This window comes from Panthera tigris, chromosome D3 (assembly GCF_018350195.1).
Source record: "Panthera tigris isolate Pti1 chromosome D3, P.tigris_Pti1_mat1.1, whole genome shotgun sequence".
Taxonomy (NCBI): domain Eukaryota; kingdom Metazoa; phylum Chordata; class Mammalia; order Carnivora; family Felidae; genus Panthera; species Panthera tigris.
This window is the reverse complement of record NC_056671.1, coordinates 31,398,298-31,686,655: the sequence shown is the minus strand read 5'-3', so window position 1 is coordinate 31,686,655 and position 288,358 is coordinate 31,398,298. Positions and strand designations below refer to the sequence as shown.

The 288,358-nt window shown below is 41.3% G+C and overlaps 2 long non-coding RNA genes across 3 annotated transcripts; one reads left to right on the top strand and one right to left on the bottom strand.

Moving 5' to 3' along the window:
* Positions 1 to 34,834: 34,834 nt before the first annotated feature.
* On the bottom strand, positions 34,835 to 41,257 carry LOC122232513. The gene is made up of 3 exons (XR_006209833.1): positions 40,816 to 41,257; positions 36,225 to 36,397; positions 34,835 to 35,518 (listed from the first exon to the last, which is right to left on the bottom strand). It is a non-coding gene; the product is annotated as an uncharacterized LOC122232513 (long non-coding RNA).
* Positions 41,258 to 51,851: 10,594 nt separating this feature from the next.
* Positions 51,852 to 237,307, top strand: LOC122232511. 2 transcript variants are annotated; one of them, XR_006209831.1, is made up of 3 exons: positions 51,852 to 51,927; positions 108,738 to 108,827; positions 236,829 to 237,307. It is a non-coding gene; the product is annotated as an uncharacterized LOC122232511 (long non-coding RNA). The 2 variants fall into 2 exon arrangements; XR_006209830.1 differs by lacking the exon at positions 51,852 to 51,927 and adding an exon at positions 52,653 to 52,951.
* Positions 237,308 to 288,358: the final 51,051 nt, after the last annotated feature.

Genomic DNA, 288,358 nt, shown 5'->3' with positions numbered 1-288,358 from the left:
AGGACTTTATGCTAAGTGAAATAAATCAGACAGATAAAGACAAAAACTGCATAATTTCTCTTATATGTGGAATATATATATATATATATATATACACCAAGTTCATAGATACAGAAAATTGGTGGTACCACAAGCAGGGGTTGGGAGGTGGGAAAAATGAGTGAATTATCTATGGTTTTGGGGGGGAGTTGTAGTTGAAATAAATCAACTTTTACAAAAAGATAATAACAACAACTAGTCTCCATTGGTTGCTCACAGTAGTCCAAGATGACAGGCACTATTGTTTCTGAATGAAAAACTAAGGCTTAGAGAGTCTGATGTGTTTTCCACATCACCAAACATCACCCTATTCTCAGCAGACCTTGATTAGTAGTCTCATAAATTTTTTTAAAGATTTTGTTTTATTATTTTTTTAAATGTTCATTCATTTCTGAGAGAGAGCACAAATTTCAGAGGGACAGAGAGAAAGAAAGGGAGACAGAGAATCTCAAGTGGGCTCCAGGTTTTGAGTTGTCATTGCAGAGCCCAATGAGGGGCTCAAATCCACAAACTGTGAGATCATGACCTGAGTTGAAGTCAGACACTTGATTTCCTGAGCCACACAGATGCCCCTAAAGATTTTATTTGTAAGTAGTCTTTACACCCAATGTGGGGCTTGAACTTACAACCCCAAGATCAAGAGTTGCATGCTCTACCAACTGAGCCAGTCAGGTACCCTGGCAGTCCCACAAATTTAATTCCATTCTGATGCTATCTACCTGAAGATCACATCAGATCTCACAGGCTAATAACTAAGTCCCACCTAGACTGCTCTCACTTCAAATGCCAGTCATAAGTTCAGATGGTCACCAGTGCTTCTGACCAACAAGCTGTAAATCAGAGGCTCCCATGATTTCCTCCTTGGGTTGAATTAATTTGCGTAGAGAAACATTTATGGGCATACCTTGGAGATATTGCAGGTTAGGTTACAGACCATCACAATAAAGTGAGTATTGCAATAATGTCAGTCAAATGAATTTTTTGGTTTCACAGTGCATATAAAAGTTATGTTTATACTATGGTCTATTGAATGTGCAATAGCATTATGTCTTAAAATGTACATAAAAATACTTGATTGCCAAAGAATGCTAACCATCATCTGAGCTTTCAGTGAGCTGTAATCACTGATCACAGATCACCGTAGCAAATATAATAATAATGAAAAAGTTTGAAATATTCTAAGAAATACCAAAATGTGACAGAGTCATGAAATGAGCAAATGCTGTTGGAAAAAAGGTGCTGATAGACTTGCTTGACACAGGGTTGTCACAAACCTTCAATTTGTAAAAAAACCACAATATCTGTGAAGCACAATGAAGTGTGCCTATACTTACTTACATTTGCCAGTTTATTATAAAGGGTGTGATAAAGGATGTGGGTGAATGGCCAGATGTAGAGGTACACAGGACAAGGTCTGAAAGTGTCCTGACTGCAGTCACTTCTGTCTCTGTGAAACTGGGGTGCATCACCTTCCAGGATGTTGACCAATCCAGAAGCTCATCAAATCTCATTAAGAGTTTTCAGAGAGCTGGAGGTGCCTGGGCAGCGCAGTGGTTAAACATCTGACTTAGGCTTAAGTCGTGATATCATGGTTGTGAATTCAAGTCCCATATCCAACTCTGCACTGACAGTGTGGAGCCTGCTTGGGATTCTCTCTCCCTCTCTCTTTCTGCCCCTCCCCTGCTCTCTCTCTCTCAAAATAAATAAGTAAACTTTAAAAAAAAGAGTTTTCATAGAGCTAAATCTCCAGTCCACCTCCCCTCTCTCATCTTTCCAGAGGTTGGTGGCTGGAGCTGTAAGTTCCAACTATCTAATCACTCTGTCCAGGTTCAGATCTGGCCTCTGTACTTACTAGCTGTGTAACTTTGGCCAGAGTACTTGACATCTCTGTGCCTCCATTTCTCATCTATAGAAAGGAAGGAATAAAGCATCTATCTCACAGTTTGGGGCAGTTTACATGAGACAATACATGAAAAGAGCTTAGAATGGCAGGCAGTACACAGCAAGCATTTAGCAAACGTTATTTCATTATCATAATCACATAGAATATTCTTAATACATGTTAGTTAGGTGTATGGATGAAAGTGAGACCCTAGTGGGAGTTAGTTGTGGGGTGGGGAGTGAGTTTAGTATTTCGTTTGGGGCTAAGTGTGAACTACAAGTAGCCCAAACAGGGGAAGACAGGTAGCAGGAGTTTGGGTGTGTAGGTTAGGAGCTCAGGAAAGAGGCTGTGGCTGGAGGTTGAGTTCTGCTGAGTTATTGTGGGGGGGAAGTGGTATGAACTCTGGGAGTAATGTTAGGTGAGAAGAGAACACAAGATGGGGCAGAGTCTCTGGTTTCAGAGAGGATTCAGGAGAAGGTCCAGAAGCAGCTTTCCAGCAGCATGGGTGGGTTCTCCAGAAAGCAGGCTCAAAGTGGGGTTTGATGTGAAGGAGGAGAAGGAAGCAGAACTGGGAAAAGGCTGAGATGCCACAGAGCCTCACTGGAGCCTCAGCCAGTCCTGTGCAGTGTACTGTGGCTTTCCTGACCCTCAGAGTTGTCCTGGGCATGAGCACAAGACCAGGCCTTTATACTGCCAAGTGAGCAGGTCATTGGATGGGGCTGTGAGGAAGGATGTCACTTGGCTGTGACCAAGGCCAAGTCCAAAGTGGCCTCTGGATGACTATGGCTGACAGCTGCCTTTTGGCGGCACTCCCGGGAGCCTTGGCCCCTGAGGGTGGATCTGGGTGGGCACACAGTGTCCTTTACATGCCGAACTAGGACTGGAGAGCTGGGCATTCTTGAAGAGTGGTCAAAGCAGAAAGGCCAGGGATGGCAGTGAGGAGCACATAGACCTAGAGGCAAATAGCCATGGGATCCAGGGACCAAAAAGTCATCAGTAAGGCCCCAGAGGTGGGAGGAAATTTCTTCTTTTGGTAATGAGGTGAGGAGGGTGGAAGTGGACCCATAGCATAAAATTAAGGGGCCCAAGGAGACACTGACCAATGGGGTAACCATTGATGAGGAGGAAGATTTGTTGTGACTCAAACATAAGGCTAATCAGGGATTAGATTTTTGTCCCAAATCTTCATGCAGCCAGAAGATTCAGTGAGGCCTGCTCGAAATGGACAGTTTCATCTCTCTGGTTAGGTACTCTGGCCCCCTTGTCATATTGGTTTCATCCTTGTCACTTAGGAGTATGGTCTGCTGTGAGAGCTGGGCTGCTGAGAGTCAGATTCCAAGCCTAATAAGCCTCCTGTTCATTTCCAGAGTCTTCCAAGGGCTGAGTGTCAGGCCCATCAGGCATCCAGGGAAAGAAAACACTTCTGCAGAAGGTACAGCACACGCTGCCATTACAGGAGTGCCAGGGAGGGCCTTCAACACTCAAATGGAGAGACAGATGTGAACCTATTTTCTACTCTGAGGAGATCCAAAAAATTTTCCCTCACAACAGAGGCCTGGAAGGTCCGTCAGAGCTCTGGTGTCATATCTGAAGTCTGACCGCTTCTTACTGCCTCCACAGGCCTCAGTTTCCTCCTCTGTACCTGGGGGTTGATAATAATAGAGTTGTCATCTCTCTACAGATGCTGGGTGGTTAGCTGAGATAATGGGAATAAAACAATAGCCACAGTGTACCTGGACCCCAGAGCATCTGTACACATTTGCCATCATTGCTGCTGTCGTTTTAGGTGGCTCTGCTGGCATGCAGTTCAGCTGGAATTGATCAGCAAGCCTTCCCCTCCTTGGGCACTGAGGGCTGCCAAGGGACTGGGAGGACCTGGGGAGGTCAGCGGAACAAAAGGCTCAGGGGACAACCCTGGCCTACATCCAAATGACAAATCACCTGGAGGGGTGGCCCTGGCCTGGGGTTCTGGGGGTAGCAGCTCACGCTGTCTTCTTGGGCTCAGGTGTGTTTCCTTACCACTGCAACATGAGGACCAGCTCTGGCCACATACATGCCTTCACTGGCTGTGAGCCGACAGCTGGCCAGGGCCAGGATGTGTGCCCAGCTGTGTCTCCGGTGACAGCCAGTGCAGAGGAGGCCAGGATAGCCAGAGGGGTCGCCACTCTTCATCTCACCAGCCAAGGAGCACAGGACCATGCAGTGCAGGGCAAGGCTGAGGACAGCTTGGGCCTGGACTTCCCTGGCACCCCTGGGGGGCGTCGGCCTTGGGGGAGCCTCTTTCTTTGAAGCTGGTTGGTAAATCCAGCACCTACAGAGACTTAGGGCCAAGAGAGACCTTCTGTCCCTGGGACACTTGGGGTACCATTCTCACCTGTCTGCCTGTACAGGCCTTGTCACACTCCCTCACAGCTCAAGTTCCAAGGTTTTCTTCCCTCCTACAGGGCAGCTCCTCAGGGTAGGGCTGTTGTTAGCTATTTCTGTGCCACCATGCTTGGCACAGGTAGGTGGTTAATGAATCTGTGTTTAATGAAGGAGTGCAGGTCTTCTCACAGGCGAGGAAACCCAGGCCTGCAGACAGAGAGATCCAGCCTAAGCAGGGAACACACAGCACAGCCAGGGCTGGAACCAACCGCAGGGGAAATTCCTGTTGGGGGCTAGGTCTTAGTCTTAAAACTCCCCTTCGTGCACAATTGCCTAACATACCCAGCTACTCTCCAGCCATCTCGGAGGAAGTATGGCAAACAAAGAACAAATACCCCTGCCTGAGACCTCAGCGCTTTCTCAGGGACTCACAGCCCAATGAACACATTTGAGATTCTGCCATGTTCCCAGCAGGCTCAAGACACAGACTGATGAGACCAACGTCTGTCCTCAAAGCTCAAAATCCAGGCGAAGGTGTAAGGCAAATACACCTTACATTTTCATGGTGCTTTCATTTAAAAGAACATGCTCACATAAACTTTTTCACATTAAAAATCCAGTGTTTCTGTGAGAACAATCCTTTTTTTTTTTAAGCTTATTTTATTTATTTTGAGAGAGAGAGCACACGTGAGCAGGGAAGGGGCAGAAAGACAGGGAGAGACGGAATTGCAAACAGGCTTTGCACTGTCAGGGCAGAAGAGCCCAATGGGGGGCCAGATCCCATGAACAGCGAGATCATGATCTGAGCTGAAATCAAGAGTCAGACGCTTAACTGACTGAGCTACCCAGGCCCTCCAATAACAGTCCTTCTTAACTTCCACTCTGCTAATGAAGAACCTAAAACTGAGGGGTGAACGCGTCTCCAGGTCAGACAGCAAATGAGGCTCAGAAGCCACACATTTATTCTCTGGCTGCACTTCTCTGTCCTCCCCCAAACATTACAAGTGAAGGACAGAGGGCCCCGAAAATCTGCTTGCTTCAAAGCTCTACTACCTGATGCACTTAATACACCTACCAAAAGGCTCACCTTACTCCCCAAGAAAGAAGGAAGATCATGAGCCAGGTACACTCTGACAGGAAAATAATCAATTAATTCATAACTCCTGTGCTCTTTTTTTCTTGATCAAACTGTCATGTATCCCTAATAGTTTTTTTATGAAAAAATTCCATTGTAAAAATCTATTGCATATTTATTGATCAGTACTTTTCTGGCATTTTGCAGGGAGCTATGGCTCACTGTAGAGTTAACTAGAGTTAATAATTCTTATATGTGTTTTAAACAAAAGCCCATGCCATACTATACAGGTATAAGTTCATCAAAGAAAGGGGAAAAAAAGAGATTTAATGAAATAAAGGAGCCATGCTATGTTTATACATATGCATCATTCTGTGAATTATAGATTATCTGCTTTCTTCTTTGTATTTATATTGCTTCAATAATTGTTACCTAACTTAAGGATATAAATTACATAAAAGTTGGAACCTAATTTCTAAATCTTTTCCACTCACTTCTTATATTTAGGAGAAATGTTTGTGTGTTTTGTCACCTGGCATCATGCTGAAGTTAGCCATCTCTGCCTCGTCTGTGCTTAGAGGAGACGGTGTCCCCAGTAACCAGATCACCAGCACTGTGAGCCTCACGTGCAAGGGCCCTGGATCCAAAGCCCAGCCAGGACCTGGGAAACTGCACATGCCATCCAGCAGGATTGGAGTGGAAAGGGCTGAGAAAATGTTTCAGGATCATTTTAGTTTCAAAATTAAGTTTCCCAATTCTTTAGCTGTCAGACATTTCTCCTAAATCTGATGTCAATAGAATAATATTTTAGGTATCTATTCTAAAGGTACACAGGTGAAAATCCAAAGTAACTGAGGCATAAGGTTATTCATCATGGTATCATTTGGAACTGCAAAAAGTCCATCATGGGCCCAGCTCAGGACACTGGGGTCCACCCACACATTGGAGAGGCCAGGGAATGTGATGTATAGATACAGAGGGATCCCTGGGGGCACATTGTGAAGTGAAGTGTGAAGACTGAGATGCAGAACAGTATATGCAGTATGCTCACTTTTGGTGAGAAAGGTAGAGAAACATGAATACATACATACGAACTTGCTCATATTTGTAAGAAAGAGGAAGATAACCCAAACACTGCAGGGGAGGGAAGGAACAGAATGAGGAGGCCAATGATGGGGAATTGAGGCTTCTCAGAATAGAATGTGCCATATAGTTTTGACTTCAGGGTCATGTAAATACATTATATATCAACTAATGAATGGATAAAGAAGATGTATATCTTATATATGTGTTATATATCAACTAATGAATGTAGAGAGAAGATGTATGTATATATACAATTGAATATTACTCAGCCATCAAAAAGAATGGAATCTTGCCATTTGCAACAACATGGATGGATCTAGAGTGTATTATGTTAAGCAAAATAAGTCCGTCAGAGAAAGACAAATACCATGTTTCATTCATTATGCAGAATTTAAGAAACAAAACATATGAGCATATGGGAGGGGGAAATAAAAAAAATGAGGGAAACAAACCATAATGACTCTTAATGACAGAGAACAAACTGAAGGTTGATGGTGGGGGTGTGGGGGATGGGTTAGATGAGTGATGGGTATTAGGAGCACACTTATGAACACTGGGTGTTGTATGAAAGTGATGAATCACTGAATTCTATTCCTGAAACCAATATTGCACTGTATGTTAACTAACTAAAATTTAAGCAAAAATTTGAAAAGACAAAAAATATGTTATATATTGTAAAAAATCAAAAAGCAAAAACCAATCCCTGAAAATTGAAGATAAACTTAAATGAATGACCCTGTTTGGTTGGTGACATGCCAATGCAGAGAAAAGTAATTATTTTAAGAGACTTTAGAACACAGTATTTACACTACACAACCTTAGTGGAAAATCTCCTAAACAGTAGTATAGCTGCAAAGACATCTTCAACCTCATTCAGTACTCCTAGGATTGCTGCTTTGAAAAACATTTTATCTATATTTATTTTATACATATATAAAATATATAACATAAATGGATATTTATGTATTTCATATGTTTATTAAAATTATCTTGGGTGCCTAGGTAGCTCAGTTGGTTAAGCATCTGACTCGGCTTTGGTTTGGGTCATGGTCTCATGGTTTGTGGTTTAAACCCTGTGTCAGGCTACATTCTGACAGCACAGGGCCTGCTTGGGATTCTCTCTCCCTCTCTCCCTCTCTCAAAATAAGTAAATAAAGTTTAAAAAAATCTTAAAATGTCCAGAAATGTACATATCAAGATAGAGCAAATGAGTAGTTGGATTAAGGTTATTAGCAACCAGAGTTTTTAGTATAAGATAAAAGTAGTATTATAATTCAAAGATAAATTAAGGTATTAAGTAAAGTCCCTTTGAAGTTAAATTTAAATCAGCAATATTTGCTTGCACTCATGCTTTTTTAAAAAATCCATACTTCCATCTCTGTCCACTGAAAATGCCCACAAGCAATTATAGCTCATTAGCGATAACATTCCTAGAAAAAATAGATACGGGACGTAGCTATGGCTGCATAGTACTTACAATTTGAAGTATTATTTTAATTTTAATCTTATTATATTAAACAATGTAATGAAAATAAAAACAGAAACTAATATTCAAGAATGATTATGTCATGTCTACATATAATAATTGAACTGGATAACTGTAACTGCTGTAGATTAGTCAAAGTGAATAATTCAAGCCTCAACATGCATTTTGTTTTATCATTCATATTGATTAATTCAATTAATTGCCAAATTTCAACTTCCTTTTGGTTACATGAGTACAATCTTTTAGAAAAATACTCTCCATTGCATATTTAGAAGAGTGCAAGACAGAATAACTCCATTTGGGATGATTTAATTTATACATGTATTTGTTTATTTCTTTCCTTGAGAGTGAATAGAAATCCTATCAATTATACAAATCCCATAGTCTGCTCACAAAAAATAATAACTTATCGACTTCTGTAGAAAAACATGCAGCAGCAATTTCTAATTATTAAATAAAAATAAAGCCAGAAAATAGGTTTATTAATTGAAATAAAAGAGAAAAATCATGATGGTATAATTGACTAAATAACTGGAAAACCAATACTTTATGTCTGTCATATTCACAAGTAAATTCCAGATGGATTGAAGTTTTTAATGTAAAAAACAAAACTAGGAGAGGTAGGGAAGATGGAGGCTTAGGAGGACAGTGGGCTCACCGCTCATCCTGCTGATCACTTAGATTCCACCTACACCTGCCTAACTAACCCAGAAAACCACCAGAAGACTAGCAGAACGGAGTCTCCAGAGCCAAGCGCAGACGAGAGGCCCACGGAAGAGGGTAGGAAGGGCGGCGAGGCGGTGCGTGCTCCACGGACTGGCGGGAGGGAGCCAGGGCGGTGGAGGGGCAACCTGCCGGCCAAGCAGAGCCCCCAAGTCTGGCTTGCAAAAGCGGAGGGGCTGGACGGAGTGTGTTCCGACAGCAAGTGTGACTTAGCATCTGGGAGGTCATAAGTTAACAGCTCTGCTCAGAAAGCGGGAAGGCTGGAGGACAACTGGAAGGACAGTGGCTGAGCCCCCGGACGACAGAGCTCAGTTTGGCGAGGAACAAAGGCGCTCACCAGCACCATCTCCCTCGCCCATCCCCCAGCCAAAATCCCAAAAGGAACCAGTCCCTGCCAGGGAACTTGCTTGCTCCCCACAAACACCCAACGCTGTGCTTCTGCGGAGCCACCCCTCCGGCAGCGGGTCTGACTCCCTCCCGCTGCCACAGGGCCCCTCCTGAAGTGGATCACCTAAGGAGAAGCGAGCTAAGCCTGCCCCTCCTGCCCCCGTGCACCTTGCCTACCCACCCCAGCTAATACGCCAGATCCCCAGCACCACAAGCCTGGCAGTGTGCAAGTAGCCCAGACGGGCCACGCCACCCCACAGTGAATCCCGCCCCTAGGAGGGGGAAGAGAAGGCACACACCAGTCTGACTGTGGCCCCAGAGGTGGGCTGGGGGCAGACGTCAGGTCTGACTGTGATTCCGCCCACCAACTCCAGTTATACACCACAGCACAGGGGAAGTGCCCTGCAGGTCCGCACCACTCCAGGGACTATCCAAAATGACCAAACGGAAGAATTCCCCTCAAAAGAATCTCCAGGAAATAACAACAGCCAATGAACTGATCAAAAAGGATTTAAATAATATAACAGAAAGTGAATTTAGAATAATAGTCATAAAATTAATCTCTGGGCTTGAAAACAGTATAGAGGACAGCAGAGAATCTCTTGCCACAGAGATCAAGGGACTAAGGAACAGTCAGGAGGAGCTGAAAAACGCTTTAAACGAAATGCAAAATAAAATGGAAATGACGACGGCTCCGATTGAAGAGGCAGAGGAGAGAATAGATGAACTAGAAGATAAAGTTATGGAAAAAGAGGAAGCTGAGAAAAAGAGAGATAAAAAAAATCCAGGAGTATGAGGGGAAAATTAGAGAACTAAGTGATACACTAAAAAGAAATAATATACGCATAATTGGTATCCCAGAGGAGGAAGAGAGAGGGAAAGGTGCTGAAGGTGTACTTGAAGAAATAATAGCTGAGAACTTCCCTGAACTGGGGAAGGAAAAAGGCATTAAAATCCAAGAGGCACAGAGAACTCCCTTCAGACATAACTTGAATCGATCTTCTGCACAACATATGATAGTCAAACTGGCAAAATACAAGGATAAAGAGAAAATTCTGAAAGCAGCAAGGGATAAACGTGCCCTAACTTATAAAGGGAGACCTATAAGACTCGTGACTGATCTCTCTTTTGAAACTTGGCAGGCCAGAAAGGATTGGCACGAGATCTTCAATGTATTGAACAGAAAAAATATGCAGCCGAGAATCCTTTATCCAGCAAGTCTGTCATTTAGAATAGAAGGAGAGATAAAGGTCTTCCCAAACAAACAAAAACTGAAGGAATTTGTCACCACGAAACCAGCCCTACAAGAAATCCTAAGGGGGATCCTGTGAGACAAAGTACCAGAGACATCGCTACAAGCATAAAACATACAGACATCACAATGACTCTAAACCCGTATCTTTCTATAATAACACTGAAGGTAAATGGATTAAATGCACCAACCAAAAGACATAGGGTATCAGAATGGTAAAAAACAAAACTATAATATTAGAAGAGAATTTAAATTTTAATTGGGAGAGAGCTTTCTAAGCAAGAAAGAAAACCCAGAAGCTATAAGGAAAGGTCAGATGTATTTCTTTTTATTGTAAAATATACATAAGGTAAAATTTATCATTTTACCATTTAAAAAAATATTTTTAAAAAATTTTATTTATATTTGAGAGAGGGAGGGAGACAGAACGCGAGAGGGGGAGGGGCAGGGTGAGAGGGAAACAGAATTGGAAGCAGGCTCCAGGCTCTGAACTGTCAGCACAGAGCCCGATGGGGGCTCAAACCCATGAACCGTGAGCCGAAGGGGGACAAACGACTGAGCCACCCCAGGCGCCCCACATTTTACCATTTTTAAGTGTATAGTTCAGTGGCATTAAGCATATTCGCACTGTTGTGTAACCACACCACCATTTATCTCCAGAAGTTTTCTATCTTCCCAGTGGATGTATTGTAATACATAAATTTTACATACTGAACACTGAGAAGATATAAGCAAAGAGAAGAGATGGATAGTATGTTGGGTAAAAACATTTACAATACTTGCTGTATCTAGCACACCGAGTTCTCCTATAAATTGATAAGGAAAGACAATTACTAGAAAAGTAGATAAAAGAGCCTAGACATTTCACAGAATGAAAAACTTAGCTAGCTAGTAGACATCTGAAGATTGGTTGAGAAAATGTAAATGAAAGCAATCATGAAATAGGAGTTTTAAAAACCCATTGGAGGGGCGCCTGGGTGGCTCAGTCGGTTGGGCGTCCGACTTCGGCTCAGGTCATGATCTCGCGGTCCGTGAGTTCGAGCCTGGCATCGGGCTCTGTGGTGACAGCTCAGAGCCTGGAGCCTGTTTCAGATTCTGTGTCTCCCTCTCTCTCTGACCCTCCCCCGTTCATGCTCTGTCTCTCTCTGTCTCAAAAATAAATAAAAATGTTAAAAAAATAAATAAATAAAAAATAAAAACCATTGGATTGAAAAATTAAAAAGCATCATGCATCCCTACATTACTGGTGAGTGTGAACTGCTGGAATTTGGTGTGGTAAATGCAAATTCAAGCAATAATAAGATATCTTCTTTTTTCTTTTTTTGTTCCTCAAATCAACAAAAATTAAAAAATTAAAGTGAATGAGAACCATCTTTTCTTTGCTGGTAGGAGTGTGACCTGGTAAAACTTTTGAGGAATGTTACCTAAAAATATCTATTACGACTTAAAATCCTTTGACCCAACAATCAACTTTTGGGTGTCTATTCTATAAAAAATGAAATCACCAGGGAGTGTATGAGAAAGTTTATCCCAGCATTGTTTGTAGTGGTAAAAAACCCCAGACAATCTAATGTGCACCAACAGGGCTGTACACATTAGATAGTTTATCCAACAGAAATAAACAACAAATAAGTTTATCCAATAGAGATAAGCATACAAAAAAAAAAGCATAACAAACATCAACATAAACTAATTTGGCTCAAAAAATCAATGACTTAAAACAAGAAAAGTATATTTCTTGCTCATAATGCACACCTGAGCAGGACAGTGGACATCTTTGCTTACACTGACTTCTCAGGAGCCAGGCTGAGCAACCCTCTTGGGATGTGCATATACACTTGTCACAGTGGAAGAGCAGGCCACAGGACTCACAAAGGCCATGCAGTGCTTTAGCCTGGAAGTGAGGCCATTGGTGGTGCCAAACATCAAGGTATGTGTGCCCAGAAGGGTAGCAGGATATTGATGGACTCTAAAAATCTCTGCTACAAAGGAAATCGTTGAGTAAATTACAGTTACATCCAACATGGAGTATTACGTAATTTTAATAAAATTAATTTAGTTCATGCCTGGAGGGATGCCCTTGATCTTGTAAGAGACTAGCAAGTTGCAGGGCAAGATGCATACTATTACCCCAGTTTTCTAAAACCAACCACCAACCAGTATCTGCACTTATGAGTGTTTATGTTTGTGTATGTGTGTATGGGCAGGCAGAAATACATGGAAGGGCACATTGGTTCCATCAGGGAAGGGGAAATCCAATGAGTGAGGAGAAATTTTATTATCTTCAAAATATATATCATTGGGTAGTTTCGCTTGTGATTTTACTAATTTCAAAATTATATAAAGAAACAAAGTTAAAATTAAAACAGAAAAAAACCTTGGTATTTCTAATTGAGGATCTTTTTTTTTTGATCCTAAGACATTGCAAGTTAACAAAGAGCAAACATTATTTCCAGTGTGGCTTAATTAGATTTTCTAAAGTTGGCTGCAACCATATCTTTTATTTCCCATGCTCTTCTGTGATGTGAGCCTTCACTCCCTCACCAAGAGTGGGATCTATTCCTTCACCCTGTTGACTGGCTGTATGATTGCATTGACTGATAGAACATGGCAGAAGTGATATTGGCCAGATCTGGGCACAGCCCTTGACTAAACTGATGGCTTCTGTTTTGTTCTTCTTGAAGTTGGCATCATGTAAGAAATGGAAAAAATCCTGAAAACGCCTTGCTTTGAGAGGCCTTAGATAAGGATAAGACACCATAGAGGGAGAGAAGTCAAGGGGTCTCAGGTGCCAACAGATGAGCAAAATAACCATCTTGGAACCAGCTCCTTTCTGGCTGTCATCCTGGCTGATGCCCCTCAGGTTAGAGATCACCTGCCCACCAGCTCAGCTGCCCAAATTCCTGACACACACAGATGTGCACAAAATAAAGTGGTTACTTTAAACCACCAAGTTTTAGGGTACTTTGTTGTATAGCAATCAAGAGTAATATTGATACTTATAATACTAAATTGATAGTTATAATAATAAATGATAAGCATACAACAACAATCTTGGTTTCTATAAGGAAAAAAAGTCTCATTCTGCTATTTCCTTACATAATTGATTTCCTTTTTATATAACACATTAATGTACTTTTTTACCTTTTCTTTTAAACTTTATTTATTTATTTTGACAGAGAGAAGAGAAAGCAGAGCAGAGAGAGAATCCCAACCCGGCTGCATGCTGTCAGCACAGAGCCCAACGTGGAGCTCAATCTCACGAACCGTGAAATCATGACCTGAGCTGAAATCAAGAGTCAGAAGCCTAACTGCGGAACTGATTGAGACACCCATGCGCCCCCCTTTTGTTTTTTTTTTTTTTTTTTACCAAAGATCTATCTCCATTCACTAATTGAGTCATAGAACTAAGGGAAAAGAGTTATTAAGCTTTATGTAAAAGGTATTATAGTATTAATATAGCAGTCCTTCCTTATCTGTGGTTTTGCTTTCTATCAGAAAAGCTGGTCAGAAGGTCAGCAGCAGCCTAACACTACATCACAACACCTACATCATTCATCTAACTTCATGTCATCACGTAGGCATTTTATCATCTCACATCACCACAAGAAGGGCAAGTACAGTAAGATATTTCAAGGAAGACCACATTCACAGAACTTTTATCACAATATATTGTTCTATTTTATTATTAGTCATTTTTGTTAATCTCTTACTGTGCCTAATTTGTAAGTTAAACTTCATAGGTATATATGTACAGGAAAAAGCATAGTATCTATGGAGATCAGTACAATCTGCAGTTACAGGCATCCCTGGGGGTCTTGGAACATATTCCCAGCAGACAAGGAGAGGGGGACAACTGTATTTGTTTGAAAAAACCCTCCATAACTAGAGCAGCAATCTTCTTTTTGCAAAATATGCTTCATTGCCTTTTAATTTTTGTAGGCAGTATGTCACAATTGCTTTGTTGTTATTATCTTTTTACATGTTTTAAAACTTAGCCAGCAAACCTTACTAATACTGCTAAAGAGACATTTTTCCTGCTTATTTGGCAAAGTTTCTCTTTGAAATTTTTTTTTAAAGTGAAAGTTGTGTTCATTCTCTTTCTCCTTCCTCCTTTCTCTTTATCCCTATTCCTCCTTCTTTCTCTTTTCCTTCTACCCTCTTCTGCTTTTTTTTTTTTCTCAAGTAAGCAATATGCCCAATGTGGGCTTAAATTTATGACCTGGAGGTCAATAGTCACATGCTCTACTGCCTGGGTTAGCCAGGTGGCCCTCTTCTGCTTTTTTCTATAATATATCAATCTTATTTACCCACAACAGGATTTGACTGTATCTCTCTTAGCACAAAGTAAACGTACTTGCACATGTTCTCAATGGCAGAATAAGAAGTAGGCTTGAACACTGAGGACCAGCGCTGAGAGCTTCTGGAGTTGTGAGCACAGGGAGACTTAGCTGGGGACACACAGCAGGCCTAACCTGGTTTGGGCATCCCTTTTGTGATGAATTTGGCTTCCAGTAGCTCCCAATTCCTTAAAAAAACCACTCACTTAAGCCCTTGAGAGCACCTAATTGACCTTGTCTAGGCTACATGTTGCCCCCATGTTAAATGGGGTCAGAGAGGAAGATCTCCAGCAGGAGGCATGCATGCTGTAAGATTATCCAAAAAGGAGATGGGATTGCCGGTAGGAGGGATTTGATTGCTGCACACAAATGGCCGCTAAAATTTAACTTCAGCAAGACTCTACTTAGAAAAGAAGGAACTGAAAATTGAAGATGAACATACTTTATCATAGTATACATATGACCTTTTCTCACTTGTTGCATTATTTAAATTTATTCAAGTTGATACATGTAGTTTTAGTTCATTTATTTTAACCCGTAATGGTATTTCACTATGTGATTATATCACAATGTACTTATCCATTTTCCTGTTGATGACATTAAAGAGTTTCCAGGGTTGCCTGATGGGTTCAGTCAGTAGGCATCAGACTTTGGCTCAGGTCATGATCTCACATTGGGCTCTGTGCTGACAGCTCAGAGCCTGGAGCCTGCTTTGGATTCTCTGTCTCCCTCTCTCTGCTCCTCTACCACTTGTGCTCTCTCTCTCTCTCTCTGTCTCTTAAGGATAAATAAACGTCAAAAAAAATTTTTTTTTAAGTTTCCAATTTTTCCACTCTTACTCCATTATTGCAATGAATATCCTTGTACATGTCTCTTTGCACACAGCTGTGAGTTTTTTCTTACTGTCATTTTTTAAAAAATGTTTATTTATTTTTGAAGGAGAGAGAGACAGAGTGTGACTGGGGTTGGGGGGGGTGTTGCAGAGAGAGAGGGAGACACAGAATCTGAAGCAGGCTACAGGCTCTGAACTGTCAGCACAAAGCCAGAGGCGGGGCTGGAACCCACAAATTGCGAGATCATGACTTGAGCCGAAGTCAGACGCTCAACTGACTGAGCCACCCAGGCGCCCCTTCTTACTGTCATGTTTAAAGTAAAAAACAAACAAACAGACAAACAAAAAACCTATGTTCTTTCTTTCCGTATCTTTCTCCGTCGATCTCCTTTTCTCTCTCATTTTTGTTTCCTTTATGAATTCCTTCCCATGTTGTCTGTCTCCTTTAGCCATAATAAGGAACTGAAGATATTACTTTATTTGTTACTCTTAGGGATTTATATTCATTTTATTGATTAAAACAAATAAATGAATGGATTCTTTTACTTTTAATATTAAGTAAACGTGGAAAAAAATAACCCAATAAGTGTGCTATTGGCCCTTGGTTGATTTTTTTTTTCTTTCTGTTAATATGTGGCTTGAAGTCAGTGGAAAACTGTGAACCTTACCTGAGGAATAAAAAAGTTAAACACTGCTCTGGGATGTTTCACTTTTTTATTGTACATTTAACTTTTAAAATTTAAGATATTTCAGACATACCAAGAAATATAGAAGAATATAATAAACACCCATACAAGAATGTTGTTATATTTGTTCAGAGCTTTTTCTTGAGAAATTAAATGTTACAGCCCTCTTTTGACCCTTCTCTTATTCTATTTTCATTCCTACCTTCCTGGACATAACCCTGAAGGTATCTGTCAAGAACTATGAAGAAACTGAAATTACCCCACTTGTGAACTAATAAATTAGCCTGTAAGAGGAAAAACTTAGTTCTCCACCTCCCGTGTAGGGTAAAGTCCAGATCTTCCTTATGTTGTGTTTCTTCCCTGTGAGTCTAACTTTAGTACGCAAAACACTTCACTTCTGACACTTAACGGTCACCAAATGTGTGGAGCTTTTTCCCCCACACCAAGCAATTCTCTGTAATATCTGCTGGCTATCCTACAATTTAACTCACTCTAACACTGTCTACCTGGAGATAGAATCAGCTCTCACAGGTTAAGGGCTCAGTCCCATAAGACTGCCTCCACCCCAATTTAGATGCCAATCCCAGGTTACCCACACAGCTTCTGTCCAATCAGCTACAAATTGGAGATACGCATGACCTTCTCTTCAGGTTAAATTAGTTTGCTAGTGTGGCTCAAAGACCTCAGGGAAACACTTACTTATGTTTACCAGTTTATTAAAGGAAATGATAAAGGATACAGGTGAGCAGCCAGATGAAGAGATACTTATTGTAAGGTCTGGGAGGGTGCTGAGTCCAGGAGCTTCTGTCCCCATGGAGATGGGGTCACCCTGCTTATGTGGATGTGTTTGCCAACCTGGAAGTTCTCCAAACCCCATACTATTGGGATTTTTATTATGGCTCCATCACACTGGCATGATCTATCATTAACTCCATTTTCAGCCCTCCTCCCTTCTCAAGAGAATGGGGGTCAGGGATGAAATGTTTCGAGTTTCTAATTATGGTTTGGTCTTTCTGGTGATCAGAAAAGGAGCCATCCAAGAGCCATCCAGAAGCCTACCCAGAATCACCTCACTGGGACAATGACACTCCTATCACCCAGGAAATTATAAGGGTTTCAGAAGCCCTGTGTCAGGAACCAGGGTCAAAGACCAAGTATTAGAACAAAAGATGCTTCTGGTGCATGTCACCCAGAAAATTACAAAGATTTCAAGAACCCTATGTCAGGAACTGGTAGCAGAGACTGATATATATTTTTCTGTTATCTCTTAGCTATTACTGTCTCTTGGGGGTTGGCAGAAGACATGAGACTCCAAGGTCAGAGACAAAGAACAATTTATTACGACAATAGCAGTATCAGCCTATTTGCACTAATATTCTGAGCCCCAGTTCTCACAGAGCAATGCAAAGAGGGACAGATGACAATTACATAGACAGTGGGTTGCATTACAGGAGAGAAGCCTTGAGTTTAGGGACTTGAGTCTTTTATATTGGCCAATAAACATGGCTGGCTTTGCCCTCAAAGGAGACACTATCTCTGTCTTCCAAGTTTTTTGACTGTGCAAACATCCTTCAAAAGACAGTCTAAGAATAAAAGTCAGTCAGTGACTCACTTGCATGAGTGACATATTAACATATAAAAGACCAGAATTAATATGTTCCTACTACCTGTGTTGTTATACTAATGCATATATCATATTCCTTAACCATATATATGTGTTTCTAAACTTTATATAAATGATATCATAGTGTAGCTAGACTTTTCATTGCCTTTTTAAAAATTAAGCTTTTTATTTTAAATTCGACAGTTAACATACAGTGTTATATTAGTTTCGGGTGTACAATATAATGATTCAACAATTCTATACATTATTCAGTGCTCATCATAATAAGTGTACTCTTAATCCCCATGTTGTTGAAAACCAACCTCTGTGCTTCAGAGCCAAAATATAACTAAAAGACAGAGTTTGGATAAAGAGAAACAATAACTTTATTGCTTTGCTGGATAAAGGAGTCTATAGCAGGGGATGCCTGGGTGGCTCAGTCAGTTGGGCATCCAACTTCAGCTCAGGTCATGATCTTATGGCTTATGGGTTCAAGCCCCGTGTTGGGGTCTGTGCTGACAGCTCAGAGCCTGGAGCCTGCTTCGGAGTCTGTCTCCCTCTCTCTCTGCTCCTCCCCTATTTGAGCTCTGTCTCTCTCAAAAATGAATAAATATTAAAAAAAATTTTTTTAAAAAGGAGGCTACAGCAGGCTATTGCCTTCAAATAAACTGTAAGCCTGCCTAGAGGAAGCGGCCGGGGAGTTTTTGAGGGAAATACAGGATCTAGCTGGTTTTGACAGAAATTATGTACCTGTTGCTGGCCTCCTTTGTCATATCATGTCTTTAGGGTGGTAGGGGTTCCTGAAACAAAAGACTAAGAAGGGAGGAGTGGGGGGTTGAGAAAGAGAGGAAAAAGGCTACTCTAAAATTGAGCTTCCCTAGGACAAGAACCACATGATCTTCTCAATAGATTCAGAGAAACATTTGACAAAATACAACATCTTTTCTTGAAAAAAACCCTCAAGAAAGTAAGGATAGAAGGATCGTACCTTGAGATCATAAAAGCCATATATGAAAGACCCAACACTAATATCATCCTCAATGGGGAAAAACTGAGAGATTTCCCCCTAAGGTCCGGAACAAGACAGGGATGTCCACTCTCACTACTGTTATTCAACATAGTATTGGAAGTCTTAGCCTCAGCAATCAGACAACACAAAGAAATAAAAGGCATCCAAATAGGCCAGGAGGAGGTCAAACTTTCACTCTTCACAGATGACATGATACTCTATATGGAAAACTCAAAAGATTCCGCCAAAAAACTGCTAGAACTGATCCATGAGTTCAGCAAAGTTGCAGGATATAAAATCAATGCACAGAAATCGGTTGCATTCATATACACCAACAATGAAGCAACAGAAAGAGAAATCAAGGAATTGATCCCATTTAAAATTGCACCAAAAACCATAAAATACCTAGGGATAAATCTAACCAAAGAGGTTAAAAATCTATACACTGAAAACTATAGGAAGTTTATGAAAGAAATGGAAGAAGACACAAAAAAATGGAAAAAATATTTCATGCTCCTGGATAGGAAGAACAAATATTGTTAAAATGTCAGTACTACTCAAAGCAATCTACATATTCAATGCAATCCCTATCAAAATAACACCAGCATTCTTCACAGAGCTAGAACAAACAAGCCTAAAATTTGTATGGAACCAGAAAAGACCCCAAATAGCCAAAGCAACCTTGAAAAAGAAAACCAAGGGAGGAGGCATCATAATCCTGGACTTCAAGCTGTATTACAAAGCTTCAATCATCAAGACAATATGGTACTGGCACAAAAACAGACACTCAGATCAATGGAACAGAATAGAGAACCCAGAAATAGACCCACAAACGTTTGTCCAACTAATCTTTGACAAAGAAGGAAAGAACATCCAATGGAAAAAAGACAGTCTCTTCAGCAAGTGGTGCTGGGAAAACTGGACAGGAACATGTAGAAAAGTGAACCTGGACCACTTTCTTATGCCATACACAAAAACAAACTCAAGATGGATGAAATACCTAAATGTAAGACAGGAAGCCATCAAAATCCTCAAGGAGAAAGCAGGTAAAAACCTCTTTGACCTTGGCCACAGCAGCTTCTTACTCAATACGTCTTTAGACGCAAGGGAAACAAAAGCAGAAATGAACTATTGGGACCTGATCAAAATAAAAAGCTTCTGCACAATGAAGGAAACAATTAGCAAAACTAAAAGGCAACTGATGGGATGGGAGAAGATATTTGCAAATGACGTATCAGATAAAGGGTTAATACCCAAAATCTATAAAGAACTTATCAAACTCAATGCCCAAAAAAACAAATAATCCAGTGAAGAAATGGGCAAAAGACATGAATTGACACTTCTCCAAAGAAGACATCCAGATGGTGGACAGACACATGAACAAATGCTCAACATCACTCATCATCAGAGAAATACAAATCAAAATCACAATGAGGTATCACCTCACACGTGTCAGAATGGCTAACATGAACAACTCAGGCAACAACAGATGTTGGCAAGGATGTGGAGAAAGAGGATCTCTTTTGCACTGCTGGTGGGAATGCAAACTGGTGCAGCTGCTCTGGAAAACAGTATGGAGGTTCCTCAAAAAATTAAAAATAGAACTACCCTATGATCCAGCAATTGCACTACTAGGTATTTATCCAAGGGATACAGGTGTGCTGTTTCAAAGGGACACATGCACCCCAATGTTTATAGCAGCACTATCAACAATAGCCAAAGTATGGAAAGAGCCCAAATGTTCATCGATGGATGAATGGATAAAGAAGATGTGGTATATATATACAATGGAGTATTACTCAGAATCAAAAAGAATGACATTTGCAACTATGTGGATGGAACTGGAGGGTATTATGCTAAGTGCAATTAGTCAGAGAAAGACAAAAATCTCACGACTTCACTCATATGAGGACTTAAAGAGACAAAACAGATGAACATAAGGGAAGGGAAACAAAAATAATATAAAAACAGGGAGGGGGACAAAACAGAAGAGACTCATAAATATGGAGAACAAACTGAGGGTTACTGGAGGGGTTTTGGGAGGGGGGATGGGCTAAATGGGTAAGGGGCATTAAGGAATCTACTCCTGAAATAATTGTTGCACTAAATGCTAACTAACTTGGATGTAAATTTAAAAAATAAATAAAAAATAAATAAATAAAATTGAGCTTCCCTGAAGCATTAGTACAGCCATTTTGATTTGTGTTCAACTTACGCTTTTAAGTGATTTCACTCATCACTTATTTAACCCATCCCCCCACCCTCCTCTCCTCTGGTAACCATTAGTTTGTTTTCTATAGTTAAGAGTCTGGTTCTTGGTTTGTGTCTCTCTGCCTCTTTTTTTTTTTTTTTCCTGTGCTCATGTGTTTTGTTTCTTAAATTCCACATGTGAATGAAATCGAATGGTATTTGTCTTTCTCTGACTAACTTATTTTGCTTAACATTATACTCTTTAGCTTTATCCATGTTCTTGAAAATGGCAAGATTTCATTCTTTCTTATGGCTGAATAATACCTCATTGTATATATATTCCACATCTTCTTTATCCATTCATCAGTCGATAAACATAGTTTGGCTATTATGAATAATGCTGCAATAAACATAGGGGTGCCTGTATCCCTTTGAATTCGTGTTTTTGTACTTTTTGGGTAAATACCCAGTCATGTGATGACTGGATTGTAGGATGGCTCTAACAACATAGGTATTTTTAAAGAGATAAAAGGAAAATACATGCTGACCTGAAAGCTACACAACATTCAGATACTCAGAGAATCACACTTGTTTCCTGATACCTCTTTCTCTGGTCTTTGGAGTACAGCAGTGCCTGAGTTTTCTGCTTCTCTTTCTGCTCTTTCCTAGGTCTTGCCAGATCCTCCTTCTCTAGTTGACCTTTACAGTTTAAGTTCCTCAGGGATTTTGGTAGGGGAGCCCCTATCTTATTTTCCCCCAAATATCAATATGAATATTTTTCCTTTGTGTGTTTTTTCCTTACATTAAATTATTTTTAAATTATGGTGAAATATACACAACACAAAAACTACCGTCTTAACTATTTTTAAGTGTATAGTTCTATAGCATTAACTATATTCACACTATTGCTATTGTGCAACCATTACTACCTTCCATCCCCAGAACTATTATCATCTTGAAAAACTCAAGCTCTGTACCCATTAAACACTAACTCCTCATTCCTCACACCCCCAACTGTTGGCAGCTACCATTCTACTGTCTACTGCTAGGGACCTCGTATGAATGAGATCACACAGTATTTTTTTTGTGTGTGATTAACTTATTTCATGTAGCATAATGTCCTCCATGTTCATCCATGTTGTAGCATGTCAGAATTTCCTTCCTTTTAAAGGCTGAATAATATTCTGCATATACTACATTTTGTTTATCCATCCATCTGTTGATGGGCACTTGGGTTGCTTTTACCTTTTGGCTATTGTAAATAATGCCGCTATGACCATAAGTGTACCAATGTCTCTTCGAGACTTTGCTTTCAGTTCTTTTGGTTATATACCCAGAAATGGAATTGCTGGATCATAAGGTAATTATATGTTTAAATATGTTTTACTATTTTCCACAACAGCCACACAATTTTAAATCCCCACCAACAGTGCACAAGGTTCCAATTTATCTTCTCTAATATTTATTTCCCTTTTTTTTAATAGTAGCCATCCAAATGGGTGTGAGATACTCTCGTTGTTGCTTTGCATTTCTCTAGTGATTAGTGATAGTAAGCATCTTTTCATGTGCTTATTGGTCATTAGCATATCTTCTTTACAGAAATGTCTATTCAAATCCTATGCCCATTTTTAAAACTAGGTTGTTTTGTTGTCACTGTTGTCATTGAATTGTAGTTATCTGTAAATTCTGGATATGAATCCCTTGTCAGATATATGATTGCACATATTTTCTTCCATTCTGTAGGTTGCCTTTTCACTCTGTTGATTATGTTCTTTGATGTCCAGAAGATTTTAATTTTGATATAGTCCAGTTTATCTATTTTTTCTTTTTTTGCCTATGCTTTTAGTGTCCTATTCAAAAAATCATTGCCAAAGTTAGTGCTATAAAGTTTACCCCTATGTTTTCTTCTAATAATTTTTATACTTTTACCTCTTACATTTAGGTCTTTGATCCATTTTGAGTTAACTTTTTTATATGGTGTTAGGTAAGAGTCCAACTTCATTCTTTTGCATGTGGATATCCAGTTTCCCCAAAACCATTTGCTGAAAAAGCTATCTTTTTGATATTGGATGGTCTTGGCACCCTGGTCAAAAATCAACTGACCATATATGTAGGACTTATTTCTGGTCTTTGTATTCTATTCCAGTGGTCTATATGCTTGACTTTATGCCAGTACTATACTGTTTTGATTACTATAGCTTTGTAGTAGGTTTTGATGTTTCTTATATTGATGTGTTTATGCTAATACAATTTGAGATGAGGATTAAATTTTTTTTTTTGGTCAAATGATATTGATAGCTGGGAATAGTCATAATGCTAGAACCTACCTTCAGAAATCACTATAAATCAGGGCTTTTCTTTGCACCCCAGACCTTGTTGTTAAATATTTACCAATGCACCACTGTTTCAGTATCCACATTTTTAATTGCTTTTGAACTTTACTAACAATAACTTATACTACATATTTCTTCTTGAGTATTTGGCTTTCCAGTGTAGTGCATATTCATAATACACATGTATATAGTACATATTATATATTCCAATAATTCAAGAAATATTTTTGAGAAATATATTTGCTGAGACCTTGTATGATATATGGATGACTATTTGGCTGGATAAAAATTTGGCTCTTCAAATTTCTGTACCTACTATGCTATTTCCTGAAACTTAATGCTATGGAGAAGTCTACTTTGACTCTTACTCCTTTGTAGGTAACTCATGTTTTTCTGATTGGATTCCTGTAGAATTTCTCACTTTATCCTTAAATATAAAAATGTTATCATTTAAGTATGGATCTTTTTTCTATTAATTTTATCTGAAATATGCTAAGTACTCTTAATCCATGAACCAAGTCTTGTTTCAACTCTGGAAAGCTTTATACTTTTTTTAAATTGGATTTTTCTTATCGGGCCTGATAATGCCTATGTTTTATTCTTTCTTGATTACTATTTGCTGTTGTTGTTGTTGTTGTTGTTGTTGACTTTTATTTATTTTTGAGAGAGAGAGAGCAGGGGAGGGGCAGAGAGAGAGAGGGAAAGAGAGAGAATCCCAAGCAGGTTCCACACTGTCATTGCAGAGCCTGATGTGGGGCTTGAACTCATGAACCATGAGACCATGACCTGGGCCAAAATCAAAAGTCAGAAACTTAACTGACTGAGCCACCCAAGTGCCCCTTTCTTGAGTACTCTTGAGGAAACCTGTAATATATAGATTGGATCTCCTTTCTTTCTCCCTCTATATTATCATTATTATTATTACTATTATTATTTAGTAATCTCTACAACCAATGTGGAGCTTGAGCTCATGACCTTAAGAGTCATATGCTTTTCCAGCTGAGCCAGCCAGGTGCCCCCCCATATTATTTTTCATTTCTTCATGTTCATTTCTTTGTATTTTTCTCTAGTTTCTTTTTAAAATTTTTGATTCAAATTTTTTTATTGAGATGAAATTTGCATAACATAAAACCATTTTAATGTTTGTTTGTTTGTTTGGGTTTTTTGAGAGAGCACAAGCAGGAGAGGGGCAGAGAGAGAGGGAGACAGAAGATCCAAAGCAGGCTCTGTCCTGACATGCTTATAGTAGCAAGCCTGATGTGGGGCTCAAACTCACAAACCGCGAGATCATGACCTGAGCTGAAGTTGGATATTCAGGGGACCGAGCCACCCAGGTGCCACAAAAGTAACCATTTTAAAGTGAATGATTTAGTGGCATTTAGTACATATGCAATGTTGTGCAACTACCTCCTCTAATTCCAAAACATTTTCATCATTCCAAAAGAAAACCCTGTACTCGCTAAGCAGTTACCCACCATTTTCCCCTTCCCCCCAGCTCCTAGCAACCAACAATATGCTTTCTGTTTCTACAGATTTACTGGCTCTGGATATGTCATACAAATGTCATCATATAGACTTCTTTCACTTAATGTAATATTTTTGAGGTTCATCCACATTGTGGATTTGAATTACTGTTTGGGGTCCTTTGTTTTTAGTCTGAATTTTTTTTCTTCATTATTTCTTAGAAAGTAAGTTAGCTAGCAATAAATTCTCTCAGTTTTTGTTTATCTGGGAATGTCTTTATTTCATCTTCACTTTTGAAAGACAGCTTTGCTGTCTACAAGATACTTGGCTGACAGTTTTTTTCCTTTGAGCACGTTGACTGTTACTTCACTGCCTCCTGGACTCCACTGTTTCTGCTGGTTAAGTCAGCTGATGTTCTCACTGGGGCTCCCTTGTAAGTGATGAGTTGTGTTCCTCTTGGTGCTTTCAAGATTTCCCCCTTGGGGAGCCTGGGTGGCTCAGTTGGTTAAGCGTCTTTCTCTTGATTTTGTCTCAAGTCATTATCTCACGGTTTTTGAATTTGAGTCCTGAGTTGGGCTCTGCACTGATGGTGAGAAGCCTGCTTGGGATTCTCTCACTCCCTCTCTCTCTGCCCCTCCCCTTCTCTCTCTCTCTCTCTCTCTTTCTCAAAATAAATAAATAAACTTAAAAAATTTTCCTCCTTGTCTTTGACTTTCATCATTTTTACCACAAAGTGTTTGTGGATCTCGTTGAGCTTATCCTACTTGGAGTCTAGGAATGTCAAAAAATTTGGAAGTTTCCAGCCATTATTACTTTAAATATTTTTCTGCTCCTTTCTCTTTCTCCTCTCCTGATACTTCCATTATGCATATGTGTTGTGCTTGATGGTGTCCCACTCTTCTCTGAGGTTCTGTTCATTTTTTCTCATAAGTTTTCCCCCAGTTCTTCAAATTACATAATCTGTAATCTCTATCAACCTGTCTTCTAGAGTGTTAATTCTTTCTTCTGTCAGCTCAAGCATACTTCTGAGCCCCCTCAAAGAAACTTCACTTCACTTCTTGTACTTGTGACTTCCAGAATTTCTGTTTGGTTATTTTTAATATTTCTCTTTATTGATGGTCTCTATGTGATATGACAATGGCATCATACTCTTCTTTACTTCTTTAAGCATGGTTTCCTTAGTTTTTTTTTTTTAAAGAGAAGTTTATGCTCCCTGCTTGTTTGTGGTGTGTGTGCATGCGTGTGTGTGTGTGTGTGTGTGTTTGTGTGTGTGTGTGAATACAGTTCATGCTTTCTTGTTTCTTGGCACATTTCATAACTTTAGAAACGGGACATTTTATTTTATTTTATTTTATTTTATTTTTTATTTTTAGAGGGAGAGAGAGTGTGTGCATGTGTGATTGAGAGAGAGAGAGAGAGAGAGAGAGAGAGAGAGAGAGAGAGAATATCTTAAGCAGGCTCCGTGCTTAACACAGAACCTGATGTGGGGCTCAATCCCATGACCCTGGGATCATGACCTGAGTCAAAATCAAGAGCTGGTTGCTCAATCATCTGAGCTACCCAGGCACCCCAGAAACTGGAGACTTTAGATAAAATATTTTAGCACCTCTGGGTAGTGGTCCCCCACCTCCACCCTGGGGTTTGCTGTTATTTGTTTGTGTCTGTGTTCAGCAACTGGCTGGATTAATTTAGTGAACTTATTCCCTCTGTGGTGTTAAGCCTCTGATGTTGGCTCCTCAGGGAGGCACAGATTTGGATATGCTCATGGTCACCCTTCTTCCTCTCTTACCCACAACCCTCTTTATTCTACTTAGCAGCTGAAATAATTCCTTAGAGGTAAGTTAAATAATTTTACTCCTCTATGCTATATCCTTGGGTGTTCCCTGCATCACTCAGAATAAAAGCCACTGTCCTGACTAGAGCCTAGAAGGGCCTGACCCATCTGGCTCCCATTGCTTCTGTAACTCCATCTCATCATCCTATACTCTTACCTTCACACTTCCACATCAACCATACCATCTAGCTTTCTACACTCCAGGTGTGCTAGTTAACTGTTGTGGCTGTAACAAGTTACCTCAAATTTGGTGGCTTAAAACAACACAGATCTACTCTCTTATAGTTTTGGAGGTCAGAAGTCCAAAATGCATCAGCAGGGCTCATTCTTTCTGGACTCTGGGCAGAATCTGTTTCCTTGCCCTTTCCAGCTTCAAGAAGCTGCTTGTGTGCCATGGCTCATGACCCTTCCTCCATATTCATAGCCAGCAGTGTAGCATCTTTAAATCTCTCTCTCTCTCTCTCTCTCTCTCTCTCTCTCTCTCTCTCCACTTCTTCTTCTCTATTTCCCTCTCTTAGGTGTCTTCCCATTATCACATCTCCTTCTCTGACTCTGACCCTCCTACTTCCCTCTGATAAGGATCCTTGTGATCCTTATCTGGGGTCACCCAGATAATCCAGGATAATCTTCTCATCTCAAAGCCCTTAACTTAATTGTATCTGCAAATCCCTTTGCCACATAACATGTCCACAGGTTCCAGGGATTAAGACGTAAACATCTTTGGGGGCCAATACTCATGATACACACCAAGCATGCACATATCCTATGATTTACTTATAGTTGTCTGCTTTAGAGAGACTCTCCCATATTTACACAAGATTATATGGATAAGAATGTTTAGTGTAGCAACCTGCATAATAGTGAAACATTGGAAATAACTTCTTTTTTCCAGAACGGTGGTTAAGAAGATAAGTCCAAAGCCAAACTGCTTTGATTCAAATTTCAGCTCAGCCATTTACTAGCTGAGTGACCTTGAGCCATTTTCTTAATTTCTCTATAGCTGTTTTTCTCATCTCTAAAAGGGTTGTCACAATAGTTATTGTATTTTAGGGTCATTTTGTGGACTAAGCCACTTAATACAAATAAAGTGCTTAGTGCCTGGAAAATTTCAAGTGCTGGATGAGTGGTTGGTATAGTGGTGGTTTGTTCATTTAATACCACTCTCTCCAACAGTTAAAATGAATAAGCTATTTCTCATATCAGTGGAAAAATCTCAAATATATTCACATTGAGTGAATAAATCAAGTTACAAAAGATATATACTGTATGATATCATGTAATTTTAAAAACACAAAGCAATAGTTCAGATTGTTACAGATATAATAATAATTAATAAAAGTGCAAAAGGGTATAATGCCCATTAACTTCACAGTAATGTTTATCTGTAGGAAGGAAAGAGAACTTCACCTATATTTATATTTTTCTTTTTTATTAGTTCATTCATTTTTCAGAATAGAAAGATATGAAACAAGTAAAGCAATGTGTCAGTTTCTATCTTGCCAGTGATGTTAGGTGTCATTATTATTCTTGTATTTATACATTTGAATTATTTTATAATTGAAAATTTGGGGCGCCTGTGTGGCTCAGTTGGTTAAGCATCCGACTCTTGAATTCGCTCAGGTCATGATCTCCCAGTTCGTGGGTTTGAGCCCCACATCGGGTTCTGTGCTGACAATAAGGAGCCTGCTTGGGATTCTCTCCTTCTTTCTCTCTGCCAGCCTCTCCTCCTCTCTCTCTCTGTCTCAAAATAAATACGTAATTTAAAAAAAAATTAGAAAAATTAAGAAAAAATGGGAACTGGAAGCTCTGTGTATACATGTGGGGGGATCTTTTTGTCCAGTGTCCTGGGGGACAGCTTTGGGGTATGACCAGGACTCTAGCACCTTTCAACATCAGACCCGGTGCTGGTAGGTAGAGTTTTTCTCGGAGGCTATTTGTTGGCACCAAAAGAGATCTTCTTCCCTCCTACTGGTATGCTAGTGGTAATGGGAATCTGGTATTGGTGCTCTGTGATAGCCCCCGATAGGTCTGGCCACCTCCACCATCTTCCCTTCATCTGTTTTCCACACAGCATCTAGAGTTATTTAAAATGGACTGCAGATATGTTCAGATTCTTCTAGTGATTTCTCAGTCTCTCTTAGGATCCATCTTATATTCTCATCATCTTGAACCTCTATAGGATCTCTCCCACCTCATCCACTGCATGTCAGGCACCCACTGGCCTCCTTAGTGTACACGGAGCAAGCCATGCATGCGTCTGTCTCATGGCCTTTGTACTTGGTGCCTGGAACTCTTATCTCAACTCTCTGGTGGGGCCTTCATTGCATTCAAGTCTCTGCTTCTGTGTCACATCCTCTGACATCCTCTTCTGACTACCCTTCAAAAGCAGAGTCCTGCCACTCTGTCCCATTATTCTATTACAGTTTTCATCAAGTATTACTTGTACTTTTAATATACATTTCTTTCCATAATTTGGCTATTGTTGAAAGTGCTGCTATAAACACTGGGGTACATGTGCCCCTATGAATCAGCATTTCTGTATCCTTTGGATAAATTCCTAGTAGTGCTATTGTTGGGTCGTAGGGTAATTCTATTTTCAATTTTTTGAGGAACCTCCACACTGTTTTCCAGAGTGGCTACACCAGTTTGTATTCCCACTAACAGTGCAAGAGGGTTCTTGTTTCTCCACATCCTCGCCAGCATCTGTAGTTTCCTGAGTTGTTCATTTTAGCCACTCTGACTGGTATGAGGTGGTTATCTCAGTATGGTTTTTATTTGTATTTCCCTGATGATGAGTGATGTTGAGCATCTTATCATGTGTCTGTTGGCCATCTGGATGTCTTCTTTGGAAAAATGTCTATTCATGTGTTCTGCTCATTTCTTCACTTGATTATTTGTTTTCTGGGTGTTGAGTTTGGTAAGTTCTTTATGAATTTTGGATACTAACCCTTTATCCGATATGTCATTTGAAAATATCTTCTCCCATTCTGTCAGCTGCCTTTCACTTTTGGTTCAGTTTTTAGAGCCCAAATGTCCATCAACTGATGAATGGATAAAGAAGATGTGGTTTATATATACAATGGAATACTACTTGGCAATGAGAAAAAATGAAATCCTGCCATTTGCAACAACATGGATGGAACTGGAGGGTATTATGCTAAGTGAAATAAGTCAGTCAGAGAAAGACAGCTATCATATGTTTTCACTCATATGTGGAACTTGAGAAACTTAACAGAAGACCATGGGGGAAGGAAGGGGGAAAATAGTTTCGAACAGAAACAAAGGCAAACCATAACAGACTCTTAAATTCAGAGAACAAACTGAGGGTTGATGGGGGGGGGGCAAAGGAGAGGGGAAAATGGATGATGGGCATTGAGGAGAGCACTCATTGGGATAGGCACTGGGTATTGTATGCAAGTGATGAATCATGGGAATCTACCCCCAAAGCCAAGAGCACACTGTATATGCTGTATGTTAGCTAACTTGACAATAAATTGTATTAAAAATAATAATAATAGGGGCACCTGGGTGGCTTAGTTGGTTAAGCATCCAACTTTGACTCAGGTCATGATCTCACGATTTGTGAGTTTGAGCCCCGTGTTGGGCTCTGTGCTGTCAGCTTGGAGCCTAGAGCCCGCTTTGGATTCTATGTCTCCCTCTCTCTCTGCCCCTCCCCCACTCATGCTTTCCCTCTCTCTCTCTCTCTCAAAAATGAATAAAAACATTAAAAAATTTTTTAAAATAAAAATATATACATTTTTTGATATATTTTTTATTGCCTGTCTGCCCTATCAGAATGCCAGCTCCATGGGATCAGGAACTTGCCTGTTTGGTTCACTGTTGAATCCCCTAAAAAAGTATCTGGCACAAAGTTGCACTGAATAAATATTTGTTGAATCAATGATTGAGAACAGGTCAGAAAGAAGTGTCAGGGGCCACACAGTTGGGCACTTCATCTCTCTACTTTTATCATCATGCTTCCTTGTTTCACTTATTGCCTCTAGTCTAGTGCCCACACATGGGGTATGACGTCTCTGGAGAATAACGCTTGGCCTCTAAGGAGGGAGTTGAAGGAGGAAGGTCTCTTGGCTACTCAGGGTGGGAAAGGGGACTCAGTAGTTAAATCACTCTCTACACATGCTCCTGTTCCCAGTCTCACACCTACCCATTCACTGTCCCCTGCCATTCCTCACAGGTTTTTGCAACAAATTGACTCACTGAATGATCTACCCATCTCTGCGGTGTTTTTCTAAGCTTCATCTCCTTTCTATTCTCCAAAAATCCACTGAGATGCACTGAGCTGGTCTCTTTGTTTCACACCTTGTAGGTTTGCACTTTTTCTAATCTTTTATTATCACTTCAGCAGGACTTTCGAAGGGGGAGCAATAAAAGCACAAGGCTAATCTACTATGCTTAACTGGAAGCCCAAATCCCTTGTCCTACAAACTAGTTTTTAAAGTATATGTACTACTAACTTTGTAACAGGTTGAATTTGATAATTGAAGCAACAAATATGGCAATATAATTAATGAGCCAAACATAAAATAACTATTAAGAATGTTGATTTTGTTGGACACGTACCTGGGTTTAGCTTAGAGATTGCTTTGATGACCATCTTTTGAGTCTATTGCACCTGTGATGCATAGATAAACCTTTGTTGTTGAACCAATCTTAATTTCTAGCTGTGTGTGGTAATAAAGATATTGGCTTATTCTCCTATTGGAGACTCCATTTTATGAAGTGGGTAGGCAAGAAACTAGCAGTTTTATTTTGACTAATAAACTTCAGTTTTGAGCAGTTTTGGATTTACAGAAAAATTGAGTGGAAAGTATAGTGGATTCTCATATATTTTCTCACCTTCTTTCCTCCATTTATTTTATTATTGACATTTTGTGTTATTATGATACAGTATTGTTTCTTTCTTTGAAGCTTTTTAAAAAATGTTGGGGCACTTGGGTGGCTCAGTCGGTTAAGTGTCTGACTTCAGCTCAGGTCATGATCTCTCAGTTCGTGAGTGTGAGCCCTGTGTCAGGCTCTGTGCTGACAGCTCAGAGCCTGGAGCCTGCTTTAGATTCTGTGTCTCCTTCTCTCTCTGCCCCTTGCCTGCTCCTTGTGCTCAGTCTCTCTCTCTCTCTCAAAAATAAATAAACATTTAAAAAAACCTTTAAAAATGTTTATTTATTTTTGAGAGAGAGAGAGAAAGAGAAAGAGAGAGAGAGAGAGAGAGAGAATGAGTGGGGGAGGGGCAGAAAGAGAGAAGGAGAGCATGAATCCTAAGCAGGCTCCATGCTCTCAGGGCAGAGCCCAACTCGGGGCTTGATGTCATGGCTCGTGAGATCATGACCTGACCTGAAATCAAGACAGATGCCCAACTGACTGAGCCACCCACGTGCCCTGATACAATATTGGTGAGTCAATACTGATACTTTCTTATTAACTAAAGTCCATAATTTACATTAAGGTTCACTCTTGGTGTGAAAATGCAGGCCTACGCCAGCCAACTCCATCTTGTTCTGTGTCCTTCACCTTGACCATGCCTCCTCCCCTTGAGTAACCTCCCGCTCACCCGTTCAGACTTCCCGATCAAAACACGCGGCCACCTGAGTAACAGGACTCCGACCCTTCCCCAGCCAATTGGCTGAGGCCATGGCCATTACCTCACCAACTGCCCCTAGACCCCAATAAAACCTTTGTGCTTTTGAAAGTCGCTCTCTCTCCCCGGTATCTCACCACTGTGTTGGTGCAGGTAGGGGATTGAGCTCGAGCTAGCTCAAATAAAGGCTCTTTGCTTTTGCATCAGACTTGGCTCCCTGGTGGTCTTTGGGGATCACGAATTCTGGGCATAACAGGTGTTGTACATTCTGTGGGCTTTTACAAATGTATAATGACATGTATCAACCATTACAATGTCTATTCACATAGAATAGTTTCACTGCCCTAAAAATCCCCCATACTCTACCTATTCATCCCTCTCTCCCCAGAGCACTGACTTTTTTACTTTTTTTGCTTTTTCCAGAATGTCAGATAGTTGGAATCATATCGTATGTAGCCTTTTCAGATTTGCTTCTTTAGTTAACAATATGCATTTGGGGTTCTGCCATGTCTTTTCAAGACTTGGTAGGTCTTTTTATTAATTATTAAATAATGTTCCATTGTTTGGATGTACCATAGTTCATTTATTTATTCACCTACTGAGGGACATCTTGGTTTCTTCCAAGTTTGGGCACTTATAAATAAAGCTGCTATAAATATGTATGTGTACTGGGTAAATACCAAAGAGCATAATTACTAGAGTTCAGTTTTCAAAATTGTTTATAAAAGTTTCATTTAGATACCATTTTGTACACTTGTGCTTGCCTTCGTTTTTGGATAACTGCATCCCTACATTGCCAACATGTAATTAATTCAGTTTACCTTAAGATTAAGAAAGGACATAAACAATGGTTATTTTTTAAGTTTACTGTAATCATACCTTTATATTCTTTAAACTATTTTTTAAGCTTATTTATTTACTTTGAGAGAGAGAGAGAGAGTGATCAAGGGAGGGGCAGAAAGAGGGAGAGAGAGAATTGCAAGCTGGCTCCACAACAGCATGAAGCCCAAGGTGGGGCTCAAACTCATGAACTGCGAGATCATGACCTGAGCTGAAACCAAGAATCAGATCCTTAACCAACTGAGCCACCCAGGCACCCTATATTCTTTCTTAAAAAAGGAATCTCTACCCCCAACATGGGGCTTGAATCCATGACCCTGAGATCAAGGGTTGCATGCTCTATGGACTGAGCTGCCCAGGTGCCCCTATATTCTTGAATATGATTTAAGATTGTCAACTTAGGTGATCAGAATTTGAGTATATGTCTCACACAAATCTCATGGCTTTTCACAGCCTTAACATGCTTCAGTTAACTATAATGGGTACTTTCTTTTTGAAAAAGCAATGCAGTATGGTTAGTGTGGGTTCTTTGTTTTATTTAGCAATATCTCAAAACAGTTTAGAAAACATTCTCTGGCAAGTGTCTTGGGCCCATCTTGATTTTTGCCACCCTTAACACAAATTTAATGATCTTTCAAGGATTTTTGAGCCTTATTTGTGAGGAAGGTAATACAGACAAAGATGTAGGCCTTGGGGCTTATAGGCTGTAAACTGCGATTACGCCCTGGGGGGGTGGGGCTGCCCAGTTACACTGTTAGTGATAGAATTAGAATCCCTTTAAAATACATGAGTTCATGCTGATGTTTCTCATTCAACTCTAACTTTCCCAAGCCAGTCTTTATTTTGTTCCAATGTTAAGATATTTTTAAATTAAATTTTGTCTTTTTCAAACATACACAGATTTTTTTTAATTGCCTCCACCAAAATAAATTTAGAGGAGCTTCGTGTCAGTTAAATATCTTTTATCACCTCTTAGAAGGTGCCTTTTTCCAAGCTAGCATCCATTTCCAAGACCTTCACCCCTCAAAGTCAATTTTTAAAGCTCAATTAATTACAACACATTTACACAAATCATACAGCTTTAAGTCACAGCTCATTGGCAGAAAGTACTCTTGTCTGAAAAAGCAGAGGTTTTAACTCACACATACTAAAACAGAATTACTCATAGTCAATAGTGATAATATTCAAACAGAGTGCCCATTAAAACAAAATTTTCCTGTAATTGGTCTCCCTTTTGTGGTCTATGGGAAGGATTTAATCTCTGAAAATATGAAGCTTTTTTCTTCTTCTCTTTCTCTCTCCTCCTCCTTAATTGAGGAGGACTCTCTCAGTTATTTTATACTGTAAACAAGTCCCTAGTTACCAGAATCCTGGCTTCACCGGTGGTGGTGGGGCGGGGGGGAGGTAATTTGCCTGTACCTGTGGCGCCTTCTGTGTTTAATCTTTCATGGTAGCCATGTGTCTGGACTCTAGCCGTTTACTTCACTCCCAAGCCTGCTTTGTGAGCCAATGCTTTACTTTCATTTTTAATCTCTTTCTACATCTAGGGCAACAAATCCTCAGGACTGTGTGAAAGAATATCCTTCTAGTTCCACTGTGCTAAATTTTCTAGAAGACCCTAGAATTCCCATGCAGCCAGATATCAATGTCTCCATTAGGCTGTCCTGACAGCTGGGAGGCTTCATTCTCCCTGCTTTTATACCACTTTCCAAATCCCATAATGCTGCCCCTGCCATTAAGCTGCAGTGGTCATATAAAGGTTTTGAACTGATTTCTGTCAAAAAAAGTGATGCCCTCAGATTTTAAAGAAAGCCAGTCTTCACTTTATTAAAGGACACAGTTGTATCGATGAGTCAGTCAGTTGCTTCTTGGAGCCCTCTTGTCCTACCCTGAGTTCAACAGCCTGTAGGTAGTAGGGTTACTAGGTGTGGAGAGTCCCTTTGGTTAGTGTTCCTCATCTTTTGCTGCCAGGTGCTGCTTGATACAGAAAAAAGAGGCTACCAGCCCAAATCCAGAGCATCTAACTCCTCTGTTAGCAATGGATTCTCATGTCCTTTGTACTAAACAGATAGATCTCAGAGCAACTGTAGAAAGTCCATCTTCTGGCATCTTTATATCTTGTACTTCCCACACAATGTCTGATGTCTAAATGCAAATTCACAGCCTTCCCTCCAGCCTGATAGCTCCTGGTGACTCTTCTGGATGAATGCAACCGTCTTCCATGTGGCTGTCCAAATCAGAGGACTGGAGGGCATTCTGAGGCCCATTACCACTGTTGTCCTGGAGAGCTTCCAGATAGTGCTTCTTGTTCCATGTCCACCACACTACCTTGGCCACATCCCCATGATCTTGCCTTTAGCCTCACAAGACAGCCCTGCTGTGGACCATTTCTCAGCCTCTCTCTCCACAGTAGTTGCCGTGCACACCCATGTGCTGTGTCTGTGTTGGGTTCTGTGGCACAGCAGTAGACTCTTAGTGCAGATTTTGCTAAGGGCAGAGACTGATATCAAACAGACATTCTGTTAGTAATGTGTGAAGAATGAAACAGAACAGAGAGGTGGAGCAATGGTGAAGGACAGGAGTGATATGGGATCCTGTTCAATCTCAGTTGGCAGGGGAATGAAGCAATAGAAGCAGACAGCCAGGGTTGGGAAGTTGTCGGGCAGCTGAACTCTAGGACAAGAAGATAGCAAGACTGGAACAGTGCATGCAAAGGTGAATGGTAGGAGGAGAGCATTTGGCTTGCTGGAAAGCTACAGGGAGGCCAGAATGTGCCAGGAGCACAGGAGAAGGTGAGAGGAGAGGCCAGAGAGGTGAGCAGAGGCTATGTAGACTCTGGGAAAGACTTTGGGTTGGATTCCAAGTTAGATGGGAGCCATTGGAGGTTTTGAGTACATTCTCATCAGGTACCATTCAGGTTGCCTGTGAGAAGAGACCACAGAACAGGGAAGTTAAGGGGCTGTTATAATTGTCTAGGTGGGAGAGATTGGTGGCTTATACTAAGAAGGTGGTGGGGTGCCGAGAAGCAATCAGATTCTGGGTGCGTCCACCTGAGTGTCTATCCAAACTAAGTCCATCATCCAGCCAGGGTAAACTTTTTAAAATTGAATCATGCCATATCACTCCCCCTTCAAATCTGAGCAGGAGAGTGAGTGAGGACGCCTGCCCACACCACCCACAAGATACTGCTGTCAACTCCAGGTTACCTGGTGGGGATGCAGGGCTGAAGAGCTAGGCCTTCTCATTTTCCAGGAGAGGCAGAAATGTAAATTTTTTTGTGTGAAATCTTCCAAATCATACCTTTTAAAGTAATGAAGTTCAAATGAGACATGTCATTGAAGTTTTGACTTCAATTCATAGGAGGTAGTTGCCAAGTTTGCTGGATGGAAAAAGTGATAGAATGAGTGGGCATTAAAAATATGAAACATTTATACAGTTTAGGCACTTTTTAAAAATGTTTATTTATTTTTGAGGCGGTGGGGGGGAGGCAGAGAGAAGGGGACAGAGGATCCGAAGCAGGCTCTGTGCTGACAGTAGTGAGTCAGGTGTGGGGCTTGAATTCATGAACCGTGAGATCATGACCTGAGCCAAAGTCAGACCTTAACCAACTGAGCCACCCAAGTGCCCCAAGTTTAGGTATTTTTTTTTATTTAAAAAAAACATTTTTAAAAAATCTTTATCCATTTTTGAGAGAGAGACAGTGTGAGCAGGGGAGGAGCAGAGAGAGAGGGAGACACAGAATCCAAAGCAGGCTCCAGGCCCCGAGCTGTCAGCACAGAGCCCGATGCAGGGCCCGAACTCACTGACTATGAGATCATGACCTGAGCCGAAGTCGGGCGCTCAACCGACTGAGCCACCCAGGCGCCCCCAAGTGTAGGTACTTTTTTTTAAAATTTTTTTTAACATTTATTTATTTTTGAGACAGAGAGAGACAGAGCATGAAGAGGGGAGGGTCAGAGAGAGGGAGACACAGAATCTGAAACAGACTCCAGGCTCTGAGCTGTCAGCACAGAGCCCGACGCAGGGCTCGAACTCACGGACCGTGAGATCATGACCTGAGCCGAAGTCGGATGCTTAACCGACCGAGCCACCCAGGCGCCCCAAGTGTAGGTATTTTTAATATTACTGTTAGTCTTCAAACTTTTCCCCTGACACAGCTGAGGAAAAGTGTGAAACAGTGGTAGTGATTGTGACAGGAGGGGGGTAAGGGGAAGAAGGTGGAGGGCAAGCTTCCAGGGAAAGTAGGATATGTCAGGCTTTCTGAAAGGGGTGGGATTGAAGGAAGCCTAATGACAGCAACATCCTCACATGGTTATGATCACCAGGCACTGTCCATGTCCACCACTAGGTATAAGGACAAAGACAGGGAGGGCAAATAACTCTAAAAGAGGACTGGATTTGCAGCCTTAACTTCACATGATGTTGTTCAGAGGAAGATGCTCTTGTTGCCATCAATGATCAAGAGTTAGACACTTTACTCATTATGAATGACCAATATTAAAGCATCTATAGTGGTTTCATTATAATTTCACTATAGTGGTTTCATTAATTTAAAGCAATTTTATTAGCTTCAACTATTTTTTTCATTTAATAACGTTATACTACATTAGTAGGAGGACATGTGTGTCCTCATGTGATATTTTAATGTTAGAGAGGCCAGGACAGGTAACCACTGTGGGCAGCCAATTTCAAGATGTGGAGATGTGGCAGGAAGATGTGGGCCTGGGATTCAGATGCCGGATGCAGTGGTTGTATGATGTGCGCACATCATTTAATATACGTGAGACCGAAGGTTTACTTTTAAGGATGAAATAAATATGTAACTTCTTAGCATGGTGCCTGTGTGCTCATATGTGCTCAATAAACAGTAACTGGCACAGAATTATTTTAACATAATTGGTCTATTTCTTCCTCTGGTACAACAAAGATTATTATCAGAATTTCTAATGCTTAATGTCCTGTCGATACTTTGATATACTATACATAATACACTGTTGGGCATTGACACATCACCCACTCAGCCTACAATTCACTGGGTCCTTGAGCATATATAAGACTAAGATGAGTTTTTTTTTTTTAATTTTTTCTTAACATTTATTTGTTATTGAGAGACAGAGAGAGATAGAGCATGAGCAGGGGAGAGGCAGAGAGAGGAGGAGACACAGAATCCGAAGCAGGCTTCAGACTCTGAGCTGTCAGCACAGAGCCCAACGCGGGGCTCGAACTCACAAACCGCGAGATCATGACCTTAGCCTAAGTCAGACGCCCAAACGACTGAGCCACCCAGGCACCCCCAGGACTAAGATGAGTTTTAAGACTGGTTTGGAAAGGCAGCTGCTTACTCTGTGTGATTACAGGGACATAAGGAGGTTTATCCAAGAATATTTCCAGTCAGCTTACTGATGTCTGAAAGGTCATAATGAGGAATTAATTCATTTAACTTCATTTCATGTTAATTAGTCTCCCTGGATTAAACCTTACAGCCATTTAGTGTGAATGATGTTGTTAGTGCTTTTTCTAGAAAGGGCATGGATGGGGAAATGGGTGAGGCATGTAGGGAGAGTGACACAGGGGACAAGACTGTGATGCTGGGGTGGCTGATGCAAACTTTGCCAACTACAAGAAATCCCTGAGAAATTCAAGAAATCCCCAGCTCACGGTCCCCCAGATTTAATCTGGACATGGCTAGCCACTTTCTTCAGGCATATAATTTACAGAAAGTTTCAGTCTCTGAGCTAACCAAGACCTTATTTACACATTGTGGTTTGTTTTCAGGTTAAAGTTACCACTTACTACTGTCCCCATACGTATATAAATTGGTATAATCTTTCTGGAAAATGATTTGGTAATATGCATCAAGAATAACTTTGAAATACTCTTTGACACATTTATTCAACTTCTAAGAACACCTTCTAGAGAAATAATCAGGAATTATGAAAAAAGGTGTAAAAAATGTTCATATTGGTGTATATTATTTATAGGCACACACACACAAAGAAAGAAAGAAACATGATTCTCTAACAATAGAGGAATAGTTAGACAAATTATGGTACATCCATGAAATAGTAACCAGTGTCTTAAAATATGTCATAAAGAAGTCTTAATAACTTGAGGAAATGCTTACACTATAATGTTAAATGAAACAAAGAAGGTTACAAAGCAGCATACAGTATCACCTATGTTGAGAGGGCTGTTACTGCTCTGCACAGGCACTGAGCTTGGTGCTGATTCCATGCTTGGGACAGGTGCGGGGTGGGGGGCAAGGTTTGAATATGGCTGACATGGCTAGAGAGAATGTTTACTGGCTTTTTTTGAGAGAGAGAGAGAGACAGAGTGCATGAGCAAGTGGGGAAGGGGCAAAGAGAGAGGGAGAGAGAATCCTAAGCAGGCTCCACGCCCAGCGCAGAGCCCAACTTGGGGCTTGATCTCACAGACAGTGAGAACATGACCTGAGCCAATAACAAGAGTCAGACGCTTAACCTACTGAGCCACCCAGGCTATTTATTGTTCTTGACTAAGCAGTGCTCCTTCTGTCTTCATTTGGTCTTAGAAACACTCTTTTCTCTGTGGAGCCCATTACACAAGGGTGAATACAAAACTTAGCCCTGACCAATTAGTGCACCCCATTTTCCTGCTTTGGTAATTTGATCTTGGGTGAACATGTGGTCAGCCAGGCTAGAGTTCTCCTAGGACCTTGGATGTAGTTTTTCACTGGGGCTGTGAAACTGCTGACAGGATGGTATGCTGCAGCAACTGGGGGCCACTGCTACACTATGGGGAGGCTTTAACTGAGAATCAGACCCAACTGAAGCAGTAGAGAGGGAGTGTGGCATGGAGAGAGACAGACGGAACCATGACATTTTCCTTGAAGACCTGGCTTCAGACCTGCCTAAAACTTCATCTGACACTTGAAATTCACAGATAAAGTGAGCCCAAAATTCCATTTCAGTGTCACTTTCCTTTTTCAAATGTCTTATCATTTGCCATCAAAAGAACCCTGTTGAAAAAGAACTTTGAGGTTTTAGATGCTTAGTCGTAGGCTATTTGCAATTGGTGGCTAAAATGAATTCACAGATATCAGTTTGCACTAACTAACCAGACTACCATATCCAAGAAGGTGACCAACCTGACCTAACTGGTGAAAGCCAGACATGACATTGGGCTGGGTTTTGGGCACTAGACTGCAGGAGGGAGCTGATCAGCCAGGAATGTCTGGAGAAGAGTGGCCAGGGTGATGAGGAAACCCAAGGCCACAGCACACAAGAGATGATTGGAAGAACCACTGCTGCCTGGAGAAGGAAAGCATGGCAGGCAGGAAAGAGAGGATGTCCTCTTGCTTGGGCACAAAGAGCCAGGGAAATGGGAAGAAGCCTGCTTGGACCCTGGTCTCAGCTCAATGCAAGACCCAGCTTTCCAAAGCTCAGCATGGGCCACAGGGTTGCCCAAGAAAGCAGTGAGTTTGAGGACAGTTTGAAAACCACTTGGCAAGAATGTAGTTGAGAGATTTCTGAGACTGGTTTACCTTCAGGGCACTTCCCCAGGGATTTTAACATTTTATAAAAATGTCAAGCTATTGGCTCCTTCTTTAATTGAGATTAGTTGGCAGCTAGCTGAGAACAAGTTGCCTGCTTAACATTTTTGGCCTAATCAAGGGTTGGCCTTGATTCTAAATGTTTTTTAATCACTCCTTCAGTGGCCAAGTGAACTGAAGGGAGGTTCTTGCCCAAAACAGCTAAAACAGAATGAGTTGAGTTTCTACCATTCCTCACAGTCCTTGCTCTTCCAAATCACACTTACCCATTTTGGCTTTCCAGTGTTTTTGGTGGATGAAGCCACCATGGCCATGGTGGGGTGGGCCTGACCTGAGATTTCACCTGGAAAAGACAGGATGAAGATAGTGAGAGCTGGAGCAGCCTAAAACACCCAGGTTTTTTTTTTTTTGTTTGTTTGTTTTGTTTTTTTAAATAGGAGCCCTCTTTTTCCTGAGCTGTCAAATACTCCTATGGGAAATTTGAGTCCAGTGAATAGACTTCGATTCATAGCTGCAGTCCCAGTGCCTGGCTCAGGGCCTGGCACATAGGAGGACTTCAACCAATATTTGTTGAACGAAAGCGTGAAAGGTCTTAAGGGACCTCTGAGATCATCTAGTCTGAGTCTCTCATTTTCTAAAAGAAGCATTGTAGCTTAGAGAGGTAAAGTAACTTGCTCACATCTGCACAGCTAGCCAATGGCAGAGCTGGGTTTCCTGATGATGTTTTCTCCTTTTTATAAGGGTCTTAAATGGAATAATGAGATTTTTTTTTTCTTTTTTAAATTTACATCCAGTTAGCATATAGTGCAACAATGATTTCAGGAGTAGATTCCTTAATGCCTCTTACCCATTTGGCTCATCCCCCCTCCCACAACCCCTCCAGTAACCCTCTGTTTGTTCTTCATATTTAAGAGTCTCTTATGTTTTGTCCCCCTCCCTGTTTTTATATTATTTTTGCTTCCCTTCCCTTATGTTCTCTGTTTTGTCTCTTAAAGTCCTCATATGAGTGAAGTCATATGATACTTGTCTTTCTCTGACTAATTTCACTTAGCATAATACCCTCCAGTTCCATCCACGTAGTTGCAAATGGCAAGATTTCATTCTTTTTGATTCTGAGTAATACTCTATTGTATATATATACCACATCTTTTCCATTCATCCATTGATGGACATTTGGGCTCTTTCCATACTTTGGCTATAGTTGATAGTGCTGCTATAAACGTTGGGGTGCATGTGTCCCTTTAAAACAGCATACCTGTATCCCTTGGATAAATACCTAGTAGTGCAATTGCTGGGTCAGAGGGTAGTTCTATTTTTAGTTTTTTGAGGAACCTCCATACTGTTTTCCAGAGTGGCTGCACCAGTTTGCATGGAATGATGATATTTTTATTTATTTTTCATTTCTTCTAACATTTTAAAAATAATGTTTATTTAATTATTTGGGGGGGGGGTGAGGGGCAGAGGCAAAGGAGAGAGAGAGAATTCCAAGCAGGCTCTGCTGCACTGTCAGTGCAGAGCCCAACTTGGTGCTCGATCTCATGAACCACAAGATCATGACCTGAGCCGAAATCAAAAGTCGGTCACTTAACTGACTAAACCACCACTGTGCCCCCATTTTTGCTTTATTTAAGTAAGCTCTATGCCCAATGTAGGCTTGAACTTATGACCCTGAGATCAAGAGTCCAATGCTCTACCAACAGAGCCAGCCAGGTACCCCTGAAATGGTGAGATTTTATTTTATTCATATATTTATTATTAAAATTTTTTTCTGTTTATTTATTTTTGAGAGAGAGCAAGAGACAGAGCATGAGTGGGGAGGGGCAGAGAGAGAGGGAGACACAGAATCCGAAGCAGGCTCCAGGCTCCAAGCTGTTGGCACAGAGCCCAATGTGGGACTCAAACTCCCGAACTGTGAGTTCATTACGTGAGCCGAAGTCGGACACTTAACTGACTGAGCTATCCAGGTGCCCTGAAATGGTGAGATTTTAAAATATTGCTTTCTGCATCAGTCCTCGGCTTGTCCTTACATCTGAATCTGGCTCTGATTTCTGACCCAGAAATGTATTGGGTCTTTGGGAGTTAGCCAGAGCTGTTCCAGAAGCTCGTTTAGTGTCCATAAGAGCTTGGTGTCTGGTAGCTACATACTCAGCCCCTTCAACCATCCTTCTTTTCCGTTTGAGAAATGATTGTTAACAGGGGGTAGGACCACGCAGGACAAAACACATTTGATTGGACAATGTTTTTGTATTTTAACTTACTACATTAGTTTTAAGTTGCCAAGTAACAAATTAACCACAAATTTAGTGACTTAAAACAATACCCACTGATAAGCTTGCGGGTCAGAATTCCAGACCCGGTGCAGCTGGTTTTCCACTCAGGGTCTCATATGAGGCAATTAAGGTATTAGCTGGGTGGGGTTCTTATCTGAGACTTGAGAACCTCTTCCACGCTCACATGATTAAGGCAGAATTCCCTTCCTGTGGCTGTAGGATCCATATCCTGGCTGGCTATCAGCAGGGGCTTCACTCAGTTCCCAGAGGTCTCCCACACCCCTTACCATGTGGCCCCCTCCATCTTCAAAGGTGGCACTGGAGATGCTTCTCACTTGGAATAGCTCGCAATGCTTTTTTTTTTTTTTTGAATGTTTATTTATTTTGAGAGAGAGAGAGAGAGAGAGAGAGAGTACGCACACATGAATGGGCGAGAGGCAGAGGGAGAGGGAGAGAGAGAATCCCAAGCAGGCTCTGTGCTGCGAGCGCAGAGTTTGATGTGGGGCTCCATCCCATGAATACTGAGATCATGACTGGAGCCCAAGTCAAGAGTTGGCTGCTTACCCACTTGAGCCATCCAGGCGAGCCATGGAATAGCTCTCAATGCTTTGAATCTCTGCCTTCCTTTTCTGCCTCCAGCCAGAGGAAGCTGTTTTTCAAGGGCTCATGTGATTAGGTTGGGTACCCCTGGACAACTTCCCTATCTGAAAGTATAAAGTAACCCAATACCAAAGGCATCACATCTTTCTATTCAAAGGTTCCACCAAGGCACAGAGGAACATTGTGTGTGTGGGGGGGAGGGTTGTTCTGTCCCCCACACCTTTAATAAACATGTTCCCCTATTTTCTTCTTTCCTTTCTCCTCCATTCAAGCAAGTAACTTGCCTTGTACTTCAATGGATTAGCAAGACAGGTGGTAGGTTGAAAACGGAATAGCCTGGGTTTTCCTGGCTTCTGATTTTCAAAAATCCTAGGCTTCTAGTAGAGCTCAGGGGATGCCTAGGGAGGTAAAAAGGAGAAGGATTTGTGGATGAAGACAAAGTGCTTCTAGGATCAAATCAAAGAACTTCTAGAAGCAAATGGAATTGTAGGCAGGAGCAAGAAAGATGTCTGTGTCCAAGGGACAGGAGTGGTAAGCTGCTGCATCTCAGGTGGCCACACAAATGGCAACAATGGATGGCACAATGGAAATATTTGTGCCCCCCGCCCCCAGTCCCACCATTCCCAAATACCCAAGCGTGGTGCCAAAATTCGGAGAGAGGGTGGCTCCAAGGACTGGGGTTAAGTTTCCCACCAGCTCTGTAGAATGGACTCTTAGGGTCAGAAATTATATGGAGTAGTAGAAAATAAAATTACATTGTTGCACATCTGGGTTTGTGGACTGGGATTCGTACTTCATACATAAGAAAAAAGATGGGATGGCACTTCAGGAAAAATGTGCTAAAGAGAGTATATAGACGTGTAGATTCAGAATGTGTGTATGTATGTGTGTTATGGATATGGATGCAATAATAGCAATATTTATATACACATGCACATATATCAGAATGTAAATGCACATATATACCAGCTGTGTTGACATATATCCACATATGTATATATTTTTATGTAGCACTTTGTTTTTTTTACTTTTAATATTTCATGAAATCATTGCTATGTAACGGACAGCCAATTTATGATTTAAGCTGAAATTAAACGGAATGCCTAGTTCTTGAATCTGATGGATTGAATTGGTTGGAGCAGAGAACCCCCTGAGAATGGGGTCCATAATCCAGACCTCAAGTCCCGTCATATGTTCCCAACTCTCCAGGTAGAACAGGTTATAAAAGAACATTATAGAAGCTTCCATGGGGCATTGCCTTATTGATGGAAACATGCTATCAGATACAGGCTCTTGCCTTCATGCCCATGTTGACATGTCTTATGGGTGAATGAGCCTCATGTTTTCTTCAGCACCAGCTAGACATTCAGTCAGGAGAAATGAGTCGAGACCTTCTGTATGGCAGGGGGAAGGTCTGTGAGGTGTTTGTGGGGATAGTAGAGTGGGTATAGTTCCTCTCTGATGCTCCCCCGTCTGAGAAAGGTGGTCTTGCTACTGAGTCACCCACCTGACAAAAGGCCTCCTACATCCAATAAATCCCCCCTTTTCAAAACTTTCCATTATAGTGCATAACACATATATAAAATACACTGATTTTAACTGCACAGCTAATGAATTTTTATACATGCATACACCCTTGCAACCATACCCAGATCTACCCCTTACCCTCCAGAAGGTTCTATTTTGGATCTTCCCACTTAATACCACCCACAGGTAACCACTATCCTAACTTCTATCACTGTCATTTAGCTTCTCCTGTTTGGGAGCTTCACATAAATAAAATCATACATTAGCATTCTTTTGTACTTACCTTCTGTCACTCAAATAAGTTTCTGTGACACTCATCCATGTTGTGTGCCAGCAGGTTAAAATTTTTGAAACTGCTGTGTGATCTCCCATTATATGAGCGTACCACAGTTCATTTATTCTTTATACACTGATGGACATTTGGATTGTTTCGAGTTCTTTTCTTTTTAATATTAATGAATAAACTGGTATGAATATTCTTGTACTTACCTTTTGGTGGACATCCACACACATTTTTGCTGTGCTCTTCAGGGAGTGGAATTGTGGGCTATGTAAGCGAGTTCTAGTTGTGCTATGTCCTTGCGAACTTTTAAAATTGTCAATCTTTTTAATTTTTGCCATTCCAGTGGGTGTGCTATTTCATTATGGTTTTAATTAATATTTCCCTAATGAGTTGAGTACATCGTTACAGGTTTATTGGTTATTTAGTATCTTTTTTGATAAAATATCTTCTCAAGTGGTTTGCCTGTTGGGGGGGGGGAAACATCTTTCCTTAAAAAAAGCTAGATAGAGGAGGTTATGTTCTTTGCAAACAACCGAATACTAGCTAAGATAGGGAGATACATAGGTGTCTGATTCTTAGTCAGGTTAGATCATAAGACTCTTTGTAAGTGATACAGAATCAGGGCTTCCATGAGAAGCACATGGAAGGCCATTGAATCTGGGGCTGGCAGGCCTGGCAGGTAAGCAGGAAAGCCGACCATGAAGTGGGCAAGAGGAACAGACTGGCACATACAGGGACAACCTGAAGCCCATGAAGGCGAACAAATCATGTCTGTCTTTTGTCCCTTCAACTTCAACATCACAGGCAACCTGTAGAAGAGGCTACCAAAGGGCTATGCACACTGCCATCTGACACAGGACCAGGGTAAGGGGACAAAGAGAGAGCAGGTCAGGGATATGAATGGGCTTCACAGTGCGTTATGCCCCATGCTACCCTGTTGCGTGGGTGCAAGGGTGTATGCATGTATAAAAATTCATTAGCTGTGCAGCTGGGCAGGGGTACCAGCCACTGCTTCACTTCCTCTGACAGCATCCCTAACCTGTATTTTAAAAAAAGATAAAAGAAGACAATCTAGATGGTACAAATAAACTTCAACATTTCATGAAATGGACAGTTTCCTTTTGAAGAACTGCAAAATGGGGCAAAGGCAAGAAGCTTTTATAGGATTAAGCATAAAGAAAAAAGAAGAGACAAATGGGAAATATTTGATGGGCTTGTTTGGGATGAGAAGGCCCAGTGTTGGCTTGGCATTTGGGGACTGGCTGACTGGACATACTGCATTTTGGATCAAATGCTGCATTTACAGGGACACGAAAGTTATTTAAGCTTTTCGTTTGCTGATGAGGCACCCAAAGCAGGAGTGGCTTCATCTTGGGCCTGGAAATTTATTTCAACACCTAGAACCCCATAGGAGGGGAATTCTGGGAAGTATGGTTCCAGCATGGCTAAATTGTCAGGGTATAAAGTCACCAGAGAGCCTGTCTTTGCTGGCAAGAAAAAGGACTAAAGGAAGCTAATATTTATGGAGTACATTTTGGGCCAGGTACTGTGCTAAGCGTTGAACTTGACAATGAAGACCCTAGTAGAGAGCTGCCTGGACCATATGTCAGGAAAGCAATGGAATAGGGTGGGGCCACAGTGGCCACTTTACACCCAGCTTTTGATCATACATCACATCCTGAAGGCTGTTGAGATGCCCTGCCCTGGTGTGGGTTACTTGAGACAACCTGGGCACCAGAAGAGGCAGAAGCTGTGAACTGCTATAGCCTTTTCATACTAAGGAGATTTTACTATACTTTAATCATTGTAAGTGGTTTGAAAATACACATGTCATTGCCCAGGAATTGTTCCATCATTTTTTAAAAAAGATTTTATTTTATTTTTTTAAGTACTCTCTACATGCAGTGTTGGGCTCGAATTTAACAACTCCAAGATCAAGAGTCACATACTCCACTGACTGAGCCAACCAGGTGCCCCATTTTCCCATTATTTTTGTTAACTGATCTATAGATACCATACATGAACATGTCTGGATGGAGCATCTGTGAAGTAATCATTTACATTTTTTTCCCTTGCTGTATTTTCCTTTTCCTCTACCTACCCCCCTCTCTTCAAGGAGAAAGGACAGATACTGTTTTTGTTTTTCCCAGGAAGAGTATTGCAGCAAGGCTGAAAGCAGAAGTTGTCTGCAAAACGTTTTCCTTTCTGTCTTTTGTGATTTTAAACAGAAGGGGAGTAGAATATACTACCCCAAGATATGCTTCTTTGGCATAAAGAATTATTTTAGACTGATTATTTTTTTAAGGCAACAGACAAGAGAGAGGCTCTGAAAACCAGGCAGTTACCCTTTTGTAAGAGACATTTACATGTATAAGGCAAATCTCTATTTGTTAGGGTGTCTCCTCTCTGTACTAGGAAGAGAAGGGTGACTCTAAATCTCTAGAAACTGTTCTCAAAGGAGATGGCAAGGACTTAAATATACATAACAATCCTACATTTGTTTACTCTGCTTTTCCAAGTCTCATCCCATAACTGGTCTCCCCCTACCAACATCTTTTGTCTTTAGCTGGAGATGTTATTTAAGGTCAGGGCTTGGGCTTTTAGAGAGTTACTCAGTTTTCCTGGGTCTCTCCCATGTATGGGGTCGGGGCAGGGGGTTTGGTACGTTACTAAATTTTTTTTTTCCTCCGGTTAATCGGTCTTTTTATTACAGAAGTATCTTAGCCAAGAGCCTAGAAGGGTAGAGGGAAAATAATTTTTCCTCCTCCATAAAACCTCTACCCATAGAAGAGTAATATTTGTAGGTCCGGAAGCAGTGGGGACAGCAGGATCCCAAAGAGAATAATATGTATGTACATAGGGATGTAGCCAACCTCACAACAGACCCTGTGAGGTAGGACTTACTATCTCTGGTTTACAGACTGAACTCTGACACAGTTTGATGGTGCAGAGTAGTAACATGATGAAACGTGCCTATGCCATCATTGAGAAGTATGAGACTAATCCTTGTCTCCTGGAGCTGAGCTCATCCACAGATTTTGGGTCTAAGTATTTAGCTAGACTGGGACTCTCACTTCCCTAGAAGAATCTGCAATGCAAGCTTCTCTTTCTCACTTCCTCCTCTCCATTTCTTATTTAAATTAAAAAGTACAAAGAGAAGGAAGGATCATTTTGAATAGTTTAAGTTTCATCTAAATGTTATGCATGAGATCCAAATAACAAAATTATATTCTCTGATTCATATGTATTTTGTGGTCAGTTGGGGCCCTCAGAATCTCTTTTTTCAACATTTGCTCATTGTGGTGTCTAAATGTGGTGTCTCTCCTGATCCTATGGGGTCCCCGATTGGGTGGAAAGAATTCACCTGAGGCAAAACAAAGCAGATAGAAATTTATTGAATACACTGCAAGGGAAGGAGTGTGGGGGAACTGGACTGCAGAGGAGAGGCTGTATGCAAGGAGGCAGTGGGTGGAGGGTTGTTTTAAAAGGGGGAAGATGAGGAGGTATGGCGATGTATGGAATTTTCCCTTTTTTGGTAACTGTGCCTGGTTGTATGTACCCCATTGGTTAGTTAGGGCTTATGAATATTTTGCGGTGGGTCCCTGATGGACCTGTCTGTATGCAGTCAGGTGGTCGGTGTGGGCCCTTTCTATATCCCATGGCTCTTTGCCTAAAAGTGGCCTCTACACTCATGTTTGCCCTTTCTATCTTTGTCTCCTTAGATAATTGACCTTCTATGGAATAAATATTGTTGGTATATAATCGACACCAGGTAAACTGTAATGGATTTATACTGAGAAAGAATTTTTCTCACATCCCATTACTTGAAACCAATTTCAGTTGATTTCTGCCCAAGTAAAAAGTGATATTTTACTTCAATATTATTTACTTTTTTATCCCAATACTAGGCTCCATTCATTCCCCAAATAGCTCTTGAATCCTTAGTGAGGGTCAGGCATAGTTCTGTGTGTTGGGAATACACAAAATCCACTATTTTGAGCAAAACAAAGTCCTGGTATCCTGTGCTTCAGTCTGGGTCCTTGGAGGGAATGTGATGGATTATTAATGGGCAGGGTAAAGCTAACATAATTGTGTTGAATTTTACAGAGAGCAAACATATATCTAAAGGCCTCTAACTCTCTCATTGCCATAATGTGTGTGTGTGTGTGCGTATGTGTGTGTGTGTGTAGGGGTATGAGAAGGAACAGCTGAAATGGAAAACAAATACAGGGAGGACTGAGTGGAAAATGCAGGGACAGTTTCCTGTCATGGCTATTTTCTAGAAATAGAAATAGAGCCCTGCAGTTTCTAGTTATAAATTAAAGAAGACAAGAAAAGGCAATGCAAGATGAGCTAAGATTCATCATAAATGATAAAACTGAGGTTAAGATTTTAAAACTCAGCTCTCAATTTAAAAAGGTTAAATTATACACAAGGAAATCATGCACAAGTGAAATAGAAGAACAAATTGTTCATGGTCTTAGAAAAAAACATTTTCTTCTTCATTGTCCCTGGGCAGTTTCTCATTTAGAAGGAAAAAGTTATTTTTCTTTCTACTCCAGGAGGGCAAGAATAGTTTCTCCAACACCACAGCTTCTGAGCTGCTATGAGTGTGGTATGCATTCATGTACATGAAATATAAACTAATAAGTATATACTTGCCAGATTTGGATAACCTGTATTAAATATTTAGTTCACTGCTCATTTAATGAAAGTTTACCTTAGCAGCCAGATTTAAAGTTGTCCTTGTAGTCTAAATGCTCCTCTGTCAGCCTAGGACCTGGGCATTCTCTACAGGCGCCAGCACAGTTCCTGGCCTAGAATAGATCCTGTCCCTTGTGGCTGGGCTGAGCTTAACTGAACTGGATGTCAAAGCTACTGTAGGTAGGTGGCAGTATGGTTCAACTCCCGGCTTTTTGTGTAACCAGCCAGTTAGGAATTTTAAACCCATCTCTTTGTGGTCCAGGAACAAGTAACCGAAATCTTTTATAGCCTCAACTTTCTTGTCTGCAAAATGGGAAAGTATTGGCTGTCTCAGTTATTGTGAATACTAAATAAGACAATCTACTTACTGTGGGACTTGGTACAATTAATGGTAGCTACTATATTACATATGAGGAATGACCAAATTCTACATAGCAATTACCGTTAGTTGAGGAGAGCAGAGGGCTCTTTAAAGAAAGCTGAATTAAGCTCCTGCTTCACTAACCAAAATATTACTGACAAATTATTCATAGTTTTCAAAAGATTCTCTTTTCTGACATTACAGGAAATTGAAAATTAATTTAATTAGCTGCACCTCTATTAGATCCTGCCTGAAATCCCAGGTTAGTATATTTTGGTATGTCTGCAGGGGTTTAATTTGGGCAGAGGGGAATTATCTAATTTTGGCGACTCTAATAAAATTGGGTTAAAATGCCCTATGCTAAGGCAGTACCCAAACTGCTTGGCTGTCAATTCTACTACTGCTGGAGGACAAAATACATTTTGTATGCACTCAGGTAGAGTTCAAGTCCTGAACGGCTTTCAGAGGAGGAGAGCTGTAGGTCCTTTAAGGAGAAAGGGTCGTAGCAGGAAGAATCCGGATGACCTTCCATTTTGGAGCCATTGCCCTTTATAAAGGGTGGAGAATCCTTAAGAGGGTGACTACGTGGGGTCAGGAGGAGCCCGGGCCGGGCTGGCTCAGCTAGGATTCATCGGTTTCACTACGTGTCCTGCAGCCCTACTGTATGTCTCGGGACTGGTGTCCAAAGACCCGCTGCCTATTGGGCACTGATAGCCCGCGAGGTAACTGGCGCAGGGAACAAGTCGGCCTGCTCTCCCCAGACCGTCCTTAGCCCGCCCCGGCGAGCCGGCTCCTCCTGGTGCGCCAGCCAGCCTTCTCTCTGCACTTGGAGTTCCCCGTCCGGCCGGCGGTGGGCGCGCGCCCCACGAGGCCCAAGCCCGCTGCCGTGTGTTCTGCCTGCCGGCCCGGCTGAGCCTTGGGGTCCCGCGGCCTCGGCGCCCACACGCCCCCAGCTCCTTGCACGCAGCCTGCAGAGGTTGGTGCGGCCCGTGAGCGCGGGGTCGAGGCCGGCCCACCAGCCGCCAGCACCGCGGCCCCCGCCACCCCCGCGGCCTGGCCGCACGCCGGGTCCCCGCCGCGGAGGGGGATGGGGAGGGAGGAGAGACTGGAGGAGTTGGAGACAGACACAGCCTCGGCGAGCACAGTTACGGCTGGAGACAGACGGCGGCGGGAGGCGGAACACTTCCCTCCCTCCGGCGACGGGAAGCGGGACACCTCCCTCGGCGGCCGCAGCACGGTCTCCCTCTCCTCCCCCCTCCCAGAGGCTGCGGGCCAGGCCCGGCGGGACAGGCAGGCGAGTGCGGCTGGCCCTGCCTGCCCCGAGCGCCGCCGCAGCCGGCCGGGGATCCCCTGCGAGTCGGGGAGGAGCCGCCGCCGCAGCCGCCGCCAGACAGGCTGCGAGTCCCTGGGAAAGTGAAAGGGGGGCGGGGAGCGCGGGGGAGGCCCGGGGGTAAGGTCCCTGGCTCTTAAAGAGACCTGGCGCACCGCGCCGCGCTCCCCGCCGGCCGGCTGCGCGTCCCCCGCCGCGGCGGCCCCGCATCCCGCGCCCCTCCCCCGCGGCCCGCAGGGCCGGTGGCCGGGCGAGCCGCACTGCAGGCGGTCCCCCGCCACGGCTCCGGAGGGGCGGCCGCAGGTGAGTGCAGACCCGAGGTGGCTGCTGTGGTCTCGGCGTCTGGCCCAAGTTCAGCGCGGCGCGGAGGCGGGGTGGTGGTAGTGTTGGTTGGGGAGGGCAGGGGGCGGAGGACGCGGGGACAGGACGCTCAGGGAACGGGACGTCCGCGAGCCTGCGCCGTCGGCGGGGGCCAGAGGGAGCTGCCCAGCCCCGCGGGTCCTCCCCACCCGGACGAGTCCCACAGAGACGAGTGCGCGAGGTCTGAGGCAGTGTAGCCGGTGGGCACAGCGGCGTCCCGGCGCGCTCGCCCGGGCCGGGTGTGGGGAGGGCAACCTCGCACTCCCGAACGGAGGCCGGGCCGCCTCTGCTTGTGTGCTCCGTTGGAGGAACGTTGCCGACCTAAATCTCAGTGCCCGGCGCGGGGCGTCCTGCGGTTGCAGGATTTAATTCTGCACCCCCGGGAGGCTGGGGTCAGCGCCGAGGTAACTGCCCAAACTAGGGTCTCGGTTCCCTTGGGCCTGTCAGCGAACCACTGCAGGCGGGGGGACTGGAGGTCGGCGGGAAGCGGGAAGATTGTGCAGGACCTTCCTGGGGAGTTTGCGGGAAGAAAAAGGGGCGGGAGCGGGCCTTACCCTGAACCCTGCATCCCGCTGCCGGACACCCCGCAGCCCGCGGCTCCGAGCCCCAGCACCCCGCATCTCGCGCCCCGCGCCCCTGGGGCCCGCCTCACCCGGCGTCTGCTCGGGTCCCCCCGCGCACGTTGACGTCGGTCGCGGGGCCGCCCGGAGCTCCCGGCATTGGCTGGGAAGTCGATTGTCTGGGGCGGCTGCTATTACACTTAGGCTGGGTCTCCGAGCCCCGGAGGAAGCAGGCGTGTGTTGAATTTCTCTTTGACCCTCACGGTGGAATAAACAGGAAGCGACGAGCACCCAGCCCGGGCTCGGCACTTGCCTTTGTTGTGGGGTCCGCTTTGCTCAGTCGCCAGGAGGCTTCCCCGCGACCCCTACCGGGTGCGCCGCCCGGGGTGGCGTTGGGGGCGCGCCCCGTAAGTACGCGACTGGAAGACAGTGGGTTCTGTTCAGGTTAATTCAGTGTGGTGACGGAGAGGGCATTTGCTTGTTTCAAAACTTTTTTTTTTTTTTTAACTGGAGAAGGAAGAGGCTTCCCTTTGAGGCAGAGATTTTCGGGAGGAAGACGTGGACGCGTGGTGGGTGGGTGGCACCTGGAGAAGGCGCGCCAGTGCCCTGGTTCTGGGTTTAGCTGGCGGGGCACTGTGTCGCCGGTCAGAACAGCGAGGAACTCTTTAAAGTAAGCAGGGCTTCCTTGCTCCTAACCGGGCATAGGAATGATTGCTGAGTGGCATTGGCCACGTAAGCTAGCTTAATTTTTGTTTTCCCCAAAGAGTCTTTTAATTAGCTAGAACTGGATAATTTTGATTTGCTTCTTTTCTCTTTCTCTATGTCCCAACTATTCTCTTGCCTTTCTCGCTTTGCAATTACTTTGGCAACTTATCCCCAGACCCCACTTATGATTCAGTGCTGCTTTCTAAATGTTAATTAAGATTGTGGTGGGTATTCATTGATGACCTACTATGTGCTAGGCATTGTGGGCTATGAGCTGTTACAGAATGTTGATTCCGAGAGCTACTATTAGTAAGTTTCTTGCAGTGGAGGTGGGTAGAGATGATGAGCAGCCTTGGTCCTTAAAAATATGTGGGTCCTGTGGCTGATGTGGAGGTTGGTGCCTTCCCTCATGGCTAGTACTAGGAAACTTCCCTTTAAAATGGCCCTTTCCACTTGTTTGGCTAGCCAAGAAAGCTTTTCTTCCATTTGTATCTCTCCTAGAGCTTCTGGATTGAGCTCGGAATTAACAGGGAAGGTTCTGTAGAGTCTGCTCTGAGAAACTGCCATTGCATCAAGATATGTTCTGCATTTTGTATAAAACTATTTAGTCCTTTCTAATATTTATATTGAGTTTATGGTCATCTGTACGTCTGCCTTTGTACTCTACACAGTTTTCTCTTGCAACATATTCTTTATGTTCAGTGAAGAATCATAATGTCAAACTTGAGTCATTACGGAGACAAATGAGATCTGAATATTACCCATGCACATATATTCAGTTATAATATTTGGTTTCCTATCGACCTTGGAATGCCATTTGATGGCCCTTGCAAAGCAGTGCTTTTTAAAACATAGGGGTAAATTCCTCATGATCTTTGGAAGCTTAATTCTTTTAAGAGCTTCATTTTGCTGTTGACATTGAACACACTGTTAGGAATTAGGGCCAAGACTGTAAATGCTGGTAAGGATTTGCTGTAATGGAGTTAGTTGTAGCTACCTTCCTCCCTTGTTTTGAAAGACCCTTCTAATTTCTTAATGTTCTTTTATTGCCCCGGGAAGAGTTTGTTGTCACTGGCCATGGTTCTAGTTCATGTAGGTTTGTATTTACTATGGAGAAGACTTTTCCCAGCAGGGTTTTAGGGCTGTCTCTTGGATCCTTCTGGTTTGCATGACCACGGTCCTGCAGAGGAACCCAGCCAGTGCCACCTGCTTATTAAGGGATTTTGTGCCAATTTGTTGGCACATAATTTGAGAATCAAAGTCCCTCCCCCGCCTTGTCCCCCGCCAGAGTATATACATACATAGACAGATATTTCCCCCTAACTGCTGACGGTGTTCTAAGAATAGTTTTCTTGCCTGGCGCTCTGAGAGCAAGGACCCATCTGCAGAGGTGTTTACAATTTGGGACTGTGCTGTAGTCTTGGTTGACTTAGCAGCCTGGCAGAACAGCCTTGTAGCTCATGGGACACTGCCTGTTTTTCATCTGGGCTGCTGGAGGGGCAATTCCCAGCTGGACAGGGGAACATAGGTGAGAATGACTTTTGCTCTATGAGGGTAGTTTCTGTCCTGATGTCAAGTGGAGACCCCTAGACTCTGTCTAGATCCCTTCACTGTAGCCTAGCTAGCAGTCACCCTGTGGTCTAGGCTTGAGATGACTGCTCTATGTCATCATGTAAAACCCAAGTACTCTCAGGGCTGGGGCAGTGACACGTGCTGTTGTGGCTGGTCAGATCTTTCTGGTAGTCCTTGCCATATTTCTTTTCACCTTTCATCATCTAGGCTTGTGGAGTTTCTATGATGTGTCTGTCCTTTTGGGTAAGAGTTAGTAGAGAAGAAAGAAAACTCAAGGAGCAATAGCTGTAAGAAAGATCATTCCATATTAACCTGGAAAGTTTTTAGAAACATTAAACATACTTGATGTAGACACATGGGTGTTAAATGTAAACAGAAGCAAAATCTCTATGTAGTCCCATCTTGCCCTTTTCTCCCTTCTTCCTTCTCCCCTTCTTCCTCATTCTATCCTTGCTCCCTTCTTCCCTTCCTGCCTTCCTGTCTCAGAAAACTCTTCTGGAAGCCATTATTTTTTGGTGTCAAAGTGACTTTCTGCCTACATGGGATTTGTTAGTCTAGAATTACACCTTGACCTATATTATGGGTGTGCATGGAACGTAAATCTTAAGTTTTAAAATAGGAATGTAAAGCTTCTTCCTACTATTTGGAAATTTAGGCCACAAGACCTGCCTACATTTTAGGGAGATTTTTTTGTGTGTGGCATTATTCACTTTACTGTTATGCAACTAAAGCAAACAGTCCCAAGCACCTGTACTATTAATTGCTACAGAAATATTGGATTCATATTCCCAGTGACTATTGTTTTTTTCCCTCTATCATAGGAGGAATTGAAAATAGTGTTTGTGTTGTCTCTTATCCATGTGATTTAAGTATGGATTGTTTTTCTCTGAATTTCCACTAAAAATGGCACTTTGGCCTTTTAAGCTGTTTTTGTGAGGACTTTTCTTTCCACCAGGCTTGTTTTCCAGATAGGTCTTGGAAATTACGAAGAACATAGCTATAATTTCTCTCTTGATTGGCAGCTGAGAGCTTTCCCGGACAAAAATAAGGCTACACTGTGCCAAATGGTTGACTTTTCTAGAATAAAAACTCTAAAGGGTATGCAAAAAGTCCTCTGGTTAATATATTGGCATTCCCAGAACCCACTAAAACTCCGGCAGCCTTCCAGACACCACTTAATGAGGATGCAGAATGTCTGGCTCAAATCCCCATGAGCAGAAGGGGGTGGGGAGCTGATGTCCACACCCTTTATTAATTTTTAATGACTGTACTTTTGTTTTGCAGATTTTGCTCCGTACCCCCCTCATGACTGACCCCCACCATGCCACCCCCCTCCCCCATCCATTTATTTACTCATTTACTTGGCATTGGAAAAATGTTGAGACTTTCAAGGTTAAGAATCCTGCTGAGGGATCATTTCTGTTTGCATAGGTTCTTTTGTTGTTGCTTTTCTTTTTCTCCCCTCCTCCCTCTTTTTTAGAAGAGGAAGAGAGAAAAGGAACAGAAAAAGAGATGACAACTTTTTTTTTTTATGATGCTTTATTGTCTGCTGGAGGAGAACCATTTACGAAACTTTAAGTTTGTCAGACAGTTTATATGACAGTGCAAGTTGGTGCTTGCCAAGCTCCAGACAGATTGCTAATGTTACATGACAGGGATAAATAAATTACCGCTGTCTGCAACACGCTTGCACTGCAAACGCACTCTGCAGCCGGCGGTCGGGCGCTGCGCACCCAGGGAGCCTGTTGGATGTGCAGCTGGGAGGAAGGCCTCTGCCTATTGCCTAGAATTCTGTGACTTGGTTCGGAAATGAAAAGGGTGTGTCTCTCGCTTTTATTTTTGGCAGTGCTGCAGGGCAGCAGAATGCACGTAGCAGCTGTGTGTCCTTCGTTTTGCTAGGCAGCTCTGCCCCCTCGCCTTGCCCTTCCCCTTCCTCCTCTCACCCCAGCACATTCTTCCATGTGCACCACGGGGCATGGCACCTAGTCTTCCTCCCAGGGACCTGCTGTGGAAGTAACTAAACTTTGTTCTCAGCTGCTTAGGCCCTATGTTTTCTCAAAGCCAAGTTTCAAGCTGTTTACGGTTGCGTTCTTTCTGCAGGTGCAGACACTGAGAACAAATTGTCTGAGATAAGTGTATGTGTGCTGCCCTGGGAGGGGGCTGGGTGGCACTCCTTGGGCATAATGTACTTTCATCTCTGGCAATTTGGATAGTCAGCTGGCAGAGTGACAGGTGTAATGAACTTAATGGTCTTGCTCTAGTTGTTAGCGGACACACTGCTCATATTACAAAGCCACCTCCTAAGTTGGGCCCCTGCCAAATGACTTACTCTTCCCTTTGCAGACAAGATTCAGGGCTTGGACTACTCCAGTGACGTTAAGGTCAGGAATTGGGTAGGTGTGAGCAACATCTGTGTGTCCTCATCCACATGGTCCCTTTCTCTGCAAAGTAGAGCCATTGCATCCATTTTGCAAAAAGAATCCATCCCATCTGCCCCTGGCTAGTCATCTCTCCTTGAGAGGTGTGGCAAGCATCCTCTGTGTAGGTGTGTGGACTTCTTGCCCCTGGCATTCACAGAATGGCAGGTTTCCTGCTGTGCCTAGTCAGTTCCTGTGCACAGCCACCATTCTGCAGAAGTGGGCTTGGGCCTATGGCTGGTGGAGGCTCAACCAGGCATTGTTTTCATTGTCTGTGGCCCCATAGGCCTGCAACGTCTGCATAGAGTTGGGGAGGGGATTTCCATAGTAAAATCTCACTGCTTCCGGAAGGAAGGCAAGAGTGGAGAGCCCACGGCAGGAGGCCAGGCTGCTTTTGGAAGGGCTCCTGGACCTCTGGCGGGCCCTCCTCCACCAGGGTACTTGGTCACAGAATAGTAGCAACAGTTCCAAACACTTGCATAGCACTGACTATGTGCCAGGCTGCTCTTAGTGTTGCACACATATGAACTAATTTAGTCCTTAGTGCAGCCCTCCTGTGACATCTGTACTGCTACCATCCCCAGCTTTCAGGAAGGTAATAGGAAGCCCGGAAATTGCCCAGTCACACCTCTTGTAAATAAAGGGTGGAGTCAGTAGGAGGAAGCCCTTGCATTCTCTCTTTTGGGGTCTGGGCTTTGACTCCAGGCTGCCTGAGGCTGGGCCCAAGTCAGAAGTTCATCAGACATCATTCATTTACCAGCTGGGAGGGGGAGGATAGTACCCTTTCTGTCCCTTTCTTCTTCCTTCCTGCCTTCATCTGTAACTGATTATACCCCCCCTCACCTCCAGTCCCCATTCTTATTTCTAGCTTCTGCTTTCTGTGCCTGTCTTGCTCGTGACAAGAGCCTGAGTTTTGAGAATTAGGCCATTGGTGGCTTTGTTTTGTCCACATTGAACCTTGAGTCCCTTGAAAGACAGATGAAGTAAAATCAGCAGCAGTTTTATTGCCTGAGGTATTCTGTGCCATTCCTTAAAAACCTCTTCTGTTTGTCTTGTCTGGGTATAGATTGTGGGAGCATTAGGACCTATTTTCTGGAGGGTGAACTGAGGCCATTGGAGGCCCTCTGTCTGCTGTGAGTCTGGGGATGAGGCTGGATGAGGTCCTACTTAGTTGTTTGTTCACTCAGAAGGATCCAGCTCACCCCAGTTTGTGGAATGCTACGGTTTTAGTTTTGTTCCCCAAATGTGCTTCCCACATTTGGGGGAAAAATGAAAAAATAATCGTATCTTTAAGATTTTCTATTTTGCTCCATGAGGGCATAGATTAATCATCCATGCACATCACTGTGTACTTTTCATGAAATATAGTCCGTCTTGGACAAACCTAACTGAGATTATGGAACCTAAAGTGAGTTTAGTTTGCAGGAGATCCAGATTTACTTGGGTCTGACAGGATAGTTCTTCAGCTCTTTGCAAATCTTCCCATGGCAGTGGGGCAGGGAATGGAACCCATCACAGCCCCTGAATTAAGCCAGGTGACTGGGGTGGTGCTGTCCCCTATATGATATATTATGGTGCCCACACAATGTGAGGTACTTGATCCCAGCAGTCACCTGGATGGGGTTGGACAAGTGCTGTTCTCCTGGGGGTTGAGGCAGTGCAGGCCTCTGGAAGCTCCTGTTCTGGTCTGTGCTCTGTCCCCCCCATCTCCACAGCGTTGAGCAGCCATGTTTTCATGTGGCGTGTCCCAGAGTGCATCATAGTCATCAACCCCCAGGATGCGCCCGTCACTGCCTGTGTGGCAGGTGTGAGCACCACCTGTCAAGGACAGACGTGGAGGCCTGGGTACACTGGCCACCAGTCCAGCTCTGCCCACTCTAGTTGAACCTAGACTTTTTATTCTACAGAGTCTTTTAGGCTTGCTGAACACATCGTCATAGATCTAGGCTCTGAAATTCTTTTTTTCCTGATTATATTCTCACTGAAGATAGTTTGGAAAATGAAACGAAGAAAAAAGAAACAAAGAAGAAAATAAAAATGACTAAAATTACCTTTGATTCTACTACCTTTAGAAGACCACTGTTAATAGTTTAGTAGATTCTTTCTAGGCTTATTTACTGATTAAGTATAAAATCATGTATAGAATTTGTATATGTTTTCAGACTTAGCATTTAATCCTGAACGTTTTTTCATGTAATTTAAATATTCTCCAAGAGTACCACTGCTGGTAACTATAGCATTCTACTCTATGGTCATATTATTATTTTTTAAAAATTTGTTTTGGGACGCTATTACCAGTTTTCTCTATTATAAATGATACTGCGTTGAACATTTTGATTACATCCTTTGGATAGATTCCTAAAAGGGAAGTTCATGGGTACAAGAACTTTTAGAGGGTCCTCCAAAAGTTATCACCAGCTTGCTTTTCAGAAAGCATGAGGCATTTTGCATTCCCACAGATATGAGGGTGGCTCACCCTTGCCAGTATCAAATATTATTACAAAACTGTGCAAATTTGGCAGTAAATGTTATGATGTTTAAATTTTCCTTTCCATTTTTTGTTACAAGAATCTAGATCTATATCATCTGGATCACAAGTGAAGAGAGTTCTGCTGTTTGCCAGAGTTTTGTTATGGGCAAGTACGGTGATGTTTGTGGATGATCTCCTCAGGGACGGAGAAGACCTTTGTGCTAGTTTACTTTTATTTTTTATTTTTTTTAAGTTTATTTATTTATTTTGAGAGAGAGTGTGTGTGTCAACACACATAGACACACTTATGCACAAGTGGGGGAGGGGCAGAGAGAGGGAGAGAGAAAGAATATTAGCAGGGTCCACGCCCAGTTCAGAGCCCGAGGTGGGGCTCAATCCCAAGAACCGTGAGATCATGACCTGAGCAGAAACCAAGAGTTGGCTGCTCAACCAGCTGAGCTGCCCGGGCGCCCCAGCCTTTGTGCTATTTTAAATTGGAGATCCATTCTACTTAGGTAGGTTAAGGACACTAAACAATCTACTATATTTTAAAATAAAATTAGAGGATTTTATGGCCAAGAATTGCACCTGGTTTTCCCACCATCTGCACCCTACCCGCTGAGGGTAACTTGGACTCACAGGGAAGAAGTGGGGACCAGGAGAGAAAGTGGATTCAGTAGCCAGCTGCTGGAAGATGGTGTGCCATCTTGTTCAGTCACTTCTCTCTGTTTGAATGACTACTTTCTGAGACCACACTCTTCCCTAGCTTTGTCCCCTAGGATGCTGACATAAAATTCTCTTAGGTTTTACCTGATGGCTGATGCTCAACACTTGACGTGGGTGCCTCTGCAGAGGGCACTCATTTCCTCCTTTCCATAGATCTGGCAGAGTCTTCTGCTTCCAGCAGAGGTCTGTGCCCTTTCAGAGTCACATGCTACTATTAACAGTGTCTGGCCTCCTAAGCTGATTGCTCCTGAAGCTTGAGAGAAAAGAAAAATCATTTTAGGAGGTTTTTGATTAACTAAAGGCAAATCAGTTTTGTATTCTTTGAAAGGCAGCCTTTTCAGCTGAGAGGCTGGGACGGGCTGGCTGGAGGGGAGCCCATTCACAGGGCTGGTTGGAGGAAGCAAGATGTAATACCCGCATCTTGGGGGCTAGTCCCATTTTGCTTGTTATGTTCACATGCACCTTCATGCATCCATTTGTTCAGCAGCTGTGAGTGCTTACTGTGCTCTGGGGTGCATGCTGGGAGTGTGCCTCATCTGTGGCATGGCCTAGTGAGCAGTGTGCGAGATCCATGGGGCCCAGGTGGGCACTGTCCTCTCCTCTGTGCCGAGGTGAGTTGATCCCTGGCACCACAGGCATGGATGGTGCCAGGCTCTGCGTGGGCATTTGTCTCTTGGCCTGCATCACTCCCTTGCTGGCCATGCCGTCAACCCCATGCTGCATTCTAGGTACAAACCCACTCTTGCCATGGCTGGCAGTGTGGACGGTGCCAAGACCTTGGAGATGGAGTATGCAGAAAACTGCCAGTGGGTGGCAGGGCTGGTTGGTGGCCACACAGGTGGTTTGACCATAAGGGGTCAGGCAGTATCTTTAGGGGAGCAGCTTGTGCTGGTCCCTTTCTGCAATTGGGAGGGAGGCTCCCAGACAGTTGCGTGCTAGTGATGTTATTGAATAGTTTGCTGGAACATTTACTCCGGGCATTTTGGGTGACTGAAAAATACACCTTGTGTACTTTCCCCGTTTGCTGTTGGCTGGTGTGTGCGGGTCTGACAGACTTTTGTTTAATTTGACCTTCCTGCATTTGGCTTGTTCCTTCAGCAGAACGAGAAAATGCCAGACTGTTTTTTCTAGGAGGGATAGAGGGCCTTTTTGGACGTAATGCATGCGTTATTTTAAAGGTAGAGGTAACGTTTACAGTTGGATGGCTTGGGTGAATGTTTTTCTGCTACTTCAGCTATTAAGATAAATATTGTACCCTTACAGAACTTAGCTTTCATCCTATTCATATTTAAATGTGAGATTCAGAATCTTTATTTCTAAACTAGAGGTAGGTCCTGGGACTTAATTTTTTTTTTATCTGAAGAGTAATGTAAAAATAATAAATATTATATATATACACACATATATATACAGTCATAACTACATAATTATTAGTAAATTTAATCCAGAAAAATCATATTTGTTTTCTGGTAAATACAGTGGGACATTAAATGGAGTTGCAATTATTTAATGGAACTCTTAGTGCATTACTTTGCAATGTGAATGCATCCTTTTTTTTAAATTTTTTTTTTTTTAACATTTATTTATTTTTGAGACAGAGAGAGACCATGAACGGGGGAGGGTCAGAGAGAGGGAGACACAGAATCTGAAACAGACTCCAGGCTCTGAGCTGTCAGCACAGAGCCCGACGCGGGGCTCGAACTCACAGACTGAGAGATCATGACCTGAGCCGAAGTCGGACGCTTAATCGACTGAGCCACCCAGGCGCCCCTGTGAATGCATCCTTTTATTGTTATAACATGGTTTATATATTGGGTTTTAAAAATTGGGGCACATTTGTGTGCCTAAGGGGATGGCTCCCACTCTGGCATCTGCCATGTAGCAGGCCTTCCACTTGGCCCACCTGAGGAAGCAATGTCAGGGCAAAAACGTGGGCCTGAGCATACTGTCTGCAGCACTCTGCTGTCCACACTCTGCTGTCCAGTGTGTGTGGAAGTATCTGAGTAGATGTGTTATGAGGGGGGTGCTATATCTTCTGAGGTCTCGTCTGACTGAACCCTTGGGAGGCTGCATGACCTTGGGAAGATCAGTTTGCTCTTCTCTAAAACAACTATTTGCCCACCTCTTAGGTTTTGAAGAGGATTAAGTAAGATAATGCTTATGCAAACCAGTTGGGAGAGGCTCAGTGAACTACCATGGTGAGTGCCCAGTAAATGGCAGCTGTCTTTAAGTCAGATAAGGATTTGTGAGGCATCTGCCCAGCCTGGTATGGAGACCCAGCTCCTGCCTCTGTAGACTATGTGTACAGGAAGCAGCCAGCAAATAAGAGCAGGCAGTTTATAATCAGGCCTCAAGTTAAGAGTTGGGAAGCCCCAGGGGTGCTTGGGTAACTCAGTTGGTTAAGTGTCCGCCTTCTGCTCAGGTTGTGATCTCACAGTTCATGGGCTCAAGTCCTGCATTGGGCTCTGTGCTGACAGCTCAGAGCCTGGAGCTTACTTCAGATTCTGTGTCTCCATCGCTCTCTGCCCTTATCCCACTTGCGATCTGTCTGTCTCTGTCTCTCAAAAATGGATAAACATTAAAAAAAAAAAAAAAGAATTGGGAAACCCCATTTAAGCCCCAAGTCAGGAAAATCTTTGTACATGGAGAGAGTGAGATGGCTGGGTATGAAGGGCAGTAAGCTCTGCCAGCTTGCTTCTGTTATCCCTTGCTCTGCTCTACATTCTTGTGGAGCACTGTGATGCCCAGGCACTGGCTCTATCCCCATACTGCTGGAAGGCAGGTACCCAAATGGTTACTGCACTGGGTGGTGGCCTCGCCAGGGTACTGGCAGCACGAGGAGGTATAAAGATCCCAGAGGAGCAAGGAGGACATCTAGGTCTACTCTGGTCAGTCAAGGAGGACTTCAGGAAGAAGCTGACTTTGGGCTGAGACTTGGTGAAAGAACACAGTTTTGCCAGGTGGACAAGCAGGAAGAGAGTGTTCACTGTCAGTGGCTTCGAGAAAGCTATGTGCACTGGGGTCTGGAAGGCAAATACCAGAGCTTCAAACTTCGGTGTATAAGTGTGTGTGTCAATTTATAGATAAATATACATGACCCATGTGTGTGCTCGTACATTTTTGCTCATAGGAGTATGTTCTTAAAATTGGGGGACTGGGACACCTGGATGGCTTAGTCGGTGGAACATGTGACTCTTGATCTTGGGGTTGTAAGTTCAAGCCCCATGTTGGGTGTAGAGCTTACTTAAAAATAAAAAATCTTTTAAGAAAATTGGGGGACCACTGGTGAGCAGTGGGAACAAGTGTGCAGAACAGGGATGAGAGAGAGTAGCTGTAAGGGTAAGCAAGGGGCTGGTTATTTCACAGGTTAATAGTGATGCATATAGTTCTTGAAATTTAGAACTCTAACTGCACTTACCCCATGAAGGGGTGAGCCTGGTGAAGAAAATCCTAAATTATTTGTTAGTGTTTAAGTGCCACCAGCTTAAAATCCATGTGCCATATTTTGCCACTTTGCTGCCCTCACTTTTGCAGGCACCTTTTCCTGAGTTTATGACTATTGGAGTATGGCGAGGGGTGGGGGTTTGGTGCTCCGGTTTAGGTAATATGAAATGCTAATATAAATGCTTTGTTGACCCAGAGAAATAATTGTCAAGAAATTGAGATTGTTTATTCATGCTCTGAGTGGGGGTAACAGTTTTAGAGGCCACGTGCATCTATGAAAATGGTCAAGTTCAATTAATATGTCAAGGGGGTTGTGGGGGCTGCAAGGGATAAGTAAAGACTGGTTCTTTTCCTGCCTGCCTTCAGAGACTGTACATCATGGCCAGAGTTTTGTGTGTCAGACACACGTTGGTGTTAGTCGGTGAGGCAGCATGCAGGTAGGAGGGAACTCCATGCTGATGGTGTTGGTGGAAGAGGCTCTCGTCGGGGATGGGTGGAAGGGCAAAAGGGCTCAGGACAGATTTAGTGGGGAAAAAAATGGCAGTTGATATGTGCCTCTGAGATGGGCAATGACAGGAAGAAAACAGCTTGCTGGAAGGGTGTGGATCAACGCAGGGGAACACAGAGGGTATTTGGTGAACACCAGTTTGTTGGAAGCTCTGTCCTTATTGGAGCTGATAAACGTTAGCTGTTGTCATCATCATTTTTGTTCTTGTTGTGTCAAGGCGCTGGATTAAGGTAGGCAAGACCAGTTCTGCTGTAGAGTGTTTCATCCCATCTTTGCTGAACACTGAGTCAACAGCCAGTAACGGTGAAGAAAAAACAAGCCTGTTGGGAGACCTACTTTCTATTTATTTCCTTAATCTGTTTGTTTGCACTGGATACTCTGTCTTGACTGTAGTTCTGTAATACTCAATATTTGTTCACATTTCACAGAATGCTTACATTTCATCCTCCATGCAGTTCACACCAGGAAGCCAGGTTTATTCCTTTCATATGGTAATTACAATGCCTTCTATTTGCAAAACATTTGTAACTTTTTAAAGCTTTTCATAGACAATATCTAATTTCAGGTTCCTTGGCTTTAAGGAACATAATTAATGAAATGTACATAGAAGTGTAATTAATGGATTCGTTCCTTACTCTTCTCTAATGTGGCCCTTAGCTGAATGTGGAATTCAGATTGGAGTTTATTTTAATGTGCAAAACGTAACGGGAAAGAGATGTCCTGTCGTTGTCCAAGCCACATAATGAGGTATTTCTGAAGTTGCTGGGACCAAGGCTTTTGCCCCTTGCTTCCTGGGCAGGCACTCAGTCGACATAATTTTAAGAGGTTGGGGTAAAGCACTCAAGATCCAATTCAAAAGTACAGCCGGACACCCATGCAATCCTTCCTCAGGTGGACTGTGCAGACCGGAGACCTCACTAAATTGAAGTGTATGGGCAGCCTGGGTGGATGTGGAAGCCTCCTCTCATTTCTTGTCCTTTGTTAAAGGGAGGCTTACCGGTGAGCTCCTTGTGGCACTTAAAAAGCTATAGAAGGTTCTGGCAAATCTAAGTGTCCAGCCATTGTTAACAGCAGAACAGGTGCACACCCTCTTGTGTGCTGTGGGTCCAGGGCACTTGGGATCTCTGTCCTCAGCCTGCGCTCCTTTTTTTTCAAGGTGGTTTTGGCTTCTGCCATGGTATCAGTTTGTTCAGCTGTGCAGGCAAGTCGCTGTCAGTTCTGTCTCTCTCCTTTTAGCAAAATAGTTTTCATTCCGAGTTGGGGCCCTTTGTCCGGGTTACATAAGACTGTTCTGTGGCCTCAGCCCTTGGCCAGCACCTGGCCACCTCCGCCCAGCTCTTGCCTCTCTCTACCTCTAGCGGCCCCTTTTCTCCGCTCAGCTATTTACTGTTGTGTGTGGCTCTGCTTCTTCCTCTGTGGTTGCCAAGTATTCTGATCCCCTTCTTGTATTCCAAGTGGAAGTCATTCACACCGCCGTTCACACTTGCTTTGCAGTTTTCTGCTCTCTCTCCTCCACAGACCTCAGAAGTGCTGTGTCTAACTCTCGCTCCCTGAGGCCGTGTGTGGAGACTGCCTACCTATTCCAAGCACTCAAAGCCTGCTTCAGCAGTCCTAGGCCTGTAATAGAGACACAGGCTGGAGTGTCTGCTGGCTTTTCCCAGTTTGGACACCCCCTGACAGTGGTGTAGATATGGTTCAATGGTTTTGGTGGCAAATGAAGTGCTTTCTGGTCTCCTTGGGTATTTAGTTTGTGTGATCAATAAGGACTGAGGCTCAGTTGGTAGCTGCACATGGTGAGTTATGTGGACAGGTTGTAATGAAATAGCCCTACCTCTGCAGAAAATGGGTGCCCTGAAGGGTGGTACTGATGGGATATGCTCTTTCCGTTGCTTAGAAAGTGAACTTGTCTCCTATACCATTTGAATATATTCTCTGCTGTTGGAAAATAGAGTGGTTACGTGATTCATTGGCTTGTTCACTGATTGAGAGAGGATGGCAAGATGTCAGTGGGCTCTCCTGGCTTGCTCTCAGAGTTGACAGGGGTATGGCAGGCAGAACCCAGCAAAGAATAGAAGAGCTGCTCTTGCAAGCTGGCCGAAGAACCGAGTGCCCTCTTGTTTGATATACACCTTTCTGTCACTTATTTGCCACTGTCTCTGGTGCTGTTTTATTGACAGCCTTCTCCAAATGTGTCTGAGCGCCTGGTCACCCTACCTCTATGATGAGGCCTGCCAAGCAAAGCTGCTGAGGACGGTCGTTCTCAGAGGTGTTCATTGGTGTCTCTCCCTCATCTGTCAGTGGAGGTTTCCAAACCTAGAACCTTATACCCACATCTGGGAAGCTTAGAGGCAGAATTCTTTTGCCTGTATTGAAATTCATTATGCAGTTTGAACAACATGGGCTTGAACTGCACAGGTCCACTTACATGTGTTTATTTATTTATTTTTATAAATACCATACAGTACTATAAATTAAATATATTTTCTTTGTGATGTTCTTTTTTTTAAAAAAACATATTTGTTTATTTAAGTAATCTCTGCACCCAATGTGAGACTCAAACTCATGACCCCAAGATTGAGAGTCCCACGTTCTACTGACTGAGCCAGCCAGGCGCCCCCTTGTGATTTTCTTTCTTTCTTTTTCTTTAAAGTTTATTTATTTATTTGGAGAGAGAGAGAGAGAGAAAGAGAGAGAGAGAGTGTGCACGTGCATGCAAGGGAGGGGCAGAGAGAGAGAAAATCCCAAGCAGACTCTGCACTGTCAGCACAGAGCTTGATGAGGGGCTTGAACTCATGAACTGTGAGATCATGACCTGATCCAAAATCAAGAGTCAGATGCCAACTGACTGAGCCACCCAGGTGCCCCCCCATTGTGATTTTCTTAATAACATTTTCTTTTCTCTAGCTTAAGTTATTTTAGTAATACAGTGTATTGTACATATGACATACAGAATATGTGTTAATCAGTGGTTTATGTTGGTCAGGCTTCTGGTCACCAGTGGGCTTCTGGTGAACAGTAGTTAAGTTTTGAGGAGTCAACTTACAGGTGGATTTTTGACTGTGCAGGGTTAAGTACCCCTCCCCACTGCCTTGTTCAAGGGTCAACTATATATAGAGGATCTCACCCCTAAACTCTGAAGTGCAAACTCATATCTGTCAGATGTCTCTATTGTCCGATGGGCATCTCTAAAGCCCATGTCTAACAATGATGTCCTGATTCCCAGCACACCCATCCACCTTGTCCCTTTGGTTTCCCCCATCTGCCCTTCACTGTCCCATCTCAGTGACAGTATATTCCAGTCTGCCTAGTGATTCAGGTCACACATCTTGGAGTCCTCCTTGACTTTTTTTTTTTTTTTCCATAGCTCACCTCAATCCATCAATAGATCGTGTTTGTTCTGTCTTCTAATTCTGCCTCAAACCTGCTCACTTGTCAGCAGCATGGCTGCTAGCAGCTCAGTGTGTCCCTTCCCCACTCAGGTTAGAGTCTCCTGACTGCAACCCCTCCAACTTTGGAGTCTAGTCTCAGCCCAGCAGACTGTGAGCCAGGGCCCAGCAGTTGAGTAGCTCCTCTGCTGGGGGCTCTGGGGTCTGGCAGCCTTCCCTCTGCGGTGCCTCCTCACAGGCCTTTGTGGTTGCTCTGCTGAAACTCCCCCTTGGTGGCCATACATCTGTCCCTCGCTTCATTCAGGCCTCAGTCTGGTGACCCTCGTCAGGAGGCTGTGCCTTACCTTGGGCCCTGCCCGGACGCTGTTCCAGTTTTCTCTGTCTGTTCACTGGTGCTGGTTGTTACCCCCCACACGGGAAAGTAAGTGCGGGAGGGTGGGTGTGTTGCCTTGCTCCTTGTTCTGGGAGGTGCCCAGCAGCAGCCCCGGGACTGCAGTGCATGACCGCAGGTGAACTCAGGCAGGGCACAGGCCAGCAGGGGGACACAGTGCCGCCGGGTGAGTTGTCCACTCCCTCCTGGGTGGGGCAACTTGTGGGTGCTGGGTGTCTCCCCTCGGTTACCATGGGTCAGGTCAGACCTCAGTGCAAACAGAAAGTTCTGCCAGAAGGGCTGAAGTACAGCTGCAGGAGTGAAAGGGGTGCACATGAGGCTGGTACATCCCAGGTGACATCATTGTGGTCACCCCTTCCACCCCTTGTCTCCTATGGTTTTCTACTCACCTGCATTAACACTTTGTTTTGCTATTTCTCCCTGAAGTCAACTACCTGCTGGAGGCAGGAGAAGCAATTGTTTTCTAGGCAGGCTCTTGCCTTCCTTCTCTCCTTCTCCATTTGACTTGCTAGCTGTATAAATTATGTATGAAGTAGATACTATTTATATGTTTCAAGACAATTGATAAACCTGTAAAAGATCATCAGATTTATTAATTTTAGTAAAATCATCGTAGGTACACATTTTCTCTTCAGACAATGTGTCTCTATTATAAGCTTGGTTCCCCTCAGCTTGGTTCCTTGGTTTTCTTCTGTTCTTGGGATCATGAAGAGTTCAAAATAGAGAAAATTGTGGTCTGTGAATCTTTTTTCCATCTTTTCACAGAAGACTAAGTGGTTGACAGGTACCTGGAAGTCTGACTCATCTTCCAGACATCTGACTGTGCTTTTATTCTGGTATTAGATATGTGTTCTTGAGTTTTATTTTCTTGCTTGGATTCAAAATCAACAAGGATGTGAAAACTAAGTACCTAGTGGAACAAGGCAAAAAACCCAAATAAGACAAATTCCCAATAGTGGTGAGTAGTATAGCATTTTATTTTTGTGTGATATATGGTCACATGCTAGCCTGGCCTGCAGATGAGAAGGGCAGCCATGGACAGGTCAGTCTTTCCTTTGCAGGTTCTCCCATCCCATCCAGACCACACATCTACAGTCCTGCCTGAGCAGTGATGGCACATGTCCGGCCCAAGGTTGGGTGGCTTTTCTTGAGGTCAAGCTTCAGTCTTACCTCCATCAGAAATCTGATTTGAATGACATAGGCACCTCCATCCAGAAAACCAACCAGAAGGAAATGTACCAGAACATTAAAAATAGATACCTTCCAGCATAGTGCTATGGATGATTTTAAAAATTCTGTCTTTTTACCTTTTCCATATTTCCTACAATGAGCATTTATATAACAAGAAAATTCCCAGTGAACTTGATTTACTCAGGGCGTGGAATAAAAAGTCAGTTTCTGAAAAATTGCGGAAAACAATTTGATGTGTGTCTTTTTAAGCATTTTGGAAGCACGGGTGGAGTTGCTATGGGGATGGTAAGGTTTACTCTCTACAGAGAGTGGTTCCATCTGGCACCACATGCTCCCTGAGCCAAGCTGGGCAGTCCTACGCACAGCAGAGTTTCTCATTAGATGTGGAAACAATTACACATAGAATCACGATTCCATCTTCTCCGCACCCCCCCCCCCCAATCACCATTTAGCTTTGATCTAATAGCAGGACACAATGCTAAACTGCTTTCCACAGCCTCTGACCTCTGTGCCTGTCGTCACCTCTGAGATGGGTGCATTGCTGACAGTCTGAAGGGGTTCTGTCTTTGCTGGTGGAGCAGGGATGTTTCCTGGACAGGGTATACAGCATCATACCTTTATCACAGTTGGAATTAATTTTCTTTTGCATAAATGCTGACATCTCTTTGAGAGGCATTGTTTTCATTTCCCTTTGCTGTGCCCCTTGAAACCATGGCCTCCTTTCCCTTCCTGCACTTGCTTAGCACCAATATGGTCGCATCTCAGTTAGAGATGAGGTTTTAACATTCTGCACTGGGTCATGGTGGGGACTTGATGCATGCAAATAAAGTTCAGTTTTACATTTTATGGAGGATGAAACAAAGTGATGAAGAGAAGTAGTAGGTTTTCTCTTTGTCTTTGGGTCTTCAGTTATCACCGGAGGACTCATGGAGCTAACATAGTGGTGGAGACGCTGGCTTAGGGATGGTTGGCAGCCAGCGGTTGGAATTGGTGGTGTTCTCAGAACTCTGGTAGGGGCCCTGGACTAGATGTCTGGGGACCCCATGTTGTTGCTGCTCTTGGTCTCCTTATAGGGGTGTGCTCTTCGGCCAGTCTAAGTTTTGGTTCCCTCATCTGGAAAATGGCATTGGCGATGCTTATTTTCTCATAAGGTTATTATGATGATCAGATAAGACGGTGCAAGGGTCTGCTTTGAAAAGCAGAGAACTGAATTCTTCAAAGGTGCGTTGCCCCCACAGCCTGACCACTGGCTGAGTCACTGCATGTCCTGTTGTGTCCTGTCCACTTCCTTTGATGATATGATAGGACATGGCTCTATGATGCCATCATGGATGGCCTGTAAGCACCTCAGCTTCTAGCTTAGATGCTTGTGATGATGGACCTGTAGACAATGGCTGGCTAGTGTGCTATTTCATTCTTGCCTTGGAGACAAAGGTGATAATTTCACTCAGCCCCAGGACCAAATGGAACTAGGGTGGTTCTACTTAATGGAAAAAGCAGTTGGAAGACATTCAGGAAACATGGATTCTTGTTCCCAGTTCTGCCCCCAAGCAGCATTGTCTGTGAGCAACTCAGGATCTAGTCTTTCAGTGGTAGGATTGCTTGACTGCCTTGGGTCAGGTACTATGGACACTCAAGACCTATGGCCTCAGTGCCCCCATTGAGAACCCCCTTCATGTCAGCATGGCTGTCTAGCACTTCCTGTGCGTTAATTCATTTGACCCATTTAATTCATTTGTGGGGTTGGGTGGTATTCCAATCATACATGATGTTAAGATCTTGTCTCCAAATGGTGGCTGGTATGGAGCCTGGTGGCTCTCTGGGCCCCTCGTGGCTCAAGAGTCCAAGGACTCTACTTCCTCAGGAGTCACAACTCTTGGGCTGATTGTGGAGGACATGGACAGTGGCATGGGGCTGTTCCCATTCTGTCCTTACCCATTGAACATGAGCTCTGAAAACCCACCTAAAACCCCAGGAACTACTGGCACACAGATACTTAAAATAACAACACCCAGAATATCTGCCTTTCTTGAGCTGTAGGGGTATTTGCCATCCAAGCACCAAACCAGATCTAGGATTTTTCTTTGTTAGTTTCCAGGGTAGGAACTAGAGGTGGAATTCTAAGGACTGGCCATGATTGATGGTAGAATGAGGTGGAAGCACCTTGTCTTTGCTCTCAAAAACACACTCCTGTCTGTCGTGTGCCCTTCAGGTGTCAACTCCTGTTGGAATTCCTTTGCTCACCTGGAAGGATATTGGAATTGCCTATGCTGTGCAATCTTTTATTATTTTTAAATTTTCTCAAAGCCCTTTGGATGGAACTGAAGCTTTCTTTATTTGGGTTGCTAATTTTCACACCAAAGGAAGACTTCTATATCTTACACTGTATGCTGAGTTTCTGTGATAAGTTGGATTATTTCAGAGAGTTCCTGGTTAGTTGAGGAAAGGAGGAGCAAGAGAGATGTGCCAATCAGGGAATTTACATACACAAAACCAAGAGGCAGCCTGGTGCAGGGTGGGGGATGTGGGCTGTGGAGTCCCACCAACGTGGGTTCCAATCTCTGCTGAAATATGTACCAGTCAATGGTGTGTTACTTTTTAGAATCCTGGAGAGACTAAACGAGATGCCTGGGGTGGGGCTTGCACACGGCAGGTGCTACGGAAGTGGTGGCTGCCTGTGTTTAGAGTGTGGAAATACACATTTATAGAGCCTGGATTCAGGCTGCTTGCGAAGGCCAGTCTTGCCCACAACCCACTGGCCCCAGCCCCTTCTCCAGCAGATCCACATGAGTGGCAGTTTCTGCACAGAGTGTAGAAAGTTGCTGTTTGCTTGTAACCGTGGGTTTGATAGAGTATTTGTGTCCTCGGACCCAGCTTGCTGGTGGGGGTGCCTAGTGGAAGGGGAGAGGGTACTGGAAATGTTAATGCAGCTAATCCAATGAGATTAGCCTCCTGAGCTGAGGGATTTGAGGGAACAAAGGGTATTGAAGGGACCACTTAGAAGTTTAAACAGACTCCGTTCTCCCTTTTCACCTACGTCTTGTATAAGGATTTCAATAGCTCCTAAATGAGCTGGCCTGAATGGCAATAGCGCCCTTTTAAATTCTAATTAGCTGGTGAATTAACTAGTATGAATTTTGATTAGTTAGGATGAATTACAGGTATTAATGATTGTACAGTCTTAGAGCAAATGAAAGTAGCGGTTATCCAAAGGGGGCTTTGGCCAGCCATCCGGCCGGAGGACTTTAAATAGTCTCAGAAAGGCTGTGCTCTCTCTTTTTTTTTTTTTTTTTTACACTGCATTCTTCACCCTTTAAAGCCCAGACTGGAGCAGCGTGGAGTGGGGACAAGATGCAGGTCCTCCCTCTCTCCTTGGTGGCCCTGGAAGGAGCGGAGCCCGCATCCATAGCTGGCGGGCCTCCAGACGCCCTTTGCAGTGTGCCCCGCCACGCGGCTGCACCAGCTTCTTTACTGGAAAGCCCGTGGCTGTAGCTGTTCCCTCCCAGGGCCGGCCTTGACCTGTTCTGGAGCAGCAGTGTTTATATTTGCTTCGGCTGGCGCTGCAAGCCCTCCTTGTGCCAGTGTGGGGTGGGGGGCTGCTCCTGTTTGGCCAAGGAAGGGAATTCGCAAGCGTATTGATCTTTCTTTGGCTTTGCTGTGTTTCAGACAGCCTTGCACATGGAGACTCATTGCTCAGTAGTTAAATAGGCGAGTGTTTAAAAATATCCAACTCAGACCCATTTCAGTGATGGAGACATGTCACATGCATGGTCAATGTGCTCTGGAAAGAGTCACGGGCTCATGTACAAAAGGCCTCGCGTACAAAAGGCATCGCATAGTCTAGATTGTTGAATGACCAGTTCCTGGTCGGCAGGTGCTGTGAGCTGGAGGTTGAGCACCCTCACCCCTGCCCTTCTCCAGGCTCGCACTCCCTGCCCTCTGTCCTTCCTCTGGGTCTTCTGACTGGGAGGCCTGGGAGGCGCTGCTTCACCTTCCCTCTTCCCCTGAGGCACTCTAAGGCCACGTCTGCACCCTGGGCTGGCAGTTCTCTTCCCTCCCCTGTGCTTCCTCAGACTTTGGTCATAGTTGTGTGCGCCTATGTTAGTGTGCATATGTGTTTATGCATGTGTATACATTGTGTGTGCGTGGATGTCCATGTGTGCTCACACCATTGTTTCCTAATATACTGTGCTCACGCCTGCCTTCCCCATGGACCATAAACTCTGAGTCTGTACTGTGTGCTCTTACATTTAAAGGCCCAGCATGGGGCCTAGTGCATGTAGGTCTTCAGTGATCAATGGGAGAATGCGTACATGAGACACAGCAGCTTTGGGGGCTGATGGCAGATTGTGGCCTACTCTCACACTTTTTGTCTAAGAGAGAATTGGCTTTTTTTAAAGCAGACTTGGTGCCCTACTCCTTTGTTTTGTGTCCTGTTGGGCACCTCATATGACACAGTGCTAGTTTATGAGGACCCAAAGACATGTGAAGTTCAACGCTGGACGTAGTGTGATTTCCCATCACTGTTGATTCACGAGTTCGGCCAGAATGTTCTTCAGCGGTGACCCACACACTCTTCAGCAATTCTTACATGCATCATCGCTATGAAAAGCAAAGTTTTGATACTTTGAGAATTGAGATGGTGGAGGTCCCACCTGAAAAGAGTGAGAAAAACCTTGGCTAAATCGATTTTACCATGGTTGGTCTTTGGACATATCTGAGGGACAAACATTTGTGCAGAGGGAGTAGCAGGTGAATTCAGGCCCAAGGTTTTCTTGCCAAAAAGCTGCTGTCTGTGGGCCTTGATGGTCAGCCAGCCTCACAGCTTCTTAACCCTCACTGACCAGCTGGCTGTTGCAGGCATGACACTCCAAACTTTGGTGTTTCCCCGCTGAAGTTGGTGCTGTGCAGTGCTCTTCTTCAAAAGCAAAATATCCATTACTCTCCCTCCGCCCCAGCCCTCCCCCCACCCCAGTTCATCTCATGATGAGGCCTTCTGGAGGTTGGTTTTTGGGACATTCCTAGGCACATCCTACATCATAACCACTCCTGCTGGAGGCCAAGGTTGTAAAGATGACTACCCCACTGTCTGCTGTATCTCCATATTTTACTGTAATAAATAAATGACTGAGAGACTCTCATGTACCACAGAGTAGGCTAGATTTCCAGAGAATGGATGAATTACATCCATACCTTCTGCCACCTGCATGAGACAGGATGACCTTGTTAGGCTGTCTGGAATGGTTTGTGTTTCCTATGCTGGCCACCCTCTGCTGTGGGAAGAAGGCTCAGGCCCCAGAGTCTAGTTTTGTCATGATTGAGAGTAACTCAGACTGAGGTCTCCATCAGAGAATAGATCCCGTAGGAGGGTTTGGTATGTGTTCCTCTGCCTGTATTGCTTGCATTCTGTTTATTTCTTTCTGCATGCTCAGCTTTCTTCCAGAACTGATTTAAAGACAGCTTATAAAATACATATAATGTTAAAATAATAATAAAAGATTGAGGGTTTTAGGAAAAAGAAAATGCATGTTTAACAGTTTTATTAAACAAAGAAGTGCTTCAGACATGTTGACTTACTAGAATCCTTTATTTAAAAGTGTCCAGGAAATTCCATCAAAATAATTTTGTTTAGAATTCTGGTATTTCAAGTTGTACCAAAGAGAAGGAAATTTCAAGTGGCCCCAATACCAGTTCACATTTCTTTTACAGATAAGGGGTTAAGGTTTTTAGGACTCGCTCTCTAAATAGGCTGTTTAATTCCTACTGGTGTTTTGGTTTCAGGCCTGGAGCTGTGTTTGGGTGATTAGTGACATCTAATTACGTATGGGAGGGCAGGCAAAAGCTTTATAGCCTTGAGTCAGATATAGAGAACTACCTTCAAGCACTTACTAATGGTTTTTGTCAAGAAATGGATTTTTCAGAACAATGATACAGAGATTGATAATATTTTATGTTGTAAGATATGGTAATCATGGAATATTATGCAGTCTTTGAAGTATGTAGAATAAGAAATAAGAATTAAGTGCTAAAGGTGTATTGTTTTATTCACTCTACTAAAAGTAATTTCCAAGTAGTTTATTTTAATATCATCTAACAGTTTTGTGTGCCCTTGCTCTCAGCTCTGACCCCACTTGTCCCAACTTAATTTCATCTGTTAAACACTTAGAACCCCCGTTAGGTCCAAATTAGCACTGTCATCTGACTTATCTGGAGCAGCAGTGCTGGCTGCTGGTTTGCCTGCTCTCCATTTTGCTGGGAGCATCTAGTCTGCTTGTCTGTAGAGGCTCAGCAATCCTGGTACTTGCTCCGCCTTTGTGCCTTTGTTCCCGTATTCCTCAGTTCTGCATCCCCTATTTGAGTGTCTCTGAGCTCTTTTATGCTGGAAACACTTGGAGCCTTTGTGTCTGATCCCAGCTGATCTTAATTTCCCAACCAGGACTTGATTTCTTTGAGAGCCACCTTGCCCTGGGCCAGTCTGCTGGAACTGTGCCTCGCCCCTGCCACTTCCGGCTCTTAACCTTGGGCATGTTATGAACTTATGTGAGTGAGCATAACACCTCTCATACTGTGAGGAAGAAAAGTGAGACAAAATATGGGGACAGCACTCAAACTTTACATCAGCACCCCGTCCCTCCATCCGCCTAACTCCACTTACCTATCATTTAGTAAACTTAATTGCCAAACATAAATTAAATTAATATTATAGTAAGGGCTCCCAATTTTCTCTATTACCTACCTGTGCCTCTCTTTTTGCTATTAACCTTTGAAATCTTTACAAATTATTTATTGATCTATATCGAGTATATTGTGGTTAATATAATCATTTAAATCTACGCTTGCAAATGTTGCCATCAAAAGTTTATTTTAATTTTTTAATTTTTTAATTTTATTTATTTATTTATTTATTTATTTATTTATTTATTTTTAAATATATGAAATTTACTGCCAACTTACTGTTGGTTTCCATACAACACCCAGTGCTCATCCCAACAGGTGTCCTCCTCAATACCCATCACCCATCCTCCCCTCCCTCCCACCCCCCATCAGCCCTCAGTTTGTTCTCAGTTTTTAAGAGTCTCTTATGCTTTGGCTCTCTCCTACTCTAACCTCTTTTTTTTTTTTTTTTCCTTCCCCTCCCGCATGGGTTCCTGTTAAGTTTCTCAGGATCCACATAAGAGTGAAAACATATGGTATCTGTCTTTCTCTGTATGGCTTATTTTACTTAGCATCACACTCTCCAGTTCCATCCACGTTGCTACAAAGGGCCAGATTTCATTCTTTCTCATTGCCACATAGTACTCCATTGTGTATATCAACCACAATTTCTTTATCCATTCATCAGTTGATGGACATTTAGGCTCTTTCCATAATTTGGCTATTGTTGAGAGTGCTGCTATAAACATTGGGGTACAAGTGCCCCTATGCATCAGTACTCCTGTATCCCTTGGGGAAATTCCTAGCAGTGCTATTGCTGGGTCATAGGGTAGGTCTATTTTTAATTTTTTGAGGAACCTCCACACTGTTTTCCAGAGTGGCTGCACCAATTTGCATTCCCACCAACAGTGCAAGAGGGTTCCTGTTTCTCCACATCCTCTCCAGCATCTATAGTCTCCTGATTTGTTCATTCTGGCCACTCGGACTGGCGTGAGGTGATATCTGAGTGTGGTTTTGATTTGTATTTCCCTGGCCATCAAAAGTTTAGATCCCTCTTCCTACCTTCCCCTGAAAGACACACATACATAGACTGATGTACACTCATATATGTTCAGATACACACAAAGGTACAGGCACATATATAGACATACATACAGTCTTCTGTACTTTCAGACACACACAAACTCGCTGATACACATTCAGACACATGCATGCATATGCACACACACTGCACACAACTTACATTTGACTGTTCCTGTGTGCAGTTTGAGCTTCTAGCAGAGCTTATGGATTGACCCTGTGGTTGAGATTTTCTGTGTTTAGGGATAGGTGGGAATACTCATTTTAAAATTAAATTTAATAAATATTTAGAAAGCATGTATTATATGCCTCATTAGCAATTTTGTTAGATGCTCTGGAAGAAACAAAAGCACATGTATTATCTGTGTCCCATGGACACAGATTTTTTGGGGTTGTTACTTTTTTAATCTTCACTTATTTTTGAGAGAGAGAGGGAGAGAGAGAGAGAGAGAATGAGAGAGAGAGAAAGAGAGAGAGGACAGAGAGAGAGGGAGATACACAATCCGAGGCAGGCTCCAGGCTCTGAGGTGTCAGCGCAGAGCCCAATGCAGGGCTCGAACTCACGAACTGTGAGATCATGACCTGAGCCGAGTCAGATGTTTAACCCACCCAGATGCCTCACAGTGGGGTCATTACTTTTTATGCACATGAGATGCTTGGCGAATATTATCATTTGTCTCATTTCGCTGGACCTGCACACACTCCATTTAGTGGAGGTGATGGGTTCCCGAAAGTCGAGCTGTGCCATAGTCAGTGCCATAAGGGGAAATGTCAAAAAATGCTTTCAAGGGTTGAGCGGTTTGCATGAAGTGTATACACAGGAATAACCCTGACTTTTAGGGACCACGTGTCCCTGGATTTGGAAGAACACCATGTGTGTCACCCAGCAGGTTCTGAACCTTGTGGAGGGCTGACTATGGGAGGCATGCTTAATTCCACCCTGGCCCCACTGTTAGTGAGTTCTCATTTAGTACCAGAGATAGTGGGGCAGGTGAGACAGGCAAGTGAGGGGAGACTTTTTTATTCATGCATTGGGTTTAAGCAATATCAGTTTGGGGAGCTGCCTAAAGTTTTTGCTGAGTTTATTCTAGCAGGAAATGCTACTACTCCTAATTAATATTCACATAAGCCTTTGCCAAATGCTTACTGTACAGATATTATTGTCATCCTCACTTTCCAAATGTGGAAACTGAGAGGTTGAGTGATGTGCCCAAGTTAATCTGGGTAGGAAGGTGTGGGCTGTGTCCCTTAAACCCACATCTTGGGCCCTGGCTCTCTACTTGTTCCTAAGGACCATGGATAGCAGAGTTTTTCCATGTGGGATGAAAGCAAGCAGCATGATTGTTTCTGCTTCAAAAGGAGCAAGAGAAGTGATATAGTCTCCCAGATCACCTGCACAGACTGCAGCTCCTGGCTCTCAAATGTGAGCATGAGTCTGCTCTTTCCCTCTCTTCTCCTGGGCTTCCACATTTACTTGTCTGCAGCGCAGTAGGATTACTAAGGGAACAAGGCTTGCAGAGGGCGGAGGGTGTGTCTATCATGTAGTGGGGTTCAGGGGCTCAGAACACTGTAGCTGCCATTACTCTTTTCTGCAGAGTGGGTCTCTGCTTGGAATTACAAGGCAGGCACTGACAGATGTATAAGTAGATGCTCAAGAGCAAATTAAAAATGCATTGTTAAAAATGGATTCAATGTGTGAACAAAGATTGGCATGAAGGTTGGGTCCCTGTATTTTTAGAGGCTAATTAAAGTGCATGAACAATGATAAATTCAGATAACCCATATCGTGTAAAATCACCATAAAGCATTCACTAAAGAGCTAATTGCATAGGATGCTGTGCTGGCAGGCTGAGAGGTCCAAGTGCTCTGCGGCCTGCACTGCCATCAAGTTCTGTCTGCTTTGTCTGTATAGAGATCAAACTGTGCCTATCGGTCCTGGCCCTGAGGACCTCAGCTGTCTGGCACCTGGTGATGTGCATTCACTATGTTTCTGCAGCCCTGAGTTTGGGACACGTGTGGAATTTTCCCGGGCCACTTGTCTAAATCACTCACAGAAATCTGTGGTCAGGTTTCTGTAAAGTGCTTCATTGGTGATGGGGAGAGGAGGAGAGAGATTTATTATTGATGCATGTTCACACACCAAGGCTATGTGCAGTTTGCTTCCCTTTGTGTGGCCCCTGCCATAATGTAAAATGTAGATACTGCAGCCCCCTCCCCCACCCCCCGGGTGCCTGGACTGCAGTTTATTGGCTTGAGTGGGCAGGGTTCTGCATGATCCACGGTGATAGAATTCCCCATGTTTATCTGTCTTGGAAAACTGGCCTCCAGAGATGAACTGTAGAGTGAGCTGTGTCAGAGCCTGTCTGCTGCCATTGCAACATTTACCTGGTTTACTTGGAGGACTTGGTGGTCTGTACTCCTGATGTTCTGTTAGTCACATGTAGAAATAAGAGAACATGTGCACTTAGTAATCTCAGGGTTAAATAGTCTTGCAGGTAGATCACAAGATCTATAACTCAAGATTTTAAAAAATTAGGTTGATTTTGTTCCCAAAAGTCTGTGATACCTTTTTATCTACAAGCACTTTAAAAAATGTTTCCTAATTTTTATAAGCAAATGTATATTTATCCTACACAGATACAGTAATGGCATGCTAAGGACAAAAAGACCAGTGTAAACTCAAGACCTTTAAACATCATAATTTGGAACACATCCGTTCTCACCAGGCAGTCTGTTAAATTCCAACCTGGCTAGCTTTTAAATGCCAGGAAGTAGTTGGTATTATGGGTTACATTTTCAGGGTGGCTGCAGGATTTTAACATGCATATCCCTCCCCTTTCTATCACTAAGCCATTTCTTTTTTTTTTTTTTAACTTTCCATCAATTACTTTGCAATAATTGTTGATTTATGGAAGAGTTGCAAAGAAGGTGCAGAGAGTTCCTATATACTCTTCACCTAGCTTCCCCTAATATTTACATTTTGCATAACCACTGCATACTTATCACATTAACATTGTGATAATTTGATCATGTATCAAATTAACATTGGTACAGAACTGCTAACTAATACCACAGACTTGATATGGATTTCACTAGCTTTTCTACTAAAGTCCTTTTTCTGTTCTTGGATCCAATCCAATATGCCACATTACATTTAGCCACTGCTCTTTTTTATTCTTTAAACAATTTTTATTTTTAACTTTTTATTATGATAAAATTTCAAACTCTCTAAAAGTAGAGAACAAGAAAGTGTGTCTGAGTTGGTCATTACCCATTCTCAGCCATGATCAGCATATGGCTAATCACGCTCTGTCACCACCAAATCTTATTTCCTGTTAAGTAAGTTGGCCTTAAATGGGTTATTGTGATCCCTGGCAGTGCCCTTCCCACGTGTGTACCCATGACCTGTAGAGTCTTGCCTGGCATGGTCATGTGGTCTCTTCTTAATGTTCTAGAATTGCTACTGCATGCACCTTTAAATGCAGACTTGGCTTGATCTTTTTCCTGCTTTTTCCCACAATTTCCAAGAAGAATGCTTCACATGCAAGGAACATGGGGAAAGAATTGTTGGAAAAGTCTCTCTGGAGCCTTTATTTGTCACTTCCAGTTTGTGCTTGTTATTCGTTGTGACCCAGCATGACCTCAAGAAAAGGTCCATTTTTCTTGAGATGTGTGACTAAGAGCCAGGCTAAAGGGCAAGCTCTCACAGGAGAACAATGGCCTTACTTCCATATTACACCTTCCCCAGATGCCCTGGATCCTTACGTCACCCTCTTGGATGCTGATGGGTTGAAGGGTTACATGCTGCAGATGTACTCCTCCTTTCTGCTGGCAGAGCTGTCTTTCTTGTGCTTTCCCCCAGTTATTGGCTGGTCCTGGGCACAGTCATTATCCTCATTAGGTGTTATCTGGTAATTGTTTGTTGAATGAATGAGTGACCACCAGATTACTAATAAATAGGTTTATGGGTTTCACTGCTAAACTACTTCACACCAAGGTGTTAATAGCTGTTAGTGTTTTCAGAATTGACCCTTTGGGATTATTTACATTTTAAGGAGATGATGTCTTGAGGAACAATTGCTTAATCCAAATGTGGCATTCCTGAACTTTGGCCTTCAATGGAGGAGGCTAGGATGCCTTTCTTAACTGGTCTTTAAAACAAGTGTATGGCTTCTATGAAAACTCAACTCTGGTGACTAACTGATGCAAATTGAAAAGAATGTTATGTTTGTGGTTGCATAGAAACAATTATTCCAAGGGAACTTGGGTCTTCCAGTGAGAGACAGTATGTTTTGGAAGTCTCCTCGTATTGGAGACTGTAAATGAAGTTTTAATGAAAGGTGGACATTATTGCTGAAGCTCAAATGCAAATATACGTTCATTCCTTCAACAGTTGTTTACTGTGTGCGTTCTGCCCCATGCAGCCAGATACTGGCGACCCAAGGGGGCCACAGCCCCGATCTGACCTGGTGACTGACCTCAGGTTGTCTTTGATGCACATGAGGCATACTTCCAGTAGTCATTGCTAAGATTATTACAGTTATGAATAGAAAACCAAGACCGATGACGGGGTTGTCACTGTAGTTACTCGATTGGGAGTTGGTGGGTGTCCCGGGCAGTGTTAAGCACTGAGACTGCTGTAGATGTGGGTGACAGGGTCCAGCTTCTGTACTTAGTCATCTCAAGAATTAGGAATTCATTACACGTAGAGAGTGAAGCATTTTTCATGTACCTGTGACATAAAACTGTGATATTGTGTCTGTGGTGTCACAGTGTCCTCACGTGAATTAGTCCACACTTACCAGAGTGCCATCTCAGAGATGACGTGTGTGGCAGATATCTGAATATATGTGTAAAGGCTGTTGAAAAATGTGGAGAAGCCAGTGTGAGAAACTAGATGCCATTGGCTGATATTACAAGTAAGGCTTACATGAAACATTTAGAAGCAGCCTCGTTTGCCCTTTCCTTTCACATCCACAGTCATGTCTACAGAGGAATATTGGAACCTGGGCCCTGTTCTAGTTTAGTATCCGTATAGCCTTGTTAGGTTTATCTTCTATTTTGTATCTGGGTGTTCTGCTTGTTTTCCAAACCACTGCCTGCACCACAGGGCCTCAGAGAACAGATGGCACGAGACAAACATGTGCTCATGTAGAAATTGGGGCAGCCAGAGGGTCCAGGGTCCATGCCTGCCTACTCCTGGCACACCACCACTCCCACCCCCACTCCCAAGTCTGAGTGATTTCTGGCTGGCCTGGCTCCTGATACAGGATCAGACTGCTGGCTGTCCCAGGGGAGGCCTGAGTGGCCAGTGTTGGTTGCCTTCAGTCTTGATGCATTGTCAGTGCAGAGAGGCGCCACAGGAGAAAAGTGGAGGGAGCTGCTGAGGACATGGGAAATGCGCAGCAGGAGACAGAGCCTCTAGGTGACCAGAGACAGTTGTTGTGAGTGGGGCCCGATGCTTTTTTGTATGCTGCCATTCTTAGCATGAATATGCTGAGGCAGTTTACTGAAGTGTGTTATTTGTTCCGTTTTTTTTTTTTTTTAGAGAGATGTGAGAATCCAGGAAGAGTAATATTTTGAAAATCCTTTTTTTCTTCTCTTCTCCCCCTGCTATTTGATGACATTTCTAAGCCTGCAGGTAAACTAGCGTTAGATTGGCCAATAAGTCTTTCTAATGACTGATTTAATACCAGCAGGCAAGGTTCCTTTTGGGATTGATTATGGCACATGATGCTAATGGGGGTTAATTTGTAAAGGGAGGTACAGTGTGTGTTACCTTGTGAATTGTGCACATAAGAGAGGGAAAGAAAGAATGAAGGAAGGAATGTATTCAATGGAGACAGAAAAAGCTGGAATTCAGAATAGTCTTTTTTAAGTTCTAATGATCAGGGTCTATGATATTTCATTTCTTCTCTGTGAAAATGGACACAGGCTCTCTTGATTGAGCACAGAGCATGTGACCCTTTACACTCAGGTGTCGCTGATCGTGAGACCTTTGCGTGAATTTCTGACAACCTTTTCACGGACTCAGCGAGTTCAGCCTGATCTCACAGATCTGCTGGTAAAGTGGGAAGAATGCAGGGATCAAGCAGTCTTGTGGATAGATGTAGACTTGCCTCTGGGAGAGCTAACGAGGGCAAACATAAACACGAGAGAGAAAGAGAGAGAGAGGTTCCCTGGTTTCCAGGGGTGGATGAGGATTTCTGGAGGTGAGAGAAGAGCCAGCCCAGAACATGTGCTTACACCAGAGGCCGGGGAACAGACTCAGCAACTGGGAATGGAAAGTAGCATGGACAGGGAGTGAGTCAGGCCAGGATAGGGGTTCCCACAGGAGGCCTGAGGGTTTCCGCTACTGAGACTGTGGGATGTTGTAGGCTTTGGGAAGTCAGTGGAGTGCTTGAAGCTGAAGGATGACAGGCTCTAGGTAAACAGGTTGCAGTGTGGAGAGTGGACAGGGGTATGGAGGGTCTCCCCTTGCACTGTCTGGGAAGACTGGGTGCAGACAGAGCAAGGGCTGCTTTGAGGCCGCTCAGCTGATCTGGAGGTATAGCTGGGCCTAAAAATATAAATAAAGTGCTTGCCCTTACACATACATCCAATATTGTATTCCTGTAAAACTCCGCTGTTTACAAAAGTGGGGTTCTGAGTATAGGGGTCCGGGAAGGCTTTAGCAGTTAGGTGACATTTGAGGAGGGACCCAAGGGAGTGGCCCATGTGGGTATTTAGAATGATTTCCAGGCAGAGAGAACTCTGTACAAAGGCCTTGAGCAAGGCCTCAATGTAACTGAAGAGGAGCAAGGGGGGCAGGGGGGAGAGTGAGAGGAGGGAGGCCAGATGTGCATGTGTGTGCATGGTCCTGGAGGGCCCTGGAGGGTTATGGTGAAAGGGTGCCATTCCAGGCGTGGAGCAGAGTAGTTTCTTGGCTTAGGTTCATGAGGATCTCTTCGGAGTGAAGTGGGTGATGGAACAGGAGGCTGTTGCAGTATCAGGTCTCTGGAGATGATGGTTTCCCAGGCCAGGGTGGTCCAGGTGAGAGGATGAATCAGGACTTGGAAGGGTGGAGTTTTGAGGATTTGCTGAGGGCTGAGAAAGACAAGCGTTCATTAGAGCTTTTGGTTGAGCAACTGGAGTTGTATTTTATCAGAACGGGGAAGATTAGGGAAGGAGCTACTTTGTTGTTTTTTATAAGAAGACAATTTTTTTTTATAATGAAAAGTGATAATAATTACTAGTAGTGGTATTTTGACTTTTATTGCTATGGTTTGTTTTCTTTTTGTTTCTGCTTAATCTTTGTTCTCAACAACCTTTTATTTATTTTTATTTTTTAAACTATTTTATTTTTTTTACAGAGAGTGTGTGCGTGTGCACATGAGTGGAGGAGGGGCAGAGAGAGGGAGAGAGAAAATCTTTAAAAAAATTTTTTTTTGAATCTTCATTTATTTTTGAGAAAGAGAGAGATATAGAGCGTGAGCAGGAGAGGAACAGAGAGAGAGAGAAGGAGACACAGAATCCCAAGCAGGCTTCAGGCTCCGAGCTGTCAGCACAGAGCCCAATGTGGGGCTTGAACCCACGAACTGCGAGATCATGACCTGAGCTGGATGCTCAACCGACTGAGCCACCCAGGGGCCCCAGAGAGAAAAAATCTTATGCCCAGATATGTGCTCGATGTCACAACCCTGAGATCATGACTTGAGCCAAAATCACGAGTCAGATGCTGAATTGACTGAGCCACCCAGGTGTTCTTCAATAACCTTTTAGAAAACAGTGTGCTGCTTATTTAGGACATTATGAGTGTTAATCGTTGTCCAGAAATCAAATGGAATTTCTTTGCAAGATTCAATTTAAGGCACTTGGATTCCTCAGGGAAGGGGTGCTGTACACACACAAGGTTTTAATGCTCTATCAATAATCAGAACAGTGATTGTATATGCTGACAGGACTGAGATCCATGAACTGCCCTGAATCAGTTGGTGGGAACTTTGGGTGAATATAAATCAGTTTGCTTCCTTTAAAAACATCCTCCTGTATCTGAGATAGGTCCTAGCTATGTTGGGAGTAGATATCACTCATCTTTTAAGTTAGAGTCACTTTCCTGGCCCTGTTATCTGAGTTACCTCCTGTGATCTTGGTTAGAAATGCAGGCTCTCAGCCCCACCCCTGACCTGCAAATCAGAACCCACCTTTTTACAAGGTCTCTGGGGGGATTCGGGCACCTTACAGTTTGAGAAGCACTGAGTGAGAACAATTGTATGTGTTTCTGAATCCTCCTGGCTTTCGGGGTCAGCATTTCATCCGGTCTGCTGGGTTTCAATCCAGAGCTGGTATGAACAGGGTCGAGTTACAGAACACCCCCAACAGCATTTCCAGCAGTCTGGCGCCCTGTGGATGCTTTCTTAGACTTTTGCAAATGAGCCCCCTGGTAAGCTGGTGTGCGTTCTAGCATGCAATAGAGAGCCTTCTCTTTTCTAGGGAGAGGGTCAAAGTTGGTGGGGTTGAGTGAGTGGAAGGGGGAAGTCCAGGTGTCTGGGCATCCAGTGCTGCAGGTGCACTTGGTGGGGTGAAAGGAAATTCATATTGCTGAAATGAAATAGCTGTTTGCTGCACTTATTTGGAAAACATTGCCCATAGATCTCAGAACTGTTTGTTGCATTTTCCTTAAACATTTCTCTTGTCAGAATGATGAGAAAATTGCCTGTGTGGGAACTCTGAGAAGTGCAAATTTGTTAATACATCCTTTGACAATGGTTTGTATTCAGAGCTGTTTATGAGCTGTCACAAATAATTTCCAGTTAAAAATGTGCTGCCTCGAAATCAAGTAGCGGTGGAAGAGTCTGGGAGGATATATGCACGGCCTCATGGCCCCAGCTCAAGAAGGGCCCAAGCATGTATACTGTGAGTCTGGTTTTTAAATTGGTGAATTGGATTGTAGAGAGTGAAAATGGCCTGGTTCCTGTGGAAAAGCTGTGTTTTGAAAATTGTCTCTGTTTTAATGATCTTCAGAAGCCTAATATTAAGGCATGAGTTTGAGATATAGCCATTGTCTCAATGGGGAGGATACAGAGGTATCCAGTGCCTCAGCTTTTGTTCCTGTATGATAGTGTTTGTCAGACTCAGGGGTGGTGCTGTGCTCCGTGTTCTCATCACTGTTAGGATATGGCATGCAGATGCTTTCCCCCGATTACGGTGCATTTGTCCTGACCTATCTGTCCTACCCCATCCACCTTGTGCTCATGGCAGACATTTGCAAGATGGTTGTCTGGGGTTCAGAGTGTAGCCTGTGGGCTCAAATTGTGAGAAACTAAATGATCTGGTGGGGTATTTTATTGTGGGTCTGGATGCTTTACAGCAGTTGTTCTCAACTGGAGGCAATTTTGTCCAGGGGACATTTGAAACTGTCTGGATACATTTGGTCATCATAACTGGGAGGCAGGAGGTGCTACTGGCATCCAGTGTGTAGAGACAAGATATCCTGGAAATGTCCTACAATGCACCCAACAGCTCCCCCAACAAAGAATCATCCAGCCCCAGTTGTCAATGGTGCTGAGGTCGAGAAACCCTGCTTTAGAGTGAGTGTTAGTTTTGACAGGTAGAAAATGGTGGGTAAAGATTAGAACATATCTGTTGGCCAGATAGTGGTTGAAAAGATGTCAGATGTCTTATGTCAGCTTCTAATCCTTTTTCATTTGTTTACTTAATATTCAGAAAAGAAATTTCATTGTCATTGTCCCAAATCTATTTTTTCTAACAAGGACAGATAGTTGCAAAATGCTGAGGTCTAGATGGCAGACCCCTTTATCAGAAGTGGCCCTACTTCTCTTCTGTGCTTCCAGAACATTTTGCTTGACAATGAAGAGGCACGTCTCTAAAGACATAGGAAGGGTTTTCTTTTTTAAACTCTGTTTTAATCAGTGAATTCTATGAAATTCTTTCTTGTTAGCATTAAAATGGAATCTGCTAGTAAGATAGCCATTGGGACAATAGTGAAAACACTAGAAATGTGATACATTTTCTTGAAGACTTTATGGTCACTGAATTTGGATATGTACTTAACATTTTGCTTTCATGACTTCACAATTCAAGACTCTTTAAACAAGTGTGTACAGATGACTAGAGGAAAGTCCAGGGGATGGAATAACCTGTCACCTGTGCACTGAAGGTCTAGTCTCTTTTCATAATTGCCCTTCCTTCTTTTACCAGGTCCCTTAAAAGCTTTTGTGATCTGATTACATCTTATAGAAATTTGCAATTAATAAATATGTTGTTTATTAATTCAGTATTCAGGCCAATAGTATTTCTTTCTAGCTTGTTACTAAGGCTGTGGTTCAGTCTCTCATGGTACAGATTTCCTCTTTCCCTGGCTAGATTACCAGTAATGGCCAAGCGAGGCAGAGAAAGGTTTACGCCCTAACAAGTGGACTTTTAACCTCTTTAAAACGAAGTCTTCCCTGAAAATGCTCTCTACTGGGGACTCATAATTTTAATCCAGAATTGACTGGGCTGCTGCCATACATAACTGGATCCAATGCCATGGCACACCAGTGAGTCCTGGGGCAGGTTATAGCTTATCATCTTATGCTCATATCAGGATGACAGCATATTCCTGAAACAAACTCTGTTGTTAGAGACTGCTGTTTTCTTGTAGCACTTATGCAACTTCACGTGTTTGAAATGAAAGGTTAATTTGTATAGTTTGTGGCTACCTCCTAATTTCTAACTGACTTTTGGGTAGAGTGAGTTTTAAATGCTAAAACATCCCACAGTCGTGGCTCTTGGAGAGGTACTAAAATACTAAATAAACGACAAGCCTAGAATGTTCTGTTATATAGATTGTTAGATGATTTTGATTCATTTTTTTCCAATTGTTTCTTTAGCTTGTTTTCTGAGTTTATCTGACTTTTTGTATTTCTATCATCTATCCCTATATATTTCTATCATCTTTATCAACTGTATCTGTCCACCTACCTGCCTTGTCTATCATATTATTTATCTTTATTATCTGTCTATCCATCCATTTGTCTGTATATCTGTCTGCCTATCTATCATCTACATCTATTTCTACCTATCATCCCTATATATCAACCATCAATCTATCATCTATATTATTTATCTATCATATCTATCTATCTATCTATCTATCTATCTATCTATCTATGTATCCATGCATGCATGCATGCATGCATCCATCCATCCATCCATCCTGCTAACAAAATTCAAGGAGCATGCATTCTACCTTCCTCTTAAAGAGAAAAGGCTATACTTTATTTTCAAATAATTTCCTAAGAGCACATACTGCCTTTTATCGAAGGTCATTGCTTTGACCTACTGATTTTCATGTACAAGCTCTTGTGCTGCAGCTTTAGAAATACACACTTTGCTGCCTTGAGCTTCTTTCTGGCCAAGACTGCAAACATTCTCTCATAACAGATAGCTCCCTTGACATAGAACCTTCTCTGGCTTTCCAGCAACCCTTTTGGGAGTTCTGAAGCCTTTCTTTGCCTTAGGAACCTAACTGGAGAAGATTGTCTTTTATATAGTGTCATGAACAATTAAAATGTAAGAGGGCATTTTGCAAATCTTTCTCTAATCTGTTTTGACAATAGCTGAGTAGTATTGGTTTTACATGAACTTGGCCAAATTTGTTCATGTTTGGTGTGTGAATGGGGGCATAATACAATTAGTGGGGAATGGTGAGATTCTAAAGTATAGCATTTCTGTGACTCAACCACTTATTTCCTTTTTCATATTGTGTTATTTGTTGTTGCTATTTTTTCTCCCACTATTTCCTTGCCTCCTTGCAGATGTCTTTTTTTTCTAGGACTTTTTTCTAGGACTTGTCTTTTTTGACTTTCTGTCTCATAGACATTATAGTCACCTACACCCATCCAACTTTGAATTCCCTCTGCTATGTTGCTTGATTAAAGGAGCCATCCTTGGTTTGAACCTTTCTGGGGACAGGAAGTTCATCACCACTGAATGCAGCCCATTTTGAGGATGGTACAGCAGCTGGAACACTGCTAGACTGGATTGAAATGTGTCTCCTCCTGGCCTCCTCTGTCCTATGATTCAGAGCAGAGTTTGCCTTTCATCCATGTTGGCAGATATTTGAAGACACTTCTGATGCCGTCTCTGATCTCCCTCTCTTCCAGGTTGGATGGCTTCACTTGCTTTCACCATTCCTTCTCTGGCATACTGACCATCCCTCTGTGTTCTTCCTCTAGGCAAGGGCATGCTCACCAAATGGTGGTAGGGATGCTTTCCAGAGTCCAGCTACAATGCACTGTGTCCTAGTGTGGTAGGCTTGGCGAGGTGAGCAGAGCACTGGCCAGGAGGAGATGCTGGGGGCATCTAGTCCTGGCACCAGTGAATAGCAAAACTCTGTCCCAACATTCCATTTACTGGTAGAAAAACAGACCAGTGGGTTCTTGCTGTTCTGCTTACTAGATGATAGATTTTTCTTTATATTGTTTATCAAGAAAGAATGTGGTTTTGCAGCCAAGGACTTGGATTCCTGGTTCCTGGTGAATGATTGTTAGAGCACTCTGAGTCTCTTCATTTACAGAAAGATAATTTCAAGAAAATGCTCTGCCTGCGACAGGGTAGATTTTAGCAAGTATTTGTAAAAATCCCAGTTCATTTCAAGCTGTGGGCTAAGAATCCTTGCTGTTGGTTTCAACCTCTGACTTTTGGAACTTTTGGGGGTTGTTTTGGCAGCTGTTTCCCAAAGACAATCCTGATAAGGTCCACAGAGCTAGTGAGAAGCCCACCTGGGAAATGAAACTGCAGGTAAGAACTTAGGCAGTGTTGTTAGAAAGTACAGTATTTCTGTCCTACTTTTGAATTTCGGAAACGAGCTTCAAGATTTTTAAAGACCTCATTGGTACTGAAGGCTGACAAGACTTATGGCTTAGTAGGCTAGTGGGATCATTCCAGGCCTAAATGCACAGCCTGTGCTGTCCGTTAGGAAGGGAATGATGGCGGGGGCTGTGGAGGCAGGAGTGCACGTAAAGCCAGGCCTGGGAGTGAGTAAAGCAGAAGTAAGGAAATGGGGGTGACGCCACGGGGATGGTGTGGTTCCCAGTGAGTTTTGTACACGGGAACTGAAGTTTGAACAGTGCCCGTGCTGTGTACTCCTGAGCCCCATGAGCCAGCCTTCCATCTCTGATCTCACGGATCTCACAGCAGCCTGGCAAGGCCAGCAAGGGCACCAGGCGAAGGACTCGGCTCATGGAGGCAGGAGCTGGCCAGGAGACAGGTGGTGACACATGGTGATACCTCACCCCACTTGCCGGTTCAAATCCCAGCTCTGCCCAGTCCTAACTGTGTGATCTTGCATGAGTCAGTCAAACTGCCAGTGCCTCATTTTCCTGTCTATAAGAGGAGGATGTTGGTAATAGCATTACCCACCTCATAGAGTTCTTATAAAGATTTCAAGAGTTAATAAAGTAAAGTGCTTAAAACATGCCTGGCCTATCCTAAGTGTTAATGGTTATAAGTGAGGACACAGGTCCACCTGACTGCATTAGCTCTTTTTCTGTCTGAAGGTCATTACTGAGTTGTAGCTAAACTTTAGCTTCTCCAACTCTGGAGTAAGTCTGTAAGGTGGTTGTTGCATGCAGGATACCCCAGTGAGCAGTCTGTAGGGTGCTATGATGGCGTCAGGGAAGGGCATGTGACCTTGTCTCTCCTGCGATAGATCAGACCCTGTTCCTCCCTTTCCAGACTCACTGCTGTTGCTTGGTTGGATGCCATTTCAAAGAGCAGTGGTGGGAGGCGGACAAATGTAGCTGTCAGTGGCCCTGTACAACCAAGGACGTAGGACCTGACAGTCGTGTCAGATGACTGCTTTGTGTTAAGTGGCCAAAGGAAGGCCAGGACCTAGAGATGTAGACTTTGGATAGCTTCCCAGCTCCCTGGAGTCACATCTTCAGAGTGGGCCTTGTTGCTGTTTTAAAAGGAAATATCCAGAACATGAGACACACCCGTATTTAACGATGAGTGTAAAAACATTTTATAAAGCCAAAAATTATTTTTGAAGCATTTGCCATTGTTCAATTACACAGCATCCCTTATGAGTATGGCTAATTAAGAATGGACTTTTTTTCCCCCATAAATATCTTGAGCCTAATAACTTAAGGTATATAGCATTCTTGGGCAGAGAAGCCTTTACCATGTGTTTTGTATTAGACAATGTTCTGTGTTTTCTTTCTGTTCAAAATCATGAGCATTAAGCAGTGTTTCATACTTTTCTCTGCAAATGGCTATACTTTGGATTGTGTGAAGTAATTTCTCTATAGCCTTCCCCTTCTTCCAAGACTTTGAATCTGGATTGAGCTTTGTTTATAAAGCTTTCCAAGATGCATTACTGAAAAATATAGTTGAAGAATGTATCTGAAGAAAGCACATGGGTGCATTTCACAACTGTGCTGTTTTATAAAAGCATTTAAATACAATCTTCCTGAATCTGGAAGACTCCAAGCTGGCTTATAAACAGAGTTGAGTGTTTCAAGGTTGAGGCAGACATTGGCACATATATCTGTACAATGATATAAAAGATCTCTTTCACCTGATTTAAAGCTGGTTACCCAGGCCAGAAACCTGGACTTGTTCTGGCTCCCCACATTTCTCTCTGCACATCCAACCTCTGTATCACCAAGTCCTGTGATTTTACTTCTATGTATTTTTTCACATGGCTTTTCCCCTTCCTACATGTAGTTACTGCCTTAGATCCTTCGTGCTTCCTGTGTAGACTTCTGCAGCAGCCTCTGGACAGATTGCTCCACCTTTGACTACTGGTTTTCTTTCCCCTCTTCCTGTGTTCTTCCCTGCGCTTTAGAACAAGGGTCTCAGACGAGGGCTCCTTAAAATGCAGTTTCTGATTGGTAGGAGTGGAGCCTGAGACTTTGCATTTCTCACATGTTCCCAGGGGATGCAGATGCTCCTGATCTGGCACCCCCTCTGAGAATCACCACTGTAGTTAACCTGGCCTGCACAACTGACAAGTGTCACTGCCTTGCTTCCAAGGGCAAAGTGGCCACTGGGTCACAGTGACCTGATCTGGTCTCTGACTCCAGGCCCCTCTCCCACTGCTGCCTGTTTCATCCCATTTCTCTAGACACCTCGTAGACCTTCTTCCTGTCTCCTTTGCCTGGAATGCCGCCTCCTCTGTTATGCAGCATGGATGTCAGCGGGAGAGGTGAACACTTTTTTTGGGCTCCTTTTAATTTGTTAAGATGCAGAACAGGACTGAATTGTTCTGTGACACTCAGAATCAAGGCATGCTACATCTCTATTTTTCTAGAGCAATTAGATCTCATTTGAGCCCTGACTCCCCAAGAAAGGTAAGATGGCTTCTGTCAGTCATTTGGTGGTGGGGTGTGCACCCCAGGACTTGTCACTTAACCACCCCCCCCACCCCCCCGCCACCTGCTCCGTTGGTGGTGGGTCCTGTTTGCCTGGCATTCAGGCACATTGAGCCACCCCAGGTAGGGGGTGCCCTGGAGCTGGGCCTGGCAGGCCTGCTCCTCCTGTCTCCATCCCTTCCACCTCTGGTCCCTTAGCCTCCTCTCCTACACACATCAGTTTAATTTGGGTTTAGACCTGTTTTTCAAATGTCGGTATGTTTGAGAATTTGGTGGGGGGTGGGGGGAAACGCATTAAAAATACAGATTCCCGTGGCTCTGTCCCAAGAAATTATGACTCAGAAAGAGAGGTGGTGCCCAGGATTGTGTGTTGTAATAAGAATGTCAGGCCCTTTTGTAGTTGTTCTGAGTAGCAATTGCCCTGGTCCCTCCTGCCTTCCTCCGTTAGATCCAGAAACACAGAAGGCCATTTTACTGCAAATTGTTGGATCAGTTGGCCACCCAGCTTGAGACTCAGTACTGGACTATGGACTCCTTGAGGTCAGGGCAGATGCTGTACTCCTCCTGCACGAAGCCCCCTGCCTCAGACTCCAGGTTGATGTAGACAGGCATAGTCTTGGAGACAAGTACACACCACAGACGGAGGGAGGCACCAAACTCAGGGGTTTGCTTTTTGCTTTTTTTTTTTTTTCCTGGTATGATGCTCCCATGTCCAGAGGCGGGAAGGATTCTGAGGGTCTCCAGTGGTTGTCTTCTCCAGTTCTGGGCATGGCTGAGAATGAGTTGCTTTTTAATTGGCAAAATGATCATCTCAGATCAAAGGAAAGCAGCTGAAGTGGCGTTCGTGTTGAGATGGCAGCAGGTGAAAGCTTTTAGTGGAAGGAAGGGAGCTGCTTTAAAGGAAGCCCAGCTCTGAAGTCCTGGCTGGCCTCCTGCTCACATCCCTGGAGCCTTGTCCCCACCCCACCCCTCGGAGTTGCCTTCAGGGTGTTAGCTACAGTTTTCATCACAACCTCAGAGGGTGGTGAGTCACTGATTTGGTGTAGAACTGAAATGAACAACAGAATTCTGAGTAAGAGCAATTCTAAAAGTTGCAATTTTTACGTTCCAGAGAGTTTGAAAATCTGTGTTAACTGAACGATAGATCTGTGTTCACATGGAATCTCTTCCCATAATAACATCATTGTCTGAGTTCTGCTCTAGCTCTTGGTTAGATTCAACAGGGGATCTTTGGCAAGGCCTGGGTGAGGAGAGGCTGGTAAAAATATTGTCAGATGGCAATTCTGCATTATGAAGATGTCTGAAGTCACTGTGTACCAGTCTTCAGTTATATGTGTATTTGAAAAATGTACTTTTACTTGGAAGGCCCAAATAATTAACTGAATTAGAAACATTCGCTGCATGTGATAGTGTAGAGTCATGCACTTTTATTTATTTTTTATTTTAATTTTTGTGTAATGTTTATTTTTGAGAGAGAGAGAGAGAGAGAGAGACAGAGTGTGAGCCGGGTAGGGGCAGAGAGGGGGAGGGAGACACAGAATGTGAAGCAGGTTCCAGGCTCTGAACTGTCAGCACAGAGCCCGTTGGCTGGGCTCAAACTCACGAACTGTGAGATCATGAACCGAACTGGCGTTGGATGCTCAACTGACTGAGCCACCCAGGAGCCCCTAGAGTCATGCACTTGAAAATTATCAGAGAAATGTTTGGTACTTTTGAAGACTCATACTTGAAGTGACTGTGTGTGTGTGTGTGTGTGTGTGTGTGTGTGTGTGTGTTTTGTTTTTGGTGCGTGTACACAGGCCTGCAACATTAAAAATTACCAGAAGAATGGTCTGTCTTACTTATTTTGAAATCAGCAGCACCAGTTCCACCTGTCACATGTCGTAGTGGGGATCTGAGAAGAATGAGGACAGGACCATGAAGTTTTGCAGGGGAATAGCCTGTGCATGATCATTCACTTTCTAAAGTAACCTGTTCAGAGACCGCATGCTTGAGACGAGCCGTTTTCACTCAGATCCAGCTCCTACACCACACAGCTTGAGATGAATTAGACTCGCTTCAGATGCATTGTGCAGCTCGGCCACTTGTTCATCCTCCCGTTTGCTTCCTTGGGAGTTTGAAGCAGAGGTAGTGGAACCTCACTCAGGTTGGTGGAGGCCAGTGGTGGCCCCCACCCCCGCCCCTGGTAAGCACTGCCCAGCCTTGTCTGGAGGCTTCCCTGGGGCCTGTGGTAGCAGGGAACAGGTTGCCTTGCCAGGAGGACTAATGCAGACTGTGAGTCCTTAACTGTCCTTCCTGAGCTTTGATTTAAGTAGTGTGCAGACCAGTGCATTCCTTCATCAAACTTTAATTCTTATACTTCTCAAGAGGTGCGTGCAGAGAGATTTTTCTAAGGCTAAGACCACAGTGTTGTACTGGCTTCTTTTGTTTTCATACCACATGGCAGAATATTTTGTTATTTCTGTTGATGGGTTGCAGACAGTGCTGACCCTGCCTTTTCTCTGAGTCCCTTCTCTTTCCGGTGCCTCAGTTTCCTCTGTCACCCTCCTCTCCCATTTGGGCCTTTTACTCTAGCTTTCTCCTCTTGACCCTGACCCTTCACCTTTTCCCTCTGCCTCCTGTCTGGCAAGCCATTGTAATTGGGAAGTTGGCCAGTCGCATTGTGTGTTAAGTTCTTGTGGTTGTAATTATTTTCCTTTTCACAAAAATTCCAGTTTTGGATTTCCCAGCTGTTTCGATTCTGGCTAAGTGGGACTTACTTCACCTAAGGATCTGAAAACATGGTGCCAATTGGTCTTTACATGCATACCTGAGTTTGCTGTTCAAGACACCAAGGAAGGGGGAGATATTTTCATAAGTCAGCAGATGCAAAATGGGATGCTTTTGAAATCCGTCTTCTGTCTAGTACTTAGCAGCTAGAGCCTACGGCATGCATTGCATCCTACCTTTGGCTTGATTTTCCCGTCGTACAACGTTGCTACACCAAAGTTACTTCATGCTTTTTCCTTTTAAGTGTCCCTTTGTCTTTCCTATATCACCAATTTTAGATTATACTGCTTTCTTAAAGGCGGAAGTAGTGCACAGAGTAAAACCCTAACATTTTTAGAAGCTATACAGCATTATATTGTAAACGTGTAAAAATTCTTAACAAAGTTAGTGGTTTGGAAGGATTTCCATGAGAACTCGTTCGGCTAAAAGGTAGTAAATTCCTTAAAATAACTGAACTTTGGCTTATAACAAGGTCATTGTTTGGCAATGTCCACATTTGAAAAACTTTCCAGAGCTAAGAGGAGGAAACGATTCTGAGACAATGTACCGATTTAAAAAATAAAGACAAGAAATTAACGTTTGCATTATTTGCCAATTACTGCTTTCCTTTCTTCCAACTTTTTACCTCAATTCTGAATAAATTGGACCATGTGAAGAATTAGATTAACTTTCCCCCCCCTTTTTTTTTTTTTGATTGAAATTGGTTTTGCAGAAGTGGAAATTTGGCAGCAGGTATGGAAAGTAGCAAATCAGTTTACAGTGTTCTGTGCTTCTTAGTTTAATGAAACCCACAAGAATGAGGAAAGGCTGCATGGCTTCAAATAAGAGAAGGCTCTAGGTAAAAAGTGTAGGTTTTGCCTTTTCTGGAATTTTATTTTTACCCTTATTCAGTAACATGTAGAACAGCATGTCCAGACTTTAGTTGGGTAATAGTGACCTCCAAATGGGTGGAATTTCAATTCCCAATAGTTATTTTTTGATGATTTGATGGAGAAAAGGCTGGGAAATATTTTCTAAGAATTGTGTAAAATGAAGAGGAATATAGTAATTTAAAAACAACAGCAGGGGTGCCTGGCTGGTTTAGTCAGTAGAGCATATGATCCTTGATCTTAGGGTTGTGAGTTTGAGCCCCACACTGGGTGTAGAAATTACTTAAAAATAAAATCTTAAAAAACAAAATAAAAACAACTGTGACCTACTGGAATATAAGCAATTGGCTGATGTTCTAAACTTGACCTCTAATGATGTAGTAGAACCATGTATCTAATTTCAGTTAAAAGGACCAATTAACTTGGGAATATCTGAAACATCTGTGTTCCTTTCAAATAAAATATGGTAGGTGGACATTTTTTTTTGAATGATGGTTTTCATCATCAATATATGTTTTTCAGCCAGCTGGAGCTCTAGCAAGCCTGTTAGACATAGCATGGCTAACCTTTAGTGTATCCAAGTTGGTATTATATGGGTTACTTCCAAATAGATGTTATCTTTTCATCTGTGAATCGTCATAGGTTTCTGTAGGTGGCCCGGTCCTGCTTTCCAAGCCGATTTCCTCTCTGTGTTTCTTTAACTCCCTCACTTCATTCTTCCCTGTGGCCCTTTCTATTACCACCATTGATGGGTTGCCATCACCTGAAGCCCACATTAAAATGCTTGCGGATATCACCTAAACCACCTTCGCAGCAGGTGCTGTCTGCTGGGGGGGTTTGCTGTGTATTTGATGTATTTTTAAAAGTATTTTTATTTATTTATTTACTTTTAATGTTTATTATTCATCTTTGAGAGAGAGAGAGAGAGAGAGAGAGAGAGAGCGAGCGCGAGCGCACACAAGCGGGAGAGGGACAGAAAAAGACAGGGAGACACAGAATCTGAAGCAGGCTCCAGGCTTTGAGCTGTCAGCTCAGAGCCCAACATGGGGCTTGAACTTACAAATCTTGAGATCATGATCTGAGCCAAAGTCAGATGCTTAACTGACTGAGCCACCCAGGCACCTCTGATGTATTTGTTTATTTATCTATTCAGAGAGAGAGAGAGCGCGAGAGCAGGGAGGGGCAGAGAGAGAGGGAGAGAGAATTCCAAACAGGCTGTGCACTGTAAGTGCAGAGCCTGATGCAGGGCTCCGTCTCATGAGCCATGAGGTAATGACCTGAACCAAAATCAAGAGTCAAATGCTTAACCGTCGAGCCACCCAAGAACCCTGTGCTATGTGTTTGAACATATATTATTAGGGGGGCTAAGGAGGGCTACCTAGATCTGTAAATGACCCAGTGCTTTTCAGTGGTATGTTACTGGACCACCGTATTGGCATCCCCTGGGAGCTTGTTGGAAATGAAGAATCTTGGGGCTCACTACAGACCTTCTGAGTCTGAATCTGTCCTACACTGGAATGCAGAGTGGTGCTTATACTGGTCCCATTTGATTTATTAAAAAAAATTTTTAATGTTCATTCATTTTTGAGATACAGAGTGTGAGTGGGAGAGGGGCAGAGAGAGAGGGAGACACAGAATCTGAAGCAGGATTCAGGCTCTGAGCTGTCAGCACAGAGCCCCATGTGGGGCTCGAATTCACTGACTGTGAAATCATGACCTGAGCTGAAGTCAGACGCTTAACCGCCTGAACCACTTAGGCAACCTTATACTGGTCCTATTTTTTTTTTTAATTTTTTTTTTTTTGAGTTTATTTATTTTTGACAGAGACAGAGTGCCAGCATGAGCTGGGGAAGGGCAGAGAGAGAGGGAGACACAGAATCCGAAGCAGACTCTAGGGTCCAGGCTGTCAGCACAGAGCCTGGCGCGGGGCTCAAACTCACGAACTGTGAGATCATGACCTGGGCTGAAGTTGGACGCTCAACCAACTGAGCCACCCAGGCGCCCCAATACTGGTCCTATTTTAATGACCATTTACAAGTTTATCAAAGCACTGGAAGCCAAAGAAAAAAATCCTTTAGCAATAGAATGTGTTTTCATTAAGTTATTTCAGAATACTGGAGACTTTATTTGATAAGTTCATGCACATATAGTGCAGATACATTTTCTATTTGCCTCCAGCAGAGAACGGTTAGCTCCTTTCTGCTTTCTGGTTAGTCATGAGTCTTGCAGGACTGTGCTGTGAAGGATCATCCTTTAGGACACTCTAAAGTTTTACTAGTAGACTAGAGTTTGGTCTTCTCTGCAGGTTCTGAGGGTAGGTGGACAAAATAGGGGACAGGTGATGTGACAAATGTGAGGTAATTAATTAATTAATAGTTTTTAATCAGTTCAGTGCCTTAACTACTTAAGTGCTTAGACTAGTGTTTTAGCACCACAACTCATTGGCAGGTCATGAAATCCTTTCAGTAGGTCACACCAGCATTTGAAAAGTGATGTGCAAAAGAAGAGAAGATAGAATGTAGTTCATGTAATAAGTCTAAGTAGTGGTTTTAGAAACTTAAAAAAAAGTTATACATGTGTTTATATACATTTGTATATAAAGATATTTAATATCACAACTCAGTGTATGTATATACATATATGCATTTTCATATATATGTATGTGTATAGATGTATGTATATATACACAAATAAATGTATTAAAGTGTTTGAAAGTACAAAATGACTAGTATCACAGGTGAGTTACAGAGGAAGTATTAAGAAGATGTAATCTATATAGTTTAATAGAGGAGAAAGACCAAACAGAGGTTTATCATTGGCCTACTTTACCAAAATTACAAATAAATATCTAGCTATCAATGAAGAGTAAACATTCTGCCATTTAGAAATATTGGGAAATATAGGGTGTTATGTTGTTTAAACCATTGTAGATATAGAGCTATCATAATACCACCAATAGATTTAAGTATTTAGAATCTAATGAGGTAAAGTCAAGACTAAAATGATTTTGGACTTCATTTGATCTTCACTGCTGATTTATACAACTTTCAGATCTTCTGTATTTTTGGTGTTCTCATGGTAAATGCTCAGGACCTGTATACGTGTAAAGGATGGAGAGGCATCCTTTGAGCCCACTGAATGCTCATTTCCAGGTTCCAGGCATGTACTCTTGGTTACTTAGTGTACTGAAGAAGACCTTAGCTACCACTGAAGGTTGAGGAGTCTAGTTTTTGCCTCTTCTCAACCTTCTTTCTGTTCCTATGTCTTTAGCATCTGGCACAGGGCTTGGCATGTTTAACATCTGGTAAGTCCTTGTTGAATGAATGCATGACTCACTAGATGTTCATTTTTCTTGAGTAAATGCCAAGTCCTTACAATTGCCTGCAAGCTCTTGTGACCCCCCACTGCCTCTCTGACCTCATCTCCTGATGCTTTTGCCCTCATTCACTCCATCCAGCCACGCTGCTTCTTTGTTCCTGGACCCCTTTCTGAAATGTTGTTTCTCAAACATCCATGTGCCAGACCCCCTTACCCCTTTCTAGCCTTGCTCAGATATCACCTTCTCAGGGAGCATTCTCTGGCACTGTTTCCTTCTGGCTGTACTGGCTGTCCTCTGTTCTGCTCTGCCCTTGCCTTTCTACATGGCCCTTACCATTTCTGAGCAAGTTGCTTAATTTACCTGTTGAGTAGGTTTATCATTCAACTCTCCACCCTTGTTTTGCTCACTGATATGCCCAAGTGCCTGGAATCGTGTCTGGCACTTGGTGGGTGCTCATACAGCCTGCCAGTGGAGTGCATGGTTAATGAGTTTGAGTGTGGAGTTTGACATACTTGGGTCTCTTCTTTCCACCTCACATGACATGGTGACTTCTCTGGTCTCTTCCTGGAATTTAGCATTGCTCCCTCATAGTACTAGGGATTTAGTGCATAAAACAGCTTTCTACAGAGAATTAGGTCTATATTTAATGTTAAATATTAATAGAGGTCAGTAAAATATTGAGAACAATTTTTATCTTTGGCATATGAAACCAGTCTTGACATTTTATGATAACAGCACAGACTTATTTATGTTTGTCCTGTTTTCCATACTAAATTTTAGAATTTCAGAGAAATAACAATGTGGGTCCTTTTTATTTTTTGATGGTATGTGGTAGAAAAGTTGAGACATAATGGGTCTCCAAAAATATTGCTGCCTCACCAGGCTGGGACTGAGTCTGTTGTGGCTCCTGAGAAGTCCTCGCTGTGCCCTCCCATTGTGCCAGTCTTTGGGGGTCAGGACTCTCATCTGCCAGTGTGGTTCCACAGTATTCACATTTGTTTCTGCCTGTGGAGTGTTCACAGGAAGTGACCAAAAGGGTCTGAAAGAAGTGTGCTTATTGGTGAATGACTTGTTGCTGTTTCCAAACAGAATCATAAAGTCTGAGTTTGAAGAGAATATTACAACAAAAATACACCTTAGTTTTCAAAGGAATTCCCAAGAACAAAGCATATTCTTTTTTTGATACCTCATTGTGCTTTATTTCTTACTATAACCATTTGTTTTGATTTCTCTGTGGATCTGCTAGTAGGATGGAATAGGGCTCAACTCCTGGCTTTGCCTCTTGATAGCTGAATGACCCTGGACAAATCACCTAATTCTCTAGACTCTGGTTGTCTCCTCTGTCAACTGGAGATACTAATAACATCCATACAGGGTTGCTGTGAGGATTAAATGAGATAACATACATAGCGTGCCACACGGTGGGAGGCACTGAGCAACGGTTAAATGAATGTTAGCTTTATGGTTATTGTTGCTATTATTACCTAGAAATGAATGACCGAGATGCCTGAGTATCTTTATCTGTTTAATTTTTTCTTGTTATAACTAATTAAGTATCCAAACAGGAGGTCAAAAAGGGCAGAGAACAGAACACTTGGGCCAGAACTCAGAATCCTGAGTATGCAGAGCTGTTTCTTGAAGCAGGCCTGCCTTGCTGTCAGGCATGTTGAAGTCTCAGGGCCCAGTGCTGTGTGGTAGGATATGTGGGTCATTTGGACATTTATCTTTATAATGTCAGTGGCAATTTTTCTTTCTTATGAGGTAGGCTCTGTAATAAGCAGATGCCAATGGCATGGTGGGAGAAGCAAGAGGCCCAGGTCTTTGCCCCTGGGACTTGACTGATCTGTGTGACTTGGTCAGCATGCTTCACCTCCTCTGCTCCTTGGTTTCTTTCTCACTCACACAAAGGGACAGGGCTTGAGACATCAAGTGTGAGAGCTTGTAAGATGTGAAAGGTGGGAGTTTACCTCAAGTCTTCCTCTGAGGCTGCTATTCTGGGGAATGCCAGCTATGGAGATACACGTATGGTTGGGCATTGCACGGTGGGTGGGTGGGTTGGGGGGTACAAGGAAGGAAGTGTATTGTATTAAAAACCCAGAAAATGTGAGACTTGTTTTTAAGAGTTGGTATTCTCATGGAGGAGTCCTGAGTAAACATGAGGAAGGGTATATGCAGACAGCCCAGAACACTGAAAACTGAGTGAGGAGGACTGTGGAGGGTGAGGTAAACCAGGGGGACTTTTGGATAGAGGTACTTCTGTTATGAGTCATATGTATTAGCATCCAGTTTCCTCTGTTCAGAAGCAATGCTGCTCTATCATTTGACTATATTAATACTTATGATCAAATACTAAGGCCCTTACAGTCTCTCTAACACTGTGCCCTGACCTGCAAGGTAGATAACCTTATCTTTATTTGTTAGCTGTTGTGTCTCAGAGATGACGTGATTTGCCCTGGTGTTGCAAGCAGTAAGTGGTGGATCTGGATTTGAACTCAGGGCAGGCTGTGCCTGTGGCTCTTTTACTCTCCCAGTCCACATGCTCATGGAGTTCCTGCGATAGTGACTTGAGTGTTTGATTCCTGTTTTGGCTTGTAACGGATATGGTAACATCTCCATTTGGATGTTCACTAGTATGCTTTAAAGGGTATAATTTGACCCTGAGAACTCCTTCCAGGATGCTTGAGAAATGAGACAGTACTTCATTGCTTAAGAAGCAAAAGAGGATCTTGATGTCTCCCAGTCATTATTGTTAGGGTCAGGCGTAAGGCAGGGTAAAGATAGGAGTCAGAGGCTAACAAATTTTATCAGTCAAAGGCTTTATTTGGGAACTAAGGTCTCAGGCGAGGTCCCGTGACTCAGGGAGGGAGAGAGAGAGAGAAGAGAGAGAGAGAGAGAGAGAGGAGTCAGGGAAGTCGCCCCCAGGTGTGGTGGGGTGGGGTTTTTAAGCTGCCCCGGTTCCGGGTTTAGGTCCGGGTGGGTCTTTTTCGTGTCTGGTCGTGCTGTCGCTCGGTGATTGGTTGACCTCCAATTCATTCTGACACGCTGCTAGGGGGCTTTTCATTGAGTTGCTCTGGCAAGATGGCCGTCCCCTCTACTGTGGTTCCAAGGACATCCTAACAATTATCAAGTTTTTCATTACTTTAAAGTATTTTGTGATCTTTTGTGGAGGTGTCAGCCTTTGTCTTTTCCCCCTCCAGTTTGGAAATATCTAGGAAACTTCATTGTTGGATTTGAATGTCACTTAAAAGAAATCATCCCCTTTGTTATAGTTTCTTGAAGGGGCTCATGCTAGCGTTGTTGAAAACTTTTTTCACCTTTTGTGCTTTGGAACATTTAGTTCTGCCTTTACGGGTCCTGAAGCATTCCATCTTAAGATTTTCCAAGCGTACTCAGCGCGTGCCTGTGCGCGTGCCTACTACTGTGCGTGCGCGCTCATGTGCATCTGTGCGCGCGTGAATGCGTCGGTCACCTTACCCGGCAGGAGCCTGGGATGCCATGTTGGCTTTGATGCTGTCTTGCTGTGCAGGGTTGCCCAAGGGTGGCTTTGTCCTAGTTTCCTCGTAGGTAGTTCAGGCCTTTATAAAGCTTAGCTGTGGGAGCTTCAGAACTTTTGCAGCCTGAAGAGCTCAAGCCAAAACAGCAGGGAAGATAGGAAAACCTACCTGTTTAGCCATAGGCAGATGGACTGTTTTTGCTTTGATTGAAAGATTTTCCTTGGTTGAAGGGTGAGGCGGGGCAGGGAAGCCTGTGAAGGTCCGTTGGCCACTCCACTGCCCTGTGAGTGCAGCCCTCGAAATTGTTCCTGTCCTTCGCTGGCTGGGAGGAAGTGTGAGTGTGGGAGCCCCCCTGCACTGCCTTACTCCAGTGTTCGCACCCCGTGAGGGTCTTTGGGGGCAGGTCTTTGAGAAGGCTAGCCACTTCAGCTATACCCCAGGAAAGGTCCCCTTGTACGGTCCTCTGTGCTCCAAAAGATGACTTTTGGGTGTGGCTATCGCCGTGCTTTATTTCTTCCTGGCAAGCAAAGTGGGACTGTTTCTTTGTTGCATCTGCTTTAAAGAGGTCCTTCGTTTCTATTTTGGGAACAGAATCTCTGTTAGAAGTAAGCTAGACAGCCGACAGAAGGCGGCTGGCTTTGGGATCCCTCTCGATAGTCCTGGTCCTGGCTGGCTTCGTTGTTGGCTGGGAGTTGCCCAAAGCCGCCCTCTTCAAGTGCATTCCTGGATTTTGAAAGGCAGGGATGAAATGATCGGTGATGCTTTGTTAAGATGCAATTTGTCAAACTCTTAGTTCTGGCCCTGAGGCTGGAGCCTGTATTCATTAGCTTTGCATTTCACCCTGGGCTCTGCCGGGAGGCTGCTGGCGGTGCTCCCTGACTGCCTGACCCTTCCCCAGGGCAGAGTCAGCTAGTGAGAGATCCTTGAGCTTGGTACTTGGGCTGCAAAAACATACCTCTGGCCCAATACTTCTTGGCATCAGTTTACTCTGAACTCAGTCCCCCAGAGAAAGACACCAACTGTATGGCAGTTATGGGTTGAATAAATGCACACGTGCCTTTTATGCCCTCAAGACATGCCTGATAAAAATTTTTATGCATCTGTGGTAGAAGTGTAGTTCCATCCTTAAGGAACGTCTCAACATTTCTGAAAACTGATGTAGAGCAAGTACAGTTTTGGGAAGGAGACCTCTGTTTTCTGTTTTTCTTGATCTGTTTCCGTAGCACCAAATAAGTATATTAACTACTACTTTGTGTTTTTTCCTCTCCCGACTTATAATTTACACAAAATGGCTCTCTCGTCTCCAGGCATCATTGTGTTTTAAATGACTCCAGTTCCTAGCTGGAGCCAGACCTGTTTTAGAGAAAGAAAGCATGCAACTAGATTTCTCTCTTAACCTTTGTCTGCAACAAATGTCTTCCTTTATTTTAAAGCGAGTGAGAATGCTGTGAAGGTTAAGAAGAAATGCGCCTCTCTTCCCTTATGATTTTTCAGTCTACTGCCACTTATGTATCTCCTTGGGGCAAGGGAGGTGACCTCCTTGCTTCATATTACTTTCCAGGAATATCTGCAACTCTGCCTCTTGCGCTGCCTCTCACTAGCTCATGGTTTTCAAACTGTGGCCACTCAACCTACAGTACTAGGTAAACTTCTGGAAACGTGTCAGGAACATGGCACTCAGAAGAAGATGGTTTGAGGCTAGTGAGATCATCATCCCCACAGGACCATACTTTATCACTTAGGAATATCACTTAATATTCCTCAAACATTTAGAGCAGCATGGTATGGTACATGTGTGAAGAACTCTTCCAGCATCTTCTCTGAGGGTCTATGTTCATTAATTCTTTTTAGGGTCTTTCTCTTGGGTGAAACATTCTTCTGAAGGCTTAATTTCCTTTGTGGGGGCATAATATTAACGCCCAGTCTTCTTATTTTGAAGCACTGGAGTTTGTGTTGAGCTGTATTTGTGAGATTATGGAAAAGGCATGCACTTATTAGAGCTGAGGGTGGAGGGAACAGGGTGGGGACTATAAACTGCGTCTGTTTCTTTCTTTGCACGGGGAGGGGTCAGCTCAGTGACCCCTTCAGTTCCCTGTAGTGGGTCATTGATTATTTTCACACAGAAGAGTTGGGCCCAAGAGAGTTAAAATTATGCTGAGAAGAAGAGGTGAATTTATTGAAATTCTCTGCCTCCTATGTCATGGAACTGGTGTTTTTCATTTTTCTTGGCTTGAGTGAGAGAAATCTGCTGCCTGAGAGGCTCAGCACCAGGGAGTAAACCCTGGAGATAATGTTAAGGTTTACTGAGTGATTTATGGGGGAGTTGGAATATATAATACAATCATGCATATAGATTTCAGGAGAGTAGTGAATGAAGTTTTTATTTTGTGGTCTTTTAAGTAATTTAACTGATTTGAATGTTTTGAAAATCACTCTTTTATTAAACTAGTCCTTTCAAAATCTAAAATAAAGCTTTAGTCACAGTCTTCTTTATAATAAAAAAACAGTAATTTATCTCTTAAGGAGAGCAGAAACAATAGATTTACATATGCAACTTTTATTTTAAACAGGGCTTAAGGGGTACATGGGTGGCTCAATCAGTTAAGTGTCCGACTCTTGGTTTCAGCTTAGGTCATGATCTCAAAGTTCGTTGAGTTCGAGCCCTGCATCAGCCCTGCTCCTGCACTGACAGTGCAGAGCCTGCTTGAGATTCTCTGTCTCCTGTCTCTGTCCCTCTCCTGCTCACACACTTGCTCTCAAAACAAACAAACAAACAAACACAAACCAAAAAATACCCACTAAAAAAATAAATTGGGCTTAAGTAAAATCTTGCTTAAAAGAATTAAAAAGCATCAGTTTAAAAAAAATCGTGGGGTGCCTGGGTGGCTTAGTTGGTTAAGTGTCCAACTTTGGCTCAGGTTATGATATTGGGGTTCACAGGTTCGAGCCCCGTGTTGGGTTCTGTGCTGACAACGCAGAGCCTGGAGCCTGCTTCAGATTCCGTGTCGCCCTCTCTCTCTGCTCCTCTCCAGCTCACACTCTGTCTATCTCTCAAAACTAATAAAAAAAAAACATTAAAAAATTAAAAATAAAAAAATGTTAAAGCCCTTTTGTCAGGAAGTTGGATTAGCATTTTGTTTCATAATTAGAGTTGGGTTTTTTGACTTACACAGGTTTTTCCATTTTGGTTGGGAGTGAATGATTGATATGAATGGAAAACTAAGAGTGAGTCACAAATTCTTACTTTGGAAAATTTCTTAGGGATTTGTTGTTGTGGTTGTTGTTTTTAACCTTTAGCTAAATGCCAGAAAAGTGGCAGCGGTATTTGGCAAAAGTAGTGACTACTGAGAAACATTTGTAAGCATTGACTCAGGTTCACAGGTACAGTGAATTAACCTGTACTGGAGTAATTGTGGATTCATCATTTGGGGATAGAGCATGAGGCTGTGTCTTCCACCTATTTTGTAATGAATTTAGGGGCACCTAGGTGGCTCAGTCGGTTGAGCGTCCGACTTTGGCTCAGGTCATGATCTTGAGGTTTGTGAGTTCAAGCCCTGTGTCGGGCTCTGTGCTGACAGCTCAGAGCCTGGAGTCTGTTTCAGATTCTGTGTTTCCCTCTCTCTCTGCCCCTCCCCAACTTGCGCGCTCTCTCTCTCTCTCTCTTTCTCTTTCTCTTCCTCTCAAAAATAAATAAAAACATAAAAAAATTAATTTAGAGGCTCTGAGCTCTGCTTTGAAGGATTGTATAAATTCTATTGCTTTGGCTTTATTGCAGTAAACCCAGAGATCGACAAATCATAACTCTTTTAATTTGGTTTATTTAAAAAAAATGTTAAGGCCCTCCCAGGTGTCACATACTCTAAGGGGATGCCAGGATGATGATGATGTGGTTCTTGTCCACCAGGAGCTCATTGTCAAGAAGGAGAAATAAATTTTCACTTATGGCTGGATGAGGCAGGTAGGAAGCGTTGTTCAGTTGTACCAGTTACGGATGCATGTAATATATATGTATTTAAGTATATCCCTATACTTAATTATGAAGTTAAATTCATTTTCTATTGCTGCATAACAAATTGCCATAAAAATGTCTTAAACCAGCACCCATAAATTATCTCATAGTTTCCATGGGTCAGGAGTTTGGGCATGGCTTAAATGGTTCTTTGCTCAGGATCTCAGAAGTCTGCAGTCAAGGTGTGGGCCTCGAGGTATGAGTGGGAAGAATCCACTTCTAAGATCATTTAAATTGTTGACAGAATTCATTTCCTTGTAGCTATCGGACTGATGCTCCTTTTTCTTTGCTGGATATCTCTCTCTCAGCTCCTGGAGGTCTCTGCAGTTCCTTGCCATGTGGCCTTTTCACAGGCCCTGTCACGATATAGCAGCTTCTTCAGAGCTAGAAAGGGAGTCTGTCACTCTTTAGTCTGCTGAGATGGAGTCTTATATAGCATTGCCTGATCAAGGGAATGACATGTCATTACTTTTGCCATATTTTGTTGGTTAGAAGCAAGTCACAGGTTTGCCTGCACTCAAGAGTAATTTTGCCCACCAAGGTACATTTCTGGTTATTTGACCAACTTCTTTTCCCAATTAATCTGAACATTTGAATCCTAGGAAGACTGATGATAGCAGTCCCAGTTGGGGAATAAAAACTACTGTTTGGAAAACCAGAAGTGGATTGTTTCTTCTCTTAGCAGATAGAAAACAGGAGGAGAAAGTAATATCTGTGGGTTCACAGTATTGATAGTAAGGGGTTACATAAAAACAGCGACCTGTTTGGCTCATGTGTTCAGGGTGGACCTCCATAGGAATCTCTCAGGATCCTCTGGCTAGACGTAGTTATTTTTTGTCCGGATGTCTTAGCATTGGCTGATCACCCAGGAGTGACATATGGCAGGAACACACTTTGAGGGACAAGTCTCCTGGAGGGTACACTATAGCACACAAACTAGACAGATGGTAGCTTATTCAACCTTGGACAGGAGTGTAATCCTACACATTGGCAGGCTGGGTGCTGAGAGGTGCTTGTGGTATCTGAGGCAGAGCTGACTGAGTTTACCTGAAACTGCTTTGTAAGGCACAAGGCAGTCACCTTATATGACCTGGAGTGTGTGATGCACACAGAGCATACTCATCGAGTTGGGGTGAGGATGATCGTGATAGATTGTGTGAACTGGAACTGGACAAAGTCTAGAGCTCCAGACTGGAGGATGTTCTACCTGCAAGGTGAAGGGCAGGTGGAAAGACAAGTCTTTCAGACAGAACCATGGATGTTCACCCTAGGGTCTTCACTAAGCAGGGGTCAGTGTTGCTTCCGCAAAATTAAACATATTGCATGGGAGGAAAAAGGTGCCACTGGGCCTGCCTCTCTTTACAGTTAAGGATTGTGTGGATCCATGTGCTTACAAGATGATTTGGACTGTTAAGAAAGAAAGTGGGCTTTACAGAGCCATACTTAGTACGTCTATGATTAGAACCCCCCCCACCCTCCAAATCCAATAAGGACATTGTTCATAATTTGTTCTTGGTCCTTCATTGAAGAAAAGGTCTGTGTGTTTGGAGAATGAATCATATCTCTTTTGTTTGGAAGATAAGAACAGGGGCCCCTTGTGGATGCTAGAGAACTGATAGGGGGATTTTGTCCCTAGCTCAGTCATGTCCCTTATCTGAGATTTTTTTGCTGTAATTCTCTCTTCATTATTTGATGCTTATCTTTGTGTTCTTCTTTTATTCATTTTAGTAATTGTGGCTCAACTGTTTTTTGGAACTTGGGGAAAGGGATAGTCTGTTAAGAGAAACCATGAAATGGCTCACTGAAATTCTTTATTTTTCCTTTTAGCAGTTCAAGCTCTATATTTGTAACATCACACTGCTATCTCCTGATTGGACCATTTTCAAGAACTCACATCTTTTTCATACAGCTTAAAAGGTGAGTAGAACTTAAGACTCTTCTCTTTGATGTTTGTGAAGCAAAGCTTGTCACAGTGCTAACCTCTTAAGAAAGTCGTGTAATTTCTAGGCACAAAAACTATTTACTAATTTAGTTTTTTCTGGTACGAGGAAAGTTGCATGATATCAGATTGAATGTGGCTTTTCTTTTTTGTTTATAATTCACTTTGGGCTGTGAATGTATATAAAATATGTATTTCTAGATTTACTGAAAAAAATAGTCTTACTGTTCAACTTGTATTTGTTGCTGAGCCTGAGCATTTAAAGCCCAGATACTTAAAAACATTTAAGGTCAGTGGGAAATGGGATTCTTTCTTTCTCATTCTAAATTCTTTGTTTTGTTTGATTTCCTACTTCATAAAATGAGGATAACAGTGGGATTGCCATGAGAAATAAATGAGCCATCATACTTAATACAGCATCTGGCATATAGCATACACTAAATAAATACTAGTTCCTTTCTCTTTCTTAGCTATTGTGACATCAGGTGGGTAGGTTTTTCTTTCCCTGTATTGATAGCCTGTATGGTTTATACTGTGAAGTGGGGGGGGGGGGCGGGGGTGACCTAATTTGCTGCATTTGGTCTTACATTTGTGTGCCTGTGTGTTTCTGTTGGAGAGTGGGTGAGCATTGGGTTATCTGGAAGCTTAGGTGATCCCTATGTATTTTGGTCATCTCTGGACATCCTCAGATCCAAAGATCAATTCAAAGGCTGCCCTTGTTGGGGGACAGTCAGTGAAGGTGCTGGGAGGGTGCCAGGAGCATCCTACCCTGCCTCAGCTTGCCTGCCCTGAGCTTTTCACTTTAGGTGTACCTCTTTAGCTCTTGGTGCCTCTGTTTTGTCAACTCTTAATTGATTTTAGTGATTCTTGTTCTGCCTAATTGCTAGGCTGTAGGGAACATTAAATGAAAAAATACATGAGGGTCTTCAGGAAAGTAAGAAACTCTGTAAAATATAAGGTGCAACTTTTTCCTAAAATGTAATATGCCAGGTATGACTCATTGTTTATTCCAAGTTTCTTACTAGAATGTAAGCTTTAAAAGGGCAAGAATCTCCCTCCTTCCCTTCTACTGCCTAAAGCAGTGCCTGGTACAAAGGAGCTCAGTAGAACTTTTGTCAAATGAAATGAATTGATAAAGACACTCCCCTCCCCCACTGGAGCATATCCAAGCTTTTTTATTTGTGGTTGCATTTGGAAATAGATGAGGCAATCTATTAATGTGCTCCCTCACTGAGGCACACAGACCCTTGAATTTAAATGGACTTTTCATAGTGTGGACCCTTCCTAAAACTAAGTGCTATGAAGCCCGCGGTATGTAACAACCCACACTCTCTGAGTCCATGTTGGGTGCATTTCCTTTCTGTTGTTGAGTGGGTGCAATTTGTATGTGTTTCTTTCCTGAGTGGATTTTACTATTAAGTATCTGAAATATACTTTACTTTCAGATATTTTATTCAGATCCTTTATTTTCAGATATTCTACTATCAGGTATTTCAAGCCCATTTGATGTGCTATTCCAGGGTAGGTGGTAAGCTTTCATGGGGAGTATTCCAGCTATGTGCCTTAAAGATATATTCGGTGACTGATGAAATATTTCTTATTCATGTGATTCTTTATTGCCTCATAGGGCAGCATTTTGAGAATCCCTTACCTTCCCTTACTTGGTGAGTGTTGATGAATTGTGCTATTTTTCTTCCATAATTTGGCATACCCACCACCACCTTAAGGTGGGAGGCAGCAACTCATCTCTACCAGGGCCGAAGAGAGTGCAGGCATAACTTAGTTTCTTTTCCATCATCTCAGATACAGTTCTCTTTAATTTTACTTACCGAAAACTAAAACCATCTTCACTTAGAATTTTACTGGGTAACCAGAGCTACCACTGGACTATGCTCCTAAGGACAGTGCAGCTTTATTTATAAAATTTTGACAAATGTAGACATATACTTGCAAATTACATAAAAACCCGATTTCCCCCCATATATGGAGTTACCTCATTCTGTCAGCTATTTTAAGCAACTTTCAAAATTGGTAATGGAAAACTTTTTCTTGACTACATTCCTCTATATGGATTTTAAATGAAATACAAAGCTTTGTTGCTCCTTATGAACATTAGAATAGTTGAAGAACAGACCCCTGTCTGCAGAACTGCATGTTGCTTTGTGTATCTCGGGTCACTTTCAAGCACATACTTGGATTCTGAGGTGTTGCAAGAACTTTCACACCTCTAAAATAGGTTCTTACAGCTGACTGTCCTGGAATTTATATTTGCTTTGTTACTTGTAAAATTCTGTCTCTCAAAGCTCACAGCTGGACCGTGAGACATTCCTAAGTGCTGATAAGATGGACAGGTGGCATTACCACTGTGCTTCAATTACTTGGCTGGATTTTTGCATTAACTGCAGAATGTGCTTGTCTTACTGAACAGTGGGTTTTTTGGACTTGGTTCTAAAATGGAGTTGGGTCCCCATGTTTAGGTTGTTATTAAATGTATTTCAGAATTTTAACCTCTCCGATAAATTTGAAGACAGATGCCTCTTCGGTGTGTCACATTTGTAAAGTGTAGTTGGAAACACGGCCTTTGGCTCAAATTCTGTCCTTGCCACTTTCATTCACGTTTTTACTCTGACAAGTCCTAAGCCTCTCTGAGTCTGAGCTTTTCTCATCTTTAAATGGAATAATATTTATCTTGTGGGATTTTTGTGAAGATGCCTCATTCGGCATTCATGCATAGTGGGAGTTCAATAAAATGCCAGTTATTTGCCATCCAAATACTAGCTCTTACTCAAGCACCATGTGCTGGCAGGATCAGAGGAGGAGAAGGAGCAGAGGCGCAGACCTCTCTGTCCTCTCTCAGGGTGAAGGAGGTTTGCTGAGGAATTTCCTGAGGCATCTTCTTGCTGGAGCCAGGTGTGGTGGATTGCTGGTGCTGGTGACTTGACTGAGCACAGTGCCTCTGAGATATAGGTGAAGAAATCCCTAATTCAAGCTTTTTGCACCATTTCCTGTCTTTGTCATGAAAGAAGAAATCTCAGACTTAGATCTGGTTGGCTCTCAGCACAGATGAAAAAGGTTCAGATGGGGAAAATCCCACCTCTCTTTTGGTTTCCTTTAAGGTCCTTAAAGGACCTGAAGTAGCTGGTGAGGAATTGGGAGCCTTGTGAAAGTCTTCCTGCATAAGACCTGTGGTCCCAGTGGGGAGATACTCCAGCATTAAAACATCACCTCAGATACCAGCCTGGCATTCCTGACTTCTTGGCTTTGTGTTAAATTTAAACTTTTAAAGTTTAAAAACCAAAGAGGATCAATAGTGCTGGGAGAAGCAACACCTTTGAGTGTAGGTCCCTGCCTTCTACACTGGTAAATAAAGCAATGCCTATTTTCTCCAGATGTTTCCTTGGCATGTGCAGTAAAATAGATTAAACTGTGAAAATGTGATCAAACAAAAACATTTGGAGCTGTGGTATAAATGACCATATTGTGCTGGAGGTTCCCTAACTTGAAGGAAAATTTAAACTCTGCTTTACAATTAGGTTAGGATCATTCAAAGGCTGCACTGAAACTTCCTGTCTGTGTGAGAAGCCAGACAGTGGTGGACCGGTGCCTCTCTGGCCTTCTAGTTTGTCATTAGAGAAGTGACACCAAAGTTCCCAGTGGGAGGGGTCCTGGGAGGGATCCCAGGTTGACTAGTTCCGGGTTGCCCCTGGGCTTCCGAAAGAGTTTTTGGGTTCTCGAGGCCTCATTCAGGCCCTCCTGCTTCCCACTTCCTTTCCCTTCTCTCTCCTCTGTGTCAGGGACCTCAGGTCTGAAGTCCATCTCACTGCTTTCCCCTCATTCTTTAGATTTAAGTTTAAGAGTGGCAAAAGAAAAATCAAAACTCAGCAAGAGCATCAGGGATGCTTTGTGCCATGTTTGAATTAGGAAAAACCAGCAATGTGAAGAGGAAGTCCAACAAGCAGGAGCACCACTTTTAGAGACAGGGAAGAGAAACTTGTTATCTCGGTCATTTTTGTCTGTGGTCTGGGAACTTGGGAAATTTTCTTTTCCTAATTTGTTGGATTCTGTCCTCCTATTATTGGACTATATTATTTTCTTAAAGTAGACTCATTCAGGGCTGGATCAGAAAAATACCTTTTCATTTTGCTTTAAAATCAAAAAGAGTGTGCTAACAGCTTTGTCAGCCCATGCCTAGCACAGTTGTGTCAAACTGCTAAAAAGCTAGCAAATTTTCCACCTAAAATTTTTGTGGGGGAGGTAAGAGTAGGGGGCGTGGGGAAGAGTATAAAAATAAACCTTTCAGAGATTCTGGGTTGCTTGGTGGCATGTGTATTTTTCCATGGTGAGGGAGGTTAGAAATAGCATTGCTTTTTATGGGAGTCTCAGCAGCAGCTCAGAAGTTTGGCTTTGTGGGCTCAGTCTCTCTGTGTGGGTGAGGCAGCTTCTGCAGCCTGTGGGGTGGGGGGCCATGCCTGGCAGCATGCTCTGGCACTGTCACTGTCACTGTGTGTCTTCCTGCCTCCCCAACCCCCGCTTGGTGTCACCCGGATGAACAGCACTCAAGTGTAAAATGTGCTTACCAAGGTCAGGTTCTTGTGATGACTTGCCTGTGGCAACTGATGCCAATTGTAACAGACTGAGTCTCAGCGGTCCCCACAAAGTCACATTGGTACCTGTGTGAGGGCAGTCACAGGGAGCAGGTATCATAATCTGGGAGGGAGTCATCCTTCAGGGCTGCTGTGTGTCAGACTGGCTGAACCTCTTGAGCTTATGTGATCTCCCTTAGAGTCTTGATACAGTGGGGTGGATGGGCCACCCTATCAAAAGGAGTCCTTATGGATTTTTGAAATTTGTTAGTTACATAATTCTCACAAATGGAGGTAGGTTGCCAAATGTTTCTCAAACTCAACATAGAATGGAAATGGAAGGAAGCAGCCACTGGGACAGAGGTTTTTAACCTCCAGGGGACCCAGGACATATGTGAATTCCTTGAAATTGTGCCTGTTCCTGCAGAGAAAGCCAAGGCTTTGATGGGATTCTCAGTAAGATTTTGACCTCCAAAAAGGTTAAGAGCATTCGCAGTAGAGCATGAGACGTGAAGTTCATTTAACTCGGAAAAATCATTTTGGAAATGTAATGAGTGTGGGCAGAGAGAGATGTCGACAGGCAGAGGGAGGAGAGGGATCCAGTTATAAATTGTGTAACCTAACAAAAAAGGGGACTATTGGAGGTTTCCACTGGGGTTTTGTTTTGTAGGCTTTCTTCTTGAACTTCATGTAATATTTGTTTTTGTGTTGGAGATGGTTCCTGCTGAAGGCTGCTCGGTTAACTTTGCCAGCTCAAGAAGAGAGGTGTCTGCTGCTTTTAGGATGTCTGGGGTCTGTGTGGATTCAGCCTGACATCTGGGATCTATTGGGATCTTCCTGGGATCTACTTTTCATGGTTCTCCACATTTTCCTACACCTGGAGATTACAGTAGGGAAGTTGGGGGACATACTTGTCTGGAGATGGTGGAGGAAACATCAGGCAAGAAGAGTGCTTCATCTTGGCTTCCACAACTTGCTGTGGGTGTTGGGGATGCTCAGCAGTGCTCTGCTTCAGAACCTTCAGTCTAACTGGGACCATCGTATTTGGGGGACAAGACTGCTGAATAAGGGTACAGATAATTTACAAATACAAAGCATGACAACGGCTAAATGATCATGTAGGAGAGAGTGCCTAGGACAGGTCAGCAGTGGTACTTACACCCCCTGGGCTGCATGTTCCACTGAGGAACAGAAGTTGTTCTATTGAGTTCACAGAGCTACAGGATCAGGGGGACCATGGTATTGTTGGGCTTGTGAGTTACAACGGTCACTTCTCTGTCTTCCACAGCAACGCTTTGGAAATGGGGCATTTGGGCAGGGAGTACTCATCCTAAGCACTCTCTGACCTGAGTCTGCATTAATTTTTTAAAAGTTTCTAAGTTGCTACCTGTTATGTAGGTTCTGTTCTGTTCTAAAATTTTTCCTGTGCTGTTACATTCCAAGAATATAATGCTTTGGCTTTTTTACTTCTAGACTTGGGTTGAGCTGCATTTACCCAGTACAGTGACTGGGCAGGGAGTTCTACTTCCTCTGGTGTTTAGTCTGGCAACTGCCGCATGTCCCATTACCACACTCATCGCCGTGTACCCCCAGTGATCTCATAAAAATAAGAAGATGCCATCATTTGAGAAAGAGTTGTTTCTTGGGTCCAAGTAGGTTTGTGAAGTGTTTTTTATTGCTTTGCAAGACATAATGGTACTTTTGAGTTATTATTAAAAGAAATTATTACTATTTAGGTTAGTTACCTGATTTTTGATCTTTAATTAGTTCCAAAATCTTCTATTCCTCCACATTGTAGCATGTGTCAGCATTTTCTTCCCCCCTTAAGGCTGTTAATATTACATTGTATGGATATACTACATTTTGTTTATCCATTCGTTCATTGTTGGACACTTGGCTTGCTTCTAACTTTTGACTATTGTGAATAATGCTGCTATGAACATGGGTGTCCATATATCTCTTTGAATCCCTGCTTTCAGTTTTTTTGGGTATCCTCATTTAAAAAAAATTAAAACTCCCAAAACTTATTTTTTAAAGCACACTCCCAAGTAGATTCTGTTAGGAATTCAAAAGAAAGGTATATTGAAGTGTGGAGGGAATCTACTTGAAACTACAAGATTTATAAATATAAACTAATTAAGGGGAAATAAAAGAGTAAAGTTGAGAACTGTATTATAGAGGTAATAAATATTATCAGCGGCCAATAAGCCTCTAACACATGTTTCTGAGTGAGGCATTATTCTTTTTTTTAATGTTTATTTATTTTTGAGAGAGAGAGACAGAGTGTGAGCAGGGGAGGGGCAGAGAGAGACAGAGACACAGAATCTGAAGCAGGCTCCAGGCTCTGAGCTGTCAGCACAGAGCCCAACTTGGGGCTAGAATTCACAAACCGTGAGATCATGACCTGAGCTGAAGTCAGATGCTCAACCGACTGAGCCACCCAGGTGCTCTGAGGCATTATTCTTTAGACAGGACTCCAAATAGAGCCAGATGCCAACTTCCAGGAACAACCTACTTAGCCTACAAGTGGCTTTTGTTTTGTCAGGGCTGCTAATAAGGGGCATCGTCAGGAAATGTGAAGAAATACAGAAATGGGAAAATTTCTGGTCAGATTCTTGTATTTCCTGAATATTGGAAAAATAATAAATTGTGACCTTTTCAGGATAATAACACATGATTTTGAAATAAGAATTCCTCATAAGTTTTTACTAGAGCGACTTCTAACAATCATGTAGTAGGAAGGTTTTCATGTTAAGTTTACAGTATCAGTTCATTGCAGTGCCTTCTGTGTGGTACGGCAGCTTGTAAGGCTAGACTCACCCTTAGGAGCCTACCTACTTACTATGCTTCCATTCTCTGTAGTGTGTGAAATGCCTCCATCAAATTGAGAAATAAAACTAATATGTGAGAAGATAGAGAATCTCGTCTTAATCTGGGCAGACTTTGGCTTTCAAAAGTACATGAAAATGTTTGTAATCACCAAGAAAAGAAGTTGTTGGAAGAAGAGCCATGGGAAAATAAGGATCACAAACAGCTGTTTGGATATACTTTATCTTTAACACACATTTATAGAGCTGGTCACTCTGAAAAGAACAAGGGCACAAAGATGAATGGGAAGCAGTTCCTGCCTTACAGTGGGATGCATGATATGATGGAGGAGACCCACAATATGTCCTTAGTTCTAGTCCCTGGTGACGTGTGCTCAGCACGGTGTCCAAGGGGACCCCGGGCAGAGATATATGTGTAGATCTGTCTAGGAAGCTTTGTTGGTTCACTCAAGAGGTGGTGACATTTAAAGTGGGTCTTAAACTTTAAAACTGTAGTTTTCCAGGTGGACAAAAGTAAGGAGAGAGCATTCTGAACACTGGGAAAGTCTCACACAAATGTGTGGGTGTGGGAAAACTAACAGTGTGTTAGAATAGAAATGGGTGGGGTGCTTGAGAAGGAAGACAAGAGATAGAGATAAGGTTGGAAAAGAAAGCTGGGACCAGACCATAAAGTATTTGAATGCTCTGCATAGATTATCCTGTAGTGTGGGGAACACCATTTTGCATTTTTCAGGGAAAATGACATTAGATATGTCATTCCCTAAACGGGAAGGCGAGTCTGGTGGCCATGGGTAGGAGTACATGGAGGGGAGAGACAGAAGCTAAGCAGACCAGCCAGAAAGAATAACATAGCATGGAGGCTCTTCCAGGGAAGCGGTGAGAAGGCCTGAACTGGGTAGTAGTGACAGAGAAGAGGGCCTGAAACCGAGAGGCTTTGGGTGTGCCCACTAAGCAAATGTGGATTCCAAAATAACTTTTAGGCGTCATCCTTGGGAAAATGAGAAGATGGTATGAGTAGAGACAGGCAACTTAGGAGGTGGAGCTCACCCAGGATGAGATTTCTTGACTGGCATGCCTGTAGGACATCATGGGGAGATGGCTAGAGGTTAAACAGCTTGCGGTCTGAGGCTAGGACAGATCATGATGACAAGATGGAGATTTGGGGGTCATCAGCATGATCATCACAAAAGTGTAAAACAAATAAGAGAGCGGGACTTCTGAAAAGGCCATGTAGGCCACAAATATATAACTTGTCTTATACATGATGATCATCCATTCTGTTAAGTTTTTGTCTGTCTCTTGAGTTGTCAGAAAACAGTTGTTAAACTTTAACATTTAGTACTGTGTATCCTTTTACCTCATTAGTACAGCCATAGAGATTTTCCTCTTGGTCTACCCATTATCCAAAGCATTTCTTGTCTATGCCTGGATGCCTTGAGGCCTGTTGCAACTCACACTCACTCTTGTTTATATCATCTGAAAAAAAGTAACCCTAAAGCATGCATTATTATAGTTAACCTTCAATTTGGGTGATTTTGTTCAGTGAACTCCTGGTTTCAAAATCCCCTAACCTAATATCTTATCTTCTTCCTATAACTACCTAGAAGTACTTTTAAGAATTTTACCCCTTTTGTCAGTTATACCTCAATAAAACTGGAAAAAAAGAATTTCACCCCATCTCTAAATGCGATTGGAAAATTTCCTTGTTGATATTCTGCCATTAGAATTGGGAACACTCAAGAGCTTTGTAATCAGTCTTCTTTCACAAATGCATTTTAATGAATATTAGGTAACCAAAAGTAAGGATAAAATGGATTTTGTGTTCTGTATCTCCTGGGTTGGATCTGAAATAGGGATGTGAGAAATGAGCTCTTGCTTTACTTTGGAAGATGGGTGAGGGGGTGGTGACATCTTTTGGATAAATAATCTATTCTTGGCCTGTACATACTCATTTACATTCTTGTCTCACGCCCTGGCTGTGATGATTTGACTCTGTTGAGTGGGCTTATACATTTTCTCCACCATCTGTTCTCACATGATGGAGGGGGTGCCCAAATTCTTATTACTATTACTATTCTGATTTCATGTGGAACTTAGTATGGGTGAGTGGAGAGAGAAACACTTATTATGAGGAATGGACTTAGTCTAAATTAAAATCAGATAATTAAATATTTCAGAGAAAATGGTAATAACTAATATAAAATTCCTAAAATTATTAATAGAAGATCAATTAAATAATCACTGATGACATTGGTTCAATACAGAGAAAAATGTTAAAAACTTTATATCAAAGGAGGCAAAGAGATTAAAGCAAAATGAGCCTGTAAAGCTAGTTTTAGTATAATTATCTAAGTTTCTAGAGTTTTTAGAAAATCTAATAGAGACCTAGAAACTATCAGATAAATGACCAGAAACTATTATCATTATATCCAAAATGATTACTGTATTCCATGAAGAAGGTGGGATGGGAATAATTTATCAATTTATATTCCTCTCACATTTGGAAGAAAAGAGTTACTTATGTAACAATTTTAATGTGTTCTGTGGGTTTGTTTTTAATTGATAAAACATAGTGGTTTTATTATTCCTTAACTAAATGTAAGTAGACTATAACCCAGAATTATACAACTTTGGCTATTTCATACTAAAATATTGTTAACATAATGCAATTTTAACAAAATAATATTTTATTTAACATAATTTTATTTAATAATTAACAATTAATAAACAGTTAATATTTAATTTAATATTAATTTTATTTTAATTAATTAAATCAATCAGTTTATTAAAATTAATTAATTTAATGTTAATAAATAATTAATGCTTATTTAACATAACAATTTAAACAAAAGGATCCATAAAGTAATTTGCACAATATTGTGACTACAAATGAAAAATGCTTTTGAAACCACTGCTATAAAGTGAATCAAGGGCCATAATAAACAGTTCTTACCAACTTCGGCAATAGACCATACCTCCTGTATTTTGGTGACACTAACAAAGCACTTAAGACTTGCCGATACAATAGCCTACTCAGAATCATTTAAAATACTACCCAGAGGGGCGCCTGGGTGGCTCTGTCGGTTGGGTGTCTGACGCTTGATATCAGCTTGGGTTGGGTCTTATGGTTTGTGGGATCGAGCTCTTTGTGGGCTCTGCACTGATAGTGCAAAGCCTGTTGGGGATTCTCTCTCTCTCCCTCTCTCTCTGCTCCTCCCCAGAATGCACACATGCTTTCTGTCTCTCAGTCTCAAAATAAATAAACTTAAAAAACAAAACAAAACACTACCTAGAAAAAAATAAGTATGGAGCTTTGACAAAAGAACTAAAACACTGTGGAAGCAGCATTATGCGGGCCTTTGGGCATTTTGGCAGTTGAGGGCTGTTATAAGCACCAGTTGACCTCATAAGGAACTTAGGCTGTGTTCTGCTTTGCAGAAATTGAGAATGCTCCACTGGTATTTTCCACATAACTGTAAGGATCCCAACACTACACCTGTTGTTTTGAATATGCTCTGAGCTTGTATTGTATTATTCTGTTGAGTTCTAATGGATTACTTCTTAGGGACTTAAATCACATTATGTTTTTTTTCTCAGTTGTACCTATCACATAGATGAATAAACTGAGGGAATGAGAAATTACAGGAGGCATATAATAGGATTTCTGATGACTGTTACAATGTCAGAAGGAATTAATAGAGTATTGTAGATTGCAGTACATTGACTGGTTTAAGGATTTATAAATGTGTAAATGTGAGACTTAATACTATTAGATGACTAATTGTCTAATCACTTCAAACCTTCTTGAGAAGTGTCATCTGTCTTTAATGTAAAATTGAATAAAAAACATTGACTCCATCTTTTGGGAACTTTTTAAAAAAATTTATTTATTTTATCTTATTTTTTTAAAGTTTATTTTTGAGAGAGGGAGGGAAAGAGAGATAGTGCATGCATGTGGTAGTGGTGGGGGTGTGCAGAGAGAGAGAGAGAGAGAGAGAGAGACAGAGAATCCCACTGTCAGCACAGAGCCTGATACAGGGCTCAAACTCAGGAACACTGAGATCATGACCTGAGCCAAGATCATGACCTGAGCCGAAATCAAGAGTTGGATGCTTAACTGACTCAGCCACCCAGGTGCCCTTATTTTATTTCTTCAAGTAGACTCCATGCCCACTGTGGGGCTTGAACTCATGACTCTGAGATCAAGAGTTGGATGCTCTACTGACTGAGCTAGCCAGGCACCTTGGGAACTTTAATTTTTAGTGGAGAAAGCATAAATAGGGACTGTGATTAAGAATTGCTAGTTGTCCATTGTAGTACTTTGCAAAGTAAAGATAGATTGGTAAAATCATCTGGGGTCCATCTGTCTCTGTTCTAGAGGGCTCTGCTCACCTGCAGACCCAGCTGTGTCCAGTCCTGAGCTGTGGGGACTGCCATGGAGAGAGAGTTATGAAGAGAAGAGCTGTACTGCAGACCAACAGATGTAAACTCTTATTTGTTGAAGTTTGGTACTTGAACTTGCAGTTTTGGGGGTGAAGAATCAATCATGCTAAAATATAGGCTTCCTCCTACCTAAGGAAGAACCATATTCTATCTTAGTCTTTCATATGAACATTGGGGGATCATATGAGAGGTGCAACAACTTCTGGGGAAATTACTGGAACATTCTGTATTTTTAGTTTGGGACAACAAGACTGATTCTCAGCCCTGGGTATATAACTTTCCCATATCCAGTGTGTGGTTTTTATGCATTGGTAGATGTGGTGGGTTCAGAAACTGGGTGGGGTGATAATCCTGTAGAAGACTTCAGTACTCCTGAGTGTGGCTGAACAGTTGATGCCTCCTGTTTGTTGACGGGAGCATCCATTCCTTCCTCTTTATCATTAGACTGGATGACTTTGTTTCTCCATGATTCTCAGGGATCTCAGTTCCATAATTCTTGAAGAGAAATTGGAGCTGGGGATTCCTTTCTGTTCATGGTTCTTCACAGAAAGGTGTTAGTACTTTGGGTGTCTTAAATGTTTATCTTGTAGTCAGTATGATGGTTAATTCTGTGTGTCAACTTGATTGGGTCAGGGGTGCCTAGATTAAACATTTCTGGGTGTGTCTGTGAGGGTGTTGCCAGATGAGGTTAGCATCTGAGTTGGTGGACACAGTAGATTGCCCTCCCCATTGTGGGTAGACACCATCCAATCTGTTGAAGGCCTGCATAGAACAGAAGGTGAAGGAAGGATGAATTTTCCCCTTTTGCTTCCTGCCTGCCTTCTTCAGCTGCAACATTGGTCTTCCCTACCCTTTGACTGGGATTTACACTGTTGGCTTTCTGGTTCTTGGGCTTTTAGACTCAGACTGGAATTATGTTACTGGCTTACGTGTATATGCAATTTGCAGACAGCAGATCCTGGGACTTCTCAGCCTCTCTAATTGTGCGACCTGTTCTTCATAATCAGTTTCCTTTCTTTTTCTCTCTCTCTCTCTTATGTGCGCATGCACGTGTATTATCCTATTGCTTTTGTTTCTCTGGAGAACCTGTGACTAATACAGTCAGTTTAAGAGTTTGTAGAGCTGCCTCTTCACTGATCTGATTTTGTTTATGTCCTAAGCATTCTCCTACTATTTCAACATATACCTTTTTGCATATCTAACTTACTTAGATGAAACAATCCTGAAGTCATGAGAACACTATACAAGTTTTGCTTGGCCAGCTATTAAAGATTCCATTTTTTCAGTTTTCTCTTTTTCTTTATTCATTCCTCAGACATATATTCTTAAAAAAAAAGATTTGAGTTTGTTTTTGGCATCTTTTTGGGCCTTATTCCTGTACTAATATGTGCATAATTTCCTTCTTGATAAGAAGCAGATCAGGGTATCCTGAAAGTTTTGTCATCCATCATCAGTTGTGTGACCTACTCCTTATTGGTGGGTAGCAGTGAAACACTTAGTGAAATATGAAACTAATTAGAGATCAAGCTCTGGGTATATTCTAAGAAGTTAGAGTATACCAGAAAAATGAAAAAGTCTTATTTCTAATTTTAAACCATAGCTGATTTATACCAAACCTTTGCCTCTAGGGTAGGCCTATAAAAATATAAGAGGATACAGTCTATATAAGGACTGTCATTGCCAGCACCAGGGCACATATCTGGAGACCTTGCTCTGTACCACAGCTTTCTGAGAGAAAGTTAGCCCATGCAGAGGCCAGATCTGGATCTGTTATGACACACGCAGATTTTAATTTCTGGAGGCTAACTAAACTCTAAGTATTTTCTTAGTTTATAGGCAGTAAAAACCTAAATAAAACTAAAATGGACTGTCAAGATTGGGTGGAGTTTGGGCCTCTGAATCACAGCAAAATAGCCCCTGAAGAGAGTCTGAGTAGTGGCATATATATCCACCGCTCCTCCTCTTGTCCTGTCAGTCTGTGTTCACTAACATCTTTACATCTTTCTGGCTGAGGCCCAGTCTGTAGTGCTCCAGAAAACAAAATGATAAATGATAATAATGAACATCAAAGCCTTCTTTGCCACATAGAGGGGCATCTGAAAGCAAAATAAGTTGTTAGTTTTTGCATTCATTTTATATATTCACTCATTTAGTAAATAATTACTGAATACTTGTTGATTGAAACCATAAAATATTTGTCCTGTTAAAAACCTTTTCCCAGTTGAATTGTGTAGTTGGAGAAATTAAGGCTCGGACAGCTATAATGATTTGCATGTGGTTACAGAGCATGTAAATGGAGCAGCAGGGTCCTGGCTCAGGTCTCCAGGTCCCTCATGCAACTTTTACCTCCTCACAGGCTCAGCCCTTCTTACTCTCACAGCAAACTCTGCAGACTGGCCTGGTCTGAATTGCAACTGATTTATTGGCAACTAAGATCTTAAGATTCTTTGGAACAGTAGGGTCACATTCAATATAAATGTGATTTATCTTTAAGAATTCTTGAATTTTAACAAAGCAGTGTTTCTGAGGGAAAAAAATGTGCCATCTCACAACCAATGTAGTTTTCTCCTGCATTCTTAAGCTTACAATTCTTTCTTCTTTTTTTTTCCTAAATAGCCAGTGAACCAGACTATCTGCTTGCTTGCCTTTTTTTTTTTTTTTTTTTAGTTTTTATTTATTTATTTTGAGAGACAGAGAGAGGGGAAGGGGCAGAGAGAGAAGGAGAGAGAGAGAGAGAGAGAGAGAGAGAGAGAGAGAGAGAGAGAATATCCTATGAAGGCTCCACACTGACATGGGCCTTGAACTCATGAATGGTAAGATCATGACCCAAGCCAAAATCACTAAGATGCTTAACTGACTGAGCCACCCAGGCACCCCTACAATTCTTTTTTTGAAAATTGTGCTTTTTATACTTAAGATTAGAACTGAGTCGCAAGCAGTGGCAATAGCATAGGAGTTTTGTGTTTACCAGAGGAGTATTGCCCCCAAATATGTTGGGCTAGCTGATTATTAGGTTACTTTTGACCAATCAGGTAAAATTTTGGAAAATGTCCCAGTGAAACAAGATTCTCCCTTCTAGGCTACCAATAAGAAGTGTTAGATGTTGGGTACTTTTAGTATAGTGAGTCTTCATGCCTTTGTTGTGTGTCATCCAGGGGCTCAGCAGTGACAAGGAAGCGCTATGGGATTCAGAAGTTTCATGTCCTCAAGGAGCTATTTGCTGTTTGGATGGTTGAGTGGATGGAGGTAATGATAAAGCATTTCTGAAGGCCTAATGTTTTTCTGGATTCATTGTCTTAGGTGCTTCAAAAGCATATGGCAAACAGTAACAACAGTGTTGAGTGCCTCTTCATGTGAACATAGATTATCTGTAGGTTGGCTTACTGATATCATTCTTAGATGTGTTCAGTGCATATTTGTGATTCTGTGAGCCATGCTCTACTGTGTTGTTTCTCCAGCTAATTCATATGACTGTGTGACTTGAGATGACTAAAGGTCAGGGAAACCTGAATTATAAAATCTCTTTAGCATCTAGAAATATCTCAATATTCTTCACTCTTTACCTTCGCAATATCACATGAAATAAAATATCTCTAGTACATTTTGAGAAAGGAGAGAGGCTCTTGGAGTAGGTTTTCTCATATCCAGTTCTCCAAATTTTATAATGGAAATGTTAAAACTTTTAAAAATCATGCCTCGAGGTGAAGAAAATGAAGCAGAAGAGAGCCACATGATTGGTTGAATATCCTGGAGCATGGAGGGTAGAGAGTTCTTGGTTTCTGCTTTCTCCACCTGATTTAGCAGCACATTATTTTCTGGTTATTATATGGAGGATTTATTTTACAGTAAATGAGGCAGCAATAAGCTGCCTTATACTTTGTGAGAGATCAACAGTCCTGATATAAGTTTTTTTTTATTTGCTATCCTTTTTTTGTTCCTTGATAATTCTGGAGAACAAAGGCCACTGGAGAGAGATCTGGGATCTTTCCAATCCAGGAGATACTTGGAAATGGGATGATGACCAAGGCAGTGGTTACTCCAGGAGATCAATTCTGGGTGTTGGTAAGGATGCTCCTGAAGCAGGGGGGCTTTGTTTCTGGGGCGTGGCTACCCTGTCAAATGAATACTGTGAGACTGTATTGTTGACCTTTTAACTTTTAAGGCAGACATATGAAATAAATAAACCTGAAGTCAATAGTTTAGGTCTTGACAGGGTTACACATAGTTTGATGACCTTTGAAGCATTGAGCATGGGTTGGCATTCCTTATAATTCAATTTTATATCCTTTCTGTGGCCTCTGTGGAATTAAATCACTTTTCTTTTTTTGGAAAACTGATCTTTCTGTGGACATTAATTTAGTGGAGGAGACCTTATTTTTAGGTTGCTGCTGCGAAGCTTTTGCCATATAGACTAACTGTAGCTAATCTCATGTGTTGGTATGTGTAGAGAAAGTCAGCAGTAGCTGGACTATGGTTATTTTTTGGCTTCTGTTTCCCCTCTACCATCTCTGAACAGATACTGAAATTATTTAATTAAATTTAGATGCATGAAGAGAACACCTACTTGTGTAGAAGTTATGCAAAGGTATGCAAATCATGCACAAATGAGTTGGCTTGGCTGGACTGGAATATTCATTGCCATCACAGAAGAGGAAATACAGGAAGACAGTTGTCTTATTGTTCACTTTTGGATTGAATCATAACTTCAAGATGCTTTTTTTAAAAAAAGTTTGACTGCCTCATTAAATAGAAGTCTTGGATGAATGTCACCTTCCTTCTTCGTTTTTTTCACAGTGCATGTGAATTTTTAGGTGTCAGTATTAACTCATTAGTCATTGTCACCTCTTCTGATCACCCTCTGAAGGTACTTTTAAAGTTTACCTTTAAACTTTTTTTTTTTAATATTGCATTGTACCTTGCTTTAAGTTACAGAAAATCGTATGTTAATGGCACTGTCTGAAGCTAGTCCTATCCTCTTTAGGGATCTTTCAGGAGTCAGGCTCACAGACTTGTGGGGGCTGGAGGAGTTCTTTAGTACAAGTTTAGTGGTAGCTATCTCTAAATTTATGGTAAATTATTGGTGAGGTTGGAATGACAGATTTGTCCTAGTGGTTCTCCTATTAACCTCTAGCTATTTAAGTTTAATTCTATAAAGTAAGCTGAGAAATGTACATGTTAAATGCTAGTTACTGCCCATGATGAAAGGGCTGATGATGGTCAAGGTGACTGTCACTTTGAGGCTGTAGGCTGGGAGCATATCAGAAGGACCTGACTAGAAATGGCTTAAATAAGAGATAATTATGATAAATGGCCTTTTCTTAAAAAGGCGTAATCATTCAATCTGAATATATAGCAAGAGATTTTTGTCATCAAAAGGATGAGGTCTGTGGTAGTTCAAAGCTGTTATTAACAAAAGAACAAGTTATATCTTTTTCTTCAGAATTGAAAGGGACCAAAGCTATTAGAGATATTCAAAAACCTCAACTACAAGCTAGGAAATACAAGTCAGAGAGGTTAAATGACATGCCCAAGGTCAGACCCTGAGTAAATGGTGGATTGAGCCTTTACGTGAAAGCCTATGCCCCTTTCAGACCTCATTCTACACTGCAGGGTATGGATGGAGGGTATTGTAAGCTGAGTTGAAAATGATAATTTTAATGGTTGCTAGGAAAATTCTGGTTGCACACTTTTTACATAGAAATTGATGTTAGTGAAGCTTGCCTACTTGTTTGAATACCAGCCTGTTGTGTAGACTAGTAAAAAATGTTTATCTTTTTCATTTGGTCTTATATGGAATAGCTGAGAGATTGTTAGAAGAGGTGAGAAATTGTGAGTATTCTCAATGGATATAAAAGTGAATTCTCTCAGAATTGTTCACCAGAATTTGTTCATTGGTTATTAGAAAATGCTCAGCAATGAAGAACATTTTGGGGAATGGCTAGTCAGATTTTAGGGACATACGTAAAAAAATTTGTAGTAGTCAAGTACAATGGAAATTAAGCATTTGATTTGTAGATAAACCCTTCTTGCCCTGGAAGAAGTAAATAAGTTGTGGAGTCTTTGTTTGCAACTGAGGAATTAAACCAACAGCTTTTCTAAGAAAAGTTCCTTAAACAAAGATATCAACAGTAGTGAGGGCCCTTGTTGACATCTGGACTTTGTAGAAACTCGAGATATTTACTCTACTCTTTTGCTTGGAATTTCCTGTCATACAATGGCTTGTTCTTGCCATACCAAGATGAATAACCTTGTGTAATGTGCCCAACATTTGGAAAGCTATGATGGACCTGTCATAGGGAAAACCTTGGAAGTTGATTCTTCTGTAGAGTACCTATTACAGAATCATTACCCTATCAAGCCATGCATGTGGAGATCACACAGTGCCTGAACCTGAAGGGAAAACCAGTGGCTCCTACATTTGGAAGCCCAGTGTGGGTACAGGGCTCCCTCAGCATCTCCCCACATGTCAGCCTATGGTTGTGCTGCCACCCAGGACTATTTGGAACATTAAACATAACTTTACATATCCAAATGTCTTGTATACAAGCTTAAACCTGTGGAAGAAGTAGAATGAGTTTTAAAGGGTCATCTGGCACCTTGAAATGTTTAGCATTATTATACTCAGGAGTTACAATGGTCGTGGTCTGGTGACTTCCAAGTGGGAAGAGAACCTTTATGATGTTATTTCAGCTAATACATGCTCTTGAATACCTGGAGCAAATGGCATAGCCACTGTTAGTTAAATATGCATATCCTATCAGATGTTAAGACCTTCCCAATAAAGTATCATGTGTATTTTCATGTGTGTGCTTTTAATGATTATATGATTTTTTTATTGTTTGTGTGTGAAAGTTAACACTGTGCATGAACAAAGGCAGAAATCATAAAGTCAGTTTTAGAACTCCAAGTAACTGTAGAGCTCACTGATTCCATTTTTTGTATTATACAAAGAGGAAAACCTGAAGCCTAGACAGGTGAAGTGGCTTGTGTGGGACCGTGTAGTCAGCCTGCTGTAGACACAGGAGCAAAGCCAGTGCGGCTGCCTACCAGTCTAGAGCTCCTTGTGTTCTGTTAGGCTGTCCCTGCTGCTGTCCCTTCAGTTCAGTCCCACAAGGTGATCTGCGGCATTATGCCAAGGAAAGGAGGCGTGACCTCCTGTATTCCTGTATTGTAGCAGGAATAGAATGTAGTAGATTACATCTACTTAGCAAGAGGCCATTTCAAATGGAAACTTTTGGAATTCTTAAATATAAGCTAGCATAAAGTAGGGAAAGGGAACTCTGGAAAGTCTTGTTGCAGCAGTTTCAGGATCTAGCCCAGAAATGATCAAGACCAATCACATAGCCCCCCTCTGACCATGCAAGGACAGGGGTCCTTGCCTTTCATGTGCCCTTCAGTGAATAGCACTTGATAACTGACAGGCCCCATTTTGTTTTCTTAAGAAATTGTAGTAGAACTAATGGAAAGTACTTGTTCACTGATATACATGCATTTTTGATTTATAACTAGCATTTTATTACTTAATTTAAAACATTTTTAAATAAGGGGCACCTGGATGGCTCAGTTGGTTAAGCGTCTGACTTTGGCTCAGGTCATGATCTCGCTGTTCGTGAGTTTGAGCCCTGCATCAGGCTCTGTGCTGACAGCTCGGAGCCTGAAGCCTGCTTCAGATTCTGTGTACCCCTCTCTGCCCCTGCCCTGTTTGTTCTCTCTCTCTCAAAAATAAATAAAAAACATTAAAAAAAATTAAAAATTTTTAAACAATAAAAGCAAGAAAATTTAGAAACAAAGAAAAAGGCAAAAGTCACCCATGGTTTCATGATTTTCATACAACTATTTTTCTTCCTGTGTATTTGTCTTTTAATATTTAAAAAAATATTTCTATTATTTTTTTTTTGAATTTAGAGAGAGAAAGCATGGGGGAGAGGGGCAGAGAAAGAGAGAGCATTTCAAGCAGGCTCCATGCTCAGCACAGGGCCTGACGTGGGGTTCAATCCCATGATCCTGAGATCATGACCTGAGTCGAAATCAAAAGTCGGACACTCAACCAGCTGAGCCACCCAGGCACCCATGTCTTTTAATATTTACAAAATTTAAAACATTTAAAAAATATGTGCTTTCTACAAGGTGATAGTCATGTGGCTGTGTGAAAAGTTCATGATCTTTGGAGGCAGACAGACCTGGGTTTGATTTCTGGGCCTACCAATTACCCAATTACTAGTTATGTGACCTTGGGCAAGTTCCTTCACTTCTGTGCATTTCAGAAACTTAAGTTCAGTTTCTTAAGAGTTCTTAGTTCAGCTCATTTCTGTAAAATGAGCTAATGCCTTAAACTCACATAGCTTTCTTTTTTTTTTTTTCTTTTTAACGTTTATTTATTTTTGAGACAGAGAGAGACAGAGTGTGAACAGGGGAGGGGTAGAGAGAGGGGGAGACACAGAATCTGAAACAGGCTCCAGGCTCTGAGCTGCCAGCACAGAGCCTGACGCGGGGCTCGAACTCACAGACCGTGAGATCATGACCTGAGCCGAAGTCGGAGGCTTAACCAACTGAGCCACCCAGGCGCCCCGCACATAGCTTTCGTATAGGGTTGAGGGAGATACTGTACATGAAGTACCTGGCCTTTTGTGGTACACCATTCACTGCTTAATGTTCTCTCCCTGGCATTTGTTTTCATTTTGCTGCATGGTCTGAAAGGAAATTATTGCATTCTTTCATAAGAGAAGTCCCCAGATCCCCATGACTGGCTATGGGAGAATGTTCATAGGAGAGGGCGTTGAGACTGAGTGACTTTGGGGCCCTGAGGATCTCTGCATCTTGGAGGGTACTTTGCTTTGCTGACCTGAGGGTGGAGGGGAAGGGAGAGGAATGGCACTGTGCTCTTTGGTGTTTTCTGGCCCAGTAGAGGTCACACAGCCCTTTTCCTAGTATCCTATAGAGGGCTAAGACAATTCAACCCTCTTTACTGGAGCCTGGTAACATAGGGACCAGACTGAAGGCAAGTACCACTTCTAGTTATTAAAACATCATTTTTTGAATTCCAGAGCCATGATATTGGTGTACAGATTTCAAGTCTAACTTAGAGTCTCTACCAGGCCTGTCTGTTATATCTAAGACAATGGGTAGGGCTTTCTTTGATTGTTTAGACAAGAAGGCATATGGAGTTGGGCTAGGATTTGGACTAAACCTGGAACTAGAGTGGAACCTCTCCTATTTGCAGGAACTGACTAAGAGGGCCCCCTGGAACAGGTGTGTAGGGGGCCATTCAGGGGCACTGCAGTAAGAGAGGCACAGCATAGCCATGGGGGAGCCAGGTGACTATGGAGGAGCAGACTCCCTGCCCCTGTTCAGGGGCAGAGCTCTGGTCCCAAGATGAGATAGTACATGAGTGAGGGGGTGGTTAGCTTTTATTGATTTTAAAGATTTTATTTTTAAGTAATCTCTACACCCAACGTGGGGCTTGAACTCACAACCCTGAGATCAAGCATTGCATGCTCAACCTACTGAGCCAGCCAGGTGCTCCAGTGGTTAGTTTTTAAAGACAGAAGAGCCACCCAGCATTTATCAACAGGAAACTGGAATTCTGTAGAATCCGGTAGAAATTCACTGGCCTGTGGGGCCTGGGGCCAAGGGGTTTGGATAAAAAATGCACTTTCATCAGAACACCTCTAGGGCACAGCTCTTGGGGTTAGGTTGTATCTGGGGTGCAGTATTCTAGTGCTGCTTCAACTTGGGATTGTTCTGAGGTCTGGATAAGTAGGAATATCAGTGGACCTTGTTGTCACATTCTGGGAGAGGAAAAGTCAGTAAGTCATGTGTAGTGTGTAGTTTGAGCATGTAGACTTGTTCAAAATTACTCCCATTTTTGAAATTTTGGGGGCAACATCCGTGGGATGCCTTTCTTCATCAATCCCTCTGAAGTTCAAGGATGGAATGCTTAGAGTGAGGCTTTTATGTAGCATGTAGGTAGCCTTCTTATATGACATTTGTAGTTAATAAAAGAGGGTGTTGATTTCCTTTGAAAAATGAAGGCCATTTACAATGCCCAAGTTAGTATATGAACATTAGAGCAACCTTCACAATCAGCCGTACCTGCTGCTATGGACAGTGCATATGTGTGAGTGGCTATGGAAGATTAATGCTGGGCCAGGCTCTTTCTGGACATTAACAAATTTTAATAGCTGTGGTAGACCTTTTAAAGTTTATGGTGTGCCTATTTGAGATCTCAAAGTAAAAATCTTTCTTTAGAGTTTTGTTTTAGGAAGACCTGCCTCTTCCTCACAAAGTCAAGTGGGTAACACACTCCAACCCCTTCAACCTCCCTCCTTCAGTGGAAGAGAAAAGCCCAAGTAATTGATGACATGGGCCAGAACTGTGTGGAACCAGGACTATAGCACTATTGAGTCAGTCCTGGATTCAAGATTAAAGCCTTCTGTGACGCAACTTAGTTTTTAGTGGGGAGACATGAAAATTACAGGTGAATTTCAGGATGGCGGTTGGTGATGTCTGCATTGGTGGTGAGGTTTTAGGGTCCTCTTGTACGGGGAATGAAACAAGGGGGAGTCCATTGCACCTGGGCTCCTAGAGGATAAATGAAGATGTTGTTCCCCTGAAAATAGGGGGTGGATTGAAAGGTTGCCTATCTGAGTTCACTTGATGCCTGCACAGATCGGTAAAGTTGCTGGCTCTGTCTGGAGAGAAAATGCCTGCATTCAGGAGAATCTACTGGAGATAGGAACAGCTGGTCACAGCCCATCTGGCTCTACCCAGTGCCTGAAAAGTTTTGGCTCCTGAGGAATTCCACCCTCCCCAGCTGCAGCTTCTGGTCCTTGCTTGTCTCTGGAGAGGCATGGTTATAAAGCCCAGCCAGTGCTTTCTTACAGGTGGGGCTTGTCCAGGGCACAGAGAAGATTGTGGCTTCTCTTCCCATGTCCAACTCACCCCCTTGTCTGTCCAACCTCTCAAGGCAGAATGAATGGTTGTGGTGGGAACCCAAACCTTTGTTGGGGGGCTCTGGGAGCAAGAGGGGCACCCTCTGCTCTGATGGTGTTCTGTCCTAAGGACATGGCCAAGGGAGGGCCGTATGCAGGGACCAGTGCCTGTACTTGCGCAGTGTGCTGTCTCCAATGGGCAGCTTTACTTCTAAGCATGTCGTTAAGTGGAGATGCCTAGAACCATGTCAGCTTATTTTTTTGGATGGGTATGTGAAAATTGGCCATGAGATGAAAGCTTGAGTACTCAACAGCAGGATGAGGGTATTTGGTATGTTTATTTCATCTTTATATTATCAGCCACCGTACTCAAGAATTCCTTGGGTATATTAACACTAAACAGTATGAAGTGGGCAAAGGGGATGCATAATGTTCTATTTTAATGAAGGATTTAGACTTCTCTATGGAGATCTTCATCTGCTCTTATGTTTCTAAAGCTGAACACCTCTTATGATCAGAGATGGGGTGTGGTAAGGAAGGAAGTGTGGTGAACAGGGAGCTGGCAACTAGTTCAAGTTCTGAAACCGGTTGCTAACTAGCTGCATGACTTTGAGCAGTTCACCTTGCAGAGTTTCCAAATCCTCAGCCATGAGTGCCTGGAGGAGTATGTGTCTTTTCCATGTTTATATCCCTGACATCCAGCATGTGCCTGGCAGGAGTAGGTGCTCAGCAAATGTTTGCCTATCAGTTGGAAGGAGAAGGTGGGCCAGAGGCTAGCCCAGCGTGTGTTCAGGGTAGCTTTAGGAGGTGGGCAAAAGAAAAGATCTTCTAGTCAACTGAATTTATAAATGCTGCCTATTAAATCCCTTTCTTGGAGATTCTTAATGTACCATTGGCTTATTAGACACTGTGAGAAGTCCTGCAATAAAGAAAACCTCAGTGATGTTTAACCCAGCATTTCCTAAACTTATTTGACCCAAGAACACCCTTTGCCTACAGTGTCATGAAGCCTGGAGGAACTTTTGCTGGACCAGATTACCTTGCTGGAACATTCTGGAATTTGAGAGTAGGGGTGGGAGGATGGGACATATTTAGCAGGGTAATAAGGTGATACAAGGTTGAGGGTTGGGGTGGGGGATAGGGTGGGCTCAGTCTTTCAATAGGGCTCAGACTCCAGATTCTGAAAGTAAACATTGTAGGGCATGAATAGGATCCTTGGACGAGCTATTTATCTCTTAAGATGGTCTCACACAGGCATGGAGAGATGCTCATCTTGTCCTTATCCCTAAGGATAAGTGAACAAAATGACCGTGTTTCTCTCATATTCATGCACTTTTTCTTGTTTTTCTTTTTAGCAGATTGTATCTTGAAACCAGGAGGATTCTAATAAAAACTCTGTAAAACTCTCCTGGGCACTGTTGCTGGTCATTCACGTACCGTGGAAAACAAGAGGAAAGTGCTAAAAGATACCGTGTAGACACTTGGTTTCCTCTGTCCCCTTCCTTTCTCTGTAGGGTCTGAGATGGGTGCCACTTAACAAACAGGGCAAGCAAGAAGGTGTTGTGTTTTCCCCTTTTCCTTTGTGTCAGCTACACTGGGTGGGTTTGGTGATGCCGGTGACATGCCCAGTAGCACTGCTGTCTCTGGGGACCCATGCCCCAGCCCCCAGAGTTTCTCTCCATCCACTCCCCCTGCTAGAGAAGTACATATAAATGTGATTATGTTTAGAAGCTGAAGCATTTGAATAAATCAGATGCTTTTGCCCAACCCTAGAATAAAGGCTGTAGTTATTTTAACAACAACAACAACAACAACAAAAATCCTGCAGTCTTCAGCTATTTCTGGATGTAGACTGGTAATTAGCATGCCATTTGTAATTCATTGCTGTCTCCGGCTGTTTGTTTCCTTGTTCCAATGCAGTCCAGTTTGGGAGACTGGGGTTTATTTCATTTGGAAATGTGATTTTGTGGAGACCTCTAAAATGCCATCATAAGATTAATGGTTTTCTGTAGCCAAAGTTTGCCAAAGCTGGTGTTTGCAGCTCAATTATTAGTTTTAAGCAGCTCTGTAGAGGGGAGGAACAGCTTGCTATTGTATTTAGTTTCCAAGAAAACTGTTAAAAAGCAACTGCTTCAAGAAGGATTTGATGCTACCTAAGGTAAGTGATACTTAAGGAGAACAGGTAGTTTTGGGATAGGTTAAGGAGGCTTGCATTGTTTTACCTGTTTCAGTGTTACTCATGGGAGATAGTTCACATTTTTAGTTTATGTATTAACTGATGTGCATGAAGGCCAAATGCAGAGGAGTGCCCTTTGGGAATTCATACTGCTGGAATGAAAGGAAAATGTTTGCAATTGTTCCTGTAACTGGGCCGCTGGTGAGAAAGCTCCTGGAGACCCCTGTGGTCTCTCCCTCAGGACTTCATGCTTACTCCCCAGCTGCAGAGGGAAAAGAGGAAAATATGTAGTTACTGTTTCTGTTTTGGAATGCTGGGACCTGCTGCTGGTTGTAAAATGAGAACTTGGCCATGGTCCAAAAGGAAAGCTTTTGGTTCCTTCTTTTTAGAAAGATTTATTGGGGGGTAGTCTTTAATGAATAGACTGATTCTCTAGATTTCTCCAGCAGTGTAAGGCTGTTTGACTCTGGCTGATCAGTTGACCCTATAGTTGCCAACAATAAAGGCAGGAGGTGGGCAGGAGTGTAGCATAAGGAGAGTATGTGTTAGACTGTACACCGTACGTGGTCTCGATGCCTGGCTGGCCATCTTGGGGTTACCCATGTATCTTCTCATATCCACTAAAGGGGAAATAGATTAACTTTGCCCTCTGATGAATGAAAAAAGGAGTTATTTTATATGTGAGCTAAATCTTTCAAAACTAACTTTCTTGCCCCTCACTGTCCAAGATGATACAAAAAAGGAAGGAAGCTAAAACAAAACAAAACAAAACAAAACAAAATAAAGCACTCTTGTGAATTAAAGCACAAGTATTGTTCTATGGATTTCTTGATAAAAGGTTTAGATAGAGGAGCACTGGGTTCTAATAGAAAAGAATTAATGTGGTCCTAATTGCTCTGTAAGATACAATGATAAGAAAGAACTAGTTTAATTGTACAGAGGCCAAGGAGTCATGCAAAAACTGGCCTAAAGTTTTAGAGAATGCAGTTTGTCACCAGGGAAAATCATTTCTGGAAATTTTTAGGATGTAAAGGTAAACAGCTAGAAAAATTTGAGTATAATTCTGGATCCAGGTACCTCCATCCAATTGGGTTATCTTGGACTCCAGCACAGTCTTTCATGGCAGGAGCTGTGGGTGGCTTGGAGGCTTCCAGGCTCAGATCCAGTTTTGTTTGATGTTGTCGAAGGCATCAAACCTTAGATACATCTGGAGGTGTGGCACAGGGCAGGGTGTGGGTCAGAACACCTGGAAAAGTACTGGGGGAGAGACTAGGGAAGGTGGTTGTCTTTCAGACTCATCCCTGTGCAACAGTATCAGCCAGCTGTCCTCAAACCAAGAGGTTTCAGCTCTTTCAGGTTTGCCGCGTGCAGGTTTAGGAAAATGGATTCCATGTGTTTGGTTTCAAACTATGAGATTTAAGAATAATTTCTTTTTTTCTGAAACTCCTTGTGTAGAAACAGGTTTGAAGATAGAGGATTGGTAAACTAAGTACTGTGAGTGAATATTAAGGATCCCCTGAGGATGGGGAGGGGTAAACGATGTTGGAGACAAAAGGATCATCTGAGCAAAGTGGATTCATAATCTTCTTACACCTTAGCTTGCTGAGACGGAATCTAGTATGAAAGACAACTGTAATGTCATGTTTAAAAAGCTATTATTATTATTATTTTATTTTTTTAAATTAGGTAGTATCATTACATGGTTCAAAAATAAAATAAATTATTAAAAGGTATTCATTGAGAAGTCTACTTCTGTTCACTCTGTCCCTGTCCCTGTTTCTATAGCCACTGTTATTAGTTTCTTATGTATCTTTCTAGGATTTACTTATACATTTATAACTAAATTTGAAAATATATTAATCATCACCACCCTCTGTCTATCCAAAAGGTCTCCTACCCATTTTCCTGCACCTCGCTTTTTATGCTTAACATGTCTTGGAGATCCTTCCACATCAGCATGTAGGAAAAGCTTCCTTCCTCACCTGTCCTCTCCCCCTTCCTCCCCTCCCCTCCAGATGTCTGGTGTCCCATTTATATTTTATTTTATTTTATTTTATTTTATTTTATTTTATTTTATTTTATTTTATTTTATTTTATTTTATTTATTTTCTTAAGAGAGAGCAGGGGAAGGGAGAGAGAGAGAGAGAGAGAGAGAGAGAGAGAGAGAGAGAGACTCGCAAGCAGGTTCCATGCTATCAGCACCAGAACCCAGTGAGGGGCTTGATCTCATGAATTGTGAGATCATGACCTGAGCTGAAATCAGGAGTCGGTCTCTTAACCAACTGAGCCACCCAGGCACTCCCTAAATGTAGTTTTAATGTACCTTTCTATTACTATGAGTGAGGTTGTACATCTTTGATGTGATTATAAGAGCCTTTTCTATTTGTGGATTGTGATACTTTTTTTTTCTCATGCCTTTCTAGAAGCATTTTATATATTAGGGAATTAGATTTTGTGATAAAACTTGCAAATATTGTTTCCAAGTTTTTGTCATTTGTATTTTAACTGATTTTTGCCAGACTGGAATTTTTGATGTTTATGTATTTATCATTCTTTTCTTTTGTGGCTTCTGGATTTTGAGTCATAGTTAGGAAGCAATTTCCAACTTGGCTGTAGAACCACAGGGTTGTTTAAGATCAACTGGTTTTAGAAATTCTGTTGGTTTCTCTTTCTAAAACCTAAAAATAACACAGATTATTCAAATTATGTTTGCTTTTTGTTTACATAATTTGCTTTTGTCCTTTCTTCTTGACTTTATTTTATTAAATTTTTTTTTCATTTTATTTATTTTATAGAGAGAGAATGAGTGGGGGAGGAGGTAGAGAGGTAGAGAAGAAAGAAAGAAAGAAAGAAAGAAAGAAAGAAAGAAAGAAAGAAAGAAAGAAAGAAAGAAAGAAAGAAAGAAAGAAAGAAAGAAAGAAAGAAAGAAAGAAAGAAAGAATGAATGAATCTCAAGCAGGCTCCACACTCAGTGCACAGTCCAACATGAGGCTCGATCCCACGACCCTAGGATCATGACCTGAGCTGAAATCAAGAGTTGGACACCCAGGCGCCCCTATTCTTGATCTACTTAGTACATTTTTCCATTTCCCATAACTGGAAAGAGATTATAATTGCCACCCAAAATGGAAAATGAAGGACATATTCTCAGTGGAGCAGATTAGATTTATAGAGGGCTATATGTGGCCCTGGGGCCTGTGAGTGATTCTGCCTGGTGGGACCATGCGTTGTCACGGAAGGGAACATTCAGCTTTGCTGGTAAGTAGGGTGTGGCTCTGGATGTCAGTCTAGAGTGCCTTAGAATGCTGGTGTAACAAACACCCATCAAGTTGCCTTGGGAATTCTTGAGTTGGACGAGGGTGATTTGGCCAATGAAAAAATAACTACAAATGTGTCATTTTCTATTCATTCTGGTTCCAGTTTCTTTTGCAAGCAATTATTAGATGTGCCAGGCCTGTTACATTTATTACCTACAATTCTATTTTTCTTTGTGTGAATTTACTGAGGATTTGGGGGTTGGTTAATGGGGAGGATTTTGATAAGATACAGAACCCCATTTCCTATAGGCTTGATAGTACTCTTAATAATCATGTGGTAAAGACGTTAAAGACATTAAAAAAACAAATTAGGGTCAGTGGGATAACTTAGACCTTTGTGGTGCGATTTATAAGAAATATATTTTTGGTTATTCAGGTGACCAAAATGTATTTCTTATATATATTTGGTCCTTGTTCATAGTTACTGGTTTATAGCTTCTAAAACTCTTGGAATTTTCTAAGCATTGAGAGTGATAAAAGGTGTCATTTGTTATATAGATGAGGAAACTTTTTTTTTTTAAGTTTATCTTTTATTTATTTTGAGAGAGAGAGAGAGCAAGCAAGCAGGGGAGGGACAGAGAGAGAGAGAGACAGAATCCCAGGCAGGCTCTGCACTGTCAGTGTAGAGCCCAGTGTGGGGCTTGGACTCATGGACCGTGAGATTATGACCTTAGCTGAAGTCAAGAGTTGGATGCTTAACCCATCAGCCACCCAGGTGCCCACGAGGAAACTTTTGAAAAGCACTGAAGGATGGGGGTGCCGGTTGGCAATGGAGCCAACCCTGTGATTAGAGGGTTGGAACTTTTAGTCCTAAGGGAGGGAGGAGGGCCTGGAAGTTGACACAGTTGCCAATGGTCAATGAATTAATCAATGTGATGTATGTAATGAAGACTCTGTAAAAACTCTGAAGGACAGTGTTTGGAAAGCTTCCAGGTTAGTGAATACCCAGGGATTGGGGAGAGCATAGCACCTGGAGAGAGATTGAAAGCTCTGAGCCGTCTCCATACCTTGCCCCATGCATCTCTTCCATCTGGCTGTTTCTGAGTTACATCCTTTTGTAATGAAACAGTTATCTGATCTGTGAGCCACTGTAGCAAATTAATTGTACCTGAGGAGGAGGTCCTGGGAATCTCTGATTTTATAGTTAGTTGGTCAGAAATAACAGGTAACAACCTGGATTTGTGACCAGCATCTGAAGTCCAAGGAGGAGGTTGTGTGAACCTCTCATGTGTAGCAGGTCAGGAGGACAGGTGACAACCTGGGCCTGCAATTGACCCGTGAAGGAATTGACCTTCCTGCTAAGGAAGAACAGTGTTACAGGACTGAGCCCTTAAACTATGGGATCTTTGTTATCTGTGGGTATATAGTGTCAGAACTGAGTTGAATTCTCCTTAGACACCCTGTTGGTGTCTGAGAATTGCTTGGTTGTTTGTGTGGGGCCCCAACACTGCACCCACACATTGGAATTGGTCTCAGAACACCAATTTGACCTTGATCACTTAGGATAAGATCTTATATATAATCCATCGTTGTGGAGTAAGCATTTTCTGCGACCTGGAAGATGGGCTGAGAGTGGGATCTGAGGGACACTGGGTGTGATAACAGGAGAGATTGGAGAGAGAGACTTTGGGATGACTATATTTAAGACTGAAAAATACCAGCTAGTCTGGTGCCTACCTCTCTGAAAAATGATTTGTTGAGGATTCTGCCTGTCCTTGCTGGAGCTGTTATCAGCTTATACTGGGTATTATATTTGTCAACTGTGGTAAGTCTGTCTTGCTGTACTTGTCTGTTAACAGGCAGCTGTTTTAACTGTATGTCATTTTAAGCAAATGAAGGTGACTTTTCAGCATTAGGCCTTGAATTCCTGCCATTGGACAGCCTCAACTAAATTGTATATACAGTTGAGTCTTGGCTGTGTGGTTGCCAGTTTTATAGGTGTAGTTGAGCAAGCCTGTGGTTTATCCTTGTCTCCTTCCTCCTCTCACTCCCTTCTTCCTATTGTCCTTCATTTAGTATTTCTCCACTGGTAAGCAAATTTAGGTAAAGTCAGTAGGATTCAGGATGGATGATTTTCTGAGGACAGCATGCTGGGCAGTAGCAAATTTTCAGGGCTCAGTGTAGGAAGAGATGCCTGCAAGGGTGTCAGAGATGATCGATGGTCAGAGAGAGACTAGGACATTGGTGTCCTAATAACTGTGGAGGGGAACAGGCAGGTGCTGTCAGAGCATTGGATGCTACTGAGAGGTCATATAAGACGGGGACTGAATGATGCTCATTGAATTTGGAAATTATGAGAACATTGGGAAGTTTTGCCAGAGCACTTTCAGAAGCCTAGCTATGTGATGAAAAGTGAACATCCTGCTTGGTTTCATGAGTTCCTTCCTCACAGACACTCTTGAACAAAAAGGCTGGCCCATGGGAGACCATTGTTCATCAAAGAGCATCTATGCTATATGAACTATTTCATAAATTGTCACAAAATTGGCATTGTTAGAGCTGCTGGTGTGATATAAAATTCCCATGTGACTTAACTTCCAAATTATTGCCAAATATCAAGTTTTTTAAAAAAAGTTTTTATTTAAATTCCAGTTTTTTAACAGTGTAATATTAGTTTCAGGTGTATAATACAGTGATTCAACACTTGTATACATCACCAGGTGCTCATCACAACAAGTGCACTCCTTAATTCCCATCACTTATTTAACCCATCTCCCCAACCCACCTCCCCTCTGGCAACCATCAGTTTGTTCTACATAGTTAAGAGTCTGGTTTCTTGGTTTGCTTCTCCCTGCCCTGGCCTTTGCTTGTTTGCTTTGTTTCTTAAATTCCACATATGAGTGGACTCACGGTATTTGTCTTTCTCTGACTTATTTCACTTAGCATAATACTCTCTAGTTCCATTCCTCTTGTCATTGCAAATGGCAAGATTTCATTCTTTTTTGATGGCCAAGTAATATTCCATTGTATTCCATTGTGTGTACATATAACATCTTCTTTATCTATTCACCAGTCGATGGATACGTGGGCTGTATCCATAATGTGGCTATTGCAGATAATGCCGTTATAAACATTGGAGTACAGTCATTCCTTTGAATTAGTATTTTTGTATTCTTTGGGTAAATACCTACTAGTGTGATTGCTGGATCATAGAGTAGTTTTATTTTTAACTTTTTGAGGAATCTCCATAGTGTTTTCCACAGAGGCTGCAGGAGTTTGTATATCCACCAGCAGTGCAAGAGGGTCCCCCTATCTCCACATCCTTGCCAACACTCATTGTTTCTTGTGTTGTTGATTTTAGCCGTTCTGACAGGTATGAGGTGATATCACACTGTAGTTTTAACTTGCATTTTCCTGATGATAGTGATACTGAGAATCTTTTATGGTAGCCATCTGTATGTCTTCTTTGGAAAAATATCTGTTCATGTCTTCTGCCCATTCTTTAACTGGATTATTTATTTTTTGAGTGCTGAGTTTTAGAAATTCTTTATATATTTGCATACTAACCCTTTATCAGATATGGCATTTTCAAATATCTTCTCCCATTCTTTAGGCTGCCTTTTAATTTTGTCGATTGTTTCCTTCACTGTGCAGAAGCTTTTTATTTTGATGTAGTCCAATAGTTTATTTTGCTTTTGTTTCCCTTGTCTCAGGAGACATATTTAGAAAGAAGTTGCTACAGCTGATTTAAAAGAAATTATTGTCCTATGTTCTCTTTTGGCATTTTTGTAGTTTCAGTTCTCACATTTAGGTCTTTAATGCATTATGTATTTATTTTGTGTGTGATGTAAGAAAATGATCCAATTTCATTCTTTTGTGTGTTGCCGTCCAGTTTTCCCAATACCATTTGTTGAAGAGATAGTCTTTTTCCCATTGGATATTCTTTCTTGCTTTGTTGAAGATTAATTGACCATATAATTGTGGGTTCATTTTTGGGTTTTCTATTCTGTTCCATTTATCTATGTCTCTGTTTTTGTGCCAGTACCATACTGGCCAAATATGAAATTAAAAAAATAGTTTCTATTTATGATTTATCAGGATACCCAGAAGTGAATTTGGTGTGTGAGGGGGGAAATTATTGCCTTTCTTTGTGACTTGAATCCACATGGCCTTCAATCCACAGGGTCCACCTTCTCCAAAGAATCCTTTCAGTGAACTTAAACTATTGATAGAATGACAGTGTGATCACTTAACATCACATCAGGACAAATATAGAGCTAGATAAATGGTCAAGATGGTAGTGCTTGTGATTGGCAGATGGCATTACCCACTTCTTTCAAATCAAGACTAAGAGAGGAGATACTGGTAGGTCTGCTCAGGCTTGCAGTCAGAGGAAAGAAAAGAACAGGACTGTGTTTGCTCTAATAACCAAAAGAAAGCCTTACCCTTTCCATTGCCAGGGAGCATTTCAGGTTTTTTGTTTTTTATTGTCATTATATTTGATTTGCTTACAGAGTTTGCCATTCATTTGTTCATTCATTAATTCAACATTAATCCAACTAACATTTTTGAATCTTTGTGATATGTGCAGTGTGGTGAGAGATGTCAATGGTAGAAAAAAAATATATAGGTGGAAGTCACAGTCCTTGCTGTCAGAGATTTTATAGTCTAATGTGATCAGAGAGGCCATCAGCCCTGGAGTGGAATGACCAGTAAATTCCCTCTGAGGGAGGGTTGGAGGAGGCAGCCTCAGCTGGCCTTGAGCCTTTCTGTCACCTAGACTCCTCTTCTATATGTGGTCCTGGCTTGAGTTCCTCTCTCTGGGTCTGAGGTTTGCAGGTTTCTTTTGCTGTTTCCATCTGGAATAACACCTTCCAGATGGGTTTTGATCTTCAGTTGTGTGTTTTGGCATGTTTTGGTTTATGTTATTTACAGTAGACAGTTTGAGAAATACTATTTTTTTAATCCTGAAAATAACATATTTACTTTTGCTTATTGTTTTATTTTACTTGGGAAACTTTGCAGAGTTAAACTTTCCTTAAGAAGGTGATTTGATGTGTTGGAAAGGTACAGGTTTTGCAACCAGAGAGATAGAAGTTCAAATTCCTGTTCTGCCCTTAGCATTAATTACTATGGTCTTAAACTGTTTAACTCACTGAAGCTCTGTTCCCTGTTCTACAAAATGAAGAGAACACTGTCTACCTGGAGGGCTGTTATAAAGATAACAACATATTAAAAGCTTTGACTGTTAAGTGTGGAAGGGAGAAGATCCATATGACTTTCCTATCTTATATTTCAAATTCATTCATCCATTCATTCATTCATCCATCCATCTGCCCATTTTACTGTTGAGTCAGTTTATTGGGTGCTTCCTATATGCCAGGACTTGTGGTAGGTGGGACACAAATACAAATGAGATTCCATCCCACCCTTAAATAGCTACTCAGGGGGCTGACATTCAGTCTTTTTGGGGGGGGCAGCAGAGGCCACTCAGGGCCTTCTGATATTATGCCTACAGATCCATCCTTATGTGAGAGAGTGCTCATTTTCCTGAGAGCAGTGCTGGGCGGTTATTGCTGATGGTGGTGGTGTAAACAAGAAGCTCTGATGTCCATCAAGTCTCTTTGATGCCAGCAGCTATCTTCCATCAGACTCTCAGGGACTATTATTCTTCCTGGCCATTGGTAGCACCACTTGCATTGGCCAGCAGAGGTGACTTTTACTCCAGTGTCATCCTCAGGGATGCAAACCACAGTGAATGATGTTTTCAGTGGGTTATTACTGTGCACAGGGGAGACTAAAAAATAACCTTTATGGAGGTCTTCAGAAACTGAATATGTTAGGGGTGGTGACAACTGGCAATGTCTTCTGGTTTCCTTGTCATCCTGCTTAGGAAAGATGGTAGATTAGCCTGGAGGTAGCGGAAATGCTCCCAGGTCTGACCAGAAGGAGTCCTACAATTTCAGGTTGCTTTGGAAAAAATCTTCTGAGTCATCCAGGCTGCCCTTGGCTAATTTGGAAAATAAAAATCCAGGGGAAGCTATATACTTAAAGGAACTATAGGAAAGCACTGTTAAAAAAAATGAGTTCATAGTTAAACTACTGCATAATTTTCCTCTTAAGGTTATATGAATGAGATACCTTAAATAATTACAATGATAAAACCAGTGGGGAAAACTTCCTAAGCCTCAAGTGCATTATATGTCTTATGTTTTTTGGCTGTTTAAGCCTATAGCTTAAAAGAGATGGTAATAAAATAATGTAAAAGGAACACAAGGTTCTATTTGTATGTGGGATTTTCCATTTTTTTTTCTTTACCTTTGAGCTTTTTACTGATTGTTAACAATAGGAGGGGTTGGTCTGCTTTGTGTTCACCTGTGGGGCTTGATCTACATACGTAAGGATTTTTGTTGATGAAATGCTAAAGAGATTCTAGTGCTTCATAGAATTAGGGGTTACTAGAGAGGCTCTGTTATTTTGTCCACCCATCCTCCCACCTGGCCCCATCTCTGTTCTTTGGAAGACAGAACAAGCTTGCAAACCTTTTTGTGCCCTTAATTTCACAGAGACCTGTGTTGATCAGCAGATGATGTATGGCCAACCTGTTTGGGTAAGGATGCTAGCCTCATCCAGCCTCACATTGGAGGCTGGAGTCAGTTATACCCCAGCTGTGTGCCACAAACAGTTAGTTAGTGGGCAGCCCCTTGCCTTAGCAATGTGGTAATAAGGGAGTGGTTATAGGCTGCAAGTACCATTCACATGTGCCCTTGAACATTTTCTTCGCATGGCAAAAGTGCAAATTCGGGTTGTTTTTATTCTGTGGTGAACCTGACTTCCTCATGGTAAACAGTTGTTTAAAGGACTGTTCCCCGTCCCCCCCACCCCAGTCTACCCTGCAATGGGAACACAAAGTTAGTCTCCTTGGCACTCATGTGTGCATTTCATTTGAACAAGAACATTTTGCACCTGTTGATGTACTGCTTTTTAATTGTTCACAGCTGTTTTCTTTCTTTTTTTTTTCTCTTCTAAATTGTAAGGATTTTCAGGACAATGATGGTTTCTGCCTATTTTTGCCTTTGCTATCTTTACCTCATGTTAGTCTGCATGGCCATGTTCTTAAACCAACCCTGTGCAGGGGTGGCCTGATCTTCTCCTCCCCTGACTGATATTTTAGTGCTTGGGTTGAGGATAATAATTTCTTTTTGTAGTTTTTTATGTTTTGGAAGTCAGAAACAGAGGGAAGCAGGAGAAATCATTATTATTTTATTGTGAATTTAGGTGCATCCAAAAAATGTCTTTTCACTGATTTGAGCCCACGATTTAGTAATATCTTCTGAAGAAATTTAGCACAAAGTCCATGTTTTCAAATTGTCAGTATCAGGTGAAGAAGCAATATCTTCATGTCATCCTGGTAATGAATTTGAGAATCAGTGGGGCTCAAGGGGAAATATCTTGGTACGATCTATAGTGGTTTTGGCATATTTCCTAGCAGACTGGGATTTCTCAGTCATCAAGTAGTAGATGAGAAAGGACACTTTAAAAGACTATTTAAAAAAATTTTAAAACTCCAGTATAATTAACATACAGTGTTATTAGTTTTAGGTGTACAATGTAGTGATTTAGCAATTCTATACATCACTCGGTGCTCATCATGATAAGTGTACTCTTAATTCCCTTCACCTGTTTCAGCCATCCCCTCAGCCATCTCCTCTCAGACAACCACTAGTTTGTTCTTTGTATTCAAGAGTATGGTTTTTTGTTTGTAAAAGACACTATTTTTCACCTGACTCAGTGTAATATTTTATGAATTAGAGGTAGCAAGGGGTTATGAGCTAAGGGCTCTGGGAAAAAATGGTAATTGTTTTTATATTTTTAAACTATGTCAGATAATTTATTTAGAAAGTGTTCTCTTATTATTTTTTTTATTTATGAAATTTATTGTCAAACTGGTTTTTTTTTAAATGAAATTTATTGTCAAATTGGTTTCCATACAATGCCCAGTGCTCATCCCCCAAAATGCCCTCTTCAATACCCATCACCCACCCTCCCCTCCCTCCCACCCCTCATCAACCCTCAGTTTGTTCTCAGTTTTTAAGAGTCTCTTATGCTTTGGCTCTCTCCCACTCTAACCTCTTTTTTTTTTTTTTTTTTCCTTCCCCTCCCCCTGGGTTTCTGTTAAGTTTCTCAGGATCCACCTAAGAGTGAACACATATGGTATCTGTCTTTCTCTGTATGGCTTATTTCACTTAGCATCACACTCTCCAGTTCCATCCACGTTGCTACAAAGGGCCATATTTCATTCTTTCTCATTGCCACGTAGTACTCCATTGTGTATATAAACCACAATTTCTTTATCCATTCATCAGTTGATGGACATTTAGGCTCTTTCCATAATTTGGCTATTGTTGAGAGTGCTGCTATAAACATTGGGGTACAAGTGCCCCTATGCATCAGTACTCCTGTATCCCTTGGGGAAATTCCTAGCAGTGCTACTGCTGGGTCATAGGGTAGGTCTATTTTTAATTTTTTGAGGAACCTCCACACTGTTTTCCAGAGTGGCTGCACCAATTTGCATTCCCACCAACAGTGCAAGAGGGTTCCCGTTTCTCCACATCCTCTCCAGCATCTATAGTCTCCTGATTTGTTCTTTTTGGCCATTCTGACTGGCGTGAGGTGATATCTGAGTGTGTTTTGATTTGTATTTCCCTGATGAGGGGTGACGTTGAGCATCTTTTCATGTAACTCTTGGCCATGTGGATGTCTTCTTTAGAAAGGTATCTATTCATGTCTTCTGCCCATTTCTTCACTGGATTATTTGTTTTTTGGGTGTGGGGTTTGGTAAGTTCTTTATAGATTTTGGATACTAGCCCTTTGTTTGATGTGTCATTTGCAAATATCTTTTCCCATTCAGTCGGTTGCCTTTTATTTAGTTTTGTTGATTGTTTCCTTTGCAGTGTAGAAGCTTTTTATCTTGATGTGGTCCCAATAGTTCATTTTTGCTTTTAATTCCCTTGCCTTTGGAGATGTGTCAAGTAAGAAATTGCTGTGGCTGAGGTCAGAGAGGTTTTTTTTCCCCTGCTGTCTCCTCTAGGGTTTTGATGGTTTCCTGTCTCACATTCAGGTCCTTTATCCATTTTGAGTTTATTTTTGTGTATGGTGTAAGAAAGTGGTCTAGTTTCATTCTTCTGCATGTTGCTGTCCAGTTCTCCCAGCACCATTTGTTAAAGAGACTGTCTTTTTTCCATTGGATACTCTTTACTGCTTTGTCAAAGATTAGTTGGTCATACATTTGTGGGTCCAATTCTGGGGTTTCTATTCTATTCAATTGGTCTATGTGTCTGTTTTTGTGACAATACCATGATGTCTTGATGATTACAGCTTTGTAGTAGAGGCTAAAGTCTGGGATGGTGATGCCTCCCACTTTGGTTTTCTTCTGGAATATTACTTTGGTTCTTCGGGGTCATTTCTGGTTCCATACAAATTTTAGGATTGCTTGTTCCAGCTTTGAGAAGAGTGCTGGTGCAATTTTGATTGGGATTGCATGGAATGTGTAGATTGCTTTGGGTAGTATTGACATTTTAATAGTATTTATTCTTCCAATCCATGAGCACGGAATGCTTTACCATTTCTTTGTATCTTCTTCAATTTCCTTCATAAGCTTTCTATAGTTTTCAGGATACAGATCTTTTACATCTATGGTTATGTTTATTCCTAGGTATTTTATGATTCTTGGTACAATTGTGAATGGGATCAGTTTCTTTATTTGTCTTTCTGTTGCTTCATTATTAGTGTATAAGAATGCAACTGATTTCTGTACATTGATTTTGTATCCTGAGACTTTGCTGAATTCATGTGTCATTTCTAGCAGCCTTTTGTTGGAGTCTGTCGGGTTTTCCATGTATAGTATCATGTCATCTGCAAAAAGTGAAAGCTTGACTTCATCTTTGCCAATTTTGATGCCTTTGATTTCCTTTTGTTCTCTGATTGCTGATGCTAGCACTTCCAACACTATGTTAAACAACAGTGGTGAGAGTGGACATCCCTGTCGTGTTCCTGATCTCAAGGGGAAAACTCTCAGTTTTTCCCCATTGAGGATGATACTAGCTGTAGGCTTTTCATAAATGGCTTTTATCATGTTTAAGTATGTTCCTTCTATCCCAACTTTCGCAGGGTTTGTTTTTTTTTTTAACAAAGGATGCTGAATTTTGTCAAATGCCTTTTCTGCATTGATTGACAGGATCATATAGTTCTTATCTTTTCTTTTATTAATGTGATGTATCACATTGATTGATTTGCGAATATTGAACCAGCCCTGCAGCCCAGGAATGAATCACTTGATCATGGTGAATAATTCTTTTTGTATGCTGTTGAATTTGATTTGCTAGTATCTTGTTGAGAATTTTTGCATCCATATTCATCAGGGATATTGGCCTGGAGTTCTCTTTTTTTGCTGGGTCTATGTCTGGTTTGGGAATCAAAGTAATGCTGGCTTCATAGAATGAGTCTGGAAGTTTTCCTTCCCTTTCTATTTTTTGGAACAGCTTGAGAAGGATAGGTATTATCTCTGCTTTAAATGTCTGGTAGAATTCCCCAGGGAAGCCATCTGGTCCTGGATTCTTATTTGTTGGGAGATTTTTGATAACTGATTCAATTCCTTCACTGGGTATGGGTCTTTTCAAGTTTTCTATTTTTTCCTGTTTGTTTTTGGAAGTGTGTGGGTGTTTAGGAATTTGTCCATTTCTTCCAGGTTGTCCAGTTTCTTGGCATATTATTTTTCATAGTATTCCCTAATAATTGCTTGTATTTCTGAGAGATTGGTTGTAATACTTCCATTTTCATTCATGATTTTATCTATTTGGGTCATCTCCCTTTTCTTTTTGAGCAGCCTGGCTAGAGGTTTATCAATTTTGTTTATTTTTTGAAAAAACCAAGTCTTGGTTTCATTGATCTGCTCTACTGTTTTTTTTAGATTCTATGTTGTTTATTTCTGCTCTGATCTTTATTATTTCTCTTCTTCTGCTGGGTTTGGGGTTCTGCTTCTATTTCCTTTAGGTGTGCTGTTAGATTTTGTACTTGGGATTTTTCTTGTTTCTTGAGATAGGCCTGGATTGCAATGTATTTTCCTCTCAGGACTGCCTTCGCTGCATCCCACAGCGTTTGGATTGTTGTATTTTCATTTTCGTTTGTTTCCATATTTTTTTACTTTTTTTTCTAATTGCCTGGTTGACCCACTCATTCTTTAGTAGGGTGTTCTTTAACCTCTATGCTTTTGGAAGTTTTCCAGACTTTTTCCTGTGGTTGATTTCAAGTTTCATAGCATTGTGGTCTGAAAGTGTGCATGGTATGATCTCAGTTCTTTTACACTTATGAAGGGCTGTTTTGTGACCCAGTATGTGATCTATCTTGGTGAATGTTCCACGTGCTCTTGAGAAGAACATATATTCTCTTGCTTTGGGATGCAGAGTTCTAAACATATCTTTCAAGTCCATCTGATCCAATATATCATTCAGGGCCCTTGTTTCTTTATTTAGTCTCTCTCTAGATGTTCTATACATTGCTGTGAATGGAGTATTAAAGTCTCCTGCAATTACCATATTCTTATCAATAAGGTTGCTTATGTTTGTGATTCTTTTATATATTTCGGGACTTCCGAATTTGATGCATAGACATATATAATTGTTAGCTCTTCCTGATGGATAGAGCCTGTAATTATTATATAATGCCCTTCTCCCTCTCATGTTACAGCTTTTAATTTAAAGTCTTTTGTGTGATATGAGTATGGCTACTTCAGCTTTCTTTTGACTTCCAATAGCATGATAGATAGTTCTCCATCCCCTCACTTTCAATCTGAAGGTGTCCTCAAGTCTAAAATGAGTCTCTTGTAGACAGCAAATAGATGGGTCTTATTTTTTATCCATTCTGACACCCTATGTCTTTTGATTGTAGCATTTAGTCCATTTACATTTGGTGTTATTATTGAAAGATATGGGTGTAGAGTCATTGTGATGTCTGTTGGTTTCATGTTGTAGTGGTGTCTCTGGTACTTTGTGGTCCTTGCAACATTTCACTCACAGAGTCCCCCTTAGGATCTCTTGTAGGGCTGGTTTATTGGTAATTAATTCCTTCAGTTTTTGTTTGTTTGGGAAAACCTTTATCTCTCCTTCTATTCTGAATGACAGACTTGCTGGGTAAAGGATTCTTGGCTGCATATTTTTTCTGTTCATCACATTGAAGATTTCATGTCATTCCTTTCTGGCCTGCCAAGTTTCAGTAGATAGGTCTGCTACTACTCATATGGGTCTATCTTTGTATGTTAAGGCCCGTTTATCCCTAGCTGCTTTCAGAATTCTCTCTTTATCCTTGTATTTTGCTAGTTTCACTAGGATATGTCCTGCAGAAGATTGATTCAAGTTATGTCTGAAGGGAGTTCTCTGTGCCTTTTGGATTTTAATGCCTGTTTCCTTCCCAGATCAGGGCAGTTCTCAGCTATGATTTGTTCTAGTACACCTTCAGCCCCTTTCTCTCTCTCTTCTTCTGGAATTCCTGTGATACGGATATTGTTCCATTTGATTGCATCACTTAGTTCTTTAATTCTCCCCTCGTACTCCTGGATTTTTTTCATGTCTCTTTTTCTCAGCTTCCTCGTTTTCCATAATTTTATCTTCTAATTCACTTATTCTCTCTTCTGCCTCTTCAATCTGTGCTGTGGCCCCCTCCAGTTTATTTTGCACCTCATTTATAGCATTTTTTAACTCATCATGAGTATTTTTTAGTCCCTTGATCTCTGTAGCAATAGATTCTCTGCTGTCTTGTATGCTCTTTTCAAGCCCCACGATTAATTTTATGACTATTATTCTAAATTCTTGTTCCGTTTTATTGCTTAAATCGGTTTTGGTCTATTCATTAGGTGCCGCTACTTCCTGGAATTTCTTTTGAGGAGAATTCTTCCGTTTCATCATTTTGGCTAGTTTTCTGTCCCTTGTGTGTTTTAAAAGCTTGTTGTGTGCTCTCCACCTGCGAGCACTGCTATATTAAAGGAGGGTCATACACTGTCCAGGGCCTGGCCCTTCAGGAGGTGTTTTTTCAGGGATTGTTACTTGTGTCTGTTGTTGTCACTTTGGTTAGTTTGTTACCCTACTCATAGTGATAATTTGGACCCTCCACCAGGTGTGCTTTGATTTGTTCCTTGCAGTAGCCCTGTAAAGGAAAACAGACAAACAGGAGACAAAAACATGCAAACACACAAACAAATAAACAAAAACAAAAACCTAAGGACCCAAAACAAAAAACCCTAAAACACCTACTACAAGTAAAAAAGAGGGTTGAGGCGGTGCTGTTGGAAGAGCACATACAAAGAGAGAAATGACCAGAGTGGGGGTGGGGGAGGAAAAATAAACATTGATTAGGCAGAAAGACTAAAAGGCTTAATCCAGAGAGAGAGAAAGGAAAATAAAGAAGCAGTTGGGGAAAACAAAACGAAAATAAAGTTACCCAGACAGAGAAACTACATGGCTTGATTATTCCAGAGAGAGAGAGAGAAAGAGAAAGGAGTGTAAAGAAGCAAGTGTAAAACATGTATCAAGACAATGGATTAAGTATGTCTGTTTAGACAGACCAATAACTAGAGTAACCAGCCTAGGGGAGGGAAGAGATAAGGAGGAGAAATGGTGTGTGTGTGGGGGAGTATATCTAAATATCCAGAATTGACCTAGAGTTAATCCAGGCAGTGCTGCATCACTTGTCGGGAGTAGGTGTCTGCAGAGTCCGTGCCACTCAGGTGGATATGCAGTTACCCAGTGCTGAGGGGCGTGGCTTGGCATAATCTGGACCCACCTCCACTATGGACCCCAGGACTGGTCCCTGAGGCAGGCTTGGTGGTGGTGGTGGTGGTGGTGGTGGTGGTAGTGGTGGGGGAATGGTGATTCCCCCAGTCTCTTTGCCACGGAGCCGGACCTGGTGGACTCAGTTTGAGTCGTCCTCACTGTGCCACGGGTGCAGACGGGGTGGTCCTTCTCTCACCGCCAACTCCCCTGACCCTGCCCTTGGTTAGGATTCAAAGTCCCGCTCCGTGCACTCTGGCACTGGGGAAGCACCTCTCAGTGAGGGGATATGTGGTCCCGGCTGGCTTTGTCTGTGTCCCTGCACTTCAGGGAGGCCCGCCTTCTCCTGCGGACTGAGCCACTGCCCTCGCCGCCGCCAGCCCCCGGGGTGGTGGATGCAGGCAGCGTTTGTCTTTTCCCACAGCACACCAGGGAAACGGCGGCCTTTTTCCTCCTGCAGACTGTGCCCTCGGCCCAACCAGTGCACCCGGGGGTGGCAGATGCAGGCAGGTTCTGTACTATTGTGCAGCCCTCTAGGGAGGGAACCACTTTCTCCAACTGTGGACTGAGACCCCGACCTACCACCGCACCCAGGTCTGGCTCCCCTCCCCAGGTGCACCAACAGGGAGTCGACTCCAGTCTGAAGAAAGCCCTGCAGTTAGAGATCGGATCCCCCTCAGTCTCAGTCCGAGGTCTTTCTCTTATCCAGATATGGTCGTGCACTTCCCTAGCGGCGCTTTCTCTTCCTTTTGTCTCTCAGCAGAAGGGGGTCCCTCCCCTCTGTGCCCACGTGGCCCTTTTTTATCTCCCCCAGTTCGCAGTTACCCACCTATCTTTTTAACAGCTTTCCCATTTTCTTCGTAGTAGATTCAGTCTCCTTTCCTCCCAGGCTCTGGTGTTCAAAGTCCTTTGGCTTGTATACTTCTTTGTTTGAGGGACACGGGAAGTATGGATTTCCCCTACTTCTCAACCATGTTAGCCCCTCTCCTGAAAGTGTTCTCTTAATGTTAACACTTTTTGTGACGTGGCTGTTACTATTTTAATAATATGTACCTGTGTGAGGAATAAAAATAACTTGTGTGTATTTTGGATGGCAGCATTAAAAAGCACACATTTGTTGAAAAAGTGTCATCAACTAGAATTAAATAGTGGTCCCTATTGACCCAGTGCATTTTAAAACTTTCTAGTGATAGTTAAGCATGACACGTGAGTGTTACGTTTTAGAGGTAACCATGAAACCAGTTGTTTAACTTCCTGTCAGAAGGTTGACCTGGGTGGTGTATGTAGACTGACTCTGTGTAAACCATCAGAGCTGCTCCCCCTCCCAGGTGTGCTCAGAGGGTCTCAGGTCATTGGCTTAAAGGAAGAAAGCTCTACCTATTTTTTCTTGGGTAGTTCCATCAGGCCATAAGAGTTCTTTAAAAAAATTTTTTTTAATGTTTATTTTTGAGAGAGAGAGAGAGACAGAGCGTGAGCAAGGGAGGGAGGCAGAGAGAGAGAGAGGGAGACATAGAATCTGAAACAGGCTCCAGGCTCTGCGCTGTCAGCACAGAGCCCAACGTGAGGCTCGAACTCAAAAACTGTGAGACCATGACCCAAACTGAAGTTGGATGTGAAACTGATTGAGCCACCCACGTGCCCCTGGCCATAAGAGTTCTTAATGAGGCTTCAAGGCTTCCAAACCCCAGATTGCAGACTCTGCGAATAATGGATGATGGGGTTCTGTGCCCTGAAGTCCATGGGAAGGAAGCTTTGCTTGAAAGGGTGTAAACCAGAAAACCCCACCTCCTTCACCATTTCATATATATGAACCAGGTTGCCTCCATCCGTGAAGTTCTTCTTAGAAAGCCCTGGGTAACCTGGATAACTGACCACTTCAGTGCCCCACTTCTTCCTTCCTGTTCCCTAATTCACACAGTTATGTCTTATATTTACCAGTAAAGAGTGAGCCCATGAAACCCTAACCCCCACCCTCAGACCCTGATAAAGGCAGAGCCCCAGATCTTTGGGCCCTCCATCTCTCTCTACCTTTGACTTTGCTCTATGGCCCTCAGGCCTGCCATGTACCCTCCAGGTCCTTTGAGTAATAAATCTCATTTCTCAGGGTTCCCAGGACCTTTGAGTAATAAATCTCATTTTTCAGGGTTCCCTGATTGTTTTTTTGCTAAGGTGCATCTTGCAGTCATAATAAGAACCACAAAGCTTTCTTGGCCACATTGACTTTGGGTAAATGTCTGGGTGGGGAGGCTTGCCACAAGTAGTATGTGGTCCAGGTGAGTGTCTCAGGCATTCCTACCCACAGCATTTCTTTTAAGTTTCCTACAGTCATTTCCAAACTGTATGTGTGTGTGTGTGTGTGTGTGAGAGAGAGAGAGAGAGAGAGAGAGAGAGAGAGAGATTGAGAGAGTATGTACTTATGTATGTGTAGTTGTCGCTAGCAGCAGGGTGTCTGAGAATTCAGCTCAATTTTGACACTATCTACCTGGAGATAGCATCAGATTCCACAGGCTAAGGGTTCAGTCCTACAAGACTGCATCCTTGTCCCCCTTCAGATGCCAGGCTTTTTGTTACCTGTGCTTCTGACCAGCTGGCTACAGATTGGAGGATCCAAGGACCTCCTCCTTAGGTTCAAATAATTTGCTAGGTGGCTTATAGAAAGAACTCAGGGAAACACTTCTGTTTACCAGTTTGTTAAAGGATATAATAAAGGATATAATCAATAGCCAGAAAAAGAGATACAAGGGCAAGGTCCCAAAGAAAAGGAGTTTCTGTTCTTGGGGAGCTTGAGACTGCTTCAGTGGCATGTGGAAGTGTTCTGGTTTCCCATCCATGGAAGGTCTGTGAAAAAATGACAAAAAGGCTGTCCTCTTGAGTTTTTATGGAAGCTTCATTACATACTCATGATTGACTGAATCATGGCCACTGGCTGACTCAATCTTCAGCCCCTCTCTCTCCCTGGCAGGGAGTCCCTGCCCTTGGGTGGGTTTCAGAAGTCACCTTTATTAATAATAAGACATCTTTTTCACCTTCATGACTCTGAAGCATTTTTGGGAACTATGGGTGAAGACCAAATATATCTGAGAAATATATTTTGGTTATGTGAATGATCAAATATTGCTTATAAATCATTGTATTGCATATCACTTCAATAGGCTAAGACCAACACAACAGAGCTTAAATACCTGGTCTTTCTCCCCTGAAAGTGAAGACCTGCTTAATGTCAGAGTTCATAGCTCGGACTTGAGAAAAGGGAGGTGGGTCTCAAAACTTGGAATATAAACATTGGATGGTGCTTGACTTGGGTTGAGAGTATGGGCAGATTTGTTGAGAAAGGTAGAGTTGAGTCTTATGTTTGGGTCTCATTATGTGGTGTAGTGACTAGGAATATGGAGCTTGTGGGTCCAAAAGGAAGACTCTCCCATAAGATAAAATGGGTTGAACCAGATGTAAGTATGTTGGATCATATGTAGAGGAGAACCCAGCAGTGAGAGTTGGCAAATGCAAGTTTGTCAACCCCCAGGAAATGGTCAGAGTTGTAACCAGAGCAAGGCAGTGTATGTAGTAGGCCTGGGTAGGGTTCTGATGGATATTTGAAATAATTGGATGCTGCTTATCTAGACTTTTTTTTTTTTTTTTAATCAGCAGCGATTTAACTATGGGGCTTTTAGAGCAGCTTCAAAAAGAAGAAAGAAGCATATCTGGATAGGACAGAGCTCCAAAAATTAAAGCAGTAGTTCATTTCTGCTTTTAGTGAAAGTGAAGTAGCTTATAGGTCAACTTTACTACAAAGCTATCTAGAAAAGCTGGAGAAAGTGCAAAAAAAGTGGGCAGGACTTGAGAGACTAAGGTCCTGAAGAAAAGGGAGGCATACTGATCAAGCTAACATTCTGTGATGCTTTTCTACTTGAGGTATTTGCTGATTCTTAAGGGCCGTGGGGATAGACAAGCAAAGAAATCAAACAGAAAGTGGTTTCCAAGAAGCTGGGAGCATTAATGGATCTGTTAGCAGTCTTATGGTGCTGGGGAGACAAAACTTGGAGTTGAAGCCATGAAGGCTGTGCACACTTAAGAGGTTAGGAGCTAGGGGAGAAGAGAAGAATGTTAAGATGAGCCCAAGAATTTGCACTGCTCTTCTTTTCAAGGCATTTGCAGATGTGTTAACAGCTCACAGGCTAGAAAGTGAAGAGAAAGTTATTCTTAAAGGCTGGGAGTCTTAACAGGCAGTGTTAGGGATCTGGGAAAACAAAAATTGGAGTTTAGGACTTGCCAAGGAAAAAGAGACCTGTTAAGTACCCTAGCCTTCCTGCTTGGGCCTGGCCTCATCCAGGAATAAGAGTAAACCTGAGAATAGGACATCCTTCACAAAAGAGTGAAATGTAGCTTTGAACCAGTTTAACTCAGAGTGGGTTACAGTGATCTGTCCCCATTCTAACTGCCTGCCAGAAAGCAAAAATAAATCCTCCCTGAAGGATAACATTAGCCAGAATCTCATATTATTAGTTTTAGATACACAGTGTCTGGCATTCAATGAAAAAGCAACAGGCATGCTGGGATATAGGGCTAAATGATTAAAAGAAAAAAAAAAGTAAAAACTGATGATGAAAAGAACAACAGGTGATCCAGCTATTAAAATAATTAGATACAGATTTTAAAAGAGCTGTCATTAATATGTTCAAGAAAGTAGATGAGAATTTCACAAATAAAAGGAATGTATATAAAAAAGGGCTTAAATAGAAATGCCTGGAATGAAAAATACAGTAAAAAATGAGGAATTAAATAGATAAATTTGATAGCAGATTGGACATAGGAAATTAGTGAACTCTGCGATATAGGTCAATAGAAAATACCCAGACTGAAGCATAGAGAGAAAAAAGAGTAGAAAAATAGACCTTAAGAACATATGAAATATGGTGAAATGATCCAGCATGTGTGTATGTAAAGCGAAATGCTGAGAGAAGAGACAGATTGGGGTAGAAGCAATGTTTGAAGTGATACTGGCTGAGAATTAATCCAAAACTGTCTAAACATGTTAAGTCAGAGAGTCAAGAAGTTCTATAAGCTCCAAACATGATAGATACAAAGAAAACCACACCTGACATCATAATAAAACCAAAACACAAAAAGAAAGTGTGAAAAACACAGCCAGAGGGCTTTCTAACCAGGGCCCTGCAGAATGGCTCCCACAAAGAAGGGTGACAAGAAGAAAGGGCTGTTCTGCCATCGATGACGTAGTGACCAGAGAATACACCATCAGCATTCACAAGTGCATCCATGGAGTGGGGTTCAAAAAGCTTGTCCCTTGGGTACTCAAAGATTCTGGAAATTTGCCATGAAGGATATGGGAACTCCAGATGTGTGCATTGACAACAGGTTCAACAAAGCTGTCTGGGCCAAAGGAATAAGGAATGTACCATAGTGTATCCATGTGCAGTTGTCTAGAAAACATAACGAGGATTGAAGAGTCACCAAACAAGCTCTATACATTGGTTACCTATGTATCTGTTGCCACTTTCAAAAATCTACAGTTAATGTGGATGAGAACTAACTGCTGATTATCAAATAAAAGTACAAAACTGAAAAAAAAAAGCAGTCAGAGGGGAAAAACACATTATTTTAAAGGGACTATTGTAGGACTGGGAGCAGGCTTTTCACAAAAATAATTGAAATGAGAAGACAATGAAATAATCTTTTTTTTTTTAAGTTTATTCTCATTTATTTTGAGAGAGAGAGAGAGAGAGAGAGAGAGCTCAAACAGGGAAGTGCAGAGAGAGGGGGAGAGAGAGAATCCCAAGCAGGCTCTGCACTGTCAGCCCAGAGCCCGACATGGGGCTCGAACCCACAAACTGTGAGATCATGACCTGAGCTGAAATCAAGAGTCGGACGCTTAACTGAGCCACCCAGGCACCCAACAATGAAATTATCTTTAAATTGATGAGGAAAGTAACTGTCAATCTAATTCACTTCCCAGCGAAAATATCTTTCAAAAATGAAGGCAACCAAAGGACATTTTCAGACAAAAGCAGAGAGAATTTGTCACCAGAAGACCCATAGTAATAGAAATATTAAAGAAAATTCTTCAGGCAGAAGGAGAAATGATTCCTGATGGAAGCATGGAAGTATAGGAAGAAATGAAGAGTAACAAAAACAATAACATGTAGATAATTTTACATGAATCTGGACTATAGAGTGTCAACAAAATAGTATCTTGCATATACCTCAATTAAAAGTACCTTATTAAAATGCTAACCATTATTTGAGCTTTCAGCTACTCTAAACTTTTTGCTGGTATAGGGTCTTGCTTCGATATTGATGGCTGCTGACTTATCAGGGTGGTGGTTGCTGAAAGTTGGGGTGGCTGTGGCAATTTCTTAAATAACACAGCAATGAAGACTGCCTCACCAATTGACTCTTCCTGTTATGAATGATTTCTCTGCAGCATGGGATTGTGCTTGATAGAATTTTACCCACAATAGAACTTCTTTAAAAATTAGAGTCAGTCTGGGGAACCTGGGTGTCTCAGTTGGTTAAGTGTCTGACTCTTGATTTCAGCTTAGGTCTTAATCTCAGGGTTGTGAGTTTAAGTCCCATGTTGGGCTCTGCACTGCGTGTGAAGCCTACTAAAAAAAAAAAAATTAGAGTCAGTCCTCCCAAACCTTGCCACTGCTTTATCAACTAAGTTTATGTACTATTCTAAATCCTTTATGTACTATTCTAAATCATTTCAACAGTCTTCACCAGGAGTAGATTCCATCTTAGGAAACCACTTTCTTTGCTTGTCCATAAGAAGCAACTCCCCATGTGTTCAAGTTTTGTGAGGTTGTAGCAATTCAGTCACCTCTTTAGGCTCCACTTCTAATTCTAGTTTTCTTGTTATTTCTATCATGGCTACAGTTACTTTCTGTACTGAAGTCTTGAACCCCTCAAGGTCATCTGTGAGATTTGGGATCAACTTCTTCCAAACTTGTGTTTATGTTGATATTTTGACCTCTTTTCATGAATCATGAATGTTCTTCATGGCATCTAGAATGTTGAAGCCTTTCCAGAAGGTTTCAATTTACTTTGTCCAGGTCTGTCAGAGTAATCACTATTTATGGCAGCTATAGCGTTATGAAATGTATTTCTTAAATAATAAGATTTGAAAGTTGGATTACTCCTTATTCCTTGAGCTGCAGAATGGATTTTACGTTACAGGAATGAAAACAACATTAATCTCGTTGTGTGTCTCCATTAGAGCTCTTGGGTGACCAGGTGCATTGTCTATGAACAGTCATATTTTGAAAGGAATCTTTTTTTTTTTTCTGAGCAGTGGGTTTCAGCAGAGGGTTTAAAATATTCAGTCAACCATGTTATAAACAGATGTGCTATCATTCTGGCTTTGTTGTTCCATTTATAGAGCCCTGGCGAGTAGATTTAGCATAATTCTGAAGGGCCTTGGGATTTTCAGAATGGTAAGTGAGCATTAGCTTCAACTGACAATCACCAGCTGTATCAGTCCCTAACAGGAGAGTCAGCCTCAACTTTGGAGCTTTGAAGTCAGGCATTGATTTCTCCTCTCTAGCTATGAAGGTTCAAGATAGCTTCTTCTTCTGATACAACGCTGTTTCATCTGCATTGAAAATCTGTTGTTTTGTGTAGCCTCCTTGATGAATTGCCTTAACAAGATCTGGATAACTTGCTGCAGCTTCTACATCAGCCCTTGGTGCTGCACCTTGCCCTTTTATGTTATGGAGATGGTTTCCTTAAACTCATGAACTAACCTCTGCTTGTTTCAAACTTTTCTTCTGCAGCTTTGTCACCTCTATCAGTCTTCATAGAATTGGAGAGTTAGGGCCTTGTTCTGAGTTAGGCTTTGGCTTGAGGGAATCTTGTGGCTGCTTTGATCTTTCTAGATCCTTAAAACTTTCTCCGTATCAGCAATAAGGCTGTTCTGCTTTCTTATCTGTGTGTCCACTGGAGTTCCACTTTTAATTTCCTTCAAGAGCTTTTCCTTTGTATTCACAACTTGACTGTGTTTTGTGCAACAGGCCTCGTTTTTGGCCTGTCTTGGCTTTTGACATGTCTTCCTCAGTAAGCCACATCATTTTCACTTTTGATTTACAGTGAGAGACCTGCAACTCTTCCTTTCTCCTGAACACCTAGAGGTCCTTGTAGGGTTATTGATTGGCCTAGATTCAATACTGTTGTGTCCCAGGAAATAAAGAGGCCCAAGGAGGGGGAGAAAATGGGGGGACAGTCAGTCAGAACAGTAAGAAAACACATTTATTAAGTTCACTTTCTTTTTTTTAAATTTTTTTAATTTTTTTAATTTTTCAATTTTAATTTTAATTTTTTTCAATATATGAAATTTATTGTCAAATTGGTTTCCATACAACACCCAGTGCTCATCCCAAAAGGTGCCCTTCTCAATACCCATCACCCACCCTCCCCTCCCTCCCACCCCTCATCAACCCTCAGTTTGTTCTCAGTTTTTAAGAGTCTCTTATGCTTTGGCTCTCTCCCACTCTAACCTCTTTTTTTTTTTCCCCCTCCCCCATGGGTTTCTGTTAAGTTTCTCAGGATCCACATAAGAGTGAACACATATGGTATCTGTCTTTCTCTGTATGGCTTATTTCACTTAGCATCACACTCTCCAGTTCCATCCACGTTGCTACAAAGGGCCAGATTACATTCTTTCTCATTGCCACATAGTACTCCATTGTGTATATCAACCACAATTTCTTCATCCATTCATCAGTTGATGGACATTTAGGCTCTTTCCATAATTTGGCTATTGTTAAGAGTGCTTCTATAAACATTGGGGTACAAATGCCCCTATGCATCAGTACTCCTGTATCCCTTGGGTAAATTCCTAGCAGTGCTACTGCTGGGTCATAGGGTAGATCTATTTTTAATTTTTTGAGGAACCTCCACACTGTTTCCCAGAGTGGCTGCACCAATTTGCATTCCCATCAACAGTGCAAGAGGGTTCCCGTTTCTCCACATCCTCTCCAGCATCTATAGTCTCCTGATTTGTTCTTTTTGGCCATTCTGACTGGCGAGAGGTGATATCTGAATCTGGTTTTGATTTGTATTTCCCTGATGAGGGGCGACGTTGAGCATCTTTTCATGTGCCTGTTGGCCATCCGGATGTCTTCTTTAGAGAAGTGTCTATTCATGTTTTCTGCCCATTTCTTCACTGGGTTATTTGTTTTTCGGGTGCAGAGTTTGGTGAGCTCTTTATAGATTTTGGATACTAGCCCTTTGTCCGATATGTCATTTGCAAATATCTTTTCCCATTCCGTTGGTTGCCTTTTAGTTTTGTTGGTTGTTTCCCTTGCTGTGCAGAAGCTTTTTATCTTCATAAGGTCCCAGTAGTTCATTTTTGCTTTTAATTCCCTTGTCTTTGGGGATGTGTCAAGTAAGAAATTGCTACGACTGAGGTCAGAGAGGTCTTTTCCTGCTTTCTCCTCTAGGGTTTTGATGGTTTCCTGTCTCACATTCAGGTCCTTTATCCATTTTGAGTTTGTTTTTGTGAATGGTGTGAGAAAGTGGTCTAGTTTCAATCTTCTGCATGTTGCTGTCCAGTTCTCCCAGCACCATTTGTTAAAGAGACTGTCTTTTCTCCATTGGATGTTCTTTCCTGCTTTGTCAAAGATGAGTTGGCCATACGTTTGTGGGTCTAGTTCTGGGGTTTCTATTCTATTCCATTGGTCTATGTGTCTGTTTTTGTGCCAATACTATGCTGTCTTGATGATGACAACTTTGTAGTAGAGGCTAAAGTCTGGGATTGTGATGCCTCCTGCTTTGGTCTTCTTCTTCAAAATGACTTTGGCTATTCGGGGCCTGTTGTGGTTCCATGTGAATTTTAGGATTGCTTGTCCTAGTTTCGAGAAGAATGCTGGTGCAATTTTGATTGGGATTGCATTGAATGTGTAGATAGCTTTGGGTAGTATTGACATTTTGACAATATTTATTCTTCCAATCCATGAGCACGGAATGTTTTTCCATTTCTTTATATCTTCTTCAATTTCCTTCATAAGCTTTCTATAGTTTTCAGCATACAGATCTTTTACATCTTTGGTTAGATTTATTCCTAGGTATTTTATGCTTCTTGGTGCAATTGTGAATGGGATCAGTTTCTTTATTTGTCTTTCTGTTGCTTCATTATTAGTGTATAAGAATGCAACTGATTTCTGTACATTGATTTTGTATCCTGCAACTTTGCTAAATTCATGTATCAGTTCTAGCAGACTTTTGGTGGAGTCTATCGGATTTTCCATGTATAATGTCATGTCATCTGCAAAAAGTGAAAGCTTGACTTCATCTTTGCCAATTTTGATGCCTTTGATTTTCTTTTGTTGTCTGATTGCTGATGCTAGAACTTCCAACACTATGTTAAACAACAGCGTTGAGAGTGGACATCCCTGTCGTGTTACTGATCTCAGGGAAAAAAGTCTGAGTTTTTCCCCGTCGAGGATGATGTTAGCTGTGGGCTTTTCATAAAGGCTTTTATGATGTTTAAGTATGTTCCTTCTATCCTGACTTTCTTGAGGGTTTTTATTGAGAAAGGATGCTGAACTTTGTCAAAGGCCTTTTGTGCATCGATTGAATATTGAATCCCACTTGATCATGGTGAATAATTCTTTTTATATGCTGTTGAATTTGATTTGCTAGTATCTTATTGAGAATTTTTGCATCCATATTCATCAGGGATATTGGCCTGGAGTTCTCTTTTTTTAATGGGTCTATGTCTGGTTTGGGAATCAAAGTAATACTGGCTTCATAGAACGAGTCTGGAAGTTTTCCTTCCCTTTCTATTTTTTGGAATAGCTTGAGAAGGATAGGTATTATGTCTGCTTTAAACGTCTGGTAGAACTCCCCTGGGAAGCCATCTGGTCCTGGACTCTTATTTGTTGGGAGATTTTTGATGACTGATTCAATTTCTTCGCTGGTTATGGGTCTGTTCAAGCTTTGTATTTCCTCCTGATTGAGTTTTGGAAGCGTGTGGCTGTTTAGGAATTTGTCCGTTTCTTCCAGGTTGTCCAGTTTGTTGGCATATAATTTTTCATAGTATTCCCTGATAATTGCTTGTATCTCTGAGGGATTGGTTGTAATAATTCCATTTTCATTCATGATTTTATCTGTTTGGGTCATCTCCCTTTTCTTTTTGAGCAGCCTGGCTAGAGGTTTGTCAATTTTGTTTATTTTTTCAAAAAACCAACTCTTGGTTTCGTTGATCTGCTCTACAGTTTTTTTTAGATTCTATATTGTTTATTTCTACTCAGATCTTTATTATTTCTCTTCTTCTGCTGGGTTTAGGCTGTCTTTGCTGTTCTGCTTCTATTTCCTTTAGGTGTGCTGTTAGATTTTGTATTTGGGATTTTTCTTGTTTCTTGAGATAGGCCTGGATTGCAATGTGTTTTCCTCTCAGGACTGCCTTCGCTGCATCCCAAAGCGTTTGGATTGTTGTATTTTCATTTTCGTTTGTTTCCATATATTTTTTAATGTCTTCTCTAATTGCCTGGTTGACCCACTCATTCGTTAGTAGGGTGTTCTTTAACCTCCATGCTTTTGGAGGTTGTCCAGACTTTTTCCTGTGGTTGATTTCAAGCTTCATAGCATTGTGGTCTGAAAGTATGCATGGTATGATTTCAATTCTTGTATACTTATGAAGGGCTGTTTTGTGACCCAGTATGTGATCTATCTTGGAGAATGTTCCTTCTCGTGTGCACTAGAGAAGAACGCATATTCTGTTGCTTTGGGATGCAGAATTCTAAATATATCTGTCAAGTCCATCTGATCCAATGTATCATTCAGGGCCCTTGTTTCTTTATTGACCATGTGTCTAGATGATCTATCCATTTCTGTAAGTGGAGTGTTAAAGTCCCCTGCAATTACCATATTCTTATCAATAAGGTTGCTTATGTTTGTGAGTAATTGTTTTATATATTTAGGGGTTCCTGTATTCGGCACATAGACATTTATAATTGTTAGCTCTTTCTGATGGATAGACCTTGTGCATTATTATGTAATGCCCTTCTTCATCTCTTGTTACAACCTTTAATTTAACGTCTAGTTTGTCTGATATAAGTATCCCTACTCCAGCTTTCTTTTGACTTCCAATAGCATGATAGATAGTTCTCCATCCCCTCACTGTCAATCTGAAGGTGTCCTGAGGTCTAAAATGAGTCTCTTTTAGACAGCAAATAGATGGGTCTTGTTTTTTAATCCATTTTGATAACCTATGTCTTTTGGTTGGAGCATTTAGTCCATTTACATTCAGAGTTATTATAGAAAGATATGGGTTTAGAGTCATTGTGATGTCCGTAGGTTTCATGCTTGTATCAATGTCTCTGGTACTTTGTCTCACAGGATCCCCCTTAGGATCTCTTGTAGGGCTGGTTTAGTGGTGATGAATTCCTTCAGTTGTTTGTTTGGGAAGACCTTTATCTCTCCTTCTATTCTAAATGACAGACTTGCTGAATAAAGGATTCTCGGCTGCATATTTTTTTCTGTTCATCATATTGAAGATCTCCTGCCATTCCTTTCTGGCCTGCCAAGTTTTAGTAGAGAGATCGGTCACGAGTCTTATAGGTCTCCCTTTATATGGTAGAGCACGTTTATCCCTCGCTGCTTTCAGAATTTTCTCTTTATCCTTGTATTTTGCCAGTTTCACTATGATATGTTGTGCAGAAAATCGATTCAAGTTACGTCTGAAGGGAGTTCTCTGTGCCTCTTGGATTTCAATGCCTTTTTCCTTCCCCAGATCAGGGAAGTTCTCAGCTATTATTTCTTCAAGTACACCTTCAGCACCTTTCCCTCTCTCTTCCTCCTCTGGAATCCCAATTTTGCATAGATTATTTCTCTTTTGTGCATCACTTAGTTCTCTAATTTTCCCCTCATACTGCTGGATTTTTTTATCACTCTTTTTCTCAGCTTCTTCTTTTTCCATAAGTTTATCTTCTAGTTCACTTATTCTTTCCTCTGCCTCTTCAATCTGAACTGTGGTTGTCTCCATTTTGTTTTGCAGATCATTAATAGCATTTTTTAGCTCCTCCTGGCTGTTCCTTAGTCCCTTGATCTCTGTAGCAAGAGATTCTCTGCTGTCGTTTATACTGTTTTCAAGCCCAGCGATTGATTTTATGACTATTATTCTAAATTCACTTTCTGTTATATTGTTTAAATCGTTTTTGATCAGTTCATTAGCTGTCATTATTTCCGGGACGTTTTTTTGAGGGGAATTCTTCCATTTCGTCATTTTGGATAGTCCCTGTAGTGGTGCGGGACTGTGGGGCACTTCCCCTGTGCTGTCTTGAATAACTTGTGTTGGTGGGCGGGGGCCGCAGTCAGACCTGATGTCTGCCCCCAGCCCACGGCTGGGGTCACAGTCAGACTGGTGTGTGCCTTTTCTTTCACTCTTCTAGAGGCGGGATTCACTGTGGGGTGGCGTGGCCCCTCTGAGCTACTTGCACACTGCCAGGCTTGTGGTGCTGGGGATCTGGCGTATTATCTGGGGTGGATCGGCAAGGTGCACAGGGGTGGGAGGGGCATGCTCAGCTCGCTTTTCCTTCGGAGATCCGCTTCGGGAGGGAGTCAGATCTGCCGGAGGGATGGATCCGCAGAAGCACACCATTCAGTGTTTGGGTGGTGCAAGCAAGTTCCCAGGCAGGAACTGGTTCCCTTTGGGAGTTTGGCTGGGGGATGGGCGAGGGAGATGGCGCTGGCGAGCGCCTTTGTTCCCCGACAAGCTGTGCCCTGTCGTCCGGGGCTCAACAATTCTCCCTCCCATTGTCCTCCAGCCCTCCCGTTCTCCGTGCAGAGCTGTTAACTTATAACCTGCCAGATGTTAAGTCCCGCTCACTGTCTGAACACACTCTGTCCGGCCCCTCCGCTTTTGCCAGCCAGACTTGGGGGCTCTGCTTTTCTGGCGGCCTGCCCCTCTGCCCCGGCTCCCTCCCGCCAGTCCGTGTAGCGTGTACCACCTCTCCTCCCTTCCCACCCTCTTCCGTGGACCTCTGGTCTATGCTTGCCTCAGGAGAATCCATTCTGGTAGTCTTCTGGCGATTTTCTGGGTTATTTAGGCAGGTGTGGGTGGAATCTAAGGGATCCACAGGACGCAGTGAGCTCAGTGTCCTCCTACACTGCCATCTTCCCAGAAGTCCTGGTATGTTGAATTTCTAATGGTTGGTACCTCAGAATGTGACCTTGTTTGAAAATAGAGTCTTTGCAGATGTAATTAGTTAAGATGAGGTCATAGTGAAGGATGATTGGTCCTTAATCCAGTATGACTGGTGTCTTTAGAAGAAGTGGAGAACAGACGCAAAGACAGAAACACATGGGTGAGGGGCAGCGGGGGAGGTGAGGAGAATAATCCTATAGTGACAGAAGCAGAGATCCAAGTCAAGTTCACTTTCTTATACAGTAATTCAATTACAGTAATAACATCAAAGATTACTGATCATAGGGGTATCTAGATGGCTCAGTTGAGTGTCCAACTCTTGATTTTAGCTCAAGTCATAATTCCAGGGTTGTGGGATCCCGCCTTGCATCGGGCTCTGTGCTGAGCATGGAATCTGCTTAAGATTCTCTCTCTCCCTCCTCTTCCCCTCTCACTCCTCCCTCCTCCCCCTCCTCCTCTCCCTCCCATTCCTTCTCCCACTCCCCTCCCCCTCCTCCTCTCCCTGCCTTTCCTCCTCCCCCTCCCCATCTCCCTCTCCTCCCTCTGCCCTTCTCCCCGACTCGCATGCTTTCTAAAAAAAAGATCACTTTAAAAAATATACTAATGATGAAAAAGTTTGAAATATTGTGAGAATTGCCAAAATGTGACTTCATGAGACTTGAAGTGAGCAAATGCTGTTGGAAAAATAGCACCCATAAATTTGCTTTATGTAAGATTGCCACAAACTTTCAACTTGAAAAAATTTCACAGCGCCATAAAATGAGGTATCTCTAAATTTAGAGTGTATGTTATAAACTCTAAAGTGATCATTAAAATAATAATAATGTATAAGTTGTAGGGGATTTAAAAGGGAAATTGAAATGATGAAAAGTATTTGAGTAGTCAAAAAGAAAGTAAGAAAGGGGTGAGAGAAAACAGGCGGGACAAACAGAAAATAAACAGTAACATGGTCAGTTTCTACCTATATATATTATCACATGAAATGCAACTGGGTTAGGTACTTTATTTAACTGACAACAATTACTGCTCAGAGTATTAAAAAAAAACAATTGTGTCTTACAGTAGACATAACTTAAATAAAGGGATAGAGAAAGGTTGAAAGTAAAAGGATGGAAAAAGGTAGATCATGCTAACACACCAACTAAGAGAAAGTTGTGTAGCTATATATAATATTAGATGAGGTAGGCTTAGGCAAGGAGCATTGCTAAAAGTAGAGACATTTCATAATGATAAAGTCAATTCCTAAGGAAGATAATTTATTATAAAAGCAGAATCTGTAACCATAAAGGGATAGTCCTTCAATTACCCCCGAGTGTACCCAAAGGTCTCAGGGACCATTTCAGTCAATGAAGAGTGAAGACTCCCAACATCAACTCTACACATCCCCAAGAGCAACTTGGATGGAAGATGCTTGCCTGCTTGGTTACTGAGATTTTTTTTTTTTTTAAGAAGAAAGAGTGTTTCATGTTTGTCTGGATTCATTTTGGTGGATTTGCAAATATTTTTCACTAGGAGGCATCCCTCATTTAAAAAAAATTAACATTTGAAATTGGTCATTCTCCCATCTTTTTGTCAATTCATAGCAGTGAGGGGCCGGTTGAGTAATTGGTGGTACACCTGTGTATTTTCTGTGATGCCACTAGAAGACCTTACAATACTGTTGAATTGTAGTCATTGAACATGGGATCTGTTAAAGAAAGCCAGTTACAAAACAGTATGTACACTATGATTCTGGTTCACTTAAAAATGTGAATGTTTATATTCATACAGGAAAAATCTGAGAGAATACAACAAAATAGAAATAATATTTCTGTCAATAAAAGGATTATGGGTGATTTTATTTTGTCTGTTTATCTGTACTTTTGTATTTTCTCCAGTGAATACTTATTATTTTTATGGTAAAAATAAAAGTTATTTGAAGAAAAAAATTCATCATATGACACCAGCTTACTTGGCCTTTTAAAGCTTGTCCATTAGTAAGTTGATTGTTCCTGTAATGTGTCAATGTTAGGAGTATTCACTGACATAGGAGTTGGACTTCTTAGAGGTGAGGCCATGCCTTACCATTAGTCCCCACTTTATAGCACCACATGATGCTTCCCCTTCTGATTGGCATGGAGCTTGCATTAATGGTGGATCTTTAGTGTGTCCTCAGAAATTACAATAAATGCCTAACAATAGTCTAACATTTCCTGTTTTTTTTCCCCCTTCATCTGAGTTTAAAATGACACTGGATGACAATGAGAACTTTAATGCTATAGCTGGTCTGTAGCTGTGGCAAAAACAGAAGAGGGCACTCAAGTGACTGAGGTTTTGGTAACTTTGAATGAAGTGACTTCTAAATGTGTGCATTTTAGGATATTGATTGACTTCTGGCTCTAAAACTTGTAAGTTTAATGCTCAAGTTAGGAGGCATTACTCAGGATCACTATGGTGAATTTTTATTATTTTTTTAAAATAATAATTTTATAATGAAAGAGTTCTTGACTTATATTCCCAAATGTAAGAAGGGGTGAAAAACAAAACCAAACCCAGTGGCTGATTCACATACCATAAAAACATTTTTGTATTGACTTAGGAACAATGTTGTCTACATTGCTGCAGAACCATACTTACTTCTTATGGTATCCTGAGACACCAACTTTCTGATGAGATAATGAACTTTATTGCGTATTGCATTAGAAACTCTTCAGTAGCTTTCATTTTCAAGTCTCTTAGCTACATTTCTGAGTCTGCTCATTTTGCTTTCAAGATTGTGGTAATCTAATTAGGCAGAATATGCTATGACTTTTGTTTTTTAATTTTTAAAACTTTTTTATTTGAGAGAGAGAGAGAGAGAGCATGAGCAGAGGAGAGGGGCAGGGAGAGAGAGGGAAAGAAAGAATCCTAAGCAGGCTCCATGCCCAGTATGAAGCCCGACAAGGTTCAATCTCAGGCTTGATCTCATGGCTGTGAGATCATGACCTGAGCTGAAATCAAGAGTGAAATCAACTGACTCAGCCACCCAGGTACCCCATAGGAAGTCTTGTGTTGACATAATCCTGTTGCCTCTTCTTTATTTTATTTTGATATTTCATATTTTATTATAATTTATTGTCAAGTTAGCTATACAGTGTATATACAGTGTACTCTTGGTTTTTGGGGTAGATTCCCGTGATTCATCACTACATACAACACCCAGTCCTCATCCCAACGAGTGCCCTCCTCAGTGCCCATCACCCATTTCTCCCCCCCCTCCCCCGCCACCTATCAACCCTCAGTTCTCTGTATTTAAGAGTCTCTTATGGTTAAGACTGTTCTGTCTCTCAAAAATAAACATTAAAAAAATAAAACAAATAGCCTCTTCTTTATTTTTACTTTTATGCTATATCTATCCTAGGAGGGAACCATTTATTTATTTATTTATTTATTTATTTATTTATTTATAGATTTTGTTTTTAGATTTTTTTAATGTTTATTTAGTTATTTACTTATTTTTTTTTTTTTTGAGAGAAAGAGAGAGAGAGGGAGAGCAAGCAGGAGCAGAAGAGGGGCAGAGAGAGAGGGAGACACAAGATCCAAAGCAGGTTCCAGGCTCTGAGCTCGAACTCAGGAACAGAACTTGACATCTGAACCTTGACATCATGAGCTTAACTGACTGAGCCACCCAGGCACCCAGGAAGGAACCTTTTAAATTAAAATATTTAAAATGCATCCTCTAGTTTAGGGAAAAGATCTTTTGTTGTTGCTCTTGTTTTTTAAATACATCATGTGAATGTTTCTTTCCTCCTAGAATTGTAGCAGGAACTGTTAGCAGGAACAGTATTGAATCTCTTGGTATAGTTAGTTTTCTGCAGTTGAACTCTGACGAGTGGTTACCCTTGACCGTGCTTGAACTCTTTTAGTATCAGAGAATTCACCACCTAAGTAGGGAGCATAATCCTATTTCTGGACAGTTCTAATTTTGGAAACCTCTTCTTTTTATGGAGGTGAAAAATCTGTTTTTGTAATTCTCATCTGATGAACAGTCAAGGCTTGAGGAATACTGCTGCCAGGTGGTAACATGGCAGGAAGGGGTAAACTAGGGTGAGAAGTAGGGTAATTCTGAGTTTGAGATGTTTCTTGACTTCAGTGTTTCCTTTGACATAGTGTGAATGCCCACAGCATCAGGTGGACTGTATTCAAATGTAAAGCTCAGCATTATATAGCTCAGTAGGAATGGTTTTGGGTCCTGTCCTGTATTGAATCCTTTAGGACTTGACACTTCTCTGTTACTGGACCTGTGAAGCCTTGCCTGTGTCTGTGGATAAAATGATTTCTGATAAATTAGTGGGAGCAGGGAAAAGTAAATTGGAGGCAGGAGTAAACACAGTATTTTAGTGAGCCAAAATGAGCTCTGTAAGGAGAGCATAATTTGAGATACTTGATTTCGCAGCTTCTTTTCGAAGCAATCTTTTGTCCCCCTTTCTCCCTGCATGTTTATAAAGTCAGCAAGCAGAAGGTAGTTAATTTTCATCCTGAGCTTCCTTTAGGGTTATGAGAGATTTAGCTCCCCATTTGTTACCTGGCCTAACAGGTAGTTCATTGAAGAGCAGGTTTATTTTCTACCCCTGAATCTCTGAGTCTGCGTGCTTAGGAACTGCTTTTCACCACAGAAATCTGTTTATTATTCGGTTCCCTCTTTAGCTTCCTTCTTTGAAAGTTACTACTTGGTGATCTCAGATGTAGTAGCAGACATTTTCAAAACCTGTTTCTATGACTGCATGATTCATAAAAGCCATAGTTTGTCTGGCTTTTAGTGGCTATTTAATTATTCTCTTTTGTACTCTATTAATTGCCCTCAAATTTTAAGTGGTTGTTTATAGCTCTGAATTAGTTTCTTTGTGTCTTCTCTTTTCTAGTCTTTTCCATACAATTTTACAGCTGTTGGCTTTGGATAATTATAACAGTGACTTTATTTCCAAAAATACTCTGCGAAAAATTGCATTTTCGTATTTGAATTCTTGTTTTTTAATAAAAGGAATTTATTTCAAACCTGCTTTTGAAAAATGGCTCTTGCTTTTTGTATTTAACATTATACCTTCCAGATTGTTTTTGGATAATGTAAATGTGTGTCATGTAAAAAACAGACATATAGACCAGCGGAATAGAGAACCCAGAATTAGATGGCCAACTAATCTTTGACAAAGCAGGAAAGAACATCCAATGGAAAAAAGACAGTCTCTTTAACAAATGGTGCTGGGAGAACTGGACAGCAGCATGCAGAAGAATGAAATTAGACCACTTTCTTACACCATTCCCAAAAATAAGCTCAAAATGGATAAAGGACCCAAATGTGAGACAGGAAACCATCAAAACCCTAGAGGAGAAAGCAGGAAAAAACCTCTCTGACCTCAGCCGTAGCAATTTCTTACTTGACACATCCCCAAAGGCAAGGGAATTAAAAGCAAAAATGAACTATTGGGACCTCATCAAGATAAAAAGTTTCTGCACTGCAAAGGAGACAATCAACAAAACTAAAAGGCAGCCGACGGAATGGGAAAAGATATTTGCAAATGACATATCAGACAAAGGGCTAGTATCCAAAATCTATAAAGAACTCACCAAACCCCACACCTGAAAAACAAATAATCCAGTGAAGAAATGGGCAGAAGACATGAATAGACACTTTTCTAAAGAAGATATCCACATGGCCAAGAAGTACATGAAAAGATGCTCAATGTCACTCCTCATCAGGGAAATACAAATCAAAACCACACTGAGATATCACCTCACGCCAGAGTGGCTAAAATGAACAAATCAGGACACTATAGATACTTGAGAGGATGTGGAGAAACAGGAACCCTCTTTCACTGTTGGTGGGACTGCAAATTGGTGCAGCCACTCTGGAAAACAGTGTGGAGGTTCCTCAAATAATTAAAAATAGATCTATCTTATGACCCAGCAATAGCACTGCTAGGAATTTACCCCAGGGATACAGGAGTGCTGATGCATGGGGGCTCTTGTACCCCAATGTTTATAGTAGCACTTTCAACAATAGCCAAATTATGGAAAGAGCATAAATGCCCATCAACTGATGAATGGATAAAGAAACTATGGTTTATATACACAATGGAATACTACGTGGTAATGAGAAAGAATGAAATCTGGCCTTTTGTAGCAATGTGGATGGAACTGGAGAGTGTTATGCTAAGTGAAATAAGTCATACTGAGAAAGACAGATACCATATATTTTCACTCTTATGTGGATCCTGAGAAACTTAACAGAAGACCAGGGGGGAGGGGAAGGAAAAAGAAGTTAGAGAGGGAGGGAGCCAAAGCATAAGAGACTCTTAAAAACTGAGAACAAACTGAATGTTGATGGGGGGTGGGAGGGAGGAGAAAGTGGATGATGGGCATTGAGGAGGGTACCTGTTGGGATGAGCACTGGGTATTGCATGGAAACCAATTTTACAATAAATTTCATATTAAAAAAAAGAGAATGTTTTTTTAAGACATATATCTCTGTGCATTTTTGTTTTTCTGACTACATGTTCTTTGTGTGTTTGCTTCTACTAGTGATGTTCCTTTTTTATTATAAGCTCCTAGAAGTGAGAACTTGTACTGTGTAAAATGGCAGGACCAGCAATTAGGAGAGGGATGGATGTCTTTAAATGGCAATTTAATGCAAAGGTACAAGGGCTATATAAGTAGATCATTTTTGTATCCTAAGCAGGAAATACAATATGTTAGTGCTCTTTGCTCTTTTTTTTCACCCCCTTAAATCATGTATCAACAGCCAGGACTAGAGTCAGGTACCAACTTTAAGAAGGTACCAAAAGTTTATTATTAGTGGTCAAGATAAAGAATATTTTAAAAAATCAAAATTATGACCAAAGCCCATGATGAACAAAATATTAAAATTTTAAATAGACACAAGGTTAGTATTGCTGTTATCCTTTTGCTTCAGGCTCCAATATGGCTTAATACTGAAACAACTTGGGGCCCCTGGGTGGCTCAGTTGGTTAAGCTTCTGACTCTGGATTTCAGTTTAGGTCATGATCTCATGGTTCATGAGATCAAGCCCTGTGTCAGGCTCTGTGCTGACAGCAGGGAACCTGCTTGGGATTCTTTCTCTCCCTCTCTTTCTGCCCCTTCCCTGTTCATGTTCTCGCCCTGTTTCTCAAAATAAGTAAACTTAAAAAACTGCTGAAACACCTTGTTTGTTGTACCAGTTTTGTTAAGCTACCTTAATCTCAATTTTTTTTGTTATTATTTTTTGGTGGATGATTTGTATGTGGATTTTAAAGGATCTGAATTGTATGCCTTTCTTTATATTTAGTTAGGAGAAATAAAAAATTGTGAGGTGCTTTTACCATGTAAGCTTTCTTGGGGTGTTTAAATACATTTCATGAAAATATCTTAATATATCACCATAAACAGAAACTTCTGGTAATGTATTATATTGTTATAAATTGTAGCATTTATACTTTCATGGATATACTGAGATGAATATTTGATTCTACTTTAGTTGTATGATTGGAATTGTTTCTTAATTGTGTATCAGCAAAAAAGAGGATTCCATTTCTGATAAGATGTAAAATATTTAGCATATGGGGTCAGATTTCTTGGGAATGATGTTAAATGTATATGGGACATAGGGTTTCCAGTGACTACTTTTGAATATTTTATTAACCTCTTTGTATTGATATTGTTCCTTAGTGTCCATTTATAATAAAGAAGGAAAGACTTAGGTTCAGGTAATGATGTAATCTTTTAAAAGTTGTCAGAGCTCACATGCCATATCTTGAAAAAGAATTGTATACCTTTAGCTCCACTAACCACATTGGGCGCAGTGTATTTTTGAGGGAACAAGGTTTAGAAATGATTTACTTAGTATATGTTGAGCACCTACAATATATAAAGAACAGTGACAGAAATTGGGGAAGATGGAAAAGGAACAGACTCGTGGGTTTCAGTGCTGGCTTCAGGTTTGAGCATTTTGATTTTGAGGTGAAGGTGGGACAACCAGGCGCATGTTACTAGGCCACTTGGAAGGGCTAGCCTGGAACCCAGCCAATGGTCTCAAACCTTGAGTCCCTATCATGCAAAGTGAGACTTGAAATAACAGGTATGGATATCTGTGGGAGGTTGATGTTAGGTCTTTGAACCAGCAAAGAGGACTGAGAGAAGACCGAGATGGAAGATCTGGAGAGTGCAGTAAGCCTACAAAATACTCTAATCAAAACACCACCCTGAGGCCCCTGGTGGTTCATTAGGTTAAGTGGGTTAAGTTTATGATTATTGATCTCTTCTCAGGTGTTGATCTCAGGGTCATTAGTTCAGGCTCTGCATTGGCCTTTGCACTGGGCATAAAGCCTACTTAAAAACAAACAAACAAGCAAACACCCCTCCCCCCAAAAAAACCCCAACTCCACCAAACCCAGCTCAACCCAGTGGCACCCCAGATCCCAAACCAATAACTGACACAACCCCTAGCCCCCCACCCTGTAGGCCAATTTGTCCTTCTGTTTGTAGTTCACCTCCTTAAAGGATGGTTAGGGCTGTCTTTATTTCCCGCATCTTGTTCACTTTTTAGTGGCTTGCAATTTAGCATCTTCCTGTGCACTTCACTGAAATCGCTTTCATGGTGACCTTCATGTTGGCAGATCATGTTGTATACTTTTTAGGCCTGTTCAGCTGGACTTACTTGTTGCATTCAACTCTGCTGAGTACTCAGTCATCTTGAAATTTCCATGTGCTTTGGAGTAAATCTCAATATCCTCATCTGTATAATGGGGATAGCAATACATACCTCAGGAGGTTATATGTGGTTAAATGAGACAATATATTAAAAAAAGCTTATCATACCTAGCAAGTGCTTCAATAATAATAGTACAGTAGACACTGTATTATCATCATCATTGTCATCATCATTATTACTGTCATTAGTGAACTACTTCTTTGATATGTGATTCTCCCTTTTACCTTAAAAGTTAGCATTTTATTATGGGCCCATTGCTTTTCTGTTTGACTCTCATCTGTGGGCTGAGGACTTAGGTGTAGATCTTCATCTCCCTGAGTCTGATTGGTTATCCTCTTGTCTTCTAAATAAATGATGCTATAAGTATGCTGATAGTAACAATGATGATGGTGATTGAACCACTTTCCTAAACATTTGTGAGTATCAACCCATGAATTGTCACCCTGCTGTATGAGGTTATTGGAACACAGTGTCTTACCCTTAATTGATAACAAGTACTTGTATCAGTGAAGAATATGGTATTGCTGAAATTAAGGAAGGAACTTTTAAGAAGTGGACTGGCAACAGCATCACCATGTAGAAAGATTAAAATTGGATAAGGACTGGCTGAGAACAGGTTGTCCTCATGGCAAGAGGGGAATCATGAAGAGCAAGTTTAGTCAAGTCTTCAAAATGAAAGCCAAATTTTAAGGAAGTTGGAAGAGGAAGATGGAGAAAAAGAGGTTTCCTGTCCTGTGGTGCTTGCATTTGTTTTGTTTTGTTTTGTTTTGTTTTTTGAGAGAGAGAGAAAGAGCATGAGCAAGAGTGGAGGGAGGGGCAGAGAGAGAGAGAGTGAGGGAGAGAGTGAGTGAGAGAGAGAGAGAGAGAGAGAGAGAGAGAACGAACCCCAAGCAGGTTCCACGTTCAGTGTGGAGCCTGATGCGGGTTTGATGTCACGACCAAGAGTCAGATGCTTAACTGATTGAGCCACCCAGGCATCCTGCATTTCTTTTTTCAATTAAAGATTTTGGTGTCAAATGGAAATAGTACTAGATGGCCTAGTAGGATGAAGGAAAGTTTTTTTTTTTTTTAATAACAGTGACTAACATTGACTGCATGCTTCTTTTTTATTTAAAAAAAAATTTTTTTTTTTTGAGAGAGAGCGAGCAAGCGTGAGTGGGGGAGAGGCAGAGAGAGATGCAAGAGTTACAGAATCTGAAGCGTGCTCTAGCTCCAACCCGGGACTCGAACTCATGAGCTGTGAGATCGTAACCTGAGCCAAAGTTGGATGCTTAACTGACTGAGTCACCCAGGCACCCCCAGGAAAGTTTGTTTCTAAATATAGGGGGACATGAGCTCATTTTATTTATTTACTTTTTATTAAAAAGATCTTTTTTAATGTTTACTTTTGAGGAAGAAAGAGAGAGAGACACGGAGTGTGAGTGGGGGTAGGGCAGAGAGAGAGGGAGACACAGAATCCCAAAGCAGGCTCCAGGCTCTGAGCTGTTAGCACAGAGCCCAACGTGGGGCTTGAACTCTTGGACCCCGAGATCATGACCTGAGCTGAAGTCAGATGTTTAACTGACTGAGACACCCAGGCACCCTGTCACTTTAATGAGAAGGACGTGGCTAATGAATTATGAGAAACTGAAGGTGCTGGAAACTGGATCTCTGAAATGGCCCAGAGAGCCGAGGAACACAGGGTTGGAAAAAAAGAAGTGTTTTCCAACTCCTAGGCCTCACTGGGTTTCCATATGGGATGTCCAGAGTCCAACATCATTTCATGGCCCTCTTGCTTTGGTTTTGGGCTTGTCATTACTATGCTTTGTAGTATTATCCTTATCCTGCTAACAGCAGGAGAACTTAACATTTATTGAGCATCTTCTTTGTGTTAGGGACTCGTCTTTCTAATATTTTCACAGCTCTGTGGAATATATTGTGTTCACTTTTAACTTTAATTTTTTGAATATGCCTTGTAGTCAGATGGCTCAGAAGCATACAAAAACATATTTATTGAATAATTTCCTTCCCATCCTTATTCTCCATCCATCAAATTCTCCCACTTCTCAGTATTTAACCATTTTATTTTCTTGTATACACATCCTAAAATTTTTAAGCATATAAATCAAATATACAATATGCTATTATTCACCTTTTATGCCAAATTGTGGATTCTATGCACACCTTGCTTTATTTCACTTAACAGTTTATCTTGAAAATCCTCATATATCAGTTCACAGAGAATGGCCTCATTCTTTTTTTTTTTTTAATTAAAAAAAAGTTTTTATTTAAGTAATTTCTACATCCAGCTTGGGGCTTGAACTTAGGACCCTGACACCCAAAGATCAAGAGTTGCATGTTCTTCCAACAGAGCCAGCCACATGCCCCGGCCTCATTCTTTTTTAACAGCTTCATAGTATTGACTGGATACACCAGAATTTATTTACTCAATGCCATATAAATAGATAAGTGTCTATTTGCATGTCGTCATTTAGTATTATTACAAATGATGCTAAAATGAATAATCTTTTTTTTTTAATTTTTAACATTTATTTATTTTTGAGACAGAGAGAGACAGAGCATGAACGGGGGAGGGTCAGAGAGAGAGGGAGACACAGAATCTGAAACAGGCTCCAGGCTCTGAGCGGTCAGCACAGAGCCCGATGCGGGGCTCAAACTCACGGACCACGAGATCATGACCTGAGCCGAAGTCGGACACTCAACCGACTGAGCCACCCAGGTGCCCCATGAATAATCTTATATACACATATTTTCCTACATGTAAATGTACATCTCTAGGCTGTGTTCCCAGAGTGGAACTGGTTAAGATTATATGCACTTATTTTATTATTTATTTTTTTTATTTTTTAATATATGAAATTTACTGTCAAATTGGTTTCCATACAACACCCAGTGCTCATCCCAAAAGGTGCCCTCCTCACTTATTTTATTTTTAAAAATTTTTTTATTTGGGAGAGACAGAGAAAGAAAGAGAATCCTAAGCAGACTCCACACTGCCACTGCAGAGCCTGATGTGGGGCTCAAACTCACAAACCATGAGACGATGACCTGAGCCAAAGTCAGACACCTAAATGATTGAGCCACCCAGGTTCCCTGAGTGTATGCATTTTAAATATTGAGTAGTTAGTACTAGTGCTTTTCCTTAGGGTTGTACCAATTTACATCATAATTAGCAATATACTAGAGTCCTGGTCATCTTTCTTAATTGATTTCTAGGGGCTCTTCATATAATAAAAGGGTTAACCTTTTTGCTGTGATATGCATTACAAATTTCCTTCCATTTTTTCATTTGTATTTTACTTTACTTACGTTTTTTTCCCCCTTCCATGTGTAAATTTTTGATTTCCTGTGGTCAGATCTGTCCATCAAATCTTTCTTTTGTGACTATTGGCTTTAGAACCATAGTTAGGAGGGTCTTCTGAAGTTACAAAGGAATTTTCTCATGCATTCTTTTAATTTTAAGGCTTAAAAAAATTTATTCTTTCATCCATTTGGATATATCCTGCTGTGGTATAAATTACTGATCCATTTTTTTCCTCCAGATAGTTACCCAATTCTAATACCATTTATTGCACAGTCTACTTGTTACTGATTTGAAATTCTACCTTTATCATATGGTAAATTACCATTTGTATTTGGATCTAGTTTTGGACTTTTTATATAAATTCATTGGTCTATCTCTGTTCATTGTTCTTCATTTAATTAATCTATTAATTATTATGTCTTTATTCGTGTGTTAATATCTGATAGTTTCCTACTCCCCTCCAATTTCCTTGGTTGTATTTTTTTGTTTTTCCATCTTAACTTAAAGTTTTTTTAATGCTTATTTTTGAGAGAGAAAGAGCACAAGCAGGGGAGGGTCAGAGAGAGACACACACACACAGAATCCGAAATAGGCTCCAGGCTCTGAGCTGTCAGCACAGAGCCTGATGTGGGGCTCGAACCCACAAACCATGAGATTATGACCCAAGCCAAAGTCGTACGCTCAACCAACTGAGCCACCTGGGTGCCCCTTCCATCTTAGCTTTAGAATCAAACTTGTGTAGTTGAAAAAAAAGTGGGTATTTTTTATTGGGATCATTATAAAAGTATACATTTTTGAGAACTGACATCTTTATGGTGTTGAGTCTTTTCTAGATCATAGTATATCTTTCCATTTGTTCAGGTCTTATTTTTTGTCCATCAGTTACATTTTAAAGTTTTCTATATATAAATCTTACTGGTATTTAATTTGGATACATATTTTTTTTTATTGCTACTGATTAAGTAAGATCTGATTATTTGTAGCAGTATTTCCCACCATTTTCTTGAATTTCCAGGTATACAGTCATTTTATTTGCAAATAGCCATTATTTACCTTCTGTTTTCCATTTTTTAACAGGGTCTTCAGTTTCTTTTCTGACAATTATTAGATCACTTTGGCTAGTACCTCCAGTACAGTGTTAACTAAATGTATTGGTGGTAGGAGGTATCTTTGTGTTATTCCTAGCCTTGTATCTTGTGTTTCTTTATTAAGTGTGACCAATATAATTAATTATAATAATAAATGTATGATATTAAAATATGTTTTTGTTTCCTAAATAAATGACACTTGATCATATTACACTTTTTAGTTGATATTGGATAATGATTTATGATTTTTAAATTGAATGGAGTAAGTGAATAGTATACTTGTTTTGGTATCAAATGTTATATTTGCTTCTTATAAAAAATAGTTTCTATTTTCTGTCTTCTGGAGCAAATAATTGACTACTGTAGTGGAACTGGTTTGGCACTATTTAAGCAGGTAGCTTTTTGACATCTTTCTTTCTCTTTTTTTTTTTTTTTATGTGGCAGTCAGTCAATTAATACATCTTTGGTATGAATTTGGTAAATGGTTATATTTTCCTAGAAACTTATTTCATTCAAAATTTCAAATATTTTCAAGTTGAGCAAAACAACCCTTTATGGGTTGAATTTTTTTTTAAGTAGATTAAAAAATTTTTTTTACATTTATTCATTTTTGAGAGACACAGAGAGAGCACAAGCGGGGGAGGGGCAGAGAGAGAGGGAGACACAGAATCTGAAGCAGGCTCCAGGCTCTGAGCTGTCAGCACAGAGCCTGACGTGGGGCTCGAACTCACAAACTGCGAGATCATGACCTGAGCCGAAGTCGGACGCACAACAGACTGAGCCACCCAGGTACCCCTTAAATAGATTTTTTTAGAGCAGTTTTAAGTACACAGAAAATTGAGTGAATGTTAGAGATTTCCCATATACTTCCTGTCTCCATATAGCACAGCTCCATTATCAGGATCCCGTAGTGGAGTGGAATATTCATTACAATTGATGAACCTACATCGGTGTGTGATTTTCAACAGAACTCCATGGTTTACATTATGGTCCATTTTTGGTTTTATACATTCTATGTGTTTTGACAAATGTGTAATAAAGTGTATCTACCATTATAGTATACATTTTTACTGCCCTAAAAATCCTCTGTGCTCTACCTATTCTTTCCTCCCTTCTTCAACCCTTGGTAAGCACTGATTCTGTTATTGTCTTCATAGTTTTACCTTTTCCAGAATGTCATAAAGTTGGAATCTTATAGTAAGTACCCTCTTCAAGTTGGCTTTTTTTTTTCCATTTAGTAATATGCATTGATAGTTCTTCATGTCTTTAAGAAAATCACATTTTCTTTTAGTGATGACTAATAATCCATTATGTGGATGCACCATAGTTCATTTATATATTCATCTATTGAAGGACATCTTGGTTGCTTCCAAATTTTGGCGATGTTGGATAAAGCTGCTGTAAATATTCATGTGCTGATTTTTGTGTGAATGTAAGATTTCAATTCATTTGGGTTTATACTGAGGAGTGCAGTTGCTGGATTGTAAAGTAAGAGTATGTTTAATTTTGTAAGGACATACTAGACTGTCTTTCAAAGTGGTTATATCATTTTGCATTCATTCCAGGAATAAATGAAAATTCCTATTATTCCATATCTCTACCAATATTTGGTGTTGTCAGTGTTTGGGGCTTTGGCTATTCCAATCATGTGTAGTGATACCTCATTTTAATTTGACTTAAGATATGGAGCATTCTTTGCATAGGCTTATTTGCCATCTGTGAATCTTCTTTGGTGAAGTGTCTGCTCAGGTCTTTTGCCCATTTTTTAGTCAGGTTGGTTTGTTTCTTACTGTCAAGTTTTAAGAGTACTTTGTATATTTTGGATAACAATCCTTTATCAGACATGTCTTTCGCAATATTTTCTTCCAGTGTATGACTTGTTTTCTCATCCCTTTGACATTGTCTTTCATAGAGCAGAAGTTTTAAATTTTAACTAAGTCTAGCTTATCAATTATTTCTTTGGTGGATTGTGACTTTGGTGTTATATTCAAAAGTCATCACCATACTCAAGGTCAACTAGATTTTCTCTAAATGTTACCTTCTATGAGTTTTGTAGTTTGGCATTTTACATTTAGGTTTATGGTCCAATTTGAGTTAACTTTTGTGGAAAGTATAAGGTCTATGTCTAGATTTTTTTTTTTCAAAGTTGATTTTCAGTTTTTCCAGCATCATTTCTTGAAAATACTACTTTTTTGCCAGTGTATTGCCTTTGTTCTTCTGTCAAAGATTAGTTGACTATATTTAAATGGTCCGTCTGGGCTCTTTATTCTGTTCCTTTGATCTGTCTATCCATGCTTTCATCAGTATCATGCTAAGTCTTAAAGTCAGATAGTGTCTGTCCTCTGATTTTGTTCATCTCCTTCAGTATTGTGTTGGCTATTCTGGTTCTTTGGCCTCTCCATGTAAACTTTAGAATCAGTTTTTTGATTTTCACAAACTAGCTTGTGATTTTAATTGAGATTTCATTGAATCCATAGATCATGTTAGGAAGAACTGACATCTTAAAACATTGAGTATGCCTATCAATGAGCATGGAATATTTCTTGATTTACCTACTTCTTTAATTTCATTCACCAGAGTTTTTCTGTTATAGATCTTGTACATATTTTGTTAAATTTATACCTAATTTCATTTTTGGAGGTGTTAGTTTAAATGATACTGTTTTAAATTTCAAATTCCACTTGTTTATTATTGGTAGTAGGGTGGTGATTGACTTTTTTGTATTAACCTTGTATCTTGCAACCTTACTTTAAAGGTTTTTGGGTTTTTTTTTAATGTTTATTTATTTATTTTTTTGAGAGAGAGAGAGACAGACAGACAGACAGACGTAGTGCAAGCTGAGGAGGAGCAGAGAGACAGGGAGACACAGAATCCCAAGCAGGCTCCAGGCCCTGAGCTGTCATCACAGAGCCCAATGAGGGGCTCAAACTCATGAACTGTGAGATTATGACCTGAGCCGAAGTTGGATGCTCAACCAACTGAGCCACACAGGTCCCCCCTTACTTTAATCATTTGGTTTAAGAGTTTTTTTTTTGTTTGTTTGTTTGTTTATATTTGTTTGGATTTGCTGTAAGGCAATCATGTTATCTGTTAAAAAAAAAGACAGTTTTACGTCTTCTTTCCCAATCATATACCTTCTATTTTATTTTCTTGTCTTACTGCATTATCTAGGACTTCAGTACGATGTTGATGAGAGGGGACATTATTGCCATGTTTCTGATCTTAATAGGAAATTTAGTTTCTCACCATTAAGTAGGATATTAGCTGTAGGTTTCTTGTAGATGTTCTGTGTCAAGTTTAAGAAGTTCCCCTCTATTTCTGTTTTGCTGAGGATGAATTGATTTTTACTTTATGACCTCATCTGAATAAGTTTTATTTGGTGAGTTAATCTTATTTAGTTTGGAGTTTAGCTTGTTGTTGACATGATAGATATGTTTGATATAAATTCTGTTACATTGTATGTTTTCTGTTTTTATAGTTTACTTTAAGTCTTCTTCATTATGTGACCTACTGTTTATGCTTACATGTTTTGTTTGAGTTCTTTCATATTATTTTATGGTTTCTGTTTTCAGAGTTTTGTAAGTCTTATTATGGGGTCTTTTTATACTTTATGTTTTATTTTTGTTATTTATAATTGTTTTTTTCTAGTAGTAATTTTTTTTATTACAGCTTTATGAAATACCTTTACTCCTCTCTTTTGTTTGAGAGAAACTTCTAAAGTGAGCAGTGCTGTTTAGCCTATATCTTTCTTCCTCTCTGACCCCTCTTTCCCTTCTGGTACTTGATATTAGTCAATCATATTGTCTAATAGTGTTTCCCTTTGTATTGTTAGATAAGCTTATACATATTACTTTTTTCATTACACTTGAATGATATCTTTTGAGTTTCAGCCACTAGGCAATCAGTGACATTACATTATATCCACCATCTTTTACTGCTTCTTCTTTACTGCCCCAATTTTTGCTGGTTGTATCATTTTTATACTGTCATACATTATAAAATTTACTTTTGGCTTATCTCTTTAATCTTTATATTTGTTTTAATCTCAGTTCTACAGTTAAATGAATTTGACAGCTCTTTTGCCCAGTTGTCTCTTGGATTCAGTGGGACAATAGTTCCTGAGTTCTGAGGTATACAAAACTATTAGTTTGTGGGCTTTGTACTTGAAGGAATACCTAGCTGGATATGAAATCCTTGGTTCATACTTTATTTGCTTATGCATTTTAAGTATTTGGAAGATTTACTCTCCTGGTTTATGAGATTGGCTATTATTGTAAAGAACTATCAGGCAAGATTAATGCGTTTACATCTGATAGGTGACTTGGCTTTTTTCTTTTTGTCTAGCTGCCATAAAGATTTTTTTCTTATTTTGGAAGTCCAAATTTGTTATGTCCAGTTTTACTAAGTTATGCCTGATGGTTGACAATTCTGGGTCAGTTTCCTTGTGACATAGGTTGCCTTGTGTGTCCTTTCATTATATCCATTTAAGTATCTTTGTATTCAGGAAAATTTTCTTGAATCATGTCTTTAAGTATTTGTTTCATTCTATTATCTTTTAAAAATATTTTAGAGACATATGTTGAATCTCATTTGCCATTTTTCAGAATCTGCCATTTTTTCTCCCCAATTCTTCTTAAGTCTTTCTTCAGTTCAGTTTTTTTTTTCTTTTTTAAATCCCTACCCTCTGCCCCTTCCTTTATTTTCTGAGGTATCTTTTCTGTTTTGTGCTCATTTCAAATTTATTTTCATTTCTGTGATTTTTTTCTTCCCCTAAAATTTCTTTTCTGATTTCTGCCAGCCATATTTTATTTCCTTCCTCTTGATTCTTACCATATCTATCTTAAATTTTTCCGTTTGTACTTTGTAGTCTTTTTCCTTCCCCTTGGTTTTCATAGAGATGATTTCCTTGTTAAGTTTTAAAAAAATTTTGGAAAATATTTGGATACTATTTTGATCTGTGGCAACATTCTAGGGAGTATTCCTTGTCTGTTGATAAGTTTTATGGTTTTACATTTTTTCTGTAGAATACCTTTTTTATTGCTTCTCCAGTTCTTTTTTTTTTACTACTCATCACTGAGTACACTGGACTTTCTGAATCCAGGTTTTTTCAAGATGTATTGTGGTATGGGGAAGCTTTCAGTATAGCTTTCCAGGCTTCACAACCCAGAGCCTCCCTCCATCTCTGCTGCAACAGAGATAGGGCTATTTCCAATAAATATGGCTCATTCATGAGATTTTTTTTTTTCCAGCTGTGAAATGTTTTGAATAGTCTCATCTCTTCTGATTCTTTGAACCTTTGTAAGTCCTGGAGAGCTTCTGCTACCACCTGGCTCCTACCATTTCTTGCACCCATTGTTGCAAATGTAGGATATAGCTTTTGTTCTTCAGGATGTGCTCTTCACCTTTTCAAGTATGTTTTCACTTATGATGCTTGGAATCTTCTAACACTGAGTCCTTTGTAATTCTCTGTGCTTCTTTTCTTCACTTCCCCCTGTTTCTTTCTGGCCAGTCTCACCTGCTTGTGGTAGTTATTACAGATATTTTGAAGTCTGTAGATTGCACCTATCTCCTAGTTGCAAGGAAAATAATGTTTGAAAATTCCATGTAACCTTTTTTTTCATTGTCTTTTGTGTTTGTTTAATATCCAGAGGAGGAGAAAGTTCTGTTGTTTCCATTATTATGGATAAGGATATGGATAATAGTTTCTTGAAAGTTAAGGAACTTGAAAATTGCCACCCAGCAAAAGGCAGAGTGAGGATTCAAAATTAAGTTTAAAATTTAGCTTATGTTCTGTCACTACAACCTTATGTGTCCTCAGGTTTGGAAGTATACTCACAACAGAGAGTAGTTATATGGTCAAAGAAATCTTACTCTCATTGGATATTTGTCACAGAGGTAGGTGCCTTTAAGTAGCAAGTAATGGTCCTGGAAAATTTTTGAAGCTTAATTTACTGGAACATTAAGAACTTCATGATCTTCTACAGCTTCAAGTTTCCTCCCTCCCTTCCATTCCTCCCCCCCCCCATCTTTCTGTGGCCCCAAAAGGAGACTATAGATAGATAAGGCTGTCTATTTCTTCTGCTGTCTTTCTTGCAACTTCTTTGAACACGATGATATTTTATATTACCCATCATTCTTCCTTTCTATTCTACCTTGACTATTCCTTTTTAGAAGTAGACTCACTAATATAATATGTGCTCTCCCTTTGTTTTGTTTAAGGCGACCTCCAGTCAGACATCCTTTGGAGAGAAGGGATGAGTGGGTAAAATATGATTTCTTTTTTAATCTTTCCTAGTTTCACAAGTTTAGGGTGGTTGTACTTTTTGAAACAGATCTAAAAACAGTAATTGCTGCTGTTGACTCTGACAGGATCCTCAGCCCTGAACACTGCTGTGCCCTTCTTGAATATAGCATTTGTGGATTTGTTTGTGAATGCTTCTGAGAGTGTAAAGGTTACTCTCACACATGTGTTTACTTTGTCAAGATAAGGTTCTGGTAAAAATAGAATTGAATTGCCATGTTCTCCATCTTTATATTTCTTTATATTTCTTTATATAAACTGTGAACAGTTTAGTTTTCAGAGGTTATTAATGGTTGTTTCTCTCTCTCTCTCCCTCCCCTCTCTATATATGTAGGTAGATATCTATCTATCTATCTATCTATCTATCTATCTATCTATCTATCTATCGATACAGACGATATATATGTCTGTATCTAGATATCTATCTGTAGATATATCTATATATAGATAGATGTCTGTATCTATAGATAGATAGATAGATAGATAGATAGATAGATAGATAGATAGATATGCGTGTGTGTGTGTGTGTGTGTGTGTGTGTGTGTGTGTGTATTTGTGTATTTAAATGCTTAATTGCTAACTCTTAAGACATCTTAGGATCAGACTTAGTTGTTTGTGCATATGGGCCCTATACACAATTTCTGGCTTATGTGCTTTTTTTTTTTGTTTTTAGCTGGGTAGATTTGTGGGAGATTGAGGGTGGAGAGTAGACAAGGAAGATTAATTTTTTAAAATATAAGTGTTTATAGCTATAAATTTCTGTCTTAACATTGCTGCATTTCATGTTTTAGTATGTTGTGTTTTCAAATGATACTTTCCATTGACTTTGTTTCTTCTGAAGAGGACATTGGTGAGTCTAGGGGATTTTTTTTTTTTTTTGGTCTGCTTTGGGGTTGGATAAGCAAAAGATATTCTTTCTGAAGAATTCATAAGATAGTTAAAAGTTTTGTTTATGCTTAATTTATAATACCTGTGACATAGCAGCATAGTTTGGTAGGAAAGACAGAGGCATTTGATAGTTTTATTTTCCCTATTTCAGGGCCTCCTTTGCATTGCAGCTTAGGAGTATTCTGTATTCTTTTTGATGCTATTGTAAATGGGATTGTTTTGTTAATTTCCTTTTTGTATTGTTCATTCTTAGTGTATAAATTTTTACATGTTGATTTTGTATCCTGCAACTTAACCATATTCACTTATCAGTTCTAACAGGCTTTCTTTATTTGTGTTTGTGAAAAATCTTCAGGATTTTCTACATATAAGGTCATTTCATTTGTGAACAGAGATCATTTTATTTTATTTTTTCCAATTTGGATGCCTTGTATTTCTTTTTCCTGCCAAATTGCTCTGGCTAGGACTTACAGTACTATACTGAATAGAAATAGTGACAGTAGGCATCCTTGTCTTGATCCCAGTATTAGAGGAAAAGCTTTCCGTCTTTCACCATTGAGTATGATATTAGCGGTTTTTCATAAATGGATCTCAATAATGTTACAGGGTTTTCTTTCGGTTCCTAGTTTGTTGAGTGTTTTTATCATGAGCAGTGTTGAATTTTGTCATTCTTTTTTTCTCTATCAATTGAGATGATCATGTGTTTTTCATCCTTCATTTTGTTAACATAGTATATTACCTTGATATCATTTTTGATTATGCAAATAATTCTAACATTCAAGGAATAAATCCTACTGCATTATGTTGTATAATCCTTTTAATATGCTGTTGAACTTGGTTTGCTGGTAATTTGCATCAGTGTTTATAAGGGATATTGGTCTATAGTTTCCTTATAGTGTTTTTGTCTGGTGTTGGTATTAGAGTAATTCTGATCTCATAGAATGAATTAAGAAGTGTTTGCTCATATTCATTATTTTAAAAGAGTTTGAGAGGGATCAGTGTTAATTCTTTAAATGTTTGGTAGAATTCACCAGTGAAGACATCTGGTTCTGGTCTTTATGAGAGGTTTTTTTTTGATTACTAATTCAGTTGCCCTACTTGTTATAGGTCTTTTCATATTTTTTACATTTTCATGACTCAGTCTTTGTGGGTTATGTATTTCTAGGAATCCATTTAGGTATCCAATTGGATACCATCTAGGTGTCTATTATGTGGCATGTAATTTTATTTCTGTAAAACGAGTAGTGTTTCCACATTCACTTTTGATTTTAGTATCAATCTTTTCTTTTTTTTCTTGGGTAAAGGTGTGAAAATTTGGTTGATCTTTTCAATGAATCCATTCTTGGTTTTGTTAACTTTTCTTTAATGTTTTTCTATTCTCTATTTCATTTATCTCTAATCTTTATTATTTTTTGTTCTCCTAGTTATGAGTTTAATTTGTTCTGTTTTTTAGTACCTTAAGGTGTAAAGTTATATTGATGATTTTAGATCTTTCTAAAGTTTATTATTTATTTTGAGAGAGACAGAGACAGCGTGAGTAGGGGAGGGGCAGAGATAGAGGGCTAGAGAGAGAATTCTAAGCAGTCTCTGTGCTGCCAGCACAGCTGCAGGGCTTGATCTCATGAAGCTGTGAGATCATGACCTGAGATGAAACCAAGAGTCAGACACTTAACTGGCTGAGCCACCCAGGTGCTCCTAGATCTTAAAAAAAAAAAAAAAATTAAGTTTCTATATTTGAGAGAGAGAGAGAGCGAGCGCAAGTGGGGGAGGGGAAGAGAGAGAGAGACAGACAGACAGACACAGAATCCAAAGCAGGCTGCAGGCTCCAAGCTGTCAGCACAGAGTCCAACATGGGGCTTGAACTCATGAACCATGAGATCATGACCCAAGCTGAAATCAGATGCTTAACCAACTGAGCCACCCAGGTACCCTGCCCCTAAATTTTTTAAAATATAAGTGTTTATAGCTATAAATTTCTGTCTTAACATTGCTGCATTTCATGTTTTAGTATGTTGTGTTTTATTTTCATTTGTCTGAAGAACTTTTCTAATTTCTCTTACGATTTTTTCTTTGACCCAAACAAGAGCATATTATTTAGGTTCCTCAAGTTTGTGAATCTAACTTTTCCTTCTGGTATTGATTTCTATTTTTTTTTTCCATTGTGGTTGAAAAGATACTTTATATGATTTCAGTCTTTAAAAATTCATTGACTTCTTCTGTGTTCTAACAAATGTTGTGTAATGAAGAATATTCCATGTGCATTTGTAAAAAGTGTATTCTGCTATTGTTGGGTGGAGTGTTTTGTGTATGTCTGCTAAGGGTGCTGTTGGTTGTAATGTTGAGTTTCTTTATTGGTCTTCTTTGTATCCATTATTGAAGGTGGGGTAGTGAAATCTATTATTTTAGACCTGTCTAATTTCTCTCTTTAATTCTGTTAATATAGCTTCATGTACTTTTGAGCTTTGATGTTGTTCCATATATGTTTATAATTGTTACATCCTTTTGGTTTGTTTATCTTCTCTATTTATTGTAACAATTTTTGACTTAGTGTCTTTTTTTGTCTCATTTGTATACCCACTCTTGTTTTCTTTTCATTAGTATTTACATGGAATATTTTTCAGCTGTGTATGTCCTTAGATCCAAAGTGAGTTTCCTATGGGGGTGCCTGGGTGGCTCAGTTAATTAAGCATCCAACTCTTGATTTCTGCTCAGGTCATGGATCTGACTTTGAGCCCCACATGGGGCTCTGTGCTTACAGTGCAGAGCCTACTTGGGATTCTCTCTCTTCCTCTCTTTCTGTCCCTCCCACATGCACTCTTTTTCTTTCTCTCTCAAAGTAAATAAATAAACTTAAAAACAAACACACACCCACACACACCCACACACACACACACACACAAAAGTGAGTCTCTTATGGACAGAATATAGTTTGATCTCTTTTTTTTTTTTTGAAATTCCAAACGCTGACAGTCTATGTCTTTTAATTGAAAAGCTTAATCCATTTGTGATAGGGAAGAACTTTTTATTCTGTTTTGTGTTTGTCTTATAGCATTTTTGCCTATTATTTCCTCCATTACTGTTGTTGGTTGATATTTTTGTAGTGATGTGTTTTACTTTCCTTCTCATTTACTTTTGTAAATAGTCTGTAGATTTTTTGTTGTTGTTGGTACAATGAAGATTACATATAATATCCTAAAGTTATAACAATCTGTTTTAGGTTAGTACCAATTTAAACTCCATTGTGTATAAATATTCTACTTAAAAAAAACAAACCTCTGTTCCTAGTCTATGTTATTGATGTCATAAATGATACCTTTGTTATGTTGTGTACCTATTAACATAGATTTGTACTTATTCTTTAGACATTTTTTTAAGTCCTATTGATAAATAAAAAGGTTATAAGCCAAAATTACAATATTACTGGTTTTTATTTTTGTCCATGTGTTTACCAGAAAACTGTATATTTTTGTATGGCCATGAGTTATCTGTTGTCCTTTCATTTCTGCTTGATGTACTCCCATTAGTATTTCTTGGGAGTGGGAGGTCTAGTGGTAATGAACTCTATTATCTATTATATTAGCTTTTGTTTATCTAGGAATGTCTTAATTTCCCTTTCATTTTTAAATAACGCAGTTTGCCAGATACTGAATTCTTAATTGACACTTTTTCGCCCCTTTCAGCATTTTAAATTTATCATTGCACGGTGTTCTGGCTGGCTAGATTTCTGCTGAGAAATCCACTGATAATCTTATTGAGGATCTGTTTTATGTAATAGGTTGTTTTCTTCTTGCTGCTTTCATGATTCTCTCTCTGGTTTTCTGTGGTTTGATTATAATGTGTCTTGGCGTGAGTGTCTTTGTATTTATTCTGTTTGGAGTTTGTTGAGTTACTTAGAGTTATAGGCCTATGTTTTTTTTTCCCTCAAATTTAGGAAATTTTTGGCCATTTTTCTTCAAATAATGTCTGCCTTTTCTCTCCTTACCTTCTGGGACTCCCATAGTACATATTTTGGTCCATTTGATGGTGTCATTAACTTCTTTAGGCTCTGTTCACTTTTCTTCAATTTTTTTCTCCTTCTCTGGCTCGATAATTTCAAATGACCTATTTTTGTGTTATCTAATTTTTTCTTCTACCTGTTGGAGTTCACTATTAAATCTCTCTAGGGAATTTTTCAATTCAGTTATTGTGTTTTTCAACTTAAGAATTTCTTTTTGGTTCCATTTTATAGTATCTGGTTTGTTTTTTTTTTCATGTACTGTTTTCTTGATTCTCTTTAGATCTTTGTTCATGGTTTCCTTTGGCTCTTTGAACATATTTAAGGCACTTGTGTTAAATTCTTTATGTAGTATGTGTACTTCTTTTGTTTCTTCAGGAAAGTTTTTACCATTTAATTTTATTCCTTCAAATGAACCATGTTTTCCTGGCTTTTCCCTCTCCAGTTTTATTGAGATATAATTGACAGACATCACTGTGTAAGTTATGCTTTTTTTGCATGCCTTATTTTTATTGCATGCAATAAAATAAGTAAAATAGTAAAATAAAATAAATATATATTTATATATTTTATATATATTATATTACTATATATAAATATATATTTAAATAAAATAGTAAAATAAAACTATGCATTTGGAAAAAAAAATCCCAGCCACTTCCCCTTGTCTTTTTATAGTGGCTTAATTCCTAGGGAAGACCTTCATTGATTAGTTGGACATGTTATGAATTTGGGATTACTAAATTGTGAAGGCTTAATGCTTTTTGGCCTTTTTCTGGATATGTGTCTTGCCTGGGCCTGTGTGTATGCTTTCTTGATTTTTCCATATATACTGCTTGTAAATGTCTTAATTCTCTAAGATTCTCACTTTGATTTTTTTCTCTTGACCTTTCATTTTCTATTATATGCCTCTCTATAAATTTCTTGCCACATGCATCTATGCATCTTATAGTCTCCCTGCAGCCTTTACTGCTGCTTTCTATTTCCTAGCAATTTTCCTAGCCTTAGATCCAAGCTGTGTTGGTTTTGTGCTGTCTGAGCTTTGAGTTAGGTGACACAGAGACTAATTCATTATTCAGTGCCCAGACAGGTTAGAACTTTGCAAAATAGGTCTCATCTGCTCCTTCTGTTTCAAGAGAGGAAATTGGGAACTGGGTTGCCACCTCTTCCAGATTAAGGCCATGCCAAGCTAGAAGGTTTTGGGACAAGGGTGAATAAAAGTGCCAGGAAATTTCTTACTTTGAATGTGGCTTCTTGATCAGTCTTTTGCTGCTTGATTGCTGTAGACTTTTGTTTTCTACAGCTTCTGTAAAATTAATGTAGCCAGTCTGAAGTTGTGTGTTTTTTGTTTCTGTGGATGAATGAGGGCCTGGAGTCTCTTAGTTTGCTGTGTTGCTGACATCACTTCTCCAGATGTTTGCCCAAGTAATACATCAATGATTTTGCTCAAATGACTATAGACATTTAGAGTTTATTTAACTACTTTTAAAAATGCAATATGAAGTTGTCAAAGTTTTACAATAAAATTTCTCATATCAAAGTTTTCATTTTGCTGATATAAGTGCAATGCCACTTCTTTTTATTCACAAAAATGAAATTTGCTCTTAGTGGTGATATGAATTTTTGTCTGATTTTGGGCAATCAGCCATAATATGGGAATCTTTTCCAACTGCTATTGGGTTTCACATAGGGTACTGTCAATTAGAAATTGCATTTATTTTTGTGATGGAAAGATGTAGAGAACTAGAGGCAGTCTGAACTGATGTATACATAACCTGTTAAAGTGCAAATGGAACTGGGCCTGTGATGACTTAGATACTGTGCTTCTTGAAGGAAGGAGAATCGGCAAATGACCATTTGAGCCTTCTGATTGTGTGATTCGGAGACTATTCATCTGGTGTTCTGAACCCAGAATCTGTTAATAGATCTAAAGCAAACTTTCTTGTAAAATATACTCCAAAATCATTTTGCCGAGGATTTGCTGAAGTCTTCCTCAGTGTACAATTTGCCTCTCAATACTGATCGAAAGGCAAGGGTGCATGTTGTTAGATACTGATAGATGTACTATAGGCCTTTAGTGAGTTCTTGGCAGTTTAGGGTGTACCTTGTTTCCAGAGGCCATCTCCAATGTCACCAATATCCACTTTTTTTTTAATTTTTGTTTATTTTTGAGAGAGAAAGAGAGAGAGGCAAAACTTGAGCAGGGGAGGGGCAGAGAGAGGGAGACACAGAATCCAAAGCAGGCTCCAGGCTCTGAGCTGTCAGCACAGAGCCCGACGTGGGGCTTGAACTCACAGACAGTGAGATCATGACCTGAGCTGAAGTCGGACGCTCAACTGACTGAGCCACCCAGGCGCCCCACCAATATCCATCTTTATGGTTGTCTAGTCTGGAACCTGGTGTCAACACAGAGTGACTGAATTGGACCCCTGAAACTAAAATGAATGACAAGAGGTGGCTGTTTCCACCTCACTTCCATGCCTTTTTGACACATTGATAGTAATATGTTCAATATACAGATTAAAGTTGTCATACTGTCACACTGTGGCAAAGAATGTTTGGCACAGGGAAACTTTTAGAGGCTGTGAGTGCTCCTCCAATTAGGTCTATGTTGTCAAGTTTTGTTTGTTTGTTTCATTTAATCAGACGTTACCTATTCATTTTATCTAAAATTGGATACTCCTAACAGTGCTTAAAACTTAGGAGCACTTGGAGACTTGATGAATCTGGAGATCTAGTGAGAAGCTGACTTGATCTTTCCATGTGGATAACCTGGATGGTTCTCAGATGCTGTTTAACAGAAGGCTCTGGTAATCAACTCACAAGAGAAATTAAGACCCTTTGCTCTTTGTCTTTCTTAAGGAGTTGATATTAGATGCCAGTTATTAGGGAGTCTTATGAGAGAGTTACTTAATCATCCACATTAAGTAGTGAAAAATGTTGAGACATGCTGATGGCATTTAGTGTTTCTAGAATGACAAAATGCTTACTCATTATGATTTGCTGAGACTTCTCATACCTATCAGTAGTTTACTTCTTTTATGCCGAAGTCACTTTGGTCATTGCATAAGTAGACTTTTCATTTTCAAGTCTTAAGCTGGTTTTCTAGAAGCAGATCCTGAGACAGCAATACAGTTGCAAATGATTTATTGAGAACATATGCTCAGAAACAGGGGGTTAGGGAGAGCAGGATTGGACAATAGGGTGAGGAGCTAAACACATAAGTAGTTTCAGCCAGAATCTACTTCGGCACCATCCTCTGGGGTCTCCTCAGCATGAAGTGCTCTTATTTTGAGGAAGGTGGTAGGGCTTTTGTACTCATTACAGTCACTCTTTGGCTACTGGCTGCCTGAGGGCTGGAAGTGCTGAGGTATGGGGGTGGACCATTGGGCACAACTTCTGAGGGTGGTGGCTCCCATTCAGCCAAGATATCTGTAAACTTTTGGGGTATCTGTAAACTGTTGGGAGACAGCGCCCACAGCCTCAGGATGGGTGCAATGCCAATAAACCAAGCATGCAACGGACTCTGATAATGTAAATGCATTGTTTCAGGCAGTTTAGCATATTTAATTGAGGAAAAAATCCTCTAATTGTCCACTTTTATTATCTGTTTTATCATAAGTCAAGTGGAGAACATGTAGGGTTATAGAAGGAAAAAAGAAGTAAGACAGGCATTTTATTTAAAATGAAAAATAATAGTTCTTTTTTTTAATGTTTATTTTTGGGAGAGAGAGGGAGAGCATGCTTGTGAGTTGGGGAGGGGCAGAGAGAGAGGGAGACATAGAATCTGAAGCAGGCTCTGGTCTCTGAGCTGTCAGCACAGAACCCGATGCAGGGCTTGAACTCATGAACAGTGAGATCACGACCTGCGTCAAAGTTGGACGCTTAACTGACTGAGCCACCCAGGTGCACCTAAAAATACTAAAAATAATACTTCTAATTACTAATTTACTGTAAGATAAAACACAGATAAGAGAAACATATGGAACAAATTTTAGATAAGTAAATTATACTATGGTGAATATACCTGTAACTGTCACTGACAACAAGAATAGAGCTTTGCCACCCACCCAAGAAGTCCCCATATGCACCCCTTTCCTATCTCATTTTATTTCTCCCTTCTTCCTTCCGAAAGTAACTGCTATCTTGTCTTTTATAATAATGGCTTATTGGCATTTCTTTATGATTTTATCATACAAATTTATAATTAAATCTTTAATACTTAAAAAGAACTGGATAAGTCTTTTAAGTTTCTTTTAATTTATAAGTTCTCCCTTTATACCTTTATTTTCCTTTAAGTTTATTTGTTAAAGACCTGGGCCCTATTGACCTATAGTTTCCTTCACTCTGGATTTTGGTACTTGCATAGTCATCATGCAATTCAGCACGTTTCTCTGTCCTTTATAATTCCTGTAAATTGGTAGCTATATCCGGAAGATTCAGAATTTGGTCTAGAAGATGATTTGTGTTCTTTTATCAGGAGGCATGTAATGTCTGCTTGTCTACTCTTCTAAGTTTTTTTAAAAATGTATATTTATTTTTGAGAGAGGGAGAGACAGAGGATGAGTCGGGGAGGGGAAGAGAGAGAGGGAGACAACAGAATCTGAAGCAGGCTCCAGGCTCTGAGCTGTTAGCACAGAGCCTGCGGCGGAGCTCGAACTCACAAACTGTGAGATCATGACCTGAACCCAAGTCGGACGCCCAACCGACTGAGCCACCCAGGTGCACCGGAAAGTTGCATTTTAAGAGCATAGTCTGAATACTAGGGATGCTCACTGATACTACGTTCTTGTTTTTAGGCCTTTTCAATGAATAGAGCTAGGCATATATACACAGCATAAGATTAAAAAGGCCTTGTGAATTTATCTTAATATGTTCAATTCAAATTTAGAATTTCAGGATTACTGGGTTTTTACCTAACCTTTTCTGTATTACATTATCTCCTTTCTTCTATACTAAAAATCCTGGTTTTCAAGGATATGAGGAATGATGGAATTAGAATATCTCATGCTTACTCCTTTGATTTATCTCATTTTATGTGTACAGCAGAGCTAGAGGAAAAATACTAACACTATAACCACCAATTATGATTACTAAAAATAGTTGTTTTCGGAGGAAGGGATATTCTTGCCCTGTCCCATTTAGAGTTTTTCAGCAATTAAAGTTTTGAACGATGGTGCTAAGGTCTGAATGTGTCCCCAAACTTCATATGCTGAAATCCTAGCCTCCAAGGTTATAGTGTTAAAAGGTGGGGCCCCTGGGAGGTGATTAGGTATGAGGGCCAAGCCTTCTGAATGGAATTATTGCTCTTAAAATGGAGACACCAGAGAGTTCGCTTGTGCCTTCTGTGTGAGGTTGCAGTGAGAACATGGCTGTTTGTGAGGAAGTTCGCTCTCAGCAGACACAACACACTGAATCTGCCAGCACTGTGTTCTTGGACTTCTCAGCCTCCAGAACTGTGAGAAATACATGTTGCTTATAAGTCATCCAATTAATAGGGTTTTTGTTATAGCAGCCTAAGTAGACTAAGACAGATATTTTATATATTTTTTAAATTTTTAAAATTTTTAAAATTTACATCCAAATTAGTTAGCATATAGTGCAACAATGATTTCAGGAGTAGATTGCTTAATGCCCCTTACCCATTTAGCCCATCCTCCCTCCCACAACCCCTCCAGTAACCCTCTGTTCTCCGTATTTGAGAGTCTCTTATGTTTTGTCCGCCTCCCTGTTTTTATATTATTTTTGCTTTCTATCTGGAAACAGTAAATATATTATAAAAGGGTCATAATTCAGAATGGCATTGATAGGCTAGAAACATTAATTAACACAAATATGATGAAATTTAATATGGGTGAAAATGCAGGTTTGAATTGTATTTTGGTTCAGAAACCGAGTTACATAATTTTAGGATGGGAAAATGAAAAGGACTAGATGGAGAAGGGGTTAGTAGTAAAACAGAACACAGCAAAACTAAAAACTATGATATATATCAAGAATATGAGGCAGCTGAAAATAAACAAAACCCCATGGATTTTCATGCTGCATTCATAGAAGACTAGTGTCTAATCAGTGCCTGTCATTTCCCCATGGAAACCCACATTGGTTAGGCCACATTTGTTTTCAGTTTTAGGTTTCATGCTAAAGTATGGATGATGATACACTAAAAAATTTGGACATGATGTCACACGAGAAGTAAACTGAGGAGCCCAAGGATGGAGAGGACTCCATATTTGTAAGACAGAGGCCTTACATAAATGGAGTGGCTCTTTGGTGAAAGAAGTGGGGTTTTAGCATTGGAATTATCATTCTAGGGCCTGTGAGTACAAGGTATAGGGAAGCAAAATTCTGCTCCATCGTTGGAAGGTTGTTTCTTTGACAGTTGAAGTTGTCCAACAGTGGGATGGACTTGTCAAGTAATGAACTTCCCTGTCTTTTTAATTTTTTTTAAGATTTTATTTTTAGGTAATCTCTACACCCAATGTGGGGCTCGAACTCACAACCCTGAGATCAAGAGCTGCATGTTCTACTGACTGAGCCAGCCAGGTGTCCTGAGTGTACCTGTCTTTACAACTGTTTAAGTTAGTTTACAAGCAAAGTCATATTGTTACCTGTGAACTTTAATACTCTGCTTTCCATTTACTATGTAATAATAGCAGGGAAGGCATTTTTTATGGCAGATAAACATTGTGAGCTCATTTTTGAGAATTTAATTATCAGAGAGTTGTCTCTCGTGGACAGATACCTAATAAGGAGACACTGCCAGTTGAGTTTGATGTTATAATCACATAGATGATGAATGATAGGAACGTTGGTACTTCATCAGAAATATTATCCCGAGGAAGGAAACTTTCTGGTGACAGCTACATTAAACACATCTTGGTGAAAACTAGACACAACAGCTGCAACGGGTACACATTCCTCCAACCTGTTCAACCCTCACATGACACTATTCTTGAGATCGGCATGTGTGTTTCAAAGATTTCCTTTCAACCAACAGGCATATAGCTAAGACACAGTTGGAAATTGATTAATTTTTTTCTGACTGTTGTTAGCCTTTGAAATCAATGAGACTAAGGTGTTTGCACTTTCTGATGGAGCATAGAGAATGTGAGCTGTGGGTGGGCCATGGAATCAAAAGACTTAAACTTCACGCTGTAGCCAGTTTTGGAGAATGGTATCTCTCTGGAGTGATGAACAAGGTGTGGCCTCCCAAGCTCTCAGACAGGTTCTCTTTATCCAAGACCCAGGCTTTCCACTTTCTTGATTTCTCTTGTTATCAGTGGAGAAAAAAATTGCATCTCTGAGCCACTGTGGAAGCAGGTTTATTTTAAGGTCAGACCAAGAATAAATAACCCGTAGAATTTCTCTTTCCAGAAAAGTGTGTTCTCTGCTCTCAGGAAGGTTGTAATTTAATTGAGTAGGTAGCTAGATAAATACAAGTGAAGAGATAAGCAGCATTACAGTGTACCTTGCAAGGACAGTTATCAATATTTCTCAGTGATAATTCTGTGTAGTTTTTGGTCTCCGTGTTATCATGTGTTTTGTCCTGTTAGACTTTGGGCCTCTGTTATAGATATCAGTACTAAAATAAGTAAGTATGACAAAAGATGCCTGCAGTTTTAACTCATGGAATTTTCAAGTCATACTTACAAAAATGACCATGCCTAGCCATGAAAAGAACATAAGTAAATATAATGTGGATTTTCCAATTTCTGTCTTTAAATATACTGGCCATTTAAATTTATTTACAAAGATAATTTGGCTCAAAAAATTCTCTAGTATTATTACTTGAAGGTGAAAAGGCCACTGAAAGGGTAGATGGACACCTTCTCATACAGGGCCTCTCAGGAGTGGAAACGGAGTAAAAATAGACTGACATGCACTGCTTTTTTCATAATGCAAGTAAGAGGGGATATGAAAGTGTCCGCTCATGGCCCCAGTGAGAATTTCTGATATATATACATATACATATGTATTTTTTTAAGTTTATATATTTTGAGGAAGAGAGAGAGAATGAGAACGCAAGTGGGAGAGGGGCAGAGAGAGAGGGAGAAAGAGAGAATACCAAGCAGGCTCTGTGCTGCCAGCGTGGAGCCAGATGCCAGCTTGAAGGCAAGAATTGCAAGATCATGATCTGAGCTGAAATCAAGAGTCGGTTGCTTAACCGACTGAGCCACCCAGACACCCCTCTGATATTTTTTGTCCCATCTTTTTTCTCCTTTTCTCCCCACTGAATTTGGTCTCTTTTACCCCATGAGGAGAAGGCAGATGGATGGGATATGAATATAACAACTTCACCAAATTTTGTGTTAAGAAATGCCTTTCGTGCCTCGTGACTCAGTCAGTTAAGCATCCAACTTTTGGTTTTGGCTCAGGTCATGACTTCACAGTTTGTGAGTTCGAGCTCCCCATCAGGCCCTGTGCTGACAGCGTGGAATCTGCTTGGGATTCTCTTTCTCTCCCCCTCCCAGCTTGTTCTCTCTTTCTCAAAGCAAATAAGTAAACTTAAAAAAAAAAAAAAAAAAAAGAATTGCCTTTCAGAAGAAGGAAAAAAAAGGAATTGCGTTTTAGGTTTGCAAAAAATATTTGAATGTTCAGCTTGGGTGCATTGTAGTTATTGGCTTATAGAGAGAGGGAGTAGAGATAGTAGTACATGTTTCAAGTTTTGAGTACCAAGCAACCCCTGTGAAAGGAGCCTAATTGTTCATCAAGGAGATAGTAGATGTGGCCTCAGGACTTCCCTTTTGTTGTTCACTAAACATGGTGGCTCAGTCAGTTAAGGTTAAGCATCAGACTTCTTGATTTCAGCTTGGGTCATGATCTCAAGGTTTGTGAGTTCGAGCCACACATCAGGCTCTGTGCTGACAGTGCAGAGCCTGGTTGGGATTCTCTGGTCCCTCATCCATGCACGCACAATCTCTCACTCTCCAAAATAAATAAATTAACATTTAATGGGGCTTCTGGGTGGCTCAGTCAGTTAAGCATTTGACTTCGGCTCAGGTCATGATCTCATGGCTCGTGAGTTCGAGCCCCATGTTGGTCTCTGTGCTGACAGCTCAGAGCCTGGAGCCTGCTTCGGATTCTGTGTCTCCCTCTCTCTCCGCACCTCCCCTGCTTATGTGTGCTCTCTCTCTTTCTCAAAAATAAATTAAAACATTTAAAAAGTTAAAAAAATATGCCTCTGAATCTAAGTTCTTATTCTTCTGTCATTTTAGTACACACAGCATGCCAACTCTTCTAGTGATGAATTCTAGTAGGGAAGAGATAGTGGGTTTGAGGAAGAGTGAATACTTCTTTCCTTAAATTCTAAGTGCTTCTTTTTTGCACTTTGCTTAGGGGGGTGATTCCATGGGCTCTAAGCACAATCCCTCAGACAGGAGAGCCAACATCACTATGGCCCTGAGCCAGATTTGTATTGCTTTGTATCACCTTTCTGGGCCTTTCCATGTGGGTTCTTTCATCGGTTCACATGCATGTCATCTCATGGGTTGTCTGGATGACATCATTGTTACCCTCATCCATGTCAGGTATTATCACTATAGTGAAGACTACACTGACAGAGCTGAGAAGGGCCTGTTACAACAGTTTGATGGATGAGAAATAATGAGTTGCATGTTTCTCATTAAGGGCATCTCTCTTCTAGCATGATGTCAGCTACACACTGTGTTGTCCCTCGTGAGGGTTTTGCCCCTGGTCAATGAGCACAGGGTCATGGCAGAGCCAGGCATGCCTGATCTTATTCCTGTCAGCACCAGGCTTTGACACAGTTGGCACATGTTGACTATACAGTAATGGGTAAGGGGAACATAAACTTGTGATTGTTACCCACAGAGAAGGTGGATGGGCAAAGACATGTACTTGGAATACGGTGTTAGCAGAGGTGTTAAGAGAAAAAAGGCCATTCTTGGAATTTGCATAGTTGCTTTGCCTTGTACACTGACATTTCTGTTGAGGCTAGTTGTGTGCCGTACTAGCTTATGTAGGACTGTCTGGCAGCAGTTGTGATATTCTCACAGCTTGTACTAGAACATTTCTTGTTTTTTCTGCATGTGAGTCACCATTTTACTTTCATGTATTTATGCCAGTATAGTGTTCTGGTGACCTTATCGTTCAGAGTCTTTTGCAGTCCAAATAAACCTTCCACGTGGAACTCTGAAATATACCAATAAAGTCTGTAGGTAGGGGGAGCGGCTATTTAGGAATACCACAGAGTCCACCTGGTTTTGATGTCTGATTCTGAAATACCGCTGTGGCAGGACAGCCCAGGTGACCTTAAGATCTCAATCTACTTGCTTCAGGTATGCACCTGCATGTTTCCAGCTGGACCTGAGTAGAAATATAAATGCCTTTTAGAAGACAAACTGAATAAACCAAGTAGAAAATTCAAAAGGTAAAAGTAGCATAAAATAGCTTGCTAGATCTAACAGTGTGGAGACCAATTTAATAGAAATGAAAAGGGGAATACAAAGATGATAAACATCATAAATTATTCTTGAGTGAGATTTAGTATTTATTTGTGTTAAGGGCAGGAAGGTTTCTTCTGGCTTCCATTATGAAAATTACATGAGAAGTCTGTGGATCACTGGATATGAGCTTGTTGAATACTTCTATGCCTTCAGAGAAGAGCTTAATTGGAAAACTACGATTTTTTTCTTTCTTTGCTTGAGATAGAGAGCTTGACTCATCTTTTGGGAAAAAACTAATCATGTTTCTAACCAGTTCTGTGTGTGTAGTTACCAGGTTAATCACAAAGACGTCACCCAGCAGAAAGGCTTGAGAATAAGAAGAATGGAGAATGGGGGTGGATGGGCAGGCTGTGAGTTGCTTCCCTTAATGAAAGTCTTTAGGATTGACTGCACCAAAGGAAAATGATAGTAGAAATTAAAATGCAGATTTCTCAAGTGTGCCTGTGTGGTTTAATTATTCCAGCACCAAAAAGAGCTTTGTCTAAACAGAACAAAACCTGTTAGGCATTATGTCAGAGAGGCCTAGGAGTCAGCTCTGAGGACAGTTTTGCATTTTTAACTATCATGTTGTCTTTGAGTTAGTGTTGGCTTATGACCTAGGCTTTTAGGAAGTGTTTTGACAGCTGACAATGATAATAGTAGTTCTCATTTCCACAATAAAATATGTAGTGTCAGGAACAGTACTGTAATAAAAATAAAATAAATATTGGTTGGGATCTCATAGATACCTTAAGTCTTTATAATTATAATTAAGTCTCATTTTAAAAAATGTGCAACATTTTAATTGCCAGATTAACAGCACTAGAGTGCTCTTTTAGGTGGAATAGTAATATGACTTGACACTTTACTTTTTGTGATGCCTGTCAGCATTAAAAGCCTCTAAATAATTTCATGTACTGTGCATGTTCTTTGCTGCCTCTCTTTTATTTATTTTATTTTAATTTTTTTTAATATTTATTTTTGAGAGGGGAGGGTAGGGGCAGAGAGAGATGGAGACACAGATTCTAAAGCAGGCTCCAGGCTCTGAGCTGTCAGCACAAAGCCCGATGCATGGCTCGAATTCACGAACCTCAAGATTGTGACCTAAGCCTAAGTCGGCGCTCAACTGACTGACCCACCCAGGTGCCCCTGTTGCCCCTCTTTTAGACCTAATCTTGTTATCAGCAAGGAGTGACAATGAGTTTTATTCTGAACTTTAGAAGATTGTCTTCAAATATACCGAAGTCATATAAATGTTCTGTTCTAAAGAATAATTAACATAGAATGAGTTTTAACATATATTAAATGAAAACTTTATATAATAATCTGTGGTATGACACTGTTTTTGTTAAAAAATATATATGCATATTTAACTGATATGAAGGATATACCAAGATATTAATACTGGTTAGCTTTGATGATGGGAGGTTAAGTATTAATTTTTTAAATTACTTACCTGTATTTTCCATTCTTTCCCACAGTGAACATTATTGTTTTTTGTTTTTTAGAAATGTTCTTTAATGACAGGTATTGTTTGATTTTTTTTGTGTATCGGCATATGTTATACAAATAGCACGTCAATTTAAAAATCTTCAGTGGAGGCACTTTTTTCTCCTTTTCCTGCGTACCTAAAGACAGCGATGCTTTGAATAGTGTCATGTGTGCAAGAGTCTCTCAGTAATTCCTCACTGAATACAGGAAGGAAGGGGGCAAGGAACCCCAAAGGCAGGTAGTATTAAACTGTGTATTTGATAGAGTACCTGCTATATTTGAAGTGTGTGAAATGTTCAGAGGGACTAGATGGGAGGAATGTAGGGCAATGTCCTTGTACCTTCAGCAGTGTGTAGTCTGATTAGGGAGACAAGGCATACCCTCAAAGCAGTCAGTGGAGGATATAGTATGTGCTGTGCTGCTAAGTTCTACAGTACAAGTAGTTAGAGAAGCTGCTCATGGTATGTTGCAGACAGTGGGAGTGAAGCACATAGGAAGAGAAAGGTAAATGTAGATAGGAGCCACTGAGGAAACTTTGTCGTATTGTTTTGTGTGTTCTTCCCCCTGGAAGACAGGTGTCTATCCTTGGAAAGGTCTCCTGCATAGTGGTGCCCTCGGTGCGTCAGCATCTGTCCTTTGCTCTTCACCTTGAGTGTTGGCTCTACAAGAGTTACTAAAATAGAAAGCTCTCTTAACTAAATCTGGGTGCTGTCTTCTTCTACATACATGGACAATTTTGTTTCCCTCACATGTCTTCATTCATGCCACCTGAGAATGGAAGCCGGGCTGTGGGAAACAAGATAGATAATTCTAGCACAGTCAGGCTGCTTTTTTAATTCTGTAGCCACTGTTACAGAAATGATAATTTTCAATATTTGTAGTACTCTGTAGAGAGTGGCAAAATTCATTAAAACCTTCTCCACTTTTTTTTTTTTTGCTCATAAGAAAAATTCAACCGTGTTCCTTAGAAGACAGTCTGTGCATTTGAATACTCTTCACTGGCAGTTTCCTTTTCTGATAACACTCAGTTTGTATCTAGACATGGGGAAATGTCATAAGAATAAATTGATTTGATTCTGAAATATACTTCCTGTAAAAACCCATTAGACTGAAGTCATTTCACTCAAAACGGCTGTCTGTCTCAAATCACAAAGATTCCCTGCAGGTTTTATTTATTTATTTATTTTGACTGTAAGGAAACACTGATTATTTGAAATTCAAAGTAAATATCTGTTCCTATAAGTTCTTTTTTTAAAATTTTTTTGAATGTTTATTTTTTAGAGAGAGACAGAATGCAAGCAGAGGAAGGGCAGAGAGAGAGGGAGACACAGAATCTGAAGCAGGCTCCCGGCTCTGAGCTGTCAGCACAGAGCCCAATGCAGGGCTTGAACTCATGAACCATGAGATCATGACCTGAGCTGAAGTCAGACGCTTTGAGTGTTTATCTCAAAGTCTATGAGTGTTCTTCAAGAGACCCTGCTTACTTTTAAATGAAAGGAGAGAATAATTTGGAGCATAGTTTCTTTCTCACACTGTCTCCCTAAAGACAGTTAATGGAATGATTCACAGATTCTTCTGTGGAGAAATCATGCTTGTTGAATGTTCAGCTAAAATTAAATACTTGATTTTTGAACACTGGTATTTCTTTATCCTTGGATTTACCATTTTTATAAGCTCTTAGAGAGCAGGCTCTGTAATATATTTATTTGATATCATAAACTTCAACATGAGAAAAAATCCATCTGAATAAATATGAGGGTTTGATCTTTAGCATGTAAATTCTATCTTTGAAAGAAAAATAAAAAAATAAATTTTATCTTTGGTTTAATCCCTCCTAAAACAAATAAACAAATAAAAAAATAAACAATAAACCTTCCTAGCTCATTGCATCTAGTAGCAAGAATGCTTGAGATTCAAGTCCCATTTTTAAGGCAGAGCTGATGAATACTGGCCTTGACTCCTGAAACTTTGTCTATAAATGGCTCCTCTGGGAGTCTGGGTAATGACTGGTCTTTATGGTAGGTATCTGAGAGAATCATTTGTTCTTTTAGGGTATATCCTTAAGGTCGCTGTTAACAACAGGTCTGTGAGCGAAATTCAACAAGGGTTAACCCATACACAATTACTGTTTTATAAAATCATTCAGAAGTGGAAGGGCATTTCCTGGCTCTCTGATGCAATCCTATCTGATGGATGAATTCCTCTTCAACACCCTTGACATGTGGTCATTCAGCCTTTCTCCAACAGCTGCAGTGATGGGGAGCCTACTGCCTCATAAAGCAGTCCACTTCAGTTTTGCATGGTTCTAAATTACTTAAATTTATTCCCTGTCAATGAGTAGAAGCCAGTTTTTTCACTCAGTGGTCCTAGTTCTGACTATGAGAGTCATGTACAGTAATCCTATTTGCTGTCCATATGAAAGTCCTTTGGATATGTGAGGGGATGCACATTATAACCCACTCGAGCCCCACTGAACCACAGCCTGTGATAGAACTTGGAATCCTAGTTTTAAATAAACTCCCCAGATGGTTTTGATCCATGCAGAGTCTGAGAATCGCTGTGTGGGTGGGAGAGACCAGTGGCCTGTGACAGCGTGAGAAGGCTGTGTGTCAGGTGGTGTGGACAGCTGGTGGGATGTAGTAGGTCTGGCAGAGGAGGGCACATGAAGTTTAAGAAGGACTCCCCCACATACACAGGGACTGGCAGGCAGGGAAGGAATGAAAGAGGTCACAGGCTCAGACTTGGGTGTGTCATTCCTTGGGACAGGAAGGAGCCTGGTGAGTTTAGGGACAGGCAACAGACCCAGTGTGGCTGATTGTAGGACCTGGGTAGAGGACAGGCCAATAGTCTGGAGAGGTCAGACTGTAAAGGACTCTTGTCAGTCACACTCAGGAATTACACATCATACCATAAGTATTGGGGAACTGCAGTCAGCTTCCATCTAGGAAAGCCCTGGAGAGAGGGATATAGAAACATAGCCATGCAGTGTGAACAGAGTGGACTGAAGGGGGTTGGTAGGCACATGGGTGGCTGAGAGTGTAAGTCAGGAACATAAAGTTTCTAGGATGACCATACCTTTTGTTTTAAGTCAGGGTGTATAAAACTAGAAGGGACAGGTTTGCTTTGGAGGAAAGGTTTGTTTTTGATGTCTTAAAATTGGGTATGTTTTGGAGATGAGCAAGTGAGACTATCTAGGGAGTGGATTGGATCTCAGGAAAAGTTTTATGAGCTGAAGTTACAGATTTGGGGTTATCAGTGATGGCTATGAAGATAAGTCTCTAGGGGGAGATGGGCCTGACAATGGGACTTTGGGAACACCAACACTTAGGAGATGAGCCGAGGAGTGAGAAGCACCAAAAGAAAGAGAGGAAAAACAGACACACAAAGAGGGGACCAGGAGAGGGTGAAGACCTGGATGTCCGGTGCTACAGTGGGATGGGGAGAGTGCCCATGGCAGTTCTGGCCATCAGAAGTGGGAGTGTTGTGGAACCTGGTCTGGATCCCCTGAAGAACCAAGTGGCACTCGGAGATCTTAGAAGGCAGGAGGTTTATTTCACACTGATGGGCTCAGAGGAGATCACTCTCCAGAGATCTTGAGTCTGAGCATAAGCAGAGGGAACAATTGATAGTCTGTTACGTCGCATTCTGCATTAGTAGTAATTTGGTGTGCACATGGCAAGCGGGGTAGGAAGAAGAACCCAGAAGGGGAGTCTTCGGCTGGGGACAGGAATTTCCCTGTCAGTCCTGTAGGCCATCTTATAACAGACTTTTCCCTATCAAGAGCTTCCCAGTTGTGGCTACTTTATGTTTAGGAAGCTACAGTTACTAATTGCCTGGCCTACTTCAGAACTTTACAAATCATATCTAAATTGGGCAAATATTAAAAACATAGATATGAAGCAGTTTTTTTCTCATAAAAAACTATGGTTTTTTTCACCTGTCATCTATCTGTTGTCCCTCTGTCCTGTTCATCTGTCTAGGTAGATGAGAGCCTGCTGTGTGCCAGGTGCTCTTCTAGATGCTTCCATGGCACTTACCTGCTTTATTTAATTTATATTATTTCTCTAGATACTTTGTATTTAGGAATGCCCTAAGTTTTAGAAGGTGTTCCTAGCCTAGGACCTGTTTGAACCTTGTAGAAAATATTGGTAAGTGGTTTAATTTGTGCTCTTCACAGATTTCTTCTTTCATACATTTTGGGGTGGAAAGGGACTCTGCTAGAGTTCTAGTTCAATCTTTCCCTTTACTTGTGAGGAACTTGAGATTAGAGACGTTATCCAAGGTCACAGGGAGGGTGGTGGGACCCCAGGCCTCAGTGAACTAAGTCATCTTTACTCCTTACCAACCAAGCCCTATTTCCTTCCTTCCTCCTTCCTTCCTCCCTCCCTCCCTCCGTCCTATCCCTTCTTTCCTCCCTCCTATCTATCTATCTATCTATCTACCACCATTTCCCTTTTAAAACCCGAGTTTATTCATTTAACCAAGTGCTAGGGTTTTCTTTTATGGTTCTTTTCTTTCCCATTTATGTTTTTGCCCTATCTGAACTATTTTAATTGGGAAGGGTGGACTAAAAATTGATTGGCTTTCTTTGTTTTATATTATTTCTTGTTTATTATTTATTATTATAGGTGCTGGATCCAGCTGCCCAGCTTCTGGGTACACATGGTTTCATGGAGCATCTCCTAAGGGCAGGAGAGCCCCCCAACCCCCAGGCAGGGGAGGGGGCATTTTACTCTTATTCTTTTGTGGTAGGGATGTCTGAGATTGCTGTGGCCCTGGCACAAAGATGCTGGCTTTCCACTGGGAAGAGCTCCTATTAGCCAGATTTTGTTACAGTCTAACCTTGCAACCTTCAGCAAAGCCTTTGGCCTTTCTGATATTTGTCTTACCTGTCTATAAAGGAGGAATGAGTAGAATTACTTGACTGTGGGGGAAAGACCAGCCTTATAATAGATATGAAACAATATTATAGTATAAATAAATATGTACACATATCAATTTTTATTTTGAAGTATTTGAAATACCCATCAGGATTAAAAGGTGACCCCAGGGTCGTCTGTGAGATGAACTGTTTGATAGCCTGAGGGTCTGTGACTCAGGGAGTCCATGGTGAGGAGTGTTTGGAGGTAGCTGCCTGGAGCTAATCACCATGGAGGAAAGATTGGAAAGGAGTAGAGCTTCTTCCTCGCAAAGAGTGGGAAGTGTTCCCCTTCTTTCTTTTTTACTTTTCTTTTTTCTTTTCTTTATTTTTTATTTTTAACGTAATTTATTGTCAACTGGCTAACATACAGTGTGTAAAGTATGCTCTTGGTTTTGGGGTAGATTCCCGTGGTTCATCACTTACATACAACAGCCAGTCCTCATCCCAATAAGTGCCCTTTTCGATGCCCATCACCCACTTTCCCCTCTCCCCCACCCCCATCAGCCTTCAGTTTGTTCTCTGTATTTAAGAGTCTCTTAGGTTTGCTTCCCTCCCTCTCTGTTTGTAACTAATTTTTCTCCTTCGCTTCCCCCATGGTTTCTCAAGATCCTCATATGAGTGAAAACATGATATCTGTCTTTATCTGACTGACTTACTAACTTACCATAATACCTTCCAGTTCCATCCATGTTGCTGCAAATGACATGATTTCATTCTTTCTCATTGCCACGTAGTATTCCATTGTATATGTAAACCACATCTTTATCCATTCATCAGTTGATGGACATTTAGGTTCTTGCCATAATTTGGCTATTGTTGATAGTGCTGCTGTAAACATTGGGTACATGTGCCCCTATGAATCACCACTCTTGTATATTCGGATAAATTCCTAGTAGTACTGTTGATGGGTCGTAGGGCAGTTCTATTTTTAATTTTTTGAGGAACCTCCACACTGGAGTGGCTGCATCAGTTTGCATTCTCACCAACAGTGCAAGAGGGTTCCCATTTCTCCACATCCTCACCAGCCAGTATCTGTTGTTTCCTGGGTTGTTAATTTTAGCCACTCTGACCAGTGTGAGGTGGTATCTCAGTGTGGTTTTGATTTGTATTTCCCTGGTGATAAGTGACATTGAGCATGTTTTCATGTGTCTGTTGGCCATCTGGATGTCTTCTTTGGAAAAGTGTCTATTCATGTCTTCTGCCCATTTATTCACTGGATTAGTTTTTTGGGTGTGGATTTTGGTAAGTTCTTTATAGATTTTGGTTACTAACCCTTTATCTGATATGTCATTTGCAAATATCTTTTCCCATTCTGTCAGTTGCCTTTCAGTTTTGTTGATTTTTTCCTTTGCAGTGCAAAAGCTTTTTATCTTGATGAGGTCCCAATAGTTCATTTTTGCTTTTAATTCCCTTGCCTTTGTGGAGATGTGTTGAGCAAGAAATTGCTGCAGCTGAGGTCAAAGAAGTTGTTGCCTGCTTTCTCCTCTAGGGTTTTGATGGTTTTCTGTCTCACATTTAGGTCTTTCATCCATTTTGAGTTTATTTTTATGTATGGTGTAACAAAGTGTTCTAATTTCATTCTTCTGCATGTTGCTGTCCAGTTCTCCCAGCACCATTTGTTAAAAAGACTGTCTTTTTTCCATTGGATACTCTTTCCTGCTTTGTAAAAGATTAGTTGGCCATACATTTGTGGGTCCAATTCTGGGTTCTCTATTCTATTCCGTTGGTCTGTGTGTCTGTTTTTGTGTCAATACCATACTGTCTTGATGATTACAGCTTTGTAGTAGAGGCTAAAGTCTGGGATTGTGATGCCTCCCACTTTGGTTTTCTTCTGCAATATTACTTTGACTATTTGGGGTCTTTTGTGGTTCTATACAAATTTTAGGATTGTTTGTTCTAGCTTTGAGTAGAATGCTGGTGCAATTTTGATTGGGATTGCATTGAATGTGTAGATTGCTTTGGGTAGTATTGACATTTTGACAATATTTATTCTTCCAATCCATGAGCACGGAATGTTTTTCCATTTCTTTGTGTCTTCTTCGATTTCCTTCATAAGCTTTCTATAGTTTTCAGCATACAGATCTTTTACATCTTTGGTTAGGCTTATTCCTAGGTATTTCATGGTTCTTGGTGCACTTGTAAATGGGATCAGTTCCTTGATTTCTCTTTCTGTTGCTTCATTATTGGTATATAAAAATGGAACTGATTTCTATAGATTGATTTTGTACCCTGTGACTTTGCTGAATTCGTGTATCAGTTCTAGCAGACTTTTGGTGGAGTCTTTTGGGTTTTCCATGTATAGTATCATGTCATCTGCAAAAAGTGAAAGCTTGACTTCATCTTTGTCAATCTTGATGCCTTTGATTTCATTTTGTTGTCTGATTGCTAATGCTAGCACTTCCAACACTATGTTAAACAACAGTGGTGAGAGTGGACATCCCTGTCGTGTTCCTGATCTCAGGGGGATAGCTCTCAGTTTTTCGCTATTGAGGATGATATTAGCTGTGGGCTTTTCATATAAGCTTTTATGATAGTTAGGTATGTTCCTTCTATCCCAACTTTCTTGAGAGTTTTTATTAAGAAAGGATACTGTATTTTGTCAAATGCTTTTTCTGCATCTATTGGCAGAATCACATGGTTCTTATCCTTTGTTTTCTTAATGTGCTGTATCACATTGATTGATTTGCAAATATTGAACCAGCCTTGCAGCCCAGGAATGAATCCCACTTGATCATGGTGAGTAATTTTTTTTGTATGCTGTTGAATTCGATTTGCTAGTATCTTGTTGAGAATGTTTACATCCATGTTCATTAGGGATATTGTCCTGTAATTCTCCTTTTTTTTTGTGGGGTCTCTGTCTGGTTTGGGAATCAAGGTAATGCTGGCTTCATAGAATGAGTCCGGAAGTTTTCCTTCCATTTCCATTTTTTGGAACAGCTTGAGAAGGATAGGTATTAACTCTGCTTTAAATGTCTGGTAGAATTCCCTTAGGAAGCTGCCTGGCCCAGGACTTATTTGTTGGGAGATTTTTGATAACTGATAGAAAAGTGAACAATTTCTTCACTGTTCAAATTTTCTATTTCTTCCCGTTTGAGTTTTGGTAGTATGTGGGTGCTTAGAAATTTGTCCATTTCTTCCAGGTTGTCCAGTTTGTTGGCATATAATTTTTCATAGTATTTTCTGATCATTGTATTCCTGAGGGATTAGTTGTGTTAAGTCCATTTTTATTCGTGATTTTATCTATTTGGGTCCTCTCTCTTTTCTTTTTGAGAAATCTGACTAGGGGCTTATCAGGTTTGTTTATTTTTTCAAAAACCCAGCTCTTAGTTTCCTTGATCTGTTCTACTGTTTTTTTTGATTTTATATTGTTTATTTCTGCTGTGATCTTTATTATTTCTCTATTTCTACTGGGTTTGGGGTCTTTGCTCTAGTTCCTTTAGGTGTGCTGTTAGATTTTGTGTTTGGGGTTTTTCTTGTTTCTTAGATAGGCCCAGGTTGCAATGTATTTTCCTCTTAGGACTGCTTTTGCTGCATCCCAAATGGTTTGGAGTGTCATGTTTTCATTTTCATTTGTTTCCATATATTTTTTAATTTCTTCTTTAATTGCCTGGTTGACCCATTCATACTTTAGTAGGATGTTCTTTAACCTCCATGTTTTTGGAGGTTTTCCAAACTTCTTCCTGTGGTTGATTTCAAGTTTCATAGCACTGTATCTGAAAGTGTGCATGGTATGATCTCATTTCTTTTATATTTATTAAGAGCTGTTTTGTGACCCAGTATGTGATCTATCTTGGAAAATGTTCCATGTGCATTCAAGAAGAATGTGTATTCTGCTGCTTTAGGATGAAAAGCTCTGAATATATCTGTCAAGTCCATCTGTTCCAGTGTATCATTCAGGGCCATTGCTTCTTTATTGATTTCCTGCCTAGGTGATCTGTCCATTGTTGTAAGTGGAGTATTAAATGCCCTGCAATTACCACATTCTTACCATTAAGATTGCTTATGTTGTGATTGTCTTATATATTTAGGTTCTACTGAATTGGGTGCGTAAACATTTATAATTGTTAGCTCTTCTTGATGGATAGACCCTGAAATTATGATATAATGCCCTTCTTCATCTCTTGTTACAACCTTTAGTTTAAAATCTAGTTTGTTTGATATAAGTATGGCTACTCCAGCTTTCTTTTGACATCCAGTAGCATGATAGATGGTTGTCCATCCACTCACTTTCTTTCTTTTTTTTAACTTGTGAATTGACCCTATTTATTTAATTTATTTATTTATTTTTGTTTATTTTTTATTTTTGTTTATTTTTTATTTTCTTCAATATATGAAATTTATTGTCAGATTGGTTTCCATACAACACCCAGTGCTCATTCCAAAAGGTGCCCTCCTCAATACCCATCACCCACCCTCCCCGCCCTCCCAGCCCCCATCAACCCTCAGTTTGTTCTCAGTTTTTAAGAGTCTCTTATGCTTTGGCTCTCTCCCACTCTAACCTCTTTTTTTTTTTTTCCTTCCCCTCCCCCATGGGTTTCTGTTAAGTTTCTCAGGATCCACATAAGAGTCAAACCATATGGTATCTGTCTTTCTCTGTATGCCTTATTTCACTTAGCATCACACTCTCCAGTTCCATCCACGTTGCTACAAAGGGCCATATTTCATTCTTTCTCATTGCCACGTAGTACTCCATTGTGTATATAAACCACAATTTCTTTATCCATTCATCAGTTGATGGACATTTAGGCTCTTTCCATAATTTGGTTATTGTTGAGAGTGCTTCTATAAACATTGGGGTACAAGTGCCCTTATGCATCAGTACTCCTGTATCCCTTGGGTAAATTCCTAGCAGTGCTATTGCTGGGTCATAGGGTAGATCTATTTTTAATTTTTTGAGGAACCTCCACACTGTTTTCCAGAGTGGCTGCACCAATTTGCATTCCCACCAACAGTGCAAGAGGGTTCCCGTTTCTCCACATCCTCTCCAGCATCTATAGTCTCCTGATTTGTTCATTTTGGCCACTCTGACTGGCATGAGGTGATATCTGAGTGTGGTTTTGATTTGTATTTCCCTGATGAGGAGTGACGTTGAGCATCTTTTCATGTGCCTGTTGGCCATCTGGATGTCTTCTTTAGAGAAGTGTCTATCCATGTTTTCTGCCCATTTCTTCACTGGGTTATTTGTTTTTCGGGTGTGGAGTTTGGTGAGCTCTTTATAGATTTTGGATACTAGCCCTTTGTCCGATATGTCATTTGCAAATATCTTTTCCCATTCCGTCGGTTGCCTTTTAGTTTTGTTGGTTGTTTCCTTTGCTGTGCAGAAGCTTTTTATCTTCATAAGGTCCCAGTAGTTCATTTTTGCTTTTAATTCCCTTGCCTTTGCGGATGTGTCAAGTAAGAAATTGCTACGACTGAGGCCAGAGAGGTCTTTTCCTGCTTTCTCCTCTAGGGTTTTGATGGTTTCCTGTCTCACATTCAGGTCCTTTATCCATTTTGAGTTTGTTTTTGTGAATGGTGTGAGAAAGTGGTCTAGCTTCAATCTTCTGCATTTGGCTGTCCAGTTCTCCCAGCACCATTTGTTGAAGACTGTCTTTTTTCCATTGGATGTTCTTTCCTGCTTTGTCAAAGGTTAGTTGGCCATATGTTTGTGGGTCTAGTTCTGAAGTTTCTATTCTATTCCATTGGTCTATGTGTCTGTTTTTGTACCAATACTATGCTGTCTTGATGATTATAGCTTTGTAGTGGAGGCTAAAGTCTGGGATTGTGATGCCTCCTGCTTTGGTCTTCTTCTTCAAAATGACTTTGGCTATTCGGGGCCTGTTGTGGTTCCATGTGAATTTTAGGATTGCTTGTCCTAGTTTCGAGAAGAATGCTGGTGCGATTTTGATTGGGATTGCATTGAATGTGTAGATAGCTTTGGGTAGTATTGACATTTTGACAATATTTATTCTTCCAATCCATGAGCACGGAATGTTTTTCCATTTCTTTATATCTTCTTCAATTTCCTTCATAAGCTTTCTATAGTTTTCAGCATACAGATCTTTTACATCTTTGGTTAGATTTATTCTAGGTATTTTATGCTACTTGGTGCAATTGTGAATGGGATCAGTTTCTTTATTTGTCTTTCTGTTGCTTCATTGTTAGTGATAAGAATGCAACTGATTTCATGTACATTGTACATCAATGTACATTGATTTTGTATCCTGCAACTTTGCTGAATTCATGTATCAGTTCTAGCATACTTTTGGTGGAGTCTGTCAGATTTCCCATGTATAATATCATGTCATCTGCAAAAAGTGAAAGCTTGACTTCATCTTTGCCAATTTTGATGCCTTTGATTTTCTTTTGTTGTCTGATTGCTGATGCTAGAACTTCCAACACTATGTTAAACAACAGCGATGAGAGTGGACATCCCTGTCGTGTTCCTGATCTCAGGGAAAAAGCTCTCAGTTTTTCATCATTGAGGATGATGTTAGCTGTGGGCTTTTCATAAATGGCTTTTATGATGTTTAAGTATGTTCCTTCTATCCCGACTTCGAAGGTTTTTATTAAGAAAGGTTGCTGAATTTTGTCAAAGGCCTTTTGTGCATCGATTGACAGGATCATATGGTTCTTATCTTTTCTTTTATTAATGTGATGTATCACGTTGATTGATTTGCGAATGTTGAACCAGCCCTGCAGCCCAGGAATGAATCCCACCTGATCATGGTGAATAATTCTTTTTATATGCTGTTGAATTCGATTTGCTAGTATCTTATTGAGAATTTTTGCATCCATATTCGTCAGGGATATTGGCCTGGAGTTCTCTTTTTTTAATGGGTCTCTGTCTGGTTTAGGAATCAAAGTAATACTGGCTTCATAGAACGAGTCTGGAAGTTTTCCTTCCCTTTCTATTTTTTGGAATAGCTTGAGAAGGATAGGTATTATGTCTGCTTTAAACGTCTGGTAGAACTCCCCTGGGAAGCCATCTGGTCCTGGACTCTTATTTGTTGGGAGATTTTTGATGACTGATTCAATTTCTTCGCTGGTTATGGGTCTGTTCAAGCTTTGTATTTCCTCCTGATTGAGTTTTGGAAGCGTGTGGCTGTTTAGGAATTTGTCCGTTTCTTCCAGGTTGTCCAGTTTGTTGGCATATAATTTTTCATAGTATTCCCTGATAATTGCTTGTATCTCTGAGGGATTGGTTGTAATAATTCCATTTTCATTCATGATTTTATCTGTTTGGGTCATCTCCCTTTTCTTTTTGAGCAGCCTGGCTAGAGGTTTGTCAATTTTGTTTATTTTTTCAAAAAACCAACTCTTGGTTTCGTTGATCTGCTCTACAGTTTTTTTTAGATTCTATATTGTTTATTTCTACTCAGATCTTTATTATTTCTCTTCTTCTGCTGGGTTTAGGCTGTCTTTGCTGTTCTGCTTCTATTTCCTTTAGGTGTGCTGTTAGATTTTGTATTTGGGATTTTTCTTGTTTCTTGAGATAGGCCTGGATTGCAATGTGTTTTCCTCTCAGGACTGCCTTCGCTGCATCCCAAAGCGTTTGGATTGTTGTATTTTCATTTTCGTTTGTTTCCATATATTTTTTCATTTCTTCTCTATTTGTCTGGTTGACCCACTCATTCTTTAGTAGGGTGTTCTTTAACCTCCATGCTTTTGGAGGTTGTCCAGACTTTTTCCTGTGGTTGATTTCAAGCTTCATAGCATTGTGGTCTGAAAGTATGCATGGTATGATTTCAATTCTTGTATACTTATGAAGGGCTGTTTTGTGACCCAGTATGTGATCTATCTTGGAGAATGTTCCTTCTCGTGTGCACTCGAGAAGAAAGTATATTCTGTTGCTTTGGGATGCAGAGTTCTAAATATATCTGTCAAGTCCATCTGATCCAATGTATCATTCAGGGCCCTTGTTTCTTTATTGACCGTGTGTCTAGATGATCTATCCATTTCTGTAAGTGGAGTGTTAAAGTCCCTGCAGTTACTACATTCTTATCAATAAGGTTGCTTATGTTTGTGAGTAATTGTTTTATATATTTGGGGGCTCTCATATTCGGCACATAGACATTTATAATTGTTAGCTCTTTCTGATGGATAGACCCTGTAATTATTATATAATGCCCTTCTTCATCTCTTGTTACAGTCTTTAATTTAAAGTCTAATTTGTTTTTGTAAGTATGGCTACTCTAGCTTTCTTTTGACTTCCAGTAGCATGATAAATAGTTCTCCATCACCTCACTGTCAATCTGAAGGTGTCCTCAGGTCTAAAATGAGTCTCTTGTAGACAGCAAATGTCTGTCTTGTTCTTTTATGGTCTTGTTCTTTTATGCATTCTGATACCCTATGTCTTTTTGTTGGTGCATTTAGTCCATTTAGATTCAGTGTTATTATAGAAATATATGGGTTTAGAGTCATTGTGATGTCTGTATGTTTCATGCTTGTAGCGATGTCTCTGGTACTTTGTCTCACAGGATCCCCCTTAGGGTCTCTTGTAGGGCCGGTTTAGTGGTGACGAATTCCTTCAGTTGTTGTTTGTTTGGGAAGACCTTTATCTCTCCTTCTATTCTAAATGACAGACTTGCTGGATAAAGGATTCTCGGCTGCATATTTTTTTCTGTTCATCACATTGAAGATCTCCTGCCATTCCTTTCTGGCCTACCAAATTTCAGAAGAGAGAATGGTCACGAGTCTTATAGGTCTCCCTTTATATGGTAGAGCACGTTTATCCCTCGCTGCTTTCAGAATTTTCTCTTTAGCCTTGTATTTTGCCAGTTTCACTATGATATGTCATGCAGAAGATCGATTCAAGTTACGTCTGAAGGGAATTCTCTGTGCCTCTTGGATTTCAATGCCTTTTTCTTTCCTCAGATCAGGGAAGTTCTCAGCTATTATTTCTTCAAGTACACCTTCAGCACCTTTCCCTCTCTCTTCCTCCTCTGGAATCCCAATTATGCGTAGATTATTTTTCTTTAGTGCATCACTTAGTTCTCTAATTTTTCCCTCATTCTCCTGGATTTTTTTATCTCTCTTTTTCTCAGCTTCTTCTTTTTCCATAATTTTATCTTCTAGTTCACCTATTCTCTCCTCTGCCTCTTCAATCCGAGCCATGGACATTTCCATTTTATTAGCAGCTCGTTTATCGCATTTTTTAGCTCCTCCTGACTATTCCTTAGTCCCTTGATCTCTGTAGCAATAGATTCTGTGCTGTCCTCTATACTGTTTTCAAGCCCAGCGGTTAATTTTATGACTATTATTCTAAATTCACTTTCTGTTATATTGTTTAAATCCTTTTTGATCAGTTTGTTAGCTGGTGTTATTTCCTGGAGATTCTTTTGAGGGGAATTCTTCCGTTTGGTCATTTTGGATAGTTCCTGGAGTGGTGTGGAACTGCAGGGCACTTTCCCTGTGCTGTCTTGAATAACTTGCGTTGGTGGGTGGGGCCGTAGTCAGACCTGATTTCTGCCCCCATCCCACCGCTGGGGCCACAGTCAGAGTGGTGTGTGTCTTCTCTTTCCCTCTCCTAGGGGCGGGATTCACTGTGGGGTGGTGTGGCCGGTCTGGGCTACTTGCACACTGCCAGGCTTGTGGTGCTGGGGATCTGGCGTATTATCTGGCGTGGATAGGCAAGGTGCACGGGGGCGGGAGGGGCAGGCTCAGCTTACTTCTCCTAAGGTGATCCTCTTCGGGAGGAGCCTTGCAGCACCGGAAGGGAGTCAGACCTGCTGTGGGAGGTGTGGATCCGCAGAAGCACAGCATTAGGTATTTGCGCAGTGCAAGCAAGTTCCCTGGCAGGAACTGTTTCCCTTTGGGATTTTGGCTGGGGGATGGGCGAGGGAGATGGCACTGGCAAGCGCCTTTGTTCCCCGCCAAACTGAGCTCTTTCGTCCGGGGGCTCAGCAACTTTCCCTCCCGTTGTCCTCCAGCCTTCCCGCTCTCTGAGCATAGCCGTTAACTTATAACCTTCCAGATGTTAGGTCCCGTTCACTGTCTGAACACACTCCGTCTGGCCCCTCTGCTTTTGCAAGCCAGACTCAGGGTCTCTGCTTGGCCGGTGGGCTGTCCCTCTGCCCCGGCTCTCTCCCACCAGCCCTGTAGCGTGCACTGCCTTGCCGCCCTTCCTACCCTCTTCCGTGGGCCTCTTGTCTGTGCTTGGCTCCGGAGACTCTGTTCTGCTAGTCTTCTGGTGGTTTTCTGTGTTATTTAGGCAGGTGTGGGTGGAATCTAAGTGATCAGCAGGACGTGGTGAGCCCAGCGTCCTCCTACGCTGCCATCTTCTCTCCTCTCAATCCATCCCCTCACTTTCAATCTGAAGGTGTCCTCAGGTCTGAAATGGGTCTCTTGTAGATAGCAAAAAGAGGAATCTTGTTTTTTTTTTATCCATTCTGATACCCTATGTCTTTTGATTGAAGGATTTAGTCCATTTACATTCTTGTCATTATTAAAAGATATGTATTTAGAGTCATTGTGTTTTCTGTAGGTTTCATGCTTGTGATGTCTCTGGTTCTTTCTGGTCTTTGCAAGATTCCACTCACAGAATCCCCCTTTGGACTCTTATAGGGTTGGTTTAGTGGTGATGAACTCCTTCATTTTTTGTTTGTGTGGGAAAACCTTTATAACCCCTTCTATTCTTAATGACAGGCTTGCTGGATAAAGGATTCCTGGCTGCATATTTTTCCTATTCAGTACATTGAATATGTCCTGTCACTGCCTTCTGGCCTGCCAAGTTTCAGTAGATAGGTCTGCTACTACTCTTATGTGTCTACGCTTGTAGGTGAGGCCCGTTTGTCTCTACCTGCTCTCAGAATTCTCTCTTTATCTTTGTATTTTGCCAGTTTTACTATGCTATGTTGTGCAGAAGATTGATTCAAGTTATGTCTGAAGGGAGTTCTCTGTGCCTCTTAGATTTCAATGTCTGTTTCCTCCACCATATTAGGGAAGTTCTCAGCTATGATTTGTTCAAGTATACCTTCCACCCCTTTCTCTCCCTTCTTCTTCTGGAACAACTATGATACCGATATTATTATGTTTCATTGAGTCATTTAGTTTTCTAATTCTTCCCTGGTGGTCTAGAATTTTTTTTATCTCTTTTTCTCAGCATCATCTTTGTCCATAATTTTATCTTCTATTTCACTTATTCTCCCCTCTGCCTCTTCAGTCCTTGCTGTCACTGCCTCCAGTTTATTTTGCCCTTCATTTACACCATTTTAAAATTCATCATGACTAGTTTTTATTTCCTTGATCTCTGCAGCAATAGATTCTCTGCTGTCTTCTATGCTTCTTTCAAGCACAGCAATTAATCTTATGACTCTTATCCTAAATTCTTGTTCAGTTATATTGTTTATATCTGTTTTGATCAATTATTTAGCTGTCATTTCTTCCTGGAATTTCTTTTGAGGAGAATTCTTCTGTTTCATCATTTGGCTACTTCTCTGTCCCTTATGTGTTTTAAAAGCTTGTTATGTGCCCTGCACCTGTGAGCACTACTATGTTAAAGAGGGTCATATACTGCCCAGGGCCTGGCCTTTCAAGAGGTATTTTTTGGTGTATGTTACTTGCTCTCTGTTGTTGTGACTTTGTTTGCTTTATTGCCCTACTTGTAGTGATGGTTTTGACCCTCCATTAGGTGTGCTTTGATTTCTTCATTGAAGTAGCCTACTACTGCTCTCTGTAAGTTTTCCCCTCAGTGAAATTCTCCTCTCAGCTTCTGTTTGTGTTTTTGGCTCATTCACTCATGATTACTTGATATTAGGTGATTTTGGACAAGTTAATTCTCTGCGAATTTCAGTATTCTTTTTATCAAATATGGATAATGATAGTAAACACTTCATTTGGGTTCTGCTAGTATCTGTTTATTGTGGTTTGAAGTATGGTTCAGAACCAATGGCTAAGAAAGAATTCTTGACACATCTTTCATGCAAAAAGATCAGTGTTACCCTTCTCTCCTCACACGTCACTTGGAGGTACAGGGGTATGTAGATAGCAAATATGGCAGGAAGCCAAGGGTGCCATGAACAGGAGTGGGTTTGGGGACGGGCATTAAGGTTCAGGTTTGGGGCAGGGTGGAGGCTCTGAGATGCCCTTAGCCCCACTGATCATATTGCTAGTGCTGTGCAAAATGAATAGCCATGTGCCATCTTTGACGGTTCCCTCTTTTCATCTGAAACACTTAGATATTTGAAGCTGGGAGGGTTAACACAGAAAGAAGGAGATAGAATCTCCAAGGACAAATCCACTGTAGCAGTGAGCATTGTTTCCAGGTCCTAACAAGTTTACACTATTGGATTAAAAACACTAATGACTCTTTACCTGTGCCAGGGTTTTGTCAGTAGCAGCAACTAGGGCAACTCCTCTTCCTTCTTGTCTCCTTGGGTAGTAATATCCCCTTTGTACATAAGAAGAAACAGATAGGACTTCCCCTGTGGTTGTGGCCTGAGCTAAAAGGGTGGGCTTGCCCCATATGAGAAGATGAGATTTACTCTTGCTCAAAAGTGGTCCAGTTTGGAAGGCAAGGACAAGGATCCAGGCTTTCCTGTCTTTTTATCACACCCAATCCCTTCTGAAGCAGGCCCACCTTACCTACCTGCCAGTGGCTCATGCAGGTGAGTGACCTGGATTACTCATGAAGTGATGAGTTTCTGTTACCCCAGGTGGGTAGGCTTGAGCAGGCTCAGCAGTGGAGAGAATGCTTTGGGTGCTCAAGCACTGGGTGGAGTCACATTGCATTGTTACAGAGAGCTTACCAGATGCAAATGTTTTGTTTTTGTTTTTGTTTTTTCCCAGTAATGGCTTTGTCATTTGTAGTTGCTGCTGTTTCTAGTGTTTATTATAACTTTACAAGCACAGTCATCTGTTGGGTTTTGGGAGTGAACTTGTCATCTTGTTGAGATGAACCTATTATGTGTGCCTTCCCCCCACCCTGCCCAGTGCCATGTGTTAATCCATCCTAATTGATAGATGTGTTCTGTCTCTCTCCTTATCTCTGTTTCTATGTCTGTCTCCACACACATATCCTCATGTATGTACTGTGTGTAATACGTAATACACAACATATAACATGTATATAATGTGTATATAACTATATAGTTTTCATATATCATGAAGGTATGTTTACCTGTTACTTGTAACAGTCCTTATCAGCTCAGAGTATTTACCTTGGAAGCTGTCTGTCAGCATTAAGTGTTATCTGTTCCCTTTTGTGGTCAACCTGCTGGTTAGTGTTTTGACTTTATGTCCAGGTGGGGTGGAGGGTCAGTGGAGAAGGAGGAAAATGTTATATGCCATAGTTCTTTCTGCCAGAGGAAGCTGTCAGTTGTGTGTGTCCAGCAGTAAATTGGACATCAAAATCACGAATGGAAAGGCCAAGGCTGGCTATAGGACGGTGTACTTTATCCAGATGTTGATGCCAGGCTCATAAAAGTAGGGCATAGGCAAACTGAAGAGCAATGACCACTCACCATCCCTCTAAGAGTAGTTTTGTCTTTTTCCATTCAGTTAAGTATTTATGGAGCACTTCTTACCCCTGGATCCCTGTGTTTGGAGGCAAAGTGATAGGCATTTATTGCCCTCAAGAAGCCATTCAGCCTGAAAGAGACAGAAAACTGAAAAATATGCTGGGATGACAGTTCCTTTTAGAAAGGGCTGCATGTGGCAGGAGCCCTCAGAGGCAAGAAAGAGGCTCAGGTTGGTTGTATGTGTTTATGGGGGAGGTGCTGGTGAGGGCACTGCAGGCACTGGGCTGGCCGTGGCATCTTGTGGAGTTGCTCAGGATGGCTGGAACATGGGATTTGCACAGAAATTGGAGGGAGATGAATTGGGGAAAAGGAGACAGCATCTGGACCACAAAAGGCTCCAGATGCTTCAGAATTTGAACTACATCCTGCAGGCAGTGGGGAGCCACTGAAGAATAATAAGCAGGGAAGCAACCTGATCAGATTGGCATTTCAGAGAGCTACTTCAGGGTTCCCAGATCTTTGGTAAATGCTCTTACTACCTCTTAGTAAATATTGAAAAGGAACTTCATGTTCTATAGATAAATATGCTGTCCTTGAGTGTCTTTTCCTCTGATGACAGGTTTCTTAAAATTTTTTTTAATGTTTATTTACTTTTTTGAGAGGGAGAGAGAGACAGAGCTTGAGAGGGGAAGGGTCAGAGAGAGAGGGAGACACAGAATCTGAAGCAGGCTCCAGGCTCCGAGCTGTCGGAGCTCAGCTCATCAGGCACAGAGCCCAATGCGGGGCTCAAAGTCATGAACTGCAAGATCATGACCTGAGCCGAAGTTGGATGCTTAACCGACTGAGCCACCCAGGCGCCCCTCTGATGACAGGTTTCTTTTAAATAAAGAGTGGGATTACACAGTTAGACTGCCTCTCTCATGTCTTCTGCCTCATCTTCAAATCAGGGATAATTGTGAAGATCATCACTTTCAGACCAGCCATGCTGGCTACCCAGAAGCAGGGCTCAGGCTTGGAACTGTGGGGGGTTCTGGGGAGATTTTGAGTTCTTGAGATTTTTTCACTAGAATATGTCTCCATTAGTATGGAGTAGTTAGTGCATGGACATTTTTAGTATTCAGCCAACACAATAATTAAATTCCTGATTACAAGTGGCCTTTCACACAGGGAGCTGTGTTGATGATCTGTGTTAGTAGCATAGTATTCCTCAGTAGGAAGTGAATGTTCCTTGAGGCCTTGTGGCCTCTGCTCATGTAACAGTGGGCACAGAGGGGAAGAGGTGAAGGGTGGATATGGAGAACTAGAATCACTGAGAATCTAGGCTGGGATTGAACATGGTCACCACTGAGCCCCATGTGAACACATTATTTGAAAACTAGTTTTATTGCTTTTATTTACTTGAGTTGACTGTGTTGACTGTCCTTAATGATTCCCATTATGATGGTGCTCAGTATAATAGTAATACTAGTAAGTGCCTGCTCTATGTCAGGCATTTTACATGGACCCTACATAGTTTAGTATTTGTATCACTCCTATAAAGCACAATAGTAAAAATGCAAAAGATGATGCTCTTTCCATTTCCTGTACTGCCAGAGTGGCTGAAAGAAACAGCTGGGGGGTGGGGGGGGGGAGCACCTGGGTGGCTCAGTTGGTTGAGCATCAGACTTTGGCTTAGGTCATGATCTCATGGTTCATGGGTTCAAGGCCCGTGTTGGGCTCTGTGCTGACAGCTCAGAGCCTGGAGCCTGCTTCAGGTTCTTTGTCTTCCCCTGTCTCTGCCCCTCACACTCTGTACATTCTCTCTCAAAAATAAATAAACATTAAGGAAGGAAGGAAGGAAGGAAGGAAGGAAGGAAGGAAGGAAGGAAGGAAGGAAGAAAGAAAAAAAAAACAGCTTGGAATGGTCCAGGGAGCTGGCCATTTTCTGTGACATCAGACCTTACTTTGTTTTTAGATGTAGGTCATGTCTCCTTCATGGTTTTTGATCCTTCTACCTTTTCTTATCAGATTATGTTAACAAGATTTTCGATTGAGCTAGTGTTGTTCTTGAGACAGCAGCGGGAGGTAGAGACGGCTGCAGAAAAGACTCTCCCCTTTGGGATTAAGTGGCCATGGAAATTGCTGCCTGTGTTCATCTTTTTTTTGTTTTGTTTTGTTTTGTTTTAAATCATCATCTATTTTTGAGAGAGAGACAGAGTGCAAGCCGGGGAGGAACAGAGAGAGAGGGAGACACAGAATCCGAAGTGGGCTCCAGGCTCTGAGCTGTCAGCACAGAGCCTTTCGCAGGGCTCGAACCATGAGATCATGACCTGAGCCGAAGTCGGACGCTCAACTGACTGAGCCACCCAGGCGCCCCTGCCTGTGTTCATCTTAATTTGATGCTTCATGGGAACAGCATACGGAGAAACTGAGATTGAGGACCCAGGTCTGTGAAACGTTGCTGAGACACGAGATGGTGTCTACTGTGCTCTAAGATTGGGGCTGTCTCCAGAGGCATGGTGTTCCATACCCTGCTCCTCCTGGATCCCAAGCCACAAATGTATATCCTCTCTGCTGTGTCACTTCCGACTGTCATAGTCTCCTGTATGAACACTGTAAGTAGTGACTGGTATGCCTTCCACTAGGCAGATTGAGTCTGTGAGAACCCAGATTCAAGGAACTGCTCAATTAGGGAATAAACATCTTTTTACTAATGCATATGCTTTTATTTATGAGGAAGATTTGTTATAGGATCCCCTAAAACATCAGGAATTTCTCTATTGTATCTAAAAGAGCCTGGGATCTAGGCTCTATTGTATCTAAAAGAGCCTGGGATCAATTTTATGCTCTGTTCTAGGCCCAGCTCTGCATAACTTTTGGTGATATCTGAGCCATAATTTCTGTTTATGTGGGACGAGTTGAACTGGATGATATCTAAAAGCATTTCCTATTCCCATATTCCACAGTTTTGTTCAAGTGTAAGAAATTAGCCTGGTTCACCATACAGTTCATCATACTATTGAATTTAGTAGATATTTCCATGTGCAGTGTCTGAGGACACAATTGGGTAAGGCCAGCCCTAGCCCTCAGGAAGTTCTAATGAATATGTTCACTATGTACTTGGTATTCATAGGGTAGACCTGAAGATCGTCCTCTCTACCAGTCATATTGGTGGTAAACATAAAAGATGGTAGTGTCTTTTTCCCCCTGTTTAGCCATTTTTTACCTCCCCTTGAGAGGTGGGGAGGATTTGTTTGTCAGGAGTATCTTTTGCTGAACATTAAACTAAATTCTGAGGGAAAGTGCAAATTACAAAGTCTTGCCCTTGGGACTATTAGAATCTAGTGAAGGAAACAAGATAAATGCAATAAAGCACAAGACAAGATGCAGAGAACACAGCCACAACAAGTAATTATTGTATGTTAATTACTAGCAGCTGTACAGGGCTAAAATATAAGTGCTGGGAAATGCTAGAACATTTAGGAAGAGTCCAAGGAATTCCTTAGGGGTGACTGAAAAATGGATACAAGACAGATCCTGCAGCCTTTTTTTCTCTTCCCTTACCTAAAGCTATGGAGAGGGTGTTGAATAAGACATTTCCTTCAAACTACGGAGTTTATAGTCTAGTCCGGTGGTTTGTAAATTGTAGCTCAGGGCCACATCCTGGCTAGCACTTGTTTGTGTAAATAAAGTTTTATTGGAACATATCACACTTATTTGTTTATGTGTTTGTGGTGGCTGTTTTCATGCTGTGATGATAGAGGTGAGGAACAGGGACAGAGACTGTATGCCTCGCAAAGCCATTTACCATCTGGCCTTTTGGTGGAAGTTTGTTGGCCCAGCTCCAGTTTCTTCTTCATGTAAACACAAAGTAAACAAACACATGTACACACTAAATACCTACAACTGATTCTCTGGCTAGGGTCTCACAGACTAACAGATTTCAGTGGAGCTGTATTAGCACAACTCTGCATTTATTCCCAATTATTTTTATATTTTTTAATGGAGCATTTAACAGCTCACACCCTTTTGGCATCCTCCACTGCAGCTGTTTAATTTGTTATTTTGTGTGTGTGTGTTTGTTATCTTTGAAGCAAATGCAGAAATCCCTCATTATGACTTTATTTTCTTATCATAGCAGTTGTAGCACTCTGGCTTCATGTGCTTTGGGAACCTAAAAAGCAACTGAGTCTCAAACTAACTCATGGCTTTTTTTAAAGTTTGTGTGTGACATTATATATGCATGTATAAATAAATATATGTATATTTTTGCCTCATTGGAATGAAAATGTGTCACAGACTGTATGTGCGAAGTTTTCTTTGGCTGCCTGCAGGACTTACAGGACTCTGCAAAACGCTGAGCTCTCTTTGTTACGTGTGTGCTGACTAATCAAAGAATTGATCTTTTTCCCCATTTATATTTTTAGAATCAGAAGATTGTTTTTCAAGTAAGCTTGTAACATAATTCAATGATTTATAGTTGAATTCTTTGTTCATATTTTAATTTCCAAAGATTAATGTATGTTATGCTTTTTGAAGAAGGAGATTCAAAATGTATTTAATGAAACAAACTGAAATAGCTCCCTTTTTATACATAGGCAAAATGGAGATTTCTTAAAATAGAAAATCAGTGACTTGCTTTTGAATAACACACTGGCATTTTATGTGGTTTAAAGCTATTTTGTGGTTCAGTATAGAAATCAACATTACTTTTGTATTACTCTTCATACTTTTAGCTGAAATGTGGAGCCTACTTTTACTCTGTACATTTTCTACTAGAATAGGGATTTTAAGGCTAGCTGAATTATTTCCTTATAATTATAGAGTTTTTCAAAATTATCTCTTATTTCTTTTAAAATAACATGTGGAGTTTCATTCTTCTTTGATAATATATTCTAAGTATTTCATACATTTTTCACCACAAATTGATCCTCAGCTATGTAGAATTTGCTTTTTACCTTTAGAGAAATCTGATTTGGAGGAGACAAGCATGGTTCCCCTGAGGACTATACCTAAAATTTGACTATTTTGTTACCATTTTATCCATGTAGGATTGTTCCTGGAGGTAGTGGAAACAGAGGGATGGTAATATAAAGCATGACTCAATTCCTGTTTAGCCCCCAACACCAAGCTGTCTGTCTTAGAGGCCTTGCCTGGGTGTGGACTGATGGCTGAAGATGGGAATAAGGTGCTCCTGTGGGAATGGCTGCAGTCTCTATCTTTGGTCAGTTGAGAAGTTTCTAGAGCCAAACTCACTAGAATCTGGATTCTCACTACTCAGATGTGGTTGAAGTAGTAGAATCATCAGTGTCCTCTGGGAGCTAGTTAGAAATGCAGAATCTCAGACCCTTCCCCAGACCTGCTGAATTGGAATCTGCATTTCACCATGGTCCCCACAAGATCCATGAGCACCTTAAACTTTGGGAAGTTCTGGTCTAGGTCATTGGTTTCCCAGAATGGCCAACTATTAGAATCACCTCTGGAGCTGATTAAAAACTACATAATCCTGGTCCCAGCTCCTGAGATATTATTTCATTAGGTCTGGGATGATCCCGCTGCCTAGCCAGACATGGAAACCACTAGTCTGAAATGTATTGCCTCTGGTTGGTGAAGGAATGTTTGAGAAGGTGAATCACCTGCTGAGTGGGTGTCTGGAGGTTTGCAGCTGCTATTGGTGTGAGGTTCCCTTTCTCTAGACTCCATCCCTGAGTGGAAATATCATTCTTGACGAGACCATGGAAGCCTGCAGGCCGTTGGACCAGTGTGCCAACACTGTCTGCATCTCCATCTGATGGGAATGGAGATTTGCAGGCAGTCTAGCTACCCAGCCTCCATTCTCTTCTCTTCCAGTTCCCATGGAAACAGATTGCAAGAAAACTGGGCATGGTGCTATCTTTACCCTGTTTTTGGCGATCTGAGGTCTGTTTCCATGGGAACCAGTAAGGAAAGGATGGTAGTAGAGTAGCTAGACTGCTTTTAAATTTCAATGGCAGCCTTCGTCCTCACTATAAAACCCTCTTTTGCCCAAGTTTACCTCTAGGCCAGGGGCCCGTGTGTCTCTGAATGTTGCTGTGACTCATCTGTGGGGGGAGGTGGGTGGAGAAGGAGGAGAAAAGATGGAGCTCTTAAAATATCCTTGAAAATGCCTATCATTTCCTTTTCTTCCAAGAAGCCATTTTTAGGTGTTGGTATAAGTTATTTAAATGTCATCTTTAACTATTATTTCTTGTATGGTTTTATTGAACATAATAACATGTTTTTATCCAAAGGAAGTGAAGAGATGAGTCACTTCAATAGGAGTGATTTCTATGATGTGGGGAATCCCTATGGTTAGTGGGTGTGCAGTAAATATTGACTAGTTCTACATGTTGGGGTAGGAATGAGGGTGTAGTAGGGTGAAGTGGGGCAGATTAATAAGGGTCATGTGAATGTTTGGGTTAGATGGGGGACTTTTCGCCTGTGGTCAGGACAAAGTGAAATGTCCCTGATGTTGACCTATTTAAGTATTCGGAAATGAGAATATTGATTTCTAATCTAACAGGCCCTAGATTTTAACTCTTTGAGAATTCAGCCACGGAGTGGAGCTGAATGGGTCCCACTGAGGCTCTCTATTTTTCTTATCCCCTACCCTGTCCTTTTTTTTTTTTTAAACTCTCTTACAGTCTTGTCAACTGACCTCAACTTCGATGCATTTTCTAAGGGTCAGACAACCACAGGTAGTGTCATTCCTGCCCTTCTTCGCTGCTTCCTATTATTGCCTTAACCTTTTTTTTTGAGAGCCTGTTAGATTTTCTGGTGCCATGTACATACATTTCCTATATTTTCTCACTTAGTCATTGCCATTGCCTTACAGTTATATTAATGCCCCATTTGACAGATGAATACACTGAGTCTTACAGAGATTGTATAACCGGCCCAAGTAGTGTGTAGCAGGCTACTCAGCAGAATTGTCATTCTAAGCTCCTTCTGTTAGACCCCAAAGCTGTGCTTACTTCTCTGAGCACAGCACGCCCACAGAGTGAGTGGCTGTGTCAGTGCCAAGGGGTATTGTAGAGCTCCTGACTGTAGTAGTTCATCACTTAATGGGAACCTGTCTTAGCACTCAGCCCCACCCTCTCTATCATTTCTTCCAACCAACCAGCCCAGATAAACAGGCAGCTTCATGCTTTTTGATATTAGCCTTGTGTGTTTACATTTGGGTGTTTCCTATTTTAAATTTATTTGTCAATATATTTAGCTTTTAGGTCAAAATGGACAAAATTTAGTTTTGATGATTACATGCCTCCTTTTGAATATTTGGGGGAACAGTGGTCTAGAGAGAATATTTTGGTGAGAAGCAGCAATAGGAGGAACAAAATTAAATCCTCATTCTTGCTGTTTAAAGGAACTCATTTACTCACTAGACCATGGGAAGGTGGGAGTGGGGTGATGTTGTTGTACACTGTGGAAAAGTCTCTTCCTTCCCTCCCATCTTATGTTCTCTTCCTACCTGTGCCTCCCTCCTACCCTCCTGGGGACGTGGAAGCAGGAGGTCCGGGCTTCTGTCTGAAGAAGCTTGCTGAGGGCTCCCAACTGCAGATTAGAGATTAGAATGTGCCCAGAAGGGAAGGGAATAAATAAGGGCTAGATTTCGAGAAGGAACATGGAAGAACTGAAAGAAGATGCTATTTTAAATGCGGAGAAAGTCGCCTGTCAGGCTGGCGAGGTCCATGGTGTACTTAGATCATGAAAAGCCTCACAGACACTGTGTAGCTAACTTTGGCAAGTGATGGGAACATGAATAGTGATTTCAGGTTTTGAATTTGGTAGTTAGAATTTCCTCTTTCTGCCAGAGTTCTGCAGTTTTCTTTGGTGGCAGAATTCTCTTGTCCAGATCTGATGGTGTACATATAAGACAGACAGACTGACTCAGCATCGAGGATGCTGGGTTGAGTACACTATTCAGAATGAGATAGTTTCTGTAGCTGCCAGGAAGTGCTTCTGAAGCTGAGAAAACTCAGCAAACTTGCAAGCACCTGGCCTCAGGTGCTATGGGAGACTGCTTCCTGTCACACTGGGCTTGTGGAGGGACCAGTTCTACACTGCAAGAGGGCAGGTTTATACTGCCCTCTGGGCTGCTGGGTGGGACACGCAGTACCTGTCTGTAGTGCTTTCCCCCATGAATAACACTCGTTTGCTTTTACTGTGTAAGAGCACACGCATAGGCCTTTGTTACCAAGGCAGCGGAAATTGGTCTAATGAACTCTTTCTGCTTGGCTGGAGGCCTCCAGACACACAGGGACAGGGTTTGTGTAGTCCCATTAGTTAAATACCAGGCAGCCTTTCCCCTGAATTCTCTGTCCCCTTCAACAGCTGCTCTTCAGGACAGATGCACTTTCATGGCTCTGCCTCATCCAGCCTTCCAGGAAGACGTGAAACTCTATCAGTGTTTCCCTAATATATGTGGAGTCAGGCACTGCTTGTCAAATGGCTTGGTGTGCTGGGGCCTCTCACAGATGTAGCGTTCATTATTGTGCGTAACTGTATCACCGAGAGCTCGTTTGTCACACTCTCAGACTGGTTGCTGCCGGTGACATCAGCTCCGGGGGCCAACCTCAGACAGTACCATTTTGTGTTATGTCCTTCAGACATCTGCTGAAATGTTCATCTCCTTGAATTTCTGTGATCAGATTAAGTTGTTCCACCAACGCTAACTGACTGGGCTAAATGAGTTCTGTTTCCAGAATTTGGTATGTCTCAAATGACAGCTTTCCAGTTGAATTCCAAGTCATTCTTGAAAGGTTGCTCTCGAGATTATCTTTTCACTCTCATATGACAACATGTGTTTTCTCTAAGGTACTCAGGGAATCTATGATCTTAGTAGGATGGTGTGTGATCCAACACATATCATTTTTCTGGTTTCCTTAAATGATAGAAACAGTACTGTGTTGAGTGGAAGTTTAAGTTCTAAAAGGATATGGGATGGGTCTGTGTCTATGTCTGCTGTGCTGACAATAGGAAGGAACTGTCTTCTCTTTCTGGAGGTAAGTGGAATTCCCCTAAATTTTACTGTAATGGGCATATTTAGGCCATAAGGAGTCTTTCTGCCAGGGCACAAATTGCTCAACAGTTGTATGTATGTATGTATGTGTGTGTGTGTGTGTGTGTGTGTGTCCATCCCACAGTTGCAACTACATTAAATTGAGCAGTGGAGTCTGCTGGCCACTAGTCAGAGTGTCGCAGTCCCCAGGTGTTGGGGAGATGCCTGTCAGGTGTTCACTATACATCCCTCTTCTCTCCTATCTGTCCCAGATGATATAGACTTTTCTTTGGAAATATCTTAAGAAAAGTATTGTCAAAGTATTTCTATCCAACACAACCCACCTCAAACTGGATATTGAGTTGTAAAAAATTATAAAGCAGAGGGGTGCCTGGCTGGCTCAGTCAGTAAAGAATGTGACTCTTGATCTTGGGGTTGTAAGTTTGAGCCCCATGCTGGGTGTAGAGATTACTTTAAAAAGATAAAATCTTTACAAAAATGATAAAACAGAAAGTTTTCTTTTTTCTAAAGGAATATATTTTTCAGAAAATGAATACAAGCAAATAAGACAAAACTATATAATGAAAGTTTCAGCATTCCCTATGTGTTTTGATTAAAGATGCAAATGTGGAGCTGGCTTGGAGCTTTGTAAACAAGGGATGTTTAGGAAACCTTTGCTAATGCAAGTGACTGAAATTATATAGATCTTTCATTTCTATAGGGAGCATTGGCTCTATTATTGATCAATTTTTATTAGCTTTTAAAGTGTTGGTGTTTCTGTTCCAAAACCTGCTGTTTCATAGAAGAGAGCTGGATTTATCAAGCTGTTGGGAGGGGTTGGTAGGATATCCTCGTGCAGAGTTTAATTCTTGGGCCTTTGGGAAGCTTAAGAAATGAACATTAAGGGCTTAAGAAGTTAGCACTTTACAAAGGGAACAAACCAAATGGGGAAAACGGTGGAATAAAGTCAAATTGGAAGATTGGACCCTGCATGATTATTTTCTGGCAAAGAGATGTAAAATGTTGGTTAAGTTCATTTATTATTGTCTATTGCTGTTTTTTAAATTTGATGTTCAATATGAAACATGAAAAAAATTGAGTATCAAGAGGCTCTTTTTCCTTTTAAAGGCAAGTTTCTTTTTTGTCATTTTTTTCTTCTACTATTCTACCACATTTCATACCAAATATCTCACCCACACATTTTGTCTAATTTTGTATCCTTTCCCCTGATTCTTTCTGTTATTAATTTTAGCTCATATAAAATGATTTTAAGCTTAGATTTTTATCTATTGAGAACTTTAAAAAAATAAATCAAGACAAATCAATTGAGGAACTATGAGATAAAATCCATTTTTTGTCTCATTAGGTCAATTAGAAACTGGAAAAGTGGGGGGGGGAATACTCTTTAAAGACATAATTTATCAATCTGCTGAGGGGAGTTATAATCACTGTAGCCACTATTACTTCTTTACCATTTATTAGAGACCAGTATTCTGTGTATGTTTCCTCATTAAATGTACAAGAATTCTATGAGGTAGGTTCCACTGTTACTTTCATTTTACAAATGAGGAAACTGAGGCTCAAAGGGGTTAAGTAACTACTGAAATCACACATAGCCTAGAATGAGGTGAACCCAAGGCAGTCTGACTCAACCTGGACTTTTGTCCTCTGGCCTGTTGGTGTATAAAGCTCTCATTTGAGTGTCTTTTACATAGTGGAGGGATTAGCACTGTCTGGGCTCCAGACTTCTAGTTGGAACTTCTCTCACAGAATGCCCTCTAGGCTTTGAGTGCCCTGTGGCTAGCAGCCTCTTTGTGTACCATGCGTCAGGACTTTGTGCAGCCGATACAGAGCAGAGGTAGTAAGAGTGACAAGGGGTGATCAAGCTGAAGCTCATATGTGATTCAGTGCAGTATAACCTGTATTTATTGGACACCTGCTGTGTCCTAGGCCTCATGGTCAATGCTGAAGATACAAACATTAGCAAGAAAAAGTTTCCATTAGGAAACAGCTCCATAAACAGCATAGACACCATGGGGACAGGAACTTGGTTTGTTTTGTTCACTCCTGTTTCCCCATCATCTAAAATAATACCTTGCTAGAGTAATATCCACAAAGAGCTATTGAAATACTGAATGAAAGGATGCAGCTTGTACAGTGTTCTGTAGGACAGAGAGCAGGGCTTGTCTTAGGCAAGGCCTAGGTGTTGTATGGAAGGCTGCTGTTAGCTGGGGCAGGGAGTGGCTTGGTGTGGGGAGTGCATATGGGCAGGACAAACACTGTTTCATACAGATAGCTCCTCAGTCCTCACTCTCTCCTACTCTTACCAAAGAACCAGAGGACAGCTCCTCCTCCTTATTGCTCACACTTGTTAGCTCCCTGTGGGAGCCCATTTTTCTTTGCCTGTCATGCCCATTGCAAGCTAATTTTATCTGAAGACAATTGGAATGGGGGAGACTGCTAAGTGTGGAGCATCTCAAGCCCAACTCCCTGGTGTGGCCAGTCTGTACCCCTTGTACCAGGCATGGAGGGGTAACCATTTCTCATGCAGCCACCTTCTGCTTGCCTGGCGTTCACAGCTGAGGTGACCATGATGTGCTCAGACTGTGTCAGGTGACCTTCAGTGCACATTCTGATTCTGTACCAAGCTCCCGACCCTTCCTTGACTTTTCTTTTTAGCACATTGGTGTTGTGGTGTGGGCCTGGGAAAGTGGAAAACTTCTCAGGATTCCCTGGTCCCCATTGGTAGTGGTATAGGTGTGTACCACATCCCTTTTTCAGCTTCTTCCTTTTGGCCAGTTTGTGTGAACGGGAGAACTTGGGAGCTTGGGCCTAGACTGATACCTGGTTTCATTCCCAGCTCTGCCTTTATCATCACAGTCACTTTCAACACATTCCCTCTCCTCCATGAACCTCAGTCTCCTCCATAAAATGAAGGGGTGGGATAGACGACCTCTTGCTTCCTTTGCTCCTAGATAGCATGAGGAGATAGTTACAGACTTCCTGATTCACTAGGGACACTATTTGCTTATTTGGGGGGGGGACTTTCTCCCACCTGGTTTGAGTAGAACCTCAGACTATAGTCCTTCGGATTTATCAGGTGTCGTATTTGTCAAAGTGACATTTTAAAGGATGTTCTAATATAATTACTGCGTTTTCCAGTTTGCAGCTTGTGTATATATTTGATTTTGCACTTGTTTCCTAAAATGCTGACCTAATTATCTGGAGCCCATCAAGCTTCCCAGAGCTAGGATGTTTTTTTGTTTGTTTGTTTGTTTTTAATTTTTAAGTTTACTTATTTAGAGAGAGAGAGCATGTGTGCACACACACGAGCAGGGGAGGGTGAGAGAGAAGGAGAGACAGAATCCCAAGCAGGCTTCACACCGTCAGCACAGAGCTCGATGTGGGGCTCGAACCCATGAGCTGTGAGATCATGACCTGAGCTGAGATCAAGAGTCGGAGGCTCAACCAACTGCGCCACCCAGGTGCCCCTTTATAGCTTTTATAATACAACTTCAAATTGTTTTATAGCCCCGAATCATAGAAATTAAAAGTAGCATGAAGGATCTATAATACCCAACCCGGCCTTCCCTGGTTGCAAGCAGCTCATTTCTCTGACTTATTCTCAGACTTGGGTTTATGTGCAGATTTTCTGTATTTGGTCACTATGTTCTTTTCATACACATTTGTCCTGTCTCCCTTGATCAGAGACAGGGCCACAGCGGAATATTCAAGGGGGACTTATTCAGAAGGGACTTCAAGTTTCATGTCTTCACTTCACAAATGAGAAAGTGTGAGTTTGACAGGCTGAGGGACTTGACCAAGTTCTGTAAGTGGGCCCAGAACCAGGGGAAGGATGTCCTATCTGGTGTTGTCTGCCCCATGGCTGCCTTGAGGGCAGGGGCTGTGTTTTTTCCAAGGACATCCTTTTATGCTATTAGGAAATGTTGAGACATGGAAACTTGCCAAGGTCCAGATTATCTGTTCATGAGGTTGAGGAGCTCATGTGGGTAAGTGTGACATCTCTTTCCCAGGGTGACACCTGATTCAGACTCTGGTTAGAAACAGATCCTCAGGTTTCTTCTGTCTACTTTTTGTCACATCTGTCTCCCTGAAAGTCCATTACCCCTTTAAACTTAAGTGAACCAGCCAGTAGTTGAGATTTTTTTCCCATAAGCAGTGACTCTTCATGTATTAATTTTCATGGTGTGTGTGTGTGTGTGTGTGTGTGTGTGTGTGTGTGTGTGTGTGTGTTGTCAAGGTTAGAGCTGTCTCTTCATTTCTCAGTGGACTTTCTTCCTAGGACTTATTTGGTGATTAGAACAGTGACAGATCATCAGACATAGGCACAGAGCCTCAACTCTCAGAGTCTTTTCGGCCTGGAGCCCATTGGGCTGCTCAGTCTAGCCATCACCTAGGTAACCGACTCTAGGCCAGTGAAGCAGTCTGTCCACAGTGAGAGGAAATAAAAAATGAAGCTGCAGTGTTTATTTCTTATGCACTACAAATTTTTTGAATGTTGCTAGATTTTTAAAAAAGTTTGTTTCGCTTTCTCTTCTGGGTTTTGGCCTTTGTGCCTAGTGTATAACCCTAATGTTTCCTGAATTGCATATGCCTATTTTTGTAGTGTAGTTTTGTGAGAGCTGTGAGCTGTTGAATGCAGTTAAGTTTTCATTCCCCAGCGATTTCTAGGAGGACTGCATTTCATGTAAGTTTTTAGGAATAAGTGGTAAGGCAAAAACATTCTACAACTTATTTGGTTAGGTTTTGTGGGTGTTCATGTTTTAAAAAAATGTCCCTTCCTGTAGGGATGTTTTTCCATTTGGTGTGCTCTATTTCCTTAGTAACTGTTGCTCTGTTGTGGGAGGGACTTAATGACATTTTTCAAGTGCAGTATTGAATTAATTTACTTCCTGGTTAGGCCTGTCCATCTTTCCAGTATAAATAGAATGTGTGTGTGTGTGTGTGTGTGTGTGTGTGTGTGTGTGTGTGTGTATAAAAGACAGGATGATGGTAGCCTGCTTTCTGTAGCAAGGGATCTTGAATGTGTGACTCAGGATGACTCTGTGATCTTGCTAGCTGAGTAAGTTGCCTCTCTCTCTTTACTCTTTCTTTCTTTCCTTCTTTCTTTTCTTTTCTTTTCTTTCTTTCTTTCTTTCTTTCTTTCTTTCTTTCTTTCTTTCTCTCTCTCTCTCTCTCTTTCTTTCTTTCTTTCTTTCTTTTCTTTCTTTTCTTTCTTTTCTTTCTTTATATTTATTTATTTCCAGTATCCTATCCTCTACTTGATAGGACAGGACGTTCTGTGAAGTGAGTAGGAATGATCACTGGTAGTCACTGCCTCATCTTGACCGGTGGGTGGTAGGAAAACCATTTCAGAGAACCCTCCCAGTTCAGAGGCTCTGAGCCAGCCGTGCAGAGTAGTCTCTCAGGAAATGCTGCCTCTGTTCACTGCTTGGGGTGGGTTTGTTTTGTAAGTGTTTGCTGAGCTCTTCTGTGTGTACCCCTCCGAACACCAATGGCCTTCATCCACTCTTCCATTCATTCAGCAGAACAGGCATCAGGCAGTATCTTAGCTGCTGAAGGGAGGTGGAAAGTCAGTCAGTCACTGTCCTTGTCCTCAATGCACTTAGAGTCCAGCAGGAGAGATGGGTGCTAAGTGATCAGGACCCCTGCATGCAGCTGTGACTATGGCAAGTGCTGGGAAGCTGGGTAGATAGGCTGGGAATTTATCCTGGGGGATGATCATGGAGGCCTCTCTGGCCAGGGTCATTTGAGCTGTGACTGGAAGGTGAGAAGGATCATGAGCAAGAGCCATAGGAGAGGGTTAGATGGGGAAAATGGGTGAGACCACCATTTGTTCTGTTTCTCTGCCTTTTTTGCTGATTCTTGGTTGGTTGTTAAGCCGTGAAAGCAGATGTGCTTTGCTTCTCCTAATTCTGGGTTCTAGTCATCCACCTCTGTTCCCCAGCCTGTTGGGTCATCTGACACTTTCTTACTGAGCGTGATTGGGTTCCTTGCCCTGTCCTGGATGCATGGGTCCCTCACTGAACAGAACAGAGTCTTCAGGTCCTGGGCACCCTTGCTACTTTCTTGTATATTTCTACAAAAGGAATATGTGTTAGTGGTTAGGAAGAAAACATTTTATGGAAGTTACAGTTTCATTTGAACTTAAAAATTGTATTTATGGACACTGAGTATATGCAGGAATTTGAAAGTTACTCATTAACGGTATAATACTGTGTTCCTCTGGTCTTTATTAGTTTACACATTGCCCTAAAAGTTCTGACCAATACCATTCCTGAGACCCCAATTTGAGCTGTTAGACACCTGTCACCATACTTCTCTTTTAGAAGTAAAGTTAAGAATTGGTGAGCGTGGGGGTGCCTGGGTGACTCAGTTGGTTAAGCATCCAACTTCGGTTCAGGTCATGATCTCACAGCTCATGGGTTCAAGCCCCACAGCGGGCTCTGTGCTGACAGCTCAGAGCCTGGAGCCTGCTTCAGATTCTGTGTCTCCTCCTGTCTCTGCCCCTTCCTCGCTTGTACTCTCTCTCAAAAATAAATAGACATTATAAGAATTGGTGAGTATGATGAAGATGGTAAAAGGAAGAAAAGAAAAAAAATTGTTGTTTGTTCCATTTTGGTCCACATCTGCCTCAGTCTTTTCCATAGCCATTTGAAATGTGATATAGGATAGCTTGATTTTGTTTTTAAAAAGTGAGGTAGCATACCTTTTGCAATGAAACAAAATAAAATAAACAGAAAGCCCACGATAAAGTAACAACAAAAACCTCATCACGCTTCGTTTGTCTCTGAGTTTAAAGAAAAAGAACAAATGAAGTCTACTGTTTCTGTGCATTGAAAGCACCATAGCAAAGGGCAAAGAAAATAGAGGTTTTATAGGGGCAGGTGGTTTTGTTTTTTTCTGGCACTTCCATTTCCTCAAATTGATAGGTATAGTGCATGTGGTTAGTTTACTTTAGAAGTTAGTGTAGGCCGTTAGGATGCTCACACTGTGTGGTTGGTCATTTTACATGGAATGTTTGAATTCAGAGAAAAAATGTTTTGTCACATTTTCAAGCACTTCAGAACTACCATTTGCATAAATTATTTTAATTGGAATAATTTTTTCCACCTATTCATTAAATTTAAGGACTTGTGGTACACTACACCTTACTGTGATTGTTACTGCAGGTACATGAAGGCAATACAATTGAATTTATTAACATAATTACAGCACTTCATTAATACCTAAGGTCTTCCTTATAGCTAGTCTGCATTAGTGATGTTTCCTTTACTACTTTATATCTATATTTACAACAAGAGGGCTTAACAGAGTGTTCTTTTCTGTTATGTGCCATTTTCTTAAATTATTTTTCTTTCCTCTAGTTTGATGGTGAAAAAGAGGAATAAGGTTATATTTTTGAAAGATCGATATGAATTGATTAGAGTGAAGTGCTGATAATGGAAAAAAGATTTTTCTCTAATACTGGAGAGTCCTATTTGGATTCTATTTTAAAAAGTCTCATCTTTGGGCTTCTAATGTTCTTGTTATTAGTGTTGCTTCTTGTATGCTGTAACAACACTAAAGTATCTGAGAAATATTTTGTAAAATGCTTTTATATTATATAATGGTATGTAATAGGTAATGTAAAATTTCAGATTACAGTTGCTTTTCCTTCTCACTCTTTAAAATATTGTTATAGGCCTTTGTTTTCCCCCTTGAGAGTCATTTTTTAAAACTCCTCAACACAAGTCATTCTAGGATTACTGACAGCAGTGGATAGGAACCTCAGACCTCACTTCCAAGACCTCAGGAACAAGCTTGGGAAATGGGTTTCTTCTTCAGGGTACCTGTGAACTACAAGTAACTGAGGGGAAGACATTTGAATATTGTATGGCCTTTGTAGCCATTCTTAGAGAGGCTCGGAGCAGTGAATACTGTCTTCTTCTGTCTTTTTTTCTGGGGTGCAAGTAAAAGGTACCTCTGCTCCCTGCCCCTTCACAGGCACTCAGGAAAAGGTGGTGCACCTACCGCCTCCCCAGAGCTCCTCCAGTGCCCATAGCGTAACCATGAACACTGCTCTGGGTAGTTTTTTCTTTTTCTCCTTTTTTTGGCCTCAATGGGTCTACTAAATTTCATGTTCCTACAGGTCATCAGGAAAGTGATCTCTTTCTTTTTAATTTCAGCAAGGGGAGAGGCGAAGCACAGAGAGCAGCAGATCAGACCATACTGAGCTCCCTTAGAGCGGCTGAGACCCGTGGAGGATGCTGGCTGCCAAGTGGCTGAGGAGGGCCTCACTCTAAGGTGGGAAAGCAGGTCTCAGCGGGACAGCTTCCTCTGCTCCTGGGCTCACCATGGCCTTCACTCTCTGGCTGGACGGCTGACGTGACTGTGTGCCCCAAGTGTGCACGCTGCTGGACTGGGTGCCGTCCCAGGTACCACCTGCTCTCAGGGTCTGGGAGCAGGACAGGTGGGCATCAGATGCTACCAAAAGCCGGACGGGGCAGAGCCATGGACTCCGACAAGCTAAGATGGAAGTGACCTGAGGCCTCGCCCAGGCAGTTTTCTCTTGACAGGATAGCTTAAGAGTTGGAGCACAGGCTTGTCTGGGGAGCAGTATGCAGGAAGCTGGTTTTCAGGCCACAAATGCTTTCACAGGTGAGAATTCTCCACGCTTAAAACTTTATTTGAACTTAGTTGGTAGGTAATAAAGTAACAAACAATTCTATAAAATGAGTATGCATTTATGTTTATGAACTGAAGACAATTCAGAGTCAAGGGGCTCAGGCTGCCATGGTGACTGATTTTGACAAAATAATAGTATGTTTTTCTTCTCTCTAAATAGAAATTTGAAAAAGCATTTGACATTATATGATTCTACTTTTGTCGAGTAATATGGCACACACAATATTCTGCAAGTCATTGTTCTCTAAAGGAAATATGTCACTTGCAGAGCTATGCATAGAGGATATGTTTTTCTTTACAGAAGTGGGAAGACTCTCTGAGGGAATAAAGTTATTGATGATGAGTGACTTCTCCCTCCCCATCTTTAGTTTTCCTTCTCAGATTTATTTGTGTGCAAATGGTGGTGGGGGTGGGAATTCTGCTGAACTAACCACTCAGTTGAGATTCTTCTCATGTAAGTGAGCTTATGGAGAAGCCCCACATCACTATTTGACATTGCTTTGCCCACTGGCTGCCAGTTTGAACATTTTGCAGGGAACCACTCAGTCTGGCTGACGCCCCAGACCCATGGCCTGAAACACAGGGCCTTTTGAATTTGGGTCCTTGTTCCTTGTCAGATTCACTTAACATCCCAGGCTTCTGCCTCCTTATTTATAAAATGGGGGCGGTGAAGTTAAAGAAACTGATGGAATCAAGGAGAAACATTTTTATATAAGAAGATAGTTTTTTGGGCTTTTTTTTTTTTTTTTTTAAGGAAAGATGGTAGTATAATCACAACAAATGACCACATTCTCTGGTCCTATGAGTCTTAAAAGTTTGCAGCATTTCAAATTCTGTGGAGAGAGCAGGTCAGGTTGTTGTGTGCCTGGAGAGGTTGTGGCTCAGCCTGAGGGCCACACAGAGTTGGATTGGGGCTCTGCCCTCTCCCCTGATGCGAGCTCTGCTCTTGGACAGTCATTGAGCTTTTTTCTGTTTCCCTTTGCTCATTTCTAAATGAAGATGGACACGGACTCAACTGTCCTGCTCTGGGGAAGAAATGAGACTACATATGTGAGTGCTGAGTATGGAGTTCGATCCTTTCCAGACCTTGGCTCTTTCCTGACGTGGAGTTACAGGGTTGAGCCTGGCTGCCCAGTCCAGTCCTTGCGCTCTGTGCTCACACTTTGAGTGAGCTCCTTAGACTGTCACCATCTGCGTCTATAACATGGGAGCCTTCATCTTGGGGGCTCTGCTGGGGACGGTCCTCTTGGGGTGGTAACAGCCCTTTGAAAATGAATGAAACTGTATTTAAGTGTAGATTCAGAAAAGCATACAAAGTTGAGTGCTTTAGACCATCTCAGACTTCCAGTCTGGCTGATTGGAAACCCTGCCCTCCTGTCCTCCCTTAATGGGTCCACTTCAGCTTCAGTCACATGAGCTGCTCCTTCATGGAATGTCACTTTCTCTATTCTGTGTGAAGGGTAGCATACAGGGCATACCTCTGTGAAGTGGCCAGGCCCTTCAAACTCTTCTTCCCCACTCCCTGGAAGACATCTGGGGAGGAGAGGCAACCAGGAGGTGTAAGGAAAGAAGCTCCTAAAGCGATTCTGAGAGGAAGAGGTAACAAAAAGAACTGGAGGAAGAGCAGCACATGGTTCAAAATGCAGACTAGCCTCGTCTTCACTCTCCTCAGCTGTTTCAATGCCTGCCCAGGAGGTGAAAAGCTCCTGTAGTTGTTGCCTCCCCCTGCATGGCTCTTGAGACTCCTACTTTACTGCCATTGCCTTCTTGGGCAGTCAGCCTTTTAGAGGGGCCTGACCAGGGAGTGGAGGTGAGGGGGACACCCCATTGGATTCTACACACAGTCTCTCCTGAGCCTGCCATTAGTCTGCCATGGTTCACAGTTAACAGAGTTGTGTCCAGTCCTCACCAGTTTCCTCATTTTCTGAGGAAAAATGAAGACATCCCCCATCCTTGTCACGATCCCAGGCCATCTTGAGCCTGGGGCCTTGAGACAGTTGGTTCTGAATAATGGAAACCACTGGGTTCTGCCTGGAAAATTCACAGTAGTTAGGACAGTGCCTGAAACATGAAGGCCCGAGAAAATGGCAGCTGTAATTATGACTGTTACTGCCCTGGTTATGGGCACAGGACCATGGTCACCTCCTCCTACATTTGTTTTTAGCCACCCTCTCAAGGCTCCTCCCCAGTTCATATTTTCTGAACTTCTTTTAAATTATAATTTACCGAAGAACTCTATTTCCTTACAGATTTGACCTCTTCCTAGTTGCATCAGCCTACCTGAATAACAATCATATTGGTAGTAGTAGTAAAATAATATCCATGGCCAATATTTTAGAGAGCTTACCTGTGTGTGTGTGCTGGTATTGTTGATGCAGGGGCACACTCAGAGCCAGCAATTAGACCAGGCTGGTGGCCTTTTGAAATCTCTTAGCCCTGTATGCAAACTTGGCTGCACATGCGGGTCACCTGGAGAGCCTTACCACTGCCTGGGTCTCCCCCTCAGAGAGTGGGGTTTAATTGCATCAACTAGCCCTGCTAAACCAGGACCTATAGTCTAACAAGATCCCCAGGTACTCGGTGCATTTGAAAGTCTGGGCTGTGAGAGCCAACACTGTACAAAGAGTGGTGGTTAGAGTTTAGAGGAGAAGGTGGGTTGGGAGAGTCAGTACTTGAAAAAAGGACTGACTTGTCCCATTTCCTCAACACAGGTGATTGAATAATCTGCACATTCTCAAGGAAGCTGTTGATTGTTGGATATTAGTTATAAGAGCCAGGCGCATGAGTACCTGTAGGACAATGGTTTTAGTGCCCCACTTTTCTCTAGGGAAATAACCAGTGATGGAATAAAGGAGATAGAAGTACCCAGCCTTCTCTGGAGTGGTCCCTGTGGAGTGGGCTCATCATTTTTATTTTTTGCCTGCTCTTCTCATCTTTCTTTCCCCACCTGGTTGGTAATAGTTACTTATGATGTAGGATGAAAGGGCCGATCCTCTGTCCCTGCCCAAGCAATGCAGTAAGCTGTAGTCTTAGAGGTGAGTCGGAGGCTGGTGCCCACCCACTTAGTTGGTTTGCCGTTCTTATGTTTCTTGACTTTAGACTTTTCTTATCCCAGGACAACTAAAGGTGCTGATGTCTTAGTTTCTGGAATTGAAGATGCACTGATTTTGTGGATTTTCTAGGCCAGTGGAAAAAAGTCTTGCCTTCGATATTTGAAATGGTGAAGGGGTTAAAGCACTTGTCCTTGGCTTTAAATCTTGTCTTAGAGTGTGACAAAGTCATTATACAGTTAACCATATCTCCACTTAAAAAAATTTGTTAGTTTATATTTTAGGTTTCAATTCCCTTGGTGATGGGAGTCTGGAGGGCTCAGGATTCCTATTAAAGAAGTACTTAGGGGCCGCAGTCTGGCCAGGAGGGAAGCCTGGTAGACCAGTATGAAGCTGTGTTTGCATGGCAAGCCCACTGCTTGTTTTGCAGTGAGTGCAATTACTGTGACGGCTGGTGGGAGCTTGGAAGCCCCTTCGTCCCCATGCCATTGCTGGTTTGCCTGTGTCTTTCAAATCCCCTCTTACATTTTGCTTCCTGTGTGAATATAGGTGTACACACATGGATACATATTGCAAATTCATCCTCCTAATTATGATTTCCTATTCTTGCATATAAGAATTTACACATTATTGTAAGTTTTCTCAGCACATGTAATTTGGAAATGATTTTAATCAGTTAGGTACTATTTTATAACAAAAAAGACTTAATTTTCTCTTTTACAAGTAATACCTATTCATTGTAAGCAAATTTGGAAAGCTCAGACAAATTGCAAGAAAAAAATAATTACTCATCCTATAGCCTTGCCATATGAAGCTTTCCACTGTTAACATCTGACTTACATCTTTTCCATCTTTTTTTCCTGTGTACATTTCTTCCTATAAACTGTTTTTATAACATGTGTTCACTTTTATAACCTGATCATTCCCCTTTAACATTATGAGAATTTTCTTTAGAAATATGCCTTAAAATTGCTACATCATATTCTTTATGTATGTGTACTTGAATTTTTAAATTGTGCTTTTATTATTGGATATTGAAGATTTTGACAGCTTTTGCCCTTATAGATAATGCTTTGATGAACACTGTTGTGCAAAAAGCTTTTCTATGTATTGGGCTATTTTCTTAGGTTAAGGTCCCAGAATTAGAATTATGGAGTTCAAAGATGTGAACTTTATTAAGGTTTATGACTGAATTTTTAAAAGATTTTATTGTTTTTAAATAATCTCTACACTCAACGTGGAGCTCGAACCCACAGCCCCGAGATTGAGTCACATGCTCCTCTGACTGAGCCAGCCAGGCACCCCTATGACTGAATTTTCAAAGGGATTGGTTGGTCCTAGCTTCTGAGACTGTGCTGAGCTCCGTTTCTTCCAGGTGCCTGTTCCCAGTTACTGTGGCCTGTCCCTGCCATTCAGCTGTGAGATGGAGCAGCCCTGCTTGCACTGCAGGGTGTCATGAGATTAATGCATGTTTATGGAGCTCTTTGCAGCATGATGCTGTAGAGCCTACCTGAGTGCCATCATTACGACAGTGATGCTAATGTTTCATTTTGGCAGTGAAAACTCAAGCATCCTAAGTTCATTGTTTTTGTTCTTTCAGATAGTCTCTGTCTGGCTTTAGTTCATGGAAGCAATAATGTAGATGAATAGATGCCAGCAAGATAAGACTCTTCTAAGAACACCCTCCCCCCCCCCGCCCCCCCAACCCCGGTGCCTCTGGGCATAGAGAAATGGGAATCCTTTCAGGCTGGGTCAGTCAGCTCTCTGTTGAAGTGTCCTAATAGTGATGGAGATTTCATCTGAGGTTTGCTGTACTTTCTCCTGACTTGGAAAGCATCCTGCCTGGGGTATCACCATTATATCCTAAAGAAGATGCCAGTGTTAGGATTCTGTTCCCTCCCCACCACTAATGACACCCTTAAATACTGTTTTGCATAATTAAATTTCTTGGGCTTCTGGAATCATTTTGTTCAGTGTTAGAAGAAACATATATCCTTGGATGACTAAATAAATGAACCAAATTCCTATAGAATTTACAAGTCTTTCTTGTGAAAAGGATGGTCAGACCTAGTTGTTAAATAAATTAAGGTTATTTCACTCATAAAGGAGAAGAATGAGAGTTGATTTAATAGTCTTCAGATATCCGAAACAGAGCTATTTTATGAATTTAGGTGATTGTGTTTTCTTAGCCACTAAGAACCAAAAAATGGAAAGAATCACTTAAATGGAGTTGCGGGGATGCTTATTTTTCCATGGAAATCTTTCACACTAGCTCGAGTGCTGGGACCCTGTGTGGGATGGATGTGGCCTTACTTGGAGGCTTGACCAGCGCTACACTATTCAAAGGGCTCTGAACAGCCCCGAAGGATCTTGAGCCACCTAGACTTTGAGCTTATTACTCACCCCTTTGAGGCTGTGCCTGTGTGCTGACCATGGATGACCTTAGCCAACACGTTCCATATCTGCCTGAAGGATGCTTGTTTAGTTGATAGTGAGAGCTGTTTACCAATTAAAGGGAGGTGGGGCTGGGGGGGGGAGCGATTCATGGCCAAATTTTGGAGGAAGAAATTTAATTGGTTTCTTTACTGTAGAACTTTTCAAAGTGTTTAATATGAAATTTGGAATATGAAGGTCCCTAATGGGCGATAAGGGGCAGCATTTCCCAAATGACAAGACATTGAAGGCTTTTTAGAAAGCAAAACACAGAGGGACAACACATGCTGCCAGTCTGTGATGTTGCTTTCCTTCTAGCTGAGGTTTGGGTGTCACTGTCCCACGGCACTAGTGAAGCAGAGCTCTTGCCAGACGTGTGTAATGTGCTGCAGATGAAAAGAAGGTAAGGAGGCAATCTTTCTTCTGCCTCCATTCTCCCCCTTGGCTCATTCTGCCAGCATTCTTTAAAATGCAGCTTTAATTATACCTTCTCTTGTCCTCAAACTTTTCATGGTTTCTTGTTTCCTAAAAAGAGTCTAGACTCCTCAGCCTGGAGTTCAAAGTTCCCTTGTGTTTTCTTCCATCATTCTCTTGCTGTGACTGAAGTTCCAGACAAACTGGACTACTTGCTCATCCTCAAATAGTTTTTACATTTTTAAATACCTCAATGCCTTTACTAACACTTCTTCATCTCCCTTAGACTTTATCCTTCTACAGTTTTTCTGACGTCAGTGTCTGTCTCAGTTCCATGACATCTTTTGTGATGTGCGTGAGAGAAGCCCAGACGATCTTCCTACTTGTAATTTAACAGATATAGAAATGATTGATAATAATAGCTTTTTGTAAAATCTTGCATGCTCTGGCTTGAGGGAAGTTAGATTTACTAAGAGAGCTATCAGAACACACTGTGGTGTGTGTGCTTGTTTTTTACATTGCCCTATTTAGCCTGGCATCTGGTCCTCAGTTCCAAACGTAACCCTTATTTAATAACATTGTTTCTATGTGTAAATTGTTTTCTAATAAGCTCCTAAAGCATCTGCATTTTCTTTCCTGTAAACTATTCTGTGCTGTTTCCAGAGTTTTCCTACTGTGACAAAGATGATCATCTTTTTTAGAGGCATTATGGTAGCCTGATGCCTGAGGAGTATATATACCCATTTTAAATAAGGATAAGAAGTAATCTCAGTATTGCTTGAAACTGTATTTATTTTAAGGTTACTTAAATATGTACAACATAAATATAGTTATAAAATCCTTATGTTTATAGCTTTTAAATAGCTATAACATCAAAACAAATATAGGAATTATAAAGTTGAAATCATTCAAATTGCTGCTTAATCTGACATACTTTTATTTCGCTGAACCTTTCCATTTCCCAGCCTTTTAAATTCTGAGCAGAGCATCCTAAAGGGTGACTCAAAGTGATGATGGGCACTCATTGCTGGATTTTAGGATATACACACAAAAGTCAACAAGGCTGGTTTGAATGATGGTTTTAAGCAATCAGCACTGGTTTAAGATGAATTCCTTGTCCTTGAATATCCAGGGTCAAAAACTACCTACAAATCTCATTAGGGTTCTTCAAAAAATGTTGGCTTTTGACCATCATACTTCTGAAACTTGGATGTTTAAGTTACCCCTGTAAAGAATGGTTTCGTTCTGGAGAAATCAAAGACTTGTACAGAAACCAGGTTACTGCTTCAACATGCGACCCCTTGAATTTCTTTCTCAGGTCCTAGATTCTTGCTGTATTGGTGTGCAGAGGGTTTGGAATCCTTTGTTTGGACTATCTTGTGCTTACCACTGCAGGATGAGCCCAGAGGCCAGAAAAGCCCTGGCTTCCAGTAGAAGTAGCCATTCCCGTGTTGAACTTCCCCCAAATTTCTACTCAGTATTGTTGACAAGTTAGCTGACTATTCTGAAGCACACCTTTTACAACACTAAAGTGGAGATAATAATAACTAGTCAGTAGGATTTTAGTAAGGATTAAATGAAGTAACATATGTAAAGTATCAACTGTAGAGCCTAGCAGATAGATGGTGCTCAGTAAGTGGTTTTCTTCTCCTATCACCATCTTCAAGAGGTTAGCTACATGTAAAGGCCTCAGAAAGCAGGGGTTCATTTAGCAAATGTTTGATGGGAGCTCATGCCATGCCTGTGAGGGGTTCAGAGCAGATTGATATGATCCTTCCCCCTGGACATAGATGTTCGGTGCAGAGCAGATGCATCACTGCTATTGTGGACCTGGGAGCATGGTCTAGAGAGGCTGTCTTTTGCTGAGACCCCCTGGCCTCTCTGCTTATGGAAATCTTCAGCATATGGTTTCCTCTCTCCCTCATTTATATTCCACCCAATATGATTTCTGTCTCTGCACTCAAGTCACTCTACCTGCCTTACTCAGAGATGGCTCTGGATGATGGTTTGTGGGGCAGCGACCCTGTACAGTCATCACAGGTCGTGAGTGTGTGCCCTGATGGGTCTAAGTTGGAGTTACAGGTCTGCATGTGTTTATTTCAGGACATTATGTTCAAATGTGAAAACTCTGAAAGGGATGCAGAAATAAACATGTTTGGCATCTGTGTAGATGTTTTATGGTTCTATTTAAAAAATTTTAACCAGCAATAGTGAATATGGTAACATGGACATTTTTTTCCTCTCAGCTGACTTGGGTATTTTAGAGCATTTCCAGAGCAGTGTGAGGAAGACACCTCTTGGTTACAGATGCAGGATGACAGTGCGTGGCCCTGCATACCTGTAGGTAGCGTCTGGGCTCAGGGCTCCTCTGTATCGGTAGTAAGATGGGGAAACTATGCTGTCTTACTATTTAAATTTATTTTCTTTTGTGATAAAATTTCAGAAAATTAAGGATGTTTTCCTTGCCCTTTGGAATTGCTTATCCATGATCTCAGATACGGTATTTCACAGAGCTGACATGAGGAGTGAAGATTAATTGTCTGCTCTGCCAGGTGCTTTCACATATACAGTCTCATTCACTCCTTGGAACAGCCCTAGCAGGTATAAGTATTATGCCAGGTCTATTTGTAAGGGAACAATACAGGCCCAGAGTAAGCCTGCTTGAGGCCACATTGTCTAGCAAGCCTCAGTGCCAGAGTTGAAACACAGGTCTGTCTGTGCTGGAGCTGGATCCCAAGCATGCAGAGAGAAATAGTCCTTCTCCTTTATAAATCAATGCAAAGCAAGAGGGACATATATAGAGAGAAAGAGAGAGATGGGCATTTGAAGCTTGAAACTGAACTCACATAGTAAGTGTTTGTCAGATAGTGTTGTGTGTTTTCTAACTTAGAAAATCTTTTACATGTCTACCTCTTAACCTCACCAGTTTTTATGTCATTCTGCTTTTGGAATATTTAGGAGTGAAAGAAGAATGAACCATGGTGGTGATGGTTGTAAAACAATGTGAATGTACAGAATGCCATAGGACTGTACACCTAAAAATGGTTAAAATGGCAAATTTTATATATATTTTTACCACAATAAAAATAAACACTTAAGAAAAAACCAAACCCATTACACGTTCACTGATGGCTTTCTGCTGTCATCCAGGTTTGAGTAAGTATGCCATGAATGTAAGCATTCCTTATCCTTGCTTTGTTGGGGTGAGGGTTATGGAGACTGAGTAAATGATAGTAATTATTACTATGTGCCAGGTAATATTCTAAGCACTTTATACTCTTATTCGAGCCTCAAAACAATTCTACAAAATAGTTGCTGTTGTGAAGCGCTTTTGACAGATGAGGAAAAACAGGCACAGGTTAAGCGAAGGTAACACCTCTGATAAGATGAGTAGCTAAGATTAGAACCTACAACCGCCATAATCAACACAAATGACTGGACTGTGCCATGACTGGACTATGGCCAAGGTCAGCCTTTGTCAGGAAGTGTTTCCCTTCCAGCTTATCAATGTCCACAGAGATCTATGATCCAAATGCTTCTCTTGGAGAGGTGGTTTAGTTTATGGAGAGATGCATATTATAGTTGTATATTTAAGAAAACTTGGCCTATAAGGACATTTTTTTTTTTTACATAGTATGATAGAATCATAGCCTGTGTATAAACTGTGGCTTCTAGTATATGGGCTTATAGCCTTGTTTACCTTCTGTAATTCTAGACTCAGACCACACAGGAGTAGGTCTTGTCACTGTGATAGTCTTTTAGGGTGTCTGCAAGTAAGCACGTGCAGAAGCCCTGGAACACCTGTGTTTCCTCTGTGTTTGCAGCCAGTGCAGTACATTTAGCGTTCAACTGTCTAGCTGGTATGTTTTCAATACAAACCTCATTTCTCACAAAGTCTTTTTCTCCTTATGAAAACATTAAATGAACAATAAGAAAAATTCCATTTATTTGGAGATATTGGCTAATATTCTAGAATGGAAGAAAAATCTGCCTGCCTCATGCTTCTGGTTTGCTCCTGCCCCGTGGTGTTCCATTCAATGCTTAGACATTGGATAACAGTTCAGAGTGTTTGGACCCAGAGCATGGAGAGTCTGGTGAACACCTCTTGTGAGCATATAGCACATCATCCTTCACACACAGGATGGGAGAGAGTATGGGCTTAGGCTCATAAGCTCTGAGGTTTGTTTTTAATGTTTATTTATTTTTGAGAAAGAGAGACACAGAGAGAGGGAGACATAAACTCTGAAGCAAGGCTCTGAGCTGTCAGCACAGAGCCTGATGTGGGGCTTGAACCCACAAACCGCAAGATCATGACCTGAGCCAAAGTCGGATGCTTAATCAACTGAGCTACCCAGGTGCCCCCATCATAAGATCTGAGTTTTGATGTAAGTCCTACCATTTGTTGGGTTGAGATCTGGGTAAGTTACTTAATCTGGAGCCCAGCTTTTTTCCCTCTAAATTAGTAGTTATGATCTCAGCCCATACAACTGATAGCTAAAGAGAGAACCTAAGTGACAGTGCTGGACCAGGCTGCCTGTTTCCTTCCATGGTGTCTATGCCATGATGTAAAGCTCTCCTAGCTGTGCTCTGACATCCCCTGGAGTCTGCTGAGGCCTTGATGTGGAGATAGGTCTGGCCTGCCTCAGAGACAGGTTGTTCGGGATGAGGCTTCTCCAGCTAGACCTAGGTCTCCTCTGTGCCTGCCTGTAATCTTTATTTCATATGTCAGGCACATTCACAGAGGGTGGACGTGAGCAGGGGGGCAAATTACAACTTAAACCTAGCCATGTGGTCTCATGTGAGTAGTGTGGACACCATTTAGGTGGTTGAGGTGCTGGGCCCTATAGGCCAAAATGGGGCGAGGGGATTATGGATGGATTTGGCAGTTAATTTTGTCCCTATCTTGCCCTTCTGTGGGTTTGTGATGCATGAAGGGACAGTACAGGACCTAATGTGCAGTTGTTATACCTCTATTGTTTCTTCATCTAGTTTTGAGCAACTTTCCTGTTTTGGAGGTGGGGCAGTTATTTGGCCCAAACTATTTTGTAAAAAATTGTTTTAATGTTTGTTTATTTTTGAGAGAGAGAGAAACAGAGCACAAGCAGGGGAAGGGCAGAGAAAGAGGGAGACACAGAATCCGAAGCAGGCTTCAGGCTCTGAGCTGTCAGCACAGAGCCTGAAGGCTCGAACTCAAGAACTGGGAGATCATGACCTGAGCTGAAGTCGGACGCTTAATCAACTGAGCCACGCAGGCGCTCCTGGCCCCAAATTTTTTCTAATGGTAAATATTAATATATTGGCCTATGACATTAGACTTAGTCAAGTAAAAACCAACACTGGGAAAACTCACCCTTGTCGTTTGTTCCCTCCCTTGTGGTCCCACAGAGGTGCCCTGATGGAAACCTCTTGTTTGTCTTGCAATGGTGCCCTCTCCCTTTCCTGTCACTTGCCAGTGCTGTTGTCTTTTACCTCCAGAAGATGGCCTCTTGGAAAGTGAGCTGAGTGGTGAGAGCACATCAGGACACACAGGAATGGTAGACATGCAAGCACTGGGTCTGGCTGGCTCTTCCACCTGGCAGCTATGCACCTTCACAGATGTTTTATTTCTCTGAACCCATCCGCATCTGTAGGATGGAAAGTGTTTAAAGGCCCACATTCCTAGGTGGGGATACAGGGCCAGATTTTAAAAAGCATATGGAAAGTGCTGTGTAAGTTTTAAAATGTTGCACAAGAGTGAATAATTCGGATAATTATGTTTAGATAACTGAGAGCTCTTCTCATCAGAGGTTTGCTCTAGGTAGGGTAGCCAGGTGTCCCCATGTATGCCTGTTGTGGTGGTGCTTCCTTTCACTCTCAGAAATGTCCTGGTTTGAACGATTAATTATATATATGATCACCTTACTTATGGTTGATGCCCTGACTAAAAGAGTGACTTTTCTGGCTCTGAATAGTGATGGGAAACCTTACTTGGATGGTCTTCACTCTCTGTACCATCGCTGCAACAGCTGCGTATGGCTTTTGTAGCAGTGGAGGTTTTCTATTGCATGAAATGTTTATAATTGGAAGATAAACTCTGCAGCAGTATGGCACAGTGGAAGTGGTGTTAACCCCACAGTTGGATCAGCCCTGTCTCCTCACTGGGGAGCTATGTGGCAATGAGTATGGATGTTTACTTATGTCTCTAAGGGCATGCTACCTCCCTCACGGGGCTGTTGTGAGGGCTTGATGAGGTCTGTTGAAGTTGCCAGCAAACCACATTGCACCAACTCATGTACATGCAAGTAAATGTTTTTTGAAAGTAAAGTTTGTTGTGTTTTATTTTATTTTGTCAAAAGTAACTTTTATTCTTTTTTATTACTACAAAACTGTACATGTTTACACTTGTTTGAGGTTGTGGAGTTTGTTCTCCCTTTAGTTGTGGAGTTTGCTCTATCAGTCTTCAAGTTGATTTCTGGGGTATTTAGGATGATTTGAAAGTAATCTAGTTGTGTTCAGGGGATGAGATGAATCTAGGGTCCTCCTGTTCCACTGCCATCTTCTCTTCTCACCTGTTGTTTGTTTATTATTTATTATTACTATTTAAAATATTCATTTATTTTTGAGAGAGAGAGAGAGAGAGAGCAAGTGCAGGAGACGGGCAGAGAGAGAGGGAGACAGAGAATCCCAAGCAGGCTCTATGCTGTCAGCGCAGAGCCCAATGCAGGGCTCTAATTCACAAACCGTGAGATCATGACCTGAGCTGAAATCAAGAGTTTGGTGGACCCTTAACTGACTGAGCTACTCAAGAGCTCCTCGCCTGTTGTTTTTTTAATTTAAGATGTATAAACAAAAAGAAGTATGATGTTCCTACTGTTGACTGAACTGCTGAATTGGGTGCCCGGCCATGGAGTATAGGGGAGACATGAGGGAAGGGGACACTTCAGAAGTTTTTGTTGATGCATAATAGAAACTCATCAGAGCTTGCTTTTGCTTTTTGTTTATAAATCAGCATAGCGGCCTTGGTCTTCAGTTGCACCACGGATGAATACCTTGTCTTTCTGGCTTCACTGAAGCACCCTTAGTAAGTGTTGCTTGTTTATTTGTTGTCCATCTGTTGTTGCTCACCTACTCTTGGCCTGGAATGGAGGAGCAATGTCAATTAATTTGGTGTCTCTCCCAACCTTGGTGTCCTGTTTTATTTGGAGAGATATGTAGCACATGTGGACAGGACAGCTACCATGTGAAGCAGAAGGTTCAATGCTGAGGAAGGCACCAGTGAAACTCTCTGAGAGTTCAGAAGATGCAGGCTCCTGGGGTAGCTTAGGGAATATGAGCTGAGCCCAGAGCCCAGGTAGGGAGATTTCAAGCAGAGGAAGAGGGAAATCGAGGTGGAAGCAGTGCAGACACAAGTGGCTCATGACCAGGAGTGTGAGGAAACACGGAGTCAGAATGAAGATTTGGAGTTTATTTGGTACTGGGTGAAGAGCCTTTGAAGGTTCCCAGCTGGGGAGTGACTGTATCAGAGCTGCTCTGGCAGCAGAGTACAGTGTCCCAGAGAGGGTGGACACAAAGGAGGCCGGCAGAAGGAAGTTGGTGCTTGGTCATAAATAATGCTGAGCTGGGGCAAGGTGTGGGGGATGTTTTTAAATTCCCTTTCACCTTCTCCCTTGATGGACTAGACAAGGCTCACTAGCTTTTTTGTCTGTTTATCTCAAAGGCACACACTCTCCTTTTGAACACAAAGAACCTATTCCTTATTGTTCAAAGTCAGAAGTATGGTCGAGAGATTTGTGAACACCTGCCAGCCTTCGAGAGTGGTTAAGACAAAAAAATAAGAAGTTAAGATATGTACATCATAAATGTAGTTTTTACCAAGAGGTAGAATAATCTGCAGACAGCAAGTTGCATAAGTTTAGCTTATGGAATGCTATTTCTTCTTCAAGATTGCATTGTTTTAAAAGCCATTATGTGCTTTTTTTCTGGCTGTAGAGTTCAGGTGGCTGTACGACCATGGACAACCTTGTGGGATTTGCTCAACTCAGTGTTTTGGAAAAGGTGAACGGAGTGACCAAAACCAAGTTGTGATCGATGGTCACATCTTCCCATCCTCTTCCCTTTCCCCTCTCATTTAAAATTTTTTTAATGTTTATTTATTTTTGAGAGAGAGCGAGAGAGAGAGAGAGAGAGAGAGAGAGAGAGAGAGAGAGAGAGAGAGAGAGAATATGAGTGGGGTAGGGGAAGAGAGAAAGGGAGACACAGAATCTGAAGCAGGCTCCAGGCTCTGAGCTGTCAGCACAGAGCCCAATGCGGGGCTTGAACTCAACAAGCCATGAGATCATGATCTGAGTTGAAGTCAGACACCTAACCAACTGAGCCACCCAGGCGCCCCTTCCCTTTCCCTTTCTTTTCCTTCTTGGCAGACCTTGTGTCTCTTCCTTATAAAGGAAATGTTTGCCAAATGAAGTTATCAAAATACTACAGCTTCTTAGCTGAAGTAGGGATTATATATTGAAGAATTAAGTGGTGTCACCTTGTTTCATCCATGTTAAATACTGCACCTAAAAATGATGGCTATATAGACCTCTGCTGATGAGACTGAGCCACTAAGTGGAAACCAAAGTCATCCATTCCATCTGCAGTAGTTGTTGAGTTTCTAGTGTGTTCTGGGCATGGTAGGAGCTGATCCCCAAGGAGCATAAAGCCTGAGAGAGGACCTGGACAAGGGGCTGAACCATTGTCATCAAGACCCATTTCCATGGCCTACGTAGTATCGTTACCTGCACTACATTATGGTATCAGAGAAAGGCTTTCAATAAGAAATGATTTAGAAACAGAGATCAGAAGTAGGACTTGGCCAAATGAGGGAGTAGAATGGAGTAGGAGGGAGTCCTAGGAAGACTTGGCAGTAGGAGCAACAGCAGCAACAGCCCAGAGATGAGTGGGAAGAGCCTGGGTGGTAGTTTCATCCAGCCAAAGTTAGAGTTTACATGGTGGTAGAGACTGCATGATGGGTGAGCAGGCCCCAGACAGTGGCAGTGTGAAGTGAGAGACAATTCAGAGGTAAGTTCTGTTGAACAGTGATTGGCTGGGAGTAGGGTATGAGGGAGAGGAAGAGTCAAAACTGATGCTAAGTTGTCTTGCTGAAGCCCCTGGAAAATGGGTGTGTGATCTCAGGCAGGTCATGTAGGAGGAGGAGTTGTGGGGAAGCCCTCAAGTGTAGTCTTGGATGTATTGAATTTGAAGTGCTTCGGGACACCATGGTGGAAAAGACAGGCAGACAGTTGGATATGAACCTGCATATCCAACCATATCAAGGATGGATGCAGGGATTTGGGAATCATTTGTAGCTTAGAGCACTATGTGCCCTGCAGATACCTGCATCCCTTCCTTGCAGCCGACCTCTGCAGAAAGGAACACATTTCACAACCCTTCCTTCTCTGTGTGCACCGACACTGCCCCTCTGCCACAGCACCTCCCTTTTTGTCCTGCTCCACTCTGAGCCTCCCACCCCCTCTGTCTGCCATAGTGAGAACCGCACTGCTGCCCTCCCCTAAAACATTGTGGCGGAGCTGTTCTTGCAGGGACTGAAGCCAGCTCTCCATTGCTATCTGAACCCTGCAATAATACTAACATAAGACTGTGGGTGGCCTGCTTTACCAAAGGCTGCAGATAGCCAGTAGGAGCTACAGTTTAGGGAAAAAACATTTAAAATCAAGTAAGACAATTACATAATTTGAGAGAAAAGCAAAGTTCTTCACAGATGATTTTCTCATGGGGCAGCCTACTCCTACCCTTTCTTTTCTATGGGTCTACCCCCTCTCTTATCTCTTCAGAATGAGAGCTCCTTCCTCCTTCATGAAGCCCTTCCCTGTAAATCTCCATTTTCCTGTCTTTTAGGGAAACCCCACTTCCTACCCACATGTGTTGCCCTAGGATTTACCCTCTTCCCTCACAGAGCAGGCCGCAGGACCCATGAACCCTGTATATAACATTGTTGCCTAGTCCATGGTGGATGATGCACCAGAGCATACTTCCTTTGAGGTCTCTGGGCCAGTGTGAGCTGAAGCTGTATTCCCTGTGTTCTCCCTGAGTCTTCACTTCTCTTGGTGACTGCTGTACAACTGTGCTCACACACAGACATCTCCCAAGGAGCCCATGTTTTATGTCCTGGAGGCAGTAAAGCCTGTCCAGAGACTTGAGTTCTATTGCTGCACTTTATTATATGCTTCCTCTTGTGTTCTGCTTCCAGACCAACCCAGAACCCACTAACATACAAGAGGCAGAGTCCATCACTAGGCCTTTCTGAAAAGGGGCCATCTACTCCATGGATACAGAGGCCTGCAGGAGCTTCAGGATTAGAAGTTGTTCTTCTTTTATCTTGGGTCTCACACAGCTTCACCGTATTTCTAGTGGAAATACAGTGGAATACATGGAAGCTCCTGGGTCTACTTTTCATCATTATAACTGGGGATGGGGGGGGGGTAAAAATTGAGGCCAAGAGACGGAAGGAACACAGTTATGGAGAGATGGTATATAGCTTGAGAAGAGAGGATCAGGGTAGGACTTTGTGGAATTCAGTATTCAAGGACACTGCAAATGTGGAGGGCACAGCCAGAGTGAGGAGGAAGCCAATCAGGGCAGGGTGTCAGGATGTGGCCTGAGGGGTCAGGGGTGGATGTATGAATGGACAGTGAGGAAGCAGAGACAAGGAGTATAAACAACTTTGTATGAAGAAGTTTAGAGAAAGAAAAGGGCTAAAGGGAGAGGTGGGTCAAGGAGGGTATAAGGAGCAAGCTGACAGAAAAGTATGTGTTAGATTAGAAAAGGTAGAGTAGTGGGAAAATGGATCCCAACTCAGTGAGATGGCTGGGCCAGTGCCACTGCTGTCTTCATGACAGAGTGAGGGGAGGCAGTGAGGCCAATGCTGTGGTCCTGATGCCCAGGAGAGTATTTGGGATCAGATAGTGTCCTCTTCCTTTCCTCCTGGGCCCAGAGGAGGATCCGCAGGGGAGCAAGAGTGACTGTGGAATGGAAATGAAGCCCGTTTCTGGGTCAGAGGGAGAGGAAAGACATGATTTAGACTTGAGAGCAGATTCTGGGAGTAACTAAAGATTCTAGAAATCTAACTGATATTATCCAACATCCAGCTGAAAATCTGGGAGCTCTTTTGGCAGACCGTAGTCAGGGCTAGAACAGAAGGAATTTGGTATGGGTGCCTTATGTATTTTGCCAGCCCAGGCTATCCTTGGCTAGACTTTAGAGTTAGCATAAGGTTGCCTCGGCAAACTCACAAGTACATGCCTTGTTTCTGGGTCCTCCGTTTAACCTCCACACTTACTGCCTGCTTCCTTGGAGGATTACTCAGGTTCTTTTGGAAAAAGTCCAATATTACCTGGATTTGAGCTCTGAGGACCCCCAAATTCCACTCCTTGGTTTAGAACAGATAAGGAGGTTGCATGTGGCCATGCTTGCTGGAAACAGTCCATCAGCCCATCCAGGTCCAGAGAGAGGAACTGGGCTAGCTCTGCTGCTTTGCTTCTGCCCTCCTCACTGGTTCCCACTCCTCTCAGCTCCCATGGATTCCAGCTTGAAGTTGAAAGGGCCTTGCTAGGGGTGATTGTAGTTTAATAGAAGATTTTGTGCTAATTGTCACTAGTGGGAATTCACTACATGGACAACATGGGGTAGGAAGTTCAGGAAGTGTGGGGGTGAGGGGAGTAGTTTTTTATTTGGTGATGTTTCCCAAAATGTTTGCATAATATTTGAAATATTTTCAAATGGTGTTTATAGAAATAAAGGCATGTGTGCATGTTGTACAGCCAGTAATTAGAAGGCAGAGACTTCTCTTGTTTCTGCTTCCTTCCCAGCATCCATGCCTTTGTGGGAGCTGTCCTGCCACTCTACTTGATTCTAGTGATCTGTCAATCATAGGATTCCAGAGATAAGCTAAGCCAAAATGATCAGGCTCTCTCTTCTAGGAGCTTTAATTGTGAGCAGGGACACACAGGACTAGGAGGTAGATAGAATGGACTCATCTGATGGCAGCTCCTAACATAGAGAACGCAGGAGTTCCCCAATATATATCACTTTAGTGCTCAAGTCCCTGGCTTTCCTAGACCTGGTTATTCAGCATGCCGTTCATCAGCCTTACAATAAATTTACCCAGCTTGCATGCTTGCTTTTATGCTTTACTTAGCAAGAGTTTGTTAAAATACTGGTGTATGTATCATCAACTTCTCATGATACATTTTTTTCTCCTAATACTTTGAAGTATGTATATAGATCATTTAGTTACAAAGAGGATAATGAACTTGGAGGATGAAAAGGTCTGTGATGAAAAACATTATTGTGTTTTCAAGTATAGAAATGATGGCAAGAGAATGTGGCACAGGGTGGAGTTGTTGTTGTACCAGAAATTGTCTCTGACTTTTCCGGCACCGTCCCCAACTTGAACCTGGTCTTGGTAAAATCTCTCCATCAGTGCAGCATTGTAGATTGTGAAATAAAGGGAATTTAAGGAAGGACAAAAATAGATAAACAGTGAAAAGAATAGTTATAGGAAGAAGGAAGAGAGTAAGAAAGTCAAGGAAAATATGAGTCAGTAATGTCAAGGGTAGACTGTACCCACCTAGAAGTCAAAGTCTATATACATAGGGCCAAATTATGACAGTCATAAGGGGACAGCCTCATCTGTTTCTCTTCATCACAAGCCCTTAGTGGGAAATGATATTATACACACACACACACACACACACACACACACACACACACACACTCATGTATTTTAAATCCCCCTCATCTCTTCCCCCCCCCCACCATATGTAAAATACCTAGGAAGTCAGTTAACATCTCTGAACAATTTATTTATTGTTAAAATGAAGAAGTTGAACTAGGTGGTTTTTTTTCTTTTTATTTAAGCTAAAGAAACCGACCAACAACCAGTTCACCATTTTTCCCACCCCCGCCCCACCGCTGACAACCACCAGTTTGTTCCTTGCATCTCTGAACTTGGTGGGGTTTTTGTCTGTTTTTGTTTTAAGATTCCACATATAAGAGAGATCATGTAGTATTTGTCTTTGTCTGACTTATTTCACTTAGCATAATGCCCTTGAGGTCCATTCATGTTGTTGCAAATGGCAGGATTTTACTCTTTTTTTATGGTTAATATCCCTATGTGTGTGTTACAATTTATTTATTGATTCATCCATCAGTGGACACTTACATTGTTTCCATGATCTTGCCTTATAAATAATGCTGCTTTGAACATGATGGGGAGGGGGGTGGGGGAAATCTTTTCAAATTAGTGTTTTTGTTTTCTTCACATAAGTACCCAGGACTGGAATTGCTGGGTCATAATGGTAGTTCTATTTTTAATTTTTTGAGGGACCTTCATACAATTTCCCGTAGTGACCACACCAGTTTACATTCCCACCAACAATACATAAGGGTCCCCTTTCTTCACATCTTTGCCAACAATTGTTACTTTTTATATTTTTGATAATAGATAGCTATTCTAACAAGTGTGAGGTGATATCTCATTGGGGCTTTTATTTGCATCTCTTTGGTGATTGATGATGTAGAACATCTTTTTTATGTGTGTGTTGGCCATCTGTATGTCTCTGGAGAAATGGTTTTCAGATCTTCTGTCCATTTTTAAAGTGTATTGTTTGTTCTTTTGCTGTTGAGTTGTATGAATTCTTTACATTTTTTTTATATTAGTCCCTTAGCAGATACATGGTTTACAAATATATTTTGTCATTCAAAATGTTTATCATGTCAAGGAGTTTTCTGCCTGTGTTTTCTTCTAGTTTTATGGTTTTATGTCATACATTCAAGTCTTTAATCCATTAATTGTAATTAATTTTTGTCTATGGTGTAAGATAGTGGTCCAGGTTCATTCTTTTGCATGCGGATGTCCGTTTTCTCAACACCATTTATTATAGAGATTATCTTTGCCCCCATTGCATTTTCTTGGCTCCTTTGTTGTATATTAATTGACCATATATGCTTGGGTTTATTTCTGGACTCCCTTTTCTGTCCCATTGATCTATGTGTCTGTTTTTATGCCAATACCATGCTGTATTAATTACTAAGACTTTATAATATAGTTTGAAATCAGGGTGCGTAATGCCTCTAGCTTTGTTCTTTCTCCAGTTTGCTTTCGCTGTTTAGCACTTCATAACTACTTATTAGATTGGTCCTATGAACTCTCATAAGACTAGGATGTAAAGCCCACCAATGGAGATGGCGCTAGATTCGTGACCTCTTTCCAAAGGTTCTCATACCTAGAACTTACTGTCCTCCTATGAAGGAAAGAGCTCTTTTCACTGAATTTCCAATCATAACATATACATATCCCATACATTGACACTTCCCAGAGGTGTCTAAAGCTTTTTTATCCAAATAAGTGATATTCTAAATAGCAGTCATCTTAAGACGCTATATATATTTTGTGGTGGAGATAGATAGAATTGCAGTATGCTTAAGCACATGTGGTCTGTGGTCCAGACTACCTGGGTTCAGATCCTGGCTCTGTTATAGCAGCCTTTATGGCACTGGGTGAGTAACTTAACCACTCTGTGATTCACTTTCCTCATCTATAACATGAGAATAATGGTAATAGAATATACTTAAGAGAGTTGTTGGGAAAATACATGAGTTTATGCAGGTACTACTTTATGGCAACAAGCAATTGTTAGGCATAGATTCACCTCATTTACACAACTTGGTCCCCAGAAGAATTTTTCCTGCCTCTGCAAACCTCAGCCCACCATCAGCAGGTTTATATGAGGCATCATATTTGCCCATGGGTTCTGAGGACATTTCCAGAAGAGCCATTCCAAAGGGTTTTGAATGACTGCAACAGTATTGGAATTAATGGGTTAAACTCATGTCAATATGTGCTTTTCTAGTTCATTTGTCAAACAACAATAAGAAAACAGGCTTCTGAATCTTGGATACCCCTTGTAATTTGAATTTAATATTACCATGTGACTAAGTGTTCCCCATGCATTCACTGAAGATTAATTTCCTACTAGAGTGTGAATCTTTATTACATATTTGTCATTTAAATACAATTTTTTTGCTATATGTTATAATAAGGCAGAAATGTAATTTAAACATACGTGTTGCTAAACAGTTTGAATTCTGTATCTTTTTGTTAATCTTCCTCTTGTTGTCTTGCTAGATATAAAGAACACTCTTGGGGCTGGAGACAATCAGCACTGATTGTCTTATTCACTTTTATTGAATTTTATGCTAGACTCTGGGCTAGGTGCTGGGAATATAAGGATGAAAGGACTTAGCAAACAAAAGAATGGGGTGCCTGGGTAGCTTATTTGGTTAAGCATCTGACTCTTGATTTCAGCTCAGGCTGTGATCTCACAGTTGTGAGATTGAGCCCCATGTTGGGCTTTGTGCTGACAGTGTGGAGCCTGCTTGATATTCTCTCACCATCTCTCTCCACTCCTCCCCTGCTCACATGCACTGTCTTAAAATAAATAAATAAACTTAAAAAAAAAGAAACAAAAGAGCATTTCATTTAATAAAAGCATGACATAGTTTACTTAGATGGCAGTCTTCGTTAGGGCAGTGTGCTCATGTCATATTTGTTTGTAGTTAATATTTAGTGTGGAAAAAAAGGGAAGCAGGCAAGATTTTGAGATTTTATTTTTGCATATCAAAAAAGTACCGTAAGGGTGTTTTACATGTCTCCCTGTATCCCTTTAAGATCCTGGGGGCCTTAAGGGATTTCTGTTTCTAGCAGAAATTTGGAGTTGGGTCAAAGTCCAGAGGGGTGAGGGTAGGGCTGCACCCCTTAGGAAGCTCGGGCTTGGTACTTGGTACTCCGTGTGGAGCCCAGACTTGCTGGCACCAGGCTTGTCCCTCTATTTGTGTAGCCCAATTCACAGGTGAGCAGGCAAGACTCTTAAATATGGCAACAGAGAAGGAGACCCTCTAAGATGGTGAAAAGAGTATTTATGATGGGAGTCCATGGTTGGAAATGAACCAGGATAGTAACAAACCCGGCTCTGTTCACATGTATTTTTTATAAGTTGATCAGGATTGAGAGCATGTGTGGGAACAAATCTCTCTTCTCTCTTACATCCTCTAAAAACAGTGACCAGGAGGAGGCCTTACTTTTGCCTTAAGGATGATTGAGGAATGGATGTGGTTTATTTATGAGTCCATGACCTGAGGTCCACTTTTAGATTTATTCACTTAGCACATATTTATTGAGCACTTGCTATATAATAGGAGCCATAGTAGGTACTGGGATTACAGGGGTGAATAAGACAGAGCCCCTGCGTTCAAGGAATTTACAAGTTGGCTGGGAGACAGATAATTAGAAGTAAACAAACACATCATGTGATTTCAGATAGCTGTGAAGTCCTATAGAAAATAAAGGGGGGGGGCAAAGATAAGAGAGTGACAGGGAATGCTGTTGCTGATAGGATGATCTGGGAAGGCCTCTCTAAGGAAAAGGAAGGGAGAAAGCATGTGGAGATGGAAAGAGAGTTCTGGGCAGAGGGCCCAGCAAGGACAGAGGCCTTGGGTTCACAACAAAGTTGGTGTTTGAATGGCAAGATGGTTGTTTGGATGGTCACATGCCCTGGAATGGACTGGGCAGATGGGTGATCCTTGGGCTTTTGTTTTAATTTGTTTTGATTCTCATGTTCTCTCCAAAGGGGGAGAGAATCTGGGTAAGTATCTATAAATTTTAGGTAGCACTGTTTGCTATATATTTAGCACATTATGTTTTATTTTGAATCACTGCTTTTTAAAAAATTGTCTATCTTCCAAACACTGAGTCCACTAGGACAGTCCTATATTCAAGGTCAGTTCTTAGACTTCAGGTTTTTTATTTCTTGGCACTTTATAAGCACGTTGCTCAGACATTTTGATACAGTGTGAGAGAAACAACTGCAGGTGGTGGCGGAGCAAATTCTCATTGTTAGTGGCTGAGAAATGTGAAACAGAACAGCCAGTCTAGTTGGAGAGAAGATGCTCCACGTAATGAGCTTCTCAAGCCTGGGGAGAGCCTGAGAGCCTGTGCTCTCTCGTGGAGGTCGAGGAACATGAAAGACATGACAGACATTTGCATCTTAGTGCTCACAGTTTTGTCCCTCAGATGCAGGCTATAGTCATTTGGGGCCAGACATGTAGAGAATGTCTTCAGCCCTTGTTCTTTTCTTCCGTACTGGGTTCGCTTCAGCCAAGACGAAGGCTATTTCTCATTATCCATCCTTTCAGAATGCCACCCTCTAGCAGGTAATATCATCACCAGTTCATGTTGGAATTTATTTTTCTTAGATTTCTGGATTTACTTAACAGGCACAATTTCTAAGGTTCGTCCTTAAGCGGGGCAAGTATATAATAAAATAGCAATGGGAATCAGTACCAATGGCACTTTGCCAAATCACTTTTTAATCTTGCCATACTTTGTCTCTTCTCACTTAAAATGAGAACATCTGATGCACTTTTCATGATATTTTCAGCATTAAATACCGCCTTTTAAAAAGATATGCACCAAAAATATCCTTTGTCCTTCTCTTCCAACTCTTCTTTTGAGGCTTTCAGCTCTTGGTTCCTCTTTGCTTGTAACTACATGAGTTTCCTTGTTTGTTTGAAGAAGTCAGGTACAGCCTATTGTCCTTTCTTCAAAACCAAAGCTGCTGCTCTTGTTACAGGACTGTGCTACTGTGACCTGAATTCATACTTTCATTATAAACATCCCATTTTCAGAAACTCATTGCTTAGCAATGATGATAGTTGCCCAATAGCTAAATCTTGAAGTGTGAGATTTTTTTTTTTACCTCCAGTAACTTGAATAATTTTTTATAGTCCAGATAAGTTTCAAAAACATGTTTTTTGTATTGCAGTGATTTTTTTATTAAAAAGAAACTTACAAAAAAATTTAAAGTCTCTTAGATTTAAAAAAAGTGAACAACACTGTAACTTTTGGGATGCCAAATCTAGGTGTATTTTTGTCAAGAAGAGTTATAAAAGTTCTAATTTATATAAGTATTCCTAACACTTTGCAGACATTTTTAGAGCTTCTAGGTCAGTGCTGTTTATAGACAGAAGTAGGTAAACATATATTGAATGAATGAAACACCAAATATTTGTGATGATTGGGGGCTCTCCCATAATTTGAATTCCTTTTTTTTTCTAATTTGAATTCCTAATTGGTGATCCTAAAGAATGTTTATAAATGAATAAGTGTCAACCAGGTGGGAACTGTCTAATGGTTGTATCTCAAGGATTTTGTCAAGGCGATAAAAAGCATGCTTATTAAATTTGGAAATGACAGGGAGCTAGAAGGAATTGCTCAGTCCTTGGCTGACACAGTCAAAATTTAGAAAGATAGCAATATTAAAATATGATGAGGGGTGCCTGAGTGGCTCAGTTGGTTAAAATTCACTGACTTCAGCTCAGGTCAAGCAAGGTATGTGGGAAGGGGTGGAGCACCCATGCTGTCTGGGGGGTGCCACTCTCCCAGAACCTTCTTGTGTTCACCAGCCTGGAAGCTCTCTGAATCCTGTACTTTTGGGTTTTTATGGAGGCTTCATTGCATAGACATGATTGATTAAATCATTGGTCTTTGGTGATTGAATCAATCTTAACCTCCCTCTTCTCCCCAAATATTGAGAGGTAGGGCTGAAAGTTCTACCTCCTTAATCACACAGTTAGTTCCCCTGGCAATCAGTCCCCATTTTTAGGGGTTTCCAAAAGTCACCTCATTAACTTATACTCAGGTGTGGTTGAAAGGGGCTTGTTATTAATAACAAAAGACATCTTTATGGCTCTCTTATCACTTAGGAAGTTCCAAGATTTTTAGGAGCTCTGTGTCAAAAACAGGGACTAAGATCATATAATGTATTTCTTATTATAAATCACAGTATCATGATTCCCACGCCCTACCCTAATGGTAGGAAATGGACTGGGAAATGACTTTTACATCTCCTTTAAAATATATTTTACTAAGAGGCCAAATAATGTCATATTCTGCTATTTCTTGATTCACATCTTTTAGGGTTTACAGGTGCCTTGGAGACTGGAATTCTTTCTTGAGCATCTCTGATATGTGGTTTTACATCCTGAACTTGACCCCTCCATTCAGGTGTGTGTGTGCTGTGTCACAAGCCACCCTTTTCTGTGGTGGCTTTGCTGTCACATTGCTCTCTTTTCTCACTGTTTCTAGTGCCCTCTAAGCTGGTGTCCATGTGTGCACATTATACTCCCAAGTCCAGATGTCTGAAGGCAGAAAGTGCAGTGATATGTGACCTGGGCTCTAGGCTTTACCACACAGCCTGAGATTATATTAATCTTTTTGGCAACGTTCCCTCCCTGGCATGATCTACTTCCTGTGAGTATCCTCTGTGCCAGCCATTGTGCTTGTCACAGTGTGAGTTGAGAGGCATGCTGAGTTACTGAACATGAAAATTCCTAATTCTTTTCATGGGGAACTGTTGCTAAGCAAGATTTTCTCCCAAAATAATATTTTTTGTTGTTATTTTAAATTTGTTTTAGATTTTTAAAAAGTAATTATGCAAACTCAGGACCCATTTTAACATCCATTTCAGTTGTCTGTGATATTTCAGAAATGCATGCAAAGAACAGAAATCAGAAATCTAATATGTAGCTTATATAAGTAATGGAAAAAAATGTAGTGCGAGAGAAACCTAATGAAGATATATTGGTACAGAAGTGGATGTGCCATAGCAGCCTGAAGTGCCCCTCTTTCATGAGGACTATGCCGCTATTCCCTGATGCAGTGAGACCCCCTGGGAAATGGCTTGGTTGTCTTAACTGTAGCTTCACATTTGTTTCTTGATGAACAGATGATAATAATGACTAATGATAATATGAAATACAATATTATTAGCTGCCGTTTTATTATATGTGAATCATGGATCAAACACTGTGGTAAGCACTTCATGTGTAGCATCTTGTGTAATCTTCATAGCACCTTAAGAAGTAGGTATTAAACCTGTTTTATGCGTGAAAAACTGAGGCTTGAAGAGACAATGCAACACAGCTTATTGATGGCACAGTTGGAATTTGTACCCAGGCCCATTGCCTTAACTAGTATATGTGATCTTCTTAAAGTACCATGTTGAGAATGGAGGCTATAAACTACCAAAGTTCGTCACCACCTCCTCAAAGACAACACTATCACAATAATTTGATCTCCACCACAGGTCTTTTTTCCTCATATGTCAGAACCATGGGCATTCATTTTTTAAATGGAAAAAAATGTTGAAATGTTGATATGTGGATGTGTGAGCATTTTCACCATTCAGAGTTTCTACTGTTGACTTGTTTGGGCCTGCGTGGTGCTCTGCCCCTCACTGAGTGGGAGCGTGTGTGATGGTGCTGGGAGTGTGAGCGAGCACCGAGGGGCTCCTGGACCCTTTCCTCTAAAGCAGGTGGTTCCTCTCTGATTTCTTTTCTTTAGACTGAGCAAAGTTTTTGTGAAGATTCTTGCTATATACCTTTCAAAACATCAATTTCACAGTCTTTATGGTGACTGATACAGTCATCTCTAGTTTTGCAGCATATTTCATTCTGTGGTCTAACAGAGCTGTACGCCATGACAGCTGCCCCTCATGACAGTGGTATGCTCAGGACTTCTAGACAGATCTGCCCTGGATTCTTACTAACCAACCCTCCTGACTGATGACACCTGGCCAATCTCCAAGCCCAAGTGAACTTGGCAACTTCCAGCTGGTCAGACTCACATGTCTCAATTGGGAAAGTGATGCTGAGGTACTAAGGGCTGGATTTTGTAAGTTAGTTGGCTTCTTGAAAATGACAGTAACCTGTAAACAAGAAGCGGGGATCCATCTTTATTAAGAAGTGACATGAATGATGCTACCTAGGAATTTTTTGTTGTTGTTACAGAGAAGATGAAGGATTTGAGATCATGTAGGACTAAGAGAGGATGATATATTAAGGAGGACACTTTGTTCTCTTTGTCCCATCCACGTCATGGAGCACATGATGACTATGCTTACTGGGGAACATGCTTCCCTGTCATGCTAAACTGGTCTGCTCCAGAATTTCCATTCACGCTTAGCTATTCTTTTTTTTGAGATAGAATATTTTTTTAAACATTTATTTATTTATTTTGAGAAAGAGGGAGAGAGCATGGTGGTGGGGCAGAGGGAGAGAGAGAGAGAGAGAGAGGGAGAGAGAGAGAAAAAGAGAGAGGGAGGGAGAGAATCTTAAGCAGGCTTCACCCTCAGTGTGGAGCCTGACTCAGGGCTCCATCCCACCACCCTGGGATCATGACCTGAGCCAAAATCAAGAGTCAGACACTCAACCCACTGAGCTACCCAGATTCCCCTCATGCTTAATCATTTTGCTTGCCTCTGCAAGGGGAAATTGGAGTGGAGCTAGGGCAGACCCCAGGACCTGATGGAATGTAACACAGAGCCAGCTGTGTAGCGCACTATTTCTTGTGGCACTGGGGCTGACTCACCCATAGCACATTGCCCCTGATTGCTTGTGGGACCTCACTATAGCAGTCCTGGCACGTGCTGGGTGAGAGGACACAGAGGGAAATAGATGGCTAGGGGTCTCCGCATGGACACATGGTGAAGTGTATGTCCTCCAGAGGCCTGCTGTCTGTGAGATGAAATACAATTGTCAGAGTGTTAAAGATTGGGTTGTGTGGCAATTGAAGGTGGATTTGAGTCCTTGACCTTTGGAGCCCAGACACTGATTCAGCAATAAAATAAAATGACTGTTTATTAATGGCAATTTAAGTCCAGGACTGTTGGCCTCTGTCCTTTCATATGTCCCATAAATTTAACATGGTCTGACATACTGTGGAACAGAATAATAAACAAGGCACATGGTGGTATGGATTTTAAGATTTTTTTCTGATTGTTTTTTTCTTTGCAGAGTGTTTTGGATAATCTGAGAATAAGTGTGTGAGAGAGAAGAACTTGGTAGATTCTTATGATTAATTTAAATGTATATTATATTGTTCTTTACTCTTTGACATCACCTGCTTAACTTGGGGTGCTTCACTCATAAAGGCAAATCTGTGATTGCACAGCTTCTCAAATTTCATTTCTTATTAGAGACATACAAATAATCTAGCTTATAGGAAAATGCCATTTCCCTCTCATTATAACAGTGCATTAATTGAGAGTGGTGTAATTATCTTGAATAATTTTTGCCCTGTATTTATAGAACTACAGTGGTGAGGCATTGCATTAACACTGTCATTAGGTGTGAAGAGGAACAAGAGAAGATGTCTCCCATCCAGTTATTTTTACACATTACCTGACTCTTCCCATCTATCCCCAGATTGCCCGAGGCAGGAACTGTGCCAGTGCTCTGTGTCCAAAAGGTTTTGACCTTTGTTAGTGGAGATGGCTGTTCGGAGCTCAGAGAACTACCCCTGGGCCGAATGATAGGAATGCAGCTGGTCACTGTCCAAAAGGGTACCCTGGGTATTGGCAGGAGTAGGCTGCCTGTCTATGAGGCACACACCCCTTACCATAATTTCTAATGATATATTTATGTGATTGTTTTTACTAGTGTCTGTCTCCCCAAGTCCCTGACGCTTCTAATATACTAATTAGTCTACTTCCAGCACTTAGCACAAAGTAGGTGCTCAATAAATATTGAGTAAATAAGTGAATGGGTGAACTTTCTTGGAGGTAATTTGGCAGTGTATATATATATATATATATCAATATATAGCCATTAAAATGATGGGGAAAGGCATTTTTAATAACATGAGAAGTATTTAAGAAACCCCAAGTAGATAGTCTAGTTGAAGCATGTTACCCCCCCCCCATTGTGATATCTTCCAAACTGGGATACAGTCACATCTGAAAATTGCTTGTGTTTTCTTTTTCTTTCTTATTGACACACAAAATAGGGTCTTACAGTTACTATCCCCTTTGATTCAATTAAATGTAGTGTATTAGACATAAAGTAGGTAAACTGTGAGTCCATTTTTGTAAAAAAGAAAATACCTGCATATTAAAAAATTGTCAATAGAAGGGACACAGCAAGCTTGTTAATAGTGCTTTCTTCTGGTTTGTGAGGTTGGGATGCATTTTTTTTCTTTCTTCCTTTTTTTTTCTTTTCCTTTTTCTTTTTCCTCTTTCTCTTCCTTGTTCTTTTGTTTCTAATTTGTCTAAGTTTTCTAAATTTTGTACTATGAATATGAATTACCTTTTTGAGCAATGGAAATTAGCTTAAAATCACTTTACAGAAAGTGATGATTATTTTTGTTTTAGTGTGCAGAAAGCAAAGATGTGTGAGCACACTGAGTTCAGAGGAGTTGTGAGATTGTGTCTGTGTGTCATAGCCCCACCCTAACCCCCCAAATACGTTTGCCCTTGATGAACTCCATTCTGCTTGTTTCCAGCTTTACGTATGTTACATGAAATAATTACATCATTTTCTCTCACCAGGGAAGTAACTGGGCCACCTTCATAATGTAGACACGACATGCCTCCTGGTAGTGAGTGATTGAGTAGAGCCCAGGAAGGGGAAAGTTGTGTGGGGTCCCCTTGGCGATACTGTGTAAAATGCTTTTAATTGCCCTCTAGGAGATCTGTCCTTGGCTATAAGTAATTCTTTTTTTTAAATTTTTTTAATGTTTATTTATTTTTGAGAGAGAGACAGTGCATGAGCAGGGGAGGGTCAGAGAGAGAGGGAGACACAGACTCTGAAGAAGGCTCCAGGCTGTCAGCACAGGGCCTGAGGCGGGGCTTGAACCCACAGACTGCGAGATCATGATCTGAGCTGAAGTCAGACACTTAACCAACTGAGCCATCTAGGCTCCCCAACTATAGGTAATTCTACACTGTACCACTTGTGGTTACCTTGGCTATGGATTATTAAATAACCTTGCATCTTACTTACTACTGGTACACATAGGAAGTTGGTAGGTGAAACTATTAACCTATTATATCTTACGTGGGACTTATATTCTTAGAACTCTGTCTGCAACCTATATTTCATCCTTTAGTTCTAGAACATATGGAAGTTTTGCATTACATATTGCAATATGAGTGTCCCCTCGCTTAATTCTTGCATTAGGTACAGTTCACAAGTATAAAAAGCATTATGCAATGGAAGGGAAGGAACAACTCTCCCTTACAGAAGAATTCCAGTTAATACATGTAGACGAAATGAGGAAAAGAGAAATTCATCATTAGCATACCATAATAATAATTGCTGTACATGAAATTGAAGGAGAAACAGCATATTTGAATAGTCTGAAAGTATCTCCCATAAGGTAAACATTTATTAATTACAAAGAGAAAAATAATAACTCTATGGTTAGAGAAAACAGGCAGACATCAAGTGCTCAAGGTCAGCATCAGCAGTAATAAACATACTCACATTTTATATCCTTGGATAGGATGCTATGAGAGGGGAAGATCACCTCTCACCTGTGGTATTCTTCCCTATATGCATAATCTTAGTCTAATCATGATAGGACACCACACAAACCCAAATCAAAGACATTTTACTGAATTGCCTGACCAATACTTTTTAAAAGTGTGAAGGCTCTGAAGGCAAGGAAAGATTGAGGACATGCCACAGATGGAGGAGACTAAAGAGATGGGACAAGTAAATGAAACCTGGGCTCCTATATTAGGTCCTGGAACATAGAAAGGACATTATTGAGAAAAATTAGTGAAATCTGGAAAATATCTTTAGTTAATGTATTATACCAATGCTAATTTCTTAGTTTTGATAAATGTCCTATAGTTGTCAGATTATAACACTAAAGGAAGTGGGGTTAAAGGTATGCAGGAACTCTGAAATACTTTTGCATCTTTTCTGTAAGTCTAAAACTATGTCCAAGTAACAAGTTTAAGAAATTCATCATGGATATTTATACCCCTTAAATGAACATATAGCTTTGGTAATGTCGATTAGTCTTGCTTGATCATCTGCACTAAAGGATAGAAGCATAGGCTATAGGAAGTCCAAAATTACAGCTATTGGTTTACATTGGACTTTAAAATACAATGTATATAAATTTTTCCCTTCTTCAGATTTGCCTTGTGATTAACCTAACAGAATTTGAGGTGAGATCAAACAGGTTGGATGCCTAGAAAAATTCATAAAACTGATAAGCCCTTTTATGGGTAACTGAAAGTTCTTTTTCTAAAAGGATAGCTTGGTTTTAGTGATGATTTTTTTGCAAGTGGGAAGCAGAGATTCAGGACAAACAAGAGGATGAATTTTGAGCACAGCAGCAGCCCTTTGCAGTTGGAGGTCTGTGAGGCACATGGCTGCCGTAGAAAGTGGCAGTTAGTTTTAAGCAAATCTACATCGATTGCTAATGAGGAGAATCATCTTTTTTAGTCCCTATATTTCATAATTTTGCCACAGTAGGTGCTCAATAAATGTTTGAACAAAATGTTTGCTACAAACTGATATGTAACTACTTTAGTAGTAACCTCCTGTAGATACAATGGCTTCATATAAAAGAATGGGTATTTCAGTTACTGTTTTAGGCCTGTGAGGAATTTTGTTGTTGTTGAAATTGCCATTATAAGACTTAACCCGGTAGTCTACACTGAGTTGGTGTTCACTCAGGGTAGCTCCCTAAGTCCTTCACAGCAATCAGCTCGGTGACACGACTTTGCCTTAGTTACTGCATTGTCTGCCTCTTCCCCGTGCACATCCTTCTGTAGAGCATGGCATACCCTTTACCACCAGCCTCTGTTTGTTGTTTCCTGACCTTAGAGCGTACTCACCTGTCTTCTCTGGCTGAGAAATTTGTATTCATCTTTGGAACTTAGGTCAGCAAGTGTTTCTTCTGTGAACTCTACCCTGTTTGCAGAAACCCATAGTTCTCTAGTATAACGTTTACTATGGGGTTTCTATTTAAATGAATTAAATTCATTCATTCATTTTCCCATTCATGAATCTGATGTTGATTTTCTGTTACAGGCTGGATACTTGAGGAACTAGAGAGATGGCAGTAAAAGGACAGACAGGATTCCTGACTTTATATACTGTTTTAGCAGGGCAGGCAGACTAAGCTAATTATGTTATTTTGGATGTGAGAAGATGATCTAAGTACCAATTTCCACGTCTAGATTATGAGTTCTTTGAGGGCATGGATTTTGTCTCCCTTATATTTATAGGCCTAGTATATAGAATAGCAGTCTGGCAGCTCGTAGGTGCTCAATAAATGTACAAATGAACTGAGCACTTAATGTGCCTATTGGTACATGATTATATGCCTGATCACTTTACTCTCAGCTGCCTTCCAAATTTTTATTTATCATCTATGAAGTGAGCTAACTGATTCCTCTGACTTACTGGAAGTGCTGCTGCCTTCTTCTGGCATATGGTGAGAGTGGCATATGTGATAGTGCACGATGTAAGATAGAGACCAGCAGGATGGGCTCTTCTGGACCTTTCTATCTTGTACCACTAACTCCAGGTCAAGCCCAGGAGGGTGCATTGAATTCTTGAAACCAAGGTCACATGGCTGCACCCTAGCTACAGGTGAGGCTGGAACCGAAGGCTGTATTTGTTTTTGCACTTTCTGTTGTGATAGACCTGCACTTCCCATAAGACATAAAGTAAGGAATTCCCTTAAAAATTGTTTCAGTGCTGTGTAAGAAAAGAGAATTGTAAATGTATACTAGCCACTGAAATGCAGCTGCTTGATTGTTCATAAATTCCAGCTATTTTTTGTTGCTTCTGCAGGAGTTGTATCACAGTATACTGTATCACAGTATATTTTAATATTATAAACTGCATTTTTCCTTTTAACCCTGTCTCTAGTATAATCAAGTCTGTGACCAGGCGTTTGTAATTTTCCCAGAACAGTGTCTTTTACAGAAATCAGCACGGTGGAATGTGACTTGGGGGAAAGAGATAAAGTCTTTGCTTGAGTACAGAAATTACATCTTTAAAAATCAGGGAATTCTAGTCCATCAATTCTAGTCAGTCAAAAAAATTTACTGGATGTCCAGCGTCCACTGAGGTTGCTGCATAATAATTTGCATTACTTAGTAAGTTTTTCTGAGAAATTTCGTATCTTCTTTCTATGACAGAATAAAGTTGGCACATGGAAGCTCATTGGGGAAAAGAATAGTTATATGGGTTAGCATTTCTAGCCAAAAACAAGGTTTCTTTGTTTGTGGTAATTAAATAAATGGGTGATGTTTTATCTGGTGGTATTCTGGACATACTTTCTCAAGTCGTAGATGAACTATATGATCAGCTACATTTTGTTCTACAAATACTTATTTGAGGCCTACCTGGTACCTAGTTTCGTGCTTGGCTAAAAAGAAATACAAAGATGAACAAGTTGGAGTGCCTGCCCTTACAAAGCAGTTCTCCTGATTGAAGGGACAAACAGGTGGGCTTTGGAGCTAAGCAGACTTAAGAAACCGTCATTCCTGCCATTTCTTGGAGTCTGTTTCATCCTTTCAGTATGGGGTTATTTATACCTGCCTCATTGGATTCAGCAGAGCAGTGCATGTACAGTGCCTGGCCTAGTTCAGTTCCTTGTACAGTCAACATCACTATTGTCATTATCACTTAGAGGTCAGAGGGCAGGCAGGAATTTGGGTTTTACAGAGGGAAATCATTTTTCAACTTCATAATTATAGGACTAATTGGAGAATATGATAACGTCCCCCATTGACACAATGAACCATTTTTTACTTACTTTTGCATTTCTAGTTGCTGCAGCCTAGCAGGAGGTCCATTAAACCAAAAGACCTCATTATCTTCTTAGGCCAGGGACAGTAAATGGGGAGGCTGGTTTTCAGATGGCCACCTTCTCTCTATTCAGCTTGAAGTGTTGGGGAGCTCAGAGTAGGAGGAAGCCCACACGACCCTAAGCCCTTTGACAGTGTAGCCCTTCTGAGGGGGGCTTCACTATTCACCATGAAGTAAAATCCCCATACACCAGGCTCAGCTTTATGCAAAAAGAGGGTACAAAAATTCTTTGTGAAGCCTGTGTAAGCAGTTCTTTGGGGATCATCCTTACTACTCTTCACCCGTAATCATGGATAATTGAAATTCACCTACAGTTGAAACTGTTGGTAAGATATTTGATGGCACCCTTGCATGGAGGTCTCTGTAGTGTAGGGTCCTTAGTCCCAGAAATGCTGATTTACTCCTCAGCTAAGAGGTTGTTCACATTTCTAGAACATATACAATGTCTGATGACCTGAAACACCCTATCATTTTTATTTGTTCATTAAGATGGGTAATAGCCTAGAGGAACGACCTTTCTCCAGATGATTATCCTCCCCTCAGAAGTGGGGTTTGTGTAAGTTCATCCAGCATGTGGTGTGCTTGGGTTGTTGGTAAGAGTGTGACAAAGAGCAGCAGGGGAGGTCCTGATGCTGTTCCACTGAGGATGGGGTATGGGTGCTTTCTTCATTGAGGGAGGTCTGGTTGCATGGCAGATGCCTCTCCTTCATGGTCAAGAGTATCTGAAGGAGCTGGCCATGGTCTCAGGGCTGTGAGGCATATTGTGCCTTGTGAGGAAAGGCGACTTGTTTTTGAACAGCTCCTGGAGTTGATATATGAAGTGGGCAACACCCTCAGCTTACGAGAGGGGCAAACCTCACCCTGTAGGACAAGTCTTAGCAACCCGTTGGAATCCATTGTATCATCTTTCCCATGGGATTCCAGTTCTCCAAGGCTGTTGTCTGGAGAGAAGGACAGCTAGTTGCCTCATCTGCTGCCCCATCAATCAGCAGGGTGGATAGGCAGGCTGGTCTGCCTAGACCCTAAGTGGGTCCTTCCTGAAGCTGCATTTTAGTTCCAGCAGAAAGCCTTCCAGGATGGAAGGTTGGGTGGCTAGGATTGTGTTTGGCTGCTGGCCTCATCTCCACAGTGCTTTGCCCACTGTGGGGATCTTTTGTTTTGGACTCTACGTCAGCTGTTAGCTGACTTGTAGGTCAGGGGATCAAAGGGGGGATGGTCAATCAGATCTTCAGTAATGACATGGGACTGGTGGGGGGTTTTGAATCTTTGTGATAATAGAAGCTGCTGGGTTGAATGAAAGATAAAAGGATTCAGAGCAGGTGGGCAGCAGCCTGAAAAGCAGGGCCATGAACTAAGACAAGGAATACCATGGTTGTCCAGTAGGACATAATTAGGAATTGATGCTGAGGGTAGTTTAAAGTTAAGTTTAAGGTTAGAAAAGTCATCAAAAATCTTCTTTTTAGGTTCCTCATTTTTTTTCAGGTATGAAAAACTAAGGCCCAGAGTTCAAAATCATACAATCACCTTTTAGCAGACCTGATATTAGAAACTGGAATCCTAATCCCTGAGTGTAAGTCTCTACTCTGCCACACACTGATTGTTCTGAACTGTGGCAAATCATCATCCTTGGTTTACCCTTGGGAAAGTGGGCCCAGTTATACCCAGTAATACCTCTTGTGGGTTTGTTGTGAAACTTACATGGGATAATGCCCAGGAAGCCCCTTCCCTAGTTATAAATATGAATGATCTTGAATGATTGCTGTGTTCATCAGCCAGAACATGAGGCAGCCCTGGGCCTCTTCAGGTTCTTGCGTTTTTTCAAGTTATGTGAATGGGATCATACCAGCACCATCACCTTTTGAAATTCTGGTTTTGTTCCCACTTTTCTTTCCAATAATAACAGTGACTTTGTCTTTAGTCGTTTGCAGTTCCACCTTCATTTATGGGTCCATTATCTTACATGATGTCTTAGGTCAGCATGGTTCATTATCACACCCTGCTGTAGAGATAAATAATGAAAACAGCCCTTATCCAAGGGCCACTGTGTCAATTATATAACAGCTGTGTGAAGTCAGTTTGTACCTCAGATGTCTGTGTTTCTTGGTATGATACTGGTGCCTGTATCTAGTGAAATAGGAATTCATTCATTCACTCACTTATTCAACAAAACTTTATTTTCTATGTGCAAAAAAATATAATTGATATAGCAAAAATAGTTATAGTACATGTTATTGGTGAAAAAATGTAAACTGCACAAGATTTATAATAAAGGGTAAAGACCAAATTCATATAATAGAAGGTATCGTTAATAATCATAGCACGCACTTACATGGTGCTCTCTATGCCACACACTATTCTTGGTGCTTTCTATGTATATTACTAGAATTCTCATAGCAACCTTATGAGACAGATACTATTTCTGATTCCTTTTTATAGCTAAGTGAACTGCAGCACAGAGAGATTAAGTGACTTGTCCAAAGTTGCACAGCCAGAAAGTAGTAGAGCCATGCATCAAATCCAGGTACTCTGGCAGCAGTGTCCACTGTTAACCACTTTGCCACACTGACTCTGAAATCAACTGCTACATTAGAAAAACCAAGGTACATAATTGTGAATGAGAAATGGCTCATAGCTTGAGTTTCCATAGTTCACAGCCCAGTGTGGTAGGGAGAGGCCAGGCCAAGATCTGATCAAGATCTGGAGATCAGAAAAGTATTTTCAAGAAATGTATTTGTGAGGTGCCTGGCCGGCTCATTCAGAAGAGTGTGCGACTTTTGATCTCCAGGTTGTGAGCTTGAGCCCCACGTTGGGTGTAGAGATTACTTGAATAAGTAAATAAAAGCTTAAAAAAATAAATGCATTTGCACATAAATTGATTCCTTCTCTCTCAAGTTGACCTGCCATAATTCACAAGCTTTGTACAAAATTTCAGTGCAAAAGTAAGGGGCTAAAGACTACCAATTATTTCTACCTTGGTGTGGTGGCCTGAACACATCTCTATTTGCAAATAGTAATTTGATGGTTTGATATATTTCAAACCACATGAACTCATGCTCCTGTCACAGTGGCCTAGAGTGTGGCCTACAGATGTCAGGATTCCTTTTTGTTCAATTTATTATAGGTAATTTTTTGTGTGTTTCCTTTTATCTACCTCTTTTACTATAGGTTTTACAATATGGCACATCCCAACACCATCAGGCATCTACTGAGGAAGAGAGGCCCTGGGAAATAAAAGCTTTCCCAATTCTGTGGCTCACCTTGTGTTTTAGCATTGACATTGATAGTCTTGGAGGCTTGGCTTCTCAGATGTTCAGGAGTCTTGAGCCTGCACTGAGCCCTTGATCACCTGCTCGTTACCTGAGACCTTCAAGGGCTTGTCCTGTCCTCCCTCTGTAGCCTTTTCCTCAGTTAGTCTCTTTTCTACCTCCCAGCCCAGCCCTGGCCATGGTGGGCATTCACAGTGCTGGGGATAGGCTCCTTCATGCTCCCCCACTCTAGGCACTGAGTCTATGCTGGGACCTCCATGCCTGCTTGGACACTCATCTGGGACCTCCATGCCTACTTGGATACTCACCTTTAGGAGCCAGCTTGATGCCATTTTTATTGGGAATTTCACCTGGTTCTATCAACTCAGTGTCCCTGTGCTCCTGTCTAACTCGCCACCTGGGACAGGGAAGCTCATGCTATTGGACCTTACCTCTGCCAGGCCTCTTTTAGATCATTCTTCCTGCCTGAGGGGATTTTAAAACCGCATCTCATATTGATGCCCTGAATCATTATATTTTCTTTGTCGTTCATCTCTTAGGGGTTCTGGGTCTTTATGATTCCATTGTGGGCACTTGTGACTATGGACAGCCCACAGGTCTAATATGGTCAGCTCTTGAATAACCTTTACTTTTGTATGTTGAGATACCTAAACTACCTTTGGTATACCAAGTTCAAAGGTTTGAGCAGCAGCTAGTGAACAAACACTTTGAGCTATGGTTGGCTGGCACTATATGCCAGGCAGTAGTTTGGTTCCAGAAACACATATTCGTGGGCCAGGCATTGTGCCAGAGAATGCTGGCTGGTCACTTGTAGCTCCCATCCTTAAGGGATTTCAGCCCAGTCCTGCCACCTTTAGACCCTGATCAGTTGGGTTTCAAAACCAGACAATAGAAATTCTGTATAAATAAAAGCAAAGATTTTTTAATTCTATGGTGGCTTGATTGTATGACATAGAAAAATGCTTTATGTATTTTTGTCACCAACAATAAAAACTTGCAGTAAATGCTTCAGTTGGAATGTATTTTATTAGCTTTATAAATTACCTTAGGGTTATATTTATAGAATCATTAAAAGTCTAAAGGGGTCCCTTAAATTTTTCAGTTATACTTTGCTGCATTTTATTGGGGGAAATTATGTGCCATAACAGTATTTGGAAATTCACATAAGTTTTGGGACAAGGGCCTCTGTGTGTATACATATATAACAGAGATTCATGTTTTTGATGTTCATTCAGTCTTTTTGTCCTTTTACAACATGTTGTACACTCCTAAGTGACGATCCATGTTGGAAAGCAGTTAGCTTGGAAATCATTAAGCCAAAGTTTTGGATCATGGTTTGGTTCAAACTTAGTTTTAGGTACAATATTATCTATCTGGGAGTCTTTTAAGTTCCTTACATGAATTACACAATTTCATCCTTAAAATATTCCCATGAGGTAGATTTGGTGGTTGTCTGTGTTTTACAAGTATGCAAACTGTGACCCAGAGAAGAGGAGTAACTTGCCCGAGATCAGCTAGGTAGTCAATGCTCACATCAGGATTTGAACTCAGGGGGTCTGATTCTAGTTCCACCATGTTATAGCTCCTCCTTTCTTTGGGACTGAAATTTCTCATCTCTAAAATAAGGGATTTGGATTTCACAATTTCTAGTATTCCTTCCAGCTTTAACGTTCTTTGTTCTCAGCTGGTAGAAGACCGGACACACACTCCTGTGCACATGTTCACATACGTGCCACATACAGAGATGTCAGCTGAATGGTCTTGTTGAAATGCCTGCATAAATATTGTGTCTGAGTGCCACGGATGAAGACAGAATCTCTGTGCCAATCTGCATGCACCTTCAGAGGAGGAAAAATTGTTGGTCTCTTGCTAATTGGCTATCACACTTGTGATTTATAATGAAAACAGTGCCACAATATTGAGAACTTTTTTAAAGAGGGAGGTTCTTAGGACACAGCAGAGCACAAAATGTCTTTTCAATATCTTAATTCTTTACAAAAATAAAGAACACGGGTCTTTGTTGAAGATAAATTTCACAAAAGCATACCTGAGCTCTGATATTTATTTTGCTGGGGATATCTGGTGAAATGTTGCTCAGGTTTCAGAGCCCAAGTGTAGAGCTTACTTGCATGGCTTATAGGACATAACAGTCCACATTCACCCTTGATTTAACACTTCCTGAACTTTGCAGAGGGTAATGGCTAACTATGGAATACTCCCTTTAGAATGATCTGTTGACATCCTAGAAAATATTAGTTACATTCACTCATGCTGGAAGGCACCTCAATCCTCTGTGTCCCAAATGTACAAGGAACTCAGTGCATGCAGCCTAGCAGATGCTTAATTTGGCAGGATGTTCTCATCTGAGCAAGCCGCTGAGTATGGTGATGGCATAGAGAACCTCCTTTAACTAGCCTTCCTCCATATTATACAGAGAAAAACATACCACGGCCACTGAACAAAGTAATCATTGAATATTAAAAGGAGCAGGGATTATCTTTCTGCATTTAGTACCACAGACTAACTTTTTAAAGTCTCTGTAGGAGGGGATAGCTGTGCAGGATGGAATAGTCAAGTTGCCTTTCAGGTTACTGCTGTGTGTGTGTGTGTGTGTGTGTGTGTGTGTGTGTGTGTGTGTTGTGGGGAGGTGTTTGTAGGCATGAATCCATGTATGAGGATATGTTTGTATGTCTTGATCATTTCTAGATCAAGGACTGGGAAAGATGGGCGGGGAAGTTATGTGGAATTTAGGAAGCCAGCCTGGGCTCTGCACCCCTCTCCTCCAGTCTGTAGATGCTGCAGCACTGCCCCCATCACTGCAGGAGATCCTCTGCCTGCTCCTCCACCTCTGACCTACGTAGACACCATAGCTCCGTGTGGGTCCCAGGGGCCCAGTGCCCAGAGCAGGAGAAAGTGAACATGGGAAGAATTGTTTTCTGGCTCTTCCCCAGGTGACCATCTACTCAGAGAAGCTTTCTGAGCATCAGCTTCTTCATCTATGATGTGCAAAAGCCCTCTAATATAGGACCTGGCATTCAGTAGTTGCTGACTAAATGCTAAGTGATTGAATAAATAACAGTGGGATGAAGAAAGTAAAAGTTAAGGGCATCTGATATTTGGTGATGGTAAGGTTGGAAAGGCAACTGCTTTAATTGTGGTTAGTCTGAGGCACTCAGGCAGAAGGTGAAGAATAAGGGAAGCTGAAACTTGTCCAAGGCTGTGGAGAAACCAGTAGAGGCCTTCATGTTCAGGGGATGAGTGCTGCCCATTTGGGAAAGCTGAGGTGTCCGTTCCACCCAGTACAAGCCTCCTACCAATATAGAAGTCTTTAGAGTTCTGTGAGTCTCTGTTAGGCCTCTCGTCACTGAGGGCAGAGCTCTGTCCTTCGTGGAAGAAGGCATGGTACCGGCTGCTGGATGCCCCTCATCTCTGCCTCTGTGTTTTTGTAGATCTTCTGAGAGGCTGTCCCCATTCACCCCAGTCTTGCCCTGATTGCTGCTTATAGAATTAAAAGATACATTGGGCACTCTAGGGAAAGCAGAAATGTAGATCTTCACATGAGCTGGGGCAGCTGCAGGGGAAAGCACATTTTACAGAGCACAGTACAGTAGGTGTGCTCATGGGCGGGGCTGGAGGCTGTGGGCCTGACCAAGCCTGCATGGTACCTGCAGTCTCAGGTTTGTGACACTACCCCATGTTGGTGTCCTCCACACTTGGGAATGGCTTGATCTAGGGCCCAGGCAATAAGGTAACCAAATGGTTCCAACAGAATGGCTTACTTGTAGTTTCAATGCTCATTGTAGACTGAATACGTTTTAATTTCTGGTGTGATGAACAAATTATTCATCTCTAAGTATTACTGAATTAATGGCAACTTTTTGCATATGTGCATTTATATAACCCATTTGATTTTTTTATCATTCCTTTCTTCATCAAACATCCATTATTGCTGAGGAATACTTCTGTGAACTGGTCCCATAAGGCTCACACTATGGAAGATGAGGGGAGAAGAACCACAGTTAGGAAAAGGGCTTCAGCCCTTCAAGTTCCAAGATCCAAAGAAATATTGTCTCTAGCCCTATAGGGCCATATTAATTGCCACTTGCAAATAAAGCGAGACACTGCATATTGCTACAAATGTTTGTTTGTTAAAAACAACAACAACAAAGATAAAACTATGCTTACTGGTTTGCCTCTAGCAACATGTCTCATTTTTCCTCTTCTCCTGTCTCCTTCATAAACCACGTACCAGAAGAGTATGTTGTTAGATACAACTGTTCAGATATAACACGCCCAAATTTCCCTTTTGATTTGCTTGTGCAAGACTGCAGGCTGTAGTTGCAGCTTAATCTTGGTAACGTGAGTTTCGCTGACCAGAATTGAAAGGTGATTCTGGGAAAGGAGTGTGTCTCTGGAGTTAGTAGCAGCATCTGGGGTTGCTGAGTGAGCCCCATGGTTAATCCCAGCAGTTTTCACTGGCTGGGCATAATTTAACCTCCTATTGACGATTGACAAGCAAAGGTCTGTAATATTACTGATGCACAGGGCCTTAGTTTTATTTCATTAATATTGGTGTAATCATAGTGAGTTACCACTTTTCTTGAACTCTGATAATTTTGGGCCTTTAGGGAAGAAAGTTTCTGATTTTAAGGATACTTAGGAAAAACCCTGTTTACTACCTTTCCCATTGAGCTGTGACTTCAGCTGATTTTGAAACTGGGAGGGCTGAGTCCATGGGTGCTCACATGCATTGTTTCTGCATTTCTCACAGCTAACCCCCTGTTTTCTTTTATCTGCAGAATTCCTTGGGATTATTCCCCGTGTGTGCCCCTGAAGAATTGTAGAAAGTCCTTTTCATGTGGTTCCTTCTCACATGTCCTTTATCTCAAAGGAAACCTGTGATCATTGACATTTTATAATTTTGGTCTAGAATTTGTGTGTAATTTTCTCTGTGTGAAAAACATATATACTTACATTATCCTTTAGCATTTATTGGCTCTAATTTGGACATGTAGTAGAGGAGGTGAGTACAATAGTTTATATGGTTTACACAGCTTTAATAGCTTAAATTAGCAAAGACAAATGGGCTTTTCTGATTCAGTATGAAACCAATGGAGTGAAGTGTCTTCTGCTTCTTTTATGTCTTTCTCTTTAGCTTGTATGTCTGTGTGGATAGTCTGTGGGGAAAGCATAGATTTTAGGTGCAAGTGAAAGAAACAAAACTGAACCCCAAAGTGTACTTCTCTTCACCTCTCCCAGTACTTTGGATTCAATTTAAGTCCAAACAGTTACTACACTTGCTCTGCTAGATGCTGGGGATGTAAAGATGTGATGTTTTGTGGGCTGGAGAGGTCTCACCATTGGGTGAGGCAGACAAATAGACAAATAATGACAGCAACATGGGAAGCACTGTACTAGAAGGATGTGCTGGTTGCCATGGGAACATAGAGACAGAAATATTTTATTGTAGCAGGAATGTAGAGGTTGGGGAAAGCATCATAGACATGGTGCTTTTCTTTTTTCTCCTGAAAGGTCAGTAAGCATTTGTCAGGTAAGGTGTGGGAAGAACAAGTAATTCTAGGCAGAAGAGATCATGTGCACCGAGGCAAAATGATGGGAAGCCATGGTGTGCTTGAGAACATCTTTGTGTTTTGGTGGGGCTGGCTTCCAGGGTGATGTGTAGGGGAGTTGGGAAGTAAGTTCATAAAAGTGGTCAGGAGCACTTTAGGAGGAAGAGTCTTACACACCTAATTGGTATGGACTAATATTGAAGGTGATGGTATTCTTCTGAAGAATTTAAAATAGAGGAGACACATGATATTTATCATTTAGAAATAACAATTTACTTGATAGAATAAACTTTATTTCTTTCAACAAAAAATTATTTTTGAGAACCTATTACATGCCAGATATTTTTCTAAGCCTCAGGGAAATAACATTAAACATTACCTTAAGGGGCATCTGTTTGGCTCTGTTGGTTGAGTGTCTGGTCTCTGTGCTGACAGCATAGAGCCCATTTCAGATCCTCTGTCCCTCTCTCTCTCTCTGCCCCACCCCTGCTTATGCTCGCTCTCTCTCTCTCTCTCTCTCTCTCTCAAAAATAAACATTAAAAAAAACTTTAATAGAGAAAAAAACATTACCTTAAAAATTTCCTACATTCAGGCAAACTTAAATTCTAGTGATCAGAGGCCATAAACAAAACCAAAAGTTAATTGTAGGGCTTATTAAAGTGTTAAATGCTTTAGAAAATATAAAGCAAGGAACACAGATAGGCAATTTTGGACATGGGTCAGGAGGGTTACATTTTTAAATGGGTGCTTTGTTTTACTTGAATATAAAGAAAAATTACTTTGGTTTGTATTTTTTTATGAATTTATTTTTGGTGTAGGTTTGAGGTCTCCGGTTCTGTCACATATTTTATTTCTGTCAATTATTATTGATATTTTATAAATTTGTGTACAGAAATAGTATTGAGAGGGGTGCCTGTGTGGCTCAGTCAGTTAAGCATCTGACTCTTGATTTTGGCTCAGGTCATGATCTCATGGGTTTGTGAGATCGAGCTCCATTTCAGGCTCTGTGCTGACAGTGCAAAGCCTGCTTGGGATTCTCTCTCTCTCTTCTTTCTGTCTGTCTCTCTTCCCCTGCCAAAATAAATAAACAAACAAACATTAAAAAAATTACTATTGAGAAAAATCTCCTATATTGGCTGTGAAATAGCATTAAAACTCCACTCCATGTCCATTTAGTGTATGTCCTCCTCCGGTAATGTGGATAAATATGACAAATTGGGTATTTGGAGATGAGAAAGCCAAAGAGTAACCTCAGAACCCTATTGGAGTGTGTGAATGGTTATTTAAGTGAGAGCATTTACTTCTATCTCCATTAAGGACAGAACAAGATAGAATGGGGGTTAGCTTTAGCAGGAACATTAGAGCTGAAGTGATGACATGTGAGTTTTCCATATTGAAGTGGCTGGCCTAAGGAGCTGGATGAATTGTTCTAATCATGTGCTTCCATACTTATGGAATCATTGATAGTACTGTGGTTATCAGTTCCAACTGATCTGGGCTTCGCAGCAACAACAGTAAACAAATCCATGGAGTAGGTCATGGATGGTGTTTGAGGCCCATTCTGTTTGAGGGGGTGTAGAAGGGTAGCCAGACAAAGGTTGACGGTGATTCTAGCCTATGAAGGGAGACAATTCCACGAAGGTTAGTGTGTGGAGCAGAGCAATCAGTGGGAGGACATTTGAGGACAGTTGACCAAGAGCAGCAGGATGCTCAGAGCTCCTGTGTGTTAGGTCATCAGGCATACCACACAAATGCAGTAAGCTTCCAACTGGGTGTACCTTCAGGGAAGAATTGAGCAGAATGATAGGTTAATTGCTAATTGCAAAAGGTAAGTATTTTATCAACCAGTGTTCCATTGAGGAGGATGGATTTTAAGACCTTGGTCCAGGTTATTATTTTTTTTCTTTAATATTTATTTATTTAGTTTGAGAGAGAGAAAAAGAGGGAGGGAGAGAGGGCAGAGGGGCAGAGAGAGGGGGAGAGAATCCCAAGCAGGCTCCCTGCTGGTAGCCCCGATTCGGGGCTCTATCTCATACAGCATGAGATCATGACTTGTGCTGAAATCAAGAGTCAGTCACTTAACTTACTGAACTACTCAGGTGCCCCAGTCCAGGCTATTAATCAAATTGTTTTGAAGTCTCTTAAGTCTACCAGAAATAGTCTCTTTTTGGTTATTGGGGAGATAGGCAAAGGAATCCAGGAAGTCTTATTTTGCCTATGGTACTATAAAGAAATTCTCTTTCAAAGACATGAAATGAACATGTTCAGGACAAAAAATTTCTTGTCTTTGAGGAACTTAGGATTCTCACTGGCCTCAGTTGTCAGAAGAAGGTCATTTTCTCCAATTAAGCAGTCACCATGGATGCAAGTAGAGTACAGGGCTACAGGCTTCTACATCTCTGCTGTCCAAGGCAGGATTGGCCCTGGATCAGTGGGAGCCTCCTGCTGAGAGCAAAGAGGGACTCACCCGCCCTGGTTTTTCTCCTTCTAAAGTATGGCATTTGAGGGAGGACCAGGCAATCAATGGCTTTTCACCCACATTGATCCCTGCTTTGAATTTGATTAGTTGTGGAAACCAAAGGCCCTTTTTTTAAGTATCTCAAAGATCTTCCTCTAGACATGAAAAGATAGCTCTGTCTACTGACACTGAGCATCTCTAGGACTGTATGTATTGTGAGGGAGCTTTGAGAGTTGGCTGGATATAGCACCATCATGGATAGGAGGCCATCAGTTTATCCTGGAAGACAAGCAGGGCTGAATAAGGCCTACAGTGGGAAGTTTGCTTGAGGGGACAGAGAAGAGCTTCTAAGGAACCAGTAGGGGAAATAAGACAAAACAAAATGTAGCAAACCTTGTTTGATTAGGGCAAGGTACATTCTCCTTACAGTGGAACATCCTGTTATCCATTAAAGAAAGTATAAAGATACCATCTCAAAATTCCAGTGTGGTTTGGCTAAAGGAGGCAGGGAATGCAGGAGTTTATATGGCTGTCTCCCAGCTGCTCCTTGAGGTCAGCGAGGTTGGATTTTGTGGAGGTCTCAGAAGATATAAGTTTTCGGAAGGGAAATTTCATAAAGGGTATGTGACAGTTGGAGGACTCCAGGCAGACACCCTTGTCAGGCTCAAGACAGGAAAGTAAGGCAGTTTTTACCCAAATAGGAAAAAATAACTAGCTGTGATCAACTTGAGGACAAGACTGGGTCAGTAGTACCATGAATTGATAAATACCTGCCTTATTCTCTGGCTCCTATGAGCCTGTTTGTAAATACTAAAAAATAAAACAGGTGGAGAGCTCAGTATCCACACCCAGTTCTCAGGGTGCTGGAAGCTGTCAGGGAAGGAGCTAGCTGTTTCCTGAACAAACAGTCCAGTCCTTTAGCCAGACAATGGGCTTTCTCTCCAAAACACACAGGGCTGCACTGAGAGAGAATATTGTGATTTAGGAATTAGGCCAGATGACTGGGAAGGGACAGATGGAAAAAGCCTAAATATTTATGACATTGAAGACTAGAGAGAGAATAATTCCATAAATGAAGGCCACAGGTAATTAAAAACTATTGTGGCTAATCATTTTAATTCTTTGCCTTAAAATATCTTATATAATTTGCTAGTAATATATTTGAGTTTTATCTCCTTTGTCTCTTTTCTACCTCATTTTCTGTATATGTATCCCTAGTGAAGATATTTGCTCAGTTAGAGAAAACTTTCTTCACTCGAATGGATACCAATTGTGTTAATTGTGTTTCCTATAAGAACCTCTGGATGAGCTTTTACTTCTGTTCTTTGATTTATTTAACAAGTATTTATTGAATGTTAATGATATACTGCTCTGTTTCAGACCCAGGGAATTCCTTAGTAAAACCAGGCAGACAGAAATCCCTACTGCCTTCATGCAGTTTATGTTCTAGTGGAGGGAAAAGATTATGCATATATATAAGTATTACATTAGACGGAAATGAATAGTGGAGAAAAAGGAAATAGGAAAGGAGGATGGGAAGGGCCAGAAGTATGGGGAGAGTGTAATGGATAAGAGGTTCCGATCTTAAACAGAGTAGTCAGAGCATACCCCACAGAGATGTTGACATTTGGGCGAAGGCCTAATGAAAATGAGAGAGTTAGCCAAGCAGATATCCCAGGAAAGTATGTTACAGGCAAAGGAATAGCAAGTGTAGGTGAGTCTTGTGTGTTCAGGAGACAGTGAGGAGGCCACTGTCCCAGAGACAACTAAGGGATGGAGAGGGGAGGTTGGAGTTGGTGGGGGTCCAATTATGGAGGGTTGTGTAGAGTTTCTTATAAGGACTTTGGATTCCCTCTGAGTGAAATAGAAGGTATTTGAGAGTTTTGAGCAGAGGAGAGAGCTGATCTGGCTCCCATTTCAGCAGGAACATTCTGGCTGCTCTCTTGGGACTAGAATATGATGGGAAGGACAGAGAGAAGATAGGATACTAGTCAGGACACTGTTGAAGTAATCTGGTTGAGAGATGTTGGCACCTTAGACCAGGGTGACTATAGTCAGATGGTGAGAAGGGACCAGTTTCCAGATGTGTTTTGAAGTTGAAGCTAATAGAATTTTTTAATTGATTGGAGAAAAAGAAAGAGTCAAAGAGGACTCCAGTGTTTTTGCCTGAGCAATTTGAAGGATGAAGTTTTGAGATGTAGAAGGCTGTGAATGGAGCCAGTTTGCATGGGAAAACGAGGCATCCGGTTTTGGCCCTGGTAAGTTCAGATGTCTGTTACATTCTGCATGGAGATGTTGAGCACGTGATTGGAGGAATTGAGAGTCTAGGGAGAGGTGGGAAGGCCCAGTATAATTGTGGATGTTATTAGTATGGAAATACTAGACTGCTTGAGATATCAAGAGAATGAGCTGAGGGTGAGTCTGGGCACTCCAAAGTGCCCTCCAAATGAGGAGGTTTTGAGAAGGAGTGGTCCTTAAAGTAGGAGGACATGTCCCTGGGTCCTTGAAGCAGTTGGTTCCAGGTGGTTGGGATTGATCAGATCTGTCAAAGGCAGTCTGGTAAGATGAGGCCTGAGGTGACCACATTGGAGCAAACAACATGGAGGTCATTGGGGATGTGGACAAGCAGTTTTGGTGCAATGATGGGAGCCAAAGCCTGACTGGAATTTTTTTAGGGGAGAATTTCAGATTAGAGGCATTAAGTTGTGGGAGCAGAGGAGTGGAGAATGGGGACAAAACCATTTTTATTTTAAAGATGGGGAAAGTTCTATCATGTTGGTATAGCTGATGTGAAGAATCCCAAAGAGGTAGTGTTGATAATCAGTATGTACCAAAATTTCCAAAATTCAGAAATTTTAAAGATCACCTGTCATTTGGATAATCAAGAGCAGGCAACAAAAGCAACAAAGGGCTAAAGTGGAATTTCATTCTTTAAAATTTCTTTCTTAAAATTTTACAGAATCATGATTGTAAGAATTGAAAGAACTTTGAGGATCTAAGACATTGGGTGGCTTTCAGAATTTTTAGCTGGGGACCTTTTTCCAGTGAAATCTCAGAGAAAAGTCTAACTGTATGCATATCTTAGTGGAACTGCCAGGATTTCTTTACTAACCCTACTCCCAACCTCATCTCTTGCAGATGATCCTGAGGACTCAAAGGGAAAACGTAGGTTGTTTAGAGGAAAGATTCAAAAGTACTGGTTTAATCCAGGCATCCCATTTACCAGTAAGGAATCTAGAGGTTAAGATTCTTGCCTCTGCGGAAACATAATATTCACTTTAAGAACTGGAGGAGAAGCCAGTTTTCTGAGTTTCAGGCCAGTGGACTGTTTACATTTATCCTTGGTGCCTGTGGCAAACAGTGCTCCTTGCCCCAAACAGTGCAGGACTCTTGAATGAATGAATGAAGTATTGAAGAGGGAGAAATGACTTAGAGAGAAAGAGCCTGAGGCCCAGAAGTCGCAATATCCAAGGATAAATGCCTCCCTTTCACCTGTTTGGGTCCCCTGTTTGGGGCCTAGGTTTGTGCTATAAAACACTTGTACATTCATTTATGTTAGTCTTACCAGTTGAGTGTGGTCCTCATAGGCTGTGTACCTCAAATGCATATGGAAAAATCTGTTAGTGGACAACTTAAAACTCTTGTTGAGTTTTATGGTTTATGCTGCTTATATGCGGTTTATTTGCTCAGTGGAGCAAAGTAATAAGAGAACCATTATGCAAGGTTAGTCTTGATGAGTATATATTAAATGCTCTGTACTATCCAGTTACCATTACATTCAAATACATTTATTTAAAACCTATAGATTGAGAGCCATTAATAGTCCTCAGCAAGGCGTACAAGGTTCTTCATGACTGGATACCTGCTCCCTACCTCCCCTGCCTTATTTTCACATACAGTGACATTCTGTCAAAATGAAAGTTAGAACACCCCAAGGAATCACATTCCCAACCACCCCTTGCTTTTTCTGTTTCTTGATCAGTGAGCTGGTTATATGGATGTTCTTTTTTTCTTTCTCTTTGTATAAACCCATTGACCTGGATCTCTCTCTGTCTCTCTCTGTCTCTGTCTCTGTCTCTGTCTCTCTCTCTATCACCCCCACACACTTATACATACTGTACTGCAAGGAAATATTTTTTATAGTGTCAGAGTGTATCAGTCCTTATGCTTGATATTCTTTAATGCCTCAGATCTCATAGTAAAGCAGCTTTCTGTTCAGTGGCTCACAAGCCTCCACAGGCTTGGCTCCACCTCATGCAGACCTGTTTCATTTGCCACTCCCCTCAGGCAGTTACTCAAGCAGGTACTACCAACTGTATCCCTTCTGCTACTACTGTTCCACCCATGGAAGTGGTCAGCATGTACTTCATGAAATGAAATGTAACTGAAGTAGTGTTTATCCTTATGGGGTTGGAGCTGTCTCGATTTCTGTTTGGATGATGCCATGGCCAATTAGGTATTTTATTAGCGCCTTTAAAATTAGGATTGTGTGGCACCTGGGCAGCTCAGTTGGTTGAGCCTCCAACTCTTAATTTTAGCTCAGGTCATGATCTCAGGGTGGTGAGATCGAGTCCCACATTGGGCTCCGCGCTGAGTGTGGAAGCTGCTTGGGATCCTCTCTCTCTCTCTCTCTCTCTCTCTCTCTCTCTCTCTCTCTCTCATTCCCCCTCTGCCCCTCCTCTGCTCGCGCTCATGCTCTCTTGCTTTCTCAAAAAAATAAATAAAATTAGGATTGTGATAGATTTAGAATTCTACAAACATTTGGTTCTCACAGAGATTTTCTGCCTTAAAATAGGACTTTATATTTTTCTTGGTTATAAAATAATACTTAAAATTATCAAGGAACTTATAAATTACTAGTGACCCCAGCACCCAGAAGTAGCCACTATTTATATTTTGATCGCATACTTTCAAACTATTTTCTCATGTGCATTGCATATATTGATATGCCTTTTTTGTTCCTCAAAGTATTTTAAGGTAGTTTTTACCTGCTTGCTTTTAGTACTGTGCTAAGAAGTAAGAATACCTCCTCATATTTTATATACAGAAAAACACAGAAACAAATTCACTCATTAATTGGTTTTAAACACAAAAATGTAATAGCGCTGTTTGCCAATTCAAGTCCTAAAGGACTTTTGCTGACTTTTAAAATGCCTTATGGTGTTTTGATGCAAGTTGGGCAGTGTTTAAAGCTGCTCCAAAAAGTAATTGTAGGACTAGAAGTCTAAAGCCTGAAAGTACCTTGGAGTTTTAAGAGCACATTTTTCACTTATGGTTTTCAGATAATTTCAGACACATTAAAGTTATCTTTTCAGCACCATATTGGGAGTGATAAGCCATATCATAAACTGGATTGAGTTAAAAAACCTTTATTACTATCTTTGATGGGAAGCTCTTCTATGTTAATCTTATTATATGGGCAGATATCCTTTTATCATGCCATATTCATCTTTTTGAAGGACAACTATGGTTTTAGTAGCACCATTTAAGATGTGACTTTTATTAAATGCTTGGGGTAACTTAATTCATTATACAGAATATAAACCTTCTAATTAAATTCCCCTTTGTTCCAAATTTATAACCAGGAGAGTCAGCTCTGTCTTTGAGGGAGGGGGGAGAGCATCATTAGTGATACAGTGGTCTTTACATTTGACTTTCGGCATGCTGTGTAAATCACTATATGATATTAGGTGAGGCACATGCAACTTCTGCAGACCTCTTCCCTCAGATTTTGAGAGAGATCAGTGTGCTAATATGTAGATATTAAGTCTCTTACAGGTTACTCAAAATGTATTCTTTGCATTGAAAAATTTTGTGGGAGAATATGCATATTATCAATCATCCTTATGCCATTCATATACTGTCAAAACCTGACATTTGAGAAGAATAGCCCTAAGGATTAGCTTTTCATTTCTGAAGATTCTCAAAGCCTTATTTTCATAATTTGCTAAATCACTACTTTATGGTGCTGTCATTCTGGCTCCAGTATTCTAACTTCACTGAAGGCTGATAAAAGAAATAACCATACAGGGAGCTCTTTTCTCTTTGTGACAAAACTGGTGTGTAAGATAGCTTCCATACTGTTGTACGGAATTCATACAACAGTATGTTGTAGTATTCCA